A 202,584-nucleotide genomic window follows, 5' to 3' on the forward strand; every position below is an offset into this window, starting at 1 on the left:
AGTAACGCACACGGACAGTTGCAGAATACGTGTCCGTTGCAGGCAATGCGGCCGAGGAAAGCTGACCCTAAAAGGAAGCCATCGTACTGGAAACGTTTCGCTGTGCCCATGCTCAGATGTTTACAGCATCCGGTGGACACTTTCCGATGGCAAATACACAACACGCATGTCTGTCACCCCCGTTACACTAAGAGGAAACCACACTTCAGACGACGATAAATGAATACAGTTCTTCACAAAGTGGTGTCAGTCGTATGCATGCAGATAAGCACCACCACTGACTCAACCTTCCTTCTCACCGTGGACTTCATAAACGAGCTTCACCGCAGATCCCACCCCTAAATCCTCGCCAACACCTGGGCCACTCAGGCTAGATCTCAAAAAGCAGACCCCTTAAATAACGGATGAACGTGTTTCGTCAGCGTCAACGAACACCTTTTGGGAAGTCCACTCGTCGGCTATCTCCCAGCCCCTCCGTTTCCTTCGGTCCCGGAGGGACGGAAGAGAGTGAACCCTGTTCTTGGCGGGCTTGCTGCTGGTGGGTGATCATCCCAGAGCCACATTTCTGCTGTCACATGGCAGTTTCTGGGTCAAGGCTGGGTCAAAAGCTGTGCTTCTCCAACCGGACAGGGGATGATGTAGCCACATCTTTCCAACATAAAAGTATGGGCATGGCAACTCTATGCAGAATAAATCCCCATTTATTACATAAAATTGTATAAAATCCAGGCATATTTTATGAGAGCAGAGATACAACAATTCCAGGGAGAAGTAGTTCCTATGTGCGCAATTTGAAACAGCACTTTGATGGTTGAAAATTCTGGCCAGGCCAGCAGAGGGCGCTGTGCAGGCGCAGCCGGAAGTGGAGATTCTGAAGCAGCGCTGTGCACCGTCTCAATGCTGCAGGCTACGAAGACCTGTGAGACCCCAGGGGCTGCACCTTCCAAGTCCACTGGCAGGGAAGGAGCTGACTTGCAATCCTTCCCTGTTACAGGGGGGCAGGAGTGGTAAGGAAGGAGTTCCATAGGGAGTCTGGGTCACATGCTCAGGCTGCTAAGGTGTGTGTGAGGGAGGGGAGGGGTTGTAGAGAACAGGGTTAAGCTCGGAGCATCGAGCAGGGCTCCTTCCTTCGCTAGGCCACCGCTTTGGACCCTGGGTTGGGGAAAGCCAGAGAAGACTGGGACACCAGCAAACTTGAAGGACGAGGACCGGTGCACCGGCTTTGGCTGGCTCGGAGAGGATTAGCCAAAGTGTGCATGTTTTTCAACCTTCAATGAAAGGCATGAGCTTGAGCTTGAGAAATCTTCCCCCTGAATTTGCCCGTGAGCCCTGGAATAGAGGCCGATCCTTGAGGTCGGTGAAGCCTGGAACCTGGGGTGGTTTCCTAGGAGTGAGGACCAGGACCTGAGAGAGGCCAGTTTGGAGAAGTGCCACAATCACACTTTGTAGAGTCATACGAGAGACATTTGTCCAAGCCTTAAAAAGAGAAGAAAAAGAAAATGTTATACAAGGCCTCACGTCTCCAATGTGAGTGGTAAATGTTTGAAAACTAACCTGAGTGTGCAAACAGGGTGAAAGGAAGGGCACGCTCAACTTCTGAACACTCCCTGGGAGGGGTGTGGGGGGTGACAAATAACTCAGCTTCTTTGTGACAACTGGAAAAGCTACAAACAATGTGTCGATTCTGTGGCCACTCGCAGCCCAGCCCTGGTTGCAGGCCGGGTTCTCCAGGTTGCAGAGTGGGACACAGTTAGCGTGCAGGGCGTCCATTACCAAGTGCCCTTTTGCCAGGCACCTGTGGAAAGGAGGGAGGGAATCGAGGTTGGACAGGTTGCAGCGGCGGCTTCCACAGACAGCTCAGGAGCATCAGGGTTGTCCCTCCACCGCCCCCAAGCCCCCGGACTGAAACTCCCACCTGGATCTGCTTTTGGATTTGGCTGCCCCGGGGTCCCAGGACCAGAGGAGGGGCTCCTGCACCTGGGAAGGCACCTGCAGACAGCCCTCCCAGCCTCGGGGCCCCCTTAACAGTGGATCCGGGCAGCACATCTCTGAGTCCATCATCATCCATTTCCTGGACGCTTACACCACAGGAGCCCCGAAGTCCTTCTCCCTGCCCTGTGCTCCCCTCATTTCTGCTGGGTGGCGTGATAGGACTGGGGAGCAGGCTACCAGGAGGTCAAAAGTCCCCTCTGGGAACCTAGTGGTGTTCCAAGTTATGCTCTTTAAAATGCTACAAAATTAGTATCAACAGAGGCCAAACGCACAATAAAAAATATGTACAAAAAAGGTGTCCCAGGAGGTTAAAAAAATATTGTATTTTTCTAGATTCTGTGATGTGTATGGTACTTCTCTCTAAATATATGTTCACTTTACCACCTCCTTTGGGGGGGGGGTGTTTGCTTTGGCTCTCATTTTATTTTTTTAAATTATTTTATTGTTGTTTAAGTCCAGTTGTCTGCATTTACCCGCCCCCACCCCAGCCATCCCCACCTCCCTCCCCTGATTGCACCCCGCCCTTGGTTTTGACCATGTATCGGTTACATTCATTCAAGTTGTTCCTTTGTATTCGTAATTTGGGGGGCTCTTTCTCTGCCCTGGCTCTTGTGACAGCTCCAGGAGCCGAGGAGGGCAGGGTGGCGCCCCCAAGGGCTCAGGGAGACCTGCGGATGAGGTGTCCGCCTGCCCTGTGCACACCGAGGGAAACCGTAAGTGCTCCCCGGGATTCTCGCACGGCCCTGTCGATCACCGGGCACCAGAGGAGCCCAAAGCCTACCCAAGTGGTTACGTGCGCGTGCGCGGGGGCGCACCCCGCCCCCAGACGTCAGAGCGGGGCGGATGCGGAAACTCCTGCGCGGATTGGTCGGGAGATAAGTCAATACTGGGTTTGAAAGATCCAATCAGAGCCCAGCTTCTCCACGCCAGCCAATGGGAAACCCGAAGTTTGGGCAGGAAGGGCGGAGTCAGTGTTTGAACCGGGCGCGGTTCTAAGGTTCCAGTCCTACTTTCCTGCGGGAGTCCTGGTTTGCAGGAGCGCACGCCATGGAAAACGAGGTCTTAGGGGACGACGAGCTGCTGCAGAAGCTCAAGGACAGCCGCCGCCGCTTCCAGAGGCGCATGCAGCAGCTGCTCGAGAAGGTGCGGTCCCCACCAGCCCGCTGGCAGGGGCGCGAGGCCAGCGAAGCAGGGAAGGCAGGCGGGGGGGCTGGGGTGAGGAGGAAAGCCACGGGAAGGGGCGGTGGAGTTTGGGGCCGGGGGTAAGGAGAGAGGACGGTGAAGGTGCTCTCGGAGGTGCAGGGAGCGGGGAGGCGGGCTTGGCTGTCTGGGGGCAGGGGAGGAGCTGGGGAGGGGTCTCTCCTCAGCTCGGGTCAGGGGCTTTGCCCCCTCGGACCAACTTCACCCCCTTTCTCCCCTGTAGTACAACCAGCCCTTCGAGGATGCCCCGGTGGTGCAAATGTCCACGCTGACCTACGAGACGCCCCAAGGTAGGGAACCATCCCCCTCCCTTTCGGAATATTCACGGCTATCTGCTTACTGTGTGGTGTTGCAAACCAGCCTAAATTTCACGGCTTCTCTTTGGTAAACAGCCGAGGAAAGCTGGCCCTGGGCGATGTCAGTTCCTCCCATGCAGCCTTGTCACCAACGTGTTACTACTAGTGAAAGCTCAGATACAGTTCTGCGGTGGGCTGGATAAGACAGGCACCAAAAGGTTCTTGAGACCTGCTTCTTAAATGAAGTCCTAGCTCTCCGCCTCTTGGCTGGCCCAGTCATACCCTGAGGGAAAAGCTTACACAGGCAGAACTCAGGTGTGCCGGCTGCAGGCGTCTGTCACTCTGTGCTCTGCAGCAGGTGGTGACATCTCCCCCCCCCCCCCCGGGGTGCAGGACTCGGGGCTCTGTAGGAGTCGGTCCTGTGGGCCTCACTGAGAACTGGCCAGTGTGTGTGTCACCACTGATTTCACCAGTGAAAATTCATGCCTGACTCCATTTCAATGAGAACAGCAGTCGAAGCACCTAAACGCCGTGATGGTGGTCATACTGTGGTGCGTGGAAGACCACCCAGAAGGCTCCATGAAGTGCAGGTTCCTGCGTGCGGGTTCAGGGGGTCTGCCGTCTAAGGGGTGCCAGCTGACAGTACAGCGCAGGTGCCCTGGTGGTGCTGCTGCATCGCCTGGAGAGACGCTCAGTCTGGGGGGGGGGGGCGCGGTGGCCTGTATGATTGCATGCCGGCTGAACACCCCTGGAGCGTGATCCCCAACTTCAGCCAACCTCGCAGGGAGTGTTCTGGAACTAACCCTCCCCCACGGATAGGGTGACGGCGGCAGGAGATTAATGGTAGTTCACGAGTGGTGAGCGCTGAGCATGTGCTTCTAAGAGTCTCGTGTCTGAGACTAGGGAGAGGGTGTTAGGGCGAGCGAGGCACTGTTTTAGAATCCGCCTTGCTTCCCAGCTGGGGAGAGGAAGTAGAGAGAGTTCGATGAACTTGCCACCAGGTGGCAAAGGCTGGATCTGACTCCAGGCGCACTTGCTCCAGCCTCGCCGGTCCTGGAGGGGCCGCACGGTGCATTGCACAGGAGCGCAGTCCCTGTCCTGGGTCTCAGCCGGGTCCCAGCACCTGGGCCAGTGGCCTGGGCCGGTTCCCTGACCTCGCTGCGTGTCCGTCTGTACAATGAACGTGGTGAGCGCCTGTCCTGTAGGGGGCAGGAGTCCTGTTTGAGTTAACATGTGAGTGAGCGTTTGCGAAGGCTAACCGAGAGGCACTGGGAGAGGGTTCGGAGCAGAGCCCGCAGCGCTGGAGGCACTGTGGAAGTCCTCACTGCTGTGTGTTGCCTTTAATGACCCTTTCAAGCCTGGAAACCCCTCGGCCCCTCCCGATCAACTTGCATTGACCTGAGAGCAAATGAAGGTTTCGGAAGAGATGAAGTATCTCGCTCGGGTTCTGTGAACCAGCAGGGGGCGGGACTCTAAGACTCCTGGTTCGCCCAGGGGCTCGGTGCTCACGCTGTCCGTGTGATGTGCCGCCTGCCCTGGGGAAGCATGCCCTCTGCACACAGGGCGGAGGGGCGCCTGGCCAGTGCGCGCCCTCTCCCTCTGCCAGCACAGGCGGCCCTCCAGATCCGCCCTGCGGAGGACAGGACTTGGTAGTCATAGGCTCCTGGTTTCCGTTTAAGGCTGTGGCTTTAGTGACGAAACTTGACCAGCGGCTGCCCACTAGCTGCAGATAGTCATCAACGATGGATTTTTGTCTAATCTTGATTTTAAAAAAAGAAAAAGGCGCTTTGTGACGCCTTCAGCCTCACAAAGATGAAAAACAACAGAAGATCGGAAATGTGGCCAGGTTTTAATAGTATAATGTCCTTTTTGCCTGTCATTTGGGTTTCCTTTGAATGCAGATGAAACAGGAACTCAGTGCTGAGGATTAAGTAATCGTTTTTATTTCGTTTCTTTTGTTCAGGATTGAGAGTTTGGGGTGGAAGGCTAGTAAAGAAAAAGGGTGAAGGCCACATCCAGGTACGTAATGTCACGCGTTGCTGCCAACGTGCCCCGTGCTGCGGGTGAAGGTGTGGGTGACATGTGACAGTCCCAGTCGCCTCTAGAGGCCACCGCGGGGCTCTCTTCCACGGCGTTCTCACCGTGGCCACCCCGTCGCCTGCTTTTAAGGGTTTACTGAGAAGCGTTTCTCCTGTTGCTGCCAAGTGCAAGGAGGAGCTGCGTGGTGCTTAAGCCCTTTCTGTCCCCCCCCCCGCCCCCCGCATGTCCCCTCTGCCATAGGCTGCAGGACTGTGCCAGCTGCCAGCTCTCCCAGCCGGGTTCTTACAGAAAAAACCAAGTCCATTTCCCGCTGGGAAAGGGAGACGCCTCCTTTCCTATTGGAAAGGGGAGGAGGAGATTAGGGAGAGGGTGTTGGACGCAGGCTCAAGGTTCTTTCCTCCCGCATGGCGCTGCCCTCCAAAGCCTTTGCCCCGGGTTTACCCGAGGATGCCACAGCTGTGCAGTCTGGTGTGTCCACGGAAGGTGCCGGTACCGCTGCCGCCCTGCCGCACGGCCTCTCGCAACAGTAACCTGCGCAAGGGCGTCTGGTGTCTCTCGGTCCCTGCTTCGCAGCCAAGGAGACTGCCGAATGAGAACCTTGGGTTAGGGCTCCAAAGCAATGAACGGCAATTCAGAAGTCGCATATTTCTTCCCGATGAGTTACTTTAGTGACACTCGTAATACATTTCGTTGTGGGAGTGTTAGAAACCCATAACTGCATGCTTCAAATTGACCCGGCTTCTCTAGATAGTCACTAGTGAGTGACGTTTCAGTATGAGGTGATTCCTCTTTGTAATACACACGTGTGTGTAAGCGCACATATTTTCACCCTCTTTTATCCCACTGAATGTAGACTGCGAACACTCCTCTTCCTTTAAAGCTGCCCTCTTCCCGGCAGGGTGCTTAGCTATTCGCACCTTCCTTTATTGCCAACCAGGACCAGCCCACGTGTCCCGCAGGGGCCACGGCATAGATAGTTCGGGCTTTGCTGGCCACGTGGCCATCCGTCCTGTTTCATTTGCCGTCGCACGAGGGCCGGGGCAGGCCCTTTGCCCGGGCCTTGGCCCCTTGCTCTGCCTGCCCCATCCCTCACCATCCGCGTGGGTTTCGAAGTATCAGCCCTGGGCGTAGCCAGAGGAAGCAAGCTTGTTTCCTTTCCAAGGGGAACCTCGGCCACGTGCTACAAGTTTGGAAGCCTTTTCCCCCAGAATGCACTAGAAGAGAAGCCTTGTGAGGCTCCGTGTGCTCCCATAGGAGGCTCGTTGCTTTATGGGGCCTTTGAAATGTCTTGTGACTGAAAAGACGGTGTCCTTGTCACCTTCCGCACGTCAAGGGCTCCGAGGAGGAGACGGCCAGCAGGACTGAGGGCCCCGTGCAATCCGCGGCCCGAGGGGACGGGCTGCCCGCGCCCAGCGCTCGGGACCTGGGACTGGGTGAGTGTGCCCTGGGCCAGAAGCCGAGGTCGCGGGGGGCTGGGCCTGCCATGTCTCTGGGACAGCGTTTAAAGTCTAGGCTCTTCTGAGTGCAGTTTAAAAGGTAGAACGTCCTAGAGTGTCCTGTTGCTTCCCCTGAGCGCCCCGCAGGAGCTGGGTCAGTCTCACAGAGACACTGGACGTATGAGCAGTCCTCAAATATTCTAAAATAATAAACACACGCCCCTCAACCCCACTCATTTTTAACTTTTTGCAAAAAAAAATTTAATTTTGAGAATTTCATAAGACCTAAGATTCGCCCTTGTAAGGTGGTGGCACGAACCACTGACTTCCTCGGAAGCCTTCCTTTCTCTTTCACGTTCCCATGGGGGCCTCCTGGTGGTGAAGCTTCCGGAAAGCCTGGCCTGGCCCGGTGGCACTGTGCCCTCCCTCTCCTTCCTCCTCAGCCACTCCCCCACCTCACAGGGTGCCCTCCCGAGAGCTGGTCTGAGCCCCTCCCTGGGGCACAACCCCTACCCAGACCTTGCCTGGTGTGTTTAGCGGCCTCTCTTCTCAAATATGTTGTCTGAACTCCTCACATCTCAACTGGAAAAGGCAACACCCAGACCAGCCCTCAGTACAAGGCCCACACCACCCTCCCTGTGAGCGAGCCAGAAGCCCAGTGTCCCCTTTGTCTCAGCCCCTCCCCCATCCTCACACCCAGGACATCGCTGTCCTGCCCCTGCTGCCTCCCTCCCTCCATCTCGTGCCCCTCAACCCGAGCCCCACACACACCCACAGTGTGGCCCCGGGCTCCCTGCACCCCACTGGCACCTTTGATAGGGCAGATCTGGGGGTCACATGGCTCCCCTGCTCACAAGCAGAGCCCCCAGCACGCCAGACCTGAATTCCTGGACTTCCCGGATGAGAGGCCCTTGGCAGCATTTGTTACAATGGTCGGCGAGGCCGGTGGTGTGTGCATCAGGTCGGAACCCGCTCTGGCCTGAGTGCTTTATGCTCAGCCCACAGCCTGGGGCAGCGGAATAACTCACTCTGCAGTGACGGACCTGTCACAGGTCTGGTGCACCCATCTCCTGCTGACCCCGTGCAGCCTCCGTCCGCTCTGCCCGGCCTTCCCGGCCCTGCGCCGGCTCCAGGTGGGTGGGCAGGACACGGTGAAGTCCTTTTGGGGAAACTGGCAGGGAGGCCTCACTGAGGATGTGCACTCGTGGGTGTTACCTGTGTACCAGTGTTGATGCAAACGCTCAACCCCGTGGATCCTGAGGTCCGAGAGTGTCCTGGGCGGCCGGAAGTAACTAGAAATAGTTCTTCCAGAGCTGCGCCATCTCACTGGTAGTGCTGGCTGGCTACCTGTGGCCTTTCAGATTAATGAAAAATTAAATAAAACTTAAAATTCAGCTCCCTGGCCTTGCTGGCCACGTTCCCAGTGGCCGACAGCCACGTGTGGCTCGGAGCCGACACCTTGGCCGGCGGGTGGGGAACTGTGCGTCCTCACAGAGGGTTCCGTGCGCACCGCTGGGCTCCGACTCAGCGTCTAGGACAGGAGGCCGTGGAAAGAGCTAGAAATGACGTGAATGCTGTTCTCCCTGTCTGCACCACGAGAGGCAGGTCCCGTGCTGACGGGGCCTCCGAGTCACGGTGCTCGGGCACCGACAGGGCTGTGTCGCTACTGCAGGGAGCGCCCGCAAGCGACTTCCAACAGCACACGTGGGTGACACAGAAGCCGCCCCAGAGAGACATACAAGCTTTCTCAAAAATCCTGATCAAAGTTTCCTTTCTCGCTTTCAGATTCGACAAGCAGGGACGCCAATGTCACTTCACACCAGGAGGGTCTGGCTGCCGCGGTCTCGCTGGTAAGACCCGCCTCTGCCGTGAGGGGAGACGTCAGGGTTGGGGTGCAGGCCCACACCCCCTTACCGGCACCTTCCTCTTCCGAGACTCGCACTTTGCTAATCAATCCAGCCCCCTCCAAAGTCTTCGGTCCCCTCTGCAGGCCCCTGCGCTGCAGGCCCCTTTCCTCCTCCGCCTGCCACTCGGCAGCCCTCACGCCCCGAGTTCAGGCCTGACGGAGCTGGCGCTGGTGCAGGCACCGGGCGAGGTCCCCTCGGCACAGAGGGGAACCGCAGCTGCCACTCACCCCAGCCCGACCCGCGGTGCTGAGAGCCGGGCTCTGAGTCGGCCTTTCTCCGTGGGGCCCACGTTACCGGGTGGCGTTCTAGGGCGTCTTCCCAGGTGGGCCCTGGGAAGCCCACTGAGTCATGTGGTCACAGAGCTCCGGCAGGCCGTTGCTCTGTCTCCCGGCAGCCCCTGGGCCCTGGGCACCACCTGTCTCCGTGGAAGACCTGCTTCTCGCCTTCCCTTCCAGCTGGGATACACGGGAACACACACACGCACACACACACAGAGGCGGTGGAGCCCCTTCCCGGGCCCGGGTTGGGTACTGGAATGGCTAGCGTGTGGCTTTTCTCTGAAGTCGCTCTTTCTATGCATGGGTTTGCCCGGAACACTGGGTGTCTAACTATGAGATAAGGTGGTGACCTGGGGGAGGAGAGGGCGTCCCTGGGAATGTCGTGCAGGTAGGGTGGTGACGTGGGGAAGCAGGCAGCCCCGAGGTCGGCACATGCTGAACAGTGACCGTCCCTGTCGCCCCCACCTGCGTCCCCAGGCCCGGCCTCGCCCCACTCGGCTGCAGAGAGTGGGGGGTGCGGCAGCAGACAGAGAGGTGACGGCTGCCACTGCCCGAGCTGGAGCGCTGTGCTTGTTTCTCCTAAAACCTGCAGACCGGGGTCGGGGTTAGTTAGCAGCGGAGTCCCAGGCACACCTTTGTTTTCTGCCCTGTAGTGCTGCCATAAACCTCTGCAGACTCGCGTTTCTTGTCTTGTTCCTCTCTCGGCCTGTGGCCGCCGGTACGTGCCCTGCGGTCAGAGTCCCGGCCAGGTGGGCTTGCAGAGGCGCTGGACCTCTTTGTGCGGGTGCCAGCAGGAAGCAAAGAGGTGGCTTTCAGGAGCTTCATCTAAAGGGCTGCTCAGTCATGAGGTTGCCAGACTGTTCCAGCAGCCAAGCGCACGCCCACCCCCAAACGCTCTTAAGCGCGCTGGCCTCTCTCGTCTCAGGCTGCAGCGCCCTGGAGCCCTCTGAAAGACGAGCTGAGGAGGAAGTACCTGAGCCAGGCGGACGCGCTGCTGCAGGACGCAGAGGTAACCCCTCCCCCGCGTGCGTCCCTGTGTCGCTGAGCACGTTGAGGCACAGTGCAGCCCTGCTCTCGCCCTGTCCCCGCGGAGCCTGCGAAGAGCGTGCCGAGCGGTGGTGCCCCGGCTCCTCGGGGAGCTGGCGGCTGTGCCCGCTGTGGCCCCCTGCGTCCTGCTGTGTGCTGGGGTGGTCCTTGGATGGAGGGGTTCTAAGCCCTGCGAGAGGTGGCCCCTCTTCCCAGGGTCCGTGCCCCCCAAGTTCCACTGCAGCCTGTATCCCGGAGCTTTGCCAGAAGAAGGTCCAGGCGGGTGCCAGCTCTGGTGTTCCAGGCTGGAGTGAGGAGCCCGTCTCGAAGGCAGCCGGCCTCACGGGAACGTGTGCGTGTCCTGCGTGTGCCGAGTGTGAGGGCCGTGTGCGTTGGTGCGCGCCGGAAACGCCCTTTGCCTTTGCCCTGAAGCAGCAGGTGTGGCCCCCCCGCCGAGGGCACCCGGAGGCCACCTGGACAAAGCCCCTGGGTTTCCTAAGACACCCCTTCCCACCACTGCTGTCCACTGTCCTCTTGCCCACGCTTGTCCCTGCTGCCGCCGAGCTCAGACCTGCAGTCCCCTCCGGTAGCCTGCGCAGTGGCGTCGGGGCGGCCCTCTTCCTGCACCTGGAGCCGGCCGCCGGCATCTCCTTAACACCGCTTGCTTCGATTTCAGTGCGACGACTGTGGAGGTGGAGACGACACACGTGTGACCCTGCTTCCCGCTCCGGCTTCACCTCCCAGGCCTGCCCACGGTGAGTGTGACAGGCTGCGTGAGCCGAGCCCCGCCGCCCCTCGGCGCAGCCCCTGGTGCTCGGCACTCCGGTCTGTTGTGCAGACCGGCAGTGTGCACTGTGAGAGACGCCTGCACGGCGCGTAGGTCACACGTACGAGCTTGCGACTTTGTGTCAGGGTCCCCCAGCTTTCCCGTCACCGGCGCCATCGCTGTCCTGTCCCTGACTCGCAGCAGTCCTGCTTTTCCGGCGGCCAGCGGTTCTGCAGCATGTCCCTCGGCCTGGGCTTGTCTGGCTGCCTCCACGTGGCGAGGTCCACGTTAACCGTGTTTGGCAGACAAACCGCTTGGGCGACATGTGTCTGCTGGGGACGTCTGTCCCGTTGTTGGTGACTCCAGTCTGGCTGCGTGGCTCCGGGAGGGCCCGCAGAGGTGTCACTGCGACAGTCCCTTTTCCTCAGAGGCACCCGTGGGTGCGCCCTTGACATTGCCCCTGTTCCCCGGAACCCCTCTCCCGTGCCCTGGCCTCTGGGCCCCGCCACCACCTGAGCGCGGGCATCTGCAGCCCGGCCTCTCCCGGTTCCGCGCTCCCTCTGCAGGCCCTGGGTGGCCCCTTCTCTGCAGGAGAGCTGTCCGTCCCGCCGTCTCTCCTAACCCCTCTGCAGTTGGTGAGGACTCCCGGGCCTTTTTCTTTTTTTTTTCTTTTTTTTTTTTTTTAAGATTTTATTTATTCAGAGAGGGAAGGGAAGGAGAGAGAGAGTTATGTGCGGTTGCTGGGGGCCGTGGCCTGCAACCCAGGCATGTGCCCTGACTGGGAATCGAACCTGCGATGCTTGGTTTGCAGCCTGAGCTCAATCCACTGAGCTATGCCAGCCAGGGCCTTTTTTTCTTTTTTAATTCCATGTTAGAATCCATGGCTAGTATTCAATTTGATGCCCACCTTGTCCTGGGTGTAGCTGGGAGCAAGCGGCCCCTTTCACGCCGGCCTTGTGTCCTCTGACCTGCCCCCAGCAGTTTCTGAGCTCTGTGTCCCCCAGCCCTGACTTTACATCCTCCCCCCCACCCCCCGTCCCCTGCCGAGTGACACAGGCGTGTTGGTCAGCAGTGAGGCACAGAACTGGGGCCCCTGTCTGTGCTCCACGCTGCGGTCTGCTGGAGAAGCTTCCCGGTCTCTGAGCGGCAGGCAGCGTCCACCCTTCCCCGGCCCCCCCCTTGTCCACCCTTCCCGTCGACGGAGCACCTTCAGGGGCCCGTGTGCAAAGTTGTTTGGATGTTGTCTTCTCATTCATTCATCGTCAGTTTGGTATACACGTAGGGTCATTTTTTTTCTGTCTGTGTTTGAGAATGATCCCCATCTTTGATGCTTTAACTTTATTTCTTTCATATATAAAACATCCAACAGCGTGCGAAGGTCAAAGCCGTCTGAAGGGACGTGTCCAGGCCTCTCATTCTTCCTGCCCTCTCGGTGGGCAAACGGCACCTCTCCTTTCTGGGCCCCAGTTAGTCTCTGAAAAGGCAGCCACGTTCTAAACCATCCCGTGGGGAAGGAAGACTCTTTTGGGGAAGTTTTGTGCAGAGCAGAAATTTAATTTTTATAGCTAGCCAGAAATCTCTAAGAGGCTATTTCCCAGACATGTGCGAGGTTTTCCTTTGTCTCCTGCAATGCCCTGAGAAAGCCACCGGGGTCATGCCCCGCCCTCCAGCCCCATGACCTCCGCGTGCGGCCTGGCTGAAGTGCGGATGCGCCCTCCCTGAGTGCTCTCCTCCAGGCTGCCATGGCCACTGTGGCCGCATCTCTGGAGAGCATCCCCTTGAGCCAACCGCGTCTTTGTGCTCTCTCTCCACAGACGTGGCCGCGGTGCTCAGAGATGACAGCGTCTCCTGGCGAGAGACCAGTGGTCACAGCTTCTCCAGCAGCCAGTCCTTTGCGGCCGACGACCTCTGCAACGTGACCGTCAGCGACCTGTACGCGGGCATGCTGCGCTCCATGAGCCGGCTGCTGAGCGTGAGGTCCTCCTGCGTCATCTCCACCAAGACCTTCATCGTCCGGGCCCGCGCCTCCCGGCGGAGGCCCGGGGGCAAGAGCAGGGTGGACAGGACGTACTGCCGGGGCAGCAGGCCCCCCTGCAGCGGTGCCCGGGAGAGGCCCGGGCCCCAGCCCGAGCCCGGGAGAGGGGCCGTCGCCCTGAGAGAGTGCCAGAACTTCCGAGGCCTCGCTGGCCAGGGGGCGGGATCAACATTGGAAAAAGCTTCTTTTGAAGTGAACAAACTCCAGATCTGGAAGGAGCTTCAGGGGACACCCCAGAAGCTGTCTTCCTGGCCTCACAGAGACGGCAGTGCCATGTACCGCCTCGATCGGGAAAATCGGCTGATGACACTCCAGTGGTTAATTTCTCCTGTGAAAATCGCTCCCAGACCGAGACTACGGCAGGGCGAGGGAGGGGGCCATCCCGGGGACCTCCGAAGCAGGTTTGACAAACTCTATCAGGAATACTGTCTAAGCCCCAGGAAGCAGCCGTGCCTGACCTACCCGCCCAGCTCCTCCGGGGTCCGCGTGCACAGGGGGGCTTCAGGGAGCCCCGGTGGCCCCCGGGAATCAGACACCCACCAGCCAAGTGGACCTTTCAGCAGAGCCAAAGCCAAGAGTCTGAATGAAGCTTTCGAAACCCTCGGTCGGCGAGCTCTGGAAGCAGGACGGGGGCTGCCCCAAGGTGCTTCCCCTCCGCCCCTTCCGAAGACCCAGCCGTCGGGCCGCTGGAAGCCACCACCAGCCAGTCTTCTTCAAGGAAATGGCCTTGGGACATTTAGGAAGTCCGCGTCACTCAACAGAACCTTCTCAGTCCCCGGGGTGCAGCCCCTGGGCCCTGTGAGAGACCACTACGACGAGATTAAGGAGAGATTTGACCGGCTGCACCGGAAGTATTGCCGGGCATCGGCTCCGGGGACGGAGGCGTCCTTCTGTCCTGGGGCACCTCCAGGTACGGCCCGTGTGCAAGTTCAGAGTCAGAAAGCCTTCTCAGGAAAATTAAACCCGGGCTCTGGCTCCCAGGGGCCCCCGAAGTTGCCGCCGTCGTCACCCCGGCACAGCGTAAGAAGTCCGCTGGGCCCCAGCACAGCTGAGGTCCGCCCGCCCCCGTGGTCAGCGCCAGCGGTCGGGAGCAGCTCTTCCCCCCAGGCCAAGAGACTGCGGCTGTGCGACCCCCGGGCGTGTGGAAGGGGGGCCGACGGCCGGGGTCCCTGTCGCACGGTGGGCGGGGCCGCCCCGGAGCCTGGGGAAGAGGCCCACGGGGAGAAAAGGTGAGTTTTTTTCTGAATGTGTCTGTTTTACAGCGGTGTCCTTCTATTCACGTTTTCAAAGATCTCCCCCAGACTCCGTCGCTTTGCGTGGAGCCCACGTCCAAGGTCGGATCAGCGAGGCGGGGCTGGGAGCGCGCTCAGTGGAAAGGTTTCACACAGTTTCCCGGGGACACGTCACTTGCGTCTCGTCCCTCCCTGTCCCTCCTCATCAGGCTGCCGTGTCCAGCCTCTTCGCCACACCCTCAGGAGGTCACCTGTGCGGCGACGCTGGTCTGGAGCCGGGACTGCCCGTCCACCTCTGGGCTTCGCGGCTGGGCCCAGCACTGGTGCTGTGGCTGGCCCCCCCATCCCAGTGCCCCCACGCCCCCCAGCCCATCCGTCCGTGCAGCCACTTAGACTAAGGTTCCGTGTGCTGCTGGCGCCGCTCCATTTCCTCCGCAGACAGGCGTGGCGGGGGTGGGGGCAGGTCCGTGTGCCGCTGCGGGCCACCGCACCCGGCCGGGTTTCCACGTGGCCGCGGCCACTGCTGCACCAGCACCAGCGGCCGGGGCTGGACTCGGGTCTCGTCTAGCGGTTTGGGATTTCATGTGTCGGGGATGTGGGCGGGGTGGCCCCAGTAAAACTTCCTCTTCCCTTCTCGCCCTGCCACGTGGGTGGCCCCTCAGTGGTCATTCAGGCGGACCCCACCCTCGCCCTGGGTGTCGCATTTTCTCTCTCCCCACATCTGCCTGGCGGTCCTGCCTGCGGCCCCTCTCGGGACCGTGTGCTTCCTCTCAGAGGTGCACCCTCCCTCCCTCCACCTGCGTTGTCACCGTCGTCACCCCTCCGGTCCCCATGGGCCCCCACGGGCCCCTCCCTGCCCTGGCCCACTAGTGCCTCTCAGCGTCCACACCCGTGTGGCCTCCCCTCCCAAGACACGTTTCCAAAGCCTGGGTGCGCTGGCTCCCGATGGGACCAGGTGCCGTCGGTGTGAAAACAACCGCCCCTCCCTGAGCGATCGATCCCAGGGCCCAGCCCGGCCCCTTCTGTCCCTCCAGCGCGGGACTGCGGTCCGGGCTTCCTTTCCCTCCCGCTTCCACTTGCTCCTGCGGCCCCGGCTCCTCGGCCTACAGCCTGATCCATGAGCACTCTGGCCAGCGCCCCACTCGGCCAGCGCCCGGGCTCCTCCGGGGCCGCCCTGTCCGGCGCTGCCTGATGACAGCTCCCTCCCCGCCCCAGCGGAGCTCCAGTGTTTTCCCTCGAACCCCAAACCCCCTGCCCTGGCTCGCCCCCCACCCGTGCTCCACGGCACCCCCTCTGCGGGACGCTGTCTGGACACGGGCACACCCTCCAGGTTGGTGGTGCAGACTCCCCAGCTCAGTTCCAGAGGCTCCCGTTGGTTTTATGTTTGGAATCCGCTGTTGGGCATAAAATCCACACGTATGAGCGACCCAGAAGCAGGTTGAACGGACCCGCACTGTGACCTGGCTTCTCGGCGCCGGGTGACCTGAGTGTTCAGATGATGTGGATGGTTTCCCACGCGGGACACCTCCCGGGTTAGTTAGGGACCTTCCGGGAGACCCAGTGGGGCGCAGGGAGAGTTGGCCGCTGGGGACAGCCAGGCCTGGGGAGCAGCCACGCCCCAGAGGGCACTGTTGGGGCCAGTCCTTGCCAAACTCGGGGGGTGGGGTGGGGGGGCTTTCTCCCTCACTGTCTGCGTCTTCCCTTGTGCCGGGCCCACCCTGGACTTTCAGACCAGGCTGCTGGCAGGGGGACTGTGTCCTGCGAGGCTGAGGCTTTCACCGTCCAGCCATGTGCCTGCGGCCGACGCTGCGGGAGTGCGAAGCCCACCCACCCTGTGGGCTCTCCCAGGTCACCTCTCGTCCCCCAGGAGCACCCTTCTCAGTGGAAAGGGTGCATCTCACCAAAGGTGGCACCTGGGCCTCTCCCAGCCCCTGACACGTCAGGGCCCCTGTCCTGCTGTCCCTACTTGTCTGTACCTACACCTCTGCCTCCAGCTGCTGCCCTCCTGATCTCTCCCTTCTTTTGGGCCTTCCCCACCGCCTCCCTTGATCTGCCCACACCACTCGCCTCTCCGGTGCCTGCTGACTCAGCCCCAGAGCGGAGCGTGGCGGGTCACTGCCCTCCTGTATCTGCACCACCCTCTGGGTGCCCAGTGCAGAGGCCGCACCCCGAGCAGCAGCGGGGCCTGGCCGGCCGAAAAGGGACCCAGAGGAAAGCCCGACCCGCGGCCCCTGGGCCCTCCCAGCTCCCCTGGAGTTTCACAAGCTTCACTAAGGGAGGCCTTTGCAGTTTCATCTTCAGCCACAATTAAACATATCTGATCATTTTCCTTTTTTCTTCTAAATTGTACATTTCTTGAGGACAGGGGCCAAATCCTCATGAGCTGTGACTACAGGGGGCATTTTTGTGGCTGGCACCTGCATGCTCGGCTCACCAGGCCACGGCGACCCCTCGGTCCCCTACCTTGACCCCCCCATGAACCCTCTGACCCGGCAGGCTCTGCCCCTTCACGTGGTCAACGAGGATGTTCAGCTTCGGTCGTCCAGCCACTGACCTGCGCAGGTGTGCGTGGCCGCATGGGACGGCGGGGCCCGCCCGCTACCCGGCGGTGTGCGCTGCTGGCTTAGCGGTTTCTGTCGGTTTCATTGTTGTTGTCTTAGGGGTTCTCTGGGTTTGGGGGTGTTTTTTCTTTCCTTAGGGTACTGTAAAGCACGGTGGCATTGTCTGTAGAGGACATGCTGGTATTTATGTGCATTGACACTGAATAAATATAAAGCATTTAAGCTCTTGGCATTGGGAATTCTAGTCGAATTTCACTGAAATCATTTTCGTTGTCTTTTTTTTTCTTCCAGGGAAAAGAAGAGCACGTCCTTCAGGATGGAAGATCGGTGATTTTGTGTTAGAAAACTCGAAGCTAAACATCTGTAGTCAAGTTATTTTACAGAGTGTTTTCCCTCTTCCCTCTTATTCTGTGTGTGTGTTTCATTCTCAAGGATATGTTAGAGCTCGCTTCAGTTTTCTGCCCCTCAAAGCAAATCTCACTGGAATCGGTTTTGCCGAGATGCATCCGACTTCTTGGTGACCAAATTATTGGAATAAAGTTTTGTGATTAGAAGTGCTAATGTTACGCTTTAGAGGGCTGCTTTGCTCGTGTTTCCTGTGCTAATTTTAGACTTGCGTGTGTATTTCCCATCTCCCCAGAGAAACTGTTTGCTATGAAGCCGAAGTTGAAAAATACAGCCGCTGGGTCTTTTACGTTCAGACCCGTGGGGCTTGGTGCCTTCCGGATCAGGAGGCAGCAGACTGCAGCACCACTCACCCATAAAAAGTGATTTTCCGTGCTGTTAGAGGAGAGCGGGCTGCGTTCCCACAGCCCCGGGACAGTCCCCGAGCGCGCTGGCAGCCGCACGGCGCCCATGCCGCCTCGAGACCCTTCCTGGCGGAGCGTCTCCGGCAGTGGAACGTTTTCGGGTGTTCGGGGCGCAGCAACCAAGCCCACGCCGAGTGATTGTTTCATTGCCACGTGTTGCGGGTTTTTTAATTTTAAATAAAGATTCCAGATAAGATGACACGTCTCCCTTCCCATCCCTCCCCCAGGCTGTCGCTGTCCTGAGAATCGTGGTCCTTTCCCAGCTACGGCTCTGTGCTGGGGGCCACGTGACCCGTGTGTGTGTGTGGGGGGGGGGGGGCTCAGGCTCCATCACGAAGTCCCACGGGCTGGGTGGTTCACACCACAGGTGTTTATTTCTCCCAGTGCTGGAGGCCGGGAGTCCGAGCCCCGGCTGTCCCCGTGGCCCAGTTGTGGCCAGGGCTCTTCCCAGCCTGGCCTGCAGACAGGGCCTCCTCGCTGCCCGCCCTCGTGTGGCAGGTGCTGGCAGCTCCTATACGGCACTGATCCCGCCATAAAGGCCCATCTTGGCTCCCCTCACACTGAGGTTAGAGCTTCCATGTGGGAATCAGTCGGCGGGGGGGGGGGGGGGGGGGGGGGGGGGGGGCGCCTGGAGGGGGCCTGGCCAGTCCCGAGCCTGTGAATCAGGGGAGGCTGGCGGGGCTGCTGGCTCAGGCTTGGCCGAGGCTGCAACTCTAGACCCTGTCTCTCTATCGGGAAGACTATCGCTCCTGCCCCAAACTGCCTGTGCCTTGCAGGCCCCCAACCCGTGGCCCAGCCCGCCTGTGCTAAGGTCTCTGGCCACCCTCCCTTGCCAGGGAGCCTGGAAATGCGGGGTTTCGATGCCCTCTACCGTCCAGCAGAGGGCGGTGAGGCAGCAGGGACTCTGAGCCGGCACGTAGGCTGTGCTGGTGACGGCCAGTAAATTACAGGATGCTGCCCTCTGGTGGCTGTGACGTCTAGTTGGTGGACACCTCCTTCCCGTTGGAGTGGGCCCCCCCCCCCGGGTGCAGAGGCTGCTCTGAGACCGGCTCCCTGGCATGGCTGCGGGTAGCGGGCGCCATCAGCATGGAGGGACGAGGCAGAGGTGCCAGCGAAGACGCCAAGGCACATCCTGGCCCTGGGGTGCCATCCCCTTACAGCCCGGAGCCTGCACTCCACGTGGCGATAGAGGTTTATTTCAGGGGGTAGGAAGGGACACCGATTATCTCAGAACAACGCTTTCCTCACAAACTACTGGGAGTTCCCGCGGTCCGCCCAGCGGTGGGGGGTGGGGGGGGGCAGTGTGTGGCTTCCATCCGGCCACCTAGGAGACGCCCTCGGTGGGGGTGGGAAGCCGGTGCTGACTGCAGGTGTCCAGGATTTGGAGGGTGTCCATCGCCGCCCTCCGGACCCCAGGGTCCGAGTCCAGCTGGAGCTCCTGGAGAGCTGGGGGGGAGACGAACGGGAGGATCGGCACCCTGGCGGGCTGGCCGCACCCGCTCTGGCCCGCACCTCTGCCCGCCGGGGCTGGGGAGCCAGCGACGGGCCAGGGGCTGCAGATGTGGAGGCCCCGGGTGCGAAGCCAGCCGCCGGCCCGTGGAGCTGTGTCTTCACGCACATCTCCCGTCGCCCGGGGCCTCCCTTGTGAAACAGGGACGGAGGGACCCCCCAGAACCCGGGTGCCACCTCGATCGGCTGAAGGAACCGGGGCAGAAGCATTCCATAAATGTGTGTGAAGGGGAAGGGGACACAGGCCAGGGAACAAAGGGTCACACACCCCTCCCCCCCCAAAGAGGGTTGTCTTCCTTGGACAGCCCTCTGCAGCAGGGCCACCCATCTCTGTGCCCTGGCTACAACCTCAACTCCCCCCCCCAAAAGCCCCAGGCACGGGTGAGCGGGCAGCCCCCGCTCCGCAGGTGCAGTGGGATCTCCACGACTTACAGTTGCGCAGCGCCGCGAAGTCCAGCTTCTTCAGGTAGTGCTCGGACATCTGCTTCATGATGATCCCTAAGGGGCGGCCGGAGGAGGGCTCACCACCCACAGCAGGCCAGCCCGGGGCCGGCTCTACCTTGTGAGGTGTCCGCTCAGGACGCCTAGCTGACGGTCGGGCAGGTGAGCGGCGGCACGGTGAGCAGGGGGCCCAGAGGGGACTCCCACCTGAGCTCTGGCCCCGACACCTGTCCCCGGCCCCTCTCGCCCCGGGTCTGACCCGACGGCCACCCAGGGCCCTCCGGCATCAGGGCACACCAGCCGCCTCACCTGCCAGGTTGCAGGAAGCCATTCTGATCCTGGACAAGTTACTTTTAATGTAGGTCATTGTTTCCAGCAAGAAACCGTAGAGGACAGCAGGCTTCTTCTGAGTCTGCGGGAAAACGAGGGCCACGGGGCCGCGGAGGCTGAGGTCCCGGGGCCAGGCTGCTCACGCGCCTGCGCGGCCTGCCTGCCTGACGTGAGGGGGTCCGCCCAGAGAGGGCGGGTGCCCGCTCCCGCGTCACACAGCAGGCTGGAAACCGGGCGAGCCGCAGCCCCCACCATGCTCCCGTCTGACCCAGAGAAGGGCCGAGTTTGCCGCGGGCGGTCCGGTACAGAAGCCGATGGCCACGGGTGGTCCTTATGCACCGGAGACGGGACCAGCCTGAATTAACAGCTTTTATATGGATTACTTGTTGAAATGAGAGTGATTTGGATCTTCTGGGTTCAATGAAACCTATGATTAAATGTGCTTTCATCTTTTTTCACTTTTCTTTTTTTTTTTAGTCCCTGGATTTTTTTTTAATTTTACTTTAATCATTGTTCAAGTACAGTTTTCTCCCCTTTTTTTTTCACTTTTCTTAACGCAGGTATTAGCAAACTTAAAAACGGGCATGCCGCTGGCGGTCATTTCTGTCAGACGGTGCTAGCCTGCACGCATCCCGTCTGGGGGGTGAACACGGGGTCACAGGACAGGACTCCAGGGCCACCGAGACCCTAAGCCCCAGGCCACTGGGCAGCCGCCTGCAGCAGGCCGGCCACCCTCGGGGTCCTCACCAGGACAGAGCACAGGGTCATCTGGAGAGCGGCCGTCGTCTCGTCTGCCCCGCAGCCGGCCCTTCGCACCAGGGAGTCTTCCAGGGCCTTGCAGCCCCAGAAGTGCGCGCACTGACACATGGTCTCCAGGCAGGCCTGCGGGGACACAGGGCAGGAGGGCCGGAGCCCTGTCGGGCGCAGGCAGGGTTCCCACGAGGGGCGGGGCTTGTGGGCGGGGCTGGCCGGCGGGCGGGCTGCCCAGGAAGCAGGAGGGCCACTGGTGGGCGGACCCCTGGGACCAGAGCCCCGCCCCCCACCAGGTCTCGGCCGTGTGCGCATTCCACAAAAGCTCCTTAGGGGCAGATGCGGCCCGCTTGCGCCCTCAGCAGCCCTGCCAGGGACGTGCCCTTCCAGGGCATCGGGCTGGGGCCTGACTGGGGTTGGCAGGACCTGGGTGAGCCCTTTTACCCCCCAGACACCCTGCACCCAGCTCCCCCGCCCCTGAATGCTGCACCAGCTGGGTTTCAGGGTTCTGGCCGCCCGTGGGGTCAGGTCCCGGGACAGTGCCCAGAGGAGACTGGAGGGCAGGCAGAGAAGGCTGGGCATCTGCCCCCCACCCAGGGGTAGCAGTGGCAGCAGCCTCGGCTGGGCTAGTCCCTGACCCTCCCCGTCCCACGCTGGTCCCCAGGGCCTGTCCTCTTTGTGGCTCATTCATGCGAAATCACAGTGGGAGCCCCGGACAGGGAGGTGGAAGCTGTCTCCGAGAGGTGACGCTTCGTGCCCTGGGCCACCAGTGTCCCCAAGGCAGAGCCCAGGTAGGGAGGCAGGATGAGGACTAAGCCAACAGTCGGGGGGAGGGGGTGCAGCAGGACTCCCCTCCCCTGCCTGAGGATGCCTCGCGACCTCCCCCACCCCACGTGCAGCCCTTACAGCAGCAGGACTGAGGGGCCTTGGGACCCCACGTCTGGGGACTAAGGACCCAGTTAGAAATGAGCTGTTGAGGACCCCTCGCTCGCAGCCAGTGGTATCCCCGCAACTGTATCTGCCCCCTGTGTTCTGCAGACCAGCCCTCATCCCAGCCGCCGGTCCACCGCCTTCTCCCCAGTCCATACAGGAGGACAGGGAGGGAGAAGACAGAGGTCAGGGTCGTGGGCCGTGTGTGAGTGACAGGTCCCCTACGCAGGTGTCCCCCAGCCAGCCGGCGCTGGCCTGAGAGGCAGCAGTTAGACTGTTACCCGGGTCCCTGCCCCTCCCTCCTCCCACCCAAAGCATCAGAGGTGCTGGGACTCGGGAGGAAGGGGAACCAGATGCACAGCCGGGCACAGCCCGCCCCTCCCCCCACAGGCCTGCCCCTGGGGCGTGGGCGAGGGCAGGTCTGGGTGAGTTTCCAACGTGACTGAACATTAGCACCCAACAGTGAATGTGGCAGAAGAAAGGGCAGTCGGTGGGGGTAACTGGGGAGGAAGGAAACTCAGCCCCCACGAAGCCGAGACTCCTCCATAAGTCAGTGTGTGGTCACCTTGAAGGGTCCCTTTCCCTGGCCCAGCATGTGGCCCCCAGGCTCGTGAGTGGGGCTGGATGCGAAAGGGCAGACGGTCCCGGGGTTGGTGGGGTAGGTGGGGGAGCCCACAGGTGGCTGAGCCGGTGGACCCAGAAAACATTTCCCCTTTGCGGGAGAGCAGGCCCCGACTCCGGGGCCCGAGGCCGAGGGAGCGCCTTACCTGGGCTGCGTCAGGGCAGGGGTCCTGGCAGTGCAGCAGGAGGGGGACCCAGGCCTTCCTCACCTCCTCCTTGAAGAAGTGCTTCTTGGAGATCCTGACCACCTTGGCCAGCGCCCCGAAGAGGTGGAAGGCCCTGGAACGCAGCAGCTCGCTCTCCTGCAGCCGGGGACGCACGCACGGGGTGGCTCTGGAGCTCGGGGGACCACCGGCCCGGCAGAGCCCCAGCCATGCCCCAGCCAAAGCCCTTTCTGATGCCCCGACCCCGGCAAAGGCTCCTGGGCTGCCCCTCCAGGACGGAGGACAGAGGTTGCCCTGCAGGGCTCCCGGGCGCGGCCTCACTCACTGGGTGTGGCCTCTGCTTCCCAGAGGAAGGCTGTGCGGAGTCTGCCCCACACACTGCCCCTCGGGGTTCCCACCCCGCCCGTCACGACGGTCACAGGGGCCCCGAGAGCTGCCCCTGAGGGCTACAAGGAATTGGAAGGGAAAACTCATCCCCTAGTAGCAGGGAGAAAGGCCCTGTGAGCGCTGTAAGATGTTTGTTTGTTTGTTTGTTTGTTTGTTTGTTTGTTTGTTACAGGGTCCCACCATCGGCCAATCAACACACCAGCATCAGGCAGGACCTGCCGCCCTGCCTGCTCCAGGGAGGCCTCTGCGGCAGCCCCCTGAGGGCCTGGGCCCAAGGAGGCTTCCGTCCAACTCACGTTGTCGAAGAAGGACCTGCACTGCTCAGAGATGGCGTCGAAGAAGGACCCCACGTCCCCTTCGCGGAGCTCGGCCAGGATCTTGGCCAGGGCCTCCATGCCCGCACAGGGCACGCTGGCGCTGGCGCTGGCGCCGCCGCCCACGCCCTGCAGGGCACACAGACAGGTCTCCAGGAGCAGCTTCCGGTAACGCCTCACCTGGGGGGCGGGAGGGGGGCACGGCCAGCCGTCAGCTGCAGGGCTGGCCTCCGCGTGACCGGGACGCTGCAGCACCCGGGCCCTCAGCCCCCGGGGCCCTGCGTCCTGGGCCCCGGGGGGTTCAAGGGCGCAGCACCTTCCTGGGGGCGCCCAGGGCCATGTTGCCCAGGGCACGCAGGGACAGCACCCGCAGGACCTCGTCCCTCTGGCGCACGCCCCGCTCCAGCAGCAGCACGGCCGGCTTCAGCAGCTTCTCCTGGTACAGAATTGGGTCTCTCATGAACTGGAAAGGAGAACTCGTTGCCGTTACCCCCGAGAGAGGCCCGTTTCCCGGCCACGGGCGGGGCGTGCGCGCTATTCAGTGCACAGAATGGTCTCCCGTGCCTGGGGGCGGGATCCGGAGCCCCTGCCCTCGGAGGCGCCTGAGTGCCTGCCCCTGAAATCAGTCCCCCAAGAGAGCTGGGGGACCGCCCCCACTCCTCCCCAGCCCCGCCCCCCGCCCCCCAAGCGGCCAGCCCCGCGCCTCACTTCCACGCAGATGGCTGTGCTGCTGATGCGGCAGCTGGGGGCCTCCAAGGCCATGCCCCTGAGCACCAGCTCCGACAGCCTCTGACGGGAGCCCTCCGCGTTCTGGATGCACAGCCTGTGGCGGGGGGGGGGGGGGGGGGGGGGGGGGGGGGGGACCACAGCCCACCGGGCGGGGAGGGCGTCTCAGCTCCAGCCGACCAGAGCCGCTGGGGAGCCGGGCGCCTGTGGGCGGGGCTGACGCCGCGGGGCCGCTCCCTCCCCACCAGGGGGCGTCACTGAAGCACCTACTCTCTACCATCTCGTTATAAAAAGAGTTCTGGCGAGGGCTGCTCCTGGGGGACCAGGACCCGGGACTCTCCCGTCCCAGCCCTGCTCAGAAACCCGTGTGACCTTGGCCAAGCCCAGCAGCCTCCAACCTCCCATCTGCTGCTCTGCAGCGTGAAGGGCTGGAAGGATTCCCTGTGCCTCTCTGCTTGCTCCCACCATCCCAAAGGTGTTCCACCATCACCTAGACCCTCCGCGAGTCGCGCTGCCCGCCGCCACCGCCGCCGCCGCGGGAGCCGGGGCGCCCACCTGGCCAGCAGGCCCGCTCCCTGCAGGAAGGTCGAGCTGCTGCCCAGCAGGGCCCACACGCCCTGCTCTTCCAGGGTGTGCACCAGGTGCTCGCTGCTGAGTCTCCAGAACAAAAGCTTCATGGATTTGACTGCGACCCTGGAAGGAGACAGGACCGTGTCACGACGTGGTGGCACCCACGGCGCCTCAGAGGGGCGAGCACAGCACCCGGGTCTGTGACTCGGGCTCCCGACACCTGCTGGGCCTCGCTCGGGGGCTACACTGGTCTGCCCTGTGCGGGACGCCGGGGAGGGAGAGCTGTCAGTGAGATCGGCCTCCAGAGACTTCTCCTCCCCGCCAGGAGGGGGCGACGAGGGCCTCTCGGTGGAGGCTGCTGGAGGCCACGTCCCGCCAGCCCGGAGCCCTGGAGAGCACCTCTGCGGATTGATCTCCTCGGGCAGGGTGCCCGTGCGGATGAGTCTCCACGTCTTCAGGACCGGGGACGCGGCCTCCGGCCCCTGGCTGCCGCCGAGCTGCATCAGGAGGGTGTAGACCAGGTCCGGGAAGAGGTCCCGGAGCGGGTCGTCCTTGTCCACCTTCTCGATGAGGAGCTGCATGGTGCAGAGGATCTGCAGGGAGAAGGCCAGCGGGCACCGGGTTCCTACGCGGAACCCCCGCGCAGCCCCGGGGCCGGCCCCCGAGACTCACCATCAGCGGGTCCACCGCGGCCAGGCGCCAGACGTCGGCCTTCGAGGTGGCGGTGGCCCTGGGGGCGAACCGTGACTGCAGCCGGCCCATCAGCCCCTGGAGCATCAGCCGAGCAAAGGGCACGTTGTCCGCCACGGCCAGCCACACCTCCTTCAGGTGGCTGGCCAAAGACAGAGGGCAAGGACCGCGAGTTACCTGCCACGTGCCCTGCCAGACAGGAGCCTCTTGGGACCCCCGGCGGCGGCGGCACCCTGAGTAGCGGACAGGCTCCAGAGGCTGAATCTCAGGCAGCTGGAGAGAGCTGCTAGAAGTTCGTAACTAGACCCCAGGTCCCTGGCTCCACGCCCAGCCGCCGGCCTGTGCCCTGGCTCACGGAAGCCCTGAGAAAGCCACGCCCCCCCCCACGCAAAGCCGCAGCTCCACAGCTAGGTGACCTCGGAGGTCCCCCCAGGGCCCCCTGTTTGTTTGATGACCTATGGACACCTGTGGTGACAGCCTCCACGTGCCCGGCCTGTGTCAGGCGGGCCCTGGGCGCTGGCCGGCGCCTGTGTCCTGCCTCCCACCAGCACATCTTTGAGGAAGAGGGGGCGAAGCCTGCAGGGGTCAGGTGGCCGGCCACACTACAGCCTTAAGGGGCTTTCCTAGGCCCCACGGCCCAGCCCGTGGCCTGGCTGAGAAGGGAAGGGGCCCCTGCGCAGGAGGGACCTGGTCACGCAGGTTCAGGGAGGTGGCATCCTGGTGGGTTCTAAAGAGACAAGCCCAGCAGGATCCACTGGAGCAAGGAGATGGATGCAAGAACTGCCTGTCAGCATTCACAAAACTGGGTGTGCGGCTCCCCAAAGGCTGGACCTTGCGAGGGAGAGGGAGAGGCAGAGACGAGGCGGCGGGGGCGGGGTGGGGGGGCGGCGGGCACCCACCTCTGCATGGGCAGGGGCTGCCTCAGCAGCGACGTGAGCACCGTCTCCCGGTGGTGGCGAGCCAGCAGCAGGACGCCCTCGACCAGGCACTGCCGCACCTCCGGGTGGTCCACCACGGGCAGGTGGGCCAGGATGGCGCCCAGGATCTCAGCCACCTCAGGGGGGGGGGGGGGGGGGGCGGGGCATCACCAGGGCTGCCCGGCCCCCACGGGGGGCCTCTTGCCTTCATCCTAGCACACACCCCCGCTCCAGGGGCTCCGGCCCAACGGGACGCTGGGGTGGTTCTACCGCCAGCACCCTCCAACGGATCCGTCGGCCTTTTCCTGAACCTCATCAGGTTTTCGGTGTGGGAGGCAGTGCACTCGGACAGAGAGCACCTAGGGCCCTAGTCCACCGTCCACTGATGGACACTCAACCCTTTCTTTCTCGTTCTAGAACTCTCCTGCCTCCTGCTCCGTACAGCCAGGGGTCTGGGAGGCACTGTCAGCGAGGGCAGGCGGCCCGGCCGGTCCCCCCAGCCTGGGTGCGCCGGGCAGCCCCGGCCGCAGGCGGCCCGGCCCCGCTGTGCTACCTTGTCCTCCAGCTCCTTGACCCGCAGCTGGAGGAAGGCGCCGACCCAGGTGACGGAGGCCCGGTCGTGCTGGAGGCCCAGGGCCCCGAGGTTCTCGCAGAGCTTCTGGATGAGCGAGACCACGTCATCGCAGCTGAACTGCTTGCAAGCCACCTGGGAGCAGAGCGGGCCGTTCCTGGGGTCCGACCGCCAAGTCCCAGGCCCAAGCCCCTGACCCCTCCGGTCAACACCGACAGAACCTCCTCTCCCGCTGGACAGCAGGGCCCCTGCCCCCAGGCCCCCTCCTCCCTCCCCCCCCCACCTGCCTCCCGGCCTCCCAGCCTCTCTCGGCCCAATCTCCGGCCTGCTCAGGGTGCTTGTCACTCCTTCCAGAGCCTCCCAGCCACACCTCCACCTCCCACTCCCGGTCACCTGCCCCAGCCCCCTTGAACCGCCCCCCACAGGGAGCCTCACCCCAAACCCTCCCTATCCTGTCTTTACTCCCTAAAACCCTCCCTCAGGGTGTGCCCTAGGCCCTAAAGCTCCCCCCCACGAGGCCCCACCACCACCCCTGATGTGTCCCACCACTCCAAATGCCCCCTCCTCCGGGAGACCCCTCTGCCCCCTGAGGCCGATGTGACCTCGCCCCTCTGCAGCCCCGAGAGTGTGGGTAGCGCTGGGCACCTTCCATCACCAGCGTGCCACCAGCCCGCCCGTGCACCCAGGCCTTGAGTTCCCATCTCTCTGGGGCCCCTTCCCCCTCGGCGTGGCACACGTAAGGATGGGGAGCCGCTGGCCAGGGATGGTTCGGCACCTCCTGTGTGCCGCCAGGTCCCCGAGGGGACCGGCCCACCCTCCCCGGCCATCACCTCGGCGATCCTGGAGGACACCCTGAAGACCGTCTCCACCGCCGCGGCCCCGAGGTCCTCCTTACACCGCGCCAGCTCCTGCTCCGTGGACGCGTCCCAGGAAGAGCAGGTCTGGCTTGCTGCTGGGAGCACGGTTCCCGCGTGATCAGCACCCACCGCAGGTGCAGCCGCCGGCGGTGTCACGGCAGCTTCCTACCCCCGCGCTCGGGGTGCCTGGGCTCCGCCGACCCAACCCCACTGCGGCATCCGGCCTCCCGGCCCCTCCTGTGCCTCTGCCCTCACTGGGCCCCACGCCACCTCCGCATTCGGCCCAAACGCCACCCTCAGCTCATCTCCGGCCAGTGTTGCCGCGTCCCTGGTATCTGTGAGCTGGCCCTTGTCTCGCTGGGGCCCCTCAGTGCCCCCAGCACAGGCCTGCAGTGAGTGACGCTGAACCAATGAGCCTCTCCTTCCAGAAGCTTCCACGGCCTCTGCCTCCCTCCCGGCCTAGAGAGGCGGGTCCCACTGTCCATGTACCGTGAAGGTCCAGCAGGCAGGACAGGACATCTGCAGAGGCCATGCGCGTTCTTTCGTGGGAGTCGCAGGTGCCTGGGGCGATGAGTCCAACCAGCGTGCCGAACTGCCCCAGCTTCAGGGGGATCTGGGGGACGGGGGGCCTCAGGGGTCACACCCTCTGCCCCCTCCTACACACCAGGTGCTGCCCAGGGGCAGGGTCAAGGGTGGCCAGAGTGGGGGACCTCTGCTCTGAAAACACCACCCCATCCGGGACGGGAGAGCGTGCTGCCGTCTGACTGCTGCCCGAGTGTCTGCCCCCCGCCCGGACCCCGCAGCTGGGCCCCTGGAGGCTGAGCAGCCAGGACCTGGGGAGCCGGGCTGACCTCGGGCCCAGGTTCCGCGTCCGGGCGCCTGTCTTGTTCCCATAACAGAGCCCTGGGTTCCACCTGGGGCCTCCCCACTCACTAGCTGTGTGACCCGGGCCCCGTCTTCCTCCTTTGAGGACAGTGGCTCCTCCTCGTTCAGGCGGTGGGGTGGCAGGAGAACGGTGTCGGAAAACCCCGCACCAGGCCGCAGACCTGGCATAGCCCTTGTCCCGCCCACCTCGTTCTCCCCGCGTCCCAGTCCTGAGACCTGAGGCTGGTCCCCAGGCCCCAGCCCCAGGACACCTCTGTCCTCCCGCCTGTGCCGACCACCCCCAGACACCAGAACGCCTGAGACAACGGAGCGGACAAACGCAGGAGAGGTCCCCTCACGTCGTGCCGGACGATTAGCCAGCAAAAACAGGTCATCGCTTTTCTAGGTGTCCGTGGTGCTTGTCAGTGGTGCTTTGTGAAATTTGTCCTTGTTTAGTGACTTATTTTCTCAGTTTAAGGAAGCATGCACTTTTCTCACCCATGTGGTCGCCATCATGGTGCCCTTTGCCTTGGACAGGGTCGGCACCACGGCACACACCTCAGGCCCCGTGAAACCGAGATCCACACAAGCGGCAGCCCATCCTCACCCTCACCCCCACCCAGAGTCCCCGGCCGGCCCCCCAAGGGGTCTCACTCTCGTTCCCGGGTGAGGCGGCCTCGTCCCGAGGGACGCCGGCAGAACCCAGGCCCGAGGGGACGGGGCGCTCCGGCACTCACGCAGACGCCGATGCTTTCGACGTAGGCCTGCACGAGCCGAAGGTGCAGGTTCACCGCCTTCTCCCGCTCCCACTCTTTCTCCGACAGGATCCACTTCTCCAGGAGCTGCGGACAGAGCCAAGGACACAGAGGGGCCCTTAGAACCCCAGGGCCAGGCCTTCCCTGGCCATCCATTGCCTTCCATCATTCCGCCTGCTCAGAATCTGACTTCCAGCATTTCTGGCTGGTTCTAGACACTTCTGGTATTTTCTTCGCAGGCCGCACCACCGGGGTGGTGAGGTTTGGGGCGGGTGGGGGAAGCTCTCTCAGCAACCTCCCCGAGGCGGCTCCTGAGTAATGAGTGTGTTGGACCTTGGTCCAAATGTCTGCCGGCCCACAGCAGGGCCCGATGCCCAGCCTGCCCTGCGGTCCAGGGCACCCACCGTCATGAGTCCAACTACAGAGCTTAGTCGCACACGGAGCAGAAACTGGCGGAACCGAGAGGAGAAATAAATGACCCGCAATGACAGAGATCTCAGTGCCTCTTGCTCCGTAACCGAGAGAACAAGAGGACAGACCATCCGGAAGCATCCGGAGAACCCGAGCAACGCTGCCACCCGGCCCGTCTAACGGACGCTCAGGAGCGCGACACGGCAGAAGTCTTCCCGAGCGCCCACGGCAGAGCCGTCACCAAAGACAGGCCGCCCCCGGACGACAGAATACGTCTCCGCCGATGGAGGAGGGTTCGAATCCCACAAAGCACGTCCTCCGACTACAGCAGAGTGAAAGTAGGAACCAACACCGGAATGACTGCCGGGAAAAAGTCCTCAAACATCTGGAAATTTCTAGGAAACCCACGGGTCAAAGAGGAGATCGAAAGAGAAATCAGCACGTATTTTGAACGGGAATGAAGTGAGGACACGACCCGTCCGTGTCTGTGGGGCGCAGCCACCGAGAGCGAAGCCAGCACCCCCCTCACAGTCTACCGCCGACTCAGAGACGTGTTGTCGCGCTGCAGCAGCCGAGACAGGATGGCGCTGGCACCAACACAGGTGACTGCACCAGGGGAGCAGGACAGTGTTCAGCGATGGAGCCACAGGTACATGGTCAGGGCACTTTTGACAAAGGTGCAAAGGTAATTAGCTCAATGGAGAAAAGACTGTCTTTTCAACAAATGGTGCTGGAGCAATGGGTCACCTGTGTGCAGAAGTACAAAAGTTAAGTAAACTCTGATCCACACCTCCCACCAGGTGCAATGGTTAACCCTAACTATGTCGTAGACCTCACTGCAAAAGCTGAGACTGTAGAGTTTTACAAGAAAATACTTGTCATCTTGGGTGAAGCAACCATTTCTTAGATGGGATGGCAAAACCGTGATCCATAAAAGAAAAAGTAATGATAAATTAGACTTCCTCAAAATTTGAAACGACTGCTCTTCAATGGAGACTGAGGAATTCGTGAAAAGACGAGCCATAGACCGAGAAAAAATATTTGCAAATTGCATCACTGATAAAGGACTTGCATCTAGGAAATATGAAAACTCTGAAAACAGTAATAAGAAAAAACAACCTAATTAAAAAAAAAACAACTGCCAGCACCCTTCAAGAACGCCGGGATCGTAAAAGACGAAGACCGAGGGCCTGCTGCAGACCGAGGGGACCGAAGAGATGCGACAGTTCCGTCTGACCACGGTCCCAGCTGGACCCGGAGTCCGGGGGCACACGCACAGGGCGTTGCCGGAACCGTGAGTGAAGCTCACCACGGGCTGCCGACCACGGATCCGGACACAGCACCGCATCGGTGTGAAGTGTCTGATCCTGATCCGTGTGTTGTTGTGGAACACACCACTCTGGTTCTGAAAGTCCGCAACTGGCTCCCCATGATCTGAAAGGAGTGAGCGTGCATGTGTGTGCGTGTGTGTGTGTGAGAAAGAGAAAGACAAGACAGAGAAAAAAATCTGGCAAAAGATTAAGAACTGTGAATCAGGGAGAAAGGTATAGCAGAGCTCTTTTTACTATACTTGCTGCAACTTTTCAGCAAATTTGACATCTTAGCTGACTAACATGACCGAAACAATGTTGAACTCGTACCCCGGTTTCCCACTGAGAGCCCGGCCCCCCGACCAGCTCCCCGGTGGGGTGGGGGTGGCCCTGCCCAGCTCCCAGCCCTGCGCCGGCCTCTCACCTGCACCACCTCCTGCAGCCCCCGGGGGTCCAGCTGCCTGCACATGAGGCCTCCTATCAGCTGCTCCAGGGCACGCAGGGCGTTCTCATACAGGGCCTATGACGGGAGGCAGCAGGGAGGGGCACACAGTGTGAGGCGGCCTGACCGTCACCCCTTCTCCTTCCGCTCAGGTGCAGCTCTTTGCCCTCATCTTCTCACAGGACATACACGACCACCTCTCAGGAGGGACCCTTTTCACAGGGAGGGAATGGAACTCCCAGAGCCCAGTCCTGGAGGCACGGATGGCTACCTGACCTCAAAAGACTTGTCCTCCTTTTCCAACAGTGTTCCTGGGAAACAGTCCTCGGGTCTGGGACTACATTTCCCAGGACCCCCTGCATCGAGGTGGCACCATGTGACTGGGTTCTGGCCAACGGGAGGTGGGTAGAGAGGCTCTTGAACCTACAAGCTCCTCTTCCTCTCCCGGCTTCACGTCAGTGCCCAGGGGGACCTTGGGAACCACTCACTGAAGACAGCAGGGCTCCTGAGTGACCGTGTGGAGTGGCTCTGTCCCCACCCCCACCGCCTATTCGATCTCAGCTTCCATCTCATTAAACCGCAGAGATCTCGGGGTTTATCTGTTACAGCAGCCAGCACCGCCTTGCACTGCCTGACACGGCCCCGCCGCCGCCCTTTGCTGCCTCCGACCACACGCGGGTGGTTGAGGACGCCTGTTGAAGGACACTCCCCAGTCCTGAGCCAGAAGAGGAGGAGGAGGCTGGGGGGGGACCTACCACGATGGACTCGTTGTCCTCTCCTGGGGGCGGGAGGGAAATCACGGAGTGCATGCTGATGTCCATCAGGTCGCTGTTTTCCTCTAGGGAGTAGAACGGCGTCACTTTGCTGGGGACGGAGAAGGCGACAGAGAAGGCGACGGGGTGGTCAGCAGCGAGCTGAGACCCCTGGCCCAGCCTAGGGAGTGGAGGGGTGTCCCACATCGAGAGCGGGACCCGCGCCCCTGGTTGGCGTGTCCCCCGGGCCCTGGCTTCACCCAACCACCCGTGCCCAGTGAGTGGGTCTGGCACTGCGGGGCAGGCTCAGGGGCCCCCCTCAGGGGACAAGGAGGCAGACTCTCCTCCTTGGTGCCTGCTCCGACCCCGTCCATCTACTGCTTAGAAACACTCTATGAGTCCTCCCTGACCCCACCATGGATGTGGTCCTCCCGGCTGGCCCACGCCCAGGGCTCGGGGGTGACACCAGGACCCACAGCGGGCGCATCTCCTCGGAGTTTATCAGAAATGCAGATTCCATGGCCCTGCCTCAGAGCTCCTGAACGGAACCCACCCGGGGGGCAGGCCCAGCTCACCTGAGGTGCCAGAGGGCGTCCATGGCCATGGTGCGCACGGGAGAAGCCAGGCTGTCCGGCGGCTCCGCCTTGATGATCGCCTGTCCGGCAGAGCAGGGCAGTGACCAGCCTGGCCCCCCCGAGTCCCAGGCCGGGTACGGCAGGGGCCCTTCACACACAGTGACCCCGGGGGGGGCAGCACTCCCAGTGTCAGCGCCCCGAAGGGCTGACATTTTTAGGGCCGCTTGACCTTTGACATTTGGGGGGGCAGGGAGCAAAAATCTAGTGGAAGGCCCAGGGTTCAAGATGGGCATGTGCACCGCTCAGGTCTGCTTTGCTCGGGTGTCCCCTTGGGCAGACCGCTCCCCCCGCCTGAGCCCAGTTTCCCTCACACGTAGGACAAGGGCTCGGCGGCCTCTTCCCCGGGGCTGCACCAGGCTGGCTCCAAACGGCATGCACACAGCTCCCGGTCCGGGCGGGAGCCAGACGCATGCGCGCTCCCTTCCCAGTCCCTCCAGTCCCAGCCTGCTCTTGCATTACCCGCCCCCCACCCTCACCCGCCCACCCCCCCACCCCCGCCCCGGAGCTGCTTCCCACTCAGCACGAGCGGGGTGCAGAGTGGGGTGCAGAGCGGGGTGCAGGGCCAAGGCATTGCAAGGGGGCTGGGAGGTCTGGGCCAGGGACGCGGACCATCCCACAAACTCCATCAGCACCCGTCGCCGTTCCTTGCTCCTAGGCGATTGATACGTTCTGGATCTCACCAAAGCTCGGTGCAAAATTAGCTCTAAGCCGTGCCTGCAGCTGACGCCCACCCTCTAGGGTCCTTCCTACGATGGAGAGACGCTGGGCTGCTACCGTGAGGCTGGCCCAGCCCCGCATCCCGGCCCTGAACCAGCCCCCCCGGGGGCACCCGGAGCACAGCTGTCTCGTGGCCAGACGTAGGGACGGTGCCTCAGGATGCATCCAGTTGGAGCAAAGCAGCACTGAGACAGGAAGGGGCTTCGGAGGTCTCCACAGCTCACAGCCCGTCGGATGCCCTCAGGAACTCGGCACAGCGACAGGCCCCTGTGCCCAGAGCTGGGGACCCCAGGCTTACCACGAGGATGGCAGTGAGGGTCGTCTTTTGGGCAAACTGAAAGTCCTCCGTGTCCCCGAGGTTTTCCACGGCCTTGGTAACCTGCACCACGCTCTTCATGAAGGCCATCTTGAGGCCGATGTCCTGCGCCCGGACCAAGGCCAAAGGAAGGGAGAAGTCTGTCGGGAGTGAACCCAAGGACCCCGCGCCACCTAGGGACGCGGCTTCCTCCTCGCACAGAGAGGTGGCCGGCCCCCCACTGTCCGTCGGCCACGTGGCAGGGGCCCTGGGGCAGCAGGGCTGGTCAGCGGGCACCTTCGGGACCCGGGGCTCCGAGCCCTGACTGTTGCCAGGGAGGCAGAGTGAGTGACTGAGAGAAGATCCTATTTGCTTTTGCGACATGGACGAATCTTGAGGGCATTATGGGGAGTGAGACAAGCCAGACACGAAAGGACAAAAAGTGTGCGATCCTGCTTGACCGAGGTCCCCGGAGTGGGCAGACTCGCAGAGACAGGAAGGGGAGCGGTGGGTGCCAGCAGGGGCGGGGTGGGGGGGGCGGGCATCATCTCCTGGGTGCAGAGCGCCGGCCGTGAGGCAGTGGAGAGTCTGGCGGTGGCTGGCGGTGACGGTTGCGCGGCGGCTACGTGAAGGCACGTAACGCCACTCAAAAATGGTCACGATGACAGATTGTGTGTGATGTGTGTTTTATCGCAATTTTTTTAAGTAACAGAATAGTGTTCACTTTATTCTCTGTGTTTTCTCCTCCTCGCTTTTCCAAGAGAGCTGCTAGTCCCTTTACATTTCTGAAGAGAGCCCCTCAGCTGGTCCCTTAGGGAAAGGTCTAATAGGGTCAGGGGTCTGGGGTGGGGGTGCAGAGGGAGGGGTGGAGGCTGGAAGGGGGCTCGCTTTGTGACCTCTGGGGACTCACGCTCACCCCAGCATCTCCTGCTGCAGCAGAAGGCAGCACCGGTGGCCGGGGCAACGGGCCTCCCAAACGCTGGGAGTCAGGTCGGACTCCCGGGCGGCTCCGTGTGGGCTGCCTGGGTCCACCGCCTGGCCTCACCCCCACCCAGAGAGGGAGTCAGGGCGACTCCGACAGCCAGGCTCCGGGAGGGCGCCTCCCAGGTGCCGGAGGTGGGTCTGTGGCTCCCCAGAGTTACCTGGGAGCTGCTGGTGTAGTGGTGGATGATCTTGGCGGTGATGGGGCTGTCCACGTGGGTGCGCAGCATCTGCCAGTGGCAGTGCAGGGCCACACAGCCGTACATCACCATGAGGGCGCTCTTCACCGTCTCCCGCCTCCAGGGGTGGTCCTTCTGCAAGGCCCCCCGAGAAGGGGAAGGGAGGTTGGCGGGGCAGCGGGGGCAACCGCCCGCTGGGAGGGGGCAGGGTCTGCCCCAGCTGCTCACGGACCGTCTCCGGTCTCGAGACCACGAGAGCCACTGAGTTGGCTGGAGGTGCCTAAAACACGCCATTCACGAATTCATTCATTCAGCACCTTTTTACTGAGCACCTACAACATGCCAGGCCCTGGGGGTGGCGAGGCGAGCAAGTCAGAGCAGGGCCAGACTGCGCATCAGCTGGGAGCGGCCAGCGGTGTGGACGCCCCTCAGCAGGGGCCGGCTGTGCGTGCCTCCACGCCCCCGCCGCTGCCAGGCGCCTGCTCTGGGCCAGGGGCTCCCAGGACGCTGGGGGTCCAGTGGGAGCAGACGGCCTCAGCCCACTGTGGGCGTGAGTCCGGGGGGCTCTTGAGTCCCACCAGGCTTCAAGTACAAATCCAGGTCTCCAGCCCTGCTCCAGGGCAGGGGTCAAGGTCAAGGCCAAAGCTTGAGGCATCAGTGACTCCAGGTCGCCCACCGGGGACTCCGCCAAACTGGTGGCACCAGGCCCTGAAGCAGGGAGTTGGAGCAGGGGCTGGGCGTGGGCTGCTTGGGGCCAGCTCCCGGCTTCACCGCTGGCCGGCCGCAGGCCTTGTGACGAGCTTCCGAGTCCTCATCTACGTGCCGGTGGCCATGACACCTGCTCCGCCCCAGCCCCACTGACTCACTGAGGCAGCACCTCCACTTCTGCAGACCCAGTGGGCCGGGCGAGGCCTGCGCCCCTGCAGGCCAGCCAGCACCCAGGCGTCCCCGCCATCAGCAGCCAGGGGCCAGGAGGCCTCTGCAATAACTGCACCTGGAAAGGCCCACCCCGTGCTCTCTGTGTCACCCGGCAGCCCAGGCTCCCTGGGAGGCGGCTCCCGATCCATCACTGGGCGACAGGAGACGTGGAGGGGGCCTCTTTCTGCCCTCGAGGAAGAACCTGTTGCTCTAAGAGGCTCCAGGAGCCCTGAGGGGGCCTCACCCGCCAAGCGCCGATCTGCCAGGACTGCTCCGACTCCTGGATCCTCTCCTCGAAGTTGTGGAGCACGTTGAGCACCGTCTTCACCTGGCCCCGGGCGCACAGGCCGAAGCACAGGATCACGCCCTGCAGGCAGGCCCGGTCAGCGGGGGGCAGGGGTCGGTGGGGGCAGGGGCGGAGCCCCCGACACGCGCACGTAAGCATGCACACATGTGCACATGCACAAGCACCCGTGTACGCAGGCACCCGTGCACACGCAGGTGCACACACACACACACACACACACACGCACGCACGCCACCTCCCCCCGGGGGCCCAGAGAGCTCTGGCGGATGGGAGGGGCTGCAGGGCGCCTCACCTCCCGGTCGAAGTCCTTGCCGTAGTCCGTCTTGTACAGCAGCTCCAGCAGCAGCAGCTCCACCTTGCTGGCCTCCAGGCCTGTGGCCAGGGTGAAGCCCAGGGCCCGGTACAGAAAGCTCTGGCGGGCGGAGGGCAAAGCAGGCTTCAGGCTCCGCCCTCTGCCCTGGGAGCAGGGAGCAGAGAGGGTCGCTGGGTGGGGACTTCCCTGCACAGCCCTCCAACTATTCAACATGCAGATATCTTCCCGCTGTGTACGTCCTTTAAAATAAGTGTTCAGGGTCAGATGGACGGTGTGCACGAGGGCAAGCATACAATAAACGCTGGGGGCCACATTCAGTTCCTGCACAAACTGAACCCATTTTCACTCCCACCGACCAATCCCGGAGGACCCACTCTCCACGTCCCAGCGCACGGAGGGACATTTTTGGCGAGAGGGGGCATCCCCTTTTCACGAGTTTCTCTGTCAGCCCCGTTGCTCATCCTGGCGTATTCTCATCAGAGAATCCTTCCAATTTCTGTGCACATCCCTTCCCCCGCTTTCCGTTCAGTTATTCTCTTACCTGTTTTTATTTTTCATGGTGATATTCAATTTTATTTGCATTTTATTTTAAAAGAAGATTTAAAATGACATTTCCAGATTCTGTTTCTACTAATTACATTTGTGGTTTTTTAAAAATATATTTTATTGATTATGCTATTACAGTTGTCCCATTTCCCCCCTTCACTCCCCTCCACCCTATATGCCCTCTCCCACCCACATTCCCCCCCTTTAGTTCATGTCCATGGGTCGTAAGTTCTCTGGCTTCTACATTTCCCATACTATTCTACCCTCCCCCTGTCTGTTTTCTACCTGCCATCTATGCTACTTATTCTCTGTACCTTTTCCCCCCCTCTCCTCCTCCCACTCCCCTGTTGCTAACCCTCCATGCGATCTCCATTTCTGTGGTTCTGTTCCTGTTCTAGTTGTTTGCTTAGTTTGTGTTTTGGTTTTGTTTTAGGTGTGGTTGTTAATAATTGTGAGTTTGCTGTCATTTTACTATACATGTTTTTTATCTTCTTTTTCTTAGATAAGTCCCTTAACATTTCATAAAATAAGGGCTTGGTGATGATGAACTCCTTCAACTTGTCCATCATCACGCTAAAGGAGTTCTTACCTGGTTTTTATTGTTAAGAACTTGGCGTGAAAAATAAAAGAACTTGGTGTGTGTCCTTGAAAAAAACAACAATAAACATATATTGTCTCACTTGCTCCACGAAGCTCTAGAAAGTAATTGTAACTTGTAATGGGAGGTGAGGAAGCAGGAAGGAAGCACGGAAGGACCAGGGTTCGAAACCCAGCACAGACTGAGGCTCGAGTCCCAACAAGCCCGCGTCGAAATTCTCAACTGGCAGCTCGTCACGGGTGGAGTCCCCGAAGGTCTCATTCCCCGTTTGGTCTCTTTGTGGCAGCTTTGTTTTGTCACACAGGAAATTTCCACGGAGGACAGTGTCTTTCTTCTCCTTGGTTTCTGTTCATGCACAGAAGGTGATGCAAATGCTCATCCACACGTTCCTCTGGCAGGTGCGTGGTGCCGAGGACCCTTCCACCTTCCATCGTCCGGGGACAGCAAGCCCTCCCCGGGTGTGCTTCGTTGCCAAGGCACCCTTAGCTGTTCCCCCACAAGTTTTTCATTCAGGTGAACTTAGAAATAGTTTTGTCAGAGTTCATGAACTTGTCGCACTCCTGTAAGTTATGTTGCAGGTCCGCTGGAGAACAGCGGACACCATCAGGATCTGTTTGCACACGGGAGCTCGGAGCTGTGTGCTCGGGGCTTCTCTCCGCTCCCCTGCCCACCTTGTAACTCTGTGTCCTTCGTGTTGGCCCCACGTCGCTTCACAGAGTTTACATTCTGTGACCGAATATGTATCAATGATATATTTTACCAGTGCGGTGGCATTGGTGCTTTGAATAGGATGTTTCCATTTCACTGTGTTTTTGTTTTCTTTGTACGCAGGAAGACAATGATCTCGGGGTGTTCATGTTGGGACAAGACCAGCTCCATCTGCTGGGGTGACTTGTCTGGAGGCTGCTAGCACCTGCCCTGCCCCACCTAGAGGGGGCCCGTCCAGCAACGATGAGCTCGGGGGGATCCTGGTGAAGCTCCTTAAGCTGCCGTGTCTGAATGTTATCTGAGCCAATACAATTCTACTTATTTATTTACCGTGCGTAAGCTAGGTGAGTTACTGCAATATGGTTAAATTGTATGCATTCTCTTTTCTTAAAAATACATTTTACTGATTATGCTATTACAGTCGTCCCATTTTCCCCCGTTTATTCCCCTCCACCCTGTACACCCCCTCCCACCTGCATTCCCCCGCTTTAGTTCTTGTCCGTGGGTCATACATATAAGTTCTTTGGCTTCTACATTTCCTATACTTTTCTTAACCTCCCCGTCTATTTTCTACCTACCATCTATGCTATTTACTCTCTGTATCTTTTCCCCCTCTTTCCCCCTCCCATTCTCCCACTGATAACCCCCCACATGATCTCCATTTCTGTGATTCTGTCCCTGTTCTAGTTGTTTGCTTAGTTTGTTTGTTTGTTTATTTGTTTTAGATTCGGATGTTCATACTTGTGAGTTTGTTGTCATTTTACTTTTCATATTTTTTATCTTCATTTTCTTAGATAAGCCCCTTTAACATTTCATATAACAAGGACTTTGTGATGATGAACTCCTTTAACTTGACCTTATCTGGGAAGCACTTTATCTGCCCTTCCATTCTAAATGATAGCTTTGCTGGGTAGAGTAATTTTCTATGTAGGTCCTTGCCTTTCATGACTTGGAATACTTCCTTCCAGCCCCTTCTTGCCTGCAAGGTCTGTTTTGAGAAATCAGCTGATGGTCTTACGGGAACTCCTTTGTAGGTAACTGTCTCCCTTTCTCTTGCTGCTTTTGAGATTCTCTCCTTATCTTTACTCTTGGCTAATGTCATTATGATATGGCTTGGTGTTTGCTTCTTTGGGACTCTCTGAGCTTCCTAGACTTCCTGAAAGTTTATTTCCTTTGCCAGATTGGGGAAGTTCTCCTTCATTATTTTTTCAAATAACTTCCATTTCTTGTTCTTCTTCTCCTCCTCTGGCATCCGTATGATTTGGATGTTGGAACATTTAAAGATGTCCTGGATGTCCCTAAGTCTCTCCTCATTCTTTTGAATTCTTGTTTCTTCATTCTGTTCTGGTTGAATGTTTCTTTCTTCCTTCTGGTCCACACTGTTGGTCTGAGTCCCAGTTTCCTTCCCATCACTGTTGGTTCCCTGTACATTTTCCTTTATTTCACTTTTCACAGCCTTCATTTTTCCCTCTAATTTGTGACTATATTCAACCAATTCTGTGAGCATTTTGATTACCAGTGGTTGTATTTTTTCTGGAACTTTGATCTGTTCTTGCATTTGGGTTTTGTTTTGTTTTTTTTTTTCTTTTTGTCTCAGCATGCCTACTACATATAGTAGGGGGTGGAGCTTTAGGTGTTCACCAGGATGGGGCAACCCACGTCACTGGGTTGTGACGCTGTATGTGGGGGTGGGGTCTGACAGGGAACAGTGCCGCTTGCTCCACTCTCTGCTGCCTTTCAGTCACTTCCCCCACTTCCCACAAACAAATTAGGTCATTCTGCTGCTGATTCCCAGGTGGGTGGGTTTGTGTAGTTCTAGGACCCTGTGAGTCTCTCCGACGAACTCTCCCATGAATCTGGGAGTTTCTCCTGCTGCTGCAACCCCACAGGTTTTTACAGTCAAGGGTTTGAGACTTTTTGTTTCCCATGTTGGAACCCTGGGTGTGCACTCTGTCTCGCTCCCCAGTTGTTCCTCCCGGTTTATCTGCACACAAATGTGGGATCACCTTCCCCACCAGCTGCCGCCTTCACCCGAGTCCTCTCTGCCCAGCTGCCCGTCTCCACCGCTCCTATCGGTCTGAGTATTTCTTCTTTAACTCCTTGGTTGTTAGACTTCCATACAGTTCGGTTTTCTGGCAGTTCTGGTTGGTTTTTGTTTTTAATTTTTTTGTTGTCCTTCTTTTGGCTGTGCAAAGAGGCAGTGTTTTGGCCTGCGCCTCCATCTGGGCCAGAAGTAGGTACACGTTTTCTTATCACACGCTAGATGCAACGTTCTATCACACGGCATCTGGCCTTAAACTGACATCTGATGAAACCTTGTCTCTGCAGGTCTACAGCACTCAGCCGCAGAAGATTTCTGCAAGACACACTTTACCCATTGCTATTTGACACCCTCCCCTGTAAGGGTATATATCTGAACACACAGTTTTTGGCTGACACCTATTGAAACCTTTAAAAAAAAAAACATCTTTATTGAGATGTAATTCACAGTCCATACAGTTAACCCATTTGACGTTTACAAATCCAATGGTGTCTTCACAGACCGGTGTGACCGCCGTCACAGTCTCTGTCTGGAGTACTCGGCCCCCCAGAAGGAAAACCTCGCACCTATGGGCAGTCACCCCTCTTTCCCCAGCCTCTGGCAACCGCTAACCTACTTTCTGTCTCTATGGAGACGCCGTCCTGGACACTTCATGGGAGTGGAGTCAGGCAGTCTGTGGTCCTGTGCACCCGCTGTGCCTGGCTTCCTCCACTCGGCAGGTGTTCCAGGATCATTCCTCTTGCTCACCTGATGGTGATGGCCCTGAGTGCTTACTTGCCATTTGTACATTTCTTTTTAAAGAAACGTCTATTTGGATCCTTTGCTCGTACGTCGGCCCTTTCATGGCTAAGGAACATTCCGCCGCATGGGGGAAGCGCGTTTGCTTGTGAATTCACCCACTGACGGGCCTCTGGGTTGCTCCCACTTTTTGGCTTCATGAATGATGCTTCCATGGACATGTATGCACAGTACTGTGTGGGCACGTGTCATTCCCTCTCCTCTGCGGATTGCTAGGTCGTGTGTGACCTCTGTCTTGAATGTTTTGAGGAGGCGCCAAACTGCCAGCAACACACGACGGTTCGGATGTCCCTGCACCCACCAACTCTTGTTATCGTCTCACTCACTGTAGCCGCCCTCGTGGGCATGGAGTGGCATCTCTCTGTAGTTTTGACCTGCATTTCCCCGACGGTGATGATCCTGAGCACTGACTTGCCATTCGTGCATCTTTTTCAAAGAAACGTCTATTTGCATCCTTTGCTCGTTTTTAACTGGCTCGTGTGTCATTTCACTGTTGAGGGATAAGAGCCCTTTACATATTTCGGATACAAGCGTCCTACCAGGAACCTGATTTGCAAATATTTTCTACCATTCTATGGGGTGTCTCCTTGCTGCCTTGACGGCACTGTTTTCAGCAGAAAAGGGTTTAGTTTTGACTGTGCTCCATTTATTTATTTTTTCTGTCATCACTGGTGCTTTCAGTGCCACTTCTAAGTCGGCTGTGCCCAAGCCACCGTCACAACGATTTGCACCTGTTTTCTTCTGAGAGTTTTAGGGGTTTAGCCTTCGTAGGCACGTCTGTGGTCCGCTTCAGGCCCGTCTTCGTGCGCGGGGTGAGCGGGCAGCCCAGCCTCACCCTTCCGCAGGGCAGACGCCGCCGCCGTCCCAGCTCCGTTCGTTGAAAGAGCCGTCGGTTCCCCCTTGTGCCGTCTTGGCTCGTTTGTCAAAAACCAGCTGACGGCGACGGTGAGGCTCCTGCCTGGACTCTCAGCTCTGCCCCCCAGTCTCTAGGTCTGTCCTCACGCCGGTGCCACCTGTCTTGGTCACCGCAGCCGTGTGTGAGAAGTTCCGAAGTGTGAGTCCTCCAACTCTGTCTCCTTTTCAAATCGTAATTATTTATGCTGGCTCTTCTGGGCCCCTGGCACTTCCACGTGAATTTTAAGTTCAGCAGAGCAATTGCTGGGGGGGAAACAAAAGTCCAGGCGGAATTATGCCAGCGGCCCTGTTGAATCTGTAGATGAATTTTGGGAGCGTCGTCACCGTTAACTGCACCGTCTTCCAGCCCGTGAACGTGGGGTGCCTCCCGCTGACTGCAGCCTCCTCTGGCTTCTTCCAGCAACATCCAGAGTTTTGGAAAGGCTTTCCCGCAGTGAAATACACACGTGCGGCCGGAGGCCAGTGCTGGATGGATCGGGCGCAGGGAGCTGTGGCCAGCAGACTTCGGGGGGCAGGGCGGGGTGAGGACCGCTGGGACCCCAGCCCGGACCCCAGCCCGTCGTCCCCTGCAACCGGGAGGCCCGTGGTTCAGCGTCGTCCTCACCTTTCCCTATTTACGGAAACCTGTCTGGGCATCTCAGCCCTTGCCCGTGGGACTCGGCCCTGAGACAACGTCAGGTGGAGAGGGGAGTAAGAGGGACGGGGAAGCTGGTGGACCAGAGGAGAGAGTCCCAGCTCCAACGCAGTACATGCTTAAAGAAGAGCAAGACCAAAACGGAACCCCCCCACCGCCCCCTGGCCTGGACCACCTTCCCAGGAGCCTGCGGGGCGCAGCCGCTCACTCACGCACAGTGCAACCTCTCCCTCCGCCTGGGGCCCCTCCCGGTCTGAAGGGCCCCCCGTGCCCTCCGTGAGGACCAACCTTCTCCAGCGAGGGGCTGTCAAAGCTCTCGATCTGGTTGTTCAGCTCCTTGCCCAGGCGCAGGCTCCAGTTGGAGCCCCGCGTCTTCTTGAGGGAGTGTCTCAGAAACTGCAGAGGCAGAAGACATCGGCGGGCGGTGCTCCCGGAGGGCTGGGTGACGCTGAACGGTGACCCACCCTCCCCAGCCTCTGGGTCCGTCACCAACCCACAGGGCCTGGATCCGGTGGGAACGTCCTGTGGGCCCGTGGGTCCGGGCAACGGCCCTGGCTTGGGCTGCCGGGAGGGTGTCACCGCTGTGCGGACCTCCTGAGCACTTAGTGTCCCAGAATAGGAGGCCCCGTGTTCTCCCCTGCTGGGAGACACCGAAGTGGGCGTGCCTGGGGCTCCCCAATCTCCTAACAGAAGGGGAACGTGTCCTTTCGGGACTCCTAAGCTCCCACGCGCCAGCCACACCGAGTGCCCTGTACCCCTCCGGCCCCCTCCCCCCACCCTGGGCTCAGCAGGCAGGGCCCCCTCGCTACCTGAATCAGCTTGTCCTCCCAGGTCTTCTGATTCCAGGTGAACTTGGTGTGTTCTGCAGAAAGAAGGGTCACCTGTGCCGCTGTCTTCAGCAGCTCCCCTGTGGGCCACCTCCTTAGCCTGTCCTGCAAAGCCCCTGGTGGGTCAGCCTGCCACCTGCTGTGCTTTCCTCCCCACCTTCCCGAGGACCAAACCCAGAGGTGCCGGCCCGCCCTGAGCCTTGGCTCCTGGTGCTCATGCCGCATGAGTGGCAACGCCCCAGCCTGCCCACGGAGAGGGCGGCCGACCCCGGCGTGGGGCCCCTGAGCCCCTCACCTTCCAGGTACTTGATCAGCAGTGGGATCTCCAGCTCCCACGTGTCGGCCATGGAGGGCGCGATGCTGTGGCTCAGGGTCCTCAGGAGGTTGAGCATGGCCACCCCCCTGCCCTCCCCTTCGTAAGGGGACGACATCAGCACCTGGGAGGGGGAACCAGCCTCCAGTGGGGCTCCCCACCTGCTCCGGGCGGCCCTGGGCCCCTCACTCTGGCAGGGAGAGTGGGGACGAGACCCTGTGCACCTCCCCACCCCAGGCCTCCACGGAGCGTGGAGGAGCGTCCAAAGTCCACACCAGGGCGCAGCACAGAGCCCGCCTCCCGGGGGCAGACAGGCCTCTGTCCCAGGGATGCTTGGAGGCCGCTCAGGGGCTGAGCAGAGGAACCTGCGGACAGTTCCGAGCCCACGGTCCCTGACGTCTCCACAAGATGGACACCGGGGGCCGGAAGGCTCTGTGGTGCCAAGCGTCCAGCTCCTGCCTGCCCCTGGGGGGGGCTCTGGGAATTAGGGGCTCAAGGGAGAGGCGCCACAGGACATGGCCTCAGCCACACGGGGCGCCCCCCGGGGGAGCCACTCACCAGGAGGCGGGCCAGCAGCTTCTGCGGCGCGGGCAGGTCCACTGAGGGAGGAGGACATGGGACCCTCGCTGAAGCACTTGGCCCAAACCACCAGGATGTGCCCTCCCCGGTGTCCCCGGGGGGGGCTTCGGCCTGGAAGGCGCTTCCCCAGCACCATGCCATCGTCCCCAGGGTGGTGAATGGGTTGGCACGGTGGGGGGTGGGGGGGGTCTATAAAGACCGTCACTTTAATGGGCTGACCCTGGGAGAGCGGGGAACCAAGCTGCAGGCGGGGGCTGGGAAGACGGCGCATGCAGGAGGAGCCCCTTTGTGCAGAGCCCCAGGCCCCCCCACAAGAGCATCATGAGAGCTTCCCTCTCTCCTGTGAGCCTTGGCCTCCCCCCAGCCAGCAGGGGTCAGACGCCCGCCCCCTCTGCTCCCAGCCCCCTCTGCCCCCAGCTGCGGGCCTTGGAGCCAGTGAGGCTGGGAGAAGCACGTGGACCACTGGGCCGGGGAAGGCCAGGCCTGCTGAGAAGTCGCAAGGGCAGAGGGGCCCAGGAGAGGACGCAGGCCACCCCCCACCGTTGGGGGTGGGGGCATGAGGAAGACCTCAGGGGGTGGCCTCGCTGGCTGCTCAGGGCAGGCCCCACCTTCTGCTGTCCCTGGGTCCTACAGGGTGACCAGAGTCACCCCCACTGTCAGCCATGCCCGTCAGCAAAGCCCCAGGCCCTGAGAGCAGCCCCCCGGGGACCACAGTGTCACCTCGCACAGAGGGGCCCTGCCAACTTTGTGGAGAGTTTGATGTTGGCAGTGTTCAGCCACGGGAGACCACAGTGGGGTGGTCCACACATGACTCAGCCAGGAGGTCAGGGGACCCCCCACCGGCTCACAGAAGCCCAGAGACATCACACCCAGGCAAGGCTGAGCCAGGACCTCCCTGAGGCGGGGGTGGGGCTGGGACCTGGGGATGTGGGGGCTGGAGGAGGGAGCCGCCAGAGGAAGTCTGTCCCACGGACAAAGGGCAGGCCCTCCGCCTGGCGGCCGGGGCTCCGGCATGCTTCCGGGAGGAGGGGGACCACCTGGGGGCACAGAGCGGCCCACCTGCCCGATCCCACCAGCCGGCTCAGGGGTGCTGCCCACCGTGCCTGCTCCCGCCGGCCGCCCTGGACTCCGCGCCGGCGGCGTGGAGCTGGCGCTCCGCCAGGTTCGTGAGGCTGATGCAGATGGGGGTCAAGACCTCCACGTTATCCGTCTCCATGACGTAGCACAGGAGCCTCACCCAGAACTCCTGGACGGGGGGAGGGGGTCAGGGTAGCCGGGCGTCCCATGGCCACGTGAGGACGTGGGTTAAGCTCCCCCACGGCGAGAGCCTCAGCTCAGTGTTCCAGGACTGCACCCCCACCCACCGGCAGCCTCCACCCCCGCGGGCTCCGCTGCCAATTCCGGTCTGTGTCACGGTGCTCTGAGGGGCCCCGCCCCCCCCCCCCCCCGATATAGCGATACAGCAATATAGCGATACAGCGATATAGGGATACAGCGATATAGCGGAGGGAGTGAGTAACTCCCATCCCTGCCGACCCCCCCAACCCCCACCCACCACCCCAGTCCTGCAGAGGTGCACCCTGGGTAGAGTCAGCCGCGCTGGCCAACTGTGATGGGGTCCCAGCTAATCCTGGGGACCCTCAGCCTCAGCCTCGGCCTCACCCCCACCCCAGGTTCCTGGGAGTCTGAGGTGAGGGTCCTGTGCTACCAACTACCAAGTGCGGTCACACGAGTTGCTGTAGCTGCCAGGACAAGCCCCCAGGGGGCACCGTGGCGAACCGGAAACAGGATCTTGTTCCCAGCTCCCCTGTGTGCCGCCTGCAAGCCCGGAGGCAGCTAACATCTCCCTGGTCCTCCATTCCCTCACCCACAGAAGGAGGGGCATACTGAGAGAGCCTAGCTCGTTGGTTGGTGGGGATAACGGACCGAGGGTCCAGTCGTTGCGCACCCAGCACAGCGCCTGCCGTGTGCCGGGGTTCAACGAGTCGCTGAGGCCAGCGTTCTTCCCTCTGTGTCCCTCTCTAAGGGAAGCCGCCCTGCATGGGGTGGCCTCAGTGGATGGACAGTGACGCCCTCCTTGATCCGTCACGGGAAGTTTCTCCTGTCATATTGCTACATCACAGTGTATTGCGACTAAAAGTTGACACGTCTGTTTCCCCTTAAGCCTGTGAACTCCTCGGGGTCACACTGAGAGCTTTCGGTGTATGGCCTCGTGCCTTTCACACAGTAGGAACTTACCAAACGTTTGTGGGAGTCAGCCACTAAGATCATCTCCCTACACGCACCCACACACACGCCCCTAGACTGAAGGGGATTTAAGGTAACAAACACGTTTTAGGCAATAAGCCAACTGATACACGTTGAGGCCTACTGTGCACCAGGCACTGCCCTAGCATCTGGGGGCTCTAAGTTCCCATCGAGCACCTGGCTCTGGAAATAGATCTTGAAGGACGAGAGCTCAGGCAAGAGGAAGATCCAGGCCCCCAGGCATCCCAGGCAGCGGGAACGGGAGAAGCCAAGGCGCAGAACTCTGGGTGCACACTACTCCCCCGAGCCTGAGCCGTGCCAACGTGAGCCATCAGCGGCAGTGTGCCAGCCCGGTGGCCGGGGGCAGGGGGCAGGAGCCTCACTCACGTGGGTCATCCCACTGACCGCAGAGGTGATGATCTTCACGGTGTCCATGGTGACTTTGTGGACCATCTTTTCCTCCAGGTCCCTCTGGTGGAGGCTGTCCCGGCGATTCGTCTGGAATGCAGAACCAGGAGGTCCCTGCCGGGGGGGCTGCCAAGGGGCTTGCTGTGGCCTTGGGTGTGGTCTCCTCGCCCCCACGGGGCTTGGCGCCCCAATACTGAGTCTCAGGACTCTCAGAGCTGTGAATGGCTCTCTGTTTCCCAGACTCCTGCCTGTGTGGCTGCGCCCACCTTTACCTGCCATTCTCCTGTGTCTGCATTCGTGTGTCACGGACCAACACGCCTGCAGGTTCATGCTCGGGCGCATTCTGTCTTCACCCCTTTGGGAACCACTTCCAAAGCCCGGCTGCTCCCTGGCTGGCGTGTCGGGGCCACTCACCAGTTTGTAGGTGGACAGGGTCAGCTGCATGGACACGAACTTCAGGCCCCAGCCTTTGATCCTGTCCTGGAAGCCGGACATGGCCAGCTGGCTCATGATCCGGAGAATGGCCATCCTCACCTGAGGGCACAGGGTGGTGCAGACACACTGGGTGTTGGGGTGGGCTCCAGGGTGGGAAGCTCCGCCTCTAGCACCCAATCCCAGGACTCGAGATAGAATTAGGGGAGCTCTGGGCTGCATAGGGCCTCAGGGGCCACCTGGCCACTGCCCACTCTGTCCACTGCCCCTGCCTCATCCAGAGGGTCCTGCTCTGGGGCACGCCCACCAAGGAGCCTCATCTGGACAATCCAGAGACACAGAGTGTGCCCCCGGTTACGTAGACGGTGCCGTCCTCAGGGGACCGCCTGACTCGTACGCCAGGGCTCCCTGGGGCCCCCGTGGGGCAGCGCAGAACAGCCTGCCCTCTCTTCCGTCCTCAGCCTCCAGGTGTTGCAGACAGCTTTACCTGGATCTCCAGCCCAAATCTCCCATCCTGGACTCCCCCCAACCTGCCGCCCTGGGGACGGGCAGCAGTCCCAGGGCCCCAGGCCAGAACTGAAGCTGCCCTCCAGGGTGGCCAAGCCCATGGCCACTCTTATTTGGAGGGTGGAGGGCGTGTCCTCCAGGTGCTTTTTGCTCCTAGAGGAATGACCTTACAGTGCCACTCGGGTGGCCTTGTGGGTCTGGCCGGAGCTGCTTCCCCTCGGCCCGCCCTCGCCCAGGGTGCCTGAGAGCCCCCGCTGACACACTGGGGACAGTGAGACTGGCAGGGGACCCTACCAGTGCTGGCCAGGAAGGAAGCTGGGTTGTCTGTGACGGGCGTCGCCCGAGGCGGCCGGCCCCCACCCGGCTGCTAGGGGCCAGCCTTCCGCCTGGCCTCCCCGTCCCTCCCGGAGGAGACCGCTGAGCACCGCCCGCTTTGGGCCTGGGCCTGCTACCTTGGGCCGGGTGTCGGAGATGGAGCTCTTGACCACCCGGATGGCCAGGCAGATGGTCCTGACGTTCATTCTGGGCTCTGAAAGAGGGAACCCAGCCTGGAGGGCCGGCGGCCTCGGGCTGGGCGCTGGGGGTGCCTGCGGCCGCAGCAGGGGCCCACCTTCCCGGCCAAGCCTGCCCGCGCCGCCCCCTTCCACAGAGAGCCAGGCAGCGGGTGGCTCGGCTGCGTCACAGCCTCCTGCGCTCCACCACGTGCTGAGGGGCGCCTCCCTCAGAAGCCCCCGACGCCAGCCCAGCACACCCTGGCCCGGCCCTGGGGCGACATGTGTGTGCCTCGCTCCCTTGGCCTCTGCTTGGCGTGTGTCTCTTTCGAAACTACTTGGGCTCTCCTTAAAGCGGGGTCTCCACCCAAGAGCCTGTTAGTCCCCTGGGCTGGGCAGGCAGTGCTGCTGGGCAGAGGGCCGGAGAGGCTGCAAAGCGCAGGCTGCCTGAGTCCCAGTCCTGGCCCCGGGACGCCCCTGCTGTGCGACTTCAGGTGAATCGCTTCGTCCCTCTGTGCCTCAGTTCCCCTCCCTGGAAAATGGGCATGATGGGAGCACCTCCCACACAGAGCTGCTGGGCGGGGAGGAGCCAACACAGCCCGCGCCGGCACACAGGATGTGCTGCCTCGTGTTTTGAAACTGATGACGACGCCCCCGGTTAAAGCAGGAGGGGGATGAAAGGAGGTGAGAAAGCACCCGGGCGAGAAAGTTCTGGAGAGACCGTGTGTGGGCAGAGTCGGGGCTGGGGGCCGAGGGTGATGCTGTGCTCGAGGGCAGGTGGCGCTGGAGGTGAGCACGGGGGGGGGGGGGGGGGAGAGACGGGAAGTGCAGACAGGTAACCAGGCCCTGCAGGGGAGTGTTACCTTTCTTTCTGATTATAAAGTTAGTGTATGTTCATTGCAACATGAAAACTAAAAATAACGCTCTGGCTGGCGTAGCTCAGTGGATTGAGCTCAGGCTGAGAACCAAAGTGTTGCAGGTTCGATTCCCAGTCAGGGCACATGCCTGGGTTGCAGGCCGATGACCCCCAGCAACTGCACATTGATATTTCTCTCTCTCTCTCTCTCTCTCTTTCTCCCTCCCTTCCCTCTCTAAAAATAAATAAAAAAATATAAAAAAAAAAAAACTAAAAATAACCACTCGACTGTTGGTGTCCTTCTAAACCCGTTTAGGCATACATAAACAAATACCAATATTTCTCTCAGATAACCGAGGTTTTGCGATACATGCTGCCCTATACCATATTGCTAACTGAATATATAAAGGGCAGCTTTCCCACGGGAAAGGGTAGACTGACCACACCCTCAGTGGTTGTATGATACTCCATTAAATGGATATACTCTCATTTCCCCCACAAATTCTCTACAGAAAAAAAGGTTGGTTTGTTTCTACAGCTTTGCTTTCATGCACCGTGTGCTAATGGACATTGTCGTCCGATTGCCTTTGGGCAACTTTTTCATTCAGACAACTGACAAGAAGTCGCATTGCTGAGCCCAGGCTCAGTTGGGGACCCAACTGAGCATCCAAACTTCTTCGTCAAGTTACAACCCCGTTGACGGAGTGTTAGATGCCGGTTTCTTGTTACTCCAGACCGGGGATTAGCAGAGTGTGCCCCGTAGGCTAATGCAGCCCGAAGCCTGTCTTTGTAAATAAAGTTTTATTGGGGCAGGGCCACGCTCTGCAGCCTGTGACGGTTTTTGCTCCGCGGTGGCCAAGGTGAGTAATTAATTGTTCTAAAGACCGCTGAGCTGGTCTGCAGAGCTGAAAATACTGTCACTATCATCATTCACAGAGAAATGGCGAGGCCACCTCTAGTCACATCACCTGTGCCCACTGGGTGGGTGGAGAGGGTCTTGTTGATGCTGAAAGTCGAATTTCTTCAAGAGAGGGGTCTACAGCCACCCAGTTTGTGAATGGCACAGGGACACTCAGTGGAAAGCAGGTACCTGCAGGGCTGCATGCCGCCAGCAGGGGGCGCCTTGTCCAAAAGGTGAGGTCCTGAGCTAGCAAGCAGTATTTCCCTTCGGTTTTCAAGGTCCGAGTTTGGGCGGAAGGATTTAGAATCAGGGGCTGAGACCAAGGCTGGGCATTGCGTCAGTGAGGCCGCAGGGCTCTCCCCACACGCTACAACGAGGCTTTCTGTTCACCTCTGATCTAGCTTTGGGGCCAGTACGGGAATTGCGGTGAACAGTTTGACATCCAGGCTCAGGCGGAACCTGGGACTCCGGGTTTGAGGCCAGGCTTAGAGGTGGGAAGGGGGGTCACAGAGCTGGCCGGGCTCTAGGGCAGAAAACGTGAAGCAGCTGAGTGCGCTGGCTCCTTGGCCCACCCAGCGGGGCCTACAAAACAGGAAATGACGGGGGGTCCGGACTTGGGGGAGACCCGCCTCCCCCGGCCCCGCCGCCTTCCGGCCCTTGCTCACCATCTGCGCCCACCACCGCCCGGATCAGGGTCAGGGTCCCCACGCGGATGGCCTCCTTGCTCGTCTCCATTTGGCTGAGGAAGAACTTCATCAGCTCCTTCGGGTAGGAGCGGGCTGCAGGGGAAGGGCCGTCCGGGTCACTCCCGCCGGGCCAGAGCCAGAACCAGAGCCAGAGCCACAGCCGGGGTTGCGGGGGAGGCCCCCCAGGCCGCGCCGGAGCCTCACCGAGGGCTATGAAGCAGTGCTCGATCTCCCCCACGTTCTGGCCCACGTACTGCTGCTGGGCAGGGGCCCTGACGCACACCTGAGGAGGGGGCGGGGGGGGGGGGGTGAGGCCACAGAGAACAGAGAAGCAGGTGCCCAGGAGCCAGGGGAGGCTCCGCCAGCATCTCCCTTTGCCCCGGCCGGCCACCTGCCGCAGCCCGCGTCCTGCGGGTCCGCCCGGAGAAGGCCCTGCCTGGCCAAGCTTGCGGGTCTCACCTGGATGTGCAGTTCCGTGAAGATGGTGTGTAGCTGCATTTGGGGGACGGGGGTCCTCGTGACGACCGACACCTCCAGGATCTGCCTCAAGACCTGCAGCAGATGGGCAGGCGACCTTCTACCTACTTGGGGTTGCACTCAACACCCTGGCCACTCAGCGTGGTGGCCAGGGCAGCCTCTCGGGCCAGTGCCCCAAACTGGCTGAACTGACCCTGCATTGCAACCACTTTACAATATGTGTCAGCCGGCCCAGGTCACGCCTCCACTTGCCCGGGTCCAAAGCTGCCCTGGGTGGAAGGGTATGCCCCCAGAATTCATGTGCACCTGGACCCTCAGAGTGTGGCCTTGTTTGGAAATAGGGACTTTGCAGAAGGAATTAGCTAAGGACCTGGAGGTGAGACCAGTCCCAGATCTAGCGCCGGCCTCAAGTCCGGTGACTGGTGTCCTTAGAGGCGGAGGCGAGGGCAGAGGAGGAGGCCCCGGGAGAAGCCTCCCGGGCCCCCCGGGAGGGGCACCTCCAGGAGGAAGGGCAGGTCTGAGAGGCGCGGCCACGGGCCAAGCAGGGCTGGGTGCCCCCCCCCGGGAGCGGGAGGGGGCCGGAGGGACATGCCCTAGAGCCTGCGGAGGGTGCACAGCCCTGCGGACGCCCCGATTTAGGACTTCTGGTCTCCAGAACCGGGAGAGAATTCTGCTGTTTTAAGCCACCCAGGAAACCGATAAAAATGTCAGTTTCCAAGACCCTTTGGGATCGTGTCCCCCCCGGAATGGCAGCATTTGTCTCCAGAAAACCCTAAAAGTAGCAGGTCCCACGGCCCCTCGTAGGGCACAGATGTTGGATCTGCTGCCAGACGTCCAACTATCTGATACCCCCCAGCTCTCCACCCCCACCCGGATGGTATGCCCCCCACAAGCACTCTGGGGGGGGCCCAAGCCCCCAGCCCGGGGGCTGCCCCCGCGGCCCCCACCTGAGTGATGAAGAGGGCCTCCAGGTTGCCCTGGTACTCGGCCAGCAGCAGGGGCACGTAGTCGTACACCTGCTCCCGCAGGTCATCGTTGGGCAGGAGGAGGTTCAGCATGGGCTTCAGGGACTTGATGACCCCCAGCTTCACCTGCCACGGGAGCGGCGGCTCAGGACTCCTGGGCCCAGGACCCCCGACGGGGCCCGGGGACGGCAGCCCCGTCCATGGAATCAAGGACACGTGACGAAGGGGACCTTGGAAGCAGGGTCGCGTCCTCGCCCAAGGGCTCTCCACGGGTGGGCAGTGAGGCCAGGCTGTCCCCTCGCGTCCTGGCTCTGTCACTTAGGGGACCTTGGACAGGTCCGTCCCCTCTCTGTGTCCCCCTTTCCTCCTTCGTAAAGCAGTTCCACAGCACAGAGTCAGCATGGAAACAGCTCCCACGGGCGACAGCACCCGCAAGCCTAGAACCCACCCTCGTCTAGAAGCCTGTGGGGCATCCGAGGTCCCGGGGCCCCAGCCTTCTGAGGCACCACCCCCCAGCTCTGCCGTCGGTCGGTCAGGTCGCCCTCCCTCGGGGGTTCCAGGGATGAGGCCGGGCCCACGGGCTGCAGAGCCGTCACCTGGGGGTGGGGGACGGCCGGCCCCTCCGGGACGGTGTGGCTCACCTCGGGGTTGCGGCTCCGCAGCCACACGGTCACGAAGTAGCGGTACATCGGGAACAGCTTGACGGCAAACTGCTCCTCGGTCATCACGGGGTACACGCTGTCCTCCAGGTGCTTCAGGTAGAACTGCACCGTCTCGCAGAAGGTCTCCATGGCTGGGGGGCGGGGGGCACAGAGGGGCAGGGAGGGACACAGCGCCCAGGCCCCAGCCGTTGAGATGGACATGCTGGGGGGTCCAGGGTGGGGCCCGGAAATAACTCTCACCCGTCCTGGAGCCCCAGGGCAGAGGGAAGCAAACCCAGTGTGCCCTATTTCTTTTTCAGGGGTCAGGGCTTTGGGGACCATGGCAACATCATGCAATCAGACCCCGGGGCAAGGAGACGAGATGGGAACAGCACCCACGACCTGCCGTGTCAGGCCTGGTCCCCGTGCCCCGTGACTCCCACCAGCCTTCTCAGATCTTCCCCCGAAAGGCTGCATACAGAACAAACTACAGAACAAACTAAACTGAGTCACATGGACAGCTCCTCCCTCTGAGCCATGGGCCCGCCCCCACCTCGCTGCCAGGCAGCCAATCAGAGGCCACACCGAGTGGCAGCTCAGGCAAAGGTTTGGGGACAAATGGACCACCTGCCTCCAGCTCAGCAGCCCTTCCGCCTGCACCTCACCCCACGCCCCACTCCAGCCCTCCTCCAATCGGGCCACACCTGAGGCCCGCGTGGGGCACGTACCACTACAGATCACCTGGCGCATCTTGGCTTCGTTGACAAGTCTGAGCATCGTGAAAATGGTGGCCAGGGTGATGCCCATGTAGGGCATGAACTCGAACACTGCGGGGGGGGAGCAGAGGTCGCTGGAGGGGCGTCAGCGGGGAGAAGGCAGAGAGGATGACCCCAAGCCCGCACCTGCAGTCCCTGTGCCCCCCAGTCCCGCACAGTCCCTCGGGACACAGAGGGAAGGAAGTCAGAGCGCGGTGAGGAGCCAGCCCGAAGCAGGTGAAGGGAGAGGAGGACAGGGAAGGGGGAGGGGGGAAGAAAGGAGACAGATCCCCGAGGGAGAGGCAGGACGTGGGAGACAGGAGACTGGGCCCTCCGAGGGTGTCTACCCCGGGAACGAGGTCTGGCTCCTCTGGGTGTCCCGAGTGTCCTTGGGTGAATGGGTGAACACAGAAGCAGGGACTCGGTGTGTGCGGACGGGAGGCTGAGAGAGGACGGGCAGGCAGGAGATGGGGCGGGGGGGAGAAGGGAAGCGGAGACGGGCAGGGGACAGGGAGGGAGGCTGCTGGGAAGAAGAGTGACTGGGACAGGCCCGCCCTTGGAGCCCACGGTGCCCGGAGCCACCTCCTGGCCGGGCCCCTGCCTCCTGTCCACCCGCCTGTCCCTGTGTCCTGGTTCTCTGGCCTCGGCTCGCCGCCAGCCCAGGCCCTCCCTCACCCCTGAGCCTCTCACAGCGAGTGGCCCCCTACCCCCGATCTTCACCCCCCCCACCTCTCTGTAGCCCACCCAAGCCCCAGCCCCAGCACACCACGGAACGCTTCTTGGCCGGGCGGCCTCCTCCAGCCTCATCCTCCCGGTCCCCTCCGCCAGACGGGACACAACCGGCTGCTGGGCCCTGTCTGAGTCACTGTCCCCCTCGCAGGCCCCGTGCCTCCTCACTGTCCCCACCTTCCACCCTGTTCTGACAACCGCCCCTCCCCCACCACGCCTCCTGGGGTCAGGGCTTCTCTCTTCTCTTCTCTCTCTACTCTCATGCCCTGGGGGCCAGTGGCTCCGATCTCCACCTGCGCCCCGAGGCTCCCAGGTAGGAAGGCCGAGCCCAGACCTGCCCTCTACACCTGACACCCACACGGCAGTCCCCCCCCCCCCCCCCCCCCCCCCCCCCGGCGCGGCCTCTCCTCGCGGACATCTCGCAGAGATGGGAACTCGGCGCGCGCGCACACACACACACACACACACACACACGCACGAGGTTCCTCCCGAGCTCCCCAGTTGTCTCCCCCCCCCGTTTCCCATCCCAGGGCACGACCGCCCGTGCACCCTGCTGCTCAAACCTGACCCGTGGGAGTCTCTCCCCCTCTCTGCACCTCCCACGCACAACTCAGCACAATCCCGCCTGCCGAGCCCCAACCTTACCGCCTGCCCCTCACCACACGCGCTGCAGCCCGAGCCACCACCTCCTCACCTCCACACGTTCCCCCCCCGCGTGCCTCCACACAGGCAGCTGCGGTCTTAAACCCTCAGGCACTCTCAAGTGTCCTCCAACACGGCCCGAGCTCCGTGCCCTCCCGACTGGCCGGGCTGCCCAGCCTCGCCTTGCACCGCCTCCCCTCGCTCTCTAGCGACCTCTCAGCTCTCCGGAGAGGCCGAGCTTCGTCCTGCCTCAGGGCCTTTGCACGTGACGTTGCCGCCCATCCCATTCTCCACACAGAGGGCGTCATCTCATCCTTGCGGCCACAGCCCAACATCACTGCCTCCGTGAGGACCCTGCCAAGGTGAGGGCCTCTCCCCCGTCCTGATCTCAAGCGGCTACTGGGCTGACCTCTTCATCTCATACGGTGACCATTTATTTTCCTTTTTTTAAATTTTATTTATTTATTTTTAGAGACGGGGGAGGGAAGGATAAAGAGGGAGAGAAATATCGACGTGTGAGACAAACATCGACTGGCCACCTCTCACACACCCACAACGGGGGACCTGGCCTGCAACCCAGGCCTGTGCCCTGACCAGGATTCGATCCACTGACCCTTGGTTCCTAGGCCAATGCTCAATCCATGGAGCCACACCAGCCAGGGCTCTGCTTATTTTCTTGTCTACTTGTTTATGGTCCTTTATGAAGTCAGGGGCGTGCGTGCTTTGTTCACTGTGGTGGCCCAGCACCCACCGCCACGCCCTCAGGGAGCTCAGTGCTTGTGGGGGGCACGACGGGAGAGAGTGGGAGAGGAAGCAAGTGAAGCCAGAAAGGGAGACGAGCAGGCAGGGGGAGAGCTGAGCCTCGGGGACAGAGGGGAGGGGTCTGGAGGAGGGGCGGGAACAGGGGGAGAGAGACCCGTGGGGACGAGAAGAAGGGGTGCCATGGAAGGATGAGAAGAGGGAGCAGTGGAAGGGATGGGGGTCAGGGACAGGGACAGACACGGAAAGAGACAGAGACCCGGGTGGGGAGCCCCGGGCCAGCCCCGAGGGGCAGGCCCTGCGGCCGAGGACCCACACACCCTACCGTTGCCGTTGGCCAGCTTCGCCAGGGTGACAATGACAAACTCGTCGGCGAGGTCCAGGGGCCTGAGGTGGTGCTGCATCTCGTACATGACCATGCTGAAGTGGTTTCGGGACAGGGCCACCAGGGTGTCACTGGCCACCTCTGCCCTCAAGTACCCCTCCATCTGAGGGGACGGACGGAGAAGCGTCATGTGAGCCACCACCCTCCGGGCCCTCATAAAGACCCTCCTGCCCCACGGCCCCCCCAGCCTCCGTGGGCCCCCTGGGGCTCAGCCTGTTCTTGCCCCTCGAGGTGACTGGACAAGGGCCTCGGGCAACTCGGGCCGTGCCTCCCAGCAGCCCGGCCCCTAGGTTGGCCGGGGACAGGGCACCGATGGAGCCTGGAGCCCCACTACCTCCAGGATCTCCCTCATCTCCTTGGAGGCGATGGCCACCAGCCTCTGGACGCACTGCTCCTCCAGCTCCCCCTCCTGCTGGATGATCTCCTGGAGGATGTTGTAGATGTTGACTTTGCGCTGGGTGGAGATCTGGGAAACAAGCATGGCGGGCGGACCCGGCGGTGGGGCTGGGCACAGAGCCAGCCCTGCCCGAGCACACGGTCCACCGTCTTCCCCTTTCACCGGTCTTCCCTGTGCCCCCATCTGCGGACTGGCCCCTGACCGTGCAACTGCCCCAGCCTCAGACCCCGGCTCCTCCATCTCTATCACCTCCCCTTCCCTCATCCTCCCATTGGCTCCTCCAACTGGCCCTGTGGCAGGGGGCAGGGGGGGTGGGGGGTCTGCAAATCTCTGCTCTCTCCCCGGTTTTCAGTCTGGTGAATGCAGAGAGGCAGGTGTCAAAAGGTCAGCTGGCAAGGCCCGCCATCAAGTTGGCTCCCGCCCAATTGCGAGTCTCGGGAAGGGGGGTTTGCCCCACCCTTTGGCCGAGTGGAGGAGCCCTGGGGACCAGGAAAGGACCCTATTTAGATCCCAGATAGCACTTATCAATGTTATAAATGGTAGCACTGGACAAAGGAACCGCCCCACCCGGACCACACCCAAGGAGTCGTGACTCAGCCGCTAGAAGGAAGGAGGGCGGACTCTGTGTGTGCGCCAATGCCTGCAAAGCACTCTGGGAAGAAGCCCCCTTTCCCTGGGCTGTAAGAAGGTCACACTACCCATCAGTCCAGACACCGTAGCAAATTTGGGGACCTCAGGAAGAGGGGAATTTCTCTAGGACACGTGAACTTGTCCCAGGAATCCGGTACGGAGTGTCCCGGGCTTGTTTTGCTAGTGCTGGTATGGCGAGTCCCAGAGGCTTGCAGAACGCCAGCCCGAGACCCCTCACGGGGGCCTCTGGGCCGAAGAGAGTCCTGGGGCTTGTGGAGGCCAGTGGTTGTCAACCGTTTCTTTTTTTTTTTTATTGTTCCCTAAGAACCCTTCTCGGACATTTTTTCCCAAATCGTCCACCATGAAGCCTTAATACCACAAATAGATCCTGTATCTCTTTATGGGCTGTGTGCATGGCTGTGCCTCAAACATTAAAAAATAAGGTTTTCTTTGTGATCCCCCCACACCCAAGAACTGGTTTTACCTGCTTTGGGGTAGTATCCCTGCCTCCCCCACCCGCCATAACTCCAGGCGGTCTATATGCTTAATTAGCATCATTAGCACTCTGGCTGCACCCACGTAAATGGCCACATTGCAACAGGACCAGCCTTTTCCAGAATCCAGAGGGGTCCTTGGAGAATGTTCATGGCCACGAGAGAAACACCGCCCAAGGCTGGGGAGCTGGTGTCGCCCAGGTGCTGAGTGGCCATCTGGAGGGGCGTGTGGAGCTGCCGGCCTGCGTGGGGGGTTCTGGGGTCTGTGGGAGTGGGCGCCTCCATCCTGGGGAGGTCTAGGAGACCGCATGGCTCCAGGGGGATGGAATCTAAGTCGTAGAAAACTGATGACAGTGGCCCTGACTGGTTAGCTCAGTTGGTTAGAGCATCATCCCGATACGCCAAGGTCGCGGGTTCGATCCTCAGTCAGGGCACATACAAGAATCCACAAATGGATGCGTCAATAAGTGGAACAATGAATCAGTGTCTCTCTCTCTCTCTCTCTCTCAAATTAAATAAATAAACAGAAAAGAGAACATAATGTTTCTTCCACAGCAATCGAAACACTTCTTGCTTGGGACAATGCCATTGAATTTTGTCTAGCAAAGCATACCAATCTCTACAACTAGAATTCTCATTTTAACAGGTTTTAACGTCTTCCTGGCTCCTTCACTAACTAGCAAACAATGAAACTCTTTGACCCACATTCATTTAAGAAATATGCCTCTTTGTGAGTTTTCTGCTCATCACCACTGATCCCTGACTATGGCCTGAGTATTAATCATGTGGTTTCTTTTTTTTTTAATGTTTGTGCCCTGGCAATCCATTATGGTTTTTCTTTTTTCTTTTCTTTTTTTTTTAAGATTTTATTTACTTATTTTTAGAGAGGGAAGGGAGGGAGATAGAGAGAGAGAGAGAGAAACATCAATGTGTGGTTGCTGGGGGCCATGGCCTGCAACCCAGGCATGTGCCCTGACTGGGAATCGAACCTGCAACACTTTGGTTCTCAGCCCGAGCTCAATCCACTGAGCTATGCCAGCCAGGGCTTGGTTTCTTTTTTAACTGTGCCTGTTTCTGCTGCTTTGACACCCTGGGTCTCGCTGGCCCCGCAGAGACTGTCACTCCCGGACGGCCCAGTTCCTGCAGAGAGTGAACAGCTCACTTGGGAGCACATGTGTCAGACGCCAACTGACCGATCCGGGGCCCACGCCCCAGCCACCGACCGTGGGCTCCGGGCCATTGCCCACCTGCCCTGACAGGCACCAGCCAGCCAGGGGCAGCCGTCCGCCCGGGGCCCACTGAGCTCGCTCACACCAGACCACCCGAGCCTCCCCCCGCCTCGCCCGATCCGCTGCCACAGAAGCCACAACAGAAACCATTGGCCATGCGATCCCCTCACTGCCTCGGCCTCTCACCCGGCCCTGCTGCTTCCCACGTGGCCGGCGTGGCACAGCCGCCCCTCGCTCCGGGGGATCGGTGCCTGACGCACCGTCTCTCTGAGGTCATTTGCCTCCCGAGCTGCTGGCCTCACCACACCTGAATGGCACTAAAATCTGCGTTTTAAAAGCCAAGCATGAGAGCCCCCTGCCTGTGCTCCGGGACCCTGGCTCCCCTGCTCCATGGCTGGCACACACCGTCCTGTGAAATAAAGCTTCCTGTAAAGAATGCCGTTGCCACCCACTCCCAAGAGCCACGGGACAGTCTACACGCCAGCAGCTCTCCCAGTGTGGCCTCCAGGCCAGCAGCAGCCACAGTGGGGCAGGGCCCGGCCATCCTGGTTTTCACAGGCCGCCCGGGGATGCCAAGGCTCCAGTCCAGTCCAAACCCCGCCCTATGGGGCCCTGTCGTCTGGGGCCCACCACACTCTCCCATTACACTTCCCATCATCCCTTCAGTATCCCATCCCCCGGCCTCCTGCCCCACTAACCAGTCTCCCCGCTGGCCCGGCGTCCCTGCGCCCTGGGTCAGCGGAGTCTTTGCCCCCCTACATCTGCCGGCTTTGTCTCGCTGCAGAACAACGGCTCCCCAACCCACCGCGTCTCAACACAGAGGAGTCTAGAAAATTGTCAAAGCCCCAGGCCGCACTGGGTCCTCAGGGAGCGAGAGCCTCACAGTCCTGCCCACGTCCTGCACCCAGCGGCACCCAGCCCTGCACCCATGAGGGCCGGTGTCCGTGTGCTGAGCGGGGGGTGGACACAAGCAGCCGCCGGCCCCAGACTCAGGGGAGTGGCGGCGGGGGCGGGGGGAGCGGCCCTACCTGCGGCACCTGCAGGCAGCGGATGAGGGAGCTCATCACCACGCAGGGCTCGCTGGCGGCCTTCTCCGCGATGATCGCCGAGGCCAGCGCCTTCCGCAGGCTGGGCCCCACCCCAGCAGTGTCCGCCGTGGCTGACTCGCTGTCCATGATGTTGAGCAGGTTTGTGACTTGCTGGAAAGTCCCTGAGACAGAGATGGCCCAGGAGGTGCTCCCCACGCCCAGGCCTCCCCGACACCTGCCCAGCCTCAGCTCCACCTGTGGGGGGGTTGGGCGGGGACCTTCCTGTCCCCTGGGCGGGTGGAGAAATTGAGACCTCAGCTGGGACATGCCCTCGTGGGAACGGGAGGGGGTCAGGAACGCAAGGATGTGGGTGACCCTCTCACCACTATCGTCTGGTTGCAGAGGGTCCGGCTCCTCTGTTTCCTCAGACAGGTGCTCATTCGAGTCTATCGTTGATTCTGCCATCTCTTCCTCAGGCTCTTTCGACATGAACGAGATTTGTAAAATACGTGGTGTGTCGACACGCTCGCTCTCAGATGGCCTCCAGTGAGGCACTCCCTGTATCGTCCCCTCCCCTTGAGCGTGAGCAGAACCCATGACTTGTTTTTAACCAATAAGAATCTGGCAAAGGTGGCTGGCTGATGTGGCTCAGTGGATTGAGCGCAGGCCTTTGAACCAAAAGGTTGGCTGGTTCGATTCCCAGTCAAGGCACAGGCCTGAGTTGTGGGCCAGGTCCCCAGTGGGGGGCATGCTAAAGGCAGCCAATCGATATATCTCTTGCGCATGGATGTTTCTCTCCCTTTCTCCCTCCCTTCCCCTCTGTCTCTGAAAATACATAAATAAAATCTTTAAAAAAAAAAAAAAGAGGCAAAGGTGATGGGAAGCCCCACCCATGATCACACGAGGTCATATCAGACTCCGTCCTAGCAGGCAGAGAGATTCCCCCGCTGGCCTTAAAAGGTAACCGCCGTGGTGTGGCGGCCGGGGGAGGAGGCCTGGTGGCAGGGAAACGAGGGCCTCGCTCCTACAGCCACGAGGACCGGGATTCTGCCCACAGCCACGTGAGCTCGGGAGGGGACCGAGCTCCAGAAGGAAAGCAGCCATCTGACGCCTGGAGCGCAGCCCTGGGACCCTGAGCGAAGGACCCTGCGAGGTCGTGCCCAGGCTCCGACCCACGGAAACCATGAGATGATCAACGCCGCTCCGCTCACAATCGCTTGTCACTCAGCAGTAAATACATCGTCCCCTTGATAGGTGGGCCCTCCCCCTCTTTTCTAGATGCTGAAGATGAAGGATTAATTAGAAATCCACCTCCGCAAGTCTCATAGTCCTTGACAGGGGCCCCCACAACATTAGCAGCTTCTTAAGGGTCGACAAACCCCAACACGGACATCAGGCTAGAAGACGAGGTTCCCACACCCTCTCTCCTCCTGCTCCCTAGCTCCCCGGTCTCTGACCCCCACCCAGAGCCCTCCCCCATCCCGGCCCTTTCCTCCTGCGAATCCTCGCACGGACCTTTTCTCCGAGGTCTCTCCCAGACAGAGCCGAAGTACAGCGTGAGAAGCAGCCCCGCTGCTGGCCCAAGACACATCCACGGTGATGTGGACAACAGCAGGCCGGCTGTCCAAATGAGAGGCAGCTGGGGTCCTCGGTGGGTGTGCAGACGGGGTCCAGCTCCCCTGGCAGGGCGGGGAGGGCGGGGGTTCCTTAGAACCATCGCCGTTGGGTTCCGGGCCCTCGGAACTTCAAGCTCCAACTGCCTCCCTGAGCCTCTGCCAGCTGAGGGCTGTGAAGAGCGCAGGGCGCCCCGAGGAAACCGCCCCCCCCCCAGCATGCCGGGGAAACACCTCTGCCGGCCGCAGGTCTGGTGAAGTGCGGTGGCCTCTTTGGGAAAGGAACGTGGTGGGAGGGGGTTGCTTCACAACCGAGACCCCCGTGGGGACGCTGCCCTAGGGCCCCAGGGTGGGGAGGTGTGGTCAGGGCGGCTGGAGGGTGGGGAGGACGACAGAAAGGCTCTGGGAAGAGGGCACCTCCTCCCCAAGGACCGGAGGGCTTGCAGGACGGGGAAGGGGGTTCTCCTGGCAGCATGCTTAGAAGACAAAGAACCTCAAAGCGGGCAGGGACCTTGTTTTCTTAAGCCAAAAGCGGGGTGCAAAGGATCCTCCTGTTGCTTGCAGCTATGAGGGAGTCCCGATCATCAGTTTGAGCAGCGGAGCACTGGCCTTGGGTGGGCTTTCATCCCACGCATCGCGGGCAGCAGGACGAGACTCAGAGCCGCCCACGGCCTGGCTGCTCAGTTCAGCTTGCTCTCAAAGCCAGCCCGCCCTGCAGAGACGGGGTGAGTTCTCAGCTCCGCTTGGGCGTCTCTGATGCTGGGAAGCCCGTTACCCTCATCAGCCCGTTTCTCCTTCATGGAGTCTGCACGGCTAGACGATGAGCTCCCCCCGAGTAGTGCCACACCCCCTAAAACGTGAGCATTGTTCCTTGGCCTGCCCTTGGGAGACATATTGACGAGCATGGAATAGACTCAAGAAGACAATGACCACATGCCCCTTCTCTCACAGCCTCCTCTGTTCCCACTCCTCTCATCCCCCCTGGGCCGCCTTCTCCCTTCCAAAGATCAGTTAAGTGACAAGGGTGAAAGTTCACAGCAGCTAAGTGTGGCCCTCCATGCCGCGGGGGGTCCAGAGGTGGGTAGGACACACCCTTGTCCTCTGAGGGTCTAAAGACCCACCACAAGAAATGTCATGGGTGTAGAGCCGGAAGTGACTGTATCAGTTAGCCACAGCCGTGTGACAAGTCACCTCCGCCTTAATGGCTGGCGAGAACCACTTATTGTTGTTCACAAGTCTACAGGCGGTCAGCTGGGCGGCTCTGGACCACATCCAGCCCAGCACGCTGGGGTCACGTGTGCGTGCATCTGCAGGAGACAGAGGGTTGGGGGAAGGCCGGCGGCTCCAGGACGGCCTCACACACAGGTGTCCGGCACTTGGCTGGCTGTTGGCTGGGGAGACCAGGACGGCACAGGATGGCCCCCAGTGTCTCACAGCTGCCAGGCGGGGTTCCAAGAGAGTGAGCAGAAACAGGGAGGCCTCTCGGAGCCCAGAGTTGGAACCAGCACCCAGCACCTCTGCCACAACCTGTCAGCCAACGCAGGTCACAGGCCAGCCCTGTGGGTGGAGTGGTGGGTGAGGGCCACTTTCCTCTTGCACACACAGCGAGTGTGTAAGCCCAGCAAAGAGTGAGTTGCCTCTCCACACGTCCTCTGGAGAGAGCAGGAGCAGTGAGGCCGAGGAAAAACAAGCGGCTCTGCTGGGCTTTGTACAGCAAAAATGCTTTTTACTTTTCAGATTATGGCGCAACTGCTGGACTCACATGCAATCCATTCGTAAAACCAGCCACTGTCATGGGCTGTCGCTCTACAGAGCCCCCACCCCCACCTCCACTGCCACGGGAACGACCTTGAAAGTAAAAACACACACACACACACACACACACACAAACATTGTATTTGTAGAAACCTGTGAGCTTCAATGCATGAAAGGACCAAGGCAGAAAGTGGGGAAAAGGTACGTGGGTAGTGAGCACATTTGGTGGCATCTCCCCAGCTCACACGGTTCCCTCTTCCCTGACCCTTGGGGTCACAGTTACAGGCTCTGAGCAGTGACGGTTTTCCCCTCTGCAATCCCTCCCCCAACAACTCTGATTGGACAAGAAGTGAACACCTGATCCAGCTGGACCAATCAGATCCTTTCTCCCAGGATTTAAGAACTCGGGGGCTGGGGGGGGGGGGGAGAACCCAGTCGGTGCCCTGTGGGATCTTGGGGCTGAGGGATCTGGGGACTGAGGAGCAGAGAAGGACAGGGGGAAGAGAAAAGTGGTCCCTCATAGCGCACAGGGACGGGGGAAGACAAGAGAGGCTCCACTCATCCCGGCCCCTCTGGAGGCTTGGCCTGAGCCTTGCGTCCTTAGGAACCCATCTCCTTACAGAAGGACCCCCTTTTTGCTTAAGGTATCCCGAGTTGGGTTCTCTTACTTGTAGACAAGAGGCCATAAGGGCCAGAAACACGAAGGTGCAGAGGAGCCCGTGGGAAGCCGGAGCAGCTCAGGGCCCCGGAGACAAGACGCAGGTGGCAGGGAGTGTGGGCAGGAGCCCGGGAGACAGTCGCTGGGTGGGTCGCACGGGCCTGGAAGGAGGGTGGACATAGTCCAGGAGTCGCCACGGGGCCCCCAGGCGTGGGGAAGGAACTGTGTGAACAGCTCGAGTCCCAAAGCGGCTGGGGGAAGGAGCAGGTGGGGCTGGGGTCCAGGCGGTCCTGCCTGTCGAGTGCCATCCAGCTCCGCCCTGGAGCGCGTGTGTTTAAATGTCTGCAGGTAACACAAGACACCTAGCAGAGGTGTGAACAAAATTAAAGGCAAAGAACACGCGGAGAAAACATGCTTCCAGCACAGGGCAGAGGATCTCTTCACTGGGGCGTGAGCACTCTTAACGAATCCTCCGGGGAATGCTCCCGTGGGATAAGGAACGGGAAAACCAATAGGAGAGGCTCACATGCTTGTAAAAATTCAGCTCTTCAGGCTAATGGTAAAATAAAAGCAAATTTAAAACAGGATCCCACGTTTCTTCAAACACACTGATGCTTTTTCCCCCCAAGATACTGCTTTCTGCTGCAGAGGGCAGGGAACCGGGCTTTCTGGCACCATCTCGGGATGCAGTTTGGGCACGGTTCAAACCACTTGCAATGAGATGCGGCAGTGCCCCGCCCAGATGTCCCATGACCTTCTCTCCTTAGTGCAGGAGCCCACCCCCAGCACCACGCCTGCCTCGCTCTGCCCAGGGGCTCTCCGGCTCCCAGGGCCCCCGTGCTGACTGGGAGTGCAGGAAATTCATACCACTTGGGACCAGCCAATTACTGGCAAGGCGAGGGCTCAGTCAGCAACCCAAGGGCCTTGCTTCTTGGTGGGAGAAGGCTGGTGGGTTTTCTGCACCGGCGCCTGGTATCTACTAGGGGGGTTCAGCTCTGTCGCCCACAGCTTCTTGGCGGCCATCACCCCCCATCTCCGTCCCCACGCCCTTTTCAGGGTTTCCTTCAATTCCCAAACAAGCCTCTCGCCCTTGAATCCTCACCTCAAAGGAACCCAGACTGAGACAGCTGTTGGTTTGTTATAAAGCTCTTTCCACGGAAACAGTCAGGCATAGGTGCAAAGACTTCGCTTTTTTTTTTTTTAATAAAAGAAAATAAAAGTGGATCCACCCAGAAGTTGTGGCTAAACCCACACCAGAGAATAGTCCTTGGTCACTAAAAACAAATGTTTATACAAAGAACGCTCGCCCTAGAATGAAGCAAAGAAAGGGTGTGAGACAAACTGGGAATATTTCACACGGCTGCAGCCTTTTCTGTGCGTTTGCCCAACGGTCGCCGTGATTATTTCTGAGGGACGTGACTGCAGACGGTTTTGATTTTCCCGTGGGTGTGTGCGGAAGAGTCTGTATTTTTCCAAATTTCTGCCATAACGACGCATGACTTTTGTAATTAGCACATGCAGCTTCGCAACAAATAAAGGCCACGCACCAATGAAGACAAGAGCACCCAGGAAATACGACATACAAATTTATTGATCTGTTTTTAGTTGTGGGAAATGTACACCAGAGAAAAAAATACACTTTGGGCTTTTATCAAAGTCAGATGCGTTTGGCACAAGCAGTGAGTGCCCTCTCAAACACGCTGCCCCCCCCTTTGGCACTCAGTCTTTCCCCCCAAAGATAGAAATCATACACTGCTCTCAAAGGATGCTATGTCACCATTCATTCAAGTACAAGGCACCAGGCGTGAAAGGAACGCACGTTGCCTTCATGACGTGCACAGAGTGACATCTGTGACGCGTGGAAATAAATCGGGAGCTGCCATCCCTACCGAAGGAATTGATTACAACAGTGTTTCCAGGCAGATGGTGTCAGAACCGTCACCGGCGGCGAGGAGGCAGGCTGGGCTCCCAAACTGGCCCCCTCATGAGGGAGAGAAGTAGGGCGGAGCTAAGGAGGCCCCGCCCACCCCTCTCGGCCAATCGTCTGAGAGGTAGCGAGTGTGGTCCAATTAAAGGTACTGGCGCAGGGGGGGAGGGGGCGCAGAAAACATTTTCAAATATTTCTACCTACAGGTGTGACTACCAATTAAATTATTTTTACTTAAAAAAAAAACACCCTGGGGTGTCTAACGGAATGCAGCAAAGTACTCCTTCAATGGGCATGACATGAATTTAACACGGACTCCGCAGATTCGGCCCCTTCGTTTCCCCCCCTGCTCCTCAGTGCGCCTTGGACTTCTGGGGTTTCTTAGACCGCCGTTTTTTCCCGAAACATTTGCTGCAGGCAAAGGCACAACTTTTGTAGACGATGAAGACCACCCCCAGCACAATGGCCAAGAGGAAGCCAATCACGTCCAAAGAATGGTACTGGTACCAGGTGAGGTCGTGGGCCGCGGGGCGCAGGTGCGGCGCTCCCTTGTGCCGCATCACGAACTCCACCCAGAACACGGCCAGGTCCAGCGGCTCGATGGGGCGGTCCTTGTGAAGGCTGGAGAGGCGCATGATGTTTTCCTTGTAGCTGCACACAAAGACAGTTACGTGAGTGCTGGGAACTCGGAGTGGGGGGGCGGGGGCAGGCAGCTAGCTCCCCTCCCTTTGTGCCTGCACGCTTGCTTCCAGTGAGACACACTACCGGATTCTTCCACTCGGTAGAGAAATGTGTCTGTTATAAGTAGCAAAAAACACATGCAGTGCACACACACAATGTTCTTCATCTCCAGGGAGGGAGGGAGGGAGGGAGGAAGGAAGGAAGAAAGGAGGGGAAGGAAGAAGGCAAGAGAGAAAGAAGGCAAGAGAGAAAACGAAGCCAAAATTATTATTTTCAATTATTTGAAAAATTCTTGCTTCTTTTCTTTTTAGTAATATCTTTGTAGGAAACTGAATTATACTTTATAGGTACATAAAGAAATTTTAAAAAGGTCACATTAGGAATTATGGACAATTGCTCATTCGAATTTGTAAACAGTCAATCTAGTCAAAAGTAAAAGCCATATTTAAGTCCGTCTCCGAGACAATCTATTTAATTGATCTAAATTTTGCAGGAGGCCATGTCTATGCGGCCCATCAAAGCGAATGAACTGGTGTTCATTCGGCACAGTGCTGCCGGCTGCACCAGAGCATCCAAATCCCGGATGGCTTAGATGTCCCAGTACTTAGTGTCCTTACAAACAGATTTTAATGTTTCAGTTTGAGTGTTTACTGTGAGTGCAGCGGGCAGAACACAAGTTGCATTCCTCTCCACGCTCCGTCTCACCTTTTGTCATTGATGACGGTTTTGAGGGCATTGGCTAAATCCTCGGAGGTCATTTCCAGGACGTTCAAGCTCACGCCTGCGCCCCGGGTCTCCATGCGCTTCGCATTGTCCATCTGGTCCCCGAACAAGGGCAGCATGACCATGGGGACCCCGTTGCATATTCCTTCGTAGATGCCGTGGGAGCCAGAATGCGTGATAAAGGCGCGGGTCTTCGGGTGGCCTGGGAGGCAACAGTGGGGGGACGTGGTGGTCAGGTCGCCAGGCGTCACATGCTGGCGTCGCCTAGGTTCTGAAAGGGCTCTCAGCACTCAGCGCCGTCCTTGCGTGGGTCTTGCAGACGTTTGCAGAAAAGAATGCGGTGGGGATGCCCCGCCCCTGCCCACCCCCGCCCCACCCCCAGGTAAAAAGCAAAGTGGGATATGTCGGCCATAACATTTTCCAGCTAGACAACCCTTCCGAACGGCCGTGCCTAAGCCCCTTTCTTCATCCGACCTTGGCTGGACCCACACATCGAATCCCCTCCACGTACCAAGCAGGTCATTCTGGGGCAGCCACTTGACCAGGATTGTGTTCTTGGCAAGGTTGGGCGGCCGGGTTCCGGTGTACCGCCACAGGACCTGGCGGGGGAGAGGGGAGTTTAAAGAACATGATGTGATTTTTTTTCCATCTTCTATAGGGGCTAGCAACCGGAGTCTTCTGAATGAACATGCCCTGTGGGGGATAGTGACTAAGAAGGCTCTGGGGGCTGGAAACATTTTGTGAATCTGTAAAAGTTTACCAAGCTATAGACATTGATGATTTTTGCACTTTTCTGAACTTCGGGGGGATGTCCACTTAATACAATGAGTGAATGTAGAACTAGAATTGTATACCCTTCATTGTGCTAACCAACAGCTTTCTGGGGAAACATCTCTACCTCATACAAAGAGGCTATATCTTATTTATTTTACGTTTAAATTCAGTTCTTCCCAGACGCCCGAGACTCTTAGAGAAGGTGAGCCATTTGGGCGATGTGGGCCCGGTTGCACAGAGCAGCTGAGGGCAGAGTTGTAGAAGGAAGACCTTGGGATTAACGACTGAGAAGAGGCAGGGAACCGGAGTCTAAGGTCCAACTAACAGAACCAATCCGTAGGTGAAAATGTGGGGTTGCCACTCGTGGGACCATAGGAACTACAGCGTCTCCTTACCGTCTGAGGTATCTTGCCCAAAGCGTCGGCGATCTCCATAGCTCTCTTCTCTGGGATCTCTGAGATCATCGAGCCCAGGGAGAAAACCACAATGCCATGCTCGCCGGAGGCATTAACGTAGGCTTCGAATTCCTAGAGGTGGAAGAGAAATTTCTGGTTAATTCTTCTCATATTCCTCGGGTGACCGACACAGATGTCTTTCTCCAAAGAATGTGACTTAGCCCTGGGCCGGGTGGCTCTGTTGGTTGGTGCGTCGTCCTGTACACCAAAAGGTTTGATTCCCAGCAGGGGCACATCCTTAGGTGGCGGGTTCGATCCCCAGTTGGGGTGCATGTGGGAGACAACTGATCAATGTTTCTCTCTTATGGATGCTTCTCTCCCTCTCTCTCATCAATGAAAACATATCCTCAGGTGAGGATTTAACAAACACAGTGTGGTGTAAGGGGTGTGCGTGCACGTGCGTGTGTGATAGAGACACAACGCATCAGCGTGTGTTACAGCACTTCCGCCTGCCTCGCTCCCCGTCACAGGAGAAAGGCTTCCTGCTTGCAGGCTCAGTGCGGAGCTCTCTCCTGGGGTGAGAAGCAGAAGGCCGTGGGGAGGGAGGGGGAGAGGTGAGCTAAGTGGGCCTCAGAGGAAGTGGAGAGGGCCTTTAGCTGGGACGGAATCACAGGGGAGGGGGGGTGGAGAGGAAAGCTGGGCAGAGAGGGTTTCAGAACGCCTCCTGTAGACTCTAAAACTCCTGCCCGTCCCCCCTAAGGAAGGCTACAGTAAAGGTGTGCATCCCTTGTCAAGGTGTCTGCAGTATTCCTTTCCTGCGGAAAGAGTGAGCAGAGGCAAAGCACCGGGCTACAGAGCGTTAAGGATCAGGCCCTGGAGGTGAGAAAGCCGGCCGTGTCTCCCGGAAGACGGTGCGGAAGCCCCTGGATTCAACCCTCGGCGATGATCTTAGCTCGCACTGTCTGCACACAGCCTTCAAAGCCAACTCCAGTTTTCAGGAAACATACACACACACACACACACATAGGTGCATACCTGCACACATATATGTGCAAGGGCACACACACACAGTGGTAATTCACTTACAGGAAACAGAGCAAGAAATAAGGCAATTTCCCCCAACTGCAGGTTACTGAAGACCTAACCACCTCCCCCAGAGTCTCCAAAGAAGGCCAAGGGCATTAGTGAGATTCCGCGACGAGGCTGGGTTTGCCCAGAACGGAGAGTTTCCAGGAGCACGGGGACTGCAGGTGTTAATGCCCAAACAGTCCTGAGCAGACTCGGAGGTTGGTCACCCGGACGTGAGACCTAGCAGACTTCCGGCAGGGCTCAGCACACACGGTTTTCAGACTCTGCCAGGTTGGATTCAGAGCGTGACGAGTAAGAACGCTGGCCAGCCTCCTCGGAGGGGGCCCCACTGTCTGGCACCCCCCCAGCCCCAGACTTTCTCCCAGCCCTCTGGCCCCCGGCGGCTGTGTCTCGGCCCTTCCCACCAGGCTCGTCTGAGAGGCCCAGGAAGCCAGCACCATCCCCTCCCCATCACGCTGTATTTTGGATTTGTGGCAAGGACATCCTACAGCTGCTCTTCCTGAGGTCCCCGCTCCTTAAGGTCGGCAGTCCGGCCCTCATTCCTGGGGAGGGACGGCTCAGCTCCAAGCAAGCATTCCCTCCCCCCTGAGCGAAACTGCCCTCACATTCAACCTCGTCTAGAAAGGGACGAATCAAAGTCCCCTTGCTCGCAAACCCTCCCACGCCCACTTGGCAGCCGGCAGGGTACGAAAACACAAACGGAACCCACAGGCCAGAAACACCCAAGATTAAATGTCAGCACTTGGCTAAAGCTCAAATGGCACGCACTTCCCCTACAGCTGCCAAAGGCAGCCTACGCAGATGGCGTTGTCCCGGGCAGGCCTGCCCTGGCCCGGCTCCACGGGAGTCAATACCAGTACGGTGTCCCGCCCCCTACTGGGCAAAACCTCCGGTCCACCTCGCTGCAACTTCACAGACTCCGGGACAGCCAAAAAGTGGGGTGACGTGTTTATCGGCTGAAAAGAACCCTCAGTTCCCCCACCCCTTACCACCTTCCAGAGCAATGAGGCTCCTGCAGAAGTTAAAGCACTCGCCCGCTCCCCGGAGGCCTCTGAGACAGTTCCTGACTTTCGCTGGGAGTTTAGTTCATTTTAGTCCCAGGCTCTTATTACATTTTCCCCTCCCAAATGTCTTGAGTTTTGCAAGAACGCTTATCAAGCACGTAGCATGTTGGCAGCACGCCGCCTGATCATTACACATGGAGCGTCACCTACACACACTGTGGGCGTCCCCGGTCACCAGCCCGCCGCCTCCTGGCCCTCGTCAAGTCTCTGTCCTCCCTGATCTTCTGTGTGGCCACTTTCCCTGCACCCGCCGTATGTGGATGGATTCCCCCGCGGCATCTCTCTCTACGTGTCCACAGAGACGGTCCCTCGCCCTGAGAGGGAGATGACATCCTGGATTCTCGGGTCCCCTTCCTCTGCTCTCAGTGCTGTTCTGCCACCTTTTGTCTTCCAGGCCCCCCAGGTATGTGCAAGGCCAGGCTTTGCGTTCTCTACAGGCTCTCTCGATCAAATACAGATTTTATCTTTAATCTTGAGGTTTAGGACTTTAACCAAGGGCACTGGGAATAAGGTAATCTCCAGTAAAGGAATGAAAGTACAGAGTGCGGTGACCCCAAGAAAGAATATAGTTCCCGAGGAGAAGCCCTGGCGGCTAACTGGGCTCGAATTGACAAAGAGCCCAGCAGCTGCTACTGATGCAGGAGCAGCAGGGGCCTCTCATGCAAACCTTGCTTCAGGAAGAAGCTTGCATGAAGCTGCCTGCCCCCCCAGCCTTATGAAGGAGCTGCTGGAATCCCATTTCAACCAACAAGACCGAGGCTTCGCCATCCCATTGGAGCTGCTTAGCTATATTCCCTCTCCCTCCCCATCTCCCTCATCACCAACCAATCAGGGGGGCTCCATTCTAATCAGTCAGGACAGTGCTTTTTGGACCATTCAAACTGCATGGATTTGGATTCCTCATTTGCATGAGGATGAACCTATCAGGGATCAGGGGCAAGGATTTTTCTCTCTATAAGTGAGCTGCCCCCCAGCTCTGGGAGGGCACTTTTCCTTTCCACCAAAGACTGAAAACCTAAGCTGCCTTTCTCCGGAAGACTTTTCACCAGAGCAGGGCAGGGCACAGCGGAGCAGAGGAGAGCTGTCTGGCTGGACAGGGGCCTTCCCCGAGGTCCTTCTCGCAGCCCTGCCCTTTCATAATTGGGCCACAACCCTAGTGAGCTTCTCCACAGACCTCACTGTATCACAACGGAGCTGTTTGCGCTGAATAACATTTCCCTCGTCACCACGCCCCCCCTTGGGGGCTCCTGTTGCCATCGAATTGGCGCCACCAACCATCAGTCAACAAGCCACATTCTTTACCCAACAACGGGGGGAAAAGGTAAATAAATAGCAACTTGACACACCAGCAAAAATCACGAAGGGGGAAATAATGAAGTAAAATAAAAAGAAGTCAAGTGGAAGGATTACAATCAACTCTGTTCATTGTTAAATTAAGTGCAAAGAGGCAAAATTCACCCATTAAAGGAACCTGTATGGCCAATTAAAAAATATCAGCTGTGTGTGTGTGTGTGTGTGTTTAAGAAGAAGAAAGCTTGGAGACAAAGGAGAACTAAAGAGGTACTAGGGAAATGTAAATAAGAATAATGCAGGGATGGTGATATTAATATTCCACCCAAAAAGGGGGAATTTCAAATTAAAGCATTAAATAAGACAAAGAGGCTTACTGTCAGGTACAATTTATGATACAATGACATTCTCACATTTAAGCTTGCACCGAACAAAGAAACATAAAGTCAACTTTCCCTCCAGGGATCCACAGATGTCAAAACCTTATTTCAGCAACGTTGAATCTCGAGTGCCTGACCCAATCAACCACAGGCAAGGCGCATCTGAGCACTGTTGTTCTCTGAAAACCCCCTGCACCCACTGCTCCGCACAGATGCCCTTGAACCCTTACTGCCTCTAACGGATGACCGTCCGCTGAAGCCCACGGAGTGAAGTGCCCAAACTAGGCCTTCCTGGAGCCTCCAAGCCAAAGCAACAACCCAGAAGATGACCCCAAAGACAGATACAAGTGACAACTCGACCTAGCAAACTTGCAAGAGAGGAGGTGCCATCAGAGGGGCGTTTGACACTGGGCGTGCTCACTCAGGGTATTTCCGTGCAAGTTCACCTCCCCCCGGTTCAGGCCTGTGGAGTTCCCCCTCCCGCGACGAACCTGGGACAGTGGTTTTTGGTGGGCGCAGTTGATCCCGCCAATGAACACAATGTTGGGCATGACGGGCCTGGCATAATTCATCACGAAGTCGCTTCTGAGCAGCCACACCGAGGCAGAGCTCATAAGGTCCTGGACAGTCACGTCTTTCCGAAGGACTTCTGAGGCAAGTGGCCCGTACGGGGAATACACCACGCTGCACAGAAAGCTCTCCGACAAGGCGATGAGCATGTTCTTCACCCGCTGCGGGAAGGTCATGCGGTCCGTGTTGGACGACAGAACCCTGGGCACATAGGACGGCGGGCTGGGGCACTGGGTGCCCTGAGAGTCCAGGCTGCAGGGCAGTGTGTTCGAGAAGAACACCGCGGGCAGAGCCAGGTACCGGGCCACGATGGGGCCGCAGGGGAGGATAGGGTCTGTCAACAGAGCGTCGAAGCCGCCTGCAGCCAGGGAGGCCATCAGCTCCTTGTTGTGCAGTAAGTGGGAGCACGCGGACAGAAGCAGAGCCGAGTCCTTCTTCATCTTCTTGTATGTTTTGACCACCCGCTGCAAGAAAGACCGCTTCTCGAACACGTTATGCCCAAGGCTGGTAAAAGACGCTTCCAGGTCCTCCCTCCGGAACGGCACGGGGTACCTCTTCAAGGTGTAAAATGCTCCTTCCGTGATGTACATGGAGGCCTCGGGCGCTAAGACCACTATGTCATGTCCCCTCTGCTGCAGATGCTGGGTGAACGTGCGCAAGCTCAGCCAGTGGCTACCGTCGATGGGGACCAGCAGCAACCTCCCTCCCCGGGACCCGGCCGGGCCGAGTGCACACAGCAGCAGGCCCAGGACAAAGGGACCTGGACCCTGGGCCCCTGCCATCACAGTGCCTCTGCCTCTGCCACCCAGAGTCCCATCTGCCAGGGTTTTGTCCTCTGCCACTTACATTTTCCAAGAACCGATCCATACACCGAGTTAATGTTTGACAGTGTCAATGACTACAGCTATTAGTCAGCTAAAGGCAGCCAAAAAGCTACCTTCTAGAAATAAGAAGGGCGACAGGAAGGAGGTTTAACTGGTTGGAATTCTGGGTCAGCCACTCAGGTCACATTCTTGAGTGGACAGAGAAGGCAAAGCCTGTCTGGCACTTTTTACTGCATTCGATTAGTGTTCCCACGGATGGAGAGAGGGTTACCTACGGGGAAAATGCAACGTGGGGAAAACTACAGCTCCTTTCCAGAGATGAAAGAGAACGCGACTGCGCCTTGTAGAAAGACGAGAAGGAGACAGCACGAGCCCAGCTTTGGCCCGTGGAAACCTTTAAGAATGTCCTTCTCCGCAGCCCCAGTATCTTTGACTCATTCATCCGACAAGCACTGGCGGAGACCGGCGCAGCGCTGGGCCCGGAGGCTCTGGCACAGACCGCCACAGGCGGGTCTCTTGCCTCCCCAGAGCTCATCCTCCGTCAAGGAAGACAGACAGACAATTTAAACAGATAAACAGACCCATCAGAGGTCCTGAAAAGGCTGAAGACCGAGTGCTGATGGGGTACAGGATGACGGGAGAGGGGAATAGGAGCGCACGGAAGGCCTTTTGCAGGACAGATCTGCATTCATTGCAAGAGGCGGTGAGAAGCTTTCTGTGTATAGAAGACTAAAATCAGTCATGAAAAAAAAAAACCCTTAAATTATACTCATCACACCAGGCCAAGGGCCAGGGAAAGGAAGACACTTTGGGGAATTCCGAGGACCTTGTTGAAGCAAGGGGTGGAGGTGAACAAAGATAATAATATGCCTTTATGGAGCATGCGTCATGTGCCAAGTATGGCGCCAAGCACTTTATAGTCCTCTTATGTGACCCCCTAGGATTAGCCCGCCGAGGCAGGTACTGTTATTCCCATTTTACAGTCGAGGGCACTGAGGCTCAGAGAGGCAAGGTGGCTTGCCAGAGTCCCATATTTGCTAACGTGGCAGAGCTGAGACCCAGGCTGTGACCGCCAGGGCCTAGAGACCCTGCTCTCTGCCACCACGCCCGCTGGCCTCCAGCAGTGCCCAGATGATAGTCCATAATAAGGTCACAACTGATATCTGCAAGCAACTAGACCTCAGAGGTAATGACCTCCCCAATCAGCGACCAATGGAAGCAAGTGGAGAGAAGGCAGAGGGCAGGACTTTGCAACCGAGTAGAATGTGCTCACAGGGCAACGTGCTCACCCAGCACCAGCTGGCACCCTGGCAGATCAGGTGAAGGGGCAGGGAACTCATGCGGTAGTTGCCTAACAGAAATGCCCCTTCCGCAGCAAGGGCAAACCGGAGGGCAGGCAGAACTGAGTGCCCCCACGCTCTCCCTTTGGGGCCCATGGCTGTTCTAGACAATCCAAGGATGACAGTGTAATATTCTGACCATGAACAATGGCCACCCCTACTTGGGGGATCTGTTAGGAGGGACATGGAGAAACTGCCATCTTAAGTGTGACTAATGGGACATAGTCACAGGGCCCTGTTCTTCCTGGCACTTAGAGCAGCGGGTACTTAGAGCCCCCTTTCCTTGTACCACCATCCTTCCCCACAAACCTCCAGCCCTGCATGTGCTTGTGCATGAGGGCACACGTGTGCCCACACACACGTGCACCCTGAAGCTCCTCCACCCCGCTCCCAGCATGCTCCGTTCTCCAGGACCAAGATTCTGGGTGAGGAGAAAAGGGGAGCCATGTCTTGGCTCATTGGCATGCCCTTATCTGAAATTCTGAAATCATTGCTTCAGTTTTGACATCCAGGGCAATAATTCTCCTGGAGTCGCAATCTCGTGGGAGCGCATCTGTAGATTACATGGAGCCAAAGGTTGTAAACACAGTTGGCACTGCGAGGATTTTATGAGTTTCCCGCATCATCGGCACCTCAGAACTTTTGGGGGGCTTCTGTGCCCCTAGATGGTTTCAGTGCCAACTCTACCCATGACTGGAGGATGCTGTTTACTAGTACGAATAGTGGGCAATGCACACTCACTCTCAAGAATTACGACCACGAACCACTACTAAGTAACCCAATAAAGCGTCTACCCTAGGACCTGAGCAGACCCGACACGCAAAATCCACGGCTAGTTCTCCCATCCACCGAGTATTTACGCAGAGTGTCGGCGCTATGCTAGGGACTGGCGCCAGAAAGCCAGGTTAGAAGGGCTTGTGCCCATCGGGAGGGCTCCCAACCAGGCAGTTACAGGGCCGGTGAGATGGGCCCAGGCGGGCAGCACGGGGGCCAAACACAGAGCAGGGCAGAGATGTCGTCTTGCTGGGGGCGAGGGGGGACGGCCACTGCAGAGTGGGGTTGTCCGAGAGGGAGTTCCTGGAACCCCTTGGAAGTTCCTGGAACCCCTTGGAAGGTGATTTCTTTTTAAAGCCGAAGCCAGTAATGAGGAGATCCCCCATTCTGCTCACCCCTCACTCCTTCGATGGGACCAGACCGGAGCTGCCTGTTGACACTCCTAAAGTAAAGAAGCTGCAGCCCTGGCTGGCATAGCTCAGTGGATTGAGTGCGGGCTGGGAACCAAAGTGTCGCAGGTTTGATTCCCAGTCAGGGTACCTGCCTGGGTTGTAGGCCATGACCCCCAGCAGCCGCACATTGATGTTTCTCTCTCTTTCCCCCACTTCCCTCTCTAAAAATAAATAAATAAAATCTTTTTTTTAAAAAAAAAGAAGAAGCTGCGTGAGCAAGTCTACTGCCCTATGAATAATCTCGAAGACCTGCCAGGGGAAGCAAAGTAGGCTCCCTGGAGTCTCCATGGTGTTGTTTTATTCCACCTTGTGTTCTCCACCCGTTTGCGTATCCGCCTCTGCTACCCGGTGTGCCTGCCTGTTCATCTATCTAGACTCCTCACAGGCAGGGTTTCAGCGTCAGCGTTGGTGTCATTTTGGTGATACCCAGGTGTCAGTCCATGGTTTTTAGACCTGAAGCACTCAGCAAATGTCTCTGTATACATGTGAATTCCCCTCTCTCTTTGCTCTAGGTCCCATATCCAAGCAAGGAAGTACTGAGTCCAGATAATTCTATCACCGCCTATTGGACCCAGCTGCCATGGTCCTGTTCGAGGACTTCAGCCGCCAATGTCCCCAACCACTATCTGTGACTTCTGACTCCTGGCATCAGCCTGCCTGGCCCCACCCCACCACCGCCCCTAAAACCTTGGACATCAGCTTCTGAGGGCCTGAAATAAAATCGATTCTCCTCAGCCCCACCCTCAGAACTAGGGAGGGACACAGCCCACCTGCCCAAACACATGCCTCCTCTCCAGCCCTCTGCCTCTTTCCCTCCCGGTACACTGGATCTCTCGCTCTTCCACAAACGTGCTTTGTGATTTCCCATGTTGCTTTGCTCACACAGGACTTGACTCCTGGTCAGCTTTTTCTTCTTGTTTATTACATGTTTATCAAGTGCCAGGCCCAGGACTTTATATTCCGTCTCTCAAGGTGATATAAAGGTGGCAGTGCATTCTGGTGACACAGCACACACACCCTTCTGAATCTGCTGCCCTTTAGGATAAAATGTTAGAGATTTCATTGGTTAATCATTTTCCTCCTAGAACTATGTGACCTTTATTGGTATTGCCTCACCGTTTGTCAAAGCAAAGAATATAGGGTCAGAGAGAGAATGAGAGAAATAGATGTCGAGAAATGCCAAAAATAAAATCGTGATTGTGATTGTCACAGTTTTAGTGGAAATGATCCCTACCTCCCAAGTTCAGCCGCATCACTATAAACGCAGCCACCAAGTTTTGATCATTTTGATATCGGTTTGCGCCAGGGTACTCTGGGCAACCCCCAAGAATTTTTCAGGGGGGTTTTGCAAAGTCAAAACTATTTCCATAGTTATGATATTGGACTTTTTTACTCTCATTCTCTCCCAAGTGCGCAGGGGAGTCTCCCTGGGGCCTCAGGACACGTGACATAACAGCAGACTGAATGCAGGAGATATGAGAATCCAGCTCCCTTTGGCTGAGCCAGTGAGAAGAAAAAGTATAAAAATAATGCCACTCTTCACTAAAACTTTTTGTTTTGAAAAAGTCATTTTCTTCCATAACAATACGACGTGTAATGGGTTTTCTGTAAGTGAGTCGATTAATGAATTTTTCTGATTGTTTTACTCTCCAACAGAGCAAGTATCGATACATATAACTCACATAAACACAAGCAAACAGGTCCTGAGGCCAAAAAGTTGGGAGAGCTGTTGTCCGAGACAAAATCTGTGACTGTCCTTCAGCCCAGGCTGGACACATTCACTCCATCTGTACCTCTGGCCAAGGGGAAGCTTGAAGTAAAGGCAACTTTAAGAAAACTATTCTCAGCCCTGGCTGGCGTAGCTCAGTGGATTGAGTGCGGGCTGCGAACCAAAATGTCACAGGTTCGATTCCCAGCCAGGGTACATGCCTGGGTTGCAGGCCATGACCCCCGGCAACCGCACATTGATGTTTCTCTCTCTCTTTCTCCCTCCCTTCCCTCTCTGAAAATAAATAAATAAAATCTTTATAAAAAAAGAAAATAAAATTATTCTCTACGGGTTAAATTCCTCTCTTTTGTACCCTATTTGGAGATCTCAGCAGGCCTGGGGGCTGGGTGGGAGGAGCCAGGCGGTGGGCGGGGCGTTGGGTGGGAGGGGCCTCGCCACTGGCAGGAAGTACGTCACAGAGCGCCTCGTAGGGTGTGGGGAGTGTCTCCGAGCCCGGCTTCCCGGGGTCCCGCCTGGACCAATGAGATGCGGGCAACGTCACAAGCACCCACCTCCTGGGCGGCCTGGGCTCCCTGGCTGGGCACTTGGCTCGCGCCCTGGAGCTGCTAGCAGCGCCGCTCAGTGTTTCTGTTCCCCGTGGGCCGTGGCCGCGGCCGCCCGTCCAACATGGTGGACTACTACGAGGTGCTGGGCGTGCCCCGCCGGGCCTCGGCCAATGCCATCAGGAAGGCCTACCGCAAGCTGGCGCTCAGGTGGCACCCTGACAAGAACCCGGAGAGCAAGGAGGAGGCCGAGAGGCGGTTCAAACAAGTGGCCCAGGCGTACGAGGTGCTGTCCGACGCCAACAAGCGCGAAGTCTACGACCAGTGCGGCGAGGGGGCCGTGCAGGACGGCGACGTGGGCGGCGGCGGCGGCGGCGGCGGCGGCAGCGGCAGCGGGGGGCTCTTCCAGGACCCGTTCCAATACGTCTTCACCTTCCGCGACCCGGCCGAGGTCTTCAGGGAGTTTTTTGGTGGCCGGCACCCATTTTCGCTTGACTTGTTCAAAGACCCGCTGATTTTGGGGGGTCGGAGGAGCTCCCGGAGAAGCAGAAATAGAGGGTCTGCACCCCCTTCCTCCACCTTCAGTAAATTCCCAGGGTTCGATGTTTTTTCTTCGTCAAATGCAGGATTTAGTTCCTTTGCTGTTGAGAGGAATGGGGGCTCTTCTTCCTTCTCCATGAGTTGCGGCAACTGTGGTGGGATGGGGAACTTCAGGTCCGTGTCGACTTCCACCAAAATCGTCAATGGCAAGAAAATCACCACCAAGAGAATCATTGAGAATGGCCGAGAAAGGGTGGAAGTGACGGAGGACAGAAAGTCGAGTCCCTGATCGTAAAGAGCAAAGGGCCGCATCAGCACCGAGTGACACCCGTGCTTGTGGGACTGAAAACTCGCCGGGAGCACTAGCAGGGCGCTTTTGCAAAGATTCCCAGTGGACTCTACTTTCCAAATAACTGTACTCAACAATTTATAAACGGCTCGTGCTAATCAATGCCTGCTTGTTCTTATTGTTGGGACCACACGAATAGGACCTCTGTCTGTTGAAAATGTCAGCATACGCTTTGCTGTTTATCAAACACACCCCTGAGCCAGACGGTATTAATTTCACTGGGGGGGGGGGGGGTGAAGTGTTCACAGCAGCAGCCAGGCGGTTGGTTCTAAGGTTAATATGGTCGCGATGAAACGGTGTACTGCATTTTTCTAGTGCACGGTGGTATAAGATAGGACTATATTAATAATAACCTAGAGATGTTTTTAGCTCCATATACATGCCGGTGACTTAGTAAGAGTTAACTTGTGTAAACAGGGTGTTAAGCCTCGGCTTCTGAAAAGCACAGAAACATGGTGAAGTGGATGTAAGAGTTTCCCATGGGTGCTGTAACAAGTCACTACAGACTTGGTGGCTTTAAAAACAAATCCACGTTTATTCTCTTAAAGGTCTGCAGGTCCCAGTCTGAAGTCAGTTTCACTGAACCGAAAGTGGTGTTGGCAGGAACGTGCTCCCTCCAAAGGCTGTGGGCTAACCAAGTGAATTTCTCACCATCACCTGGTTGGTTGATAATATTAGGACCATATTCAGGTCACTTAATAAAACAATCGTAGTGATGATTCAAGTATTTACATTCATGCAAATCTGACTCCTACCCTTGACCCAGCTCGCTTCTACAGCCATGATTGATGGAAACGGGAAAAGCATTTCTATAAGGGCTACATACAACTATCGCGTTGCCATGCGTGGGTTGTGTCTCATATCTAATCAGGATGACGAAAGCCGGGTTTCACTTGGAATATTGATCGGGTGAGGCAACACACACACATCTGAGGGAGGAGCCTTTTGTTGGGCCAGCCTGTGCCCCCAGAGAAACCCTTTTGGAGTGTGGTTGCCTTGGGGTCATCTGTCACAAACTGTGCCCCTCCCCCTGGTCATCTCCAAGGGAAGGCTTGCATAAAGCGTTAAGAGCAAAGAGACAACTGAACTAAACCAACTGCCAACGCAGCCTGCGTGAGAATGAGTTTGGTGCCCTTCAAGTCCAATCCTCGTGTGATAGCGTGCAGACTACACAGCAGGAAGCTAGGATTCAGCCACACCTGTCCCACAGGGGCACAAGGAGTCTATTAAAACCACATCAAAGAGCTACCGTATAAAAAGTATCAGAATGAAACAGAGCTTTTTAAAAAACAAGATCGTTTGCCAAGCAAAGGAACTCACACCAGCGAAGACATTCCCGGAGTAATTTGCAGGAAGAGAGCACTGGGGGGAGCAGTAGGGGACAGAGTGTCGGGCGTCTTGATGTGATACGAAGAAGGGTACACACTTTCATGGTAGATGTGCCAAGTAAGAGTTGAAAATTACCACTCTCGAGAGGACAGAATAAGAGCATTTGTAGCTACACAATTGGTTAAAATAAGTCCCCATTGTTCAGCAGCCAGGAAAGTCTTCGCTTGGGTCCAGTAAAAGTCTCAGAGGTCAGACCTTTAACAGCTCTGGCTCGTTCTGATAGTTGAGGACATACACAGCACTGAGTTTTAAAATATCCTGGATTACTGCTCCTAGGTGGGAAGTTTCTCCTTAACAGAAATCTAAAGCATTTTATTTAAAGAATTTTCAAAATTGAAAATCTCTTTTAAAATGTCTGGGCTTTTGGATCAAAACAATAAAAGGCATTTCCTCTGTTACAAACGGGACCACCTCCAGTCCCCTGCAGTGAGGAACTCCCTGGAATCACTCGCATCTTCCCACGGAGCGCACCAGGCAGGGAGAGACACGTTCCTGCAACGCCCAAGAGGCCTGGAGACCTGTGGCCATCCCGGCAGAATGCCAGCAGCCAGACACTTCCCCGGGCTGGCACACCACCCATCCCTGATTTAGATCCGCTTACCCCACACAACGGGAAGAGAGACCTTCCTCATCTTAGAAAATCATTCCCTCAACTGCCTACCTTTCTAGGAGTTCCTAATTCCTCCTAGCCATCTTTGTCCGTAAGCACCGAGTCCTTCCACGGCGTTGGCTCCCACGCACCCATAGTGCACCCTTCAGTGTGACACCAATGACCAGCAGTCCGGTGTGACCGAACTCTGAGCAATCATCACTGGCCTCATTCCTGAAAAAGCCTGTCCATCTTTATCCAACTCCGTTGAATTTGGGGCTTTTTAGTAACTTAGAGAACTCTTCCTCCTACTCATAAGCAACTTGTTGTAACCTGATCAGAACTAAGCTTTGTGAAGGTGCAGTTCTCTAAGGGAACTTCATTTGCTTCCACTTAGGGGATAGGAATGTTTGTGTAAGACCAGGGAGAGTGCTTCATTTGACTTATCTATACTTGACAAAATTGAGAAGGGTTCTTTGCCCGGAGCTGTATGAAAACAACATTATTCATTGAAAATAATTACATTCACCTCCTTGAGGGAGGATAGTAACTGACTTGAAGTAAGCAAGATCATGAATTTTTTAATGCACATAGAAAGCAGAAAAGATCACAGTGGATGATACAGAAAGTAAAATCAATGATACAGATATGCTCTTTAGAGACACTCTCCCATGATGCAATGGAAAAATACAGAAGACAAAGTTGGAGAGTAAGATGACAGTGACAGAGACTGCAAAACAGTAATCTACGGATGGCACACCTTCCCGAAGGAATCAGAAGAAGAACTTAACAATTTAGAGGAGAACTTAAAAATGTTCAATGAGATCTGGCTTTAACTTTAGACTTACTGTGTGTGGTAGGCACAAAAACAGCCCTGTAAGTACGTCCACAGTCTAATGCCCGGAACCTGACGTGGCAAAAGGGACTTTGCAGGGATCGTTAAGGTAAGGATCTTGAGATGGAGAGACTGTCCTAGATTATCTGGGTAAAGTCAGTGTGACCACAAGGGTCCAATAAATGAAAGAGGGAGGCAGGAGAGCAGAGGGTCCAACTCACTACACTGCATGGACGGACATGGAAAAGCGCCAGAGAATTTCCACAGTAACAACAGCAACAAGAAAAAGCTTGTTAAAGAAAAAAGAAAGAAAGAAAAACAATGCAGAAAGAACGAGTTTACACCAAATGGAATAAAATCAAGTATATATATTGTGTGAATTTAAGGAATTCTTACAGCAGAAGAAACAATCACAAAAGGCATTTTTAAAATGTTATTAAAGACCCTTTAACCAAGTTTTTAATGAAGTTTTTAAGTTAAAAATAGACACGACTTTACATAAATGGCCAAATGAGTTTTGGCAAAGGTAGCAAGAGCACCCAGTGGGGAAAGACGGTCTTCCCAACGCGTATTTCCGGGGAACTGGACACCCACACACTAGAGAACGAAGCGGGGCCCTCGGCTACCACACGCAAAAACCAACTCAATGTAAATAAAGCACACACACGCAACACCTGATACATGATAAAGCTCCTGGGAGAAAACACGGGACAAATTTCAACATTAAATTTGGCAATGACTTTTGGATATGACACCAAAGACACAGGTAATGAAAAACAGACAAATTGAACTTTATGAACATTTTTAAATCTGTACATCAAACAGTACTATCAACAGAGTAAAAAAGCTCCCCACAAAATAAAAGCAAATATTTGCTAATCATTTATCTGATAAGCAATTGATATGCAGAATACATAGACAACTTCAAAAACTCAACAACAACAACAAAAATGCATTCACAAACGGGCAAAAGACTTGGAAAAACATTTCTCCAAGGCAGATACACAGATGGCCAATGAACACACGAAGCCATGTTCAATGTCACAAATACAAATGCAGCCCTGGCTGGCATAGCTCAGTGGATTGAGCATGGGCTGTGAACCAAAGCATCGCAGGTATAATTCCCAGTCAGGGCACATGCCTGGGTTGCAAGCCACGGCCCCCAGCAACCACACATTGATGTTTCTCTCTCTCCCTCTCTCCCTCCCTTCCCCTCTAACAATAAATAAATAAAACTTTAAAAAACATTCTGAAAACAGTATTAGACAGAAAAAGAACGTAAAATATCTCCTTCATAATCTGATATTGGGACTATGTCGAAAGGATGATGTCTTGGATACATTTGGCTGCATAGAGTATATTAAAATGAACGTTCTTTTTGCTTTTCTTTAAACATGCCTACAAAAATGTTTCGAATAACGTAGGTGGCTTGAATTGCATTTCTCCTCAGTCCCCTCTGAGAAAGGATCGCTCTACGTGATTTGTCACCAAAGGCCATGTGCTCGTTCCTTCTTCGCCCTTCCACCCAACACCCGCCAGCAAACTCCCCGGGGCATCGGCTCACGACTCGCCGTCTCCGCTCCCACACAGCCGGCGAAGACTGCACACCCGTCAAGACGGCGCCTTCAGCAGAGGACAATCACGGGCATCACAGCCTCGTGTGTACACCCTACGACGGAACTTCACCCCCGCCTCTTGGCCCTCTCCTGGCCATCACAGACCTTCCCCGCACTGCTGACGCCACTGAAACCGTTTCTCTCACCCAAGACTCAGACGGAGAATGAGAGGCGGAAAGCCACAGAGAAGATGGGGAGGTCCGCCAGCTCTTGGCCTGAGTTGGAAAAATAAAACGCGTCCCGCCCGACTCACGGATTGCACACAAGCACAGGTACAGACCTGAGACAGTGGCTTCCTGTGGGCACAGTTGATGCCCCCGATGAAGACCATGTTGGGCATGAGCGGCCTGGGGTAGTCCAACACGAAGTCCCCTCGGAACAGCCACAGGGACGCGTAGCCGAAAACATCCGCCAGCGACACCTCTCTCTGCAGGAGCTCAGAGGCCAGGCTCGCATAAGGAGACAAGGAAACGTGGCAAGGGTACTGCATGACCAGGGGGTAGAGCATGTTCTTGACCCTTTGCAGGAACGTCATGTGGTCCGAATGCCTTGTTAGTAACCTGGGGATATACGAGGAAGGGTTTGGGCACTGCGTGCCCTCAAAGTCAAGGTCGCATGGAATGGCACGCAGGAAAAACACGGCAGGAAGGGACAGGTACTGAGCCAGCACTGCCCCGCAGGGGTAGACAGGGTCCGTCAAAACCACATCGAAGGCACTGGCATTCAACTGCCTGACCAGGTCCCCGTTACGCACCAGCTCCTCACAAGACTTCTGAAAGATGACAGACACGTTTTTCAAAACTGCCATGCTTTTCCAAAATGCTTTTAGATAGTGTACTCTTTCAAAAATCAGGTGGCTCTGGCCCAACACGAGATACTGAAATTCATCCTGGGTGTAGGGAATGGGGTAGGTTTTCAGGGTGAAAAAGTCTTCCTCCTTGACGTGCAGAGTCACCTCCGGTGAAAGGACCACGATCTGGTGGCCCCTGGCGTGGAGCTCCTGCACGGCCTTCCGCATGCTGAGCCAGTGGCTGCCCTCCATGGGGACCACCAGCACCTTCCCGCCCTCGGCCCAGGGCCCCGCACACAGGAAGAGCAGCAGCCCCGGGAGCGCCGCCAGGGGAAGCGGGAGCCCCGCAGCCATCTCCATAGATGAACGAGCAACCGACTTTTCAGCTCCCACTGAGTCTCGTATGTGAGTTTTCTTTGTCTTATCCTGTCATCAAGCCAATTAACAGAAGGGCGTGTCACGGGAGGGCTGGGTGTCCCACCTACGTTAATCATTGCAGAATGCATCTGCCCTTGCCCTTCACCCTCCTACGTTTCGTCGGGAGATAACAGTCCCCTCGTTGTGGAGGAGTTCATCTGAGTTTCGCTGCTTTCTCCAGGGAACTTTCTAGTTCACTCTCCTTATTTCTCCTTCAATTCCCCAAACAAGGCTGTGGGTGCCCACGCCCCCGTGAACCGGGTTCTGCGGGGGCTGTGACTGAGCTCCGGGGGGTCCCCCGTGACCAGCCCCCGACCACAACCTTGCTGCTGGATGTGCCCTTATTGGAGAACTCTTACAACTCTTTCCCTCCATTGGTGGGTAACACGGAACACACCCAGCAAGTGTATGTCACATGGCCAAGACAGCTTCCTGCCACGGGGAAGGGGAGCCCGGCTCCGCGGTTTTGTCCCTCTTCCACCCAAGGACACCTCTGCAACATGCAGGGAAGAGCCTCCTCGAGCAGCTGTCAGCTATGGAAACATCTGGAGGCACCCTGAGCCCGAGCCTTGGTAAAGACAACACAGGGTTTGTTGAGATCTGCCCACCCACCTCTGGGAAAAGGAGTTGGGGCCATCCAGAGCACAAGAGGGCAGTGACACAGCGGGGTCGGACAGCGCCCTCCTCCCTGGGCCTGCGCTCCACGGGACAGGAGGGAGCCGCCGCCTCGCCTCAGGCCAGGCTCTGTCTGAACTCCTCTCCTCTGGGCTGCTGTGGGCACCAGTCTCTCACTACTGGGTTTCAGGGAGTGAGATGTGCCTTAATCCAGGCCTTCCGTACATCCTGCAGCGTACGTTCAGGCTTTTCTCCAAGGTCATTCACAGCCCTAGGTCCTCATGAGAATGACTTCCTCCCGAACAGGATGGGCTGTGCCATGCGTGGGGTCCTCCCGGGGGGCTGGGAGAGGCCTGTGCAACCTCAGGGGTCACGGGCCTGTGAGGCCAGGCCTGCTCCCGCAAGGGCCTCCCCCACGAGCTCAGCTGCCGTCTCCTTGTCCTGTTCGCCCTGGGGACGGTGTGCGTGGGCTCCCGTTCATCCTTGGTTTCTGCCAGACCGACATCTAGGCTCAGGCCACCTCGACTAGCGAGGCTGAGGCTTCCCTTTGGGAGGAGATGACCCCGTAACAGAGTCTACCCTGGGCATATGCACGCACACCAGGACGCTGCCCGTGTGACACCGGCCACCACGGTGCAGGCAGGGTTAGGTCCGGCCCCGGGTGGTCAGCTCTGAGTCCAGGATCCCGGCCTCTCCGACAGCAACTGCTCTGCTCTGCTCTCTTTCTCTGATCCTCTTTCTGTCTGGGACATAATTGTATGTTTTCCCCGAGGCTCCATTTCTGTCCCCCACTCACGGGTGAAATCCTGCCATTTTGTCCACCCCCGCTCCTCCCCCACACACACTCATTTCTACAAACAGCCATGCAACCTTACTCGAGTGTACAGGCCCCAGGCTGCTCCCGCCCCACGTTAAAAGCACGAGGGCGAGCCCTGGCTGGCGAAGCTCAGTGGATTGAGCATGGGCTGGGAACCAAAGTATCCCAGGTTCAATCCCAGGCAGGGTACATGCCTGGGTTGCAGGCCATGGCCCCCAGCAACCGCACATGATGTCTCTCTCTCTCTCTCTCTCTCCCTCCCTTCCCTCTCTAAAAATAAATAAATAAAATCTTTAAAAAAGAAAAAAAGCACGAGGGTGAACAGAGCCCACAGGTGGGAAGCTGAGGCCGCAGTTTGTTACTGGCGCTGAGGCCGCTGTTATTGTTATCAGCAAGAGAAGCCACCCTCAGGGACTCTGGCTGCCACCTTGTCACTGGCAGACGCAGAAGTTGGTATAGGCCCTGTCCCTTGCACGGCTGTCACTGCACTGCACATTGTCGCAGGGCACGTATCCCAGGGCCACCCGTCTAGCTTCCGTCGCTGTGATCACCAGCTCTGTGGTCCCAACCCAACCTGACAAGAGGCTGCAAGCCGAGCAAGAACACGGAGGGTGGGGGCGGGCGGGGTGCACCTAAGGATCCGGTGATGGTGGTGGCATTTTCTCTGCCCCGATGGGAGATCTAAATGAATCTAGATAGAATAGACGAAAGGCACGAGGTGTCCTGGATGGGAAGATTTACCTCTGGAAGGCTCTTGATTTCGTCCCAGAGTAAGCCGTAGATTTAATACAAAGTCAAACAAAACCTCACTGGGATTTTTAGCGTGACAAAAAAATGTTTGCTTCGCCCACAAGCGTTTCTGTCTTCTGGTAATACAGCAGTAGTCCTTACCTGACCGCACTCTGCCAGCTCATCATTATACATTTTTACTAACCCCTGCCCCCCAAAAAATGTTTAACCTGTCTGAAGGCCCTGGACAGAAAGGAAAAACAGGCAGAAACCGAAGGGGAACCAGTGGACACCACGTGGCATGGAAACAAGAGGGTGGCCACAGTCCCAGGGAGTCTCTCCAATCGTCCTGCCCCCACCTCCCCTACCCTTGCGTCTGCCCTCACCTGTTGCACGGGCTCCTCCCAGTTGACAGGCAGCTTATCTGCAGCTCCTGCGTCTCCACGTGGCCAGAGGGTGGCCAGCACCTCAGTCAACTTATCTCCCCGGGCAGCCAGCACCGCCGTGGGGCAGTGAGACTGACAGGCCCACACGTGTCCTCCACGCCACGGCCTGTTTCCTCGGCAACCCTGCTCACCGCACCAAACTCTCGGAGCAGACCCCAGGGTACCGGGTACCAACGCCAGGGGAGGGCCCCAGCTGCACTGAGGACAGTGGAGACCACCACTCTGCCGGCCGCCAGGGGAAGAAGGCCCAACACCTCTGCCCACTGCATCTTGCCACCCGGGTCGCCAAGAACACAACGTCATCTCGCACTGGATGCAACGCACTCTTCTACCACGAGAAAGAGTGAGACGGCGCCAACAGCGACCCCCCGTGGCCAGCAGGTGTCTACCACAGCAGAGGCAGAGCCCCTAGCCCGCCCGCACCCCTCCCGGTGCTGCAGTGCGAAGGCCCTGGCCCCTCCCCTTGGGGGGTAGATACAACAGTGGGGGTGCCGGGTGCCACGTGACCCGCAGGCTTCCAGGAAGACAAAGGAGCTTTCTTCCAGCCTGGACCAGGAAAGACAGTCCCGCACCAGGCAATAAGGCAGCACGGGCTCCAGGTGGGGAAGACTCCCAGGCCCGGAGCCCATGTTATGTGGCCAGTGAGGCCAAAGGGTGGCCCTGGGAGGACTGCCTTTCCCAGCCCCCATTTCAATGACTCTTTGCAGGCAGGCAAGCGCCGTTGGTGTGGCGTCACACCCCTGAAACTCATTCTCAAATGCTTTGACGTCCCCACCGACCCCTGCGCAGAGGCACGGGAAGGGCAGGAAGCACCCTGAGCAGTAGGAGAGTAAGTGACGGGAAACTCCGGAGCGGCCAGCGCAGGGAGCAGGAGGACGCACGCAGCCGGCCCGTTCGCTTCCTAGGGCTGCTGACGCAGAGTGCCCAGGCTGGGGCCCTGAGAACCAGAGAGAAGCCTGTTGCCTCTTGAAGGCTCTGGGGGGTGAGGGGGTCTTTCTCTGCCTCTCCCAGCTCCTGGAGTTTGCCTGCAGCCCCTGGGCTTCCGCGGCGTACAGGTGCCTCGCTCCAGTCACGTGCCCACCTTCTCCCTGCATGTTCTCGCTGTCTCCCTCGGTACGTCTCTCTGTATCTGAATTTCCCCTTTTTGTGAGGACACTAGTTATGTTGCATCAGGGCCCCCACCCCCAGTGATCTCATACTAACTTGATGACCTCCCCAAAGATTGTTTCCAAAGAAGGTCACGTTCTCAGGTGCTGGGGGCTTAGGACTCCTTTGAGGGGGTCCCAATTCCACGAGCCTCCTGGGCTAAGCTGGGGGCCTGGGCGTTCTCCTAATGACTGGGGCAGCCACCGAGGCGCGTGAGGTAGGTTTGGCACTGCATTCCCAAAATGTCCCGCTCACCGGGAGGTATGGGATGGCGGAGTAGGTCAGGCTGGACCCGGGGATCCCCATTGAGAGCCTGGGAGGCGAGGACCTGAACCAGAGCCGCAGAGGCCCCGGGGAGAGTGGAAATAACCCCAATGTCCACCGGCTGATGCGTACATACACACAGGGTGGTATATCCACGGCAGAAAACACCTCTCGGTCATAAAAGGAACGCTGCGACATGGATGGACCTTGGAAACATTATGCTGAGTGAAAAAAAGCCAGTCACATTATTGTATGATTCAATTTGTCTGAGATGATCAGCAGAAGCTAATCCATAGAGACAGGAGGTCGATGAGTGGTTGCCAGGGGGTGCGGGGAAGAGGGAGTCGGGAGTAACTGTTAATTGATACTTTGAGGTGGGGGCGGGCGTGGAGACTGAAAATCTCCTAAAAGCGATTGTGGAGACGGTTGCACAACTCCGTGACGACATGAAAAACCATCGAATCGCGAATTTTACATGCATTGCACGGTATGTGAGTTACATCTTAATATAAAATAACCCATGTAATTTCATTCTCCTCGAATTACCTAAATTATTCCCCGACCTAGTTTCTGCTGTTTCAGACACCGCTGTTGAATCCTTTTATTTTTTAACCTTGACCCATGCTCCCACTTGGCCACTCTGTGCACAAGTGTTTTGTCACAAAAGCAGCGCTGTGAAAGCGCTGCCCACGCCCACGCGTCAAGGAGATAACCGGTCGTAAACATAAACACAGGGCTGGGAAAGAGCAGAGAACCGCTGTGGGACCTGTAGACATTGGCTTGGGCCGCGTGCTTCTCAAAGTGCCTGTTAAGAATGACTTGGCAGTTTTGAGGTTTGGTCCCCCTGACTTGCTCAGACTTCAATCCTCAGCTCCACCGACAGTGTTGAGATTTCAGCCTGAGCGCGCTCTCCTTGGAGACACCCCCGTAGGGGGAAGAGGTGCCTCGGGGGTGGGCAAAGTGTGCTTGCTGCCCCCTCCTCACCCCGATCCTGCCTTGCTGCGTAGCAGTCACCGATTCTCACTTGGAACTGATTCAGATCAGCCTTTCTCAGTGCCTGTGCTATTGACATCTGGGGCCGGGTCATTCTCTGTTGGGGCTGAGTGGGTGGGCGTTTCCTGGGCTTTCTAGGGTTTTTAACAGCACCCCTGGACTTTACTTACCTGATGACAGTGTCACCTCCCAAATGCAGCAGCAAAAATGTCCTCAGGGATTGCCCCGTGAGGAGCAAAAGCGCCCCTACTTGAGAACCACTATCTAAAGGATTCTGGAACACCAGAGAGGGAAACTCAGGAACAAAAGAGCTAGTACTGAGGAACTGAAATCTAGTTTTCTGGGGGAATGCTCCCCCGACTGTCACAAGTAAACCACATTGTCACCCTGGCTGGTGTGACTCAGTGGACCCAGCATCGGCCTGTGAACCGAAGGGTCGCTGGTTCAATTCCCAATCAGGGCACGTACGTGCCTGGGTTGAGGGCCAGGTCCTCAGTAGGGGGCATGCGAGAGGCAACCACACAGTGATGTTTTCTCCCTCTCTTTCTCCCTCCCTTCCCCTCTGTCTAAAAATAAATAAACAAAATCTTAAAAAAAAAAAACCTGTCTTCATACCTCACAGAGAGAAAGTGTCAGCCTGGAGAGAGCTAAGGAGCAGAGGGGAGGGGGAGGGGGAGGTTTCCCCTGACAGCCCACAGGGGCGCTCTCCCTCGCTCGTCCTCTCTCTCTCACTCACTTTTACCTGCCGCCCCCGTGACCCCCACACAACCCTGGCAGGGGCGAGCGGATGGCGCTGGCCACGATTCCACATGAGGAAGCCGAAGTCCAAGGCTGCGTGGCCAGGAGCAGGCTGGCCAGCCCCGCTGACCCACCATTCCTGTTCTTTCTTCCCTGCGTGAGGCTGCTGCTTGCAGGCCACCGGGTGACCTGCGGTGGGAGAGCGGCCGGGAGAGCGGCCGTGTCCTGCCCCGGCACCCGCTGCGGCTGTGGCCTCGGGCCCCGCGCTCAGAGAGGGGCACCACGCGCCCCTTCATGTGACAGAGCTGGACGGCCCCGTCCGCAGGCCTCCACCCCACGGTCGCGGCCCGAAGCGGCCCTGTCCTGCTGCCGTCGCACTAAGTGTCCGGTGAACTTGGCCTTCCTGCCCACCGCCCCAGTGTCCGGAGGCTCCCCACGTCCCACAGGAGAGACAAACGCTCAGAGGTGAGCCACCTGCCTCGGCCACGCAGCCGGGTTCCAATCCAAGCCTTAGAGCTCTTACTCTGCCGGTGCAGTGGGGGCCAGGGAGGGACCCCTGGAGCCTCGCACGTCGGATTCCCCACCGCAGGGCCTGGCCTTCCTCCCCGGCATCTGAGGGCACCCCCAGACACCCGCCTCAGGTCAGAGGTCAACACACCTTCTCTGTAAAGGGTTAGCTCGTCACTCTGTAGGCGTAGTGGGCCACGTACCCCGCTGTCCCCCATTTCTTACTGTTGTTTCTAACACCCCTTTGAAAACATGAAAAGCATTCCTGGCTCTGGGCCCTACAGCCCCAGGCCTCCGGGCTGACGAGCTTCAGCGGCTGTAGTTTGCTGAGCCCCGGGTCAGGGCCGGCGCAAACAGCGTGACAGGGAGTCGGGAGAACCGGTTCTGGCCTGGACTGATCTCTTACTCTGTGTCCTCCTGCACAAGCCCTCACCTGCGTCTTCAACGGGTAGGGGTAGGGTATGGCCTGGAGACTTCCCAGGCTCAGCCACGGATGTCCCCGGACTACCTAGCCAAGGCCGTCTCCTGCTGTCGCCTGCCGAAGCCCCGTCTTCCTTCGAAGCCTCTGCATTAATCAACAGCTCGGCCTCAGGGCCCCCTCACCCCCTACTCCGAGCCGGGCACCCCATTCCAGGCAGCCCTCCCGCCTGACGGTCGCTGGAGGGGCCAAACGAGTGTGCAGCAGAGAGCGGCGGCACAGCACCGTTGCCACGACACCGAGCCACCGACCTGAGACAGGACGCCCTTCTTCTTGCAGTTGCTCCCCCCGATGAAGACCATGTTGGGCAGGGCCGGCCTGGGGTGCTCGAACACAAAGTCGTACCTCAGCAGCCAGATGGAGACCTTGCGGTACAGGGCGGGCAAGTGCACGTCCCTCTCGAGGAGGGCTGAGGCCAGGTGCTCGTACTTTGAATACAGGCAGTAGAACAGAAAGCTCTCCAGGTTGCTGACGAGGAAGTTGGCCACCCGCTGGGGGAAAGTCATCCGGTCGGAGAACTGGGTGTAGCACCTGGGAACGTAGGACACGGGGTTGGGGCTGCGGCTGAACGTGTGCTCCAGGGAACACGGGAAGCCCCGGAACAGGTACACGGAGGGCAGGCCCAGGTACTCGGCCAGGATCACCCCGCAGGGCATGGCCGGGTCTGTGAAAAGGGCGTCGAACTGGCTGTCCCTGAGGAAGCGCAGGGTGGCCGAGTCCTGCAGGAGGCTCTGGCAGTTGGCGAAGACCATGTCCATGACAATCATGATGTTCCTGTACTCCACCAGGCTGGCGTTCAGGAGAGACCTCTCGGCGAACTGCTGGTTCCCGAAGGCGAGGAATCGCCGCCGCAGCTCCTCCTGACCGTACGGCACCGCGAAGGTTCTCCTGGTGTAGTGTGGGGATTCCTTCAGGAGCAGGTTGACCTCTGGCACCAGCACCAGGATGTCATGGCCCCTGCCACTGAGCACCTCAACAATGTCCTTCATACTGAGCCAGTGGCTTCCATCCTGAGGGACCACCAGCAGCTTGTCCCCCGGAACCACACCCCAAAGCGCTAAGAGGAACAGGCCTGTAGAAATGCCCCCAAATGCACGCGGGACGCAGGCCATCCTGATGGGGGGCGCAGGCAGCAACGAGAATGACTGACTCACACTCCCTGAGCCACAGCTCTTCAGGCTGAGCTCCCCACCCTGCCCTGCCCACCTCGCCACGCTCTGAATTTTGCAACAACCCAAATTAATATTTAACTATTTCTAAGCACACAGAAAACTTGAGCCAACTGTGCTTCCCAGTTTCTGCCTGAGCTTCTGGGTTTTTCTCTTGGTCCGCACCAACATGCCTGAGTCTCCGGTTTGAGGACGCCTTGGAGAGGCCCCTGGGGCCCGGAGCGGCCCCCCCACCGCCGCCCTGAGCGCCAGGACGCCGCAGCATCCGTGAGGGGCGTGTGCACACAGGAAGACCCGTCGGTGCCCTTCTACTCCCTGAGCAGCCTGGCTCAGGCGGCCAGCAAGCGTGAACAGACATCGGTCGGCATTGGAACAGCACAGAGGCGCTGCTCACCTCCAAGTCCTGGGCGGCACGGCGGCGGCCGGACTCAAAGGGAGGCAGCAGAGGGGAGTCTGATAGAACTTTCCAGCCCTCCCACCCACCCGGTTGTGCCCCTGCTCTTGGGGGTTCTGTGCCATGAAAGACACAATCGAATCCCAACGTAGGTGCTGGTCGCCGCAGTCCCCACTGGGTGGTGAAGCACCTGGGTGCGCTCCGGAGCCGCCTGCCCCTTCCGAGCTGGACGGCCCCACCGCCCTTCACCTGCACTGCTGCGCCTGTCACTCCGGGTGGCATCAGGACCTCCCCCCCGGGGCTGCGAGCAGGAGCTGAGCACAGGGCCCTCGGAGGGGCTCCGGCTGGGTCTGGCCGGGCAGCCAGGTTCTATGTGGCCTGAACAGAGAGGCACTCGGGGGATTAAAAGCACCCCTGACACATCTTGTGGCCCTGCCCTGCGAAGGCAAGAACTACGGAGGGATGAAGGGGACGGAAAAGGAGGTGCAGATGAAGAAGGGAAGAAAACGCCGAGACGGGAAACGATGGGAAGGCATCAGCTGACGGAGCCTCTGAGGGGGCTGACTCGACCGGCCAGCAGGGGCCACAGGAAGGCGGCTCCCCCGTCGGGACCCTGACGCATTCGGCTTCTGAAACAATTTCCTGTTGTCTTCTCTTCCTAGGGCCACCGGGACAAAGCCCCACGCTCCCTCTGGGTGGCCTGGAAAGCAGAGGTGATTCCACAGCTCTGGAGGCTGGGAGGCTGAGATCGAGGTGTCTTGGGCCGGTTCCTCCCGAGCACTCTGAGGGGGAACCTCTTCCAGGCTTGCTCCCGGCTCCCGGGGGGCTCGCTGACCATCTTCGGAGTCCCTGGTTTTGCAGAGCACCGCCCCTTCTCTGCCTCCATCATCACACGGTGTCCTCCCTGTGTGCCTGCCTGCATCCAAATCTCCCCTTTGGATAAAGACACCGGTCCTACTGGACCAGGGCACGCCCCACTGACCTCATTTCACTAAACTAATTACACCAGCAAAGACCGTATTCCCAAATACGGTCGTGTTATGAGGTTCCAGGTGCTAGGACTTTCAACATATTTTTTCCGGAGGAGCACAGTTCAACCCCAACACTCCTCCATCATCTCAGGCAACACTAAGCCCCAGCTGACCACCCTTCTACAGATGAGCAGGGGAGCCCCACTGCCCGGGAAAGGGCTTTTTGGGTACCTTACGCAGCTCCAGAAGGAAAGATAAAATCGGCTATTTCTAGATCAGCCATTCTCAAACCCGAGGGCAGGGACGACTCATTTCATTCTCAGCTGTGTGCCCACCCAGTGTGCCCATGAACACTGCCCGGCACACAGTAGGCTCTCGGCACGAGTTTGCCGAATGGATGAACTCACTTTTGATTTGCCTGTTGGTTTTATTCTCCCATTTCATTTTCTTCTTTGTTTTTTTTTTTCAGTTGTCAGGGTTCACCTATGAACTAGAACATTTAAAGAACCATGTGGTAGAACTTCTGGTCGAGGTGGAAGCGTCGGCAGGTAAACGCGGCTCGCCTCTTTGCACGACCACAGCAAAATCACAGCTAAAATATAGCACAAGCAGCACTCGGAGCTGTCAGAAAATCGAGCTGTACAGAAGCCTGACAACTACGGAATTAAAGAAACCACATCCATCTGGGCAGGTAGGAGATGCAGAGACGTGGAGATGTGGGGATGCTGAACGCGCAGGCCCCAAGCCCACGTGTGGTGGTTATAAGACAGCAGGGGGATGTGCTGGGAGCGAGGGATCCCAGTCCCACACCAGACCACCGAGCCCCGGGTTCCAGTGCCGGGAAGGTAAGTCCCCGTAACTTCTGGCTGTAAAATTCCAGTGGGGGTTGGGAGGGTGGAAGAAACAGCGGTGTTCTCAGGCACCATGTCTGAACCTCCATCCACCTGGCTCACACGGTACGCCCTGCCCTGACGATCACCTGAGGGTCCACCCCATCTAACTTATGGACCCATCTAAGCAACACCCCGGTAACGGTGGCTTTTCCACACAAAGGGCCGGGCTGGGCACAGGCTTCAGACCTTCCCAAACCTGCTCCAACAAGCAACAGCTGAGCCCCGCCCCATACCTCTCGCCAAGTGGACCCAGGCCTAGCACAAGCAACGGCCATCTGCAGATCACTTTACAACATATGCCAAGGGGCCCAGACAGAACACAGGTGGAGGCTGACCTTGGCCTGCGCCACCCGGGAAACCCCAGAGCCTGCGCACCCAGGAGACAGTTATAGGCCACGTTGGAGCACCACCCAACCACCTCCATAAGCCACGGAAGAAGGTGGTTGCTGGCCAGGGGCCCCAGCCAGTCCCGCCGGCTGTCTAGCCTGGGTAAATCCCTTCAGTGGACCTGCTGACAGCAATCAAGGCTCATCCACAAGAGGACGGGGTACTCAGCCCACACAGAGGGCGCACCTCGAGTACCCAGCTTGGAAGATAGGGGAGGCCGTGCCACTGGACTCTACAGGACACCTACTACATTAGGCCACTGTACCAAGACAGGGAGTCATAGCAGCTCTACCTAAGACACAGAAACAAACACAGGGAGGCTGCCACAATGAGGAGACAAAGAACGTGGCTCAAATGAAAGAACAGATCAAAGCTCCAGGAAAAGAAATACACAAAATGAAGATGAGCAATCTATCGGACGCAGAGTTCAAAACACTGGTTATAAGGACGCTCAAGGAACTCAATGGGTACTTCAATAGCATAAAAAATACCCAGGCAGAAATGAAGGATATACCAACTGAAACAAAGAACAATTGACAGGGAATGAACAGTGGAGTGGATGAAGCCAAGAATCAAATCAATGATTTGAATCCAAGGAAGATAACATAAGGAAGAAAAAGACATCCAATCACTACAGCAAGAAGAAAAATAATCCCAAAAATCAAGAATAGTGTAAGGAGCCTCTGGGACAACTCAAATGTTCCAACATTCGCATCATAGGGGTGCCGGGAGGAAAAGAGAAAGAACAAGAGATTGGAAACCTATTTGAAACAATAATGTAAGAAAACTTCCCTAATTTGATGAAGGAAATACACATACAAGTTCAAGAAGCACAGAGAGTCCCAAACGAGATGGACACAAAGAGGGCCACACCAAGACACATCATAATTGAAATGCCAAAGGTTACAGATAAAGAGAGAATCTTAAAAGCAGCAAGAGAGAAGCAATTAGTTACCTACAGGGGAGTTCCCATAAGACTGTCAGCTGATTTCTCAAAAGAAACTTATCAGGCTAGAAGGGATTGGCAAGAAGTATTCAAAGTGATGAAAAGTAAGGACTTACAGCCTAGATTGCTCTATCCAGCAAAGCTATCATTTAGAATCGAAGGACAGATGAAGTCCTTCCCAGACAAGGTAAAGCTAAAGGAGTTCATCCTCATCAAGCCCTTATTATATGAAATGTTAAAGGAACTTAAGAAAAAGAAGAAGACCAAAACTATGAACATTAAAAAGTCAATACATAAATAACTATCAACAATTGAAGCTAAGAAACAAACTAAGCAAATAAGCAAAACAGAAACGGAATCATAGATACGGAGAATATTGGGATGGGGGCCAGTGGGGACAGGAGCCTGGGGGAGAATGGGGGAAAGGTGAGGGGATGAAGAGGCACAAACTGGTAGGTGCAGAATAGGCAGGAGGATGTTAAGAGCGAGTACAAGGAATGGAGTAGCCAGAGAATGAATGCGCCTGACCCTTGGGCATGAACCAAGGAGCAGGGATCACTGGAGGGAGTAGGGGGTGCTGGGTAGAGCTGGGGACAGGAGGAAAAATGGGTACAACTGTGATGGCATAATCAATATAAGTAAACAAATCATACATAAATACACAAATAAATAAATAAATATCCAACAGCAAAAAAATAAAAAATAAAGAACCATGTGCTCTTTTTTGAGAAAAGCTGGTCAATGCCAGTCTGAGCCTGGAGTCTGTCCCTCGTCTTTCAGAAACAGGACCTGAGAAGCACCAGCCCGAACAGCACTCAGCGGAAGCCCGAAGCGGGGGTTCGAAGGCCAGGTGTCTGCCTCCAGCCCCGCCGCCCAGCCAGGGGCACGACCCGGCTCCCTCCCACTCTGCAGGTGTCTCAGCCGAAACCCAGGGAGAGAGGGTCAGGTCGGTCCTGCTTGACCTAGGGCATTGCTGAGGGAAGTCCGGGAGGGCAAGGGACGTGGGGAACCAGGCTGTCCCAGTGCGAGGCGGTGCCCAGTGAGGCTAGAACAGACTCGCCCTCTGACTCGCCCACTGCTAGTCACGCACAGGGAGCTGGCACGCAGAGTCCTGTCCTGACCCATGCCTGCTGGCTCGGAGGCCTGCTGGGCCCTGGGAAACAGGAAGAAGCCTGAGGAGCTGGTTGCAAGGGGCCAGGCTAAGCCGAGGGCGAGTCCCCAGCCACCTCAGGGCGGGAGAGAGGTGCCAGCAGGGTTTTCTCCCTACAGCGGTCAAGGCCAGGGAGGGGGCCGCACCCTGGTGTGGGTCCACCTAGACAACAGGAAGACCCAAAACGGTCACAAAGGGAGCACAGTGCAGGTCCGCCCCTCCAGGGCAGGCACAGCCCAGCAGGTTCTGTCGAACAACATTGCATCTGGGGGATTCCATCCACATGAGTGGTGTGGGGCATGGGCCACTCAGCAGCCATAACAAAGGAACTGCTCAGAAGAGACATAACATAGGACTTCCACTCACCTGCATTTACCATGGCAGAGTAACCCTAGGACACCGGGGTGGAGGGCAAAGACCATGTGTAGGTTCCAAAGATAAAGTCCTCATGGTACTCGGCTTCATGCTGCAGCCTGCCGCTGTCTTCTCTGCTCAGCACGCTCTTCCCCCGGCTCCTCCAGGTCTCTCCGCCTCGCCCAACCAGGCGCCCTGGTACCAATTTTCTGCCCTCCCTTGACGTTCTTCCAAAGCGTGTTTCCGAATTCGTACCTGGTTAATGTCTGTCTCCCCGTTGCCTGACAAGCCACACGCACACAGGCTCTCAATAGATAGTTGTTCAATAAAGAACCGTTCATGTTAACTAATGAAAAAGGAGAGTCAACTGTATGTTATTCTGGAACTTCCACACAACCAACAAACATCGTATCCACTGAGTGATCAGAAGCCACGTGATGTGGGCCAAATACACCCTTGGCAAATTTCACAGCATGTAACTTCCCAAAAGGCCACAGGCAGGACGTATCCTGACAAGTCTCCAGTCAACAGAGGGACGCAGCCAAGTGCAAGGTTAGGTGCAAGGGCTCTGAAGTCAGAACGTTGGGTTTGTTGGGTTTGTTGGGCACGAATGCTCACAGCAGCGTATTCGCCAGAGCCAACACCCAAAAACAGCCCAGCGTGCGTGGACTGATGGATGAATAAGCAACACATAGCCTAGCCATGCAATGCAATAGTATTCAGCCGTGAAAAGAGCGAAGGACCTACACATGTTACAAAACCTGTAGACTTCCAACACCAAGTGCAAGAAGTCAGTCACTAAGCACCGTGTAGCACATGATCCCATTCCTGTGAAACATCCACAATAGGCACGTATGTAGAGCCAGGAAGTAGACTGGTGGTTGGCGGGGGGAGGGGGGGGGCGGGGGGGGGCGGTGACAGCCGGTGGGCGTGGGCTTTCATTTTGGAGTGTGTGTAGGGGCGGGGGATGCACTGGAATTGGAGAGAGGTCACGTTGCTTGTGTTCATGCGTACACTACAGACCACTGAATTGTATATTTATAAAGGCTGAAGGCTGTGATATGAATCATATCTCAATTTTAAAAAAAAGATTGCCTGGGTTCAAAGCCTGTCTTCCCACGTCCCAGAGGCATGACCGTGGGCAAGTCCCTCGACCCTTCTGCGCCTCAGCTCCTCTGTCTGCAAGGGGGCGTGGAGGGACGCCAGCCTGTGCTGGTCTTTGTGACACTGAGTTGCTAAGCTCCCCCAAGGGCCCGTCCGGCCACCTGAGGGTTAAATGATTCTTGGAGACTCCCCAACAGAGGACAATATTGACATCTGATCTCTTTTTAGACATTTTTAAATCTTCTATGCATTGATTTGAGAGAGACGGGGGAGAGAGAAATCATTGATTTTTGACATCCCACTTATTGATGCATTCATTGGTTAACTCTTGCATGTGCCCTGACCGGGGATCAAACTTACAGCTTTGGCATGTTGGGATAATTCTCTAACCAACTGAGCTACCTGGCCAGGCTATGTATATATATATTTTTAAGGGCCTGATCCTATGGTTAAGGTTAATACTGTGGAGGTTGGAAAATGCACATCACCCACCCAATTACGGCCGTCACAGACTCCGTGCCACACACCAGGCACTCTAACACCCATCATCATTCTTAATCTGAAAAAGCACCCTGTGTGGTGGTGCTGTTTTCCCCTATTTCACTTAGTTTGGGACCCGAGCTTCTTCACCAAAGGCTCCGTGGCTGCTAGTGTTAGAGCTGGAGGAGGTATGTCCACGGGTCGGGATGGCCCCAGGGCTCCGCCTCCTGACCCCTGTGGTGTTTAGAGCATGCCACAGGGCACAGCCTCACCGCCCACTTATCAACTACTGCCCCCCACTGTGCATGAGCCAGCCAGTGGGGCGCCCTTCCTGGTTGCCCCCCTGGGTAACAGGTTCATGGCGAGGAAGTGGCATAGCAAGGAGAAACACGGGTGAGGAAGGAGAGGGAGAAGGAAAGTGCAACAGAGAGAAAAGGTAATCGGGGAAGAGCAAGGAAGAGGGATGGAGGACACAGGAATGGAGAGAAGTCTGCAACGGGATTCTGGGACACCGAGAGCCAAGTCTGTATCAGCTGGGGTCATCCAGCTCCCTAAGGTCTGGGTAAGGCTGAGTGACACGACCATGCAACGTCCCGTCCACAGAATCAGTCCCTCCTGGTCACTGTCCCCTTCCAACTCCGATCTGCAGCTTCTGCTGAATCCTGGCCTCCTCTTCTGTGTCTTTAGGACATTCTTTTACTTCAGGTCAAACATAAGACTCAACCCCTCGATGCCTCACCCATGCAGCAGCTCCAAAGGCCAGGCCGTTGCACGTAGCAAAACTTTTATGAGGGTCAAGGGTCCCTAAGGTAGGAGCTGTCTCAGCCAGGCACAGAAAAAAACTTCTCAAAACCACACGGCCCGCCCTCTGATTCCTAAAAGTCTTCTCGGCCACCAGCATCTCTCACCTGTCACAGGATGCCTTCCCCACCAGCCTCCTCTCTCCCTTCCCTACACTCCTCACACTATGGAAATGTATGAATCTAAAGAACTTCTTTTAAAATGATTAGTACAGCCATAAAAGGAAAAGAAAACAAGCTTAATTATCCACGAATATTGGTCACTAGAATAAACTACAACGCATCCAAAACGAGGAAAGTTATGCAATTCTTAAAAAGAATGTCACACATTTGCATGTGTTGGCTGTAAAAACGCCAGGATTTATCAACAGGTGACCAAGAAAACGAAGGTAAGGTGAAAAACAGTATGTCCAGTCTGATAGTAGACTTCATTTTCATAAATGTGAGCATGAGGATTTACAAGAGCTATTGCATATATGTAAAATAATTTCAGAAAAATGTGGATAAGATGCACACAAAACTGCTAAGAGCAATTTTCTAAGGGGGTTGCACTGGACCGACAAAGAAAAGGTTGATTTCTGACTGTTTTTCAATATTTTTTCCAAATGGGTATCAAAGCAGACGGCTCCTAAAATCTGCCAACACAAGTAAATTGATGCACACAAAGCAACTCACTGGACCAGGCAGGAACTGCAAAGGCTGCTAATGGAACCCACAGGCCGTGGCACCTACAGAAGGCGTCTCTCTTCCCCGGCCAGGCCGGGCCAGGGCGCGCTGCTGAGGCCCAGGCCACTCACCGGAGACAGTGGCTTTCCCGGGAGGCAGTTGATGCCGCCGATGAACACCATGTTGGGCATCATGGGTTTGGGATTGTCCAGGGTGAAGTCGGTGCGCAGCAACCAGATGGACACGGGGCCGAAGAGGTCATAAGCCGTCACGGTGGTCTGGAGGATCTCGGAGGCCACTTCTAACCCGGTTTTGATAAAATTGTGACAAAGTAGTCCTTCCTCCACGTGGGTGATGTGGTTCCACACCCTCTCCCAGAAGGTCATGGTGTCGGAGAATCCCAGGAGGCCTCGAGGAACGTAGGAGGGGGGGCTGGGGCACTGGGAGCCCTCTTCCAGAAAGTGGCAGAACAGCCCCCTGGCGAAGACCACAGACGGCAGGGAGAAGTACTTGGCTACAATTAAGCCACACAGATCAAAAGGATCTAGGAACACCGCATCAAAGGATCTGTCTTCTATGAATTTCACTAGTTTCCTGTCATTGAACAAGATCCTACAGCGTGAAAAAAAGTAGTCAAAAACATTGCTGGATGGATGCATTAGCGGAGAAAATATATTGCCTGCCCGAGTTTTCCACCGGGAGTCAGCAAAACCCTTGAACAGCCGGTTCAAGTCCTCCTGAGGGTACGATGTGGAGTAAGTCTTCACTGTGTATTTGGCTGAGACTTCCAGGTGCCAATTCACCTCTGGCCTGACCACGACCACCTCGTGCCCCCGGAGGACCAAACTCTCCACAATAGAACGCATGGTAAACCAGTGGCTCCCGTCCATGGGTACCACCAGCAGCTTGCCCGCCTGGGCACAGCCGGGTGCCAGCAGGAGACACGCACAGAGACCGAGGAGTCCCGTCAACGCCACCGGAGCCATTGGACAGTGGCAGCCCAAGCCAGCCAGCTGCCAGGATTCGGAGCTCCCTCGACAGACACTGTGGGCAGAAGAAGTACAGGCACAATACCTGCCCCAGGGGAGGGCGTGTATTAATATATTAATGAACAGGCACACACGCACACACTCTCTCGTTGCCAACAGTTTACTCAGCAAAATATAATGAATGATAGCAGTTACCAAGGTACCTTCTGACCTCTTTCCCAGATAAGAATAGTCCCGATCTTTGCCTGGGCAGAGCTCCTGCCCCTGCACTGCAGTGCCAGTTTGCAAAGAGAAGTATTAAACAATGGTGTTTGGACCCTGAGTTCTGGGAGAGACAAAAAGAAAAGGCAAGTTGCATAAAACTGTTTTTGGGGGAGCATGTCTGAAAGGAAAATCTAGATGTTATCCTCAGACTACCAAAGTCTCTTTGCCTAGAGACGGACACCCCCAGTTTCAAGGAAAGAATATTCCCCCCTGATGGCTGACTTCCCCCAGCAGGGGAGCCCCAGGGCACACAGGGCCCCGCTGCTCTCCGTCCATTTCCGAAGGCCCCAAGGCCTCCCACCTGGTGAGCCGGGATTGTCTACCCCATGGACAAGCCCATTGCATGTGAACCATTGCAGGGCGGAGGTGGGTGTGACGGTCACCCGTTTTGAATCAATATCCTGAGACACGTCACCTGCAGTGGGGGGGTCACCTGCCCACCGCTTCCCAGAAGCACTCGGCTGGGACTCCCGACTCCTTCCCCCCACGGCCCTCTGCTCAGACCTCTGCTGCGGGCTCGCCCCCACAGTCCAGGGCCCTCCACGTTCCGCCCTAACCCAAAATCACTTCAAGCAAGGTCGTAAAGAGTTATCTGGACCCCACGTGCATAGCAGCGTTATTCACAGCAGCTCAAAGGTGAAAGCAATCCAAGTGCCGGTCAAAGGGTGAACGGATAAGCAGGCGCCAGAAGTGTACACACTGGAGTATCACGCAGCTTTAAAGAGACTGGAAATTCTGAGATATAGCACGACGTGAATGCAACTCGAGGACATTATACTCAATGAAATAAGCCAATCACAAAAAGAGAAATACTGCGTCACTCCACCGGAACGAGGTACCTAGAGCACTCAAGTTCACAGAGACTGAAGTAGGGGAGCGGCGGTCGCCAGGGGCAGGCGGGGCGGGGAGCTGGTGTTTAACAGGAATCGAGTTTCAAATTCTCAAGAGAAAAGAGTTCTAGACGCCCTGGCTGGCGTAGCTCAGTGGATTGAGCACGGGCTGCGGACCAGGCATCGCAGGTTCGATTCCCAGTCAGGGCACATGCCTAGGTTGCAGGCCATGGCCCCCAGCAACCGCACATTGATATTTCTCTCTCTCTCTCTCTCCCTCCCCTCTCTAAAAATTCATAAATAAAATCTTTTAAAAAAAGAGTTCTAGAGATTAGCTGCACAACTATGTGAAATAGTAAACCTTAGTAAAGTGTACACTTTATCATGGTTGACATGGTAAACCTTATATTCGGTGTATTTTACCACAATTTTTAAAATGTTAAAGGCTAACTATGAGAAAATGCAACAGCAATAAAACTATGTGCACCAATCACGCAGCTATCCCTGTAAGCAAAAACTATGAAAATTCCAAATATAAATTGAGCTACATTTAAATAGGGTGCGATTTAAGACATCTTTTTCAGAACTGGGCGTGCTGAGTTTTTTAATAGAAAAATTGAAAATATGCATTCTAGGAGCACCTGTGGAACATTCAGAGGAGCGGCTCGCACGCCGAGGGACACGGGAAGGAGCCGTTAGTGACACATGACTGCTGGCCGTTTGAAACGGTCCTAGTGCAGATCGAAATGTGCCACAAGTATAAAACACACACCAACATTTTGAAAACAGTAGCCCTGCCTGGTGTGGCTCAGCAGACTGAGCACCAGCCTGCGGCGCACCAAAGGGTTGCAGGTTCGATTCCCAGTCCGGGCACATGCCTGGGTTGCCAGCCAGGTCCCCAGTAGGGAACACATGAGAGGCAACCACATATTGATGTTTCTCTCCCTCTCTCTCTCCCTCCGTTCCCCTCCCTCTAACAATAAATAAATAAAACTTTAAAAAACATTCTGAAAACAGTATTAGACAGAAAAAGAATGTAAGATATCTCCTTCATAATCTGATATTGAGACTATGTCGAAAGGATGATGTCTTGGATACATTTGGCCGCATAGAGTATATTCATATACTGCATAGTATATGAACGTTCTTTTTGCTTTTCTTTAAACATGCCTACAAAAATGTTTCGAATAACGTAGGTGGCTTGAATTGCATTTCTCCTCAGTCCCCTCTGAGAAAGGATCGCTCTACGTGATTTGTCACCAAAGGTCATGTGCTCGTTCCTTCTTCACCCTTCCACCCAACACCCGCCAGCAAAACTCCCCGAGGCATCGGCTCACGACTCCCCGTCTCCGCTCCTACACAGCCGGCGAAGACTGCACACCCGTCAAGAAGGTGCCTTCAGCAAAGGACAATCACGTGCATCACAGCCTCATGTGTACACCCTACGACGGAACTTCACCCCCGCCTCTCGGCCCTCTCCTGGCCATCACAGACCTTCCCCGCACTGCTGACGCCACTGAAACCGTTTCTCTCACCCAAGACTCAGACGGAGAATGAGAGGCGAAAACCCACAGAGAAGATGGGGAGGTCCGCCAGCTCTTGGCCTGAGTTGGAAAAATAAAACGAGTCCCGCCCGACGCACGGATTGCACACAAGCACAGGTACAGACCTGAGACAGTGGCTTCCTGTGGGCACAGTTGATGCCCCCGATGAAGACCATGTTGGGCATGAGCGGCCTGGGGTAGTCCAACACGAAGTCCCCTCGGAACAGCCACAGGGACGCGTAGCCGAAAACATCCGCCAGCGACACCTCTCTCTGCAGGAGCTCAGAGGCCAGGCTCGCATAAGGAGACAAGGAAACGTGGCAAGGGTACTGCATGACCAGGGGGTAGAGCATGTTCTTGACCCTTTGCAGGAACGTCATGTGGTCCGAATGCCTTGTTAGTAACCTGGGGATATACGAGGAAGGGTTTGGGCACTGCGTGCCCTCAAAGTCAAGGTCGCATGGGATGGCACGCAGGAAAAACACCGCAGGAAGGGACAGGTACTGAGCCAGCACTGCCCCGCAGGGGTAGACGGGGTCCGTCAAAACCACATCGAAGGCACTGGCATTCAACTGCCTGACCAGGTCCCCGTTACGCACCAGCTCCTCACAAGACTTCTGAAAGATGACAGACACGTTTTTCAAAACTGCCATGCTTTTCCAAAATGCTTTTAGATAGTGTACTCTTTCAAAAATCAGGTGGCTCTGGCCCAACACGAGATACTGAAATTCATCCTGGGTGTAGGGAATGGGGTAGGTTTTCAGGGTGAAAAAGTCTTCCTCCTTGACGTGCAGAGTCACCTCCGGTGAAAGGACCACGATCTGGTGGCCCCTGGCATGGAGCTCCTGCACGGCCTTCCGCATGCTGAGCCAGTGGCTGCCCTCCATGGGGACCACCAGCACCTTCCCGCCCTCGGCCCAGGGCCCTGCACACAGGAAGAGCAGCAGCCCCGGGAGCGCCGCCAGGGGAAGCGGGGGCCCCGCAGCCATCTCCATAGACGAACCAGCAACCGACTTTTCAGCTCCCACTGAGTCTCGTCTGTGACTTTTTTTTGTCTTATCCTGTCATCAAGCCAATTAACAGAAGGGCGTGTCACGGGAGGGCTGGGTGCCCCACCTACGTTAATCATTGCAGAATGCATCTGCCCTTGCCCTTCACCCTCCTACGTTTCCTCGGGAGATAACAGTCCCCCTTGTTGCGGAGGAGTTCATCTGAGTTTCGCTGCTTTCTCCAGGGAACTTTCTAGTTCACTCTCCTTATTTCTCCTTCAATTCCCCAAACAAGGCTGTGGGTGCCCACGCCCCCATGAACCGGGTTCTGTGGGGGCTGTGACTGAGCTCCGGGGGGTCCCCCGTGACCAGCCCCCGACCAGAACCTTGCTGCTGGATGTGCCCTTATTGGAGAACTCTTACAACTCTTTCCCTCCATTGGTGGGTAACACGGAACACACCCAGCAAGTGTATGTCACATGGCCAAGACAGCTTCCTGCCACGGGGAAGGGGAGCCCGGCTCCGCGGTTTTGTCCCTCTTCCACCCAAGGACACCTCTGCAACATGCAGGGAAGAGCCTCCTCGAGCAGCTGTCAGCTATGGAAACATCTGGAGGGACCCTGAGCTCCAGCCTTGGTAAAGACAACACAGGGTGTTGAGATCCGCCCACCCACCTCTAGGCATAGGACTTGGGGCCAGCCAGAGCACAAGAGGGCAGTGACACAGCGGGGTCGGACAGCGCCCTCCCCTACCCCTGCGTCTGCCCTCACCTGTTGCACGGGCTCCTCCCAGTTGACAGGCAGCTTATCTGCAGCTCCTGCGTCTCCACGTGGCCAGAGGGTGGCCAGCACCTCAGTCAGCTTATCTCCCCGGGGAGCCAGCACCGCCGTGGGGCAGTGAGACTGACAGGCCCACACGTGTCCTCCACGCCACGGCCTGTTTCCTCGGCAACCCTGCTCACCGCACCAAACTCTCGGAGCAGACCACAGGGTACCGGGTACCGGGTACCAACGCCAGGGGAGGGCCCCAGCTGCACTGAGGACAGTGGAGACCACCACTCTGCCGGCCGCCAGGGGAAGAAGGCCCAACACCTCTGCCCACTGCATCTTGCCACCTGGGTCGCCAAGAACACAACGTCATCTCGCACTGGATGCAACGCACTCTTCTACCACGAGAAAGAGTGAGACAGCGCCAACAGCGGCCCCCCGTGGCCAGCAGGTGTCTACCACAGCAGAGGCAGAGCCCCTAGCCCGCCCCCACCCCTCCCTGTGCTGCAGTGCGAAGGCCCCGGCCCCTCCCCTTGGGGGGTAGATACAACAGTGGGGTTCCCGGGTGCCACGTGACCCGCAGGCTTCCAGGAAGACAAAGGAGCTTTCTTCCAGCCTGGACCAGGAAAGACAGTCCCACACCAGGTGATAAGGCAGCACGGGCTCCAGGTGGGGAAGACTCCCACGCCCGGGGCCCATGTTATGTGGCCAGTGAGGCCAAAGGGTGGCCCTGGGGAGACTGCCTTTCCCAGCCCCCATTTCAATGGCGCTTTGCAGGCAGGCAAGCCGCCGTTGGTGTGGCGTCACACCCCTGAAACTCATTCTCAAATGCTTTGACGTCCCCACCAACCCCTGCGCAGAGGCACGGGAAGGGCAGGAAGCACCCTGAGCAGTAGGAGAGTAAGTGACGGGAAACTCCGGAGCGGCCAGCGCAGGGAGCAGGAGGACGCACGCAGCCGGCCCGTTCGCTTCCTAGGGCTGCTGACGCAGAGTGCCCAGGCTGGGGCCCTGAGAACCAGAGAGAAGCCTGTTGCGTCTTGAAGGCTCTGGGGGGTGAGGGGGTCTTTCTCTGCCTCTCCCAGCTCCTGGAGTTTGCCTGCAGCCCCTGGGCTTCCGCGGCGTACAGGTGCCTCGCTCCAGTCACGTGCCCACCTTCTCCCTGCGTGTTCTCGCTGTCTCCCTCGGTACGTCTCTCTGTATCTGAATTTCCCCTTTTTGTGAGGACACTAGTTATGTTGCATCAGGGCCCCCACCCCCAGTGATCTCATACTAACTTGATGACCTCCCCAAAGATTGTTTCCAAAGAAGGTCACGTTCTCAGGTGCTAGGGGCTTAGGACTCCTTTGAGGGGGTCCCAATTCCACGAGCCTCCTGGGCTAAGCTGGGGGCCTGAGTGTTCTCCTAATGACTGGGGCAGCCACCGATGTGGGTGAGGTAGGTTTGGCTCTGTGTTCCCGAAAGGTCCTGCTCACCTAGAGATATGGATGGCGCAGTAGGTCACGCTGGACCCTGGGAGTCCCTTTGAGAGCCTGGGAGGCGAGGACCTGAACCAGAGGCCCCAAGGCCCCGGGGAGAGTGGAAATAACCCCAATGTCCACCAGCTGACACGTACATACACACAGTGTGGTATATCCATGGCACAAAACACCTCTCGGTCATAAAAGGAACGCTGCGACATGGATGGACCTTGGAAACATCATGCTGAGTGAAAAAAAGCCAGTCACATTATTGTATGATTCAATTTGTCTGAGATGATCAGCAGAAGCTAATCCATAGAGACAGGAGGTCGATGAGTGGTCGCCAGGGGGTGCGGGGAAGAGGGAGTCGGGAGTACCTGCTAATTGATACTTTGAGGTGGGGGAGGGCGTGGAGACTGAAAATCTCCTAAAAGCGATTGTGGAGACGGTTGCACAACTCCGTGACGACATGAAAAACCATCGAATCGTGAATTTTACATGCATTGCACGGTATGTGAGTTACATCTTAATATAAAATAACCCATGTAATTTCATTCTCCTCGAATTACCTAAATTATTCCCCGACCTAGTTTCTGCTGTTTCAGACACCGCTGTTGAATCCTTTTATTTTTCAACCTTGACCCATGCTCTCACTTTGCCACTCCGTGCACACATGTTTTGTCACAAAAGCAGCGCTGTGAAAGCGCTGCCCACGCCCGCGCGTCAACGAGATAACCGGTCGTAAAGGTAAACACAGGGCTGGGAAAGAGCAGAGAACCGCTGTGGGACCTGTAGACATTGGCTTGGGCCGCGTGCTTCTCAAAGTGCCTGTTAAGAATGACTTGGCAGTTTTGAGGTTTGGTCCCCCTGACTTGCTCAGACTTCAATCCTCAGCTCCACCGACAGTGTTGAGATTTCAGCCTGAGCGCGCTCTCCTTGGAGACACCCCCGTAGGGGGAAGAGGTGCCTCGGGGGTGGGCAAAGTGTGCTTGCTGCCCCCTCCTCACCCCGATCCTGCCTTGCTGCGTAGCAGTCACCGATTCTCACTTGGAACTTATTCAGATCAGCCTTTCTCAGTGCCAGTGCTATTGACATCTGGGGCCGGGTCATTCTCTGTTGGGGCCGAGTGGGTGGGCGTTTCCTGGGCTTTCTAGGGTTTTTAACAGCACCCCTGGACTTTACTTACCTGATGACAGTGTCACCTCCCAAATGCAGCAGCAAAAATGTCCTCAGGGATTACCCCGTGAGGACCAAAAGTGCCCCTACTTGAGAACCACTATCTAGAGGATTCGGGAACACCAGAGGGGGAAACTCAGGAACAAAAGAGCTAGTACCGAGGAACTGAAATCTAGTTTTCTGGGGAAATGTTCCCCCGACTGTCACAAGTAAACCACATTGTCATCCTGGCTGGTGTGATTCAGTGGACCCAGCATCGGCCTGTGAACCGAAGGGTCGCTGGTTCAATTCCCAATCAGGGCACGTGCCTGGGTTGAGGGCCAGGTCCTCAGCAGGGGTCACGTGAGAGGCAACCACACAGTGATGTTTCTCTCCCTCTCTTTCTCCCTCCCTTCCCCTCTGTCTAAAAATAAATAAACAAAATCTTAAAAAGAAAAAAAACCTGTTTTTATCACCTCACAGAGAGAAAGTGTCAGCCTGGAGTGAGGTAAGGTGCAGAGGGGAGGGGGAGGGGGAGGTTTCCCCTGACAGCCCACAGGGGCGCTCTCCCTCGCTCGTCCTCTCTCTCTCACTCACTTTTACCTGCCGCCCCCGTGACCCCCACACAACCCTGGCAGGGGCGAGCGGACGGCACTGGCCCTGATTCCACATGAGGAAGCCGAAGTCCAAGGCTGCGTGGCCAGGAGCAGGCTGGCCAGCCCCGCTGACCCACCATTCCTGTTCTTTCTTCCCTGCGAGAGGCTGCTGCTTGCTCGCCACCGGGTGACGTGAGGTGGGAGAGCGTCCGGGAGAGCGGCCGTGTCCTGCCCCGGCACCCGCTGCGGCTGTGGCCTCGGGCCCCACGCTCAGAGAGGGGCACCGCGTGCCCCTTCACGAGACAGAGCTGGACGGCCCCGTCCGCAGGCCTCCACCCCACGGTCGCGGCCCGAAGCGGCCCTGTCCTGCTGCCGTCACACTAAGTGTCCGGTGAACTTGGCCTCCCTGCCCACCGCCCCAGTGTCCGGAGGCTCCCCACGTCCCACAGGAGAGACAAACGCTCAGAGGTGAGCCACCTGCCTCGGCCACGCAGCCGGGTTCCAATCCGAGCCTTAGAGCTCTTATTCTGCCGGTGCAGTGGGGGCCAGGGAGGGACCCCTGGAGCCTCGCACGTCGGATTCCCCACCGCAGGGCCTGGCCTTCCTCCCCCCAGCATCTGAGGGCACCCCCACACACCCGCCTCGGGTCAGAGGTCAACACACCTTCTCTGTAAAGGGTTAGCTCGTCACCCTGTAGGCGTAGTGGGCCACGTACCCCGCTGTCCCCCATTTCTTACTGTTGTTTCTAACACCCCTTTGAAAACATGAAAAGCATTCCTGGCTCTGGGCCCTACAGCCCCAGGCCTCCGGGCTGACGAGCTTCAGCGGCTGTAGTTTGCTGAGCCCCGGGTCAGGGCCGGCGCAAACAGCGTGACAGGGAGTCGGGAGAACCGGTTCTGGCCTGGACTGATCTCTTACTCTGTGTCCTCCTGCACAAGCCCTCACCTGCGTCTTCAACGGGTAGGGGTAGGGTTTAGCCTGGAGACTTCCCAGGCTCAGCCACGGATGTCCCCGGACTACCTAGCCAAGGCCATCTCCTGCTGTCGCCTGCCGAAGCCCTGTCTTCCTTCGAAGCCTCTGCATTAATCAACAGCTCGGCCTCAGGGCCCCCTCACCCCCTACTCCGAGCCGGGCACCCCATTCCAGGCAGCCCTCCCGCCTGACGGTCGCTGGAGGGGCCAAACGAGTGTGCAGCAGAGAGCGGCGGCACAGCACCGTTGCCACGACATCGAGCCACCGACCTGAGACAGGACGCCCTTCTTCTTGCAGTTGCTCCCCCCGATGAAGACCATGTTGGGCAGGGCCGGCCTGGGGTGCTCAAACACAAAGTCGTACCTCAGCAGCCAGATGGAGACCTTGCGGTACAGGGCGGGCAAGTGCACGTCCCTCTCGAGGAGGGCTGAGGCCAGGTGCTCGTACTTTGAATACAGGCAGTAGAACAGAAAGCTCTCCAGGTGGCTGACGAGGAAGTTGGCCACCCGCTGGGGGAAAGTCATCCGGTCGGAGAACTGGGTGTAGCACCTGGGAACGTAGGACACGGGGTTGGGGCTGCGGCTGAACGTGTGCTCCAGGGAACACGGGAAGCCCCGGAACAGGTACACGGAGGGCAGGCCCAGGTACTCGGCCAGGATCACCCCGCAGGGCATGGCCGGGTCTGTGAAAAGGGCGTCGAACTGGCTGTCCCTGAGGAAGCGCAGGGTGGCCGAGTCCTGCAGGAGGCTCTGGCAGTTGGCGAAGAACATGTCCAAGACAATCATGTTGTTCCTGTACTCCACCAGGCTGGCGTTCAGGAGAGACCTCTCGGCGAACTGCTGGTTCCCGAAGGCGAGGAATCGCCGCCGCAGCTCCTCCTGACCGTACGGCACCGCGAAGGTTCTCCTGGTGTAGTGTGGGGATTCCTTCAGGAGCAGGTTGACCTCTGGCACCAGCACCAGGATGTCATGGCCCCTGCCACTGAGCACCTCAACAATGTCCTTCATACTGAGCCAGTGGCTTCCATCCTGAGGGACCACCAGCAGCTTGTCCCCCGGAACCACACCCCAAAGCGCTAAGAGGAACAGGCCTGTAGAAATGCCCCCAAATGCACGCGGGACGCAGGCCATCCTGATGGGGAGCGCAGGCAGCAACAAGAATGACTGACTCACACTCCCTGAGCCACAGCTCTTCAGGCTAAGCTCCCCACCCTGCCCTGCCCACCTTGCCACGCTCTGAATTTTGCAACAACCCCAATTAATATTTAACTATTTCTTTTTTTTTATTTTAATCATTGTTCAAATACAGTTTTCTCCTTCTTAATCCCAATCCATTGTATTTAAATATTTGTAAGCCCACGGAAAACTTGAGCCAACTGTGCTTCCCAGTTTCTGCCTGAGCTTCTGGGTTTTTTCCTTGGTCCGCACCAAGATGCCTGAGTCTCTGGTTTGAGGACGCCTTGGAGAGGCCCCTGGGGCCCGGAGCGGCCCCCCCCGCCCCGCCCTGAGCGCCAGGACGCCGCAGCATCCGTGAGGGGCGTGTGCACACAGGAAGACCCGTCGGTGCCCTTCTACTCCCTGAGCAGCCTGGCTCAGGCGGCCAGCAAGCGTGAACAGACATCGGTCGGCATTGGAACAGCACAGAGGCGCTGCTCACCTCCAAGTCCTGGTCGGCACGGCGGCGGCCGGACTCAAAGGGAGGCAGCAGAGGGGAGTCTGATAGAACTTTCCAGCCCTCCCACCCACCCAGTTGTGCCGCTGCTCTTGGGGGTTCTGTGCCATGAAAGACAGAATCGAATCCCGACGTAGGTGCTGGTCGCCGCAGTCCCCACTGGGTGGTGAAGCACCTGGGTGCACTCCAGAGCCGCCTGCCCCTTCCGAGCTGGGCGGCCCCCACCGCCCTTCACCTGCACTGCTGCGCCTGTCACTCCGGGTGGCATCAGGACCTCCCCCTCGGGGCTGCGAGCAGGAGCTGAGCACAGGGCCCTCGGAGGGGCTCCCGCTGGGTCTGGCCGGGCAGCCAGGTTCTATGTGGCCTGAACAGAGAGGCACTCGGGGGGTTAAAAGCGCCCCTGACACATCTCGTGGCCCTGCCCTGCGAAGGCAAGAACTACGGAGGGATGAAGGGGACGGAAAAGGAGGTGCAGATGAAGAAGGGAAGAAAATGCCGAGACGGGAAACGATGGGAAGGCATCAGCTGACGGAGCCTCTGAGGGGGCTGACTCGACCGGCCAGCAGGGGCCACAGGAAGGCAGCTCCCGCGTCGGGACCCTGACGCATTCGGCTTCTGAAACAATTTCCTGTTGTCTTCTCTTCCTAGGGCCACCGGGACAAAGCCCCACGCTCTCTCTGGGTGGCCTGGAAAGCAGAGGTGATTCCGCAGCTCTGGAGGCTGGGAGGCTGAGATCCAGGCGTTGCTGGGCCAGTTCCTCCCGAGCACTCTGAGGGGGGACCTCTTCCAGGCTTGCTCCCGGCTCCCGGGGGGCTCGCTGACCATCTTCGGAGTCCCTGGTTTTGCAGAGCACCGCCCCTTCTCTGCCTCCATCATCACACGGTGTCCTCCCTGTGTGCCTGCCTGCATCCAAATCTCCCCTTTGGATAAAGACACCGGTCCTACTGGACCAGGGCACGCCCCACTGACCTCATTTCACTAAACTAATTACACCAGCAAAGACCGTATTCCCAAATACGGTCGCGTTATGAGGTTCCAGGTGCTAGGACTTTCAACATATTTTTTCCGGAGGAGCACAGTTCAACCCCAACACTCCTCCATCATCTCAGGCAACACTAAGCCCCAGCTGACCACCCTTCTACAGATGAGCAGGGGAGCCCCACTGCCCGGGAAAGGGCTTTTTGGGTACCTTACGCAGCTCCAGAAGGAAAGATAAAATCGGCTATTTCTAGGTCAGCCATTCTCAAACCCGAGGGCAGGGACGACTCATTTCATTCTCGGCTGTGTGCCCACCCAGTGTGCCCATGAACACTGCCCGGCACACAGTAGGCTCTCGGCACGAGTTTGCCGAATGGATGAACTCACTTTTGATTTGCCTGTTGGTTTTATTCTCCCATTTCATTTTCTTCTTTGTTTTTTTTTTTTTCAGTTGTCAGGGTTCACCTATGAACTAGAACATTTAAAGAACCATGTGGTAGAACTTCTGGTCGAGGTGGAGGCGTCGGCAGGTAAACGCGGCTCGCCTCTTTGCACGACCACAGCAAAATCACAGCTAAAATATAGCACAAGCAGCACTCGGAGCTGTCAGAAAATCGAGCTGTACAGAAGCCTGACAACTACGGAATTAAAGAAACCACATCCATCTGGGCAGGTAGGAGATGCAGAGACGTGGAGATGTGGGGATGCTGAACGCGCAGGCCCCAAGCCCACGTGTGGTGGTTATAAGACAGCAGGGGGATGTGCTGGGAGCGAGGGATCCCAGTCCCACACCAGACCACCGAGCCCCGGGTTCCAGTGCCGGGAAGGTAAGTCCCCGTAACTTCTGGCTGTAAAATTCCAGTGGGGGTTGGGAGGGTGGAAGAAACAGCGGTGTTCTCAGGCACCATGTCTGAACCTCCATCCACCTGGCTCACACGGTACGCCCTGCCCTGACGATCACCTGAGGGTCCACCCCATCTAACTTATGGACCCATCTAAGCAACACCCCGGTAACGGTGGCTTTTCCACACAAAGGGCCGGGCTGGGCACAGGCTTCAGACCTTCCCAAACCTGCTCCAACAAGCAACAGCTGAGCCCCGCCCCATACCTCTCGCCAAGTGGACCCAGGCCTAGCACAAGCAACGGCCATCTGCAGATCACTTTACAACGTATGCCAAGGGGCCCAGACAGAACACAGGTGGAGGCTGACCTTGGCCTGCACCACCTGGGAAACCCCAGAGCCTGCGCACCCAGGAGACAGTTATAGGCCACGTTGGAGCACCACCCAACCACCTCCATAAGCCACGGAAGAAGGTGGTTGCTGGCCAGGGGCCGCAGCCAGTCCCACCGGCTGTCTAGCCTGGGTAAATCCCTTCAGTGGACCTGCTGACAGCAATCAAGGCTCATCCACAAGAGGACGGGGTACTCAGCCCACACAGAGGGCGCACCTCGAGTACCCAGCTTGGAAGATAGGGGAGGCCGTGCCACTGGACTCTACAGGACACCTACTACATTAGGCCACTGTACCAAGACAGGGAGTCATAGCAGCTCTACCTAAGACACAGAAACAAACACAGGGAGGCTGCCACAATGAGGAGACAAAGAACGTGGCTCAAATGAAAGAACAGATCAAAGCTCCAGGAAAAGAAATACACAAAATGAAGATGAGCAATCTATCGGACGCAGAGTTCAAAACACTGGTTATAAGGACGCTCAAGGAACTCAATGGGTACTTCAATAGCATAACAAATACCCAGGCAGAAATGAAGGATATACCAACTGAAACAAAGAACAATTGACAGGGAATGAACAGTGGAGTGGATGAAGCCAAGAATCAAATCAATGATTTGATTCCAAGGAAGATAACATAAGGAAGAAAAAGACATCCAATCACTACAGCAAGAAGAAAAATAATCCCAAAAATCAAGAATAGTGTAAGGAGCCTCTGGGACAACTCAAATGTTCCAACATTCACATCATAGGGGTGCCAGGAGGAGAAGAGAAAGAACAAGAGATTGGAAACCTATTTGAAACAATAATGTAAGAAAACTTCCCTAATTTGATGAAGGAAATACACATACAAGTTCAAGAAGCACAGAGAGTCCCAAACGAGATGGACACAAAGAGGGCCACACCAAGACACATCATAATTGAAATGCCAAAGGTTACAGATAAAGAGAGAATCTTAAAAGCAGCAAGAGAGAAGCAATTAGTTACCTACAGGGGAGTTCCCATAAGACTGTCAGCTGATTTCTCAAAAGAAACTTATCAGGCTAGAAGGGATTGGCAAGAAGTATTCAAAGTGATGAAAAGTAAGGACTTACAGCCTAGATTGCTCTATCCAGCAAAGCTATCATTTAGAATCGAAGGACAGATGAAGTCCTTCCCAGACAAGGTAAAGCTAAAGGAGTTCATCCTCATCAAGCCCTTATTATATGAAATGTTAAAGGAACTTAAGAAAAAGAAGAAGACCAAAACTATGAACATTAAAAAGTCAATACATAAATAACTATCAACAATTGAAGCTAAGAAACAAACTAAGCAAATAAGCAAAACAGAAACGGAATCATAGATACGGAGAATATTGGGATGGGGGCCAGTGGGGACAGGAGCCTGGGGGAGAATGGGGGAAAGGTGAGGGGATGAAGAGGCACAAACTGGTAGGTGCAGAATAGGCAGGAGGATGTTAAGAGCGAGTACAAGGAATGGAGTAGCCAGAGAATGCATGCGCCTGACCCGTGGGCATGAACTAAGGAGCGGGGAATCACTGGAGGGAGTGGGGGGGTGCTGGGTGGAGGTGGGGACAGGAGGAAAAATTGGGACAACTGTAATGGCATAACCAATATAAGTAAACAAATACATACATAAATACACAAATAAATATCAAACAGCAAAAAAATACAAAATAAAGAAAGAACCATGTGTTCCTTTTTGAGAAAAGGTGGTCAATGCCAGTCTGAGCCTGGAGTCTGTCCCTCGTCTTTCAGAAACAGGACCTGAGAAGCACCAGCCCGAACAGCACTCAGCGGAAGCCCGAAGCGGGGGTTCGAAGGCCAGGTGTCTGCCTCCAGCCCCGCCGCCCAGCCAGGGGCACGACCCGGCTCCCTCCCACTCTGCAGGCGTCTCAACCGAAACCCAGGGAGAGAGGGTCAGGTCGGTCCGGCTTGACCTAGCGCATTGCTGAGTGTGGTCGGGAGGGCAAGGGATGTGGGAACCAGGCTGTCCCAGTGCGACGCGGTGCCCAGTGAGGCTAGAACAGACTCGCCCTCTGACTCGCCCACTGCTAGTCATGCACAGGGAGCTGGCACGCAGAGTCCTGTCCTGACCCCATTCCTGCTGGCTCGGAGGCCTGCTGGGCCCTGGGAAACAGGAAGAAGCCTGAGGAGCTGGTTGCAAGGGGCCAGGCTAAGGCCCGGGCTGGTCGCCAGAATGCAGCCGAGATGCAAATTTATCTCAGCCTCCCCAGGGCAGGGGAGAGGCGTCAGCAGGGTTTTCTCCCAGGGAGGGGGCCGCACCCTGGTGTGGGTCCACCTAGACAACAGGAAGACCCAAAACGGTCACAAAGGGAGCACAGTGCAGGTCCGCCCCTCCAGGGCAGGCACAGCCCAGCAGGTTCTTTCGAACAACATTGCATCTGGGGGATTCCATCCACATGAGTGGTGTGCGGCATGGGCCACTCAGCAGCCATAACAAAGGAACTGCTCAGAAGAGACATACATAGGACTTCCACTCACCTGCATTTACCATGGCAGAGTAACCCTAGGACAACGGTGTGGAGGGCAAAGACCATGTGTAGGTTCCAAAGACTAAAGTCCTCACGGTACTCAGCTTCATGCTGCAGCCTGCCGCTGTCTTCTCTGCTCAGCACGCTCTTCCCCCGGCTCCTCCAGGTCTCTCCGCCTCGCCCAACCAGGCGCCCTGGTACCAATTTTCTGCCCTCCCTTGACGTTCTTCCAAAGCGTGTTTCCGAATTCGTACCTGGTTAATGTCTGTCTCCCCATTGCCTGACAAGCCACACGCACACAGGCTCTCAATAGATAGTTGTTCAATAAAGAACCGTTCATGTTAACTAATGAAAAAGGAGAGTCAACTGTATGTTATTCTGGAACTTCCACACAACCAACAAACATCGTATCCACTGAGTGATCAGAAGCCACGTGATATGGGCCAAATACACCCTTGGCAAATTTCACAGCATGTAACTTCCCAAAAGGCCACAGGCAGGACATATCCTGACAAGTCTCCAGTCAACAGAGGGACGCAGCCAAGTGCAAGGTTAGGTGCAAGGGCTCTGAAGTCAGAACGTTGGGTTTGTTGGGTTCGTTGGGCACGAATGCTCACAGCAGCGTATTCGCCAGAGCCAACACCCAAAAACAGCCCGGCGTGCGTGGACTGATGGATGAATAAGCAACACATAGCCTACCCATGCAATGCAATAGTATTCAGCCGTGGAAAGAGCGAAGGACCTACACATGTTACAAAACCTGTAGACTTCCAACACCAAGTGCAAGAAGCCAGTCACTAAGCACCGTGTAGCACATGATCCCATCTGTGTGAAACGTCCACAATAGGCACGTATGTAGAGCCAGGAAGTAGACTGGTGGTTGGCGGGGGGAGGGGGGGCTGACAGCCGGTGGGCGTGGGCTTTCATTTTGGAGTGTGTGTAGGGGCGGGGGATGCACTGGAATTGGAGAGAGGTGATGATGCTTGTGTTCATGCGTACACTAAAGACCACTGAATTGTATATTTATAAAGGCTGAAGGCTGTGATATGAATCATATCTCAATTAACAAAAAAGAATGCCTGGGTTCAAAGCCTGTCTTCCCACGTCCCAGAGGCATGACCGTGGGCAAGTCCCTCGACCCTTCTGCGCCTCAGCTCCTCTGTCTGCAAGGGGGTGTAGAGGGACGCCAGCCTGTGCTGGCCTTTGTGACACTGAGTTGCTAAGCTCCCCCAAGGGCCTGTCCGGCCACCTGAGGGTTAAATGATTCTTGGAGACTCCCCAACAGAGGAAAATATTGACATCTGATCATTTTTAAACATTTTTAAATCTTCTATGCATTGATTTGAGAGAGACGGGGGAGAGAGAAATCATTGATTTTTGACATCCCACTTATTGATGCATTCATTGGTTAACTCTTGCATGTGCCCTGACCGGGAATGGAACTCACAGCCTTGGCATGTTGGGACAATTCTCTAACCAACTGAGCTACCTGGCCAGGCTGTTTATATATATATGTATATTTTTTTTTTCAAGGGCCTGATCCTATGGTTAATGTTAATACTGTGGAGGTTGGAAAATGCATATCACCCACACAATTACGGCCATCACAGACTCCGTGCCACACACCAGGCACTCTAACACACATCATCATTCTTAATCTGAAAAAGCACCCTGTGTGGTGGTGCTGTTTTCCCCTATTTCACTTAGTTTGGGACCCGAGCTTCTTCACCAAAGGCTCCGTGGCTGCTAGTGTCAGAGCTGGAGGAGGTATGTCCACGGGTCGGGATGGCCCCAGGGCTCCGCCTCCTGACCCTTGTGGTGTTTAGAGCATGCCACAGGGCACAGCCTCACCACCCACTTATCAACTACTGCCCCCCACTGTGCATGAGCCAGCCAGTGGGGCGCCCTTCCTGGTTGCCCCCCTGGGTAACAGGTTCATGGCGAGGAAGTGGCATAGCAAGGAGAAACACGGGTGAGGAAGGAGAGGGAGAAGGAAAGTGCAACAGAGAGAAAAGGTAATCGGGGAAGAGCAAGGAAGAGGGATGGAGGACACAGGAATGGAGAGAAGTCTGCAACGGGATTCTGGGACACCGAGAGCCAAGTCTGTATCAGCTGGGGTCATCCAGCTCCCTAAGGTCTGGGTAAGGCTGAGTGACACGACCATGCAATATCCCATCCACAGAATCAGTCCCTCCTGGTCACTGTCCCCTTCCAACTCCGATCTGCAGCTTCTGCTGAATCCTGGCCTCCTCTTCTGTGTCTTTAGGACATTCTTTTACTTCAGGTCAAACATAGGACTCAACCCCTCGATGCCTCACCCATGCAGCAGCTCCAAAGGCCAGGCCGTTGCACGTGGCAAAACTTTTATGACGGTCAAGGGTCCCTAAGGTAGGAGCTGTCTCAGCCAGGCACAGAAAAAAACTTCTCAAAACCACACGACCCGCCCTCTGATTCCTAAAAGTCTTCTCGGCCACCAGCATCTCTCACCTGTCACAGGATGCCTTCCCCACCAGCCTCCTCTCTCCCTTCCCTACAATCTTCAGACTATGGAAGTGTATGAGTCTAAAGAACTTCTTTTAAAATGATTAGTACAGCCATAAAAGGAAAAGAAAACAAGCTTAATTATCCACGAATATTGGTCACTAGAATAAACTACAACGCATCCAAAACGAGGAAAGTTATGCAATTCTTAAAAAGAATCACACATTTGCATGTGTTGGCTATAAAAACGCCAGGATTTATCAACAGGTGACCAAGAAAACGAAGGTAAGGTAAAAAACAGTATGTCCATTCTGATAGTAGACTTCATTTTCATAAATGTGAGCGTGAGGATTTACAAGAGCTATTGCATATATGTAAAATAATTTCAGAAAAATGTGGATAAGATGCACACAAAACTGCTAAGAGCAATTTTCTAAGGGGGTTGCACTGGACCAACAAAGAAAAGGTTGATTTCTGACTGTTTTTCATTATTTTTTCCAAATGAGTATCAAAGCAGACGGCTCCTAAAATCTGCCAACACAAGTAAATTGATGCACAGAAAGCAACTCACTGGACCAGGCAGGAACTGCAAAGGCTGCTAATGGAACCCACAGGCCGTGGCGCCTACAGAAGGCGCCTCTCCTCCCCGCCCGGGCCGGGCCAGGGCGCGCTGCTGAGGCCCAGGCCACTCACCGGAGACAGCGGCTTTCCCGGGAGGCAGTTGATGCCGCCGACAAACACCATGTTGGGCATCACGGGTTTGGGATTGTCCAGGGTGAAGTCGGTGCGCAGCAACCAGATGGACACGGGGCCGAAGAGGTCATAAGCCGTCACGGTGGTCTGGAGGATCTCGGAGGCCACTTCTAACCCGGTTTTGATAAAATTGTGACAAAGTAGTCGTTCCTCCACGTGGGTGATGTGGTTCCACACCCTCTCCCAGAAGGTCATGGTGTCGGAGAATCCCAGGAAGCCTCGAGGAACGTAGGAGGGGGGGCTGGGGCACTGGGAGCCCTCTTCCAGAAAGTGGCAGAACAGCCCCCTGGCGAAGACCACAGACGGCAGGGAGAAGTACTTGGCTACAATTAAGCCACACAGATCAAAAGGATCTAGGAACACCGCATCAAAGGAACTGTCTTCTATGAATTTCACTAGTTTCCTGTCATTGAACAAGCTCCTACAATGTGAAAAAAAGTAGTCAAAAGCATTGCTGGATGGATGCATTAGCGGAGAAAATACATTGCCTGCCCGAGTTTTCCACCGGGAGTCAGCAAAACCCTTGAACAGCCGGTTCAAGTCCTCCAGAGAGTACGATGTGGAGTAAGTCTTCACTGTGTATTTGGCCGAGATTTCCAGGTGCCAATTCGCCTCTGGCCTGACCACGACCACCTCGTGCCCCCGGAGGACCAAACTCTCCACAATAGAACGCATGGTAAACCAGTGGCTCCCGTCCATGGGTACCACCAGCAGCTTGCCCGCCTGGGCACAGCCGGGTGCCAGCAGGAGACACGCACAGAGAGGGAGGAGTCCCGTCAACGCCACCGGAGCCATTGGACAGTGGCAGCCCGAGCCAGCCAGCTTCCAGGATTCGGAGCTCCTGTGACAGACACCTTGGGCAGAAGAAGTACAGGCACAAAACCTGCCCCAGGGGAGGGCATGTTTTAATATATTAATGAACACGCACACACACTCTCTCGTTGCCTACAATTTACTCAGCAAAATATAATGGATGATAGCAGTTACCAAGGTACCTTCTGACCTCTTTCCCAGATAAGAATAGTTCTGATCTTTGCCTGGGCAGAGCTCCTGCCCCTGCACTGCAGTGCCAGTTTGCAAAGAGAAGTATTAAACAATGGTGTTTGGACCCTGAGTTCTGGGAGAGACAAAAAGAAAAGGCAAGCTCCATAAAGCTGTTCTTGGGGGGAGCATGTCTGAAAGGGAAATCTGGACGTTATCCTCGGACTACCAAAGTCTCTTTGCCTAGAGACGGACACCCCCAGTTTCAAGGAGGGACTGGTCGCCCCTGATGGCTGACTTCCCCCAGCAGGGGAGCCCCAGGGCACACAGGGCCCCGCTGCCCTTGGTCCATTTCCGAACGCTCCAAGGCCTCCGACCTGGTGAGACGGGATTGTCTACCCCATGGACAAGCCCATTGCATGTGAACCATTGCAGGGCGGAGGTGGGTGTGACGGTCACCCGTTTTGAATCAATATCCTGAGACACGTCACCTGCAGTGTGGGGTCACCTGCCCACCGCTTCCCAGAAGCACTCGGCTGGGATTCCCGACTCCTTCCCCCCACAGCCCTCTGCTCAGACCTCTGCTGCGGGCTCGCCCCCGCAGTCCGGGGCCCTCCACACTCCGCCCCGCACAACGGCAGGGCAAGGGCATCTCTCTCTTTGCTTGCCCCTCCTCCGGCCGTTCCCAGGCCACGCCTCGCCTGGAGAGCACGCGAGGAGCGTCTGCTGCCTGGGACTGACTTTCATTTTGCACATGTCGGAGAGAACTGGGTGGGTGAGCTCATGGGAAGGAGGAGCCTCCTCGGGCCCCTTCCCAAACCCCCAGCCTGCTTCCGGAAATTTGCTGGGTCCCCGTTTACCTTAGAGACAGGGGACTTTCCGGGGAATGTCTGAAAACTGAAAGTGGGGGTGGGTGATCTACCCTCCTGGGAGGCTTCACTGCATCAGTAAAATAGAAAACAGAAGCCCTGGCTGGCGTAGCTCAGTGGGTAGAGCGCGGGCTGTGAACCAAAGTGTCACAGGTTCGATTCTCAGCCAGGGCACATGCCTGGGTTGCAGGCCATAACCCCCGGCAACCGCACATTGATGTTTCTCTCTCTCTCTCTCTCTCTCTCCCCCCACCCTTCCCTCTCTAAAAATAAATAAATAAATAAATACCAAAAAAACCCACAGAAAAACAATAGAAATTATCAATGAACCTCAAAGCTGCTTCTTTGAAAAAAGTGAGTACACGCGATAAAACTTTAGCCAAACTTGTCAGGAAAGAAGAGAGAAGGGAAAAGATGGCCAATATGAGGAAGGAGAGAGAGGGCATCATCAGAGATGCTGTAGCTATTAGAAGCATAATACAAGAATATCATGAACAACTTGATGCCAATGCATTGTGTGGCTCAGATCAAAGGGACGAATTCTAGTCTACGAGAGCTTAATGAAGAAGAAATAAATAAGCCGAATGGAAATAACATCTATATCTTTAAAATGAAATTGAATTTGTAATGCAAACTTTCCCACAAATTAAACTTCAATCCCAGATGGTTTCGCTGATAAATGCCACCAAATAGTAGGGAAAGAGAAAAATACATTATCATCTTTTCAGAACAGACTCTGGAACACAGACACAATGAAAGCACAAAGAACATCCTAATTCGGTCTACGGCACAACACCGGTCCAGGAGACCAGCACCGCCACCCACCAAAACCGGATAAAGCTGTTGCAAGAAGATAAAACTACAGACTAATACCCCCCATGAACATAGATGCAAAAATTCGAAAGACATCTTAGCAAATCAAATTCGATACTGTAAATGCACACATATAAAACACATATTATATAGAAAATGTATAAGGATAACACATCACAGCCAAGTGGGGTCCTTCCAGAAATGAAAGGCTGTTTTAACAAAACAAATACTCCTGTGTGCCGCTGGGGTACTGCACAGGGGTGTGGCGGTGACATAGAAAGGGGAGCAGGCACCCATCGCCCACCTGGCCACCCAGAATTCGGCACAGCAGAGGGCCCTGCACAGTGCATGGCCTTTAACGTGCAAACTAAGCAATCTGGAGCCACCGGGGACAGTATTCCTCAGCCTTCCTTGATCATCCCAGAATCAGGGCACAAGCAAGTAGGGGACACCCCTACCACTGAGAGCCTGCTGAAGCACTCTAACCAGCCAGTCCCAGCCTGTTTCTCCCGCCCTGCCTCGCCTTCCACAAAACCCCAAGGAGGGCCCTGGCATAGGCCACTGCCCCGCCCTGCCCCTCGTGTCTTGCTCCTTCTGCCTCCTGGCCAGCCCGGTGCTGCCCTTGTGGCCCGGCGTGGCCTGTGCCCCTCATGTCTCGAGGACATGTGATGATGATAAACTTTGTTTTTCTGAGCCTCTCCTGTGTCTCCGCTTGTAGCCACGCCTCACGGACCAGCACAGAAATGAACACAGAAGACTTCCATACAGAAGCTTATATATGACCCTCCCTCACAACTGCATTTGTCACATGAAACACTGGAAATAGCCCTGACTGGTGTGGCTCAGTGGATTGAGTGCCGGCCTGCAAACCAAAAGGGTCACTGGTTCAATTCCCAGTCAGAACACATGCCTCCGTTGCGAGCCAGTAGGGGGCGCTTGAGAGGCACCCACACATGGATGTTTCTCTCCTTCTTTCTTCCTTCCTTCCCCTCTCTAAAAATAAATAAAATCTTTAAAAAAATAAAGTGATGAATGCAGCCTTATAAAACATTTTCAAAAGATTATCTATCAACATGAGTTAGTTGAATGAGCTACAGTGAATCCAAAGTGAAGAATTTTATGCAACTCTTAAAAGAATGTCACACACGTGCACGCACTGGCTGCAGAAAGTCCGTGGAAAATGGGCAAGTGAAAAAGGGAAGGTGAAGGACGCCATGTCCAGTCTGATAGTAGATTTCATTTTCACAAAATGACTGTGAGAATTTCCATTAGCTAGATGCATATATATGTAAAACAATTTCATAAAAATTGGAAGAGACGTACACAAAACTACCAAGAACATTTTCCTATTGTGTTAGCACTGCATGAACAAAAGAAAAGTTTCATTTCTTATTGTGCTTTCCAATACTTTTTTCCAAAACAGTATTTACAAATGCAGCCTGAGAATTGTAAACAACTTTCGTAATTGCATACACATGAGTACCAAAGGGGACGGCTCCTAAAATCTGCCAACACAATCAAATGGATGCACACAAAGCAACTCACTGGACCAGGCAGGAACTGCAAAGGCTGCTAATGGAACCCACAGGCCGTGGCGCCTACAGAAGGCGTCTCTCCTCCCCGCCTTGGCCACTCACCGGAGACAGCGGCTTTCCCGGGAGGCAGTTGATGCCGCCGACAAACACCATGTTGGGCATCACGGGTTTGGGATTGTCCAGGGTGAAGTCGGTGCGCAGCAACCAGATGGACACGGGGCCGAAGAGGTCATAAGCCGTCACGGTGGTCTGGAGGATCTCGGAGGCCACTTCTAACCCGGTTTTGATAAAATTGTGACAAAGTAGTCGTTCCTCCACGTGGGTGATGTGGTTCCACACCCTCTCCCAGAAGGTCATGGTGTCGGAAAACTCCAGTTGGCTTCGAGGAACGTAGGAGGGGGGGCTGGGGCACTGGGAGCCCTCTTCCAGAAAGTGGCAGAACAGCCCCCTGGTGAAGGCCACAGACGGCAGGGAGAAGTACTTGGCTACAATTAAGCCACACAGATCAAAAGGATCTAGGAACACCGCATCAAAGGAACTGTCTTCTATGAATTTCACCAATTTTCTGTCATTGAACAAGCTCCTACAGCGTGAAAACAAGTAGTCAAGACTATGGTTAGACGGAACCATCAGCAGGGAAAATAAATGGCTTGCCCGAGTTTTCCACCGGGAGTCAGCGAAACCCTTGAACTGATGGCGCTCATCCTCCAGAGAGTACGATGTGGAGTAAGTCTTCACTGTGCATTTGGCCGAGACTTCCAGGTTCTGGTTCACCTGTGGCTTGACCATGACCACCTCATGCCCTCGGAGGGCCAGACTCTCCACAGCAGGACGCATGGTCAGCCAGTGGCTCCCATCCATGGGGACCACCAGCAGCTTGCCCGCCTGGGCACAGCCGGGTGCCAGCAGGAGACACGCACAGAGAGGGAGGAGTCCCGTCAACGCCGCAGGAGCCATTGGATAGTGGCAGCCCAAGCCAGCCAGCTTCCAGGATTCGGAGCTCCCGTGACAGACACTGTGGGCAGAAGAAGCACAGCCCCCAGGGGAGGGTGTGTATTCATAACAAAAAACAAACGAACAGAAATTCCCAAACCACTCATTGCCAATGATTTCCTCACAAGAACTTAGAGAATAACATGTTTTCCTGGGTTGTTTCCCAGATAAGAATAGTTCTGATCTTTGCCTGGGCAGAGCTCCTGCCCCTGCACTGCAGTGCCAGTTTGCAAAGAGAAGTATTAAGCAATGGTTTTTGGACCCTGAGTGCTCGGAGAGACAAAAAGAAAAGGCAAGTTGCATAAAGCTGTTTTTGGGGGAGCATGTCTGAAAGGGAAATCTGGATGTTATCCTCAGGCTACCAAAGTCTCTTTGCCTAGAGATGGACACCCCCAGTGTCAAGGAAAGACTGGTCGCCCCTGATGGCTGACTTCCCCCAGCAGGGGAGCCCCAGGGCACACAGGGCCCCGCTGCCCTCGGTCCATTTCCGAAGGCTCCAAGGCCTCCGACCTGGTGAGCCTGGGTTGTCTACCCGATGCTGCAGGTTTTTGGAAAAATGTTTAAACTGTTGTTTGCAATTTTGTTATAAATCTGAGGTTTTTCGAAAATTAATTTTTATTGAACAGAATTCAGTGACTGGGAGAAAATATTTGTGGTGCATCTACGATGCCTAAAATAGATAAAGAGTTCTCAAAATTCAAGATTGTGAAAACAAAAGAAAAAGAATTGTTAAAAATCAGCCACAAGCTGAGCAGACATTTTACCAAAAAAAAAAAAAAAAAAAAAAAGAAAGAAAGAAAACATAGACATGGCAGACACATAAAAAGATGCTCAATGTTTTTAAGTCGTTAAGGAAATCAAATTAAACACAATTTCACTTACACACCCATTAGGATAACTAAAAATAAAAAGATGACTCATGCCATGTGTCGGCGAGCGTGTGGAGGAGCGGGACCCCTTGGGTGCCTCTGGGGGGCTGCACAGGGGGGTGGCGGTGATGTAGAAAGGGGAGCAGGCACCCATCGCCCACCTGGCCACCCAGAATTGGGCACGGCACAGGGCCCCGCACAGTGGCCTAGACACCCCTACCACTGAGAGCCTGCTGAAGCACTCTAACCAGCCAGTCCCCGCCTGTTTCTCCCGCCCTGCCTCACCTTCCACAGAACCCCAAGGAGGGCCCTGGCATACGCCACCACCCCGCCCTACCCGTCGTGTCTTGCTCCTTCTGCCTCCTGGCCAGCCCGGTGCTGCCCTTGTGGCCCGGCGTGGCCTGTGCCCCTCATGTCTCGAGGACCTGTGATGATAATAAACTTTGTTTTTCTGAGCCTCTCCTGTGTCTCCCCCTGTAGCCACGCCTCACGAACCAGCACAGAAATGAACACAGAAGACTTCCGTACAGAAGCTTATATATGACCCTCCCTCGCAACTGCGTTTGTCACATGAAAAACTGGAAACAGCCCAGATGTGCACCCACAGGTGAGTGGGCAGACAAGCTGGGTTTTGTCTGTACGCTGGAACACTGCTGGGCAATAGAGAAAGAGTGAACTTCTCAGGTATGAACAGCAATGATGAATTTCAAAATAATTCTGTAGAATAAAATATGCCAGACCAAAAAGAAGAGTCCATGCTGTATAATTCTATTCATACAGAATTCTAGAAAATACAAACCGATCTATAGTGACAAAGAGCTGATTGGCGGTGCCATGCTGGGGAGGTGGGGAGGGGTGGAGAGGCCGACAGTGCAGGGAAGGGGGAAGGGGGAAGGGTTACACATGGGCACGGGGAAACTCTGGGAGGCTGTTAAGGAGCTACACTGCTCCCTCCCCACACCCCATAGAAAAGGTATGTTGCAGTCCTAACCCCCTGGACCTCAGGATATAACCTGACGTGGAGATAAGGTCATTGCAGATGGAATTAGTTAAGAGGAGGCCACACTGGAGTAGGGCGGCCCCCCCATTCCAGTGTGAGCCGTGTCCTTGCAGGAAGACAGGAGCACGTGGGAGAAGGCCACATGACCAGAGAGACCCGAAGCTGCAGCGGGAGCCAGAGAACCACGCGAAGCTGGGAGGAGGCGGGGAGGATTCTCCCCTCAGTGCTCAGAGGGAGCGAGGCCCTGCCAGCCCCTGAGGTCCGACTCCTGGCCCCAGAGCTATGAGACCACAGTATTCTGGGGATGGAAGCCCCCCAGTTTGTCCGTCCTTCGTTTATATACCACACTGACAATCAGTACGCAAGTGGGGGTCTATGTATCTGAAGCAAAGTTTCCACATTGTCACTGCCTTCCACCTCAGGACCCTGACTTTTATGTCTGCTTGGACTTTATTATGGTTCTTTCCCCTTTTTCCTCTCTCTCTTTTTAAATGCTGGTTAGTATTCCTTTCAATTTGCCAACCTGCTAATAAGGCGTGACTTTTGGCTTGAAAGGTTCTTGTTTACAGCACTGGGTACAGATTGCCTAACAAATAGATTAAGTAACAAGGCATAGGTTAGGAATCAAAAGACACCAATGAAATCGCAAGTATTTCAGGCCAGAGCCATGTTTGTGTTTGTTTTTGTTATTTTTTTACCTTACACCAACCCCTTGCGTCAAAATCCCAGTTTTTGCAAAAGTAATCATGAGCCCCAAAGGAGCCGGGCCCAGATTAGTGCAGCGGGCAGGGTGGGGCCCGCAGACATGGGGGTCATCGCGGGGTTTCTGGCGAGGGTGGCTATATAGGTTTGGGTGTGGTTCCATCGAATGCAGGAGGCCCTCACGACTATATAGACTTTTAGTGAAAATGATTTTTAGAAGACCACCTAAAATTAAGGATAGTTTTGTTTCCCATTCATTGCCTGGACCGCCCCTCTTGCCAACGTGGCCCTTCTTGAACCCACGTCTGAAGCAGCCTGTGCTACCTGCAGACGCCCCAGCCTTGGGGGAAGCTCTTTCTTATCATAACAATTCAAAAGCTGCTCCCCTGGCCCTAATCTATTTGTTCGGACCCTACAGCCTACACTGTGATAGCATTCAAATGTTACCTCACTGGCTCCTAAAATTTAATAACTCCCCCTCTACCTGGGCTCTTTTCCCCTCTCCCAGTCTGGTTCAGCAAGTGCCATGTTCCACTACCTGGAGTTTTAAGTAAACATGTACATGCTATCACTTTCCCCACAGCCCCTCCATTTGATCTGTACCAGTCAGGGTCTCATCAGAGAGGCAGAACCCCCAAAGGCACAAACAGTCAGGAGTTTGTCCTAGGGATTTGGCCCATGTAGGGGCTGGTTGAAGGGATCTCTGTCAACAGTCTTTACCTCCGATGCTGGAGCTTCAGGACAGCAGGGTGGGTGTTCTGGAAGGGCGCACGGGTGTGCCGTAGGGAAGAGACAGAGGAGCTCGGACCCACGAGGATGAACTGGAATCCACAAGAAGGGACTAGAACCTTGGACTGTTCTCACTGTCTCCAACCTTGATGACATGGGGGTCCCGCAGGAGAACTCTGTGCACAGCTAAATGCACACCTGTCCCAGGTGGAAGGAGCTGAAGGAAGAGCCAGGGGAAGGAAGGGCCGTGGCAGGTCCAACCGCTGCTCTATGCCAATGAGGTGAGTCTGCAGATAGGCATCAATGTGTGCTATCAATGTGTGAGAAGCGTCCGTCTCAAACTGCTGCATGGAAGAAAACAAAACCGGTCTTGCAATTTCCAGCAAAAATGCCCCTGTGACTAACCCTAATTAGAAACATCCAGGGAAGGAAAATCTGGGAAGCAAAACTCGGCTCCGCCCAGTTGGCACATTACAAAGCCACCACGTGACCAAGTCCGGTCCTATCTCCAAAGCACATGTCGGGTCTGCCCCTCTCTCTACTGCCACAGACATCACTCCCCCCTCATCTCTTTCTTGGACTCCGAGAGCAGCCTCCTCAACTGGTCTTCCTGCTTTCCTCCTGCCCTGCAGACAGGAGCCAGAGTGGTCTCTCCGAACATCAATCACAATGCTGTCTTTTGCATAAGACCACCAAATGGCTTCCCATTGCAATTCCAAAGTATCCTTGCCTTGGCTGAAAGGTGGGTGGGTCCAGCTTCCATCCATCTCCTTAGCTAGCTTCCATTTGCTTTTTCCACTCATTCAAGGCCTCCTTCCTGCATCTTGAACAGGACCGTTTCTTTTTCCCATTTCAGGACGTTTTATCTGCTGTTTTGTCGGCCTGAAAAGGTCTTTCCTGAGCTCTTCATATGCCTCCTCATTGGTCGGTTATCCTCTAAGAAGTCTGCTCTGAGGCCAACATCAGAGGCAGCCCTGCCGCTATCCTTGCATTTAGTGCCACATTTCTCTATTGTTTCCCTCAGGTTCCTTACTGCTGTCACTACCATCTGGCTTTTTCTTAGTTTCCTCCACCAGCAAGTGAGCGCCATGAACTTAGGAACCCATGTCAGTCTGATTAATATTGAATCTCAAGCATCTAGCTCTGTGCCTGCCATTTAGCAGATGCTTATTAAATGAATACAGATGTTTACTGAATATGTATTAAAGAATGAATGAATACATGAATGAAAAACTAAAAAGCAACTCATCGCTCCTGACCAGGGAACGACCGAACCTCAACCTGGGTAACTGATCCAGGCCTTCTCTGGCCCTTTTTCTTCTACAGAGCAGCTTTTGCACCACCCGCTGATCTGTCTGGCCTCTCCTAATCCCTGCCACGGTCACGCTCTGGGATTTCCAGGGCTGGCGCCCTCAGTTCGGAGACGTCTCAGCCTCCCTGCCCACGATTGTTCTGGTTCGAGCAGCCTGTGTCCTGGTGGAGCCAGCCTTCCAGTGCTCATTCCTGACCAGGGAATGGAAGTTTGAGGATGATCTACTATTTGGATGAGGGGGATGAAGCATGGCCGGCAACAGAGAAGCAAAGGGCGGAAAGAGAAGCAGCGAGAGAGAGTGCCGAGGGGCCGGGAGGAGTCACGAAGAGGAGGCTGCCGAGCGTGACGTGGTGCAGTGAAGGCGACTGAGAATGAGGACTGGCTATTCCCACTCTGTTTTTTCCTCTAGGCCTTTGGCCTTTTAACCGGCCCACTGCCCTTGGTGCTTGCCCTGCCACCTCCCTCGGGCTGGCATTCACTTGGACTTCTGTGTGACAGCTGCTCTCCTCTCCCACCTTTAGCTCAAGTCCAGAGGACCTTCTCCCTGTCTCCCTCATTCATTCTCGGGTGCAGGCTGGATTGGGCCAGGGAGAGGCCAGAAGCAGAGCCTGCTTACATACACGACTGAAAGAGTCCACCAAAGGTATTCAAGTCTGCAAGAGGAAATAATTTTGACACATTTTTAAAAAGATTTTATTTATTTATTTTTAGAGAGGGAAGGGAGGGAGAGAGAGAGAGAGAAGAATCGATGTGCGGTTGCTGGGGGCCGTGACCTGCAACCCAGGCATGTGCCCTGACTTGGAATCGAACTTGTGATACCTTGGTTCACAGTCCGCACTCAATCCACTGAGCTACACCAGCCAGGGCTAATTTTGACACATTTTTAGTGTACTCTTGTGCATGCCACTTAGAGTCTGTGCAGAAAAAATAAACATTGAGGGTATTATAAAGAATCAAGGTTACGTGGGACATGTTTCACTGGAGATAACTGGAAAACGTCTTTGAATGTGCATGGAAAGTTGAAGCCCTTACACAAATGTTGCCAATGTTTAGGTAACCTGGGAATTAGCCATTACCAAAGACAAGTGATCTTTGCGTATTCCACTCTAACTAATACGGGCTGTGAACACCAGTAAGTATACATTTTAAATGTGACTGAATGAGTGGTCGGCTGACCTAGAGGGCCCACGGACCTGGAAACCCCGCGAGCTAGCAGAGAGCAAGCTCCGCCCTCCCACCACGACTCCCGAAACCTCCATGCAAAAGAACTACATTGCCCAGAAGGCCGCGCGCGACAGGCGTGCTCCCGCGGGGCATCCTGGGAGGAGTAGTCCGCGCGTTCCAGAAATCGCTCGCGCTCGGGGCTGCGGGAGACACGCCTACGCCAACACGGTGGCGCTTTTGTGGGGCGCGACCGTTCTCTTCGAGTTTTGGCCGGGGCGGGGGTCTGGGCTTTAGGCAGTAAGTGGAGCTAGCGGCCGGGGTTCCGGGGAGGGACGCGGGAGGCCGAAGGGGACCGTGTGGGCGGCACGGCCTGAGGAGGGGGAGCCGAGGGACGGCCCGAGGCGGCCTCCGGCCGCGGAGTCCTGGCGGCTCGGCCAGAGGTCGGCCTCCTCGCGACCCTGGGCCCCCGCGGTGACTTGGAGGGCTTGAGGGCCCGGCCTCGGCCGGGAGTGGGAGTGGGAGTGGGAGAGACGGGCGCCCAGACCGCGACCTGGAGGTCGCCCCTCCATCTTGTGTGCTTCCGAGGGAGGGGTCGGCCCGGAAAACCGCCGCCTCCCCGCATTTCCTGTCGCCCGGGAGCTGCGCGGGGAGCTGTGCGCGTCCCCTCCCGGGGGGCCCTCCGCCACTTCAGCGGGTGGCCTGGGCCCCCGGGGCGCCCGTCGGCACCGCGGGACGGAGATGACGAGAGGGCCTTTTGCTCGGCAGTCTTAGCGGCAGCGTCCCCCCCACCCCCACCTCCCCCAGCGACCCTCCTCCGGCTCTCCAGCTTCGGGCCCGCGCACGGAGCTGCTGCCGAGGTCAGTTTGTGCCACTGACTCCTTTTCGGTGCCGTGAGCTGGCGCGAGGCGAGTGAGCAGCAGAGATTGTAGGAAGTGATCGGCGGTCCCCAGGCCCTGGTCGGCGCTCGCTCGGAGTCTGGGGTTGCCTTTGCCACCCCGGCTGACCAGGTGTGGCGTGATGGGTTTTCTTTTTTCACTGCCCATGCTGATGCGCCTTTTAAAAAGAGCTGTCTTTACTACGGGTGGGCCAAACCCTGCGCGCCGAGTGCCTTTCCGTGGTTCTGCCGTGGGAATGTCTAAGCGGCCGTGCGCGATAGGTGGAGTCCGTTTTAGGAATAAGGACGCCTGGTTAAGTAAGTTGCTCAGGGTCCCCGAGGTCGTGTGTCCTCGCAGGGGGCGAGAAAATCCGGGTCTTGGCGACTCCAAAGCCCAAACAACCCACACACTTTCTTTGCAAGGAATGACTTAACACCCGTACTCCCAGGTGGAAGATAGGGAGGTGCGGGGAAAGCTTGCTACAAGAATAAAAGCATTTTGTAACACGTCATATTTTTTTACGGATAGCGTTTAGTTTCACAATGTTTGGGGACCTATTTGAAGAGGATTGTTCCAGTGTGTCAAATAATCATTACGGAAAAAGGAAGAAACTAAAGACCAAAGCATTGGAGCCCCCTGCTCCTAGAGAATTCACCAATTTAAGCGGAATCAGAAATCAGGGTGGAACTTGTTACCTCAATTCCCTCCTTCAGACTCTTCATTTCACACCTGAATTCAGAGGTATGCTACGTTACATGCATTTGATTAGTAATATGTACCCTCATCTGCATACATAGTTGATTTTGCAAGAGCAGAAAGAGACAAAAACAAGACGAAGTATCTTAAAGGTGTGTTCTGCAGCCTGCGTTTACTAATAAAACACGTGATCTGAATATGAAATTCTAATTATCTTACACATACTCTGTGTAATGACAGTAATGTTTAGTCACAAAATAAGAAATGAAGGCAGTATTTCTTTTCTAATTCTAATTTAAAGGACGACATAGAGACAATTTTGTTGTGAGTGCAGGCTTTCATTATTGTTGCACTATTTGCATTTGAGTTGTAAAATTTCTCCCCAGTAATAAACACACAAGCCACGGGCACCCGCAGCAGTTATATCCTGCCTTTTGGAGTGGGGAAGGGCGTCACATTGCGTACACAGTCCGCAGTCCTTCACCTGCACTTTTGAAACGCAGGAAACTGACAGCCTCCTCCGACCTGCTCTTGTTTGGAGTCAGAACCTGACCTGGTGTGAAGCCTCCTATAGCCTAGTTATCTCCCTTGGATGAATATTCATTAATTTGTTGCAGTAATGCTAATCTCTTTGATTAGCCAGTGCTATTTGCCCCAGACCCTGAAGGGGGGGGGGGGGAGGTATAATGTTACTGTAATACCTTCATAGTACCTTTCTAAAGAGTACCTTTGTAAATAGTTCCTCCATAGTACCTTTCTAAAATCTGGAAGTAGTAAATTCCGAAGACGGAAGTTAGACAGAGGGATCCCTTGCTAGGAACAGAAACCCACTCAAATCTCAATCTGAAAGGAGATTTATGGTCAGAATATAGGGGACTCCCAGAAAAGGCCTATAGGAAGTAAGGCCAACCTCAGTGGACCCTGCATGTCTTGCCCTTGTTTCTCTCTCCCTGTTTGTCCCCTTCCCCTCCCTGCACACTCCCTCCCTCTGCAGGAGTCATAACTAACTCTCCCGCTGCCTGGGTTTCATTGTGAACATCCCTCGGCCCTGAAGGGGGTCCCCAGCTCTGCATGGCTCTAGCTCAGCTCTCCACAGTGTCTATATTCTGAGGACAGACAGCCTGGTTCATCCTGTATCGACTTTGCCACGTGCCCCTTCCCACGGCTGCACACTTATCAAATCTTGTACAGATTTGATGCACAAATATTGTGCATCTTTGTGACATTTTCTATTGCTTTTAAGCTTAGAAAGACTTTCTGACTCCAGAGATGTAGTAAACATTTACCCTTACCCCTTCCCAGGGCTTTTCTAGTGGATTGGGCTGTCGGTGGGAGTTAAGACAGGGGCCTCTTGTCCTTGACTCTATCCCCTCTGTAAAAGGATTCCCTGACGCATTCAGTAACTCCACCGTTGGAACTTTTCAGCGTGAAGAAGCAGATTCCTAGGGGAGTGAGTACTTCTCCGAGTTTTAATGTAACTGAAGTTTAAGGGTGACCTGAAGTAAAAAAGTAGCCTTAAAAAGAGACTGAGTTCGGGCTGGGGCGGTCATGGAGAATACCACTGAGCAAGCACTGGGCCGAGTCCCAGGACATGGTGCCCAGGCAGAGGCGACAGGCCCAGAGCACGGGTTGGCACCGTGGTGCGGATGCTGCACTCACGGGGCCTAGCCGAGATCCTGATGCTCCTGGAAGGGAGGTGTAATTTAGAGTGAGAACTGGGGGAGAGAAATCTCGGAGCTTTCTGCAACCATCTTTTACGGAGTAGGGCTAGATCGGGTCCACTGTACTCCCTGGTCAGTGTAGCTGAGAGGAGTGGGAGGTGACTGTCAGGGTCCTGGTGTGGTTTTTGTGCCTTCGCCTGTGTGTCTGTGGTTCCTGTAGACCAGCTCCTCCCAGGGGCTGGGGGGCCGGGGGGGTGGGGGTTGGTAAAGCACTCTGACAGTGCTGACAGTGATCGCCAGGCCGTGGTGGCTGCCGGTAGGAAACTACACCCGTCCTACCTTCTCTCCGTGGGGCGGATCGGCGTTTCCCGGTAGGAGCTCCTGTCCTGGCCTGAATACAGACTTCCCAGAAGGTTCAGATGTCTCTCTGTCGGGTGGCGTAGCTAGATGTTGGACTGCAAAAAAAAATCCTGGAGACTGGCTCTGGGCCCCCACCTTGCTTTTCCAGCTAAGACTACTGCTGCCTGTTACCACCCTCAACACAGGAAGGACACGTGCACACTCAAAAGAGGAAGGACATGGCCTCAGAGTCAAGGTGGTCCTCAGAAGAGGATGGCCGGAAACCTCACATGTGGCTTGTTACTGATCACGTGGGACATTGCTCTGCATTTGTTACATTTCCTAATATTCCTTATGTGGCTTTAGGGACCCACACCCTAGGCAGTAGGAAGCCATCACCGATTTCTGATGTTCTTGTTTTCAGTTTTATATGCATAATTTTCCTTTTACAGATCTTTCATACTGAAACCCTAGCATGCCCTCTGTAGTCAGTGCTTAAAAATAATGTTACCAGAACGTACAATGTATAGAGTAAGGGTAGAACTATCGCCACAGTCACATTTCTGAATCGTTAACTGATTTTACTTACTGGTGGTCTTGTTTTTCTAAGATGAAATAATGTCATTGACATCTCTGATTCTACTTTTGTTTAGAAGCTTTATTTTCTCTTGGCCCGGAAGAGCTTGGTTCTTTAGAGGAAAAGGATAATCCTGATGCAAAGGTATTAAATTTATGATTTACAAGGGGTTTTTTGCAGTATTGAGGGAATGTTTCATAAGGAAAGGATTAGGTTTCTTATAGAAATCAGTCATTTTATTAATTACCAAATATGATTCTCATTTTCAGAAAGTGACTTGGCTCATTCCCTACTAGTAATGGAATTTTCCTTCCAAAAAGCCATGACTTTTCCGAATGCAACATTGCTGCAGCTTGACAGACACACCTCACTCTGCTGTGTTTCTTCCCCTTCCCCGGGTGGAGGCGGGGTTTGCACACCATCTGCACTGGCCTGCCGAAAACTCTGCTTAATGCGCTTACTCGTCACAGCGGCAAACGGAGGGCAGTGTTTCAGTCTGGTGTTCGGGGAATGAATTGAGTGAGGAGTCGCTGTACCATAAGTGCAGGCCGACTCGTGTTCCGCCCCTGCTTAAACATCGTTCAGAAGCGTGGTGCTTCCTGGCTGCAGTCAGTGCTTCTTACAAGGAGTCAGCCTTCCATGACCCAGCCCAGCACAGCACAGACCCCTGTGCCTCAAAGGGCCAGTGTCCGTGTGTGTGTGTGTGTGTGTGTGTGATTCCCAGTCTGCTGCGGGTCATGCGTCTATAGGATACAGTAAAGATGTTGTGGCAACGACAAATTGCCATAGAAGTTTCTAAGGGCAGATTCTCGCTTTAGATGCTTAAATGTGGTGCAGGCCAGGCTCTGAGCAGCGTTCTCTGCCAGCCCGGCCCTCACCACCCCAAATAAGGCAGGACTGGGCTTGGAGCCTGCAGGAAGAAAGTGAGGAAACTCCCACGACTGGGAAACTCCGCATGGGAGTGTGTCTTTTTCAGAGCTATCTTCGAGAATGAACTAGTAGAACACAGGTGGCAGACACACAGCCCGCAGGCCGAGTCCAGCCCCCCACCTTGTTTTATCCGCCGGGCACCTTGCTTCTAGCCAGCAGCAGTGCCGAGCTCCTTGTCGCTAGTTAAGGAGCAGTTACACTTATACAGTCCTAGAGTTACGTTCAGCTCTTTGAAGGCAGCCACGAGGTTGATGTGGCCCCCAGTGAAAATGAGTTTGACAAGTCTGTATTAGAGACTTAAATTACTGCTAGTCTGTAATCAATTGAGTAGTTTATGAAGGCCTCTTTGGGTTTTAATATTGATCTGAACTATGTCGAGGCGGAAAACTCCAGAAACCTAAAACATTTTGGATTGAATTTTCAAAAAAAATGAATCTTAGCTATAGATGGTTCACTCTCTGTAATCAGATATTTGTGAACTTCCCTCTGGGTGAACTGAAGGAACCAGGAGGCGTAAGGAAACTAGTGTGCAGCCCTTTAACAGGCCCCAGCCGAGGCCGGAGAGGCCCGCTCAGGACAGCCCTTGCCCCCGCAGGTGCGCGTCATACCGCTGCAGCTGCAGCGCCTGTTCGCCCAGCTGCTGCTCCTGGACCAGGAGGCCGCCTCCACGGAGGACCTCACGGGCAGCTTCGGGTGGACCAGCAACGAGGTACGAAGGCCCGCCTCCCCAGGAGAGGAAACACGGGGTTGATGTGTTATCTAACTTCTTCAGTTTTGTGTTAGGGTCTCAAGGTATTTTTTAAATATTTGCTTCTCTCATTTTAAACACTTACAAGGCAGAAATATATTTTCGAACATTTGCTGTTTGCAAGATTTATGAATGGTTGTGATTTGGGGGTGGGGAGAGGGCTGTGGGTACAAGGAGAGTGTAAGAGCTGTTTTGTGCAATTTACACCCTGAGAATCTTTACACGGTCTACTTGAGATGTAACACCTACTACATGGAAATTACCATTTGCATAGCAAACAGCTCAGAACGCTGCCTAGCTGTAATTCCATCTGCCTTTGTGACATGCGCTGGTGTTTGAATCTGGGGGTTCGGATTTGAACGTGTGCTTCAAGCAAGACTGTGAGACTGTCCTTGGCAGGCCTCTGCCCTCTCCCTGCCCTGCCTTCCCCCGACTCCCCTCATTGTCCGCCTGTGTCCTGTTTGTTGTAAGGCTTTGTCTCGTTGTTCCATCTGTGTCCCTGAAGGGTATTTCCCTGTATACAAACACAGAACATTTGTCAGCAACAAGTAAAGGTGCTTGTTATCAGTAGCTGTTAGCTGTATTAAATCAAACAAAACCAAGTCCACATTTTTTTTATGGAATGGGTGTGCTCTTGTCAAGACACGGATCTGGGAGACTGTCACAGAATTTAAAGAGGCAGTGATCAAAATAGCATTATCTTGCCTTCAATAGTCAGCTCTGAACTGTGGTCTTTGTCTAACAGGAACGCTCCTTTAACTAGGCGAGGCTGTGTGGTTACAGAGGTAGGGCCTGGGCTCTGATGTTAATGGCTCACGATACATTCCCCAAAAGAACATTAAAAGTTCTGGGGTGGGGCAGTGCTTAGGGTTAATTCCTCTTTCTTATTTTAAAAATAAGACTTTATTGAGACATACTTCACGTGTCCTAAGATTTCCTCTTTTAGAGGGTACTGTTCAGTGGGCTTTTACTGTATTTGCAGAGCTGTATAACGGTCACCACTCTCAATTCTTTTCCCACTCCGTACCCATTGGCAGTGTCCTCCCCCAGTCTCCCCCCCAGCCCCCGGCAACCACTAATCTGCTTTCTGTCTCTGTGGACTTGCCTGCTCTGCACGTGTCACAGCAGTGGAATCAGACGGTGTGTATCAGCCTTGCCTTCCTCTTTATTGCCACGTGACAGTCTGTTGGGTGGATATTCCACATGTTTTTTTAAAATCTAGTCATCGGTTGATGGATTTCCCTTTGTTTTGGATAATGAGCTCCCATTAATTTTCTGATTTCATGCTTGTTAAAGCTGTGAAAACCTTATTTCTTTCTAAATAAAATCTGGCAGGAAACCCTTCCAGACTGGACTTGCAGTGGCAGACGGGGTCTCTGAGACACTTCGGGCAGACTCGGGGTTGTTCAGAAACAGAGCTTGGACACTTCCGCGTGCTCCTTCCCAGCAGAGCCAGCGAGGCTGGGGAGGTTCACTTCCTCTGGGGTCTTGTGTGCTTAAAAAGGAAAGAAGAAGGAAGGAAGAGATCCCAAGTCCTGCATCTAGCCGCAGCTTTTATCCACTTGGTCAGCTTCCCTTTACGAGAAGCTTACTTTTAAAATTTAAAATCGTCTTCCTTCACTGCCTCTGCTTCTGCACCTTCCCCTCATTCCTCCAGCTCCTTTCCACCCTTCTTGTCAGAGTCACTCATGACATCCACGTGCCAGGTGCACGTGCCGGGCCCTCTGCTCCCAGCAGCGGGCTCTTAGTCACACTCCACCGCCCCTCTGCACGCACCAGCTGCTGCCCTCTGGCTCTGGTCCTGCCTCCTGCCAGCCGTTTCCTCTCCTCCCCTTTAGGTGTCCACAGTGTACCCCTCGGCTTTGGTTTGCACATTGTCTTGGAGGAGTAGTTCAGTGTAGTCACGCACAGATTAAAGCAAGCTCCCGTGGAACTTTCTCAGTAGCCCAGTGTTAGTGTTGTTCTGGTTGGTCTGTGTGTCAAAGCAGTAAATCCTAGCTCTTTTCAAACGCCGATACTCGGACTGTTCACCAGCCCCCTGAGCTGAGTGAGATTTCGTAGTGGGCGCTCTGTGCCCGTCCTGTGGCCGCGCGCATGGTTCCCACGGGAATAAATGTGCTTCCCTGTTGTCCGGTCGAGTTACGTGCGCACACGGAACTCTGCCTGTCCATGTTTTCGTTTTGTAATAAAAATAAAAGTAGGTGGTGATCTTCTAACCTGTTCTCAGCCCCTTTAGATTAGTCATCCTAATATTTGATCAAGGTTTACCTTTGGATTTCTTGATAAATCTTGTGGGGTTTTTTAACAGTACTTTAAAATCTGTTTTTAAAAATCTGAGGCACAAAATGACATTTAAAAGTCACCTGTTTTGTAGGAAATGAGGCAACATGATGTGCAGGAACTGAATCGGATTCTCTTTAGCGCTTTGGAAAGTTCTTTAGTCGGGACCTCCGGCCACGACCTCATCAATCGCCTCTATCACGGAACCATTGTTAACCAGATTGTCTGTAAAGAATGTAAGAATGTCAGTGAAAAGCAGGTGAGTATGCAAGAGCATTTTAGTAGTAAGTGATATCGTTAAGTATAGTTCATGTCATTCATTCTGTGACCTACAGTACCGCATGAGTAAAGCATTTATTACTAGAAATCGTTGTATAGTTTTTTAACTCCAGCTATACCCAAGTCATAAGTTTATATCCAGATTTCTCCATGTAAACCCAAAGAAGCAGATCTCATAAAACACAATTGTGATGTTTGATTCAGCACCCCCAAGTTTAGAGAGTAGGGTTGGGGGTGTTACAGGTAGAGCTCTGTAGCCTCACGAGAAGAGTGACTTCATCTGTTTGGTGGTTGGACTGTTAGGAGGTTAATTAGGGAAGTCAGAAAAATACAGAGAGCTGACAAACATCTATAATTAAATATTGGGTTTAGTTTATTAGTGTCTTTGAGAAAGTTCATTTTTGTGTGTGTGCTTATGTTTAAATATTATATATGGTTATTATATGTATAAAATACATAGAGCGCACGCACGCACAATTATAGTTCTTTGTCATGGCACAGGTTGCCCGTTTCGGCTAATTGGAAAGTAGACTTGGAATTTGCTCGTGTGACTGTAGCGACCCCCCACCCGCCCCCCAGTCTCGGAGGCAGGTGGCTTCCTGGGAGCGGTTGCCCTTTAGTGCAGATCTCCTTGTGAGCGCGGGACTTACAGGGGTCTCTGTGTTGTATGAGGAAAAATTAAATGTCATTGTCTGAGTGTCGCAGTAATTGCTTTTTGGGAATATATATTTTTGTCTCTTTCTGTTTTTCATGAGCATTGGCGATAAAACATACTTTTAGTCCCTTATGGCCTTTGCTAGTAGGTTTGGCCAGCTAATTTGGAAATATTGAGATGATGTATGTCTTTGAATTACTGTATGATTGATTTAACTATAACAGTAATTCACAAGCTAATTTTAAACATGTTGTATATTAAAGCACATGATAAGTTACAGACATTAACTTTTCACATATATAGTGAACTATATATAAATGTTACTTTTATTACTTGAGATTTCCACCATTAACTGATTAGTACTGTCATTTTTCAGTCCCATAATCCCTTTAATGCTATTAAAACTAAATATTCTTTAAATTTGTCAGATTTTAAGTGTGTATTACTAGAAACATATTGTAATTCAAATGTAATTATAGTAGAATTTAATAGATTCCCATTTTGCAAAATACCCTCCTCCTAATCTTCATAAGAATCCTTTTCATGCTGGCTCAGACTGGTTTTTTCCTCACACCTTGCGCAGTGTGTTTTAAACCAGCCCGGCGGCAGCAGAAGGGGCAACAGAGGGTCTGTTACAGAGTCTTCGGCCCCGCCTGCGCTGTTCTGGCCTGGAGACCCCAGCAGCGCGGATGCGCCCTGCACTGCACCCTTCTCAGTTCACACGCGAGTCCAGGTTTCAGCCTGTCAGCAGGGGACTCCCCCACTAGCTCCTGGCATGTTTCAAGCTCAGTTACAGCTTGTTTTAGAAGAGATAGTTTGGTGTTACGAATTTCACAGTAAATGATCAGGAGATCTGTACTTTCGTAGGCACAGTGTTTTAGGAAAAATATGTCTGATTATTCCCGAGATGTAGATGAGTTTGTGACATTATGTGAGCCTCTGAAACTGTGACTTAGAATTATTTGTGTGTATTCCAGGAAGACTTCTTAGACCTCACAGTAGCAGTCAAGAACGTGTCGGGTTTGGAAGACGCGCTCTGGAACATGTATGTGGAAGAGGAGGTGTTCGACTCTGACAACTTGTACCACTGCGGAGCTTGTGACAGGCTGGTGGGCGCAGCGAAGGTAAGACGGGCCCTCCGCCTTTCCTCGGGGAGCGCGCCTCACACCTGGGGCAGGCAGGTCTGCCAGGTGCAGCCAGCTTGTTTGAAACAGTCTGCAGGGTACACGAGCAGGGACCCAAAAGAGCTGAGGATTATTTTTTTAAAAACTGTGTGTTTAATCTTACATGTTTAAACCTCAGTCATCCTCAAAGTTCTGTCCATTGGGTACACTACACCAATTGAGATGTTTTTCCACTGCTCAGAACAGTTTTTGAACTCGTCGATTTTGATGCCTTTTGGTGCTTCTGCCGTTTTTTGTTTCCACTTCTTCCACATCTGCAAAATGTTTCATTTTGAGGACTTTTTTCATTCAGGGAAACAAACAAGTTACTTGGGACGAGATTGGGTAAACAGGGAGGGTAGGGCATGGGGGCCGAACTGTTCTTGGTCAAGAACTGCTGCCCACTCAGCGCGGTGTGGGCAGGTGCACTCGTCATTCACCCGTCATGACGTGGGCAGACGTGTTGAAAGGGTCTTCAAAGAAATGTCCTGTAGCCAAACACAGCCTCTCACAACAATGCCAGCTGGCCCACTGGTAGAGATGGGTTCCTAGAACATGCACCCAAGGAAGGGAGCCTGGCCTACAAGGGGCCCGCCCTCCAGAAGATAATTCCAGAGTTTTTTTTTTTTTTTGGCAGGGGGGTGGGGGGAGCCTCATACATGAAACCTTTAGTTAATACTAAGAATCAAAACCACATTTACGGGCTGCAAACCAAAGTGTTACAGGTTCGATTCCTAGTCAGGGTGCATGCCTGGGTTGTAGGCCATGACCCCCAGCAACTGCACATTGATGTTTCTTTCTCTATCTACCTCCCTTCCCTCTCTAAAAATAAATAAATAAAATCTAAAAAAACTCCACATTTACATTATACATATCTGTATTTTAATTTTTTATAGTGAAGAGTTTTTTTTAAGTTTTTAGCCCAGTAGTTCTCTCAACTTCTTTCTTTCCCTGGAAAAAGTTGTTTGTGCCTTAGTGTTTCTTAAATACACCTTTTGTTGATAAACTCCCCGCCATCCCTGCTTTTTGCAAGTTACCATTATGAAGAAGGCAATGTGTTTTGATTTCTGCCAACCAAGAAGCTTGTTGAGCTTTCCTTTCTTCGCCCACCACCGTGAAAAGAGATGGCTTTCCTCGCTCCCTGCACGTGCAGTGACTTCACGGTGCGGGGCCGTGTGTGTGTCTCCTCCCCGATTCTCGCAGGTGTGACGTGCTCGCTCTCCCCACAGCTGGAGCAAGCAGCACTCGACTTGCTGATCAAAGGGCTGACAGGGCGCTTCCGGGTTTCTGTTGGACAGGGAGGCAGAACGGGATGGGAGGCGGCACGGTGTAAGCGGCCGTGTTTCCTACGGTGTGCTCCAGCCCGGCTGCTGCCACTCTTACCTGCAGGGGCCGCTGTTCCTCTGCTGGCGGTGGGCTCCCGGGCTCTTCCAGCCTGACACACTCGGAGTGATTGGGTTAGTGGTCACTGCCTGCTGGCGGAGAGAACCACCTCGGAAGGCACCTCTGTGCAGTCACTCTGTTATGACAGAGAGATCGCACTACTCCTGCAGCTGACGGCAGTTCCTGGGTTTTCTGGCAGAGAAAGGGAGGGATGATTGAGATAGCACATGGTATTGATTTGGGTCCTGGAGACTGTAGGCGAAAGTGTGATAAAAACAATAAAACCCTGCCCGTAACTTTCACTGTAGGGTTAGCAGCCAGCATGAATATCATATTCTTTTGTCCATATTTGTGTCCAGCTTTCACCCCTTTATGAAACTCAAATGAAGAGGTTTTTTGCTTTAGTTTGCATCTCACCTTTGGTGTTAACAACTACAATCTAATAAAAAATATATAAAATTCAGAGGGTTAAAAAGTCTGAGAAAGTTACTTAAATGCATTCTTAGTTTTAGTTGGGCTTGACTTGCACATTAGTAAAACAACCTTCTGCTCAACAAAAGCAGTTCTTTCATGCGACTTTTCTATCATTGGCTTATTTTTTTTTCCAGTGGAAATGTTTGATCTTGATACTTTAAAATTATATTCTAGCCCTGGCTGGGTGGCTCAGTTGGTTGCAGCATCATCCCGTACACCAAAAGGTTGTGGGTTCGATCCTGGGTCGGGGCGCATACGGGAGGCAACTGACCAACGTTTCTCTCTCACATGGATGTCTCTCTCTCCCTCTGGCTCTCCCTTTCTAAAATCAATACATATATCCTCAGGTGAGGCTTAAAAAAATTACACTGTGTTCTAGTTGCATCAGATTTATTGCACTCTAAATTTAGGTTAATGCAGATTATCTTGTTCTGAGCAGTCTTTTTTCAGCCACATTGTAGTTGAGTTACTCAGTTTCTTAGACATATTTTTGAGCTTGTTTGAAAATGTGCCACGTGGTTAAAGTGCTGTTTTATCATTTAAATCTTTTTATTATATACTCGATTTGTAGGATTATTGTTTTAAACATATTTTTAGGAATGTTAAGTACTTACGATTCTGGGTAACTTGATGTACGGGGAAGGATTGTTCTTGCCCCCCTGACATGCCATTTAGTGCAGAGGGGGTTGGGAAAAGCTGACGACTTTTAAGTAAAGAGCAGCTTAATTTCCCATTTTGTTTTAAAGTAAGGAATTAAAACAAAACACATCTTCTTCCCTGCTTTCAAGAACAGTAACTGTAAAACCTCAAACAGTGGATCTTAAGGCTAATTAAACCTGTGGATCTTCTCAGAAAAATGCATGTACACGTACAATTTTCGTAGAATTTCAAGGGTCTGGATCCATTGAAACAGCTCCTGAAGTCCCAGATCTTCAGTCAGGAGAGGGGAGAAGGTGAAAGGTCAGGGCCCAGGCAGGAAAGAGACACCACGGTTGGGCGTGGGATGTGCAGTTAGGACATACCCATCAGGTAGCTTTGAGTTCAGGGCATGAACTCTGACAGCGTGAAATTGGGTAGAGTTCTTAGTTGCGAGTGCAAATGAGGGACGTCACCTTCTGTCCCGTAAGACGTGAGTTTATATCAAGGGCTCTGTGCGACCAGCACGGTGAGTTTGTGACTCCTGCAGTTGTCATGACTTGCTTTTTCATGTGTTAAGAAACATTATGTATTCTGTTATGTAACTGCTTTTTAAAAACTTGTAACATTTTTCTTTTAACAGTCGGCCAAATTACGTAAGCTGCCTCCCTTTCTTACTGTTTCATTATTAAGATTTAATTTCGATTTTGTGAAGTGCGAACGATACAAGGAGACTAGCTGTTACACGTTCCCTCTCCGGATCAACCTCAAGCCTTTTTGTGAACAGGTTGGAACGCTTTCATTTTGGAATTCTTTGTTTTTCCTCTCTCGAGACCAAATCCTGAATTGAGCCGGTGTTCAGTTGGCTTACTGTAGGGTCTCGGCCTTGGCCCTGTGCTGTCCCGCGAGTCGCAGGATGGGAGACAGCTTCCCTGGCTTCTGCCTGCTGGGTGGCAGCAGCGCCCCCCCCTCCTCCCTAGTAGTGGCAGAGGTGTCTTCAGACCTGGGCACATGTCCACGTCTTCCTGGGGAAGGAGAGTGGGCAGAATCATCCCAGCCGAGAATCACTGGTTTGCTACAGTCCTCTTGAATTTCCGAAGCATGGATCTGTCTTCAGTTCTTTTCATTAAACCTCCTTGAAAAATCTTTGTAATGAGAATTTAAGAGCAAAATTAGAAATGACCTTGCATTAGGAGAAGTTACCATTGATTGGCACTTTGCTGTTTGAATTTAGTTTACTCGAGATGCAATAATAAATCACACATCTAGAAAGTGAACAGGTTGTTGGGTTTCGCTGCCCTGGGAGGTGTGATACTGAAGACACCAGCGAGAACAGGCTTGAACACCGATTAATGACATACTCAACCTACTTTCTGAGCCATTTAAAAGTATTTTCTATATAAGTACTACACATACTGGGATTATAATGATGTTTTTCTTATTATAAATCATTCCTTATGTGTTTATTAATATCAATATTTATTACCTAGCTATTAAATATCTATGTATAAAAGTACTATTTTTAAAAAATAACCTTAAATTTAGATGGCCCTTCCTCTACTTCAGTCCTAATTACTGAGCTTTTTGGATTTTGTTTCTTTGTATTAAACACCATTCAAAGGTTGTAATTTGGTGTCGGCCCTGAGCTTGTTATCGGCACACATGGAATAGATAGTTGTTCCAGAGTGAGTCAGTCCTCCCTCTCTTTCCTGAAAAACATTTTTTAGGATAATTGCATTAATTCTGTTTCTCCCAGTGAGCAGTACCGGGCATGCCTCACTGGCGGCGGAGTTTCAGGTGGGCAGCACGAGGGCTTGGCTCACGTGTGCCGTGAGACGGTGGCTGCAGGGGTTTCGTTAGCCTCCCCCATCTCCGGTGGGAGCCTGCAGTTGCCGCATGAAGGGCAGCGTGTCCGGTGGCTTTAGCGTGTTGTGAAGTGACAGAACTGAAATACGCAGAGCGTTGAGCACTCATTGAGGAAGGTCACAATGACACTTCTTTTTGATATCTGTATTAATGAAAAAATGTATCATTTCACATCTTTGTTTATATCTCTCTTGTCTTTTGCCTGAACCAGACATTTTTTTAAATGCTGCTTACTCTGAAAGTACAATTTTTTTAAGCAAATAAGTTCCTTAAATAATTTGCACCCCTTCAAGTAGCACCTTAACCTAAAGTAGATTTTTCTTCTAAATGCCAGTATAGGTGTTCATCTGTTGGGTCAGTCATACTTATAGAGCATGTTAGTTATAGAAAAACTTGATCATAGAATTAAGAAATCGAGAAAACTTTTTATTCCACTAAACTGCTTCTGAACAAAACCAGCTGGTATTGATTGTTAAATTCCTCTAACCTACAGAGGACTGGTGTGTCAGGAGCTGTGACAAATAGTAGATGTGGCTTTGACTTTGAGACAGGTGACAAATCTAGCTGGTATGTAGGGAAATTCAACAGTTAAAGAGCACACTTATAAAGCAGCAAAACAGGTATCGTACAAAGATAAGTATGCTAACACTTACAGGTGGTAGCATACCACCTGGTGGTGGGTTTTGTTACCACAGTGGCTTACGTTATCCCAGCCAAACTTCATAAAAATGGCATCTTGTTTGGGCCTATGTTTTCATATTTAACTATGACGCAACATTTGGTTGGTGTAGTGTGTTTGATATTGGATCAGTGATAGATAATTTTCTATCTAAGAATTAAGAACTTTAAAATTCAAAGCCAGTTATTCAAATTTACCTTAACTTACCCTTAAGTAACAATAGAAAACAGTGAAATTTTTATTAGTTTCAGTAGTTAAAATCCTTTTTACCTGTGTGGTTAGGTGTCTTCCCCGTTTGTGTGGGCCACGTCAGTGATGTGTTCTCTCCTCTTGTAGAGTGACCTGGACGACTCGCAGTATGAGTACGACCTCTTCTCGGTCATCATACACCAGGGCGGCTGCCACGGAGGGCACTACCACGTGTACGTTAAAGACGTGGACCGTCTGGGGAGCTGGCAGGGCCAGGTGAGCACAGGCGCTGGTTCAGAAGTGCCTTTGACTTCTTTCCTTGTAATCTTCTGCCATTTATTGTATATTCGCTCTGTGGAATAGTTTTATAGGCACTGAAAGGTAGTACAGATAAAAGTTTAAAATTTTTATTTCTAAATAATGTCACACTTACAGAAACATAACCAGCATAGGACAAACACCTCCTGTATACTCTTCGCCTAGAGTAGACTTCCCAGTTGTTAACATTTTGCCACATTTGTGCAAGTACACACTTGTTGTGAACACACACACACAGAGTTAACATTTTTAGAGCCGAGCCATTTGGAGTTGAGTTGACCCCTGCATACTTCAGTGCTCGTCTTGGGAAAGCGAGGGCGTTCCCTTCCGTCAGTGGAGGTCAAGGTCAGGCACTTGAGCACTGATGGAATATTTGTACCCACGCGTAGCTCGCATCTGGGTGCCACGGGTGTCTGACCCAGACCCTGAGCAGCGCGTTCTTCCCCGCTCTAGCGTGGGACACGCGCCACCTTCAGTCAGCATACCGCTTAAGTCCCCTTTAATAAGGAGTCACTCCTTAACTTTTCTTCTGTCTTTCATGGCTCCAACCAAAAACAGTGGAGGTTTTCCTCCCATGGCATCTCCTAAAACTTTGGTGCGTGTTTTTTGTTTTGTTTTTATCTTTATTTTAATTTTTTATTTTGTTAATCTATTAGGGTGACATTGGTTAATAAAATTATATAGGTTTCAGGCATACAGTTCTATAATACATCATCTGTATATTGGATTGTGTGTTCACCACCCCAAGTTCAAAATTTCTTTTTCATTTACATTGAAACTTCACTCATCCTGGAATGGTTTCCGTTTCTGGGCTCTGTCTTCAGCCGCATTGTTCTTCTCTGTTCCCAGGCCGGTACCACACTGTTAGCCTCGTAGCTGCGAGAGAGCCGTGGCGTCTGGCCGGCCAGGCGCTCGCTGTGTGCGGCCCTTCCGCGGGGGTGGCGGCCCAGGCAGCCTGTCCGGGCTTCGGGGGACCGGGGAGGGGGCCCTTCTACAGTCAGCAGCGTGTCAGTGCTCTCGCTCGCATGCTTAGTGCAGTTTTTCATCTACACGTGAAAACAGTGTATCTTTCTATTTTTTAGATCTTTTTCAACTATTTTTTGAAAAAGTGTTACAATATTCTCAGGAAAAGAACTTGCAGATATTTGGAAGAAAAGCCTGAACTGAGAATCTAGTTCCAGTTATTTTCAATGGGAAAAATTGTAATGTATTACCCACCAACCCTACACTCTCAACCAGTTTTTAAAATGGAACTAAAACATAGTAAAATGTCAAAACATAAGCTGCAAACCCTTATGTTAGGATGGAGAATAATTAAAACATATCTTCCTGGTTGTCGAGTGATTAACAGTGTTATCACTGAAGAGCGGCTACACGCACAGCAGTTGGGCTGCCCTGGGTGCCGAGCCTCTCCAGGGTGCTGGTTCCTCATATCTTTGGGCTTCCAGTGTGCTTTTCAGAACTCTGTAGTTCTGCTGCTGTGTCACTATTCGCGGAATGGATTGAGAGATGCATGTGATATTTTTAAAAGATTTTCCTGGTTTTTTAAAGACTTTATTTTTAGACAGGGGAAGGGAGGAAAAAAGAGGGATACACCAATGTGTGGTTGCCTCTTGTATGCCACCTACAGGGGAGCTGGCCCGCAATCCAGGCATGTGCCCTGGCTGGGACTCGAACCTGCAACCCTTGGGTTCACAGGCCGTTGCTGAATCCACTGAGCCACACCAGCCAGGGCAGTTTTACGTAGTTTGGATATTTAAAAAGCCAAACTGTTTTATCAAGAAAATGTTTACCAGGGTGATGTTGTGTGTGGCTAGATCTGTACTTTGTGTTTTTTAGACTGGCTGGTGTATTGAAATGTAGTTATTTCTAGCATATTGATCTTGTAACCAGCCATCTTGCCAAACCCTCTTACGTTATGGATATCTTTGGGAAAAGACAGTATTGTTTCACCTCTTCCCATCCTTTAACCTCCATGTCGTTCATTGCCAGATCTCCAGTCCTGGGTTACGAAAGCCGTGCAAGCACCACTCTCAAAGGCGTGTGCAGCGTCTGCCAGGACACCAGCGTGTCGGGCACATTCCCGTCAGGTGGAGGGAGGCACTTACCCCTGTGGTCTAACGTGGCCCTCGGAGCTTCCGTGCTTAGTTCGAGCTGATCTCACCATGCTCCTTCCTTCCCTCTGCTTTCCTGCGCTTCCAGGGTCCCGTAGCAGAGCGTTCTTCCTCTGTAGAGCCCCTGTCCCGCCTTCTCAATCGTATCAGCTTTATTCCATTCTGTCTAGAAGATGCAGTTGAAGCCTTCCTTGCATTCTGATGGAAGCTCGTGAACAGGTCCGATGTTTATGTTCTCTCTGCCGTGCCCGCTGCAGTTACGTCTCCGCCTGCTGTCCCCACTTTTCCAGTGGTGCGTGTGTCCAGCCTTAGGAAGTGCCCCCCGCCTCCAGCAGTTCAGCCTCCACCCCAGCGCCTGTGTCCGCTTCCCTCAGCGTCTGCTGTGCCTTCTGTTCAGCCACGGTCACATTTCAGCACTTTTCTAGCTGGAGGGCCTTATCCTCCGCCTTTTAACGCATACAATGTGTATTCGCAGTTTCACTTTCAGATCTTCCGTTGAGGTCATGCACAGACGTGGCTTCACACCTCGGAGGGGCAGCAGGTCTCAGGGGTCGTGTCTGGAAGATTGCTTTCCCTTCGTGTTTAGTGTATTCCCTTATTCGTGGCTTCTAAGGGAGCATCCCATTGGTTACCGCTTTCCTCATTTGTTCCTTAAGAACCACTAGCTTTTCATCCAGGGCTTCCTGGTGTGCAAACAGTGAGTGAGTGGTGCCACCAGACAGTGCGTGTCTCTCACCGCCGGGATCCCGGGGATCTCTGTGCCCGGAGACAGATGATTCCGGGTGTTCTTACCACAGCCCGGCATGTCCTCTCTGCTCGTAGTTGGGCGGTTTCTCCCTGTCACGGGTGGTTTCCTGCATTCGTGGAGTTCTGCAGTCGGGGCCGTCTGGTAACCAGCCTCACGCGAGTTCCCTCGGGTAACGTCAGCGTTTCAGTCTCCGAGAGCCTGCTCTGCGCCTTGCGCTCTCCTCACTGATGGTCACCCTCACTCCGTACTGTCCTGTACATCGAGGAAGTGAGACCGAGAAGGTGTCACTGCGCACCAGCCTGTCCCCGCAAAGGCCAAGGTTGGACACCAGCAGAGTGGAGGAGGACTGGGCCCAGCCCGTGGGCCCCCTGCAGCAGCGCATCAAATACTGGGCAACGCCAGCTGGCCTTTCCCTTCCTGCCCTTTTTAAATCCCTTGTTCCTTAGTCATAATGGCCTTTAAACATACTAAACATGCTATTTTATATTATTCTGTGTCTCATAATTGCAGCATCTAAAGACTTTGTGTAATATGGATATCTGCTGATTCCGTTTCTTTGTGATTTTGTAATTTTAGACTATAAACTTGCTGGGTTGGTTGGTTGGTTTTTTTTTAAGAACATGATTTACACGAGTAATGTGAGGCCTTTGTTGAGAGTATTTTCCTCCAGGAAAGGTACGTGTTCGTCTGTCCTCCACGCCTCCCACTTCCAACCAACCCTGCACAGCTTTAAAATAGGGTCTTGACTCAGTGGTTTCAGATCCCAACAGCTCATGTGAATCTGGACACCAAACCCATGTGGGGACCTCCGTGTGATGGTAAATTATTAGAGGAAATGATTTTCCGCCTTCATCTAGTGTCATGGTCAAAGCACGCCAGTTCCTGGTTGTCATTTGTTATGGGGTGGGTTTTCCTCTAGTTCATGGTTTTATTGGGAGCGTGGCCCTTTCAGGTTTTCAGCATTTTGCTGAAACCTCTCTCTATGGTATAATAGAAATACATATTTCGTCTTTGTCCCAGGTGTCTGGCATGGAGCGCCTTGGAATTTGCTGAGTGATAGGCATGTCTTCTGTTGTCCATAATGAACCCTTTTCAACCATACCTGACTTTGTGCTAACGAGGCGACTCTTAGTAGGGGCCTAGATAGCTTCAGGGCGAGAGCTGGTCACTAGAGGACCCGACCCCATGGCAAGAGGGTTGGCAGTTTCAGTACTGCCCCCAACCTGGGAGTGGGGAGAGGCTGGAGACTCCATCACCAAGAGCCAGTGATGCAGCCAGTCGTGTGTACAGAGTGCGACTTGGGTAAAAACTCCACATTAAGGAGATAAGGGAGCTGCCGGGTCGGTGAACACATCCGTATGCAGAGGGTGGCCACACTGACCCCACGGGGACAGAGCCTCCTGCACTCGGGATCCTTGTCACCCTCCGCTAGGGACTTCTTCATCTCGGTGTTCATTTGTGTCCTCTGTAATACACTGGTCCATGGCCTGTTAAGACCTGGGCCGCACAGCAGGAGGGGAGCAGGGGACTCAGCAAAGTTTTGCTCGAGTAGTCCTGAGTTTCTGAGCTGCCTGGTTTCTGAACTGCCTCAGGAAATTATCAAACCTGAGGTGGGGGTTCCGGGAACCCTGGAATTCTCAATCAGCCAGGCAGAAGTGCAGAGAGCCTGGGGACCCCATCCGTGGCTGCTAAGGGGAGGCAGTCTCATGGAACTTAGTGAAGTTTGTGTGAGAAGTGAACTGAGTGGTAGGACACCCAGGTGGTGTCAGAGAAGTGGGAGAACTGCTTTGGAAAATCAGACCCGAGACTCCCTACTGCGGGTAGGTCCGGGGGCTTTTTCTCCCAAACCCTGCCCTGAGCGTGGGCGGGGAGCTCCAGCTCAGCGCGCCGGGCCGCTGGGGGCCTCAGCTCTGCAGCTCCTCCTCCCTGGGTCCCGCTTCACTTGTTCTCGGGGGGTTTCCTGATCTTTGGTCAGCTCAGCATGTGTTTAAAAAGATCTTTTTTTTTTTATGTTTTACTTTATCATTTTTAGTAATTTTACAGCAGAATGGTTGTATTTAATCTGCCATATTCTATTTACCCATTATTTTTGTCTTGTGTTAATTGTTTAGGTCTATTGCAAGATGGCATATGTGAAAAATAAGTCGGTAAAAAATACTGTATCAGGAATTTAGATATGTTCCCAAATAACTTTATAGACTGGAGTGAAAAGTCGGATGATCAGGAAATGGAAGGGAGTGTTTAAGCTGAGTTCACAGAGATGGGTAGGGTTTTTATTAGGCCAACACAAGAGGATAAATTGGATGAAGACCAGAAAATACCTTTAACTCTGTGACATTGAGAGCACAGCACAGCAGAATTTGCAGAGCACAGCTAAGGTAGTGCTGAGTGGGACGGTGCTGGGACTCACTGTGTCCGGTGCCAGCGGCTGCACTCCTCTCACACGCGTGATTCACGGAGGAGGCCAGGGAAGGTAAAGCGGCTTGCCCAGGATTATTCAGCCGAGCTGGAATTCAGAGCCATGGACAGATTATGTTGTTTTTATCGTTATTTCTCCATCTTGGAACCTCCAAAGCATAAACATTTCTGTTTTGTTAATTCCTTTTAAGGGATTGGTGATAGAAAGTTTTTAACAATTTTTTTTCAGTTTCAGTTTACATTCAATAAAATATTATTTTCTGTTAGTTTCAGGTGTGTAGTATAGTGCTTAATCATATACTTTACCAAGTGATCCCTCCATGATAGAAACTTTTTCGTTTTCTTGCCTAGGAGGAAAAAAGTAAACCAGGTGTGAATTTGGAAGATCATCAGAATGAAGAAGCGATGGAAGACCCGCTGAGGACTCTGAAAGCAATCTTGTCCCAGGTAGAGAGTGTGTTTGTGTTTGTGTGGGTATGTGTGTCAGGTACACGTGAAGGAGATCGATTTGGCAGCTCTGATACCCTCTTTTTCTTTTGGACATTATATCTATTTTTAAACATTCTTTTAAATCGGAAACTTTCTGGTTCTAAAGAAATAGATATTCATGGTAGAAAACTTGAGAGAGAAGAGAACTAGAAAGTATATAAAGAAAATGAAAAGTATAAATAAACCAAATGCTCAAGTCATTGTTAACACTTTGACATATTCAAATTCTGTTTTCTTTCTGTTTACACACATGTATTGGGATTGGTTATGGGTTTCCTTGATATTGTTATTGTCATCTTAAATAGAATTTGGATTTACTTTACATACTATTTTAGAGTCTACTGTTCCTATATTGTCCTTTAATGCTTGTAGGGCCTGAAGTTATGCCTCTTTTCTCATTCCTCATATCAGTACTGCATCATCTAGATGACTTTTAATGTTTGCTTAGTACCCTGTTGTAATGATGGTAGGTCTCCTTTTATTTATTCATTCATTCTTAATAAATGGATTTTTATAATTCTTTGCTGGGAATGTAGGCTGACTCCTTTAACTACAATAATACTGGTCTGTGGTCACTGTATTATATTAGTTCACTAGGGTCGTCATAACAAAATACCACAGAGTGGGTGGCTTAAAGCAACAGAAATTTGTTCCGTGCAGTTCTTGAGGCTGGGGTCCAAGATCAAGGTGTCGGCAGGTTTGGTTTCTTCTGAGGCCCTCTCCTTGGCTTGCCGTGGGCTGCCTTCAACCGGTGACCCCAAGGCCCTTCCGCGGTGCATGTACATCCCTGGTGTCTCTGTGTGCGTCCAGATTCCCTCTCAGGACACCACTCGGATCGCATCGGGGCCCACCCTGATGGCCTCATCTTAACTTCTTTTAAGGCCCTACCCAAAACCAGTCCCAGTTGCAGTTTAGAGGGTTAGGGATCCAACGTAGCAATTTTGGTGGAAGGGTCACTTTTCATCCTGCATCGCAGGCATCCCCAGGCCACTGACTGGTCTGTGGGGCCGCACGGCAGCGGGCGAGCAGTGGATGAGCACGGCTTCGCGGAACTACCCCCCGAGCTCTGTCTCCTGTCCCCACGCCCCTGCCCCCTGCCCCGACTTAAGTGTCCGTGGGAAAACTGTCTTCCACGAAACTGGTCCTGGTGCTGAAAAGGTTAGGAACAACTGCTTGCAGTGATCAATTCTTACCCCCTGTTAGAACTTCTTTATACTCTGAAACATTTGGGAAGACATGAATAATCCTTTTTTGCACGTAAATATTTCTTCTAAAAACCCCACATAATGTCAGAAATTTACTAAACCTCAGAATACTCTTTGGATCTTCTTTAAATGTTTAAGCTTTGGCACATGGAAAATAGAAAAATTCAAGTTCTTTAAACTGGTGCTTAACCTACCTTCAAAATTTTATTTATTTTGAAGTAATTAGTTAATCTACGTACCTGTTTGCTGTTACATATAATCCTGCTGGTCCCTCTGAACTCATTAGTGTTGCCATTGTGTCTCATCAGGTTTCCTTCCTTCCTTCCTTCCTTCCTTCCTTCCTTCCTTCCTTTATTTTTTATCTTTTTACAGATTTTATTTAAGATTTTATTTATTTATTTTTAGAGAAAGGGAAGGGAGGGAGAAAGAGAGGGAGAAAACCATCAACATGTGGTTGCCTCTCACACGCCCCCTACTGGGGACCTGGGCACGTGCCCTGACTGGGAATTGAACCAGTGACCTTTTGGTTTACAGGCCGGTGCTCCGTCCACTGAGCCACGCCAGCTTGGGCTTATCAGATTTTCCTTCTTAAATGACTTTGTGTTTCTTTCACAAGGAGGAGAATAATCTAATTCCTGTTGATCTGCTCGGCCAGAAACTTTTGAAAAAGATAGGAATATCTTGGAACAAGAAGTACAGAAAACAGTATGGACCACTGCGAAAGGTAATACATGACATTTTCTTTCTTTTTTTTTTTTTTTTTAAATCTTCACCTGAAGATATATTCATTGATGAGAGAAAGAGAGAGAAACTTTGATTGGTTTCCTTGCTTATGCATCCCAACTGGGGACCGAACCTACAACCTAGGCATGTGTCCTGGCCAGGAATTGAACCCATGGCCTTTCGATGTACAGGACAACACTGCAACCACTGAGACACACCAGCCAGGGAGGGCAATGACATTCTTATAGAAAGTCCTTTCCCAAAAAATGTGTAGTATGATCTGAGCAACGTGAATTCCTTTGCAGAAGGAAATTTAAATTAGGTGAAAACAAGATCAATATTTCTGTTTAATGGTTAGTATTCAGTTAAGTCACTTATTAAGTATTGTATTAAGTAATTTATTGTAGAATCAAGAAATAGGCAGAAGAAGATGGAAGGGGCTTTTAATCACAATAGCAGAAATGTCACAAAGTTTATAACATAAAACTTATTTTACTTATAGCAATGTCCTCAGGTATTCACCCAAAGTTCCCTTGGTCGCTCTTTTACGCACAGTTCTGGGAAATGGTGCTGCCGGAAATAAGAGGTAACTCGATGAAAACAAGCAAAGCAGCAGAACACAGTAAATATTTCGGCGCTGTTTCCTACAGGAGCAAGGGCATACACATTTCAATTCAGTGGTTTTAAGCGCAGCTTCTAATTAGATCACAGTTCATAAACAAATGTTAGTCCATAGAAGCTTTTAAGGTTTTCATTTAAAATGATTGTGTCAGTGTTTCAGTATTTAATTTTATTAGCTGTGCGAGAATATTTTTAACTATAAATACCTTTTATAAGTTTAAGTTAGCTTTTATTCATACTTGACTGAAGCTTCATCTTACTGTGTTAGATTTTTATCAAATGCTGTTTGTTTTGTATCTGTTGATATGATCACATGGTTCTCTCTTTTATTCTGTTCATACGGTGAATTCTATTAACTGATCATTTTGATTTAAATCAAATCCTACATTTCTGGGTTAAGTCACTTGGTCATGATATATTTTATGTGTTGCTATATTCATTTGGCTTGTATTAAGGACTTTTGTATCTATGTTTATAAGAAATATTCATCTTTAGTTTTCTTTTGTGATGTGTGTCAGATTTTAGCATCAGGTTTATGCAGGACTCATAAAACAAGTTGCGAAATATTCCCTTTTTATATTCTTGAAAAGAATTTGTCTAAGATTGATTGTTACTTCGTAACTGTTTGGTGAATCTGATTAGACCTGGGACATTTTTTGTAGTATGGATTTTTAAATTATATTTTTATTTTCCTTGATTGTAGAGTTATTTGTTTTCTATTCTTGTCACAGTATATATTTTTATTTGTTTTTATTTTTAAAAGACTTTATTTATTTATTTTTAGAGAGGGAAGGGAGGGAGAAAGAGAGAGAGAGAGAAACATTAATGTGCTGTTGCTGGGGGTTGTGGCCTGCAACCCAGGCATGTGCCCTGACTGGGAATCGAACCTGCGATGCTTTGGTTCGCAGCCCGCGCTCAATCCACTGAGCTATGCCAGCCAGGGCACAATATATATTTTTAAAGTAATTTGTCCTTTTATCTATAGTATCAAATTTATTGGCATAAAATTGTTCAAAACATCTCATATTGCTTTTTAGGGTCTGTAGAACCTGAAGTTATTTCCTCCTTTTTATTCCTGGTCTTAGTAACTTGTGTTTCCTCACTTTCCTAAAACATCAGTCTTGCTAGGGGCTCATCAGGTGTATTACACTTTTCCAGAAACAAATTTTTGCCTTTGATTTTCTCTATTGTTCATCTGTTTTCTGTTTCACCGATTTCTGCTTTTTAATTATTCCTTCCTCTTCTGAGATTTAACTTGATCATTGATCATCTTTTTTTCTAGCTTCTTGAGTTGGTATCTCAGTTGTTTTTAAACCTTTTATTTTATTTTATTTTATTTTAATTTTAGAGAGGGGGAAGGGAGGAAGAAAGAGAGGGTGAGAAATAATGCTCTGAGAGAAATATTGGTTGGTTGCCTTCCATACATACTGCAGGGGACCACCTACGCAACTCAGGCACGTGCCCTGACTTGGAATCAAATCAGCGACCTTTTGGTTTGTGGGATGATGCCCAACCAACTGAGCCACACCAGCTAGGGTTTGATTTTAAACCTTTAAACACATGCTTTTTTATGTGTGTGAAGATATGTTTATTGATATGCTCAGTATAATACGCAATATGGAATATTCAAAATAAAACACATGACATAAATGTCATTACTGCAGTTGCCACAGTAATTCTTGTTCTCATTAAAGTTTGTTGATAAAATGTTTATGAAGGTTGTATTCTTAATCAGTGCTCAGGAAGAGCAGACGGTGCTGATTGGAGGTGGCTGGAGATAGGACCGTGAGAACCCAGTAGGCGGGGTCTGCGCATCTGGCACTTACTCAGTTACCTGCCTCATGTTTCCCACTCCATTACAGACCCCCAGGAGCTAAAGGAATGTGCAGGCTCCCTAGTCACGTATCAGGTGCAGTGCTTTAAGGCCTGTCCTGATTTCTGGGTTTTACTCACAAAGCAAATTGAGTTGGGGAGAACACCTTCATGAAGAACAGAGCATCACATTCTTAGGAAAAGCAGGCTTCACTTATGGTCCTACCTCTCAACTCAGGCTTTAGAACAGCGGATTTTTGTGGTTCAGCACATACCCTTCAAGCTTTAAATTTCCTTCTGATCAGTAATTTAGCTGCAGCTACATTTGAGGCTTTCATTATCAGTTAATTCAAAATATTTTGTAATTTCCTTGTGATTCTCTCCTTGACCCATGAGTATTAGAAGTGTTGCTTAATTTCCAAATATTTGGGGGATGTCTAGTATTTTTTATTATATTTGTAAGTTGATTTCTAATTAATTCCTTTGTGCTTTGAGGGCATGCTCTTTATGATTTTAGTTCTTTTGAATTTACTGAGACTTTGCTTAAACTCTTATCTACCATACACTGATGCAAACTGCAAAGTGGTGTGTAATGGAGAACTCGCCTACTTTGCTTCCCTGTTTGGAAGGACTATGTTTCCTCCACATTGCGCCTGCTTTTGGCTACTCTGCAAACAGTTGTTCTCATTACTTTGTTTAGAGTTTATTGTTTTTATCTTTGGAGTCTGAGTCACTGGTTTTGGAATTATCTTCTATAGGACTTCACTGTGTGATTGCCTTTGTTTTGTGCTTTGTTTAGATTGCTTTAAATTTTTCAAAACTTTGTCCTACCTAATCTGTTTCTGTAAATACTTCGTAAGACTGTTATTAGGGTGTAATGACAATATTTTTTAGATTGTGGCGTAATTTGCTTGGTATAACTATTAAACCATTTCACAGAGAACTCACTGATTTTTATTAAATGTTGTATTATGGCCCAAATGGCTTTTTTCCCTCCTAGCTGGCCAGGCCAAAAATAAAGGTAAAGCTAAAATATCTGATACCAGGAAGGAAGACGAAGAGATTTTTTAATCATTTCTAATGTTTAAAAATCTTTTTGTTGACCTAGTGTTTGTTTTTTGTCTCTAGTTCTTACAGCTCCATTCTCAGGTGTTCCTGCTCAGTTCAGATGAGAACACAGTTGGTCTGTTAAAGAACTGTTCCCTGGAGGTGGAGCCAGACCCCCAAAGAAAGGACCAGCCCACTTTCCAGACACTCGCCTCAGACTCCGCAGGGTTAAATGGTAGAGCCTCTTGTCCGCACTGGTTTGATATAAATGATTCCAAGGTCCAGCCCATCGAGGAAAAGGATATCAAACAGCAGTTTCAGGGCAAGGAGAGTGCCTACATGCTGTTTTATCGGAAGTCCCAGCTGCAGAGACCTGCTGAAGGTATGGAGAGAAAAACGTTCCTGTTCGTGTAAGTGGATGACTTTAGAAGATAAATATTAAATAATATTTGCACTGTTACCCTTTCAAAAGGAGGTTTACTCTTGGGACATTTAAAAACATTTTTATACTTAACAGTAAGAATGTATGGTACCAAAAGAAATCCAACAATCTGTCATTTTTTAAGATCACATATTTCTAGATTTTTTTCCTCTAATAATATGAGGCATAGTCAGATTTTGGAAGTTGGATTTTCTGGGCTCACATGCTGTGGGCCAGTGGGTCTCACTGTGCGGGCAGACCGAGGGTGGTCGCCCACCCTCAGGCTGGGCCTGCCATTCGGGCATGTGTTCCCGGTGAGTTGTGAGCCGCCTCGCTCTTATTTTCCTTTTGTCCCTTTTATTTTCTTTTCTGTTTCCTCTGCCTCCATGGGTAATTTGGAGTATCTTTGAAACACTCTTTGTCGCACCTTCTCAGAGAGCTGTACTAAGGAAGTCAAACACCGGGACCGACACTGACACCCATTTAACTGAGGCCGCTGTCGTGAGTCGGTCAGCAGACTCCGACCACTTCCCAAGTCCACTCAAAGCGAGGAACTCCTAACGAGGCAAGCCCGCTAGACTGAGACAGATCTGTGGTTAGAGATGCAGATGCTGTTGTTAGAGAACAGGAAGAGTGATCCTTTTTATAAAGAATGAGGATAAAGCAGTCAACACTGCATGTCCATTGACGGAGATCAACTTTCTGGATCTGAAACGGCTGCGTAACTATTCTGTTAACCAGGAAGGGCTTTGTATTTTCCTGAGGGGGAAAGATACAGTAATGGTCCTGATAAATATATTGTGGGGCAGAATTCACAGTTATAAAACTGTATGTTAATGGAAAGAACATTTTCAGATGGACTATTGTCTTTTTCACTAAATTGAATTTTAGTGTGTGCATAATTGAAATATATACTAAATGACAGTTTTCTGATTAGCTTGAGAATTGAATAAAGGTCCAGCCAAGGTTCTGATGGACTCTTTGAGGGGGATGAAGGAGTGGAACCTGACAGTGACTCTGAACTTGACAGAGGGAGGTAAACTGGTGGGAACTGAAGAAGGGGCTGCTGAGGGGGATTGCTCCCTCAGGAGAAACACGCTTATGAAGCTGTAACCATACTAATTACTATTTAAAACTCTACTACTCACTTGAATGAAATTGCAGCCCTTTAATGTTTATGTAAAAAACCCTGAAAATATATAAATATTTTTCTGCTCTTAAGATAGAGAAGATCTTTCTAAGCTTAAAAGCAAACAAAGAAAAAAATAAGAAAAAATGATATAAACCTTAAGCAATATTAAGAAACAAATGATAAGCTAGTGGAAAACAGCAAAATATATGACAATTGTAATTCCCCTATCTGTAGAATGCTCTTATATGTATTGTCCTCAGTAGTAAATTGGGAAAAGGATATAAATAAGCAATACACAGGAAACGAAAGGAGGAACAACCAGTAAAATACAAAAAGTCTCCTCCTAGCCCATAATCAAAAATGTGAATCAAAACAGCACTGAGATGACACTTTTCCTACCAAGTCAGATATTTCTAAGAATCTGGTGCTCAGCAGCCGGCTCCTCCTCCACAGCTGGTAGGCTTATAAAGCCACACAGCCCATTTGGGGTGTGTGTGTAAAACCATTAACTTAATGCTACTGCCACAAATGTTTCTTGAAGTATTCAGAGCTGTATATAAATAGTTATGTTCAAAAATGCTTGTTACCCCCATTATTTTATAATAATGGCTAAAGGATGTCACCTAAATGTCTAACAGAAAAAGACTGCTTGACTGATCGTACTGTTTAAAGAATGGACTACTGTGCAGTCATTTAAAGCTTTGGAAAAATACTCGGCAATATATGCAATGAAAAAGCAAGTTACAAATTTATTGAATACAATTCCATTTTGAAACAAATTTCGTTGCTTTAAATAAGAGAGTGTGTGTGTGTGTACAAGACACATGGTATAGCCTAGAAAAAAGATCGGGGTTTGTATACCAAATTTTAGCAGTATCTCTTGAGCGTGGGATTATAGATAATACCAATTTCTGTTACACTTTTTAAGACAGTTTTTAGAATTTTTACAGGGACAAATTGTTGCAGTTGTTATTAGGAAGAGAAAACAGTTGGTGTTCTTTTTCAAAAGTATATTTAAAGAGAGCTGAAGAAGTGGAGTTCTAGCTTGGCTTGAAGAACTGTTCACCTTCCATGTGTTCTCATGCCTTCGTTTTCTGCGTGGGAAACGGAGAGCCGGAGAACAGGGTGTTCGCACGGCCGGCCGGGGCGTCTGCAGCTCCCGGCACAGTCCTTTTCAGTTCTCCCCGCTGCCCCTGCGGCAGCCAGACTTCGTGCAGCTCGCACAAGGTGACGCAGGATTCTGTTCACAGCTCGCGCTAATCCCCGACACAAGGTTCCGCGTCATTTACTGGATGAGATGGATGCGGCCAACACGGAGCTTCAGGCAAGAAGGTACCTTTAACTGCCTTTGAGAGACTGAGTGGTTTCTCTGGAGAGAGAGGATCTGATTTAGGTCTTAGGTATCCAACAGTGAACATTAAAAAGGAAACAAGCCAACCTAGGTAATGCAGTGTCTGTTTAGCCGCTAAATTTGTATAGTGTGAGTGTCTTTTACTTTGAAATTATCCTATCTGAGAGGGAAGGAAATAGTGACACACATGGCCATGGCTGAGTAGAACCGAAGCTGAAGAAGACTAGAGAAATCTGTGAGCACGTAGTGGAGCAAAACGAAAGGTATCCTGGCCTGTCGGTTTCTCCCCTGGTGCAGAGAGAGCCCGCTCTGAACATCACCCCTCGTGTTTCAGCTCCTGTGGGGAGCTGGCATGTGGGGACAGGAGAGGCGGGCAGGGAAGGAAACGGGGCGGTCTCAGTGCGCGCCTGCAGTGGGTCATAGAGGGGTGCTCTGTGAGCGCTTGGTTATCTCAGCGTTCTCCCTCGAGGTCTAGCCTTGGGCCCGGAAGAACCGGCTCTTTCTCCGCTCTCCGACCATCGAGGGGGGGCACTGGGTTGGATAACTGGGTGTCCCGTGGCCTGCCCGTGGGCCCAGGAGGCTGGCTGTGCAGCAGGGGCGTGCTCAGCGCTTGTCACTGACTTGAAGCTGGGGAGGTGGCAGGCAGATTGAGTGGCAAACCAGGGTTAAAGGAAATGTTGACAAAAGTCAAGACACTAAAAATACAAAAACCTGGAAGAGTAGAATATCTTAAGCGTGAAAAAGAGCCTGTATGAATAGTGTGGCTTAGCAGTTGGTATTTAAAAAAAAAAAAAAACCCTAAGAGACTTTAGTCATGTGGTCGTCAAAAAAGCTAGTGCTGTCTTTGACCACACTCATAGACTGCGTCAGAGGGGCCCGAACGGTGGCCGCCTCACCCAGCTCGCCATCGGCCCGACTGCGGGCTGGAGTGTGCAGCAGCGTGCCGCGAGGCTGCTGCGGAGGCCCAGGGCCCTGGAGAGAGGAGGCTCAGGAGGACCACGAGGTCGACTTCAGGTGTCTCAGGGGACGGTGTGGATCTCTCAGGAAGTAAGGACGAGTTAGGAGCTGGTAGACCTGACACTCTCGCAGTTACGAGAAGCAGGCCTCCGGCATTTTGTTCACAACTGCAGTCTCAGGACTGGGGATTGCGGGTGCGGCGTTCAGAGCAGCATCACACAGTGTCCGTTAAAACTTGCTGCCCTCGCCTTTCACGGCGGCGGAGCTGCAGTCGTGCCATCGTTGAGACCCTGAAATGAGGCACTTTGGCGCGTGGAAGAAAATGGTGCTAATGACACTTACTTAGGTGGAATGGAGAACTTACTTATGTTGCAAATCAAGTACTTGTGGTTTGAGATGAAACCATGTTTGTTATAAAAACATAGCATTTATATATTTTTTATGCCTCTTTGAAGGGCAGAATATGATTCTACAAACAACAATATCGAATTGCATCTCCACCTGGGCCCTCACTACCACTTCTTCAATGGGGCCCTGCACCCCGTGGTCTCTGAAACAGAAAGCGTGTGGGATTTAACCTTTGATCAAAGGAAGACTTTAGGAGACCTGCGGCAGTCCATATTTCAGGTAATTCGGCCGCACTTAATTTAGACATTAAGGTCCATCTCAAGCTGGGTTCTTCTTTTCAAAAACCCTGCCTAAGATAGAACTGTTTATGTTTCAAAGCTTCTTAGGAGAACCCTACCTCTGCCAGTTTCAGAGAGGGATGGCCCAGATGTTCGCCAGGGATCGTCTGTGTGGGGCCCTCATTTTGGCGCGGTTCCCACAGTCTCCGGAGTCTTGGATCTAGAAGCCTAACACACGCCCCAGGCAGTCTGTGACGCTTTGTCAGTGGGAAACGTTTCTTTCAGGGACAGACTGGGTGTTAGTGTGTGGTGGAGCCGTGCTGCTTCGTCCCCAGCGGCACTGATGGGACAGATCGTCTGTGCTCTCTCGGGCAGATTCCTGGGCTGGCATGCTGGGCGGTGTGCCTCCGACGAAAGCGCCTCCCTGTTAGTCACGCAGAGTCGGGCAGAGGGGCCGAGCGCTCTCTGTCCACGCCCAGGCTCTCCAGTCCTTGTCGTCGGGCGGGGCTGGGAACCCTCGTTCATTCGCTCTCTGTTCCCTCCACACATGTAAACTGAACGCTGCCTGTCCCATTTAACCTGGAAGTGTGGTATATATGTTGCTTTCCCTTGCTCTCTTTCCTTCTGTAAATATTCCGTAGCTGCTAGAGTCTTGGGAAGGAGACATGGTTCTCAGCGTGGCAAAGCTCCTGCCAGCAGGCCTTCACGTTTACCAGACACTAGACGGTAAGATGACACAGCAACTCCTTCTACTTATTTGTATTTTCGTGGGGCTCATCCGTGATTTTCTGCTCTTGGCCAGTCTTTCCCGTAGCTACTGCTTTCTTAACTATGTAACTTACCCAATTTATAAGGTGGCAATTTATGTAACATGGGAAATTTTGCTAACATGGAAATATTATATATTTTCTCAAATTAAGTCTGCCTGTCTACCAAATTAATTTTCTAAAAGGCTTTGAAATTTGTTTTATATTGCCACAAATTTTTGAGCAAAATGATTTGAGGCCATTTAAACCTTACTTATATAGTGTGATTTTTTCACCCAACTCTTAGCTTCACAAACAAATGTACTCCTATAGCTAAACAAATGTACTTCGAGAGCTTAAAGGTATTTACTCCTTAAATATCAACAAGACAGTAAGAATGGCAGTCACAGTGGTAACGCCTAGTTTGGACTTCACTGTGCCAGGTACTGGGATGAGCGTTCTATGTAAGTTATCCGTCTGATTGTTACACAGCAGCTCACTTGTGGTGGGGCTGAGACCATTTGGTGCCTAAGCCTTACTCCCCATTCAGTGTCAGGTACGGTTGGCCTTGGTAGTGGACTCTTTTTTCCTGTTATCATGCTCGCAAAGCTTGTGTAGCAACATGGGGAAATGCTTGCAGAAATTAAAGAAAAAACTAACGTGTGTGATGGAAGGAATGAAGATTAAAATAATGTCAGTATAATAAACAGTTACTGCCTTGTCCTTAATTTTTCTTAAAGGGGATGCTTTTTCAAACAAATACTGAAGTGCCCCAGCTCTGTCTTCAGTGGGGTTTGTGACGCCCTGGCGCGCGGCCTCACCGAGACCTGCTCTCTCCTCCCCAGGAGACGGCCTGACTCTGTGCGAGCTGGACGTCGCCGACGAGGAAGACGTCTTTGTGTGGGACGGAGTGGAGGTGAGACGTGGTGCAGAGATGCCCGGGGTAGTTTGGGGTGCTTTAAGTCATTACGATGAGACGTTGTTCAGCACACGTGAAGGGTATCAGACCGCTGCGGAAACAGGCAGGCAGTTTTAGGCACGGTCGGAGGCACCCCTGTGCGAGCGAGACATTGTTGAGCGCCTGCGCTGTGCCGGCCGGTGTGTCGGGAGCCGGGCACAAGGACGAGGCTCTGCGGTGTGCCGGCCCTGGCGCAGCGCCCTGTGGGGGCGCCGAGCTGTGCGGAGCGAGGCGGTGGGGCGGCTCGCACGTAGGAGGAGAGTGGGTGTTCTGAGTCAGGAGAGGGGCGCGTCCCCGGTCCGTCCCTGGTCTGTCTCGCGTGTTTCCCGGGACACCCTTCCGTCCCTGCTCCAGACTGCTCTCCTGAAAACACGGCTGAGAGAAAGTTTCCAAAGAAAAGTCTGAAGTTGACTTCCTGACGCTTAAAAGACACTGTGAAAACTTTGTTTCACTTGAAAAGAACGGAAGGAGACGGCCGGTCAGGGTCAGGACGGAGGCGTGGGCAGACACGGGCGGCCTGCTCGCACAGCCACGGGAGAAACGACGCCCGGGGTCCGGGCAGCCACGTCCCAGAATCGCCCGGAGACGGAGCCGCGTGGAAGCCCGGCAGCTGCGATAGTATAACCAACGGAGCGTGTTTAAGAAGGGAAAACGAGAGCCACCCTGCAAGAGTAGTCTCTTACCCCACGTTACTACGTTGACTTTGTTTGGCAAGTGTGAGCTGTACTGATGATGGTCTTGGTGTTTTTGTAGGTTGGTGGAGTCCAGATTCCAACTGGCAGTGACTGTGAACCTCTGCTCTTAAACGTCCTGCGCCTGGCAACAAGCAGCGAAGGGTGTCCTCGGCTGACGGAGTCCCCGCGGGTCTTTCCAGCTAACGCGGAAGTGGGCAGCGTGTTCACAGCCTTGGCGGTCCCAGCCGGCGTCGTCCTCGTCCACGAGCCTGGGTCTGCGGGCGACGAGCGCTGGGCCGCCATTCCCAAGGAGGACCTGGCGAAGACGTTCCGAGAACAGGGCCTGGGGAACGGAAGCTCCATTTTGATTCAGGATTCCAGTAATGAGAATAACAGGTAACTCGCTGAAAAGAGAATTTTTTAAGTTATTTACATTAGAGTACTCTCTCTTAGAACTCTAAACCTTTATTTTAATGAGAGTTAAATGTTTCTTTTAACTCTAGACGTCGTGTCCTGTGTATTGTAAGGAAGAATGTTCTAGGTTAGGCAAGTTGGAGAGAAATACTGTAGTAGGATTTTTTTTGTCAATGTGATAGGCAGGGGTGGACAAGATGCAGCCTAGACTAGTTGACTATAAGCAGAACCCTGTCTGAGGAATTCTGATTCGTGCTCACTGGGAAACCGAAGACCCATTCCCACAAAGAAGCGCCCTCACATTTTTTATGAGGGTGGCATTAAGGTCATAGCTAAGTTTATCTGGCTGTCATGTCACAAGAGCGCCACAGGCAGTTCCGTTTTCATCATGGTCCCTTTTAGGTCGGCTCCTGAAACCCTCCCAGCTGCCCACACAGGGCGGTGACATGGGGCTGTGCCTTTGACTCCCGAAGTCACTTTCGGAACCCAGAAATACTGCCTCTCTCTGTGTTTGTGCCCGTGCCTCGGCAGTGTGCGGCGTCGGTGCTGTGGTCATCACGCCACACACCGTATCGCTCCCCCAAACTCCCGTGTACTGGAGGCTGCAGGTTACGGACGAGAGCCGGTCCCCTAGCTTCTCGGTGCTGTGGATGCTGTCAGGTTGCAGGGTCCCCGCGTCATTCTTCACGTGGCCGTGACGCAGAGGGGCAGAGCATCTGTGAACCGTGTTCGTTTTGTATCACAGTTATCACCGTTATTCCTTCAAAGAGGTGTTTTCCAGGTGCTTATTTCCCCACCATGCGTATTTAGTTTAAAAGTGTAATCTGTAGAAAAAAGAGAGAGAGAGAAACATCAATATGTGGTTGCTGGGGGTCATGGCCTGCAACCCAGGCATGTGCCCTGACTGGGAATCGAACCTGCAGTGCTTTGGTTCGCTGCCCACACTCAATCCACTGAGCTACGCCAGCCAGGGCCTCCTATGCCTAATTTTTAATTGGATTGTTTGTCTTCCTGGTATTGAGTTGTATGAGTTTTTTGTATATTTTGCAAGTCAAAACCTTGTCCGATGTATCATTGGCAAATATGGTCTCCTGTACAGTCGGTTCCCTTTTCACCGTGATGATGGTTTTTTTAGCCATGCAGAAGCTTTTTAGTTTGATGTAGTCCCATTTGTTTTTTTTCCTTTATATCCCTTGCTCTAGGAGATATATTGGCAAAATTATTGCTACATGGGATATCTGAAATTTTCCTGCCTATGTTTTCCTCTAGGACTTTTATGATGTCACGACTTCCATTTAAGTCTTTTATCCATGTTGAGTTTATTCTGGTGTATGGTGTAAATTGGTGGTCTGTCATCCAGCTTTTTACCACTGTAAGGCTGTCTTCAGAGAGCATCTTGGTGGTTAAAGCTTTGCTGGGTCTAGGGTTGTGAACTTCAGTGGAGTCCCGGGCAGGAGTACTTGACATGGAGGGTAGAACTGTGTTTCGGGGCTCCGACACTGTCTCCCAAAGAGGACTCCTGCTAGTCCATTCAGAGCCTCTGTGTCCCCAGAAACACAGCACTCCTTCCTCAAGATCCTTTGTTACCACCACTAGGGAAAGCTCGGTTGAGCCCGACCCTCGACTGCCATCTGCACGTGCAATAGCCCTGTGTAATGAAATGCAGACGCGCAGCGTGTGGTATGAATGATACCCCTCGGCTGTGGCACGTGGGTGCCGTGTCGGTCTGGACGTGGCTGTCCTGCTGTTGAACTCGTGACCCCGTCCGTGGTGGCTCCGGGCACGGCTGCTCTCACCCAGCCCCTGTGACTGCGGTCTGCAGGCGGGAGTCAGCCGCCGGTGGTTCCCTTACAGCAGCTCTCCTTGAAGTGTGGCAGCAAATTATTCCTCTAAGTCAAAGAATGTTTGAGTCCTGAATATATGGACTCGGTGGTGTGCTGCCTAACCCTAGCTCAGCAGAAGGTGGTCACCTTTAATCAGCCACATTAAGGGGCACGTGCAGAATTTTAGAAGTGGTGCCTCAGGAAAAACACTGCTTTTCTGATCCTTCCTCATTCACAAAAGTGCTGTGTAAAGACACATTTTTTAAAAATTTTTTATTTTAATTGTTGTTCAAGTACAGTTTTCTGCCTTTTACAAGACACATTTTTTTTTAACATTTCTTTACCTACAGTTTGTTGACCAAACAAGGGAAGTGGATCACTAGTGTAAATGAGGTCGACTGGGTCCAAGTTAAAAATTTCTGTCAGTCAGAATTGGAAGAGGAGCAAATTACAATACCAGCAACTGTTAACACAGTGAGTAGATAACAATGAAAGTTCAGTTGACAGTGTTTGAGTTGACAGAATTGTACTTGGAAGCCAATACTGTACTCTTTCGGGAAAGTCTCAATAGATTTCTAAATCTTAAGAAATGAACTTTTTATTTTTAATGTTTGATGATTGTATGTTTACCTATCTCAACATATCCTTAACATGTCTCAAGAAAATGTTCCTGTCTTCCCTCCAGAGCCTAGAATAGGATGTGGGAGTCAGCTGTTTAATTAGCACATGGATCCTTTAGCTTCGTTGTCAAATACATAATGCTATACCAAAATACAAATACATATTTATACTTATCAAAATACATCAATATAAAATGCTGTTTTCATGGGGGTTTTTGTTATTTTTTAAAGAAGTTATTTATGTTTTGTTTTTGTGTTGTTTTGTTTTTGTTTTTTAAGTTTAACTGAAATTGCTCTACATTATACCCTGTGCTGTATATAAAGCCAGCTTCTCTTAAAAAGGGGTTCCTTCCCTCACTCTTCCCTTTGAAGACTGTGATGCTGGTTTCCTTAGACATTATTTTAGAAAACATCATTTTATATTATGTAGTCTCAATTCATTCAGTTTCTTCTATAACATTAAAAGAAACATTAGAATGATTTCTTTATGAATATTGTAATTTTTTGTTATTTATTTATTTTATTGTTGTTCAAGTATAATTGTCTCCATTTCCCCCCCACTACTGCCTCCCACCCCAGCCAACCCCACCTCCTACCCTCGATCCTACAGGGTCACAAGGGGAAGGGTTGTTAGGAACATGCATAAAGGACACAAGGACAGAGCCAAAGGGAGTGTTGTAATTTCTTAAGGCGCGTTGATATTTGTTGGTACAGTAGGGGGGACGGTGTAAGACCGATGTGCTAAAGCTCGGGAGACCCACCCCCTGACCCTGCGTGGGAGACGTGGGGGAAGTCCCCCATCCTTTTCAGCACAGCATGGGCGCCGGTGGGAGGGCAGAGTGGTCCTCTGACTTCACTTCTGCCCCTAAACCTCTGCAATTTTATGCCCTAGAGGCAGTTAGCCTAAACAAAAAAGAAAAGTTTTAAAATAAAGTAATTGAAATAGTGCCCTTGGATTAGTATTGTACATTTTTATATTACTTATTGGCACTGAATTCATTATTTTTAACATAGAGAAGTGTGATTACCTGAAATTTCTTTTGTTTTCTCTCATCAGAAAGGTTAGTGGTTGCCAATTTTTGTTTTTTCTACCTAGAATTGTTTCTTTGGTTTTCTGTAGGAGTCCTTTCTGTCCCAATTAACGTCATTTTGGTAAAAACTTAACTATTAAGGTCTAAGTTTTAATTTTGACTTTGTTAGAAAAGAGGAAATGAATTTCAGTAATGGAAAAACATTTTTTTCAAGTAGGCAAAACTACCAAATGTTAGGTAATTAATAGCTCAATCTGCATATGCACACACTGACAATCTCCATTTTCTTCTCCTCCCATCGTTTCAACTTATACACAGTCATTAGTTTATTTCTCTATTTTAGGTGGTGTTTGATATTCGAATTAAAGCCATAAAGGAATTAAAATTAATGAAGGAACTAGGTAATCATTTATGTTTGCTTTTGGCTTTTTGGTTCAATTTAGTTTTGATTTTTAATTGAAAAATTATGGGACAGTACAAAAAATAATTTAGGGAAAACTCATGACCTACCACCCAAAATGGACAGATGTTAACGTTTTGCCATACGCTTGTTTTTGTGGGAGACATTGCAGAGTCCCCCCCATCCCCAGACACAGCCAGTGTGTCTGGTTTGGGGGTGTGTCTGGTCTGTGTATGCACACCGTGTTGTACTTACTGTGCTCCCATACGCATGTGTTTATGCGTATGTTGTATTTGCACATTCACATGACCTGTCACTGCATAGAGCATTCACTGTTCACTCGGCACTGGGTTTTCCTTAATAATCATGTTGAGGTATAATTTACATGCCATTGAATACCCGTCTGAAGGTATAGTTCAGTGATTATTAGTTAATTAAAGAATTGTACAGCCCTCACAGTAATTGAGTTTTAGAGCATTTCCATCACTCCAAAACCGTCTCTCATTCATATTTGCATTCTGAGCCCCCAGTGACCTCTCCTCTACTTTCTGTCTGGATTTGCTTTTCTGCGAGTTTCATGCACATGGAACCATACACTGTGTTGTCTTTCGTGTCTGGCTTCTTTCACTTAACATTTCATTTGGGGGTTCGTCCGTCATGATAGCGTGTACCAGTAATTTCTTCTTTTCTATTATGCTGACTACTATTCCATTGTATAAATGTATCACATTTCGTTTATTCATTCACCAGCTGATTGAGTCATTCACTTTTTGACTTTTATGAATAGCGTGCTGTAAACATTGTCTTTGTGTGGACATGTGTTTTCGTTCTCTTGGGTAGAGATACAGGATTGGAATTGCTGGGTCAAATGGCACATTTATGTTTAGCTCAATAAGAAACTGCCTGCTATTTTCCAAAGCAGCTGAACTAACAATGTATCAGGGTTATAGTTGGTCCCCGTCCTTGGCAATAGCTGTAATTGCATCTTTTACTGTGGCCATTGTAGCGAAGGGGAGCTGGTACCATGGTAGGTTTAACGCATTTTCCTCGTGCAGCGACGGTGAGCGCTGCTGACGTGCTTGCGGTCTGTCTGTGTGTCCTAAGGAGTCTGGTTAAAAGTCGCTGGAAACATAAATGAGTTTAACAGAACTCAAATCAATATGCAAAAATCCATTGTATGTTTATCTACTAGAAATTAAGAAAACACTCAGAATAAGATACCATGAAATACTTGGGGATAAATTTAACAAAATGTGTGCAAGACCTGTACCCTGAACACTGGAAAACACTGCTGTGAGAACTGAGAAGACCTGAGTAAGTGGAGCAATGCACCATATTCCTGGGTCAGAAGACACAGTCTCGTTAAGAGGCTAATTCTCTCCAAATTAATTTGTAGATTCACTGCAGTCTCACTCAGAACCCTAGCAGTGTGTGTGTGTGTGCACGCATATGTGTGTGAGAGAGAGAGAGATAGCACGCGTGAGTGTGCAAGAGAGAAACTGACAGGCTGGTTGTTTATGTGCAAATCCCAAGAACCTCGGCATTCAGCCCGGTTTGGGGAAGAAAAATAAAGCTGGGAGAGGTGCGCTGTCTGATGTCAAGACTTGCCCCAAAGCTGTCGTGGTCAGGACAGGGTGTGCTGGCATCAGAGTGGACACACGGCAGTGGCGGCAGGCGCAGCCTGCAGCCTGCTCCTGTCCAGCCAGCAAACGGAGAACAGTTTTTAGGTTTCGGGCGGGCTCTCGTAGGAAGAGTGTGCAGCAGGGATCATAGCTCATGTTTGAAGCCTGAAATATATTACAGCAGAACGACATTAAGAATCCAAAAATACGTGCACACGTATGTAGTCAGTTTACTTTCAACAAAAGCACCAAAGTATTTCCATGAAAGAGTATATTTTCATCATAAGTGCTGGACCAATTAGATACCCATAGATGCAAAAATGAATCTCCAGCTTTGCCTTACATCACAGAAAAAACTGATTTAAAATGGATCCTAGGCCTAAATGTTAAAACCTAAAACCAAAATTTCTGGGAGAAAACATGAGAAAAATCTGTTACTTTTACCAGAAGGAAAAAATTCGTTTTTAAAGATTTTATTTATTTTTAGACAGAGGAGAAGGGAGGGAGGAGAGAGGGAGACAAACCTCAATATGTGGTTGCCTCTTGCATACCCCACACCAGGTACCTGGCCTGCATCCCAGGCAAGTGCCCTGACTGGGAATTGAACCAGCAACCCTTTGGTTTGCAGGCTGGCACTCAGTCCACTGAGCCACACCAGCCAGAGCAGGAAAAGACTTTTTTAGACAAGACTCAAACAGTACAAACCATGAAAGACAAAACTAATAAATTGGACTACCTCAAAATTTAGAACATCTGTTCTTCAAAAGGCATTTGAAAAGGCAAACCACAGACTGGGAGGAAAAAATTGTAAAAAATATTCGACAATAGATTTGCACCAGGTTATATAAAAAGAAGACCAGCCTGTAAGTGACCAGTGTGCAGGAAAAGATGGTGGGTTACCATTAGCCAGCAAACCAAAACCATAATGGCGCCTGCTCCACACTGCACGCGTGGCTGACAGCTGCAATACCGACGGCGCCAAGGGGCAGTGGAGACGGGGCGCGACTGCCACGCTCACGCGTGGCTGCGCGGAGTGGGAACGCTGGTCACTGTGGTGGAGTCAGCCTGTTTCTATTAATTTAAATGTTCACTCACCAGTTCTCCTAGATCTCTACCCAAGAAAAATTAAAACATATATCCTTGCACACAGTGTGCACTGCTTGTGTATGACCAGAAACGGGAATCAGTCCCAATGTCCACGAGAAGGTGAATGAATGACCAAACTGTGGTGTATCCGTGCAGTGGGATACTACTGATCAATAAGGGCACTGAACTACCACCACCTGCAAAACGTGGGTGACTCGGAGACCTCATGCCAAGCAAAAGAAGCCCGACACTACAGAGCACACTCTTACTGTTCCACCTGCATGACATTTTAAACAGCACGCCTGAGCTCTAGTTGCAGAGGCAAATCCGAATCGGGGTGGAGGGTCGACCAACCACAGAGAGCCACGAGGGGACTGGTGGGGAGATGCTAGTATATCTTGATTTTTGGTGGTTGCCCAGTGTTTATACCAAACACTGCACTGTACAGTTAAAATGGGTATGTTTTATTGTAAGTAAATTATACCTCAGAAAAGTTGATTAAAAGTATATGGTGCATTAAAATGAATAGTTTGTGTTCCCGTGTACAGGCCTCCCCTCCAAACGGTTCTTGTGGCAGGCGATCTTAAATGTGTGCGAGTCAGGCCCCGCCATCCCTCTGCTCACAGCCCCGTCCTGCTTTTCCAGTGCACGCAGGCTGCCTCCCGAGCCCAGCCACACGAGCTGCCTTCCCCCGACCACTGCCCCTACCCCGCCGCAGTGCCCTCCTCTGCACCTGCACCGCACGCTCCCCAGGCTCACCTCCCCTGAGTTTCTAGTGCACAGGCTCTCTTCCCCCACCCAGGGCTCGTAGCTCTATCATCTCTCCTTGAACCGCAGCGCCCCGTTCCTCCACTGACTCCTGTCATCCATCGGGTCTCAGCGGAAATGTGACTTCTCCTGCCATCCCTGACCACACAATCTCTCTTAATCTCTCTTTACTCTTGTAATGTCCTGTGCTTTTTGCACCACACTCACACCATAAGCACCCGTGTTTGTGTCATGAACACCCACCTCCCCTTTAGCTGAGGCGCTGAGAGCCAGGTCCACGGCTGTTTGCTCACTTCTGTGCGGTCAGCTCCTGGGGCAGTGCCTGGCACCTAGGAGACACCCTGTGCTTTCTGAAGGAAAGGGAACAGACATGCAGGGAGACAGTATTTAAAATGTTCTCTTTAACTGGGGAATTCTTTCATCAGCTGATTGCGTTGTCAAGAACTTTGTATTAGAATCACATGCTAGTTTCTTAGGGCTGTAACATAAGATAGAGAACTCAGGAATCTCAGATTCTGCCACGGTCTAACAAAGTCACGACTTCCAAGACCCATGCTATTCTTTCCCCCTCAGAAGGCCCCTCTGCTCCCAGCTGCCCCACTTCCTAGCCTACTTTGTAAGAATTTTGTTCGGACTAACCCTTCCCACAAAGCAGGAATCCTTGCATTCTCGAAAATAGGATACAATGGGCATAAAAATGACTTATCATTTTAAACAGAGGCAGTCTCTGCATAGTTCCAATGTGCGTGAATTTCCGTTATCATGGTTTATTATATTCCATTGGTTACCCAGCAACACAGCGCAAATTTCAGCTGCCACTGGATGTAAGTGAGTGAGTAACTACACAGACACAAGCTCGGCTGTGCCAGCCCTGGCGCACAGTCGCTGCGGAAGTAGCGGTGTCTGACATGAGTTTCTCGCACAGACAGCGCAGTGTGCCCCTCCCTGCCTCCTTTCCTCCCAGTGGTAAACCCACACGACATCTGGTAGAACGAGAGCTTAGCCACAGAAGTAAGGACAGAGGTTGTGACTAAAGGGATGGAGCTCTCCCAGGAGAAGTGACGCTGGCAAATAGCTCACCTTACAGGAGCTCTTGGAGAGACTCCCGGGGTGGGAGGCACAGCATGTAGAATGTCGGGAGCTGATGGAAACGCAGAAATCTGAGTGGGACAGTTCGGGGACGGAGATGTTCGCTCTGGCTGTGAGCTGCACGATGAGACGAGTAGGGCAGCGAGCCCTGTTTAAACTGCTTTGGTAGACTTTTTACAAAGAAGTAAAACATTTTAATCATCCGCATTTCCAGTTCCCAGTGTAAAATATTAGTTGTTTAAATTACAGTGTAAATATTAGTTTTACTGGGGTTTTTTTTCATTTCACTATACATGTATTACAGTTTTAAATGTTTTCACAAACATTTTTAAAGGTCAAGAAAAACAGCTGTTTTCTGGCGGCTGTTAAAGCCCGCTTTGCAGGTTGCGTGGGCCTTCCTCCCGGCCGGCCCTCCTGGGCACCGGGAACCTGCGGGGGCCCCTCGCGGCTCCTCGCAGCCTCCTGCTGGTCAGCGCAGCAGAGGGTCTCGCTCGTTTCTTCGCTTGCTGCGCCGACCGCTAACCGGCCTCTCTTCACTTGTAGCCGACAGCAGCTGTCTGAGGCCTGTTGACAGAAACGGGAAGCTCCTTTGTCCAGGTCAGTCTGTTTGGTAAGCCTCAAAATCTGACGCTTACCCCTGCCATCTGGCTTTTTTTTTTTTTTTTTTTAACATTTTCAAATGTTGGCTCCCAGTACCTAATATTCCTAAATTACCTTTTAGAATTGATTAATAGGACATATTGTCATCCAGGTGTCTTCCTCTTGTATTATAGAATATCTTAACCAAAAATTCGAGCCTTTCAGTTTTCTAAAGTGAAACAGCTGTGGTTTCTTCTGACAAGCTGGTCCTCATTTCAGTCATGGTTATGACCCAGTTACATCTTTCTAGATTTATTGTCAGCGTTTTACTTGCCAGCCTCAGTGAGGCGTCTGTGATGGAACAGAGTCTTCGTCCCCACCTCTGGGGCGCCGGTTGTCACTGGACGTGATTGAGTCTAGTTATTGATGGTTGTTACCAGAGCAGCTTTGAACTGGGAACAACCTAGTCCATCATGGATGAGTTCGGAATGTCTAGCTTCTAATCTGTGTAAATGGCAGCTTTCTGATGTTTGTAAATGTGACTCTAGAGTGTCCACAGCTGCCTCTGACGTTTTCACGTTTGTTCAGATAACGAGAACTGTGTATTCCAGAGTGTAGGAGTCGGGAATCAAGCATAATGGTAACATGCAGTCCTTTTGCATGGAGTGCAGCTTTTTCTTTCCTGACGTTCTTGGTTTTCAGCGGAAAACTGATTCAGTATACTTTTACCCGAACAGGTGGGAATTGATAACATTCATTATTTTATCAAAATTACTTACAGTGCCTGACAGTTACACTTTGAAGGAAGCGGAACTGAAGACGGGGAGCTCCCTGGGGCTCTGTCCTGGAAAAGCACCGACCTCCTCTCAGGTAACGCGAGGCCGCCTGCCGACAAAGCCCTCCGCCCCCGGCCGGTCCGTCCCCTGGCCCGAGCCTTACCTGCTGCAGCGATGTGTGCCTCCTAAGTGTTTCCTGCTCCTCAGTGTGCCTTCCACTTGAGGAACAGAGCCGTCTAGTTCTCTGTGTTTGAATAGAGAATGTTACTTCAAAGCATACTCACAAGGTTCTTTTCCTGTGAAGACTTTGTGAGTAAGGGGGGTCTTTAAAGTGGAGTGGCTGCCAGCGTCACCGTATCTCAGAAACGCTGAGGTATACCCCCCCCCCCCCATCTGCCTCTGTGCGACCGGGCCGCACCTCTCCGTCCACGGAGTCCGGCGGTTGTAGTTGGCCGTTCTCTTGCTTCCTTTATGGTACATAAAGCAGTTGGTACAGCCAGCAGTGTGTACATTTAATGAAAGACGGTACATTAATTGGGAACTTAATTACTCTGCAAGAATATAATAGCCTCACAGCAGCTGTCTTTGTCAGTATTCATTTCCTGTGTAAATTCCACCTGGTCAAGCTTCGCCAGAAGCCCTCACTACTTAGTAAACCTCCGCTACAGTCACATTTATGTCCTTACTATTACATTCTCGGGGTAAGCTAGGCTCATCTCGGGATCCCCTGGCTCTGGTTCCACCTCGTTAGTGTCCCAGCCGTTCAGCTGTCCTTCCCGGCCTCCAGCACACGGTGCACGGCCGGCCGAGGGCAGGGGAACAGGGCGCGGGACGCTGAGTGGAAAGCGGAGCGGGAGCCACATGACAAGGGGTCAGACCTACGTCTCTCCTGTGAGGTCTTGGAATTCAAGTCCTTGGGCAGAAAATACGGTCACAGCCAGGTGACTCAGAGACGGCGCAGCCGGTGCTTACGTGTGCAGAGACTGCAGACCCTGTGGGGGTGGCCAGTCTGGGACAGGGGCATGCGGGAGGGACGACATCAGTGACGACGCCTCTTCCAGGAGGTGACACGTTTCTAGGCAGTAGTCCAGACTACTGTTTAATTGTAACATTAAGCCCTGGCTGGCGTGGCTCAACGGAATGAGTGCCAGACTGCGAAGCAAAGGGTCACTAGTTTGATTCCCAGTCAGGGCACAGGCCTGGGTTACGAGCCAGTCGGGGGCACATGAGAGGCAACCACATACTGATGTTTCTCTCCCTCTCTTTCTCCTTCCCTACTCCTCTCTCTAGAAATAAATAAAATATTTAAAAAATAAAAGTAAATTGTAACATTAAATTGTCCGATGTAGTCTTGTCTTCACATCAAGTTTCATGGATTATATTGGCGTTTCTTTTTTGGAGGTAAATAATGTATTTGTAGAATTTTAAAATTTCTTCTGCCTTGCCTTCAGCTGTTCCTGTTCTTTGCTGTGGGCAGCGGCGCTCAGCCTGGGACAGAGATGGAGGTCATCGTGGAGGAGACGATATCCGTGAGAGATGTGAGTGTTTTCCTTTCGGGGGTCTGGGCTGCTAGGTAGGGGGGGCAGTGGTGACCCGTGGCAGGGTTTTGGGGTCCTAAGGCTAGAGTTTACCTAATATAGAAGGGGGGGCCAAAACAGCCAGGAATTTATTTATAAAAAATTGTGTTTATTCTTACATGTTTAAACTTCAGTCACCTTCAAAGTTCTCTCCATTTGAAGCGATACACCTGTCAAGACCGTTTTTCCCCACTGCTCAGAACGGTTTTGAACTTGTTGATTTTGATGTCTTTTAGTGCTTCTGCCAGTTCTTGTTTCACTTCTTCCACATGGGCAAAACGTTTCCCTTTGAGGACTTTTTTCATCTGGGGAAACAAAAAGAAAGTCACTCAGGGTGAGATCATGTGAACAGGGAGGGCTGGACATGGGGGTCATGCAGTTTTTGGTCAGAAGCTGCTGAGCACTCAGCGGGGTGTAGGCAGGTGTGCTCATAAATCACCCATCATGCAATGACTGAACGTGTTGAAAGAGTCTTAAAAAATTTTCACTGAAGCCAAATGCAGCCTGTCACAACAACGCCAGCTGGTGCACTAATACAGCTGGGTTCCTAGAACCCTTTCCTGGTGGGGGAGCCTGTCCTACAAGGGGCCTGCCTGCCAGGATATAATGCTGGCGTTTTTGGGTCCCCCTCATACTTTAAAGAATCCCATGTATCACTAAAGGAGTAGTTTTGGGAGCTTGATAATTGGTGCACCAACTGGAAATTTTAAGCTAGATCATTATATGCTTATCAACAGGGTATTATCAATAATACCTGTTGATTGTAGAAATTTGGGATATGTAGAAATGGATTTTTAAAAAAAATTAAACCCTTACCCCTCTAGTATCAACATTTTGACATACTTCCTTTGTGTTTTCACTTTACATACATAATCACATATACAGGTGTGAGCGTTATGTGTGCGTGCTCATGCGTCCTGTGTGTGCGAGATAGAGCAAGGAGGCTGGCAAAGATGAGAGGCTCCTTCTGGTCAGAGACGAACTGGAGGGAGCCTCAGTGGGAGGAGCAAGGACAGCTGATCGGCACACAGACGTAAAACCTGTGAGTTCGTGTGACCCTGAAGCTTGCCGTGGTCGCTGGGTACCTGTGCGGAGCCGAGCGGATGCTTGGGAACCATAAAAGGAAGAATCAGGTGTTTACCCTGTTTTCATTTTGCAGACTGTGTTGCAGGGCAACCACATAGATGACAGGTTTTTATACAGAAGATCCCAGCTAAGAACAGGAAGAAAGAATTTTAGACTGCCACAGTGTTCAATTCCAAATGATTGAATGGTAGGCTATGATTCTGAAAGCCCACTGAGCACTCAAAAAGAACAGCACCCACACATCAGAGACATTTAAAACAATACCCATGGTTTTTTGCCCCCCAAATTCCAGGGAAACAACTTGAGCCCAGTCAAGCCTCAGGTCTGAGTACCAGTTTATAAGAAGTACAGGGGAGGGGGTCGTGTTGAACGTGACACAGGCACGCCCGATGCTGTCCCCCAGAGGGAAGCTCTTCCTTGGGAACCGTCGTCAGGGGCGGAGTCTGAGCGTGGCCTTCACTTGGCCCCGAGTTCAATCCACAGAGCTTCAGTAATAGTTTAGGGGAGAAAGTGAAATTGGAATGCCAACTGGATATCTATTATTAAAGAATTCCTAACTTTTAAAAGTGTCATATGTTTTTAAAAGAATCTCTTTCTGTAAGTACTAGTAAGTGAGATGTAGGACATCAGGGGCACGAGGCGGGGCGTGGGCTGCGGTGCTGACCGACAGGACTGGCCGCAGCAGGAGCTGGGACTCCAGGGTGGAGACCCGAACAGTCATCTCACCGTCCTCTGCATGTGGTCGACGTTTTCCAAGAGAAAACACTTTTCTACTAAGTTTTTTTTTTCCTTTGTTACATGTGCAAATATTTTTGGAGTTTTCCAATTGCTCTAGAACTTTAGTGTTGTTGTTTTAATTTCAGAGAAAACCACAAAACTTTCCAGAGGAGCAATGTGTAGCCTATCTTTCTGTTTTCCTGGGGCCCGTGGAGGCAGACCTCCCCACCACACCGTGGAACAGCGCTCAGCGAGAGCAGGGAGCATGCTCAGGCTGCACCTCGCTCAGCTGCGCATGCGCGCCGACCGCTCCCGGGTCACCGTGGTCACTGGCTTCCAGGGGACCGCAGCGCTTCACGTCTCCCCTCCGCCCCTCCTCGGCTGGCCAGCTCCTCCTCTCCCGACCTTAGTGCTCGAGTCGGAGACTGGGCCTGGGCCCCGAGCTCCACACTTACCTACCCAGCTGCCCCTGTGCCCCAATAGTCACCCGAGTCCTGACATCCCCATAGGGGCACTGCTGGTCTCTCGCTGCAGACCTGCCCTCCGCTTTCCTCGTCTACCCGTGCGGCTCTGGTGTCCCGCCTGCTTAAGCCAGAACCGGAAGCCAGCCTGGATCTTCTTCGTTCTACTTCACTTCCAGTTTTTCAGGAAGTCCTTTGGGCTCCACCTTCAAGATTCACCTCATTCCCTCCTCGGCTGTCACCCTGGTCGTCTCTCGTCTGGATTATTCCAGCAGCTTCCTGACTAATCTTCATCCCACCCTTGCACCGCCTGGGGTCTGTTCTCACGGAGACTTTGTGGACCCTCTAAGGTGCAAGTCTGCTCAGTGCCTCCTGGACTCACGACCCTCCTGTGCGGCCCGGGCCTCCCCCTCTCTTCCCGTCCCGCTCCCTCTACTCCGGTACCCCGGCATCCCTCCCGCCCCTCAGGCAGGTCTGGGCCCTGGCTGTGGGCCCCGCCTAGGACACAGTTCAGTCGGACGCTCAGTGGGTGGTTTTCCTTAAATAACGGGAGCCTTCCGTCTGCGGTTTTCTCTGGGTGCAGCTCTGGTCCCATTCCTGTTTTAACCTATTATGTCCTCATTGCCATCGTTTTCTAAACAGCTTTCAATGACAAGATACCTTCATATTATAAAAAGCTTTTAAAGTCTTTCACTTTTTATCATACAAGTAATTGTGGATTTATTCTTTTTTAAACTTCAGGGAGGGGCTAAAAAATCTCCCTTGGTGACCATCCTATTCTTGTCCCTTCCCCAGAAATCACCGATGTCATCAAATGACAGCCGCATCCACCTCAGTGGAGTGTGCACCCTTCCGTGACTTTGCCTCACGTGTACCATGTGGACACGTGTGCACACAGGAGAGTGGAATTTGATGGAATGGGATCATGCAGCATGGAGGGCACTAGAACTTGGTTTCACTGAAAACATTTTAAAGACCTTTCAGACAGACACATACACACCTGTTTTGTCCTTTGCTTTAAGACTCCCCATGGTTTACTGAGGCGTCCCGGTGAAGGACACTTCCTTTGCCTCTCTTCCTGCTCCAGGTGGCGCAGCGCGGAGCCCTCCGTCTGGCTCTCGCCTACACCAGCACAGCGTGAGCCAGACACGGCTTATGCTTCTTCCCTGGGCTTCTTTAAGAGTGTTGTTCCTCTCAAGAAGCGGGAGTACTTAGTTATCTTTATTGAAGCTTGCTCTGGCGCCGTGTTGATTGTCTTGTTCCCTGAGGCCGTGGCTTGCACACCTCTTCCTTGTGAGTGCACACATGACCGGCTGTGCTGCGCGGGCGCCAGAGAGGCTAGTGCCCTTGCGTGGGCTTCAGCGTCTCAAGTGTGGCTGTGCAGCCAGCCTGATCGGCCGGAATGCTCATCTGCCTGCAGTGGAAGTCACGTGCAGCCCTGGAAGTGGGCGGACAGGATTTTGAATAAAGTCCTGGGTATAATCCCAGGCAGTGTTTTTCCCTCCTGAGCCGGCCCCACCTAGCTCTTCAGAAGGAAAGCTTGCTTAATCCTCTTCTTAACTAAGTACATCTTTATCTACTGGAGAATCATTAAAGAGGATTGGGCTTAAATTACATAGGCCCAGGGTCCAAAAGGATTGTTTTTCTCAATATTGTTACTCAGAAAAGTAATGGACATACTTTTTTTTTTGCAGTGTTTAAAGATAATGCTGGAGAAATTTGGCCTACCAGGTAAGTGACAGGCCATGTAAGGTGTATAATCTTACCCACAACTTCTACTTATAAGAAAGTATTGATTAACAAGCCTAATGGAAATGGTTCACACTCCCCCCCCCCACCCCGAGGGGAGTTTGTTACCCGGGTTGTCCATTGCGTGTGCACATTCTCCCAGCTCGCAGCCACAGCTGAAAGAACACGGTTGTGAGTGAGCCTGCCACCGAGGAAGGAAGCTGGGTGGGGTCCAGCAAAGGCACGGGAGGGAGGACGGGAGGGTCCGGAGCCTCTGGAACCACCCAGTCTTTCGCTGATTCCTTTGCAGCCCTCACTGGTTCAGAGTCTCGGGGACTGTGGTTCACGCCAGTAGCTGGGGTGCAGACCGGGGACGGGAATGAGGGAAACACCAGTGCAGGGTGTCAGAAGGAGCTGCCTGGGAGTGTGTGTGAGTGAGGCGTCACGGCGCCTGCGCTGGAGGCCGAGCGCCCTCGGCCTCACTCGCTGCCGGGAAGGGGAGGGAGCGAGCCCTGGAGCTGCACGCAGAGGCCGGTCCCTCTCGGGACCAGTCCTCTGGACCAGGCTCGTCACCCGTGCCCCTTTCAGGGACGCCGGCCAGCCGGCCGGCCCAGGGCAGCCGCACGTGCACGGCCCCCCCCCCCCCCGTTCCGGAGCCCGAGTCTTTCCACCCGTGCGCTGTGAGGTAGTGCTGTTCGCCTTCAACTCACCGGTGGTGGTCTTTCAAAAAGTGTGTTTAGATTGAGTTAAATATCCATGTAAGTGTCACTATTTGAAACGAGCACTGTGACAAAAAGGGTCTGCAGGGCAGAGCACTGGGACTCAAAGCTGTGGCCGCAGCATGAATTGGAGATGTGTGCTCGCTTCTGTGCCGAGGCCTCTCCGCGTGGGCCTGGGGAGGGGCGCGGACCGCGGGAGACACGCTGTCTTCCTCAGCAGCCGGCGCCCCTGCTCGTCTCCACGGACCCTCTGCTCCGGAAGTCCCCGGCCCATTTCCACAGGGCGGCAGGCGCGTGAGGAACCGGAGTCTCGTAAAGACCGTTTGCCTCTTCCCAGTGTTCACCCACCCGACCTCACTGCGCGCACTGTGCCAGGATCGCGGTTTCTTGTTGTACGAGCCACTGGTTGGAGGGACCGCGCTGGGCGCACTGCATCGGCTGATGGGCGGGGCTAGCACGTGCTTTCGGCTGAGACAGTGAAATGAAATGCAACCTCATGGTCTTAGGAGGAAGTCCACACTTACATGTATGTGCATAATGTGGTACATACTCATCTGTGATGTGTGTGTTCATGTAAATAACAAAGGCATAATGCACTGTCGTATAATAGCAAGTGTTATTTTTATTTGCAAGTATACATTAATTATATACAATTATACTTCTCTTGATGGAATAGGGAGAAAAATTAAGTAAATTGGGGACACAGTTTTTTTCATGCTCTGGAAGAGGAAATTTTTAAAGAAAACTAGTTAATAATTATTAGATCAAGTCTCATTTGGTATTCATTTACCCAGAACTGTTATTCCAGACAAACTCTGAAAACATATTCTTCAGAGTTTTTTTATTCTGGTTTTGATTCTTTCTCAGGGGACACGTGGCATTTGCGAAAAGTGGATTGGTGCTGGGAAGCCGGGGAGCCTTTGTACGAGGAGGTGAGCTCGTTGGTGCACGCTTCGTTCTTTACAGTGATTCTGTTTGCCTGGCATTTCACACAGGACACTCACAGTTCTAAAGAAAGCCTTAGCTTTGTTAGCATACAAAAGTTTACCCTTGAGTCTGTCTTCACGCTCTCCTTCCCACAGTTACTTGAGAGCGTTAGGAGGGCAAGTCTCAGCCCAGGGGGCCCGTTTCTGGCCTGTGTCCAGTCCCCTTTGACCGGGGAGGGCGTCCCTGGGAGTCGAAGTTCTTCTTTAGGAGACAGGAAACTCGAGGGAAAAAAGACATTTGAACTAATGGAAGAATTTGAAGATACACTCTGAACTGTGAGACCTATTTTAGTCTCAGCGCTTCTCTGTGGTCGTCTGTCATACCCCATGTTGGCAGCAGAGCCTTCGAGCACCGTGTAGAGCAGACTCCCGACCCTCAGAACTGGCTCCTCTTCCCAGAGCTGCTGTCTGTCTGCCCCACCTGGGCGTTTTTGGCCTGAAATGTGGCTCTCCCTGCTCGCCCGCCCCGCTCCGGCGGGGCGCAGTCTTCGGAGGCCTGTCACTCCCCCCCCCTTCCTGGCCACCCCCACTGCCACCCCCACTCCCCTCTCCTTCAGCCTGGCTCTCCCTTTCCCCTCTCACAGCACCGCAGCGGGTTTCCCTGCACCCAGGTGCGCCCCCTCCACGTGCTGCACATGTAGCAGCCAGACTGCTTCTAAAAACTCCTCTGGAGTCTTGGGTTGCTTTTTTCAAAGGAACTAAAAATTCCTTTTCCTATTCCACATCCCTTCCATCTGTGACCACTCTTTCAACCCAGGGTTTTCTTCTGTTTCTCTCCAGCTGGCACTGCCCACTCTGATCATCTAGTCCCTAAGCTCTTCCCCAAAACAAGCCACACTTATTCTAGACATGAGCTTCACTTCGCTCTGTTCTTCTTTTCACGAGAAGTTCCTTCTCCTGTGTCACCCTGCTTTCCCGATGTGACCCATCTGTTGAGACGGAACGCCTGTCTCCTGTAAATCAGTCTCTCGTCACTTCTCGCCTCGTCCCTCTCCCTTCCCTCTGTGTCTTTCAGGGCACTCCCGGCTCACACCCGTATTTCAGGTACAGTGACAGACTGTCTTGTAAGCCGAGCCCATTTCCTGCTCTTCAACATCTGCCTCGTTATACACTCTTTTGTCTATCTCAAGGGTAATGGAGGCATAGGGTTCCAGGGGAAGGTGCCCAGTGATCTGTTTGTGCCTTGCAGAAGGTACCCGTGACGAAAAAGCATTTCTGTATCCCCAGGAGGCAGCACTGAGAGAGCTCATGATACGTTCTGGAGACACTTTGCTTGTGGCTGAAGGAAGACTTCTGCCTCCGGTAAGGCTCTGCTTCTGCAGCCTCGCTGTCCCCCGGTCACAAGGGCGGTGGGTTCTGGCCGTGGGGAAGCGCGGTGGTGGCGGCCAGAGAGAGGGCGGCGCTCCCCCAGAGCCCACCAGGACGCAGCCGCCGCGCTTGCAGCCTCACGTGCCCCTTTCTGTGCAGTCAGCTGCGTGCAGATTTGATCTTTCAGCCTGGCCGTAAAATCCAAAAACTGTTATTGTATCTGATGTGTGACTTACCACAGTTTATTTCACTTCAAACCCATCGTTGGAAATTCAGCTTGTTTTAATTTTTTTCTCTTAATAATACTTAAGAACAAATTTTTTTAAGGTAGTTCTAAAGTTGGAATCAATACGTCAAAACTTTTTAAGGGCCCGATAATACGTGTTGCCAAATTATCTCCCAAAGAGTTGTGCCAAATGTGCAGCGCTAGCAGCAGGCTGTGAGAGGGCTCGATCTCCTGCTCCTTCACAAACACTGCTCCTCACCACTTTTTAATCTTTATTTACTGGGGTTTTAAATGTGGATACATGTAAAAAATGTTTTGAAAGTGACCCTAGATCCCAGCACTCGGGTGGCCATGTGCTTGTGACTGGAGGACTCATACAGCACAGAAGGCCGTGTGATAAAAACGGAAGTTCCCCCCACATCCTTCTCCCCAGAAAGAGCCACGACTAACAACTTTTTCTTCATGTACCTTTCCAAGACAAGGGTGCCTGCTTTCATGCCAGAGGTAAACACACGCGTCCTCTTCAAAGGTGCCCTAGAGGCTCACGTTCTGGGCAGGTGCTTCTGCCTGCTGCTCGGCGCTTTCCTTCACTCGGTGTGTCTGCAGGTCTCCTCGCACCAGCACCCGTCCTGCTCTGCCCCACAGCCTCCCGGAGTTCGGTGGTGCTTTAAACCGTGCTCTTTAAAGTTAACTTTTAAATTGATGATGCTCACGATACCAAACTCAAAGTGTATAAAAAGCTCGGAAAGAAAAGTAGGTGTGCATCCCCTCGGCCCCCAGCCACGCAGTGCGCCCCGCCACGGGCAGCCAGAGCCCTCGCTGTTCAAAGCGGGCACCTTGGGACCTCGCACAGCTCCCCCAGCCGCCACCAACTGCCCTGTCGTGTTTTCCTGAACCTCATCGACCATCTGAAATTGCTTCCCTTTCAAGGGTTATTTTAGTTTCAGGAAAAGCCAGAAGTCACAGGGCGCCAAATCTGGGCTATAGGGGGTACTGAGTCACCTGGGTGATTCGATGTTTCTCCAAGAAACTCTGCATGAGATGTGATGCGTGAGCAGGTGCATTGTCATGATGAAGCTGCCAATCACCAGTTGCCCATAGCTTCAGCCTTCTGAGTCATTTGAACAGTTTCTGCGGAAGAATGTTCAAGCCTAATGCAAACTCTGATGCAGATTCACTGTTCTACTCGCTCAGTCATTTTGAATGTGACGGCCACACAGTGTACACGCTCACTCAACGGTGTCTACTGTCCCCACTGACGAGTACAGTGAAGTTGTCACTGTTCACACATGCACATTCTGGTCCATTCCCCTTGGCTGCCGGGTGACATCGACTTTGCACAAGTCATTGTCATGACGTGAATGATGGCTGGACATTTTCCCAGACAGACCTTGTGAGCAGTTTTACATCTAAAAGGAAAACCAGTGAATTCGGGAACGTGTTGTTATCAAGGTGCTTCTTTCTATGGAAGTAAGAGTGGAAGTTCACTTGTGTACCTCACGGCAGTTAGAAATTCTCCGTTCCAGGGTTTCCTGAAGGTGTCCGTGTGGTGGTACCAGCCTCGGGGGCCCGGGGCTCAGGGGACAAGCCTCCAGGACCAGACAACCGGTACCCCTTCTGCAGGTGGGCTCCGGAGAGCTGCCTCCGCCCCAGGTGAGGACAACACGCCGCAGCAGCCAGCATGTCACCAAGTGAAATGACTGGGGCAGATGACAGAGTTACTTTAGAAAGTGTGTGATTGAAAATCAGAACCTATTTAGTGCATAAGTCATTCCGTAACAGTAGCACCATCCTGCTGTATACAATGCTTTGTAACTCCTTCAGGTCCAACCTGTTAAAACCTTTCTGTGACAGAAGTGCATTCAAGTTTTCCAAGGAATTCTTTTTTTTTTTTTAATATATTTTATTGATTATGCTATTACAGTTGTCCCATTTCCCCCCTTCTCTCCCCTCCACCCTGTACCCCCTCTCCCACCCACGTTCCCCCCCTTTAGTTCATGTCCATGTGTCATACTTATGAGTTCTTTAGTTTCTACATTTGCCGTACTATTCTTGCCCTCCCCCTATCTATTTTCAACCTACATTCTATGCTACTTATTCTCTGTACCTTTTCCCCCTCTCTCCTCCTCCCACCCCCCTGCTGCTAACCCTCCATGTGCCCTCCATTTCTGTGGTTCTGTTCCTGTTCTAATTGTTTACTTAGTTTCTTTTGGTTTTGCTTTAGGTGTGGTTGTTAATATTTGTGAGTTTGCTGACCTTTTACTATACATGTCTTTTCTTTATCTTCTTTTCTTAGATAAGTCCCTTTAGCATTTCATAAAATAAGGGCTTGGTGATGATGAACTCCTTTAACTTGACCTTATCTGAGAAGCACTTTATCTGCCCTTCCATTCTAAATGAGAGCTTTGCTGGATAGAGCAATCTGGGATGTAGGTCCTTGTCTTTCATGACTTGGAATATTTCTTTCCAGCCCCTTCTTGCCTGTAAGGTCTCTTTGGAGAAATCAGCTGACAGTCTGATGGGAACTCCTTTGTAGGTTACTGTCCCCTTACGTCTTGCTGCTTCTAGGATTCTCTCCTTCGTTTTTACCTTGGCTAATGTAATTATGATGTGCCTTGGTGTGTTTCTTCTTGGGTCCAACTTCTTTGGGGCTCTCTGAGCTTCTTGGATTTCTTGGAAGACTGTTCCCTTTGCCAGACTGGGGAAGTTCTCCTTTATTATTTGTTCAAATACGTGCTCAATCTGTTGCTTTTCCCCTTCTGATTCTGGTACCCCTATAATTCGGATATTGGGACGTTTAAATGTGTCTTGGATGCTCTTAATCTTTTCCTCAATTTTTTGAATTCTTATTTCATCATGCTTTCCTGCTTGGTTGATTCTATCTTCCTTCTGGTCCACTGTATTGTTTTGAGACTCATATTCCTTCCTTTCACTATTGGCTCTCCTCCGCGTGTCTTCCTGCATCTGTTTTATGGTAATCTGCATTCTTTCATCTAGATTTCGTCCAAAATCAACCAGTTCCGTGAGCTTTCTGATCACCAGTGTTTTGAACTGCGCATCTGATAGATTGGCTAATTCTTGGTCGCTCAAAAGGATGAGTCCTGGGGGACTGATCTGCTCTGTTGAAAACATATTTTTTTTTCCCCTGTCTCTCCTTTTTTTTTCCCGGTCTGGTTGCTCTTGTTACAGTGGGGGGCAGAGCCTTAGGTGCTCACCGGGGCTGGGCACCCCAGTCGCTAGAATGTGACGTTATATGTGGGGGTGGGGCGGGAGCAGGAGCAGGGACGGGAGAAAGCAATGGCGGTAGTTCCGTTCCCCTGGACTCAGACCCTTGTCTGGGTTTCTGGCCGCGAGTTCTGCCCTGGTCCACAATCGCTACCCTTCTGGGTCTGCCAGCCGCAGCTTGCGTACTCAGGGATCACCGCTGCCTTCTTGCGCCCCCGATGGCTTTTGCACTGAGTTCGCGCCAAACTTTCCCCGACCTCCGCGCACTGCTGACCCGAGCCAGCCCCGCGCCCGCCCGGCTCGTCTTCTCCTACCAGTCTGGATGAACGTGTCTACTTCAACTTCTTGGCTGCCCGACTTCCATTCAGATAAATCCTCTGCCGGATCTGGGTGTTATTCTGATAGTAAATTATTGTTGTAAATTATTGGTTTTCTAATCTTGGTTGTACGAGGAGGTACGGTGCGTCCACCTATTCCTCCATCTTGCCGGAAGTCTAATCCAAGTTTTCCAAGGAATTCTTATATGTCCTCTCCCAAGGTTCCGCCGGCAGTGTGAAGAGTGGCCTCGTCTGTCATGCTAGACCAGGACACTAAGGCTCCCCTCACAGCGATGCCCTCTGAGAGCAAACACGACGGGGCGAGCACCCTGCTGTCCTCCAAGTTGCTTCTCCACAGAGCGAACCCAGTGCACGTGTCGCGCTGGGCAGGAGGGCACTGGACGTGCGTCCAGACTTCCGTTGTGAAAAGTCGGTTGCCACTTGGTTGCAAAGAAAACACCAACCAGTCTCCTTTGTAGATAAAATTGTAGGAGGACCAACTCTCTCTATATATTTTAATCATGTCTTAATTATTTAGCTTGGGTTGAGCTTAAAGTATTCTATATTTCTTTTTTATTTTTAAGCGTCAGTACTAAAATTACTGAAAATGAATCAAATTCCTATCTCATTCATTGAAGTTAGGAATATATGTTTAGAGCAATAAAATATTTTCATGTTGAATTAGTTATGAAACTGGCATTATCTTTTGGTTGGGTTATATAGATATGTTAACTAATTCTAAAAATGTTTTGGCAATAGAATAATAATTACATACAGAGTTAGCTACAAATTTTAAAAAGCATGTTTAATCAGTGTGCTTCTTCATGAAGGGGGAGAAACAGGTTCATTTTTTTCATAGTCCTTCTTTATAACAACATGAAGCTTTTTGCTTAATTTATTTATGATCTAATTTTATTATATATTTAGTTGCCAGTTTTTACATCCAGAATTTTACATGAGAGAGCATTTTATATTTCCCTTTTTTAAAAAATGTTTTATTTCTTTATTTTTGAAGGGAAGGGAGGGAGAAAGAGGGAGAGAAACATCAATGTGTGGTTGCCTCTCGTGCTTCCCCTGCTGGGGACCTGGCCTACAGGCTTGTGCCCCAACTGGGAATCGAACCAGCGACCCGTTGGTGTGCAGGCCGGCACTCAATCCACTGAACCACACCAGCCAGGGCATATTTTTCCCCTTTTTAAAACAAATGTGGAAGGTCTTAGTACTGTCAGGGATCCTGTCAGCCACTCAACCTTTACTTACGTGACACCCACCCGACCAGGCCCCAGACAGACGGACGAGAACGATGGCCTGTCCCCTCCTGACAGTCGGATTCTCTCCCGTACACCCAAGGAAACAGACACAACACCACGAGCCGGGCAGAGTGTGACAGGGGAAGGACAGTGGACAGCGGTACAAGGGATAGGGCAGGGCAGCCCACCAGCATGGTCCTCTTGAGGAAGGAGAGCGTCTGGCAGGCAGCCCAAGGGTGACATTCCTCCACCCACTAGTCACGGCGTTAGCGCGAGGGAAACGGCCGGCTGTGCCCCGGGCGGCCCCCGGCTGCTGAGCGAGGCGGCCAGAGCTCAAGGAACTGGGAGTCTGAGTTCCGTGAACGCAGCTGCACTGACAGGTTTTACATCAGAACGCAGCCTGTGTCTCAGAAGTGTCAACTGAGTGCGTGTCGAGCCCTTTCACACACCTAGCCGTGTCGTTTGTAGGTGCTCCCGGTGACGTGCACGGGGACACTTGCCTCCGCTACCTGGGAGACCTGGAAATCTCAGAAGACGCCACTCTGGCGGAGCTCAAGTCTCAGGTGAGACCTCTTCCCGTGAGGTGTCAGCCTGCCCTTCCGTCGCCGGCACCCTCACTCACGGTCTGCTCTGGGTGGCACCTGCCGTATGCCGCCGCGCTCAGGGGCGAGGGCCCAGCAGGCCACAGGCGCTGGCTCCTACAGCCCCCAGCATCCTTTCTGCCGGCGGCCCCGGGGGCTCTCTGTTGTGTGTCGTCAGTTAAAAGAAGCGTTGGTGTCCCGGGCAGTCAGTGGCAGCGGCGAGCTGCGGTGTGGAGCCGGGCAGTGCAGTGTGCCCTGATGCAGAGAGAGTGCTGGTCGGTGGAAGGGTCCAGTCGAGCGCACGCTGTGCACTCTGGGAGCCTCTCGCTGCGGTGGGGCGGGGTGGGGGGGGACTGAGGCGGACGCCCTTCATCCTCTCGGAGGGGAACGTGGGCCCAGATGATTCGAGTGCCAGTTACTGGCACTTGGCCTGTGGGTCCTTGAGGTAGGAAGCAGCCTTCCTCAAAAAGAAGGGGGATTTATTCTCATGAAAACAAGGGGGAAGAGACTTTTTTCTTGTGTTGGGTTGAAAGACACAAGATTGCTGTTCTTAGGTAAAAAATGGATGAATATTGGCTGTTTATACACTACAATCTAATATAGAAGTTATCCACTCCAGAATTCGTTCCACCATTCGTGTTTAGCAGTGGGATCCAAAGATTTTGAAATACTTCAAAAACGCAGAGCCGTCCCCTGGGCCGGCAGACCCCGCTGGAGAACCGCAGGGCGGGAGCCGAAGATGCCTGCCTCCCCTGCAAGGCCCCTGCCCGGGTGGGCGGTGCTCGCCGGAAGTCAGCTTCGCAGAGTCGCTTTCTGAAACACGGTGGCGGGAAGGGGCTTCTGGCTCAGACCCAGAAATTGAAAACTGACTTCTCTCTCCAGCGGATTCCAGCACAGAGAGGCACAGAAATTCCTCATGATTGATTTTACCGAGAGAGCCCTGTGGCTGCTGAACAGGCACCGTCGTCGCGCAAGACAGCCCTGCCCTCGCGTGTGCTCTGTGGGGCTGCACTCGCCCCCGCGCCGCGTACTGGAAGACGGCTTTTTCAAAGCCGTGGACAGACGTCTGTTTCTCCTCCAGGCCCTGGCCCTGCCCTCGCTGTCGGAGCTCTGCGTCCCGTCCCCGGCCTTCCTCAGGGCCTGGACGGTGGACGGCCGCCGCCCCGGCCGGCTCCTGCGGGACAGCCGGCAGCAGCTCAGGTAGGCGCGGCGCTCGGGGACAGGGAGGCCGGTCCGGGGGTCCCGCGGGCCGGTGGGGTGGCGCCTGTTCCCGTGAGTCCGCTCCGAGGCAGCTTCAGTTTCCAGACTCCGTTTGCAGCGCAGCCTCGTGTGTGTTCGTGTGTGCGCACTGTGCCGCGGAGGCTGGGCAGAGCGTCGGGTGTCTTCCCCCCACTCTGCCGGGCTGCAGCTGGCGCGGCGCCGTGCGAGGCTAGGACACACGGCCCAGCCCGTGCACTGGGTGCTCGGGCGTCCGGCAGAGCGGGGCTGCCGCGGTGTCGGCAGACACCTGCCTCGCGTGGCGCAGCTGCCGTTCCTTCTTGCGGAGAGGACGCTCGGGCTCCTCTCCCAGCCCCTTTCGGGCGTGTGAGACGGCACCGTCGGCCGCATCACCGCGCTGCACATCGGGCCCCCAGAACTCGCTCATCTCCCGCTGCAGGCTCCCACCCGCGAGCAGCCTCTCCCCTCCCCCGCTGCCAGCCCCGGCGCCCCCGCTCGGCTCTGCCGCTGCGACGTGTTTAGTGTCACGTTTACGTGTCACCCAGTGCTCGTCCTTCTCTGACTCCATCGGCCTCATCACATCGCCCGCAGGGCCCGTCCGTGTGGTCGCCGGCAGCTGCGTGTCCTGCCTTCTGGCAGCTGAATGAGTCCTGTCTGCGTGTGTGAGCGTGTGTGAGCGTGTGAGTGTGTGAGTGTGCTCCCTCGGGCGGACACTGGGTCGTCCGTCCCCGTGCCACGGCGGCGTGAGCGTGCTGCGGCTGTATGTGGGCGTGCAGGAGCTTCTCCGGTCTCTGGCGGCCTGAAGAGGGGTTGCTGGGCCGTGGGGTCGTTCTTCTCTTTTCTGAGAAGCCTCCACACTGGTCTCACGGTGACTGCACCCACCTACGTTGCCACCGCCCACACACACGGGCTCCCCTTCCCCCACGTCCAACCAGCACTCACCGCTTGTGGTTCACTGGCGGCGGCCGTTCTGACCGGTGCGGGGCGGAAACCCCGGGGTCTTGGGGTGGGCCGCCCCGACGACCAGCGATGGTGAGCACCCGCTCGTGCTCCCGCTGGCCCTTCGCCTGTCTTCTCGGGGAAGTGTCTGCTCATCTCCTCTGTCCGCTTCTCAGTCAGGTTGTTTGCGGTTTCTGCCGTTGACTCGTCGGAGTTCTTCGTCCACTTTGGGTATTGACCCCTTACCCCGTGTGTGATTGGCAGGCACTTTCCCCCATCCACAGGCCGCCTTTTCGTTGTGCTGTTCCCTTTGCTGTGCAGAAACTTTTTAGTTTGATGTGGTCCCACGTGCTCCCTTTGTTTTTGCCTTTGCTCATGGTGTCAGCCCCAAAGAATGATTGCCAAGGCCAATGTGCAGGGGCTGAGGAGCCTACCCATGCTTTTTCTAGGAGTGTCACAGCCCTGGGTCTCCGGTTCCAGTCTTTCGTGCCTGTGGTACAGTGCGACAGTGGGCCAGTTCCGTTCGTCTGCACGGGGCTGTCCACCTTTCCCAGCACCGTTTGTTAAAGACGCTGTCCTTTCCCCACGATGCGTTCTTGGTGCCTTCGTCGTACGTTAATTGACCATATGTATGTAGGTTTATTTCTGGGGTCTCTGTTGTGTTCTGTTATTGACCCGTGTGTCTGTTCCTATGCCAGTACCAGACTGACTACTACAGCTTTGTGACCTAGTTCGAAATCGGGGAGCACGATGCCTCCAGTTGTGTCCTTAAGACTGCTTTGGTTACTTGGGGTATTTTGTGGTTCCACTCAAACTTGAGGACTGGTTTTTCTATTTCTGTGAAAAAATGCCACTGGCGTTTTAATAGGGTTTGCATTTTACCTGCACATCGCTCTGGGCAGTAGGAGCATTTTAACAGTGTTCTCTGGTCCACAGACATGGACTGTCTGTACACGTGTGTGTCTGTGTCGACATCCTTCATTGAGCTCTGACGTCGGTTTCCAGAGGACACATCTGTCCCCCCCTTGGTTGGACGTGTTCCCCAGCACTTTGTGCTTCCGGGTGCTGTTGTGATAGGGTTTTTACTTCCGCTTTCCGGTAGGCAGCTGTTCGTGTGTGGAGTACAGCTGATTCTGCACATTGCTTTTGTATCCTGAAAATTTACTGAATCCATTTATGGGTTCTAATAGTTTTTTGGTGTAATCTTTTTTTAAAAGATTTAATTTATTTATGTTTAGAGAGAAGGGAAGGAGAAAGAGGGAGGGAAACATCAATGTGTGGTTGCCTCTCCTGACCCCCTTCTGGGGACCTGGCCCGCAACCCAGGCATGTACCCTGACTGGGAATCGAACCAACAACCCTGTGGTTTGCAGGCCCGCATTCAGTCCTCTGAGCCGCACCAGCCAGGGCAGGTTTTTTGGTGTAATCTTGAAGGTTTTCTAAATAGAACATCATGTCATCTGCAAATGGAAACATCTTTACTTCTCCCCATCTGACCCCAGTGCCTTTCATTTCCTTCTCTTGCCCGATTGCTCCGACGTGGCAACGGTGGGCACCCTTGTCCGGTGGCCCTTGACCTCAGAGGAAAAGCTCCCAGCTTTTCCCCATGAGTATGATGTGAGCTGTGGGCTTGTCTGTGTGACCTTTCTCACGTACATTTCCTCTGTGTCGTTTATTCCCGACACAAAGAGACATCGAATCTCGTCCAGGGTTTTTCCTGCATCTGTCAAGATGACCGTGATTTTCGTCCCTCATTCTGGTGGTGCGGGGCATCTCACCGATCGATTCACGGCTGCTTGACACAGCCTTGGTCCCCGGTGTGAGTCCCTCTATGCCGTGGTATGCGATCCTTGTGCTGTTACAGGCAGCTTGCTGGTGTTTTGTTGGGGGTTTTGTATGCGTGCTCCTCAGGGCCTGTGGTCTTCTTTTCTTAAAGCACCCTTGTCTGTCTGATCCCGAGCGATGCTGGCCCCACACAGTGAGTTGAGAAGTGCCCTCACGACTTCTGTTGCTCGGGCGAGTCCGAGAGGGACTGGTCTTCTTCTTCAAACGTTGGGCGGGATCAGTAGTGAGAACCGTCTGGTCCTGGACTTCTCTTTGTTGGGGGATTTTGGATTTCTGACTCAACCTCCTCACTAATAATTGGCCTGTTCACATGTTCTGTTTCTTCCTGACCCACCCTTGGTAGGTTGCGTGCTCCTAGGGGTTTGCCCAGTTCTTCTTGGGAGTTGCCTAAGTGACTGGAGTACAGTTGTTCACGGTCTCTAAATTTTGAGCGTTATGCATGATATTTTGCTGAAGAAACTTAAATTTGACCCAAAAATGTTTTAAAAACTTAAAGGCCGCCCCTCACTGATACCCTGCGTTATTCCGCGTCAGGGAGCACAAGCTGGGGAGGAGGGCCGCCGTCTGCCTGGAGCCCCTGCAGGAGGAGGAGCTCTTGGGGTGAGTCGTCGGCCTTACGTCTTACTGCCGTGGGCGGCTGTTCCAGAAACGTGTTTGCGTGTCTGTGTGGCGGCGAGAACTCACTGCTCGGGGTGTCCCAAGTGCGCACGGAACCCACGGTGACCTCGCGGGCCCTCTGCCCGCCCTGCCTCCGCGGGGTTCCCTTTGCTGTGGCAGCTCCGCCCGTCTCCCCCGCTGCTCCCTCCCAGCTGCCCGGCCGCCTCTCCCAGGGCTCTGCCGCGGCTCCCGAGGGCGGCTCCCCCTCCATCCGGGCCGGGACGGAAGGGGTGGAAGTAAAGAGGGTTCCCCACCAGCACGCGGGGTTCAGGGGAATCCTCGCCTCAGAAGAATGAGACGCGCTGGAGGGTAAGCTTCGCCCGTCACGCCCCCCTAGGTGTCGGGTGTTTCTCGTACTGTTCGTTTTCAGCCTGACACGTGCCTGCTTTCTGGTGCAGCCCCCGGGACGTGCTGCTGAGGACGAGGCTGCGGCTCCCCGGCGAGCGGGCGTACGCCCCGCCCGCGGACCTGGTGTGGGACGCCGCCCGGGCCACGGCCAGCTCCTTGCGGCAGCGCGTGGCCGAGTTCTACTCGCTCCCCGTGGAGAAGGTCGAAATCGCCAAATACTTTCCGGACAAGTCTGAGTGGCTCCCAGTCTCCAGCTGGGTGAGGTCGGGGCCCCCGGAGAAGCCGGCCTTCCTGCCCGGGGAGCAGCCTCACTCCCGTGGTTCGCGGGCAGGGGACTTGGGAGGAACTTAGCTTGTTTTCTTTATCCAAGATGCCTGCTTTTCCCACAGAACCAGCAAACGACCAAGAGGAAAAAGAAGAAAAAGCAAGATAATTTGCTGGGGGCACCCTACTACCTGAAGGACGGGGACACGGTCGGGGTCAAGGTCAGTCGTGAGCGGGAGATTCACCCCCTGACACAACAGCGGGTCAGGTGACCCGGCGCGTCCTCCCGGACATGCAGATGGTCCCGTCCACCCAGACGGCCTCAGAGGGACAGGGGAGAGCCGGACAGGGTGTTGCGGGGGCCAGTAGGACCTCGACGCCACAGCCGTGGTGTCGAGCCCGACTCGGACGGCGCACGAGGCTCCGCGCCGGCGCCGTGGGGCTGCAGAGGCACCCGCGTCTGGTGAAGACAGTCCCTCCCCTTCCTGGTTCGCACCGAGTTCCCTTCTGACTCGTGCGTGAGTTCCGAGTCCGTGATGCTAAATTTTACTCTGCGCCTTTCCCGCCCCTGCGGAGTCAGCCGGTGGCTTTTCTCCTGGGATTGGGCAGTGTGGCCCCGCCAGGCAACCGTGTGCTCGACACGGGCCGTCCACACGCCCCACGGACAGACCGGGTTTGCTGTCGTGTAGCAATATTTTTATATTAAGGTAAATGTGTAATTTTAATCCTTAAATTAACTGTTAACCTACTGATAACAAATTACTGATTTAATGTAATCCTTGATTTAGTAATTGATATTTTTGTAGTAAGGGGTGAGGATTCCCTTGATCACTCCTGGTCAGCATTGGGCTGGACGAGTGACCGACATAATATGACCCTCCTCCCCCCAGAAAGAAAAGTAAATAAACAATTGAAAGACAGTTACGAAAAATTCTGAAAGGAAAATATAAAACTGGTTTTTTCACATGCTAGGAAGGAGATTCAAGAGACTACAAGTAAACCGTTAGAGGTGTTAAGACGCAAAGGCTTACAAGATCAGTGTTGACGAAATCACAAGTGACTAGGGCTACACCCGACACAAAGCCTTCCCGGACCTCCCAGGGACGTGAGGGGCGCTGGCGGCAGCTGGGCTGCAGTGCGGGGGGTGGGGGTGGGTGCATGGGAGAGCCACAGGCTCCAGAGCCCGGGTGGGTTTGGAAACGAGCCTGGTCAGGGTCCCTGGCCTGCAAAGGGTCAGGGGATTGTGGCTTCGGGGCAGACAGAGCACCCCCGACACAGACCCCACAGACACACAGAAACCGCAGGAGAGCCGAGCTCCATCCTTGCCCCAGGGATGCTTTGAGGCCCCGCCCAGCGGGGGCACCGGCAGCCACAGGCAGGGCCAGGTGCCTGCGAGGTCCCTTCTGCCCTGCCTGCCCCTCGCTCCGCTGTCTCCAGACACCGGCCGGGGCGGGGGGGTGTTGCTCCACTGTTAATCCAGTTCATGTGAATGTGGATGTGTCCTTATGCTGGTTTAGGTGATTTCTTACACAAGTCACCTAAATCTTTGCATGACCTTACGCACTCTTACTGGACACAGGCTAAAAAGACGTCTGAGCGTTCCTTACTTTGAAATGCAGAATCTGCTGGTTGAAGATGACGACGACTTCGGAACCGCCGGAGACGACGCTGGAAGAGGGAACCAGACGCAGCAGCTCGCTCTGGGGACAGGGGCGAGGTAACGGGGTTCCTGCCATCACAGCTGCCCCTCGAGGCCACGGCCTGGCTGGGCGCTCGCCGCGGGCCGGTCACCTGGAGGAACAGTGGAGTTGGCGTCCCGTAGCTCATGACCCAGCCCGAGGGCCTCGTTCTGCCCTGGGCACCTCTCTGCGCGGTCTCCCTGCCCCTCCGAAGTGCAGACCCTCCTGGTCGGAGACACACTTTCTGGGTCTGTCCTCCAGACACAGGCCTCAGTCGCCTGGAAGCGGAAGCAGCCCCGTTCCCACGCGCTGCACCCCGGGCCGCCTTGTCCCCCTCCCCCCCGCAGGAGGCTCAGACACTCCTGGCTCCTACCCTGCCACCGTCTTCCAGAGCGGGGCCCTGCCCCTGGCCCCTCCGCGCACACACCACCCTGGTCCCTCACCCCTCGCCCCGGGGAGACTCGCTCCAGCCTCTGCCATGCAGTCGGCCTGCTCCCCGGGCCTCCGGCTCTCCGGGGCGTGCTCTGAAACCCACGCTCCCGTCCCCGAGTGCCCAGACCCACTCCCCCCACGCGGTCCACAGCATCACCCTCACGGGCCACACCAGGGTGCCGTGTCCTCCTTGCCGGCCCCCCACTTCCGTCTCCTGACCTGGGCGACCCTGTGTCCGTGACTGGGAGTGGGTGACGGCTCTGCCTCCCGCAGCCAGGAAGCCCTTCGTGTGCGGAGCAGCGACATTTTCTCCAGTGCAGAGACGCCCAGCCAGCCCCACAGACCGGAAGCTTCTCTCTCCATCCGCGTCGGGAGTTTCAGATAGCACCAGCCCGCAGGTGTGCCCCGGGCACCGCACCCAGTCAGAGCTGGCGCTGGAGCCGCTGGCGCCCCAGCCGGTCGGCAGCGGGTGCAGGGCGGAGCCCCCGCTCATCGGCCCCGCCAGTGCAGGCCTGTCGGCTGCCGCCTGGTGCGCACACAGACGCCAAGCCACTGCGTTGTCACCGTCCCAGGGACGGCCTCAGGCCAGGCAAGCTCACCTTATCCCCGCGCTACATGGCACATCCACCCGTGGGGGGCTCACGCAGACCGAGACGTGTCTGCAGGGGCCGGTCACATGCTGTCCCCACGCCACACTTGACCCCAGCCACCGTCGCTGTAAGCACAGGCCCGAGTCCGGCATCAGCTGCAGGCAGCCTGGATGACACGGCGCGTGCTGACCTCCGAGCAGCCTGCGCTGCAGGGGCTCACGGCCCGCCCAGCCCCACGTCGGCGCCTGCGCTCCCTGAGGGGCGGGCCCGGCTCAGCTGTGTCCTGGTCCCCACACAGCGCACGGCGCCCCCAAGGCCTGTGGTCAGAACGCTCCCGCAGCCGCGGTGGGAAGCCCAGCCAGGAGGCAGCTCGGGACTCACAGGCGTGGGCGCTGAGCCGCCAGCCCTGAGAAGCTGGGATTAAAACAGAAGGAGGAGCTGTAAACAAAGATGCTTTTCCTTCTCGTCTGCAGGGGTGGCTGACTGTCGGATTTCAAAGGGTTAACCGGTACCTGTGACAAATACAGTGTCTCTGTTGCTGAGTCAGCGGGCGTGGGACACTCGGACGAGCCCCTTCAACTCGGTCCAGAGTGGGATTCCTAAAACAGTAAACCCTTCACCTTTCACCCCCAGCGGGCTTTGCACAGCTACGGCTTCCCACGGGCTCCTCCGCGGCCCCTTCTGGCTGGCGTCGCTGGCACTCCCATGCTGAGGGACAGACGGGAGACGTGGGCAGGCGGGGGCCCGGCCTCAGCGGCCGGGAGGAAGCCCATGCTGCACCCCCGTGGCTTTCCCGTGGGGCGGGGCACTGGGTGCAGTGGGCCTGCTTTTGCGGCCTGTGCCCCCACCCCCAGCCCATTAGAAGCCTCACCTCCGAGGACACCTGCCGGAGGTCGGGGGTCTCGGGCCCCGCGCTCACCTGCACTGACACAGGGCGAGCCCGGCTGGGGCCTCAGTGTCCGCAGTGGGCCCCAGGCCCGGGGCCTCCAGGTGGTCTACGCGGCCGTGCTTGCTCCCTCCACCCCTTGTTAAACTCGAGGGGTGCGGGGGCAACGGGGAGGGCCGGCCGGCCCGTCAGAGAGGAAATAAACCGATCTCCAGGCGGCCCGTCTAGTCGGCCCGCCGCTCCGCGTCCCGCCTGGGCTTGGTCCCAAGCGCACGTCCGCGCCTCAGGACACACGGGTTCCATTTAGAAGCGGGATCGGCACCGCTTCAGAAACAGCAGGCGCAGGGCTGGTTCTAAGGAGGCTCGGACTCCTGGGGACACCCGTGCTGGGAGAACCCGGCCGAGCTCGGGGCGGCCTGCACAGGTCCCCGCAACTCCACAGCGACGCCGTTCTGTGGAGGGCGGGGGGACACGAATCCCGGTAACACAGCTCCTCCACCGGCCACCTGCGCCCCTCTCCAAAGGCACCAATGCCAGGGCCCCCGGCCCTAGGGGATGCGCCACCTCGAGGTGCAGCCTGTGGCTAAGGGGCAGGTGCGCAGCCAGCCCGGAACCAGCGCAGCGGGGGTGGGACGGCCGTAGGGAACCCTCGCTCCTGGGAAAGGGGAGAGGCGCAAACGGCGGCCACGAGCCCCAGCAGCGGCCTGGTCACACCAACGCCCTCCGTCAGCCGCCCTGTCCTGCTCCAGGGTGCCTCACACACCCACTGCCCCGCGGGCACAGCTGACGCGCGTGTCCTAGAGGCCTGGGGACCGACCTGCTTGGGGCCGAGTGCGCACAGGCTCCAGCGATTCACCAGCTCGGGGACGGCTGCCCCCTTGATTTCCTCCCGAGCTCAGGAGACTCACCACTGGATGTGCCCTGGCCGACAGCGCCAGGTGGAGAGCCTTCCCCCCGCCCCCGGCCAGCTGCCCGTCACCCACGGGTCTGCAGCCTGTTTGCACTTCTACAATCGAAACCGTGAGGGTGGTGCCGCGGCTCCTGCCCGGTGCAGACACCCGTCCTGAGGCCAGTGCCCCAGCCGGGCTGGGCGGTCAGAGCTGCCGCCCCGGCCCCGGCAGCTCCCCGGTGCCGCCCACCTCAGCGCTCAGACCGCGCCTCCACAGAGGCTGCTGCACCACGACCGCCTGCCCAGCTGTGCCCCGGTCTGCTCAGCTTTCTCTGCGCCAGCGCACTCGTCTCGTGCAGCGGTCCCTGGCCTCTGGCCTCGCCCCTCGGAACAGGTGTGACTCGCGTCTCTGTGTGCGTCTGCTTTCCCATTCAAGCTCCCTGCCTAGTTCCTCCATCGGGAGAGAGGACGACGGTCACGGCAGGGAGCAGGCTCAGCTGTGGGACAGAAGACTAGACGTGTAGGGGAGATCCAGGGCTCTGTGGAGGCAGGCCACGGAGACATCCAAAAGGGGTGGCTTCTCTGTCCGCCATCCTTAACGCACTTGCGACCTCAAGGACACCCCATGGCCCAAGATGGCTGCTGGAGGCCCAGCCATCGTGTCTGCCCTCCAGGGCAGCAGCAGAAGACAGGGAGGCATGCTCCCATATTTCTAAGGGAACATTCTGGAAATCTCAGTTAATACTTGCATCTTGTTGCACAAAAGCAAGTCACATCACTGACGCTGCAGAGGAGACTGGAGAACACGGTGGCGTCTGCAGGGGCGTGTGTGGGCACGGGCACCCCCCCCCCACCAGTGCCGCAGGAGGGGAAGAGGAGAGCTGATGGTCACAGGCAGCAAGCAGCGGCTCCCACAGGAGCCAAGCGAGAGTCTGAGGTTCCCACACTCAGAGTTAGATCACAAGGCGCAGGGCCAGCACTGGGGTAATGCAAGGCCTTGGGCGCACAACCTAAAGGCACCCAAAAACTCAGTAAGGGAGCTAGGTCATTTTTCAGTACGTTTTTAGAAATTGGAATTAATGCAGAAAAGTCTATAATGAACAAAAGCAGCAACATGCCCAGTCATGCAGGTCTGGGTATTACTATCTTTAGAAAGGGCCTCCTGAAGCCCCTTTTGCTTCTGCAAACCCACCCACACCACCCTCGGCCGACCCACTCCCAGGGCGGCTGGGGGAGAGCCGGGTGGCCTGAGACTGGGTGGCCGGAGAGCCAAGAGTACCCCGAGCCCCCGAGAGAGAGGGAGTCCTTCGTTCTGAGGGCTGACACAGCTGGTGGGACAGGAGAAATAAAGTCCCATATTGAGGAACGGGTAAATGGGGTGCCCGCACGTCCAGGGGGGGGCATGACTACGCAAACTCAGGTGTGTGCAGGGGTCCGTTAGCCAGAATCCCCATCTTGCTCCAGATCCCCTTTGTTTCTTGTAAAACAGGTGTGTGACAGGAGACAAAGTTGGGGCACGTTCCCAAGCTACTGACAGCCTACTTTGGGCGCCGTGGGCCCTCCCGCATTCCAGGCCCTGGGGCGAAGGCAGTTTCAAAGGCTGTTTCCCAGACAGTGGAAACACTACATGGAATTCCAAGGACTTCCCAGCAGACGAGTTGACAGAGTGGCCCCAGTATCAACAGGAAAATTAACTGTCTTACCTGCCACATCGAGAGTCACCCAGGTTCTTCGGCAGAGACTGAGACGCCGGTGTGGCTGGGGCCCCCCTGCTCGTCCAGCGCCGCTGCGGCCGCAGGAGATGACCCCTCTCCACTCCGGGAGCGGGGCGGTCCCCCTTCCTGGGACAGGGCCCTGAGGGTGGCTTCGTGCATTCTTTTGCCCGGTATCCAGGGCATTTGCACCTGAAACATGTTGGATGCTTGTGCCCTTCCACACCTTTGTGGCTCTCCCAGGTGGCCGTGCGGTGGTTGGCCACGGCCAGTGCTGCCTCTAAGAGCCAGTGCGAGGAGCCTGGCCTGCCTCGCCTCTAAGTCTTGTTCGATACCGACCGAGAAGGCAAGGCAACATCCATCAGCTGTGCCAAAGGGGTTCAGGCCCCGTTTGTAATTTCCGCCCCTTCTTAGGGGTGTCGGTAAGATAAAGTGTTCAAGTGGCAATAAAGTATCAACACCACTTAAAGCGGAGTGAGTGGTGATCAAGTGTTGCCCTATTAAAAGGTGAGCGTCTCCTCCGGAGACGGCAGGTCTGCATCGGCGCGGCTCTGAAAGGCCTCACCTGTCTGTCGTGGGCGAGGGCAGGGTTTTCTTCCCTTCTGAGTTAGCTCCTTACCCTCATCCTGATTCACTGGCTTTTTGACACATTCCGGGCCCCCATTCCAGCCAGTAAGCGCCGTGTCACCACGGATTTACTTCTGCTCCCTCCCGGTCGGTGTGTGAGTCCCAGCCGGCCGGGCTCGCGATCTGGGGCAGCCTCGGCCGCAGGCCTCGCATTGCCGGGGTCTGCAGTGCGCAGCTGATCTGCGTGTTTGCGGGCCCCTTCCCAAATTAGTTGCTTCTCTTCTGGAGAGAACTATGTAAAGGCCTCCCCAGGCCACATCGAGGGCGAGGGTTAAGATGTGGAAGTTACTGATGAAGCGCGAAGGGTCCTCAGAAAAGCTTCCCAGCCTTTCCTTGCACTGCTGCAGGCCAGCTGTCGGGAAAGGCGCATGCGTGTGCCCGGGCAGGGCCTCCTGCACCCGCCACTCCTCTCGGGCAGGGGGCGAAGGCGCAGGGAGCTGTGAGGCTGCGCTCCCAGTGCGCCCCGCGGGGCTGGGCGTCTCCTCCGGTCACGTGGGTGTGCGGGCGAGTTGTCTACTCAGGGGCTGAGGTCTCGGGGCTCCGAGGCCTGCTAGGTTCCCCCTGGGAGACAGGTGGGAGGGCCTCCCTTGCTTCCCTCTGAGATGATGGGGTGGAACCTCAAAGGGGGTCGTCCAGAATGCCATCGGGACACCCCAGGGTAGATGTTCCCTCCGACCTGGAACAGAGAGGGGGCGTGAGGCAGCACAGGAGCGGCCTGTGCGCAGGGAAGCTCCCACCCCTTGCCTGGCCTCCGACAGACGCGTCGTCGGAGCAGGCGCTGCAACTGCCCCTCCCATTTTCGGGCCGCGTCTCCCTCGCTCCCAGCCCGTACTGAGGCCAAGCCGTGTCACACGAGAGAATCAGTCTCCTGTTCCTGAGACACTCAGGGTCAAACTCGTCCCAGTCTCTCAGTGTGCATCCCAACGGGGGTCCTGGGCGCGGTGCACCCTGGGAAGGAAAACAAAGACTAGAACTCCTGGGCCTGGAGGGGCGTCCCCTGTCGCTGCTCCAGGAGCCGACCAGGGTGACGTAGGGCGTCCCGTTTTTCCCACCGCGAAGCTTCCGGGCGTCTCTGGCGACACGAGGCGCGATGCGCTGGCCAGCGCGAGACCAGGAGCGAAGCTCGCCACGGGCTGTCTGTACCCCGTTCACTGCCGGTGGAGCCGGCAGCTCTGACCG

At 54.3% G+C, this 202,584-nt stretch overlaps 9 protein-coding genes across 12 annotated transcripts; 3 read left to right on the forward strand and 6 right to left on the reverse strand.

Moving 5' to 3' along the window:
• The first annotated feature begins 2,795 nt into the window (after positions 1 to 2,795).
• Positions 2,796 to 14,275, forward strand: LOC114494127 (Holliday junction recognition protein). Its single transcript, XM_036022681.1, has 8 exons — positions 2,796 to 3,135; positions 3,416 to 3,482; positions 5,452 to 5,507; positions 6,862 to 6,961; positions 8,750 to 8,814; positions 10,075 to 10,158; positions 10,852 to 10,930; positions 12,756 to 14,275. Exons 1-8 carry the CDS (start codon positions 3,040 to 3,042, stop codon positions 14,207 to 14,209), a joined length of 2,001 nt encoding a protein of 666 aa, XP_035878574.1. The 5' UTR covers positions 2,796 to 3,039; the 3' UTR covers positions 14,210 to 14,275.
• Positions 14,276 to 18,745: 4,470 nt separating this feature from the next.
• MROH2A (maestro heat like repeat family member 2A) lies at positions 18,746 to 60,323 on the reverse strand. The gene is made up of 41 exons (XM_028509016.2): positions 60,236 to 60,323; positions 59,853 to 60,034; positions 56,409 to 56,540; positions 56,015 to 56,177; positions 53,533 to 53,631; positions 52,805 to 52,956; positions 52,146 to 52,289; positions 51,181 to 51,273; positions 50,926 to 51,004; positions 50,701 to 50,814; positions 48,240 to 48,316; positions 47,263 to 47,382; positions 46,828 to 46,938; positions 45,292 to 45,439; positions 44,173 to 44,213; positions 43,597 to 43,738; positions 43,284 to 43,336; positions 42,763 to 42,870; positions 36,214 to 36,333; positions 35,859 to 35,981; positions 34,679 to 34,831; positions 33,540 to 33,662; positions 32,465 to 32,544; positions 31,893 to 32,001; positions 31,120 to 31,215; positions 28,957 to 29,061; positions 27,845 to 27,968; positions 27,329 to 27,447; positions 26,481 to 26,633; positions 25,910 to 26,064; positions 24,993 to 25,152; positions 24,720 to 24,913; positions 24,306 to 24,443; positions 23,733 to 23,847; positions 23,341 to 23,487; positions 23,007 to 23,204; positions 22,306 to 22,461; positions 20,606 to 20,740; positions 19,838 to 19,940; positions 19,520 to 19,585; positions 18,746 to 19,024 (listed from the first exon to the last, which is right to left on the reverse strand). Exons 1-41 carry the CDS (start codon positions 60,315 to 60,317, stop codon positions 18,903 to 18,905), a joined length of 5,034 nt encoding a protein of 1,677 aa, XP_028364817.1. The 5' UTR covers positions 60,318 to 60,323; the 3' UTR covers positions 18,746 to 18,902.
• Positions 60,324 to 65,448: 5,125 nt separating this feature from the next.
• Positions 65,449 to 102,005, reverse strand: LOC114494355 (UDP-glucuronosyltransferase 1-6-like). 4 transcript variants are annotated; one of them, XM_036022685.1, is made up of 5 exons: positions 101,136 to 102,005; positions 68,379 to 68,510; positions 67,721 to 67,808; positions 67,192 to 67,411; positions 65,449 to 66,456 (listed from the first exon to the last, which is right to left on the reverse strand). In XM_036022685.1, the coding sequence occupies exons 1-5, from the start codon at positions 101,988 to 101,990 to the stop codon at positions 66,159 to 66,161; spliced, it is 1,593 nt and encodes a 530-aa protein (XP_035878578.1). In that variant the 5' UTR covers positions 101,991 to 102,005; the 3' UTR covers positions 65,449 to 66,158. The 4 variants fall into 4 exon arrangements, with proteins under 4 accessions (XP_035878578.1, XP_028365197.1, XP_035878576.1 ...); XM_028509396.2 differs by lacking the exon at positions 101,136 to 102,005 and adding an exon at positions 91,942 to 92,817; XM_036022683.1 differs by lacking the exon at positions 101,136 to 102,005 and adding an exon at positions 84,031 to 85,019.
• On the forward strand, positions 78,360 to 79,020 carry DNAJB3 (DnaJ heat shock protein family (Hsp40) member B3). Its single transcript, XM_028509397.2, is given in 2 exon segments — positions 78,360 to 78,944; positions 78,947 to 79,020. Coding segments are annotated over 2 exon segments (462 nt in total). The 5' UTR covers positions 78,360 to 78,556.
• Positions 102,006 to 104,573: 2,568 nt separating the features above from the next.
• On the reverse strand, positions 104,574 to 105,924 carry LOC114494130 (UDP-glucuronosyltransferase 1A3-like). Its single transcript, XM_028509018.2, has one exon. It carries the CDS (start codon positions 105,624 to 105,626, stop codon positions 104,619 to 104,621), a length of 1,008 nt encoding a protein of 335 aa, XP_028364819.2. The 5' UTR covers positions 105,627 to 105,924; the 3' UTR covers positions 104,574 to 104,618.
• A 4,279-nt stretch (positions 105,925 to 110,203) lies between these two features.
• LOC114494131 (UDP-glucuronosyltransferase 1-6-like) lies at positions 110,204 to 111,740 on the reverse strand. The gene has a single exon (XM_028509019.2). It carries the CDS (start codon positions 111,695 to 111,697, stop codon positions 110,714 to 110,716), a length of 984 nt encoding a protein of 327 aa, XP_028364820.2. The 5' UTR covers positions 111,698 to 111,740; the 3' UTR covers positions 110,204 to 110,713.
• An 8,305-nt stretch (positions 111,741 to 120,045) lies between these two features.
• On the reverse strand, positions 120,046 to 121,062 carry LOC114494134 (UDP-glucuronosyltransferase 1A10-like). Its single transcript, XM_028509022.2, has one exon. The coding sequence runs from the start codon at positions 120,967 to 120,969 to the stop codon at positions 120,046 to 120,048; it is 924 nt and encodes a 307-aa protein (XP_028364823.1). The 5' UTR covers positions 120,970 to 121,062.
• Positions 121,063 to 124,435: 3,373 nt separating this feature from the next.
• Positions 124,436 to 133,328, reverse strand: LOC114494135 (UDP-glucuronosyltransferase 1A10-like). The gene is made up of 2 exons (XM_028509023.2): positions 133,178 to 133,328; positions 124,436 to 125,387 (listed from the first exon to the last, which is right to left on the reverse strand). The coding sequence occupies exon 2, from the start codon at positions 125,327 to 125,329 to the stop codon at positions 124,436 to 124,438; it is 894 nt and encodes a 297-aa protein (XP_028364824.1). The 5' UTR covers positions 125,330 to 125,387; positions 133,178 to 133,328.
• On the forward strand, positions 130,853 to 197,720 carry USP40 (ubiquitin specific peptidase 40). Its single transcript, XM_028509790.2, has 32 exons — positions 130,853 to 131,438; positions 132,545 to 132,757; positions 135,366 to 135,433; positions 136,815 to 136,928; positions 139,342 to 139,506; positions 141,159 to 141,305; positions 144,481 to 144,624; positions 146,719 to 146,847; positions 152,521 to 152,616; positions 154,480 to 154,587; positions 158,148 to 158,448; positions 160,870 to 160,951; positions 162,383 to 162,554; positions 163,195 to 163,279; positions 164,145 to 164,215; positions 165,011 to 165,327; positions 167,519 to 167,642; positions 169,163 to 169,220; positions 174,328 to 174,381; positions 175,145 to 175,233; positions 176,591 to 176,677; positions 180,675 to 180,711; positions 182,295 to 182,359; positions 183,641 to 183,715; positions 185,474 to 185,600; positions 189,208 to 189,302; positions 190,402 to 190,520; positions 193,856 to 193,921; positions 194,377 to 194,584; positions 194,716 to 194,811; positions 196,210 to 196,307; positions 196,975 to 197,720. Exons 2-32 carry the CDS (start codon positions 132,559 to 132,561, stop codon positions 197,084 to 197,086), a joined length of 3,708 nt encoding a protein of 1,235 aa, XP_028365591.1. The 5' UTR covers positions 130,853 to 131,438; positions 132,545 to 132,558; the 3' UTR covers positions 197,087 to 197,720.
• Positions 197,721 to 202,584: the final 4,864 nt, after the last annotated feature.

The sequence above is a fragment of the Phyllostomus discolor genome, chromosome 4 (assembly GCF_004126475.2).
Source record: "Phyllostomus discolor isolate MPI-MPIP mPhyDis1 chromosome 4, mPhyDis1.pri.v3, whole genome shotgun sequence".
Classification (NCBI taxonomy): domain Eukaryota; kingdom Metazoa; phylum Chordata; class Mammalia; order Chiroptera; family Phyllostomidae; genus Phyllostomus; species Phyllostomus discolor.

Excerpts from the sequence above, each read along its gene's own strand:
- LOC114494127 (XM_036022681.1), top strand. The coding sequence starts at position 3,040 with ATGGAAAACGAGGTCTTAGGGGACGACGAGCTGCTGCAGAAGCTCAAG. Across the intron at positions 6,962-8,749 it reads CGCTCGGGACCTGGGACTGG|ATTCGACAAGCAGGGACGCC; the intron begins GTGAGTGTGCCC and ends TCTCGCTTTCAG. Across the intron at positions 8,815-10,074 it reads TGGCTGCCGCGGTCTCGCTG|GCTGCAGCGCCCTGGAGCCC; the intron begins GTAAGACCCGCC and ends CTCTCGTCTCAG.
- MROH2A (XM_028509016.2), bottom strand. The coding sequence starts at position 60,317 with ATGGCAGAATCAACGATAGACTCGAATGAGCACCTGTCTGAGGAAACA. Across the intron at positions 43,739-44,172 it reads AGCTGCTGGCCCGCCTCCTG|GTGCTGATGTCGTCCCCTTA; the intron begins GTGAGTGGCTCC and ends TCCCCCTCCCAG. Across the intron at positions 32,002-32,464 it reads GACGCCCTCTGGCACCTCAG|CAAAGTGACGCCGTTCTACT; the intron begins GTGAGCTGGGCC and ends CTCCGTCCCCAG.
- LOC114494355 (XM_036022683.1), bottom strand. The coding sequence starts at position 84,900 with ATGGAGATGGCTGCGGGGCTCCCGCTTCCCCTGGCGGCGCTCCCGGGG. Across the intron at positions 67,809-68,378 it reads TGGGCAAGATACCTCAGACG|GTCCTGTGGCGGTACACCGG; the intron begins GTAAGGAGACGC and ends CTCCCCCGCCAG. Across the intron at positions 66,457-67,191 it reads ACCGTCATCAATGACAAAAG|CTACAAGGAAAACATCATGC; the intron begins GTGAGACGGAGC and ends CTTTGTGTGCAG.
- LOC114494130 (XM_028509018.2), bottom strand. The coding sequence starts at position 105,626 with ATGGAGATGGCTGCGGGGCCCCCGCTTCCCCTGGCGGCGCTCCCGGGG.
- LOC114494131 (XM_028509019.2), bottom strand. The coding sequence starts at position 111,697 with ATGGCCTGCGTCCCGCGTGCATTTGGGGGCATTTCTACAGGCCTGTTC.
- LOC114494134 (XM_028509022.2), bottom strand. The coding sequence starts at position 120,969 with ATGGCTCCGGTGGCGTTGACGGGACTCCTCCCTCTCTGTGCGTGTCTC.
- LOC114494135 (XM_028509023.2), bottom strand. The coding sequence starts at position 125,329 with ATGGCTCCTGCGGCGTTGACGGGACTCCTCCCTCTCTGTGCGTGTCTC.
- USP40 (XM_028509790.2), top strand. The coding sequence starts at position 132,559 with ATGTTTGGGGACCTATTTGAAGAGGATTGTTCCAGTGTGTCAAATAAT. Across the intron at positions 162,555-163,194 it reads TGCGGCAGTCCATATTTCAG|CTGCTAGAGTCTTGGGAAGG; the intron begins GTAATTCGGCCG and ends AATATTCCGTAG. Across the intron at positions 174,382-175,144 it reads CGGGAAGCTCCTTTGTCCAG|TGCCTGACAGTTACACTTTG; the intron begins GTCAGTCTGTTT and ends AATTACTTACAG.